Here is a 288,358-nt window from a genome sequence, read left to right as displayed (position 1 = left end):
ATTCAGCAGCATGATGCTGCAGGCTGCAGATTGCATCCTAAATACAAGAAGGAGACAGCATTTGAGATTTCAGTTAGCTTTAGAATATAGAAAACATTTCCAGTCCCTAGCTGGAGTTCATAAACAGTTGTGAACCCTAGGAATATCCTAGGAAAGTACTCACTGTGAGGTGCTCCAACACTTACCACAGCAAGACCAAGACTTTTTGTTAGTTTTGTTGGTCTGTCAGGCTGTTCTCAGCTTTTACCTAAGCAAAAAAATCTTTTCAATCCCTCACTTGAAGATTAGTAAGTCTCATGCAGCCCTATTCTCACCCATTTCACATCCTTCTCTCCTTTCCATGATTCTCAAGAAGTACAAGACTTTGCAAGAAAAACAAAGAAAATAGCAAACTCAAATTCCATTGAGCTCTGGGGCTACAGAACTCAACTGAGTTTCCTTAATAACTTCATATAAATCCATTTTTATAGTTGCAAAATTCTATGATATTTAACCACTTGCATATCCCTGAGGGCTTTATGTACAGACACACCAAGGTCCTGCAGGCAGCATTTGAGAACAATATTTTTCCCTCTTTCATTGCTAGTAAAGATGAAAATGGTTGCTTTCAGATCTCTATTCCAGCAGTCTCCTCAAAACTCCAACTGAAAAACTTTTCTGACTGATTTTTCCTTCTCCGTCAGCCTAGTTTATATGTGGCCAATATTGCATTTCTTAGCAAACCATAACATGCAATCCCTCTGTAAGCTAATGAGGAAGAGAAATTTATGAATTTCATATGCTTACGTACATTCATAAATAAAAATCCATTTGTAATGCTCAGACAGATTTGTTGCTGAGAAGGTTTTATGCTGTAATGCAATTTTTAGTTACCCTTGGAAGTTAGAGCTTGTTAAAATCCTTAAAGTTTACTGAGTCCAGACTATAATCAAACTCTAGCCATAATGGTGCTTCACTGGTTCAATATAGGAAGAAGTAAGCCCTCAAAATAAAAATTCCCTTTCTTTTCTCCCATCAAAAAATGTTTAAATTTACATAAGCAACCCAGCGCTTTATAGAACAGAATCTGGGGATCATACAAATAGCACATGGAGAGACAGTAAAGACAGAGGCTATGTGTGTTTTAAAAAATTAGAGACAGAAAAGAAACAAACATATATTTAAAGATGTAACTGTATTTATTACTTGATAGTTCTGCTTTAAATGTTTTCCTTTGCACTCTACATAGCAACAACCTGAGCATTCTCCCTTCTGTCAAGATGGTATCCAAGTGACAAGCAGAACTATAGAATTAATAAAAATTAGATGGGGACCTGATTTAACTATCTCACTTTTGCCAGCTGAAATAATTTCCTTCAAGAGCACAGAGTGGTTATGATGGATTAACTTTTCTCTAATGAAAGTGGAAACTGTATCAAAAACGAAATAAACAAAAATTTACTACTCTGATGTTTGTGCATAAAATTAAAAACAGTGATGTGAATTATTGATCTGACCTGTTAATAGCAAATGTAAATTTCTTTCAGAAGAGCATTTCTGGAAAAAAAAAAAAACCCAAACCTTTCCTTCTTTACTACTATCTTTTGAAACGTTCATTGCAAGGATAAATTTATCCTAACCCAAAACAATTTTATGGGTGCAGGGAATTTGGGAAACACAAAGCAGCTGGCAGGATGGGGACTTCTGTCTGAACTTCAGAACAACTTTGTCTGGTGAGGTTTGAATATCAGTTTGGTTTTTAGGCTTGATGTCAATAAACTGTCCCTTAATGCTGTTTCATTTCTTTCCCCACTTATTTACAGGATTCAGGATGACCTTCAAGCACTTGGTGGGACACACAGACATGCACACACACACAAACATTAGTATATTGGAGTGTTTCTTTGAGAAGTGTAGGTAGAGATATGCCAGTTTCTATGGTAACAACAAGACTTTTACATTAGTAACAGAAAAATAGGTGTTGAGATAACCTCTTAGAAATTGTCAGTGCTTTAGTTACTTCCAGTGTCAAAAACTGCTTTCAATTAATACACACTTAATTTGTAAATAAGGGTACAACCTTCTTTAGGATTTAAACACTTTACTGTTGTGTAACAGGTATGTGTTCAGAAAAAATTCTGCAATGTATCAGAGGAAAAATATTCTGCAAGGAAAGATTTCTGCTTGCTGCGGGATTCTCATGGTATTATTTTTGTAGCATGGTGATTAATTTGTCATTCATCAAAAGAACTCACTGATGAATTGAAACATTAAGGAAAGTTCAAGCAAACATAATGAAACTGCTTCTTGATTCCTGGTTATTTTTTTAAATTTTAATTTAACGTTAAGAAATCTACTTTTGGCAGGTTAAGAGCTATCATGACATGCTATTGTCATTATTTATAGTTAAGCCTGACATTTCATAGGCAAAATAATTTGACCAGGCAAAGCTTCTGTGTGCTGCCTGAAATGGGTACAGGAGTTCTCCATGGAGGAAGACCCCAGCTGGAACGATTCTCCCAGATAGAGGAAAAACCAAGAAATTGTTTATGTGCACATCTTTTTTCAGAGAAGCTCACATTTTCAACCAGCTCTGCAATTGGTGCAGAAGCTCCTGTTTCCACAGCCCACAGCCCAGAATGAGTAGGAAAATGGGCATGTTGAGACAGAGGAGGGAGTGGTTGCAGCAATCTGTACTCTCTGTATTGTGGGTTGCATGTCCCTCATAAATCGGGTCAGTCCTTTCTATCAACTCTAATTCATGTAAGCAGGGCACGCTTGGGTTCAAAGCAGCCCAGGAATGACAGATAGGATGATGACTTAGTGGTTTTCCTGAGCTTTGAGGCTGTAATGTACCATTTAATCAAATGTACATTACAGCTCTCTTAATCAACAGAGCCCAAAATGTAACCAGACTTGCAGTGATTTTGCTCCTTTTTCAGGCCCACTGATTTGAGCAAGGCTTTGTGCAGGCAACCTTGTAAATGGTAAGAGTGAGGTCTGTACCATCTCAAGGTTGGTCACTTGCCCTTTCTCACAATCTTGCAAATAACAATCATATCTTACCCATCTTCTTTTTCTTTAGAGAAAAATATGACAGCTCTTTTGCTTCATAACAGAAAGGAAGTTCTGTTCACTATAATTGAAGCAATGCCAGCTGTTTGGAGCTGCTGGAAACAGTGAACTGAGCAGCCATTATTTCTTAGTAAAAAAAAAAGTTTTTAAAAGCAAAAGCCTCTGTTTATGATGGTACCTTTCCAGGCCCATTTTAGTGCTCTCTGAACAAATCATACCTTTCAGTGTGATAATTTCAATTACAGGTAAACAGGGTTATTTTATAGGAACTCGATCTTGCAGACACAGAATTCAGATTTTTTTGTTTGGTTGCTTTATACTACAGAATTGTATAGATCATCCTACTTATGCATCCACACTTAATTTTGAAGCCAGATAAAATCCTGAACTTCTGTCAGTCAGGTTAGACCAGTTCTTCCAAAAATACAAGGCTACTGCTATCATGCCTGTGTAGACATTACCTGTCCCTCTACAAGCAGTTTTTCATTAAAAACATTACAGTTACACTCTTGCTTTTGCAGAATTTCACTGGTTCTACTTTCCAGCTTGAAGGTTTGGGATAGTCACGATCAGTTTGGCTCTGAATACCCCAGTGTGGTTTCCATCTTTGTGAGCTCAGAGGAATCATCCATGCACAGCAATTTGAACTTGAGTATTTACCCAAATCAGTAAAATTTTAAAAAACCCACATAAACCACTATCTAGACCCTTAAAAATACGCTGAAAAACATCAAAGCAAACCTGTAAGGAAGAAGAGGAACTACCACTGCAAATGTATTTGATGATCTTTTTCAAGCCCACATGGTACTCAAGGTTTGAAATTCATGAGATTTTAAAGGAAGAAATGAAAATAAAGTGAATTATACCATCGGTAAATGAACTAATGTTATCCAGCTTCTCTGAAGCAAGATTAACTGCTTCAAAATACTACGAATAGAAGTTTGCAAAGGGTGATGTACATCAGTCATTATGTTTTGTGGACAGTTTCTTATTCCTAGTATCTTCCAGGCTTCAGCATCCTATACTTTCTGCTAAGAATGATGGCATAAACTGTAAAACTGTCCTTTTCATGCATGACCAGTGAATGATAAGGAGTACTAGGAGTAATTACAGTGATCTCTGATGCAGATCAGAACAATCAGAATTTTGCCATTTTTAAAAAATTAGTTTGTTGAAAAATGGAGTTTCACTTTGGTATGTAGACAAGGTGGGGTTTTTCCCTTAAAACCGAGAAATAAGTAAGAGATAAAATTAGCAAGAAGAAATAAAGAATAGTTCTATGAAAATGCAGCTCCTCAGTAAGATTAATAAAAGTTCTTAACAGTTATTATTGGTCACATTCTACATGTTAGGAAAGCATTTTCTGCTGTCCAGTTCTTCTCACTGCCACCATTCACACAGGATGGGAGGTTTGGGCAAGTGCCTTTGTGCTTATATTTCCTAAATCCTTCTTCTTCCACCTAATGGGATTTGTGTCCTTTATAAACACTCATAACCATTTTGTTAAACAACAATCAGCAGTCATAAGCTTAAACCTTTAGAGCCCACTTAACATATAACCTAATAATGTAGTTTCCATGACCTTTTTTGTCTGGCCACCATACTTGCTTCTACTGCCTCTCATCAGCAGAGAGAATCATTTTTCATTACAGACCAGGTCCTTATGAGTCAGAAGTGAGAGTCTTTTATGCAGAGGCCGAGACCTTAAGAGCAACAGCATTGCAACAGCATCTAAACATCTGTAGGCACTGACAAACATAAAATGTCTTTTTTTGACTTTTCAATAAGTCATGCAGCTTCCCAGATTAATGAGAGAAATACCCTAATGATTCATCAGTGCCATTTCTGTCTAGCTGCTCAAAAGGTGAAATGAAAAAGAAAAAAGAAATCAAAGTATCTCCTAAATTCTTACCTCAGGACAGTTGACTGAATCAGTCAGTGACTTTCAGTCCTTTCAGTTCCCTGAAGTCTTAAAGGTCTTGTGTATCTCAGTGATGTCAACTTTTTCTGTACTTTTTCCTCAGACCAAACAGATTGACAACCTTCAACCTTGCAACCTTCCTCCCTCCCTTCCTCACCTCACTGTCTCTGCACTGAAACCTGAGCCTTGTTGGGATGTTTTTGGGACCCAAAGAAGCTGGGCTGGGTCCAGTATCCAGTGCTGGGAATGTTGCTCTCCACAGCTCCCACCCTTGCACCATAGACTGCGTGGGGCTCTTCTCAGCATCTCCGAAGAGCTGGGCACTGGAGCAGCCAGCTCCTGCCTGGAACACCCTCTTTTTGTCAGTGCGACATGAACAAGGGGACCTGAGTCTCTGTCTCCAAAACCGAAAAGGTTCCATCGATCCTTTCCTGAGTAAGGGTACAGTTTATGCTGTGTAGGGTTTCAGATCTGGGTGAATTAGGAATGTGAATGAAAGGATTTGTAACCTGACTCAAGGGCCCTGCAGCTCTTGCTAAGAACAAGGTTTCCTCATGGTGCCAAGGAATACTTGCTAGAACTTCCCATGGAATGCTAAGGAATACTTGCCAGAGCTCCCCATGGGAGCAGAGACAGTGGGAGGGGAAGGCTGCAGCATCTAACCAACATGTCAGAAGGATCACATGCACATCAAAAAGGCAAAAGCCAAGCAAATCAACTACAAAGTTAAAAAGTGAATAAACTTTTAAGAAGAGACACAACCAGCAAGGCTATATGCAAATTCCAGTAGAGATCCAAGCCAACATTTTTAGGCTCTAGACGCATCCTTGAACTACTGTAGCAATAGTGCCGAATCTCACAGGACTGTTGAGTGTAAGGGCCTTTAAAGGATGAAAAGCTTAGCAAAAAAAGGGCATGAGGTTCAGATTGCTGCATTCATCATGAAAAATAAGTGATGATTAATAAATAAAGGCAATACATTTTTGCACTGTAAAAGAATCTCCAGATTTCTCTTGCAAGAATTTTTGTGGTGGTTTGAAGACATAACTGACTTTCTTTCATGCTTACCTTTTTTTTTTTTTAACTCAAAACCACTTACATTCCTTGTAAGTTGCTTGGAATAGAATTCATATTATTTCCAGCTTAGGAACTGGAGTAAACTTTAAGTTCTGATCCTAAAGATCCTTCTAGCTTTATAAGCATGAGTGGAAGTTCTGTTGGCTTGCAGGAGGTTTAAATAGAGGTTGCATAAGCATATAGGTAATTTTATCCCTCTGTGAACTGAAAAGATCTGTTGCATCTTTTGAGGTTAGCCCACCTGTAATAAAACTGAATCATACTCATCTCTTGGTCAGCTGTGCTGTTTAACAGCTTGTGGTGCATGGGGATCTCATGATAGAATGTGAAAACCCTTTATTTCTGTCACAGTCATTTGAACACTACATTCATGAAAAGGGGGTTAGTATGTCATTTTGTTCTCTAGTTTTCCATGGGTCTTTTACCAGACTGAAACCTACACCTTATTTTCCTCCATTGTCTGGATGCCAAGCTGAGCGAGGTTAATGCTCTGAATTACACGCCTACTAATCATTTACCATCAAAACTGGTAGCATTGTGGAGGCACACAATGTGCTGCACTGCAGGTAAAGTATCACCAAGCTGTCAACCATTTCTTAAATGAATCTGCTGTGGTGGCATTCCTGCAAGATGGCCACAATTCCTCTTAGTGAACACAAGCAATTTCATGTGGAGTAGGAAATCCCTTGTTTCCTTTGCTCTTGCAGTTTCATTTCATTTGCTCAAAACCTACTCATGACATATGTAGAAACAGCAGTTGGAGGGGGTTGAATTTGTTTGATGTTTCAGGCAGGATTTTTGGTTGTATTGATTAAAAAACAAAACCTAGATGTTTTAAGGGTTTTCTCATAATTTCCAAACCTGTGATGGTCTTTCTCTATTGTTACTTTTCAAAAATGTGCTTTCACAACTATTAAGTATCAGGAAATGTTGTTGTTCTGAACTTTGCTAAACTCTGCTTTTAAAATTTAAGTGTGAACCCCAAGTGCATTACAATGGTCGCACTCCCAAGGAGCACAGTTTCGACGTGCTTCGTTTTCAAATCTCACTTGGTGCTTCTCTTGACTTCTCACCCCTGCCTGCAAGAACCATCCCCTCAAAAAGCTTTGGGTTTGAATTAATTTTTCTCCTTCTCCGAAAAGCTGTCCTGGGCCGTGGCTGCCTTCAGGAGATCTCCCCAGGGTGGCTGCCCCTCCCTGGTTAGCAGATGCAGGGGCAGGCGGGCTGGGCTTGCTCTCTTGCAAGTAACCAACAGCAGAGATTTATTTGCATTATGCTGACCCAATAAATAAAACTTATCTTGACTCTGTAATGTGGAGTGAAGAAAAAGCAAGTAAAAAAATGAAATGTACTGGTAAGGAAACAAACCAAACACCAAGCAGAGAAAGGTACCAGAACATTTTTCTTGCAGGATTTATTAAAACAAGGGGTACACCAAACAAGTGGTAAATTTAGTGATGATGAAAACTTCCTCAAGCGCCACAGGGCATTTCTGCAGCTCTTACTCAAGCAGTTAAAATTTGTCTCAATATGGAATCTAAGGAGAAGGAGAACTCAGTTTTTATTCTGAATCAGTTTTTCAAATTATTCTGACAGTTTCAAGGAAATTTTCTGTCAGAATACTAGAATGGTTTAAGGCAGATTGAGAATAAACATCCAGAAATGCACTGGTTTCTCCCTAAAATAAAACCAAACAAAGAAATAAAAGAGTAAGGCTTTCTGGGTGCATGGAATTTGACACAAAAAGCAATTGAAAGTATGTCCCAGACCTCAGCATTAGCTCTTGGCTTCTCTGCACTGAAGAAGAAAATTAACTGGTTTAAGAAACGCATATGAAATTTCCCATCTGGCTGACAACATGGATGTTTCTGCTCACTGTGACAATCTGAAAATGCTGCTGAGATGTTTTAAAGTCAGTGTTTATATCTAAAAAGCCAAATCTTCCACAGCTAAGGTGGCTCTCCTTGCTTCCCAAAGATATAAATTAAGACAATAAAGTCCATCTGAAACTCATTTTTAAAGGTGCACAGCCATGATAAGTGTGCTTTGATTAGTGCTCTTTAAAATTCATCTTCTTACTCTGAAGCCAGTTTTTACTTTCAAAGTTGTTTTTGTCCTCCATCAAGGAACATTTAATAATTGGGTTTAAAGCACGTACAACTGTTGTTTGTATTTACTTGCTAATCAGATTAGCATTGCTAAATACATGTGTCATGTGAAGGTATACTGCTACACTCCTCAACTTTCAAAGGCTTCAGGTACTTTGGAAAAGCTGATGATGTTATGACAGACAGGTAAAGAGCACCATAAAGCTGTCTGCTAGATACAGCGTATGCAGAAGCAATTTGCCTTCTAAAACTCTGAACATGATATTCTCTAATATTTCCTGGCAGATCTTCAGTAGCTAGAAAATAAGCATTTCCATATGTAAGAAAATATTCCTTTGAAATGTAGATTTTTCTTTACAAGAAAAGAACACAGAGAGAATTGCATTTTTAAGCTAAGGGTTCATTATTATTTATTTTTCTGCTTTGAAAAATGTTGTGTGTTTCCCATACAGCACTTAGGTGGTAATTGCAATTCTAGGATCAGCTAAATTACTGTTAACAAACCTCCTAGCTGTTTTTGTCCATTAAGGAAAAATCTCTAAATAAACAAATTTTGGTTAATACATAGCTCCTCGCCAAATACTTAGGTAATGTTAAATTTAATATATGGCAGCAAACATAACTGCATTTATCTAAAATTTAGAATGTGCTCACAACACTGCCTCACTGTTCCACTGCTTTAGTAGGGTGTTTTCCCCTTTAAGGAAAGCATTTTAAAATGGTTGCTAGTCATCTCAGTTGCTGCAACCACATGATGCAATCTATTGTCAAATTAGTGGGTGGCAGCAAGTGGAAACAGATTTCACCAGCAATAAAGCCCATCACATGATTTCATCTGTTCACAGTCATACAATCTCTCAGCCCGTTCCTCCTGTTTGATCCGAAGGCTCTGTCCACATGGAAGCTGATCTTTGCTATCTTGAGCACTGCTGCTGAATAACAGACCTTGTCTTTGTGGATGGTTTTCACTAAGTGGTATTTTGGGAGTGTACAGAGAATTAAACCATTTAGCACAGAAAAATTTGCCCGTTTTTTAAAAACTGGGCTAAACGCACAGATGTTTTGCCCAGTAAAAACTGAACTTAAAGATAATAGTAACAAAATATTTGCAAAAGAAACCAAATCTAATCAAAGTTGTAGAAAAAGTTATACTTTTAAAAGGCTGGGCATACTACACATATTTATAAATGAGATGAAAATTATATATCTGAAGTACAAATAAATCAATCTATCTAGTATTAAGTTAGTGGTAATCACACATGAATCAGCAAAAGTATGGCGGGTGGGGCAAAGGAGAAAATTTGGTATAAAAATAGGTACAAACTGGTCATGTACATGGAAAATCAGAATGTTTCTAACCAGAAGTACTGTGTTTTTCTTATGGAATAGTGTCCTGATACTTCTAATTTTAAGTGCCATTAAAATCACCATCACAAATTATAAAACCAGTCAGGTGTTCTTGGTTCTTTCTAACTTTGTGAAATATCTTCAGCTCTGCCTGGTCCAGGACAGCCAACAAACTGCAGGTTCCAGGGCCAAGATCTTGAATTTCCACATTCATCTTGTAATGATAATACTAAGAGCAGTGGGGGATGGGAAGCACAGGCACAAAACCAAAAAGCTTGGAAGAGAATCACAGTGTGGATCCCAGAAGACAGAGGTTTGCCCTGCCCTTTTTATGCTGTACCTGAAAGCCAACTGCAGCAGTCAAAAGAACCCTCCATAAATAATTTTCTGCAATATTGTTCCACAATAACTGTCTATCCCAGTTTGAAATGAGGACAAATGCAATGTTCTTCAGACCCTGAACCACCAGCTGAACATTGATTATTCGTGAATAATGTGATTCCCACTTAATGGGCTGGTCAGTTAAATTAAACATTAGTATTTGTGCTGTCAAATAAAATGCAAAGGCCAATGAAGAAATTTTTCTGGAGAAGTAAATGTCACAGACTTCATTTTTGGAGAACTGCAAGCTAATGTGCAGATCAATAGGATCACCATTTCCTCAATAACTATGGAAATGCTAGATACAGTGCATGGAATGTGTTTGAATTTCTCAGCTCTTTCTCAGATGAACTTTGATTGCATAAGGAATCTGGCTATGAAAAATATCAACAAAGGGATTCTCCCTGACAACACATAATGCTGCATCCTTTATAAACTATTTCCATTGAAATTTGGTTCTCTTGCAGTGCAGGAAATCAGGAAGCATAGAAAAGCATGGAGCTCTGGATCTAAATGCTGGTCCAATTCAGAAAAGCATTGATTGATGTGCTTAAACTTGCTTAAGCTTCAGTGAAGTTAAACATGTGCATAGCTGTTTTATCAGTGTATTTGCTGGCTCACTGCTAAAACTACTCTATTAGTGAGTTAGTTTCACAGACAAAAGGAAAGACAGTGGTACGAGACAGAAGTCCCCAAGCTCAGAGTTAAAGGCTCTCTTTTTCTTTTTTCTTTATAGTCATTCGTGTAAATAGACCTGTGCTTAATTGTATTTCATTTAATTTCAAACATATCTGTATTTTATGTAGTCATTCTTGTAAACAGATCTGCTTACAAAAAAATATTTATGCAAGAAGATCAAGTACTTGCACATCTAAGGACCCATTTTGCATGGGCAAATAGTTGTTTACACACACGGATGAAAAATAGGGATACACAGATATGCAAGTGACTCTGAAATCTTGACACACATTGCCTTACAGGATGAAGCTGGAAGAATGTCAACAGGCAAGAATTATCCAATTAGAAGTCCACAGTCATGTATGCATTTGGAATTAGTTCTAAAGGCTTTGCAGAAAGAACGTACTGCAGTAAACATTTCATCGTCATTAATTCTGTCCAGATTCATTCAAAGCACATCCCCTTCTGAAGATCCATTAATACATTTTTGATTTAGAGAAAAGTCAGCAAACCATTTGTTTCAGAAAGCTGCCAAAATAAGATTGAGACACGTGTAGTGGAAAAGTATCAGGACTTTATTCACTCCCAAGAAAAAAGAAAATCAGAAAAAACCCCAAAACTACCAAGGATCTGAGAACAAAATCTGAGTCTGGTATTTAAAAAAAAACCTGAACATGCACTGGTTGCTATAGAGAGAATCTCTTACTTTCAACCACAATTGCAGATGTGGTGGTGTTGAAGTGAGTATGTATGTCCTATAATATTTAACAGCTATGTAAAAGATGCATAAAAGTGATCAGAGATATTTTTTCCCAAAAAGATATTAGATAATTGTGAGTCATGCACTGACTGCCCAAAGGAATATAGGAACATTCCACAAATAGCTGAGACTTAAGTAACCCTAGACAAAACATAACAGTTGGCCAAAGAGTAGTGCTTGTTTACTGATAACACATTAAAAACAGTAAAATAAAACAGGCATTAAAAAATAGTCAAATTTAAAGAATTTACATAGTTGCTTGATCTTTCTGTGTGGAAAATGATGAAGGAAAGTCTGGAGTCACTAATGAGAGGTAAAGAGGAGTACATCTTACCACTAAGTACAGTTCACTGCCAGAGTATCCTCATCTCACTCTCCACCCAGATCAGTGCCTTTTCGATCATCTAAAGCCCCTCCTGACATAAATGAAGCTTACTGCACTGGCCTTTCTCAGTATAACAGATAGTGCAGTGTGGTTGAAAACTCCCTGCTGTTTGAAGCTATTAATACTTGACTCTTAGATCACAGTAGCACCAAAAAGCCACTGATCAAGGCCACATGATTCTACATTTAAGGCAAAAACAGAGGAAGTAACAGTCTGCCTCAGAGAGCTTAAACTCATTGTTATTGCCCCATCATGCAATTTCTGTTCCATTTTCTAGATTTATCTTCTAGAAAATACAGGCTCCAGTTCATTGTCAAAGTGCTATTTTTGCAAGCTGTTTTTATGAGGGCTTGGGTTTAGAATCTTAGAATCATTCATGTGCAGCTTGTGCCAACATTTGACAACCCTTTTAATAAAGAATTTTTTCCAAATATCCAATCTAAGCCTTCCCTTGTGCAACTTGAAGCCATTTCCTCTCATCCTATTGCTCATTGCCTAGGATGAGAGGCTGACCCCCACCTGGGCACAACCTCCTTTCAGGTATTTGTAAGGAAGGATAAGGTCTCCCTTGAGCCTGCTTTTCTCAGGCTAAGCAACCCCATCTCCCCCAGCCACTCCTCACAGGACTTATTCTCCAGTCCGTTCACCAGCTCTGTTGTCTTCCTCAGGACTTGCACCAACACCTCAATGTCTTTGTTGTCCTGAGGGACCCAAAAGTGAGCACAGGGTTTGAGGTGCAGCCTCAGCAGTGCCAAGTGCAGGAGGATGATCCCTCTGGTCCTGAGCTGGCCTCACTCTTGCTGACACAGGCCAGGGAGCCATTGCCCTCCTTGGCCACCTGGGCACACTCTGGCTCTTGCTCAGCCACTGTCACTCAGCACTCCCAGGTCATTTCCACCAGCAGCTTTCCACCCACTCTGCCCCCAGCCTGTGGCACTGCCTGGGGTTTTTCATGACCCAGGAGCAGGACCCAACACCTGGCCTTGTTGGACCTCACAAAATGGTCCCAACCCATTGATCCAGCCTGTCCAGATCCCTCTGCAGAGCCTTCCTGCCCTCCAATACATCAAGACTCCATCCAACTTGGTGTCTTCTTACTCACTGAGAATACATTCAATCCCCTTGTCCAAATCACTGTTAGAGATTAAGCAGGACTGGTCCCAGTGCTGAGCCCAGGGGAGCACCACTTTTGACTGACTGACTGCCAGCTGGATGTAATTCCATTCACCACTGCTCTCTGGCCCAGCCATCCAGAAAGTTTTCTATTCAGAAAAGAGTGTACCTGTCCAAGACAAAAGCAGCCAGTTTGTCCAGGAGAATGCTGTAGGAGACAGGGTCAAAGGTTTCACTAAAGTTCAAGTAGACAACTCCCACAGCTTCTCCTTCCTTCACTGAGTGGGTCCATTTGTCATAGAGGGAGATATGATTGGTCCAGCAGGACCTGCCTTTCATAAAGCCATGCTGGGCCTGATCTCCTGGTAGTCCTGCATGTGTCATAGGATGGCACCTAAAATGAGCTGATCCATGGCCTTCCCTGGCACCAAGGTCAGGCATGTACTTCCCCAAATTCTCCTTTCAGTCCTTCTTGTGGGTGGGCATTTCATTTGCTAACCTGTAGTCAGCTGGTACCACCTCATTTAGCCAGGAGTGCTGCTAAGTAATGGAAAGTGTCTCAGTGAGCACTTCTGCCAAATCCTTCAGTACCCTTGGGTGGATCCCAGCTGGCTCCATAGGGATGTGAGTGTCCCAGTGGTGTATCAGATCACTGACTATTTCCCCTTGGATTGTGGGGGCTTCATTCCCCTCCACAGCTCTCTTTTCCAAAGAGCTCAGGAAGCTGGGTGCTTGGATAACAGCTGGTCTTACTGTGGAAGACTGAGGCAAAGAAGGCATTGAGTTCATCAGCCTTTACCTCATCCTTTGTCACTATGTTTATCCCTGCATCCAATAAAAGACAGAGATTCTCCTTAGCCCCCCATTTCTTGATAATGTAATTATAGAAATATTCTTTATCTTTTAGAGTAGTAGCCAGATTAGGTTCTTGTTGGGCTTTGGCCTTTCTAAATTTCTCCCTGCTGCCTGCCCCTTCTTCCAAAGGTCATAAACTCTGGGTCTTTTCCCCTGAATTATCCAAAGCTCTGTGTTCAGCCAGGGCAGTCTGTTTTAGCTTCCTTCTTCAGCACATCTTCAAGGCCCTGATGCTGCCTGCTGGTGAGCAGGAACTGTGGGACCAGAGCTGGGCTGACTTCCAGAGACAAGATGCGCTGGCCATGACGTGTGGGCCAAGCAGGGCTGGCTCACAGGACCAAAGTCAGCACACACACCTCCACACAAAGATATGCACCCCAAGTTTGCACTGCTCTGGCTAGTGGGTGAAGACTTAAGAGAACACAAATATATCTTTGTAAATTTACCATGAGGATAAAAATCAGAGATGAAGACAGGTTACAAAAGCTAAAAACAACTTAGGCACAAAAAGAAACAGCCAGGGGATTTTTAATTCATTTCCCAGCCATTAGCATAGTGAGGTTTCAGAGTAGCCAGTCTAGAGGAAGAAAAAAGGCGCAAAATCCTTAGGTATTCATAAGACAAAGCACAAGCTGTTCATGAAAGCACACTATGCTGTGATCACCTGGAACAACAGAGGACTGGCACTGATGAGTTTCTAAAGGGTTTCAGGTTTCTAAGGAGTATTTCCTACAGCATTCATGTGTTTATCATTTTCACACAATCCAGGATTCACATGATGTTGACAACTGTAATATATTCTTTGTAAATTGCAATTGAATCTTTGAATCTCCTGACAGTTGAGAAACTACTTTCTCTCACCTGTTTAATTAACCATGCCATGTTTTCCAAAGAAAATTAATTGTCTCGGTGCAGCAGTAAGGAAACTCAAAGGTTTGAAAGAAAAATAAATATGAGCATGCAGCAGAGTAAACATTTATCCAATAAACATTTTCACAGCTGAGTTTCAAACTTCTCATGTTACAGCTTCTTATATTTTATAATCTCATCCCACTTGGTCCTGGCACCACATCTCTTTGAGATACGCCTCATGGGAAAACACTGCCTTGGTAATCAAAACATTTAGACTGCAGAAGAAATATAAAACAATTCTCAAGGAAGTTTTATGGTGCAGCAACTGCTCCGAGATCAGATTGTAACTTTTTCCTGCCTGGTCCTTAACAATTGATGAATAGAATTGGTTTTGCATCAAGCTAACTCTACCCTGATCAGTGCAAGTTTTGGCAGATGTTTCCTCTGAGTAGAAGCCAGTAACGCTCCTGGTGACAAGTGTAGTGTGTCTTCTTCCTCACTCTTCTGCTCCTATCTGTTGCTGCTTTCCATAACTAGAGTTGACCTTAAAAGTCTCAATTTTAACCAAATTGAAATAGCTTCTTTTTCTTTTAAAAGCTTTCATTTCTGCTTTTACCAACATTTTTTTAAAAACATTAGTCTGAGAATGGAGCAAACAGTTGTACGTGATGAAAAGGAGAAATGAAAATGATCTTCAGATAGTTGTTCCTACAGCAGAAAGCATTTTTGGTGTTCAGCTGTGGTTACGATGGAAGAAAATCTTTAGAGTATCTACCAGTTGGATAAAGGGGCAATCATTGAAATAATGATGTTAATCATTGCCATTTCAATGCTAAGAGGGCTGAGGCCTTTTCCAAAGATTCTGAAAGTTTCTAATTCTCTGTAACATGATTCCACACAGAATGTTAAAGGGAAAGACCAGCATTTAGTCTTATAAGCTGAGCAACTTCTTCCTTGGGAAAAGGAATTTGGATGAGTCATGAAAAATATACCTGCATTTCAATGAGAAGAATTTCAGTTAGGGCAGGGGGAGGTGGGAAGTTTTTTCTGTTTTTGGAAATATTCTCAACATTTTTCAAACTTCATACTTTGACCTTTTAATATTTCTTAGTCCTTAGAAAAACTGTTGCAGTATCTGCATTTAGAAACAGGCTTTAATGCCTGTGTCCTCAAAGGTTTTTTAGCTCTTTAGGTCAGATATTAAAAAATAAGACCAATATAGCATAGCTTCAGTGAAGTCAGTGGAGAGAAGCCATTTATCATAACCAGCTAAAGGTCCCCCTTGGCATACTTTAGCTCTGAAGAGCAGTAAATCTCACAGAAGAAGCAGACACCATGCCATCAGATAAATTTTCAAAACCCAGTGATATATTAGGTATGGTTTAGATTTTGCATTAGTCAAACAAAACTGAGAAACACTTTCCTTTGATTTGTTCCATTTCTGAGTGGTTCAGAGTAAATTTTAAATGAGTAGTCATTGCTTTAATAACTCCACGTCTGCATGACCTTGATCTCGGTTTAACTTTTTCTTTCACTTCTGCTCTTGCATGTGCAGGTCTGTATTTGAATGTGCTCATGTCCTCACTAGCAGCATTTCTGTAGCTGCACTTTCTTGGCTCTCTAATGCATCTTGGAAACACCTGTACAGTCCTGGGTGTCCAGCCCTTCTGAACTCAGGACCCAGGAGTTAGAGGGACTCAGCAGAGGAGCAGGCTGTATAGATACTCTTGAAAGACCCAGCCCCGTCAGATTAACAGAAACACAGAATTTCTCTTACTATGACTATCGAGGGAGGGTCAGAAAGTGCTAGGAGTCAGCTGATTTTCTCTGCTGAACACCACCCCAGTGCTTGGAGCAGCTCACCAGCACATTTCAAAGTGCAGCACAGCTGTCTCCAAACCAGCCCCAGTGGGCAGTGTCAGAGGGAAGTGTGTTTACCCCACTTGAACCACAACAAGTGTGGTTTGCCTGCTCTTCCGGAAATGTTGTCTGCAAGAGGCAAGATGGGGATTGCTGCTTGGTGAGTACCTGCCCGAGCAGATGAAGGCTTTGAGCTTCCTCACCTCCCCCTCACTCTCACACCTGCTCCTGGGCAGCCACAGTCTGGCCATGAGTAAAAGCAATAATCTCTGCAGCATGAGAAGCAAGCAGGCTGCTGAGCCTCGTGTGTGTACCAGAGAGGCACCACGAGAGACTGAATAAGTGATTTTTTTAAAAGACGTGCTTATAAATCATTAAAGTGACATAGTATGGGTTTGGGGTTTGTTTTGCAAGCTAGAATGGGAATTTTAACATCCGTATTTCAAAACACATACTCACCCTTACACTTCCATTTCCTGTGGAAGGCATCCAAATTTAACCTTTCATTTCTTGAAGAGCAGTTTCTTATATTTATTTGTTAGAATCAGCAAACAGCTGACTACAGCGAATCCAGGGAGCTCTTCTAAAACTATCCACAAACATCAAGATAAGTGCATTTCAAGCGTCCCCCAGGAACTTTAAAAACACACCACTCACCTGCTGCCAGCTGTTTCATTTACTTTTACTTTAGTGAAGCTGGCATAGGCTTATCCCAATCTGCTGTGACCCCCAAAAGTCTGAAACTGGCTCCACCTCTGCTGTGTCAAATTCAGTGGAAAAAAAGGCAGGCTGAGAGCAGCCTGCTGTCAAGTTAAGATCACCCAGTGTGCCTTTGAGGGGCCACATTATCTCTGACAGGCACCTGAGCACACCAAGCACCTGAGCACACCAGGCACTATCAGAGTGCCCACCTGGTAGGAGATGGTGTCCCTGAAGCAGGACAGATGGTAAGGCTCAGGAAGGGCCAGGATCCCAGCCACAGGATGGGTGATCCAACAGTGCTCTCTCACAGGCATGGGGACTCTGGGTTTGGGACCTGCTGCCTAGGGGAATTAAGGTAGTTTGGGTGCCTCTTGGAGTCTAAATGCATTTAGGTTCAGGCTCCAGAGACGCTGCTCACAGCCACAGGAAGTCCTGGGGGAGGTGGGCAAGTGTGCCTGGCTCTGAACAGCCAAGCCTTAGCTAAAAGTTGGTCACCATAAATGACAGCAGTAACAAACACCATCTTTAGGGACACTTGCAGAGTGACTGTGGGAATGGCTCCAGCTCCTGTGCTCCTGCGAGGGATGGGGAGTGCAACCATGCCACCCATAGCATAAGAAATTAGTGTGTATGTTGTCTACAATATAATGGTCTGGACATGATGAATCAGGAGTTCAGTGCTCAGGAATTTCCTCTGAAACCTCACACATGCCCCTGTGATCAGTTTAGACCTGACCCAGACTGCAGTCAAGCTAATCCCTCAGCTGTGATGTGTGGTGAAGATGCTGGTCGCTGCAGTACCTGGGAAACCAACTCTCAACTATTTCTGCTTTTCCTTCTGGCTGCAGTTTCCCTCAGTGACTGAGCCCATGCACTGCTTTCCCCACTGCAGCTCCCTGAGTCTGGGCTGTCAGCAGGTGGTGGCTGATAGATTAGATTTTGGTTCTTGTAGCCCTTGATGCTGGTCACATTGCTTCCCTTTTAGTGAAGGTATTTTTAGTTCTATGTATGTAAATTTGAACATGCAGGCAGTGTGTCACAAATCACAATGTACTGGTTTCCATTTACCACAAAGACCTACACATGGGTGTGTCAGCAGAAGGAGCAACGTCTGATGGCTTCTTCTTCACTGCCTCAGATTGCACTTCCAAGATTTGGGATTACCACAGGAAATTGATGGAAATTCAATTGCAGGACTTTCAACAATCTCACTGAAGTGCCAGAGAATGTTTTTGTAGAAGTTTCAGGACAGGCCCCAATGCTTGCAAAGGCTGCTTGAACAACCAGGGGTTAATAAATGCTCTATTGATAAATCTGACTCTGATGTTTACCCCAAGGGTTTTGGAGGGTGGCAGAGCTGGGGAAGGGAGAGACTTTTTACATTGGTAGGCCCATCTGAGAACTTCTTAATCCTTATTACAGTTACACTTTTCTGTGCTTGCCAGCCCGCAAGAAAGTTTGAAAGTCAGCCTGACCTCTTGTGTGTCTGATCTAGGTCCAAGAGGGAATGAGATCAGGGAGCTGTGAGAGGCAAGCTTAATGGGGAGACTGCTGCAAATGTAGCAAAACAAATAATAGAGGCTCAAGTTTTTTGTTGTAGAAAATACAGTGCTATGGCTTTTGGGTGCCAAGAGGCAATTCTTTTAATAGCTACATTCTTTGTAATGCTGATGAGTGGCAATATAGAAAGATGAAAGTAGGAGGGCATTGTATTATGGTCTTACATATATTATGCCACAAAGAAAATGCAGTTGCTGGGTGGGGATTCTTCGCCCTCCTCCTGCTGAGCTATTCATGCAAACTCTCCTCTGTGGATGGCAATCCCCATTCCATCCCTCCTAAATCCCAAAGGGTTTGCCAACTGACTTCCAATTTTTCAAGTGGAAATCGCAGGACTGAATGGTGCATTGAAGAATTTCCTCCTACACCTCACCGCTCCTTTAGGAAGTGAGCAGACATTTTTTTCCAAAAGATGTATGCCATCTCCTGGGAACAGTAGAAACTGCAGGCCCCTCGCATGGAAACTCCCTGTAAATTGTATTTGCCTCTTCTCGGAGGGCATTATAAAGCCACCAGATAAGTTCTGTGTAGCTAGGACAACCCTCCATGTCTAAATTTGTTGAACTTTCCACAATTTACACCAGAAAACCTCAAATTACATCGAAAATGTCATTGTTTACTTTGTGCACCGGAAGATTTGGAAGCATGCCAAGTAGTGTGACAAGATAAGATTCATCAATACATGATACTAATCAGTCACAGAGCAGTAGTGGAGCTTAGCATCCACTGATGTGATGTTTTAAGTCAATGGTATGAGTCTGAAATGCAGCCCATGACACTGCTCTGATGTGTCTTTCTTGTCCCACAGGACATGTGCAAGAGAGAAGAAATCCAGAGATTCCCTTCTTAAAACACCATACGATCCCTTAGCATACAAGAGAAGATATGTTTCTCTTAAGTCCTAAACTGCAACTTGCATATGTCAAACAACAGACTCATCTCCTCATCACCCTTATGCTTTTTATTTGCTACTGACATGCCATTCAGCTTTCTCCTGTCAAGGAGATGTAACAGAGAATAAAATCCATGGATGCAAATAAAGGCAACTTTGCATATTAAATTAATAAATATGCAGGCGAATGAAATCTTTGTACTGGTCTTTAAAACAAGTTAGTTATATCGTATGGACCAGTCCTTGAAATAATGTAAGCATAGTTTCAAGTATTAAATGTTTTTCTGTGTTATGTCTATTAAATATACCAGAAAAATATCATAAAAATATCTTTTGTTTCTTAAAGGTAGATCAATATCTATTTTAAATAATTAGGAATGACATAATCTATACCCATGGAATTTGCTTTTATGTATTAAGCAGTAGATTTAATCCTCTTAATTTATCACTTTTTTATCAATTAATAATTGATATTTTTCAATCACTTTCCATTTCTTCCACAGATCTGAGAATCTTTGAACAAGAACTGAAAGGGGACTTTTTTTTTTTCCTCAAAAAATATCATAAAAGAAGAAACTTTATAGAATGGCATCAAAAAGTAAGTAAATAATGACTCAGGAACAAGAGAAGACAATGTCAGGTATCCACACTGACTAGTGGATGAGCTTCAGCAGAGGGCATCTGTTAATTCCCTGAAGTCAGGATTGTCCTGTCCTTGCCACCAAATTCCCAGTTTAATAAAAATTTTGCGTCAGGGTTTTTCTTCATGTTCCCTATCCCAAGATCTGCAGATTGTCTCTACCATTTGGGCCATGCCCCCTGTGCATGGGGGTGAGTGTAAAGGTGGGAGAAGGCAGGGGCAGGTTCACTGCAGACAAGGTGCTGGAGAGCCCTTATTAGAAGAAATAGGCTTTTCCTTAGGGTGGATCACAGTCCACCTACACACTGGTTTTATCTGACCAGTTCTTTCATTTACATCCAGCTGATTGATTAATGAAATGAATTCTAGATCTCCAAACGCACAAATAAAATACAGTTATGTCACAGGATTTGTGAAAGTCTCCACCCAGGGAAGTGGAGGAGGGACATCACTAAATCATCTAGTGACAATGATGTCTCAGTGATTTGTGTCCCTGTTGCAACTACTCAATCCCCTCTGCCACCCCCAAACCAGCAACACAAGCTCCTGCCACTTAACCCTTGGCTGAGTTAAATCCCTTTGGCACACATGTGGGTACTCACACCAGCATGGCTCGAAATTCAGGGAGAAAGAGGGTAAAAAGTCTTTGCATGAAATGCATCCTCTTGATAATTTTAATGTAAAAAATCTGAAATCAAGTAAAAAAATCATCAAGCACTACAAAATCCTTTAGCTCCACACTGACACAAAGATTTTTGAGTTTGAGCAGCCAGAGCTCTGCCGTAGTTAGATGCCCAAGGAGGAGGTACCTGGCTTGCCCAGAATCTGCAAATCTCCTCAATATGTGCAGGGTAACTGCACATTTCTCACAGTGTTTCCTTTTAAGCAGCTTAAGTATGGTATGAGGAATCTGCCTGTAGGAATCAACACTTCCAAGATCTGGGCTTATACAAGGGAGTACCCGGCTGACTGCTTGCTTCCTCAGGAAAAGTGCAGAGAAAATTAGTGGAAAGTCAGTACCATCTAAGTGGATTTCTGCAATGTGTTTCTGTGTGCAGGAAGAATTTGCTTGTCTTTTGAGACCATTAACTTTATGTACTTGGAATGATTAGAGCTGAGACAAACCACTCTTTCATAAATCATCAGCACGATGCAGGACACTGTTCCACAGGTTCTCGCTATAAGGTCTCCATTGTTTGGGATGTCTCAGAAGTAGACTTTTGGAGTGAGACCAAAACCAGAAGGAGAGTATATTTCTAAAGAGATATTATTGCTATGCATACTCTCTCTCTAACCTGGACTTTTCTTTCATTGTCTCTGAAATTACTTCTCTCAACAATGCCTATATTTAAGATTTTTTAATGTTTAAGATTCTGTGTTTATGTGGGTGGTTACTGTATCAAGTTTAGTATAATGATTAGAGAAAGGCTATTTTATCCTGTTTAAATTTCGTTTTCTTTAACATCCATTTCCAAACTCCATCTGACAAAAAAATAAAAACTCTTTTTGAAACTTGCTAACTCCTACAGTTAAAATTTCACTCTGCTCTGAGGCAAGCTGTAGAATACTCTGGGTTCCCCATGCAGTCTCCTGGAAAACTGAACTTTTTCGGGTTCTTTTACTTTGGAAAACTCAATATGCAACCAGCACCACTGATTCTGTTAATCTGGGAGTATCAGTGGATGATGGAATCCTCATGTAGTATGAATTAATTTTTGTTATTGAAATAAACGAAGTACAGAATAAACAATAAACAAAAACCCTCTAAATATGTAAAGAACTGATGGTATGGAGTAAAAGGGCACTGTTTTTGTACTCTCAATTGATTTTCAGTCCATGTGGGGATCCAGGGCAGTCAACACACTAGAGTTAAGCTCTGCTTGGCACTGAAGACACACCATCCCTTATGTCCCCACAACATACTGCATCCCTGACAAACTGAAAGATAAAAATATCAGATAACCTTTAAAAATATTTTCAATTTGAAAAATAAAATCAATGAGGGTTCTGAGCTGCTGCCAATATTAAAAGGAAAATGAAGAGAAAGTCCCCTGACTTTATATTTATATTCGAGATAATAAAAGTAATCTGAAGTTATTAAGATGATTTTAATACATTAATCATCTTAATGTATTAATGTATCATGTAACAACTGCTCAAGCAGTTGTTGTTGGGGTTTTTTTCTTATTGTTTTTACGCTTCCTGTTCAATTCCCCAGGCTGTTGATTGCTGAGCTCAGGCTCCTCAGGCTGCTCTTGTAAAAACTGTCCACCGTCACTGCAGAAATCTCCCTTCAGTGGACAGCAGCGCTTGGACTCACCCAAAGTTACCCAATAAGGAAACTTCTGTGTCCCTCTCATCAGTGGGAAATGGCAGGACCCAAGAGGAGGAGGGGGGAAGGAAAATTTGAAAGATTGCAGGCCACTGAGATAGATACAGAGCACTGAAACAGAACATGTTTTATCTATTTGCAAGGTCGGTGCCCTCAGCTGGAACAGAAGTTTTGGAAGTGTAGTAGAGGAAAAATTTCATCTATCAAAGTGCTAGCTAAGGCATGTTTAAGTTCTGTTTATGAAGCAGTTTAAGTAAATTTGGGCAATGGGACTTAGGAAATTGTAACCACATTTGCCCAGTAGATTGCAGAAATAATAACAGCCCAAAAAAAATTCCAACAAATTTTGCTACAAAGTTACCTAGACAACACTCAATTCCCATGTCAGGTAAAATGCTTATATTGACTGCTATGAACAGTGATGTAGATGAACTTGACTTAAAACAACTATTTTCATATTCCTTTAACTTAAACCTAAAATGCCTATGAAAGATACAGCAGTCAGGCTTGTCACAGAAATATAAAATGAAAGGCACTGGCTCTTTGGCACGTCTTTGATTTCTTTCTGAACAGCTTGGTTCAGTCAGATAATTCTGTTCTTAGTTATATCTATTTAGGCTTGGAGTAATGCCATCAAATTCAATGGTGTTACATGGATTTAAATTGCTTATGGAGAAGAAAGTATATTCATTACATCTCTGGAGTTACTCTAGCAGTGCATTTAGCCTAGAATGTGCAGCTAATGTGCTAGATTATTTAACTGTTACTGAGATGAGACAAGCATGGGGCACAGTTTCAGAGGCCATAATGTAGCAAGTATCATATTGTTTTAGTTTTCAGCATTTCCATACGATCTGTCTCTCTCTTCGCACACATGTGGGTGATTATCCTTGAGGCCACAGTGCATTGCATGCACACAACATACGCAGTAAATGCTTAAGTTTAGGGAGAAGGTGTTATTGTGTGCTCAATAATAAAAGGAGAAGTGGCACTTCAGCCTGATGGTTTTGCAGCATTCCTTACAAACCTCATTATCTTCTTCCTTATGCAAGTAGGCACAAGTTGTTCTTACATGCACACACTCACTTTGGGTGTCAGCTGGTTAATATTGTGGGCTCTTGACACCTACAGCTTATCTAAGTGCAAATAAATCAACGTGAATTATGCAAATACAACAAACCAAGAATGAATCCACAGGTTCTGAACAGTATGGCACAGCAGTAATAATTTATTTAAAGAGTGCCATGATGGGGAGGTAAGAGGAGAGTCCTCCTGCACTGGAAGCATATGATGTTCATACAATGGCAGGTATCTTTTCATTAGAAAGATGTTATTGTGTAGTAACACTGACCAGTATTTTCAAAAGATGCAGAATGAAGTAATCTGAAATTAATCTGATGAGTCAGACGTGACTGCTGAAGCACATCTAATCCTACAGCTATTAGGCTGCTGGTTTATAGTCACTGGACCTATGTGCAAGTGTAGGTGTAGTGAAACTAGAAGAGGTCTGGAATCATCATGACAATACTAAGTTTTCGTTGCCTTCCTGGTGAAGGAAATTGGCAAAAAGTAAAAAAAGCCCCTTAGGGAAAAACTGGGAGTTTCAATAAGATAGTATGTTATGGGAATTCTGTAAGTTGTTGGCATGAAAGATGGTGTGTATGAAAATTGGAAACCCTGGTGTTTACTTGTATGTATGAAAAGAAATAGGTCAGTGACTTTGTTTCCATGGTGACCATTACTGAAATAAAACAAACTGACACCAATGTTGATTTATTTCCCCATTCTGCACCCTTTTAAACAATTGCCTAAATCTGAGATTGCTACCCAATGAACAGGATATCAGAATGAACTTCCACAGTGTGACCTTCTCAGGGTTATTAATGAAAGAAAGATCTAAAGAAAAGGTCTCCTTCAGAACAATTGGCACTCTGAGCAAGTGCCAATTCCCACTATTCTGCAGTAACATGGCTGCCATGCTGTAGAGGAGGTGCTCTTTGGCAATTATTAGACAGAACTAATTTCAACAAGGTAAAAAGATCTTCATCAGATCTACAGCATTTCCCAAAAGGATAGTTTGATGACTATGAATCACTCCTGGGTTTGCTGGTGGCTCACCCTCTGCTTTGAGTCAAAGGGATGCTGTAGTTACCAGGGTCTGTGATTTGAGGAAGACTTAAGCATCGAAAATTAATTTATGTGCTCCTGAGTGCAGATGTATTTTAGTAGCCTTCATAATCTTGGTTTTATGTTTTCTCTTGCTTTTGGTCTTGCTTATGATGCTTACTTCCAAATACATAAAGTGATAATTATAAGAGTTTTCTATTTCATAGAGGCTCTGGGAAGTTAAATTCATTTGAGATTATGAGATGGTCCAATAAGAGCTTTATACAGACATGCTGGAAAGATAAATCCTGCAGGTTCTTGACATAATCCACCAGACCAAGGATATCAACCTTGTTATCTTACCACAGCACATTAAAAACATGAGAGATAATCATGTTTGTTTGGCAATGTTCGTTGTATAAGAATTGCCACAGATACAGAAATTAAGAAAAAGAGCATGGTGTAATAATACTTGTGACATCAACATCAATATTTGGTAGCAGTTGAGTGTACAATTTATTTCCCAATATCATTGTTTTGATCTGTTATAATCATAGCCAATACATTTATTTAGGTGAGGAACCAGTTACCCTGCCTAAATAAATGTATTGGCTCTGATGATAATTGTTTTATTGTTTTTATCCTGCATATGATATTGCAGCAGCCCTTCTTTTTTCATTAGCACTTGAAGGAAAACAAAAGATGAAGGAATGCATGAACTGTTTTTAAACCTCAACCTGTGAAAGCAAAGGAAGTACAATGAGATGTGTTTATCAGAAAATGCATGCCCATCTACAAGCATGTAAGTCTCTAAGGAAACAGAAGCACAAAGAACTGAAACCACAGCTATTAAACAAAGTCAATTTCTCTCTCCCTGTTTGTATGATGAAGTCTGTTACTTCATTGGAAGCAAGATTAGACTCTAGCTATTTTCTTTGAAACAAAGGCAATAGTATCCCCCTCAAATTGAGCCCTGAGCCTCAAAAATGCTTTACTGATATTTTTGGTTAGGATAAGACTTTAAATCTCCTTTCCTAACATCCTTTCAGTGAGTTTCAAGAGGAGATTTGGATGTCATTAAAGTAAAAAGCAGTGACAGATGTGGTTGCTCCTCAGAACTGTACTGGCAGCAGCCCAGTGCAATCTAATTTTTATTTTTGGTTGTGATTTCTTATATTATGGCTTTGACATTCAAAAATTGGTGATAGGGACTTGTGGCTTCTCATTATCATCTACAGCAAGGTGTAAGGAGGACAACCATCAATTATCACATATTAACTTCTAAACAGAAGAAAATATAACGTCTTTATGTACTAAACTGCATCATTCAAGACACTGAATTATTCTTCAAATTATTCTATGAGTAAGATGATAACAACATCAGGATTACAGGAAGATTCATTTTTTATCTTAATTCAATTAAAAGGCCAGTAATTCAATGTCTTGAATGCTTCATGCAGTGCTGTGATGATTATCTTCTTACTCGACAAGGCCTCTTCTCCCAGTCAATTTTTTTAAGATTCACCTAATCCATTTTAATTGTTTGGAGTAAAGGCAGATTCTTGTAAATGACAATGATTTTTTGACAGCTTTTTTTGCTGCTAATGCTAAGTTAGCTCTTATTCTTAGGTCTTATCTCCTAGACACATACTTTCACCTCTGAGAGATGTGACCTCTCTGATCAGGGAAAAGATACCTTTGTTGATGTTCACCTTTCTAATGGTCGCTGCTTTTCCCCTGTATTTAGGCTCACTTTTCCCCTCTACATGTGCATCTCTGCTCAAAGCTTATGCAAAGCCCTCTGCTTTTGTTTCTACATGGCTTTTAAAAATTCTGCCTTTGATATAGCCATAAATAGAAAGGAGTTAGAAAAGATCAGTCTTTGCTTCAAATTCAGCCCACTGAAGTCAAAGGTCTTAAAGTGAATGGCTAATTCTGGTCCATCACATAGTTTTCACTAAATCCTGCCTTTTGGGCATGCAAGGGCATTCCTTTGAATTCCCAATGACTGTTACAGGAATATGAAACTATAAATGTCTACCATGAATGGATATATTCAAGACAAAATGTCAGAGTAGTGAAGAGAAGCAGATGTCTTTTTATCAGGGATAGCTTTAGAAAGATTAAATCAAATTTACCACAATACCAAAACATGGATGACTCATCAGTGGTCATATGCAACTCTGAACATGCAAAGTACTAATTTATTTTTGTATCATATTTTTACGTTCCCACAGTTCTTTTTTTTTTTTTTTTGTTTTAATTTAATTGGCCTTTCCAGGACAAGAAAAGTAATAAACAAACCAAACTTCAGAAAATTATAATTTTTTCTTCATTATTAAAATCTCTTATAAAGAAGGAAAAGGTCTTGACAGCTGAGGAACGTTTCACTTGATTCAAAAATAGTCTTTGAACCATGAAATGGCAGTGGTACAACTGTTACCAAGAGCTGGATAATAGTTTTCTGATATGTTTATCTGATTTTCATGCTTACACACTACCTCCCAGTGAACAAAAAAGGTTCAGGGATAACTCTACCTTGTTGTCAGGGCTCTTCATCTATTAAATAGTGTGGCTCAATGTCTCTCTAATTATAGTACACTTTTTGTTCTCTCATCCAGACCAAATGTCTGTAAATAGTATGGGTATACACTATTCCATTGTTAAAATTACCTAAGGGGAGCTGGGTTAAAGAATTTCACACAAATCACCTAAAATTATAGAAAGGGGAGTTTTTTAAAAGGCATTTTTCCTTTGAAAAATACATTTGAGCTGCACAAAATGTAGGGAACACATATGTTAGCTGAGCCATGAAATTTGCCCAGAATACAGTGTGCTTTGTGTTCTGGGCTTTAAAAATATAGATGCATTAGGTTCTAGGTAAATGACATAAGATGCTTTATCTCTGGAAATTTTTGGCTGCTGAAATTTTAGTGCTCCTCCTTACCCAGAGGAAAAAAAGGCATTTCTTTCACAAACTTGCCCTCAAATAAACTTTGGGCAGTACCATGCTATCACAACCATTTTACTTACATAAAAATGGAACACATACATAGTGGGTGAGAATGCATTTAGCACTATTAAGAATATATGAAAGGATTCAGTTTCCACTTTTGTTCATATTTGGCCCAAGGGAAAAAATAATTCTCCTTCTGTGCAACTTTTGGAAGAAGATGTGGTATGGCTGCTTGGGCACCCCTGAGCACTCCTTGAGTCAAACCAGCACAAAGTAGGGCAATATCTACTCTCCAAAAAAATGTGATTGAGTAGCCAAGAGGATGCCTAGGCAGCTGTAATATTTCTGAGTTTCTGCACCCAGGTACGCCTCTTGACAAGGTATGGAGCCTGTACTGAGATAAGACAGGGACCTCAGACTCTTCTGGTTTTGTTTTTGGTACAAAATTCATGTTTCTGGGCCAGGGGGAGCCCTGGGAGTTTGGTGAGTGGCATCTCTAGGGTTTCTTCTGGCAGCGCATCCCCGTTGCTCCAGCTAAGGGCAGCCCTGCACACCTCAGCCGTGTCTGCTTTCCCTTAGGTTGCTCTGAGAAAGCAAACTGCAATTCTTCATGCTTTTGTTGCAAATGCCATTAAGAAGGCTGTGAGGTGAATTGCAATCTGTTTTAGAGCTCCTCTGCTGTAAAGGATTTTTGACTGCAGGTTTTATTTTATTTAGGAAAAGAGCCCAAGTAAACAGCAAACAAAGAGCATGTGTTCCTGAGCATGTAAACACACATTAGGCAAATGCTCACTAGAAGCACAGCACAAATTATGACTGCTGAGGTTAATTAATTGATAAAATCACTTGTATAGGGAGGGGTAAAGTCTGAACTAGGTCTTCCTTGAAAATCCATGCCAACTCAGACAGAGTAAATTGCTGGATGAGGTACTTTGGCCTCTGTTATGCAGCATATGTTACCATAACCTAATAACTGATGAGTGGATCCCAGAAGGAATTATGGACTGTTTCTTCCCACTTTGCAGTGGAACAACACTATATAATCTAAATAATTTTAGGTATGCAGACATACTAAAGAATGCAAGTAATGATATCTAACATTTTTAGACAGCATATAAATATGCTAAGAGATATTCAGTAGCAACAAGTGGCTTGGATTATTTGCAAATTATTGGTTGCTTATACTGCAACTTTATATTTTGCTAACCCTACAGTGGCTAATAGGAATAAGCTAGATGTATGCTAAAATGGAAAGAGAGAATGGAAAGGGGGTTGAAAGCAGCCCTGAGGAGTAGAACTTTGGGGTGTTGGCTGACAAGAAGCTCAGCACAACCTGGCAGCATGCACTCACAGCCCAGAAAGCCAAAGCTATTGTGAGCTGCATCAAAAGCAGCGTGGCCAGCAGGGAAAGGGAGGCAATTCTGCCCCTCGGCTCTGCTCTGGTGAGACCCTACCTGGAATGCTGCATCCAGCTCCAGAGGCCCCAAAACTGAGGGCACTGACCTGCTTTAGTGAGTCCAGATGAGGCCATGAAGATGATCAAAGGGCTGGAGCACATCTCCTATGAAGACAGACTCAGAGAGCTGTGGTTGTTCAGCCTGGAGAAAAGAAGGGCTCTGGGGAGACCGTACAGCACCTTCCAGTACCTAAAGAGGACCCTAAGAAGGTTGAGGAATTTTTTTACAAGGCCATGGAGTGATAGGACAAGGAGTAATGACATTAAACTGAAAGAGAGTAGATTCACACTAGATATTAGAGAGAAACTCTCTACTGTGAGGGCGGTAAGACACAGCAGCAGATTGCCCAGACAGGTTGTAGATGTCCCCTGGAGTGTTCAAGGCTAGGCTGGATGAGGTCCTGAGGAACCTGGTCTAGTCAAAAGTGTTCCTGCCCACGGCAGGAGGGTTGGAACAGGATGATCTTTAAGGTCCCTTTCCAATCCAGGGCATTCTATGATTTTATGATTCCATGATTCTACAAATCTGTGGTACCATCGGTTGTTCTGACATGACAGGAGAGATCTTTGCATGGTTTTCAGTTCTGCCTGGTTTTGGGGTTCTTTTCCCCCTCTTTCTTTTCTAGGTCTTCTGTGTAAGACCCTGATGTTGTGAGCAGTCAGGATGACTAGCTAAGAACATACGGGATTAACATAAAAGCAAAGAATGAAAGAGGCTCTTCAGGCAGCAGGTGAGGAGAGCTTCACCTTTTGGTGAGTTCATATAGCAGCCAGTCCCACAGGTGATGTCAACCATAGTTACAAAAGCTGGGTTGGAACACTTGGAAATTTCCCACCAGTCATAGTATGGACTGTTCAGATTGCCAGTCAGCAACCTTAATGTAGCTTGTCTTCAAATACTCATACGGACTCCTAATATTAAATAGAAATAGCAATACCTAAAGCTACTATAAAACTGCTTGTGGGGATGCATTTTTTTTCTACTTTAATATACTAGGTAGAGAATACTTGTTTCTATGAGCAAAAAACAAGGCTTCAAAAATTTAGTGGCGTTTTAATGGCATGTGGTGCTTTTGAACAGTTATGCACTTGAGTAATCCCAGTCTGGTCTCAGTAAGGCTGAGGTAGGAAAAGGTGTTCTGTTTTCTTTTTTTTTTTCTTTTCTGTGAATCTATTTAGAACATCAGCCCACAGGGACATAATTCAACTCTTTGGTTTCAAGTGCTTCTTTCCAGTGCGGTCACTTCTTTGTACATAGTTTACTTTCTTCTGTATGCCAGGTGCCATCTCTTATTTGGCCCTGAGGGAAATGAGCTGAATGCAACATGGATGACTCACATGGACCACAACTCAAGTTGAAGAACCTTGAGCAAAAAGAAACCTGAAAATAAATCTGGATGTGTATACACAACAGATGTGTATGTCTGCTGCCTTATGTGATAGCTGGAAAGCAGAAGGGGATCCTTTAAACACACTTGTGGCAGTAGGACATGAGGCCTAAGGCAAAGTACTAAACGATTTAGCTCAGACACCATTTCATCAGGGAAAGCCAAACTACTACACTATAGGCCATGTGAGCTGAAACCCTGGGCCTCAGATCTCTCCAAGGCAGTCAGTGTCTCAGGGAGGCAGCAGCACTCTCTGCCTGACACATCCAAGTCCTTGTGGAACAGCTCTGGCCTTCTCCCTTCTGCTCTCCCTCTGTCCTTGGTAGCCAGGAGCAAGGATGGGACCCAAACCAGTCTTGGGCTGCACATCTTGCTGCTCACTGTGAGTCTTCAAATGAGACTGGAAGAGGGTCTTGTTGCATGGGAACAGCTGAACAGCAAGTGCTGGGTATGACCCTGGTGCAATATTTGGAGTTCTGAATAAATTCTGTTCCAAAACCCTGAGGTACCTGTCAACAACACCAAGTACTGTAAGGGTGCTAGAGAGGAGGAAACAGCATGTGCCATTTCTTCCTACTGCAACACTTGGCTTTGTTTTTATTACCAGTCTTCACTGATAAAAATGGGCCAGGAATACGTAAAAGAATCTTACAAAAATTTAAAACCTCCCTTTAAAAAGTTTTCCTACTTTTGTTTTACTTTTCAGCTTATTTTTCCAAACAGAGAATGTCTCCCGTATTTACAAAGTTTTTACTGGAGATCTAAATATGTTTTTTCAAACCCTAGTTTATTTAGTCTCAGTATATCCTTCTGAAATAAATAAGAATTGTTTTAAAAATAATAAAACTGAAGCACATAAAGGTTTAGTGAACTATTCAGGCAGAGAAGTGCCTGTCAGAGCCATGAAGAGTAACTTCCCTGATATCAGGTACTCCATCCTAATCAGAACAGCACTCTTCTCTGCATCAAACAAAAAGCAGAAGACAGGTTTGTTTTAGCTGAAAATGTGCTTCTATCTACAGAGAACAGATATAATTTTTACCATGTCTGAATGATCAAACTATATATTACACACATGCTGTCTCTTCTTTTTCTTCTGACAGTTTTCACAAGAGAGACCAAACCAAATATATTAAATAGAAAAGACTTTAAAGCAACATAGTCCTGTTTCTTGTGGGAATATTCTGTAATGATCACATATACTGGCAGAATCCTTTGCATATATTAAAAGCCAGCAATGAAAAATCTTTAGTTGTTTAGAGTTTTTTAGGTTTTTTTCTTTGTTTGTTTGTTTTTAATTGGGGGGGAAAAGGGAGGGGGAAAATACTATTGTTGAGGTAAAAACAGGCACAAATGTGTGACTCATCCACTCATTATCACATCTATATTCACACTCCACACTCTCCCTAAAAGGCTCCCTGAGCAAGGAGGTCATGAATTTGAGTGGGGTAGCTGTTAATTAAGCAGATACTACACAGAGAAGCCAGTTTACTAATTTTACTGGAAAAACAATATTACTGAAAGATGTGATTTTTTTTCAGGCTGGAAAGAGGAGAAGAACTAAAACACACAAACAGTTAAGGTGCAATTATAGTGGTTTTAATAAAATAGCATTTTACTGGAACTGGGTATTTCAGTTTTGCTGCTACAATGAAAACTGGGACAATTGCCTCTATATAGAACTGAGAATTTTCTACTGCCTTGGTATTGCTAAATCAATAAGAGAGACAATTTATTCCTGGAACTGCTATAGATATTTCTGAATGATAATTTTGTTCCATTTGGGAGAAAGCAGAGTGCACCAAATCTTGTGTATTTCCAATATCCCTGCTGGGGCGTAAGACTTCAGGAACGGAACTCAGGAGCAAAATACGATTTTTTTTTACTCCACTCTCTTTTACTACAATAAAAACCCAATGCAGAACACCTCTAATTTCACTAGATATTATAGTATCACAGTCCATGAAAATTGCACGCTCCACTACAATTTTCAGGATTTTGCCACTGGATTTCCTGTGGCTGTTCAGGTGTGTTGGCAGCACAGCATGAGGAAAGCCACCACAGCCCACCCATCCTTGCTGTTCTGTGAGCCAAGCAATCCTCAGGCCCATTTGATTTCCTCATTGCTTCTACTTAGAGGGGAGAGAGCTGGAATTACAGCTGCTCACTGCTCAAATGGAGTCAAATCCTTCTGGACATGTGTGTAGGGCAAGGCATAATGTGGCATTAAGAGGTGGCATTAAGAGCTGGCATTTGCCTTCCTCCAGTTCATCTTGGAGCTGGGGACTGAGGTGCATCAGCATGGAATTTCTCATTAGCAGCCACACTGCTGCTGTTGTGTTTGGGCTTACAGCGTTGCAGGGAAACATGCTTGATTTAATATTTTTTTAATAAGGTTTTTACCTGCAATATTTAACAGACTCTCTTCACATCAGTCATTCAAAGGGAGCTGGCAGCTGGTGCAAAGGTGGGTTTGAGCTGAGGAGACCAGAAGTGGGTCAGTTTGCTGATCTGAGCTGGAGGGGTTTTGGGGGGGATTTTGGCTGGCACGAATTTGTGATTTCCAAATGAACTTTGCAAATCAAACAGAAAGACTAGACAATCAGATTAGCAGATATACCTATTTCTCTGAAAAGAATGCTGCAGCCATTCAGCTGCATGCTGGCCATCTGTGTGACTGTTCAGAGAACATTTTCTCAGGAATACTGTCAAATATATTTGAATGGAGAATACAAAATAAGCATTTCATATCAAGCTGCCATAACTTTTCTTGTGCTGTGGTAGGTTTCAAGAAAAATAACAAAAAGTGGGTGGAAAAGCAGAACCCTGCAGTTTTATTAAGCATGAATGACATTAAGTGTTGGCATAAACCACAGGGTGAGTCAGTGCTGTTACTGTGAAGCATTATGTCCGTCTCGCAGTCATATGATAGAGAAGGAATGCTCCTCACAGCACACACAGAAATTACTTGTCTTGGCAGCACCAGCAAGCACACAGCCCCAAGACATTACTGTGTAATAATTTCCCTAGCAAAGGAACACAAACTATGACTGAAGCTTTTCCTGACCTTAGAAGTTGTGTCAGTTGGTTGAAGCTGACCTACTTTGGACTTACATTTTCAATTTCTTTAACTAATGGTTGGGGTATTTTTGTTCTGTGACACTGGTTTTAGGTTTGTTTTGTGGGGTATTTTTGATCTAGGGTGGAGCAGTAGATCAAGGATAAGGTTTTCAAGTACAGAGGGAGATAACCAGAGAAGAATTTTCCTTTACAGTTACATGTTTTCTAATAGCATCTTTATTTGCTACTGAATTTACTCTAAATCTGGCACACAACACATTTTCTTTATTACCCATCATAGATTTTGATGAATCCTAATATCTGTGAGTGATTCCTTAAGTAAAGAAGAAAGAATTACCTTAAATGTTTGTGTCATTATAGAGTGCCTTAGTCATCAGCAAGGCATTCCACAAACACCAAAGTAGGAACATTTCTTTATTTTCTATAGATTTTAAACATGCTGAGAAGAAATGGGGATTTTATTATTTACTCTTTACAAAAGGTAAGATTCAGTGTAGCTACTCTGTACAGTACAAAGTAGAGTTAACCTACTTTTTCTTTTGCTAACCACCCAAGGCAGCTGCAGGCAGTCAGCTTAGCTACAACAACAGGGATTTTCACAGAGCTACAAAACTCCCTCCCTGGCTAGAGACAGAAGACAGAGTCGAATTCCTCATCCTTATGGGTGGAACCTCTACAATTATCCAAGGGAATTTCTTTGCAACACTACCATTTTGCCCTTGGAAAAAAGAATATTTATGCTTTGGGTATGAAACTTGTTCACTATCCCCTTCCTCTCACTCTGGGATTTCATTTATCAAAAGTCAGTGTTCATCTCACTGGCTGCAACTGGAGCTAAAGGACACTTGAGGGATATGCTGCATAGTGACCAAGATGCAAATTTTGGATCCCTTTTAAAGGGCACATCCTTCAGCCTCATGCCAGTGAATCTCTTCTTTTAAAAATTTACCATTTTCCCCAACCTACTTAGTTAACTGTGACTGAATAATTTATTTCCCATTCTTCCTCCATAGTTTTTGGTAATCAGAAGGCACTCCAGAAATTTAGACATATTTTTCATAATTACACATACATCCTCCTGCATTGCAGTGACTTGATTTTCCCAAACACAGAGCAGAGGCAGATATAAAGCCCAATACCTACTTACCACCATAAATGCTGGACAAATATTGCTTGTCTTAGTGCAAACAGACTATTATATATTATGAATATAAGGCTGGCATCTGAGCATGAAAATCACATAGGCTGCCAAAGTACAGGGAGACCTGTCATCTAGGCATAGAAACACTGCTAAAAATGAGCACCACTGGTCTCCTTTTCATGGTAGCCTCGGTTGCCTTGAGCAACACTTGAAGACACTATACAAATATTTCTGTTTGCAGTGCACTTTGTATATGCTAGAAGTCTGAGAAAGACTTGGATCCTGGCCATCAGGGCAGAAACTCCGTGCCACAAGTGGAGCAAAAGTGACATTAAGGCTGCAAACTTGCCAAATGATGTTTTCTCTGCATCCTTACCATCCACCTTGCAATTGCTGGCAGGGAGACAAGAATCTTATTGGGTGCTGTTATCAGCTCAAGGTGAGGCAATCAACAGCACCAAGTGCACCAGCTCTCCCCAAAGGTGGCTTTCTGCAAAGGCAGTAAATCCACTTCCATTCAGAGGGAGCTGCAGTAAGCCCAGGCAAGCCAGGGCCGTGTTTCAGGCCAGAAGACAGTTTTGTTTTGTCATAAGTCTGAATTATAATATTACCTTGGATACTTAGGCAAGAAACCTTCAGAGTGTACGGTGGTGCTAAATTAGATAATCACCTTGCAGTTTCCTGTGGGACTATTTGAGAGTACTAAACCCATGTGCAATTTCACCAGGTATGAATTAAGAAATTAAGGGATGTAAACCAATTTGCACCAGTTGAAGAAAACTGGAGTAAATACCTTTTTCAAAAATCTTCACTTTTCTCTAAATTATGCATGAAGTTATAAAACAATGATTGCTTTTGCTTTATCCTTCTGGAGATAGAGACATTTCAGCAAGTCTCGACAATCTAGGATCTTTAGAATAGCATGGAAAGGCATCTTAAGGGCTTGATTTAGAAACACTTTATTTCTAGTGTTTCCTTTCCACCAAGGATGGAAAAAATGGTAGAGAAAAGGGTGCAGTGCTTCCCAAAATATGATTTTTGACTGATTCTGGCTTTATTTAGCATGGATACTATGTCAGACATCCACCAGATGACACCAATGCAGCATTCACCATGCTAGCAGAGACTCGTTTGTTTCTATTGTAGAAAGAATTGAGACATTTCCAAAAGAATCATTGTTTTACAAGTAAATTAATTTCCCAAGTTATGTTAAAGATTTGTGTTCTCACTTTCTGCATTATCACAAATCTCACTGATTTAGAAAACCTGAACTGTCGTGCAATTTTGTGGGGGTTTTAGATTTATAAACAAGTAACACTGGAGATGTTCCTGCAATCTTTTTGTTCTGCGCAGGCTTAACACATTTAGTGTCCCAAGTTTCCTCAGCCTTCACTCCTGTGGGTCATGACATCAGTGATGTTCCTCAAATGAATTAGCCTTTGTGTGCCCCAGAGCCTTCTCTAATATTGTATGTCCTGTATCTCATGAAAGAAATTATAAAAAAATAAGAAGTAACAAAATACAGTTGTAGTTTTTGTAAAATAACACAATTATTTGACTACATAAAAAAACCTGCTGTGGTTTATTTTCTGTCTTCTTAGGCACAAATATCTTCCATTGCATATATTTTTATTTCTTAAGATATAATTTTTTTATAAATCTGTACTGAAATAGCCAGAATAACTCTGAATCACTGGAATAAATTCTACTCTTGTTTAGTTTGATATTAATTCAGCAATGTAATTCAGTGTTGCAGAGATCAGAATTTGACTCAGAATTTAGTATTTTATCACTCTAAGAAAAAATACGGGTTAACATTAATATACATGCTAAATTCATTAACATAGCAATTAAAAATCTATATAGAATATTAATTCCATTCAAATTCCAATATTAAGTAATACATTTTTAAAAACCGTATATGTAAGTAACATTTTGTACACCAGCAATTTTTGAACCTGTTATTCAGACAAAACTGCTTTTCTTTTAATGTTGAGCCTACTTTTGCAAGGCAATAAAAATGATGTGGTCATGCTCTATGTTGTCATCTTGTAACCTTTGAGTCCCTTTTGCCAAATTCAACCTGATTCAGTGACAAATAGGTGCAGTATAGCAGTGCCACAAAAATAGATGGGGACATATAAGCAAGATTCCATTGCTTATGTAGAAACATGGAGTAATTTAGGGTGGAAATGACCCCTGGAGACCACTTGGACAAAGCCCTTCTCAAAATGGGCTATCTAGGCTTGCTCAGGAACTTTTACGGTGCAAAGCACATCTCTGTGAACTGATACTTCACAGCTTCTCTGGACAACCTGTTCCCGGCCTCACCATTGTCTCTGCAGAAACATTTCTCTGGTAAGGCAAAAGATGGTTATGAACTTTTTAAACATTAAAAAGTCTGCAGTAGAAATGGAAGAGCCCTATTAAGAATAACCCTAGCATGGAAAAAAGCTTTGAGCCTGTTTGGTCCATGAAGATGCAGTTGCAAGATACAAGTCTTCACAAATCAAGCATCACTAATTTGACTTCTCACAATAAAACTTGTTTTTTAAGGAGTTTTAAATTTTAGCAGATGTATTTGCCTACATTATAAAAGTCCTTGAGCAAGAGCAACAGGATTTAATAATATAAAATAAGACATAGAGAATTCTGGGAAGAAAGTACACCCCTAGTATCCTGCCAATGCATGGTTGTGACCGTGTTCACAGGGGTTCTTGCATGAGGAAAGAGACGAGAATGTTGACTCCATGTTCAGAAGGCTTGATTTATTATTTTATGATATATATATATTAAATTATAACTGTACTAGAAAGAAATAGAAGGAAAGGTTTTCTTTCAGAAGCTAGCTAAGCTAAGAATAGAGAAGAATGAATAACAAAGATTTGTGTCTCGGACAGAGAGTCCAAGCTATCTGGTCTGTGGTTGGCCATTAATTGTAAACATTCAAGATGGCCCAATCACAAATCCACCTGATGCATTCCACAGCAGCAGATAACCATTGTTTACACTTTGTCTCTGAGGCCTCAGCTTCTCAGAAGGGAAAATCCTAAAGACAATATTTTCACAAAAAGATGTCTGCGACACATGGTAACTTAATGAGGACGGAGGGTACCAGGTATCCACATGCTCCTCAGCACACAGTAAAAGAGGAGAGGCAGATCCTGCTGACACATTATGCATTCTCCTCATGCAGGCAGGCAAGAGCAGGCAGATAGAGATTTAGGCTGGAGAAAGCTTTGCCAGAATGCCAGCACACTGCTGGGCTTTGCACAGAGCTGTTCACCCGTTCCCTGAACTGCACGGGAGCTGGAAGGGGTTTTCCAAGGGGAACACAGCACGATGTTTCTTCTTGCCCTGAATGCTTTCTGAAGTCCAGAGTGCTGCATGTACATTGTGTTGTCTCCCCAGATGGTGTGGCCAAAGTTGTGCATCCTAACATTTTGCAGGCTGAGATTACAATTCCTATTCACAAAATCACTTAGTCACAGAATGGGTCAGGCTGGGAGAGGCCACAGAGGCTCATCTGAGCCACCCTCTCTGCTCAGACAGGGTCATCCCAGAGCACATGGCACAGGATTGTGTCCAGGCCAGTTCTTGAATATCTCCAGTGAAGGAGAATCTACAACCTCTCTGGGCAATCTGTTGCATTTTTGTCCTTTCAGCTTTGTCTTTATGGAAATGAAAGCACAGTATGTGGCCTGGAAGTTGTGGGGGAAGGCAATTACCAGCTTGTTTTCCAATTTGGTGAACTGGGACAAGCACAACTTCCACACAGCTTGGATGTCACTCCTGTAACCCTGAGCACACACTTGCTTGCTCAGACAATGAACAATATGTTTCACCCATCACTAATGCTTTATTTAAATTCTCCTTTCATTTTTACATTGAAATACATATATTTATACACATAAAAGGAAATAAAAATGTATTTTTTTATTTTAGGGATGCAGGGATAAAAACTCAAATACTGCAAAACTTATTGCTACGCTGTTCAACAAGGGGTTTTTTTAATTGCAAAAAATCTCTTGCTTTATCTCTCTTCAGTACTATCTATACATGTTTCACATGCCAAATAAAAATTTTAGCATATTATTGTATAATAACCTTCAAATAGATATTTGGTGTGGAAAATGTAATTTGATTGGGAAAAAATCCTTTTAGGATGTTAAACAGTAAGTGTGCGGTGGCCTTACACATCTGATTTTACACCACTAGTAATTTTTCAAATGGAAGACTCACATTTGCAGATACACTCTATAAAGACTGACAAGTAATACTTTGTTTTTGCTTTTCAGCAACAAGTGCTTTCTTTATTGCCAAAAGAGAGAGTCACTTCAGAGAATGCAAATGAAATCACAGAGTAAATGTCTTTCATCTTACTTCATGTTGGAGGGCTTTTTAGAAAATATTCTATTTTGGCATCATTTGAAAAGAAAGCTTTAATTAATAGTACGTTCAGTTTTCTGATGTTGAGTACTATTCAGAAATGTGGGCATCTGCAGCCAGCTAGAGGCCATTAAACATACTTTTGCACTCTGTTGACAGGATTTTGCCTCAGTACAAAAAAAAAAGCTTTGACAAAAGTCTCTCCAGCAGCTACAGAAAAGTGAAAGAGTAGAAGGAGCCTAGGAAAGCATGTTAATACATCAGATAACGCACAGAAGGCAGAAAATGAAATTGTGAATCTGTATATACATGGAGTGAGATGTTCATGTGAAATGGGAGCTGAGTGACTCATTTCTTGCTTTCCTGAATGAACAACAAGTTTGCTCCAAAATAAATGTTACAGGGTTGTTATATGTGGGATGCAAAGGCAGAAAGCAAAATGAAAAACTGTAAAAATTTACCTCCTCTTGTAAGCAAACTAAAATTGCTGATACATAATTTTTCTGAAACATAGTATTGAGGGGGAAAAAATAGTGAACACTACTACATAACAGACAGTTCATTCCTTGCTGATCTTTTGCACTGGCCACTATTGGAACAGGAAAGTTAAATATACTGTAAAACTGATCTGTAAGGTCCTTTTGTCCCTAAATTTGAAGTGACCCATGTAATCCATCAGAGTGAGAGTATTCTGAGCATCTGCTGCAGGCACTTGCAGAGTTGCATAATCCTCAGGAACAGGATCTTGAAGGGAAGGGAAAAATCTCCAAACTATGCATTCAGAACTGTGATTTCTAGTTGTTGGGGGTTTTTTTTAAGAAACAAAAAGATGAATGCGGTCCTGGAAGCACCCTTTATCTTGGTATCCCTGTTTGCCAGGTGTTTCACTCTGTTCCAGTGAAACGCTTCATGCACCAGGCGCTGGAAAACTCCCCTGCAGGCTGGACTGATGCTGCTCATGCTGATGCATTTGCTCAGGGCCGCGCTGGCACGCAGTTGCTAGGACGCCCCGGAGCAGCCAGGGATGCATTCACAGGATCGCTGGCTGCGTTGCCAGGCCTGCCAACTAGTGGACAGACCAACAGTGAGCCCCTTTTTCAGCAGAATCCATCTTCTCTATCTTCTTTCTGCACCTGCCTCAGATTGACACAATACAGGTTAAAATTGTCTTTTCTTTGTATTTTCTGTCTTGAAGTTTGCTGCCTGTTCCTTGCTGCAAGCCTTCTATTGACTTTGATGGCAGCTGCAAGTACTTAATTATTTAAAAACCTGGCCATTTATTTAAGTGCCTGAAGGCAGAGTTAAGAGTGTAACTTGGAATAGTGATATATATTCCAATATTTTAATTTTAAATTTATATAGCAAAAAATGGACATGTCATCCAAGCTTAGAAATAAACCCCAGGCACACTGATCTCCATAGCAATCACAAATAATTGCTCTAAAGCAGATCAGGTGTCATAACAGGAGCCAGGAGGACTGTGTCTACAGATGTCCTACAGTAATTCTGTTCATGCCATCCATTCTTCCCAAAACACCTATCTGGAAGCATTAAGGCAGGAACACAGGGGTCAGAAATGAGACTGGTTCCAGAAGAGCTGGTTTTTCAGCTGGGGTCATTGACACACGTGCTGTGGACAGTGTGCAGGATCACCCTCAGCACTTACAGGCTTTGCCAAACCTGCCATGATCTGCAAATATGACTGCAATCACCACAAAGAAGAGTAAAGAGGTCTCCAAATATCGTGAGTCTCTCTACTTGAACCCAAATCTTCCTTCTTTTTGAGGCTGCCACAGCTTTTAACACAAGAGAAAGAAAAAAAACCCACAAAGCTGAGTTTTTGTTATGGCAAATGTTAACAAAAGAGCAGGGAATGCTGAAGAAGGCAAGGGATGCCTACCAAATGTACCACATGGAAGCCATCACCGAGACCAGTCACTTGCAGAGTGCAAATAATGGCACTGAGAACAATTTGGAGAGTGCAATTGTAATGATTCAACCAGAGCACATAGCCCTGATTGTGTCCTGAAGGGCAGCTTAAAAACACAAATCTCGCAAACTCCTTCCGTGGAGCAGAGGCTGCACCCATCCCGCTCCCTGCAGTTCTGAGCACTGGAGATCACAAGGCTCTTTTGGCCTTTCTTCCCCACAGACAGAGTCCCTGCTGGCTGCTGGCATGTAGCACACACCTGCAGTGTTCCAGGGAAAGGTTAAAAAAATGTAGGAAGTACAGAGCAAATCCACTACGGCCAACAGTGATGAAATTCTGATATATCACCACACCTGTTTGGAATAGTTGAAGGATGTGGAAAAGGTGTGCAGGACAGTTTTATGAGTATGTCTGACTGTGTGAAAACTGAGAAAGTGGCCAGATAAGTACAGATGAGGTGACTTACTTGGAATGTAGGATGAGATGTGGCTAGATCAGACAGCAACTGGCTACACTGGAAGCTGACCTACCTAACAAACACCAGATGATGACTTCTTGAGGATATTATTGCATCTCTTGGTAACCACCTACCATCTAATTTCCCAAAACAGAGACTAAAAGATTCATGTTGGGGTTTTGTTATTCCTGTTTGGGAGGATGCATACAATGATCACAGACATGATGCCTTGCTGGGAATATTCCATTACCTATGGTGTGAGTACCAAGTCTCTGGTAATTTTCATTTCAGGTTGACAGGGAAAGTTGTTTGAAAAATGATCCAATCTTCCTCAAGGAAAAAAAAAAAAAGATTCTTGGAATAAGCATTAGAATTAGGTGTCTATGACACATGCCTTGTGCTTAATTTTGTCACTGCAAAAAAATTACTTCAGTTAACACAGGAAAATTTTTTTTCTTTGTATCACACCTAGTAATTTTTGCTTTCTCTCCTCTGGACAAAATATTATTGTCACTTAAACATATCAGGTAATGTTATTGCACTTTGGTTGCACAATAACTGGAGTTCATAAACTAATACCTATTTTCCTGGATCCGTTCTAGGCAGCACGCCATCCAAACATGTGATGAATGCCCCTAGCCAAGGAAAGTGTCACAAATCTCTTCCTGTGATCATACATTCATTTTTCTTGGACAGCTGACCCCAGAAGCCCTTATTTGAAGTCAACAGGAATTTTCCTAGGGAAAATACAAGAAAACAAAATTTGCCCAAAGCAATTTTTTTTTAACCCAGAAAGTTTTCAAAAATCCAACAAGCAGCCCAATCTTTATTCAAGCAAAACGTTTAGTAACATCACAAGAGAACATAAAAGCCATGCAAAGAACAGCAATAAAAATAAGAAAACTGACTTATCACAAAGGCAGTTATCTGCCACATGAATTACAGCAAGCTAAGCGTGCTGTTCCTGATAACACAGACAACACAGCACCTTCTCGTTAAATATTCTTTTAGTGAATCTGCTGGTGGGTGCAGGTGAGGATGGCTTTCTCCAGGAATTTCAAATATTTGCAAAAGCTTGAGAGATAGACAGAAGAATCTGTGGGGAAGAGCAGTGGCTATAAGAATTTGTATAGCTGGGGGGGTTTGCTGCTGATCTGCATTTAGAGCAGATTAAAATTGTTTCCATGGCAGAAAGAAACAGTGCCTTCAAACAACTTGCTTGGAGAAGTGTAAAGCACTCTGGAATGGTCCCATCCTGATGGACAGAGGAGCCTATACTACACTCAGATGGAGACAGAACCCCAAAACACACACCCCATGTTTCTTTTCCTCTTGAAATTCTGGATAGAATTTCATTCTGATAAACTGAGATTTATGCCGATGTAAATTACACATGCAAATCTTCCATATGTCAAGACGGGAAAATTTACCACTTATATTTTGTACTTTATATATCTTACTCCTGACTAAAGTAATTTTATCAACATAATACAGGCAGTGGGGCAACACTTCATAAGCCAGATGTTTATTCACCTATGTGACCCTCCAAGTGTTTTCCTCCTGATTATTTGCAGTATGAACATAACAGACAACATCTGAAGTAATGTGGGAAAATGGGCCTATAAAACCAGTCACTTTTGATTTTTGTTTCAGCTAATTTTGATTTCATTTGATTTTGTTTCCTCCAGGTAAGAATTTAAGGTGATAAAAACCAAGAAAACAATTGAGCTAGCTCTCAGTTTCGAATTTCCACCGTCAAATTCTGTAAGGTGGCTCTGAAAATAGGATTACATGAGAAAAAGGTCAATTATTTGATTCTACAAGAGAATTTATACAGAAAAATAGATGCTATGTTTATAATTAACATTTTAGTACTATCTATGAAGGGCACCACATTGTCATATTAAAAATATTATGTGAAAATAATTATTCTGAACTTTAAAAATTGGAATGTTAATTGGTACAGTGCATCTGAAGTGGAAGCTATTATACAAGAATTTAAGGTACACTAGAAGTTAAAGATGTGTAAAGAAACAAGATAATGCTTTGGAGAATATTTTGCCAAAAGCTAATTAACTATGACCAGATAAATTTTTTTTCTTTCTGGATGGCATCTGGATCCTTGAAGTTTCCTTATATTACACAACCCCAACAGAAAGTATAATGAAGAGAAAGGAATTACAGAAAAGAAGAGGGATGCTCAGTCTCATCTGCTTTTTCTAAACAAGCAGCACGGAGCCTTTGGCGAGGAATTTCCCAGTTGTGAAAAAAGCAATTATTGTAGAAATCACTGTAGCACCCATTCCTCTTCCTCTGTCCACAGGTATTTTAATAAGCCTTCAGCAGAAGATTACTGGCCATACAGCTGATTTAATTAAACTATTTGGGTATGCCGCTCATTCTCATCATGTCAAGTCACCTGGATGCCATTGATGCCTTGAGAGGCTACCTGGAACAGAGGCTATACAGAGTTAAAGGAATAAAGTGGGTATTTATTAAAAAGGCCTTCAAAGGATACACCTTGGGCAGTACAAGAGCCTGGCCAAGACTACACCTAAGATGGACAACGGGTCATGAGTTTTCATACTTTTATAAGTTTTGGTTCATTTACATATGGGGGTTAATTGTCCAGTTACAGTTAGGACTTAGCACAGCCCAGCTGTTTGTTTCCTGAAATGTTCAAGGCAGTGATTTAACAGACTTGATTCATCTGTCTCAGCTGAGGAGGGAGTAATAATGAGCAAAAAAGATGGTGAAACTCAAGCATTTCCAATAGTGATAGTTATTTTTGAATTTTGCCTGACCTCACTCATTTTTCTCTCAAGGTCAGAGAACGAGACTGAGGACAACTTAATGTTATTTTGGGGATGGTTGGTTGCAGGACAGAAGTGTCTAATGCAATTACCCTTATGCTCTTCGTTCCTAATACTATTTACAGAAAAGGAACTTGTGCATAATCTTTCAATGCACAAATTACATGAATAACTGACTTGTCACTAATTTCTGTTTCATATGAAAAACTCAACTCCACAGCTCTGGATTTTGCTACTACTTAGCAAAAGGAGACTACTCTAGATTCTTGCCACAGATTCAGAATTCCTCATCATCATCACTGAAGCAAAGTGTCCTCAAACACTCAAACATTTTTCATTACTAGAAAACCAAGGATTAGACTGAACAATTTCATTTGCCCTAGGTCTCATGGAAAACTTGTAAATCGATAGTGGACAAACTGTCCTGATTGTTATATTACTAGAAAAGGTGCAGATGATTACTTTCAAACTGTATACAAAAAGTACATCCAGATTTACAAAAGTAGTTTCCAAGGTAGGATTCACTAAATCTAATACTTTACTTTTCTTTGAATGCCACGGGTCCCATTATTGAACTACTGTCTTTCATTAAAGTCAATGATAATGATTGTTGTTCCATTACATATTTTGACTGCTAGTGGGATTTTCTGAGAACTGATTTTCCAGTTCGCTGTCAAAATGTATTGCCAGGTTTGTCAAGCAGTCAGAGCAGGAACTCTCCACTTCTAATCAGTAGCTCAGAGTCCTCACCCAATATGTGTTGCTGGGTTTGGAACCACGTGCTTCAAGCAGCAAGAGAGAGCCATTCTGATGTGAGGGAGGACATGAATAGGTTACACAAGGTGAAGCAGGGAAAATGGGGCTATGGAGGAAGACTCATGCTCAAGCAGCCCCAGAAGTGATGCTTAGGCAGGTGGTGAAGAGTAGTCAGAAGATCTATACCAAGTAATGTCCATCTGCTTATAAATAGGGGAACTGAGTCAATTACAGGGACCAACAGCACCGACTCCCCATCTTTATTTACTAAAACTTTGGTTTAAATTGTTATTCTGGACAGATCAGGCTTTAAACAGTGTAAACTCAACCTCTTTATCAATAGCTGTTTTTTATTTCATCTTCAAAAGCTTCAGACATATTACCAGTGTTTGAGTCTTTGATACTTAAATTGGAGAGAAAGAATCTGTGTTAACAAAGCAACAATTTATCTCAGTTAATTTCCACAGATCACAGTTACTAATGTTTCTTAAATGAAGCATTAGAGAACTTTGCCTGGGGTATGTTATCTATAAACTTGTTTTTTAGCCAATAAAGCTAGGATTTAGAAAGCTCAGAGTGTATAAATAGAAATAGTAGTTGGAAGCCTTATTTTAGCATAAATGTGTTTGAAATTAGATTGCAGATAACATGTGGAGGAGTACAAACAGAAAGCACTTCTGTTGCTGTGTGTGCGTAAGAGCACGATGGCCGCTCGCAGCTCACAGCACACCCCAGCAGCGCAGCGGCCTCGTAACAGGGGTCTGAAAATGCCAGATGGACTCCAGAAAACTGATCTTAAAAAGGATTTAAGTAGCTGTGGGGGAGGGGAGCTGTCTAGTGGACAATAACAAAGCCTACAGTGCTGCTCAGAATTGGACAAAGCGTCAGCGAGCTCAGCAAGCACAACTTTACCTGCCAAAACCCAGGATGCAGTGTGCGAGCAAGAGACCAACAATAATTTTATTCATATGGAAAATGTAAAACTCTGCTGTGGTTACTCATGGAGAGAAAACAACCTTTCCTTCCCTCTTTCATGTTTCAGTTTGATGTCAATTGTTTTGAACAACAAAAGAGAAGGGAATCAAAATTTGGACTGAAGCCCATTTACTGAAATGTATGTGTAGGAAAGTACCAAAGATGCCATACGGGAAGGTTTGGACTGTGCTTTAAAAAAGCTGCAATGACAGAAACTGAAAAGAACAAATGACAAGGAAAAAGCATATTTTGATTTCTTTCAAAATTCTATGACAACGCAGTAGGATTTAGATGTCTATATGACATATATATCACCTATCTGAATGACAAAACCCCCCTTATTTATATTCTACTTGGGTATTTAGTTTAGAAAAAGAACACAAAATATTATTGAACAGTGATATGCAAAATATATAAGCAAGTAATTAACTATTCATTTGTACAAGCTGGTATGATAGTTATAAATTAAGAATTCGTGGATTCCCATCTGTGTCTGTATTTATTACAAGCTTCCTGAACAGGGAATACAATATTTTGCCCATCCCACAAATAATCTACTGGGATGTTTGTCTTCATTTAACATCACCGGATTAACTCAGCTCTGACACAATTTCAGTATTTTCAAAAGAGTTGCATCAGTTATATGAGGTCTGAACATGTGATACTCTCCTAAACTTCCCTAAATATTCCTCTTTGCCCCTACTCTTTCCTTCATTACAGCAATATGTAAGCAATGTTTAGTTTTGTTCTTGATACAGTTTGCCTCAACTGCTTAAGTAAAAGCAACATGAGGAGTTATAAAAATATCAGGATTTTTTTTAATAGTGACAATAAGAAATAATTTAAACAGTTGCAACTATGGCAAAATGTTAGGGTGCCTGGTTGCTTTAGCTCTTTTTCTCCTTTAGTGGGAGGTTCCTGAAGCAGATGAAAGAAAGCAACTTGCTTCAGGCCACGTTTCTGATTTCCCTTTATTTTACTCAGTTTGGCCAGTTTCAGATGTTGAGTATGTACATTTATGGCAGACTAGATTGGATACATCATTTATGAGCATTGTTTTAGTCCAATGCTTATATCCAACCCACATTTACACACCACCTTCATCATCAAGTCTGTCTCACACACTTCAGGTTCAGAGGTTGCAAGAAGAAGACTCTTATGTGTTTCATTATAGCAGCTTAAAGATACACTTCATACCCTTCCTTTCCTGAACAATGTTAAGAATTCACATAATTTCTGTAAGCAGATGCATCTAATTTGCAAATAGTGTAAATCTGCTCTCCCTCCACCAGTGTCTAAAGACAGTGGTGGTTTTCAGTACCTAAGCTCCTTTTGCATGTAGAAAATGAAAATGAAACTGCTTTAAGATGCAGGGCAGTCTGTAGCACCCCACTCTCCTGGCCCCATAAAATCATGGTGTCCTAAAGTCAGCTGTAGTGCCTGACTGCTGGCTGGTGATTCGAGGAACACAGTGCCAAGTCACCTTGAGCCCATGCTCGACGTCTGCCTCAATTTGCCCAAAGTGCTCCTTTTGTATATGCTGGGATCATTACTGTGTGAGCAGCAAAATGAACAGATTTCTAGCAGCAATTAGTCTTTTCGTGCATTGAACAAATGTGCTTTCTCTTTAAACAAGTTTCTCTTTTCCCACAACTTCAGAGATAATATTTATTCCCCACAATTAAGAGCAACTATATTTAGGCTCACCACTGCTACAGATTTTTACTTGCAGATGCCTATTTTCATATTAATGCATTTAGCTTTATCTGTGGCCTCTCTCTAGGCATTGGATTTTATTTTTAATCAACTATAAATTTCATTGCTATTAATCATGTTTTCCCCTGTAATTGCATGAAACATGCCAATAGCAACTTCATTTGATTCATCTCCCATTTATATCTCTTTTACAAAATAAGAGTCTTTAACTGTTCTTGTTTTGGTCCTTAGAGTGAAGACCATTTAAGAATCACGTACTCAACAGGTTAAACATTAACTCAGTAATAAGACATTATCTCATGTTTTAACATATTTTGACTTAACGCTTACAATTACATCAAATTTTCAATAAACACACACTTTTTGTATGTTCCTCATTCATGTTTATCACGGGCTTCACATGTCACAGTTATTTATTCCCCTAGGATTCCAAACAGGCATACAAAAACAAAATACGTAAAGTAAGTTGCATTTCCCAGAACTCATTCAACATGTCAGAATCCTTTAGTAGGAGAATAAAGTTAACTCTGTGCTGCTTAAACCTGTCTTCGTATTAAATTTATGCTCAGCAAAGCCCTTTCTAAACTGTTTAATTCAGGCTACAATTTATTTGGCATCTTTAGCGTGGCATCAGAGTCTTTTCAAAGTTTATGGTGTCTTTCAGGCTATTTTTCTTAAGCAACTTTTATGCCTTCATTAATGCTATTATTCATTGGTTCTTTGTTTGTGGTGGGAAGAGACTTCACCTCCTCCAGCCTCCCACCCTCCTTCCCCCAAAGCAGGGATAACCAGAACAAGTTACTCAGGACAGTGCCCCATTGGCTTCTGGGTATCTTAAAATATAACAACTCTTCAGCTTTCTGGGAAATCACTTCCGAGGTTCCACCACTCTCACAGTAAAAGAGATTTTCTTATGTTCAAGGGAAGTTTCCTTTATTTCATCCTGTTCCATTGCCTCTTGTCATTTCATTAGGCACCACTGAAAAGAATCTGGCTCCATATTCTTTACTCCAAATCATCAGCTATTTATGCACATTGATATGATATCCCTGAACCTTCTTTTCTCCAGGCTAAACAGTCCCGGCTCTCTCAGTCTCTCTTTCTGTGTCAGAGGCTCCAATTCCTTAACTATTTTTGCAGCACTTCACTGAATTCCTTAATCATTTTCCCAGGCCTTCACTGCACTCACTCTAGTGTGTCCATGTCTCTCACTACTGCAGAATCTGGGACTGGACACAGCACTCCAGATGTGTTCTCACTGGTGCTCAGCAGAGCCAAATGATCAGCTCTCCTGACCTGCTGGCAGTGCTCTTTGTGCATCCCAGGATGCTGCTGCCCTTCTCTGCTGCAGAAGCACTTTACTGGCTCATGATCATTTTGTCCACTAGCATTCCCAGAACCTTCTCTGAAAAGTTGCTTCCCAGGCAGTCTGCCCCTAGGTTGCACCAGTGCATGGATTGTTCTTCCCCAAGGTTAGAATTTTGCATTTCCTTTTGTTGAACTTCGTTATGTTCCTGCTGGCCCAGCTCTCCAGACATTGAGGTCCCCCTGGTGCTACCTCCCTCATGCGCTTTTCAAGATCCAACAATATTGAATTATTGAATAATAAGAAGTGGCCTCGCAATGACATGGGGTTGATGAGTCCTTGTCTCGAGGCTGTTGGGCAGCCCTTTTTCTGGCCTACTGCTTGCTGATCCATCTATACACATAATTCTGTGTTTGTTGCTTGTTTTCTCCTGCTGAGCTGTCTTTGCAGCTCCTGTCTGAGTTTGTAGCTGCTCTCTTGATTATTTTATTAGAAACGTAAACTACAGTAAAAGACAAAACTTTACTATTCAATGTCATGTTCATTACCACTAAGTGGTCAGTCACTCCTCCTGACACTAATTAATAAAGGTGCCCTCAATTCATTGCCTTCACTCCTGTACTTGATATAAGCATAAAGTAATATTGATATGAAATTGTGTGCCAGGAGTGTTATTTATGGCAATGCTAACTTGACAATATGGTAGGATATGGAGGCTGAGGATGTGTTAACTTTCTGTTTAATCAGGGACTTCTTAGATATGAGTGGTTCCTTTATCACATATAAAATAATCATTGCATTGGCATGATAGCGTCACTACAGCAACTTCTGCCTGAAAGCTTTTATTACAATTATTTATACTCTGCAGTATCAACTTTTATTTCAAAATGTTTCTAAACATGGACTTACTGTGACCATGACTAATTTAGTGCATTATATTTGCAGAGTGCTGAAGAAAAAAAACTTTAGGCAAAAAATGCTGGACAGAAATGGAGTGCAGCTGAGTAGACAACTAAATACACACTAGCATTGGTGGACACAAGCTTTACAGAAATTATACCTTGTCAAAGCAGACATAGGCCAGTTTTGCCGCAACTTTCATCATAAACTAAATAACTACACTTGTAATTATTCTTCCAGCAGTCAAAATTTCAAGATGTCATAATTTTATTTGTCTCTCTCAGAGACTTCAAGAAATAATTATATGGTCTGTTCAATGCAGAGAATTAATGAGCAAAATGTAAGAAAAAAACAGTTTGAAGCCATAAGGCTTTGACATAGAAGAAGGTACCATGGGATAATGGATTGCTGTGTGTCAGCTCTCGTGAGGTAACCATATACATATCCCTCCTCTCCTGCTATAATCTTAGGTGGTTTTTCTCTCAATTAAAGGACAGGCTGCTTCACTTTCACTTGAAGTAAGAGAATGCACACAGAGAATTCAACATGGCAATTTCCTATGTCCCAATAATTTGTTCATATTCCCTGTGTATCTGTATCAGAGTTCAAATGCAAAGGTAGGTGCTGCTAGGATTACCTAATTAATATCCAACAGAGCATTCGACAGCAAGTTTCATTCATTTTCAAAGACAGCAATTTCCAGAGTCATCTCAAACATTTATTGTAATCTAGATTACATATCTAGAAAGACATGACACCATCAAGCACACCACTTAAAGACAATTAATTTGAAACCCTTCCTGACATGTCATTGACTGTACATTAAAAACTTGAGTACTTTTGCTGAACTGGATCTCCAAACTGCAGGGGATGAAGAATAATAACATTTTCTCAAGTGATTTCAAAGGTTAGTTCACTTGCTTTCTACTTTGAGTGCATGTGGTCTTGTCTTCCAGGTGCAATCCACCTCATTTTCCTGTTTCTAAATGAATATTGACATAACCAGACAGATCAAGAATCCATCGAGCCCCATGACAGAAGTTCAACATGGTTGCTTAGGGGATTACCATCAGATCAAGGGTAGGGCAAGGTTTCATAAGAATATTGCCCATGTTTCCAGGTACATCCTGCCTTCTGTGGGCTGCTTCAGCTGAGCCCCAATGGACCCATCCTTCCCAGGTGTGTCCAGCCCCTTTTCTTTAACTTCCTCATCCCGGCAAATGCTCATTTATTGCTGTGGCTGGTAAAGAAAGCTCCCCATCTGTGGAGCTGGGGTACTCACCACACAGCCCAGTAAATCAGCAGGACAGCACTGACACAAACAGGGAAAGAAAGAGAGGGTGCTCCACCACTATCCTCTTGGGCTTAGTTAGGACTGGGCTATCAGTCACTCCAAAGCAAACCTGACAACAGCAAACAACTGGTCACGTAATAGTTTTTAAAAATGCAAAATTTTGACACTTTGGTTGCTGAGAAGAGATGCTTTCTCTAACTTAGAGACAAGTAAAATCAAAAGGGCAGTAGAAACTGGCTTTTCAGCAGCCTAACTGGAAGGAGCAAGTAAGGGCCCCTTTGGGGAGTGGTAACTAAGTAACTAACTAAAGAGGCTGCAATTCAAGAAGATGAGAGAGATGGAGGAGGTCCCTGGGGGGCTGTGAGACTGATTACCAATGCATACATATGAGGCAAGTAGAAACCCAGAAGAAAGCAAGAGATGTCAAGGGCATACCTCTGTGAGCAAGACGTGCAGAGCTGTTTGGGGAAAAATTTCTCAAAAGCCAGGCAGATTTTGAGTTTTGAAAGAAGATGCTGTCTCACAGTGCTTATTTTGACTCTTTCCTAGAAAACAGGATGTCTCATACATTCCTGTAAATTACCAGGATTGTCACCATTGGGCTATTCTCCATTTCTCTTGCTAATGAGGACAGGCTCTTAATATTGGCTAACCACTGCTACCAAAGGCAGTGAATTTCTTCTTTACGTCCAAAACTGAGAAACTTACTTCCAAGCATTTATAAAACAGCATTTTCAGTAATATTTGCATGTTTTACAGCACAATATAACAGATATTTTTGTCATGAGGTTCCAAAGTGTGATGTAACACATAAGATTTATTTTTATGGAGATGTTAAACCCTGAAGGTTCACTGAGTTTTATTAAAAAGAGAACAATGATTCAGTTTTCCCAGTGCACTGTTTAAAAATCAATGACACAACTACATGTGTAAAGTGATAAAAGATTATGATACTATGACTATATATTAACAGTTTCAACTGATATAATAGTTTCCCTTTGTAGTAATTTAATTCTATGCCTTTTAAGAAAGTGTCATACTAACTACTGTCAGGAAAAATTGGCCCCAGTCTGGATACCTTTGGGCATCTTACCCAAATGGCTTGCTCTAAAAAATGAGTGATAATCTGATTAGCTTTTCCCCAAACACAATTTTTTTTTGGAAAGGAACAACCATGCTGTTTCTGAGACAAATATGGAAAAAGTACTTACCTTTTTTCCATAGAAAATAAAGATTGTTGTAAGCCCACGTTGCCTACCCCCTTTCAGGAATGAAACTATATTTATTGTTTTAAGATAAAAACCAGACAGTTTCAAGGAGGTAGTCTTATATTTGTATTTATACCAATTAAAACTGATGTGGAAATGCCAAAAAGCTTTTTTTCAAGTGCCTTTTGTGTTACACTAAGTGCAGAGTTCTACCACATGAACAGAACAGTATAATTTGAAATGGAGTTGTCTCTTTTTCCACACTCCATTACTTCAGCTGAAATGCAGGTCCAAAATAACACCCCTCCAACAGTCAGAATCCTGGCTCTAAATTCCCGTATTAAATTTAATTATGGTCATTTCCCAGGTATTTGTTATTCTGCCAGCATTGTCCCTTAGCTGGACAGCCATTTTCTTCCCTCATATTTTTCTCTCCCTTACAGATGTCTGATTCAGGAGGTAAAACATCAGTACTGGGGTAGACTCCATTAGTGCCTGTGCTTCCCACCACCTTTAGTTACTATTTTTCTTTAATGATCATGACACCAGCAGCATGAAATGAGTTGATGTCACATATTTGGGAGCATCAAGAGTGCAAACCAGGACTAGAATGTCATTGAATCATAGAATAGATTGGGTTGGAAGGGAACTTAAAGGCCATCTAGTTCCAACTCAACTGCAGTGGAAAAATACCTATCTGTGAAATGCAACTAGTGTATTTGCGGGGTGCCTTGTGGCAGGAAGGAATGATGAATCTAACTGCATGTTCTTAGAAGACTAATTTATTATTTTATGATACTATATTAAATGATACTATATTAAATACTAAACTAAGCTATACTAAATAATACAGAAAGGATACTTACAGAAGGCTAAAAAGATAATAATGAAAACTCATGACTCTCTCCAGAGCCTCGACACAGCTTGACCCTGATTGGCCAATAAGTCAAAATAATTCACACAAACCAATGAAACAACCTGTTGGTAAACAATCTCCCAACACATTCCAAAGGACCAAAACACAGAAGAAGCAAATCAGATAATTACTGTTTTCCTTTTTCTCTGAGGCTTCTCAGCTTCCCAGGAGCAAAATCCTGGGCGAAGGGATTTTTCCAGAAAATTTGACTGTGACATGCACCAGGCTAAAATGCCAGGTGCTCTACTTAAAGTCCAATGGCAGAATTTTTTGCTCTGAGAACTTTTGCTCTTTGTACTTTGAAAACAAGATTTTGCACATATTTACCATACATGAACCAATAGGCAAAGGGAGCCCACAACACATTGGGAAAGGCACTGCAGAGATACTGAGTGCTGCTGTATTCCATAGCAGAACTCAAATGCTTCACATCTGACTGGAGTGCAGAGAACCACTGGGATATAACAAAGCACCCATCTTGTGAGGCATTTATTTGTTAACCTCAGTCTCTGTTTTATTTTGTAATTCCCCATGCAATTACAGTATTACATCAAGGTATTAAATACTTTAAATCGGCTGGAAAAAAATGGAAGGAGATTAGATGATATGTTGTGATTTAAATTTAGCTCTCCTCACCACTACAGTGCTTTTATTTTACTCATTCTTCTTCCTCTGTACCTTTGCCAAGTGTGGAAATTAACATGAATCTCCATGTCAGTCTTCCCCTGCTGTGCAAGCAATTTCTAAACATCCAGTTGAACTGCATAAGCAAAGCAACCTTGTGCTGCAGCCAGGCTGCTTCCAAAATGTGAAGTAATTTATGTACAGCTGCACTACATTTTAAACAATGCTGTAAATATGAGAACAGCTTAAAGCTTGTATTTTAAAGCTCCTCTTAGTTGGGCAGAAGAACAGCACTCCAACACTCTTTCACCAATCCTCCAGCTGCAGTGCTAATCCTCAGATCTTTTCTTCTCTCTGGCAACACTGCATCAGTAGGTAATTTCCATCAGGTACCTTTTCAACATTAGAAACCATCCTACAGCTTCTGCATCAAGTCCTTTTCATGCCTGTTCCATTTTCAGTTGGATTTTATGCATTAAAGAAACTCTATTTCTCTGTCCCTTGCCTGGTTTTAATAGACTGTGGAGGTTTTTTGGATGTGTCATATTGAGTCAACAACAATCTGTGCAGACATGAAAATACAAAGTAATATGAGAGCTATCAAGTTTGTGAAAGATGATTTTGCCTGACCTTTTTAGAGACATGTGGCATATAAATTAGTTCTGTGAGTAAGAAATCAATTCAGACCAAATTTCCCTAAATTTGAAGAGAAAATTGTACTTCCATCATCTCACCCTATAAAAAGATTTTTTAAAATGCTCTTTATGTCTTTGATTTTACAGTCCCTGGACTTTCCTCAACATTGGCTACTTCCACTGTTAAATCTCTGCAGTTAACTGTCCATCAGCTGTGATTAAAAGCAGAAAGCTGCAGCTGGCTCAGATGCATAATGTGTCACTCAGCTCCCCTGGAGAAGACTGTAAAATACAAACTGCAGCAAACTACAGATCCCACACACTCTAACCCAGCCAACCAGCACCAGTCACTGCAACCTTCTCCTGCATTTGAATTTAAGTGGGAATCTGAGAGAACACTCCACAACTCTGTGGAATTCGTTCAAGTTCCCTAGGTTGAGGAGATGTAGCAGGACCAAGCAGCTACAATGGATATAGCTGGTTTGAGATGTGGCAACACACAAGTGACACAAATTTCTAATGCTGCAAACTTATCTCTGTGTCATGATTTCCATATGTTTGGTGATGTTCATTAACACACCAGTTCCTAGAGCCAGAAGACTACAAGAAAACACCAAACTTCAAAGGTTTTACACATTGAGGACATCAACAGCAGTCATGGTGTACATTAAACAAATCTATTTACCTTCAGTCCAGTCCTAAAGATCTATTTATTGAACTGCTTTGCTCATGAAAACTGGCAATCACAGTATTTTATTTATGCATGTTTACTGCAATAAAATAAGAAAAGTTCATGCAGCACATAGTCTCAACCTACACTTACACACATTTATTTTACAATAGGTCCTTCAATGACAATTCAGATCTAGATGAAACATCTAAAACTTGACTCTTCAAACCATCGTTCCTGGTTTGGTACATATTTTTATGTCCTTTTTCACTACCTTTATATCAAAAGTCTCACAGTATTTTGGAATAGGACTAGAACATCCTGTCACAGCACAGACTATGCTGTTTGTAGCAGAAGGAAGGATTTAAATGAATTAGTGATGCTGAAACAAAGCAAAAGAAAAGAGTTTTAAGATCACATTTTTTTCAGTTGATGGCAAGATATAGCACAGCTAAAGAATAATGATTTTACTGCTTGCTTATTTAGCTTTATTTTTTTCTTTTATAATGAAAATGCTTGTATTAATTCAAATTAATAAGTTTGCTAAGCTGATTTTCTTTTCCAAGAGAAAAGAATATATGATGGGGTGAAAACCTCAATTTTTTTTCTCTCAGACAATATTTGCAATCAAAGGACCGAAAGAATTTATAAAATTAGTTAAATTCAATGTAAAGGCTGAACAGGTTTTTTTTCATGCGTTGTGTGCTTACAAGTATGTTTTTAAATTCAGGGTGGTTTATTTATTCTTTCTTAGCTAATGCACAAAAAGATTAGTGGGCAGTACATGATGCCTCAAGAGGCTACCTGGAACAGAGGCCAGACAGTGTTAAAGGAATAAAGTAGGTATTTATTAAAAAAGCCTTTAAAGGATACACCTTGGGCAGTACAAGAGCCCAGCTGTGACCACCCAAGATGGACAATGGATCACACGTTTTTACACTTTTATAAGTTTTGGTCCATTTACATGTTGGGGTTAATTGTCCAAATACAGCTTCAGGTTATGAAGTCTCATCCTCAGTTTGCTCTCCTCTATTCGCTGTTGTTTATACCTTTTGGGCCTGAAGCTGCAATGGTGTCCTTGGTTGTCAGGCTGGAAAAGGATTGTTCTGTCTAACTAAACTGTGAAGAGAACTTGCTAAGACTTTATATGAAGTTTAGAGTTATATACTAATGCAGTACAGAATCTGGATAACATGAAAGCTAAAATTTAAGGCATCATAGGAAGTAGAAATTAGAAGACTTAAAAATGTTATAATGAACAGATTAAAATAGACAATCTGCTCACGCCTAACCATTGCTTTAATTTTTTGTATCAAGTTAATACAAAACATAATTATAATTTTACTCAATTCCTACATAATAAGCACAGTTAATTGCACAAGAAAAAGAAGAAGTGTTTTGCAAAATCTGAAAGTCTTTTAAAGGTATCTGTTTACTGGAATGATAGCTTTAAAATGATATCTTCTAAATAAGTAACTGTTACAAAGAAAACAATAGGTGTTGGAGAGAGAAGACTCTGCACAGAAGACTGCTTTTATATATCCAGAATCATATAAAGCATTTCAAATTTAGTTGTCTAATCCTAATTTTGCCCTAAAGGCCACAAAATTAATTCTAAAACCTGTAGATATCTTCAAGCTATTTTATATTACTATGAGACACTAAAAGTTTTGTTACACTATCTAAATAAATACTACAAGACTAAAAATCCAGAACCAAACTATAAATTTGTATTTCTCAGAAGTAAAAAGGCCCACAACAAAGTAGCCATTTGAGCCAAGATTTAATTTTAAATATTTCCCCACTAATAATCACCAGTCTTTATAATCTCTGAGCAGTTGGAAAGAATTTGTGGAATACAGCAGTGAACCTAAGGCTATGTTTATGCCAGGGAATTACACAGTACCTGTGACTCTTCCCAGACACTGGAATATGACTGGTCTGAAATTATTAGAGCAGTCCTGACATGCTTTTGGCCTGTACCAGCTAGCTGTCTCCCAAGCAATTCCCAGGCATGGAATTCCAACATCCCACAACAGACCATTAGCACCAAAGGACTTGCATCCAGTCAGCCTGTTCTGGAGGTTGGCTGTGCTTGTTTACTTGTGAGTCAGTCCATGCCAGTTGGCTTCTGGGCCTGGGAATATTCTTGGGAATGATGTTATTTGCTGGTATAGAAATACCTCTCACCCTTTCTCAGTAGTGCTCAGGGCAAGTAGGATGCTTAAGGAAGGTAAAGACCAAGTCAGTGAAGTTTCATTCATTTAGAACAGCTTTTCATAAGCAAATCCATATGGATGAGGTTTTTTCTTTCTTTCTTTTTTTTTTTTTAACAAGCCACCTTCCCATTTTATTTTCATCTCACTGCAACAGATGCAACACAAAATTCAACTAAATTCAGAAACTGTTTGAGATGCAGCTTGTTTTTTCTGTAAATTGATTAATCCCATGCAGTATGTCAGGCTGTAGTCACATTTAAAGGTAGCATATGCAATGCAGGTAGAATATCCAATGCTACCATTGAATAATGGTAACCAGAGATGAGTGTCCGCCACCTCAAGTCCTGGAAGCCAAGAGAGCAGAGCATTATTTTGTGCTTCTGCAGAGTGCCTCTCTTGGTTTGGACCAATTGTTGACAGCCCAGCCCATAATGTCTAACCTGTTAGGCTGCAGGATTATGCCTCCTCTCTGCCTCCAGTACAATCTGTTTAATTAAGTAGCTACCCTGATGGTAAAGGCAGCCCCAAAGAGATGATGATTTTAAATACTTGCAGCTGCAGAGAGACAAATGGGAAGGGTCAGAGGTTCCCATTTGCAGGCTGAATGCTCTAGCCCTTGGGATGGATGGTTCAGTACAACAAAAGCTTACTTGGCTCCCTTCCTGCTTGTAAGTACTTCCAGAGGAAATCCAGATTCTTACCTTGTAGTCTGAGTATAGACATGAAAGTCTCAAACAGAATGAGTTTTCAGACAAACCTTTTACTGGTACCTTTGAGATAATTCCAAAGACACCTCAGAATATGATGTTTCTGGGTTATCCAAACTTTGTTTAGGCCCCAAAATCTGGGCTTCGGATTCCACTCTTGAGTCCAAATCTCATAAAATCTAGTTGTGCTGTGCTGAAATTATGGGCACCTAATTACAGTAATAGCTCAAGCTTTTAAATTGCTGCTGTATTTACACTGCCTTGTCACTTGGGACCAGAGGCAAAATTCCCTGGGGACTGCCTGCAGGCTTACTCTCGCTTTGCTTCTCATCTGGAAAATCAAAATGCCTCTCCAAAAAAGAAATCTAAAGCAAAAAGCAGGACTGGCTCATACCTGAGCTCCTCCAGGCTGTGCAGACACAGCTTCAGGTGATTTGATTCTTTGAATTCAAACACAGATTTTGGAGTCAGAAGAAGCAGTGTGGATTTAACTCCCCATGTGTAACATGAAGAGTAGCAGAGCTTTTCTACCTTACAGTGATCAGGAAGATAACACATTCCCATTCTGGAGTCACTCAAGCAGTACACCACAGTAGCCAGTCAAAACCCACAGCCAAAAAGATGGAAAGATTTTGGGGGTGTAGAGGAGGCTGAATGATGGAAGTAGTTACAGATCACTGATTCTCAAGACAGAGTCACGCTGTTCTACATCCTAGTGAAAGCTTCTCTACATACAGTGAGTACAGCTGAAGGACAAGGTGCTTGCAGCTCTGTGACACAGGAGCAGTGTGGTAGGTGCCAGCCAAAGCAGGCAGCCAGGGGAATTCTCAGCTGGGAGAACCTGGCTGCCTTCCAGCCTTGCCATTCTGCATATATTATATATGTGTACGTATATATATATGTATGAACGTATATATAAAAATACACACACACCCATATATTTTTATATTGGAACTTTTGAAAGAATCATTATCTTAAAAATGTCTTTTAGATTGGCTGAGTTTTTTGTCTCCTATCTAGTCACAGAATAAATCTACAGATGCCTCATCTGTGATTATCCTCAGCTTTCAAATAGACCATGCTGTTTAACAATCATGTTGGTGGAAGTTTCTATTCCTCTCAGAAAAATAAAACAGGACTAAATATCCCAACAGTGCAGTAATTGGAATATCTGTACTGGAGAAGAAATATAGGTAAGCACTCCAAAGATTTTCAGAAATGGAAAATATCTTTTTGTACCTAGCACAGGAATGAGTAAGCAAAGCTATTGGCTAAAGGCAAAAGGGAAGAAGAAGGAATACCTAAATGGATTTCATTATAAAAGTGTTCCTTTCTTCCACCTTATACCCCCCACTTTACTAGTTTCCAGGTAATTCTAATTTAATTCCTTTCATTAACGTCTTACAGCTTGTTCAGCCAGCTCTGCAGACAATTGATTTTTATTACTACATGCCTCAGTGACTTTCTACTCTAGATTTCTTTTTCTACTGACTATACCATTCTTGAAATCTCTTCAAAATTGTATTTTGTTTGTCTTTTCATAGTCTAGTCTGTCCTTTCAATCAAGCTTATCACTTATTTATCACATTCCTCTACAAGACTAATTGAATAGATATGCTATAACAGCAAATATTTACTATTATGGTAGCTGCTTTCAGAGGTGGGATTTCAAGGTTTTTATTATGGTGCTGCTGCTAGTGAAAATTGCTGAAAAGAGAAAAAAATAGCCTGATTACGATATGGTAACTATTTGACATGTGAAAGAACAATATTTGGAAATCACTTTTGAATAATAAAAGAGCTTTTAAGATCTACAACCAAGAGTATTATGTGATGGTGCTGAAACTTCTTAATCAGATTGGTTTCACTCTTAATTAGAAAGGCAGAGTTCACACTGACACCTGCTGTTAAGCTTTCCTAACTTTTTCCATCATAAGACCCTTTTCAGCTTGATTGTGTGGGCTGATATTTTCTGGAGTAAGTGTCATCTTCAGAATTAAATCAAAGGATAAAAAGGGAGAGTCATTGTTTCAGATGAACTTGTGATTTTTAAGAATTACATGGGGGATAACAGCTTGCTTACTTCATATGGACTCTCAGTTATTTCATTTTTAAAAGTCAGTTATCTACATCCTTTGAAAAAAGAACTTGAAAATCAGCACTTTCACTCACTGAAGTTCCCTAGAGAGGCATTCATACTTTGCCAAGCTACAAGTCCCAGAAAAACCAGACAATGCACACTGACTTAAGTGGAAAAGGATTACAATTCTATATCCAATGCCTTTGAAGATTCTACTTTCTTTTACCTCTGACAAATCACCAGGAGTAAAAAAAGACAGCTAGGGAACTCAAACACTGACAAAGTATGTAGGATGATGAGGACAGAGGTGTTGCAATGGGATGTATATAACAGAAGAAGAACAGACAAGTTTGGTAGGACATGCAATGCCAGTGAAAAGAACAAATATTAGCAAGAAAAAAAGAGAAGGGAACAAGAGGAAAAATTATAGGAGGCAACAGGCATTTTAATGAGGAAGCATTAAATCACAACTTTAGTATCTTGACACTTCTCTGATCTATAAAACATGCCATAATTTTCTATTTCCTTTTACTTATGTGTCCGCAAAAAAGATAACACATTTTTGTTGCTTCTTTGGTACTAAAATAATGATGAAGTGCAGTGCCAATGACCTGGGCAGCCCAGGAGATAACTCACATGGAAGATGAGCCTGTAGTTGTTCTAACCTTCCCCACAGAAAGTCAGCATCAGGTTTCTGTGAAGGTGACTGCATACCTGGAAGCTGAGTCCAGACATATGCTATTATAAAGTCATTTGATCTTCTCATAGAAGTGATTTTACTCCATTCATGTTACATTGGAAATATTCTCCACAAAATAAATGTTGTTTGAAATTAGTGGCATCCCTGAGATTGCAATTGCTGGCTGCTCATCTGCTAAGACCTACATGTGAAATTTTTGTTTGTTTTTTATTTGGGATGATTTTACACCCTGTTCTCTTCATCACCTCTGAAGAGAATTTGGAATCAAAAGCTTGGGGGTTTGACTCTGAATTTTCCCCAAGCTTTCTAAATTCAGTAAACCCACTGGCCTTTGCTCTTACAATGTTTATAAAATAATTATCTATAAAAAATGATAAAATAAATATGAGTGATCTATGAGCAATATACAGAGTTTTCCACCTGTACATTGGCAACTACACTTTGGCCCAGGTCAGCGGATGCTGAATGTAGCAAAGACTACAATTTACAAGGGCAATCCTCTATGTACTTCTTTCATGTCACACAGCCCAGCATTTACACCTTCCCTCTCCTGTACTGGTGACTCACATGACCCCAACACATCATTGTAATCTGCCACCTAACTAACACTTCATTAAACAGAACACCTGCAGTGATTTTAACCACAGCTCACCATAACGTAGCCACTACTAGCCTATATTAAACCAGTATTCATGAACTGGTTGGAAATTACCTGGTTGTCTCAGCCCTATGGTGTTTTAAGACAGCAAATAGATAAATCAGTTCCTTTTTATTATTTAAATAATGAGCAATATTAAAATTAAGTTTTGTTATGATGCTGACTGATGTATTTTTGAGCTGGTATATTCTTCAAATACTGATAAAGATTACAAAGAAAAATTAGTTCACGTAGCTATCCTCTTGATTTAAATTGGAAACTTTGGGGTTTGTTTAGTTTAGAGTCCCAGAAGGTCATCTGAAATCCTCATGTGGAGTTGGACTCTGAAATACATTAAAGGATATATGCTTATCATTTGCATTTCAACAAAAATAGTTAATTGAGCTAAAACATACAATACCTGGAAAATTGCAAATGTAAATGAATATCAAACTAACGGTATTTGATTAAAAAATAAATTCTTCAGTATTTAGTGTTGAGCTGTGGTCATACACCTTGTTAAACTGTGCACATAACGGCTGAGCAACATTCACTATCTCTTTGGATGCTCTCAATGTGCTATCAAGAAGTATTTTGCTTATTACTTTAGTATCTCTATTTCCCTAGTTTTATAGTTTTTGCCCTCTGACTTTTCCTTCAACTCTCCTTTTTTTAAAATTGTGATTATAATTATTTGTTGCCCCTAATAATTTAGTTTCTTCCTGGTTCTTTTTTCCACAGTTTTCCCCTTGTCACAGAGAATATCTCCTTTCAAAAGTTGTAGCTTAAGTAATTTCTGACATGGAAGTTAATCTATGCCTCTGACCATCCTTGTTGAATTTGACTAAATGTTCTTTGGTCCCTTGTACTTTTTTGAGGTGGTAGGGAGGGACAAGACCAGAACTGCACAACATAATACAGACATGGCAAAACCACAGATTTACATGGTGGCAGACCACCAGTCTCTCTTCTGTTCTTCATTCTTCTCCTAGCAGCTCCTGATATTTGATTTACTCTTTTGAACACTACTGAACACTGATGTTTCTGTGTGACTATCGATCATAACTCCCCACTCTCATTCCAGGCAGCTCATGGAAGTGAAATCAGTATTTCTTCTCTTTATGTACATCACTGAACATTTATCTACACTGAATTTCAGTTGTCATTTTATTGCTCAGTCACCAAGTTTTACTACCCTGAATAAATTAGTATCATCAAACTTGATTACCTCAATGCTAACACGTTTTTCAAAGTAATATATAACTATCTTGAGCAGCAAAGGCTCTACCATAGATCATACAGAACCTCATCTGTCACTACCTTCTACTGTGAAAATTGACTCCTGTCTTCTAAGCATTTAACCATACAAGGGTCTTCCCTCTCACGACATGGTGTGAAGTTTCCCTAAGCGCCTCTAGTAAGACGTTTGGAAAAACCAAGTAAGCCACATTAAGCACATCACAGTTATCCATGTAACATGTTGATAAGACTTCAGAAAGGCCGAAAACCCCATCATTTTATTAAGATATTAAGTAACTCTTCTCTTAATAGCTATTCTGCATGGTACAGTATCATGCTTTAAAAAAATGCTTAAGAATTTTATACTTCCCCAGGTCTCTTCTTAAGAAGTTTTTCAAAAGTTGCCTTCAGATTTTCAGTTGTCCTTGGGTCCCAAAACAGCTTTGAGAAAGTTACTACTGTCATGTTTTAGGAGTCACTCAATTCTTTCAGGCTTGAATTCCTCCTGAGCTCTGTCATGAACATCACTTTGTCCTAGCAATGTGCTGCTCTTTGTGAGCTCTATTTTCTCCATTTCTGTAGGCACTTCTTTTCCATGTGCGTCCTCTGAGGAGTCTCTCATAAAGACAACTTTAGATCAGGATCTGCCCTGTTTTCTGTGCAGTGACTGCTGTTGAAAATAATTAATGTAACTTCTCTGCAATGGCCTGACCCTCCTGAGTGCTCTCTTCATACCACGATTACTATCCTTGCCCTTCAAATTTTGGCTTGATTCCTGCTTTTGATATATTGGAAGAAAGATTTGTTGCTACTTGTGAATTCCTCTGCTAGATGCTCCTCCAAATTCTTCTTGTCTTCTTGTGCTTTTACATGCTACCTGCCAGAATATATAATTCTTTCTATTCTTTTAATATGGACATGGGTTTTTTGCAGAGCTTCTCCTTGCTTTTGTTATGCTTGTCACTTCTTCCCTGGTATGTGGGTTTTCTTTTGCCATTTCCTACACTTATCTTTGTAAAGAGGGTGTATTGGCCCAATGCTTCCAGTGTGGTGGTGACCAGAAAAAAAATTCAAGTGAAGTAAGAGGATTCCATTCTCTTAGCTGACCTTTTTAACTTAACAAGGTGCTTCTTTCCCACAGTTCCCCTTTTGAGGAGCCCACCTGTGGTTACTCCTAGAAGAACACCGAAGCTGAGCGTGCTGCAGCATCTGCTGCAGAGCAATCCCTGAGCTGTGGGGCTCTGGGGCAGCCCCTGGAAGCTGCTCTGACCCAGCTCAGGGGTGCATGTCGGCTGCAGACCCTCCTGGGCTCTGCCCAACCACCTGCCCCAGACCCAGCTACTGAGCAATCTCCATGGCACAGTCTCATGGTGTTCAACCTGTCGCTGCAGGCAAATAAGGCAGCCCATGATTGTCCTCCCGTCTGATTTTTTTGTTTGGGTTTTATAACCTGTGGATTAACTTTCTTCTGTCAAGCTTCTGGTAAGTGTACTATGCCACTTCTTCCACTTAGGGCTGGACTTGCTTCCCTCATCGTTTATCTTAGTTTTTAAGCAGTTGTTTCTGCCACATTTTCTTCTTTAACTAGCAACCTATTTGATTTTTCTCTGCTTTGACTGATGTATCTGAAATCCCATAGCATTACCAGTACAACAATTTCCACTTCAAACCACATGTTCTTCTGAACATACTGGCTTTCTCAACACTTCTTTGTTTATAAGCTCATGATACTCCTGATTTTAAGTGCCAGAAGCCCAATTCTCTAATGACCCCTCTCTTATGTCTTCCTTGTACGAAGCAATGTTTCTAAATCCTAGCAAATCTGGCAACCAGATTTTTGCAGCTTTGATATCTGGCTGAGGGGATGGCATTTGTGTTTGGCACCCATATATTGTGGTTGCCAAAACCATAAAATATGAATCCTCCAAAATGGGGTCAGTTCCATAATCTCTTTCAAGTATGGTGTACCCTCACAGACCATCATGCCAGCACAGCCCAGGGTGACAAGCTGTGGAGAGAAGAAAAATCACTGTGAGAATGGTAGGGAGGGAATTTCTAAGTGAGAACAGCCACCAACTATTTCATAATGTGCAGCTACATCCCCAGAAGGGCTCTGTCTGAGCAACACTTCTTCACATGAATTAACACTGTGAAAACACAAAACAATTAATTATATTGTATTGTTTGCTATTGCACAAGTTTTCAAAATTACAAGACTATGAACATGAACATTAAGATACTTGTATTGATCTAGAAAAGTTCAGGCTTAGGTTTAAGACAGAAACATTTCTATCAGATTTTTCTAATAAATGTTTATAAGAAAATTTTATTATTCAAATAATATTTCTGTTGTTCAAGGAAGTATAATTGCATACTTTCTTACTCTCACCTTCTCTGCAAGGACCTACTTACTTAATTTTGTGTTTTTTCATTGTGAGCTCATTTATATTATCTCGGTGTGTGATACAGAGTGAGAGGCTCCCATCAACAAGTAGGAAAAATACAGGCTTGTGAAATGATAAAAATTCCTCAGTTATCTGTCTAAAGAATGGATTAGCACTGGTTGCAGCAGGTAAGATCTTTGCCCTTCAAGAATGCAGCTGGGAAGCTTAATTTTTTCTTCCTCGGGATCAAAGTATTTAGCCTACATTCCTACTTCAGGGTAAGTCCTATGCATAGGCTAACTCTGGAGTCTGTAAGTTTATTTCCACTGAAAATTTTGGGAGAAAAACATCTCCTATGCACTTGATTTGTTCAAGGTTCTGCAGTCTATGCAGCATCCAGATACCAGGGCTCTGTCACATATCCAAAGATGGAAAAATACAACAGATTTAATGAAATACAAGTAGTGTCCAATCTGACAAAAGATTTTTTTCCTATTAAAAAAATCCTTCACATGAAAAGACCAATGGTTCAAACATAGTCTTCATAGTGAAAAGAATATGAAATTTGTAATTTCTATGAATGGCAAGCCTTACTTCTGAAACTGTTCTCAGGAGGGGTCTTTATCTTTGGAGGGCAGAATGATGTCCTGAGACTGTACTGTTACTTGTAAAGGTGACTACGTATTCTATGGCATATGAAGACAAGACCGAAGCAGTACATGCTTCTAGAGAATTTCTAGGATTTTGCATTCATATCTCAACATTTAATAAAAGAGTTTTTTAAAAACAGACAAAAAACTGTGGTCAAGAATCTGGGGAAGACCAATGCAGAATCATATAAGAAAGCTGAATTATAGAATTGTCAGATTAAAATTCTCATCATTTAGAAACTGTAATGAAGCTTCAGGAGATTGAACAAAAATGTCCAAAAACTTCATGTTAACATTATGAGGAGATACAGACAAACACAATACATATAGCAACTCCCCAATAGAGCAGTCTCAGGGACAACTTGGCATTTAACAGAGGAAAAGAACAAAAAGACAGCAAAAAGCCTGCCCAAGAACCCACTCCCATTACCAAAACCATAAAAAAACAATACAGAGCAGAAAAGACAAGCAAATTATAAGATCACATAACATTGCTCATGATGGACTATGAAGAAAAATTAGGCGATGGATAGACCTTCTGTTTGGGGTCATACACTTGCAGCAGAAGAAATTATTGCGCCAACACTAGTAGTCAAGGGAAAGGGAAATAGGAGAGGGAAGAGGAGAGGAAATAGGAGGAAGGGAACAAAAAGGCAACATAAAACAGAAAACATAAACCTCAGCCTATCAAAAGACATCAAGACAAGGCAGCCTACAAACAGGAAATTAAATGCCAAGTTCACAGTAAGGCATCAGCGAACCTAGTAGGTTATGAAGACTCCTACATTATTACTTGTGAATAGAAAACAAAATTGAAACTGTTACAAGATAGATTAAAATTATAAAATGCATGACCATAAAACCACAAGGACCATGCAATAAATGCTCCAAAAGACACATAAAGAAAACACACAGAGAAGGCTTACAGGCTGAGATTTCAGGTAGTGCAGACAACACGGAAACTGGTGTCACTGAAAGAAATAATGAAACTTATTGGAGGTTTCTGACAAATGATTTAAAGTAGATTCAAAAATAAAAAAATCAACACCCCACCTATCTAGAGCATATGATACACTGGTATCCCTGCAGCAAAGCTGCTGAAAGATTAGCAGGTTGTATGTGAAGGATCAGACCATCTTTCAGGCATGTTATGCCCACAACAGAAAATAAAGCTTAGCCAGTGGAGAACCTGCATCATAGGGTATATATTACATAAATAGAAGAAAAATGGGAGAATCAAATGCAATAGAAAAGAGACAGCTCTGGTCACAGAGCCTCAGACTGATCAGTAAAAACTGCGCCTTAGGAAAGCCGCACAAAAAACCGGTGATATCTGTGCTTGGTTTTAAACATGGAAGGAGACTTTAAATCCCAGCGTAGGAGCCAGACTAGGTAATGTGGCTCTGTAGAAATTCATAGGAATCCAATTAGAACTCTGACACTGACAGCAAATGTAATGTGTATCCTTTAGATAATCAGTTTGAGTCAGTGCCCAGCTGGCAGAAGGTGAAAGTCACACAGATGTGAAATATCTAAGTTCAGTAGCATATGTTAAAAGAAGCTGCTATACTCAGTGCTGTTCTTATTTGATTAGTCATCCTGGTCTCAAAATAGATTTCACCTTTAGTACAGCTCTACTACTACAATATACTACAGTACAACCCTGCCTTACTATATTGAATTTCCTCTTAAAATACTGAACTGTACATGCAGCCTCAGGGCTGCCAATGAGATTTTTATGGATATTATTCAAGGGGCATTTACATTTTCAATCTTCATTAAATGTGTGGGAGTTTGTAATGAGTGTAAGCACTAGATTTTCACAGGGAATTAGTTTTTCATCAAAATACTATTTTCCACTGGAATAGCACCTTTAGAAGCAAGATAGCTGACTGTGCTGGAAACCCAAGTCCTTTAGTTACACAAAAGGAAATCAAGAAAGTGTAGGAGGCACCATTTCTTTGATAAATGAACAAACCAACCCAACAAAGCAGGAATCATTTCCCTTTCCTTGGAAATTAATATGCTAACATTGGAAAACTACCTCTTTAATGAAATCCTTCATAAACAATGCATACTGCAGTTCTCACACTGCATAATTTTAAGAATTTATACATTCTGAACATACACCAGACCTATTCTAGCTTTTTCTATTATAGCAGTATGACAGAAGATGATTGTTGCTTTTGTTGACATTTCCACATTACTGCAGGTTCTAGTCCAAGTTATGTGCTATAACCATAGAGCTCCTATTCCCAGGACAGCTTATTTCATTTTGGCAACAGCAGTAAGACAGTCTTAAGTTTATTTACTGTTTTGTGCCAACAGTTGGCAAATACAGTGTTCAGGCCAGGCTGGATGGGGCTGGGAGCAAACCTGTTTTAGTGGAAGGTTCCCCACCCGTGGCAGAGGGGTTGGAACTCAATGACTTTCAAGTCCCTTCCAACCCAAAGCATTCTACAGAATTTGATGGTATAGCTCTCAAAACACCCTTCTATGGGTGCCTGGCTGTACTGTGTGTCTAGGATATTGAGATTGCTTCTCTTTCTCGCACTTCTGGCTGAACACAGAACCACAGAACTACTTTGGTGTATCAGCATTTTCATCACACTGGGAAACCTGCAATGCTTTTTTCTTAAAATGCCATTGCCCAAAGCCAAACCAAGACACAAAAATGCACTCACTAGAAGTATGTTTGTTTCTACTTCACAAGCATTCAGACATGCAAAAGCCAAAACATTAGAGTTCAAAAGGTGTTTTACTTATCTAAACGTCATGATTCTAAGCAAATTGTAGAGGGATTTTCCAATCTGGAATACTACACATCTACAGCCTTAACTCAGGGAAGGTATTGTGCTGCCTTCCCCAGCTTGGAAAATACTGGAGAGCTGTCACATTATCCTTAAAATGAAAAATAAAAAAAATTTTAAAAAATTGAGCACATTCTAGAAATTTGTTTGAAACGTATAGAAAAAGAATAAATTTAAAGTATTATTGGAATGGACTACTCCTGAATTAAAATTCAAGCTAACATCAACATTTTCAACTGGTTTCACTGGTGAGTGCAGCAAATGATTTCATGTGCCTTCTTAAATAAGAAAAAAACCAAAATCAAGGTTGATACATAAGGTGACAAACAGAAGTAGACTGTTCAAATCAACAGCAGCGAGACAGCTGACGTGGAAATTTTAGTTCCAAAGGTTTCAAGTATGGCAAAGCCATAAGCAACTGAAAAAAATACCTTACAATAGTAAAACAGTATCTGACAACTGAAAATAGTACCCTACTTAGTAATTAGCTTTACTGAAATGGTTCACTGAATTTCATTAGTTTGCCTTAAAATTCAGCAGCACATCTAGTACTACTGGTTGGTAGTAAAACCTAGAACTCAGCTTGTCCTGTGGCCTTGTGCTAACCTTACTCTCTGTTGCTATAGTTCATCTGCAAATATGAAATAAGTATACAGTTTATTGTTGCTTATTTTAAGGGATGACACTATAGCTGATTTTCTGCCTAGAAATTAGTGATACCTGATAAAATTAATCATAGAAAAGTTAAAGGCTAGCCATATCACACTCTGTATTACATTACAGATTCCATCTGGGAAACAGACCCATGTTTTCTTTGGATGGACGGCAGAGCATCAGTAATGGTCTGCTAGGCTCTTGCTTGAGAAGGCTTTGGGTTATAATGCTAGCCACACCCCAAAACCGAGAGTGTCCTGTGTGGCACTTCTGGAGTAATGCCAGAGACTTTAGAGAGAGACTGTAATTGAAGATTTTATTATTTACAAAATACAAAAATTTTGAACTATTTTGAAATATCAGCACTTCTGCAAATACAGACAACAGAATCACTGACAAGCAGCACAGAAGTTATAACAATGAGTGCAATACATTTCTTCCAGGAGCTGAAAAGTGCAAGGGAAATATATTGTGTCAATCACACAGACAAAGAAGGAAAATTACACAGAGATTAGACAGCTTGAAAATGTCTGTAAAGTTAGGCATATGATATACCACTGAATTTCCTTATTAATAAAAATGTTCATATCCTCTTCAACACATATTCCATGCATTCTTCATAAACTGTTTGTCTCCCAGTACCACAAGCTTCTTAAGGCTCTGAAGAAAAAAAAATTATGTCTATTCTGTTTTTATGCTTTTATGCAGAGCTAGTTTTATACAGAATGAGAGTGATGCAGAAGTGTTAGAAGACTGATAGGCAATGACAAACATACCATATAAATTTGGAACAGATAATGAACAGACTTTTGCAGTACAAAATTAAACACAATTGTATGTACTACTGCTGAACACTGAAAGACAGGCAGGGAACAATAATGTTGAAAAGCTAAAATAGAAATGAAAGTTGGCTTTTGCATTAAATGGCTTTCATTACTATCTGTACAGAGAGAAATTGCCTGCACATAAAATCTCACATTCCTGTAAAGTGTGCATCAGCTCAAAACTGAAAATAAACTCAAAATGAAGGTTCTTAATCCTAAAGCAGATGACCTCAACAAAAAATACAGACATGCTTGATAACGAAGTTAGAATAAAATCAGGAGAAATATGTAAGATAATGAGATTGTGCAAAGTTTTTCCAGATACTGATCCGGTTCCATGTCTTTGGTTTTGATTTCTGCCCCTGGGTTCTGTCTGCAATCACCCAAAAAGCTGTCACCTCGTTTCTTGTAGGTTGTAGCTCACTGCTAAAACGACCGGCGATCTTGCTATTTTAGCACAGAACTATCCTACAACCACCAGAGGCCACTGCTGTTCGCTCTTTTCGTGCCTGCAGATGGGCGGCAGCGAGGAGTGAGCTCACAGAAGCCTCGGGCCATGGTCACACCAGCTTCAGCCCTCCTTTCCATTTTTATACAGCCAGTGCTGCACTTCTGCAGAGAAAATTAAATACAGTACATTTCTTATTGGCGGACAGAATGTGAAATTATCCAAATATTGCTTACCCAATCTTAGCCTTCAGGAAGAAACTAAACCTTGCATTCCAGAAACCTGAATTCATTCTTTGATATGATTAAATTGGGTTGCTTAAGGCAAGTTTTTAGATGTAATTTAATTAGGTATCTGAAAGGCTTTAACTTAAGAAAAAAAACCCAACATCCAATTGAAACGGAACAAGATAAATGAATTAACGAAGTGAAAATTAACATTCAATGATGAGAAAACGATTGAGTAATGCTTTGCTACAATAGTTTACAGATATCAGTACCCAACCCACCCTGTTTTTTGATCAGTAATCTGAAGTACCTGACAAATACTACTTGCAGAGACTACAGAAAGTGACATTAAAGTAATAAATGAAACAAATGAGGACAGGATCATCCAGCCTGGTTAATGCATCATGTTAAACGTGTTTTGATACAGGCTATTGAAGCACTATGTTTGCAGTTTGTAATAAAGAAACTGGACATATGCTGGCATATGGGATGGGGGGAGGAAAAAGGGACATCCTGGAAGGCAATGAGAAGAACTTGCACATTTTAAACAATTTGGCAAATAAGCAGCAGCAAGCCAGTTCAGTGGCAATGGGCTTTGGATGCATTTTTGGCTGTAAGACTTGAGTTGCCAAAAAAATGCTAAAAAAGGTAGTTTGATCACTGCAGGCAGTATTCTCATACAAGTTCCCTCTGCACAGAAATATATTCATTTACAAAGGTATTTAAAAATCAAAAGTTGTAGGAAACCCACACAACTCACAAGCTTTAGAGTCTTAAACAGGTCCAACTAAAGAGATAATAGAAGAAAAAGAATCAAGTAATTAATCAAAAGTATTTTGTATTGATTTATTTAGGAAGAAAGAGGTGTAATAAACACCTAATTTTAGAAGCTCAACACTTGTGTATTAAACAATGACATACAGCAGTGTCTTTGGAAGCAATGAAATCTATGAAGTGCAGAACATGCTGTCAAGAAAAGCATATGCAACTTTATTGGTATCTTTCCAGAGAGTGCAGTTCTATTGCACACCAGTTACAGGGAACAGAATCAAACTATGGCCTCTGATACCAAAAAATCACTATTCAATGACCCAGTTATCTTTTATGACAACTCACATCAAGATCTGGAGAGGGACTTCTGACAAGGCTCACTCACAAGGAGTGACAGGACAAGAGGGAATGGCTTTAAACTAAAGGACGGCACATTGCATATTGAAAAGGAATTATTTACTATGAGGGTAGTGAGACACTGGCATAAGCTGCCCAGAGAAGCTGTAGATGCTCCATTCCTGCAAGTGTTCAAGGCCAGGCTAGATGGGACTTGAACAACCTGGTCTAGTCAAAAGTGTCATTGTTCATGGGCAGGGGCATTGGAACAAGATGATCTTTAGGGTCCCTTCCAACCCAAACCACGCTGTGATTCTAAGATCTCCTTGAGCAGCAATTTGGTTCAGGTAGCAAAGCTTGGCCAGGGCACAGCCAGGTCAAACAATTTCAGCAAGTTCAGCCGGCTTCAGCAGCAAACCCTGCCTGCCCTGGCAGCTGTGTGGGCTGGAGTGAGTCCCATGTGCTCACATTTTGTACCCCTCAGCCTAAAGCCAGAATTCATGGAGGGTGTGCATGGGTAAGGAAGGGAATCATCGTCCACAGGGAACAGAAACAGAATGGCCACAGCTGGAAGGACCCGTAAGGATCATGGAGCCCAACTCCCAGCCCTGTGGAGGACAGCCCCAAGACCACACCATGTGCCTGAGAGCACTGCCCGAACGCTTCTTGAACTCTGTCAGGCTGGTGCTGTGACCACTTCCCTGGGGAGCCTGTTCCAGTGCCCAACACCCTCTGGGTGAAGAACCATTTCCTAGTACCTAATATCCAACCTAAATGTGCCCTGACTCAACTTCAGACCACTAACCACATGGCTCTGGCCCACTCCTGCTGACTTTCAGGCTCTAAAGCCGTACCCTCACGCAATCACAGAACTGTTAAGAGTTGGAAGGGACATGTAATCCAACTCCTCTGCCAAGACAGGGTCAGCTACAGCAGGGGACACAGGTACTCGCGCAGGTGGGAGCCACAGGCAGGCCGATCCACCGTGCCAAACCCCGCTCGGCCCGTTCCAGTTCCCGTTCCCGGGCCTGCCCCACACGGGCGCCCCGCGGGCCCCGCCCGCCGCCGAACCCGGATGTACCGACCTCCCCCCAGCCCGGCACAGGCCGGCGCATGCGCACCGGGGGCCGCCGCCGCCGCCCCTCACCCGCCGTGCGCCCCCCGCCCGCCCGGCCGGCCCTGCCGTGAGTTCGCCGCTGCCCCGCTCGCCCCCTGCCCGCCTCCCTCGGGAGGGAGCGCCGGCGCCCGCCCCCCGCAGCCCGTGTGTAGGGCCGGGCCCGCCCGCTCTTCCCCGCCCCTCCGTCCCCCCTCCGCCCGTTGCCAAGAGTGTGTGTGGTGTATCCGTGTGTGCGTGCGCCGGGGGGGGGGCGGGAGGGACGGGTTGGGGGCGGCCATGCCGAGGGGGCGGCCCCCCGAGCCCGGCGGGGAGAGTGGCGAGGCCGGCGCCGAGGCAGGTAACGAGCGCGGCCGGGCTGGCGCGATCCGCGGCCGGGGGTGGCAGGCGAGAAGCCTCCGCGGGCTCCGCATATAGTCCCCGGATATGGGGGAGGAAGGCCGGGTCTATTGTGCGAGGGTACAGGCGAGAGGGCGGAGGGGAGGAGAGGAGAGCGGAGGGAGCCGGGCCCGGCCCTGCGCAATGAGACCGGGCGGGCAGCGGCGGAGCGGGCCCGGGCGGCCTCCCCGCCGCCTCCCGCCGGGGCAGCGCGGCCGTGGCTGTGATGGCCGGCGGAGGAGCAGGGCTCCTCGGGCCTGGCCCTCCTCCTCCTCCTCCTCCTCCTCCTCCTCCTCCTTCTCCCTGCTGCCGCGGTGCGGGACCCGGAGCCGGAGGAAGAGCTCGGGCCAGCTTGCGGCGGGCAGGACGGGAAGGCTCCGGCTCTTTCCGCTCTCCCTCTCCTTCTTCTCCCGGCCAAATTAACGAGACTTTCGAATAAAGCGTGATAAACAAATAGGAAACGAGGTTCAACTCGCCCACCTTTCTGATTTGCAAGGACGACGTTACTTTTAAGTTTCTTGTTATTTTCCTTTAAAAACACCTTTGCAGTCGTTTTCTACGTGAATATATGTGTAAAAATCCCCAAACCAAGCCGGTTTTCTCTCCTAACATGTATTAGTTTCATGCTTAAGTTTGAACATTTTTGATTGTATTTTATTGCCGTTGATGTCAGGGGAGCGCGTTCAGGGCAGGATTGGTTTGATGGTTGGGGAGTTGTTTTTTGTTGGTTTTTTTTGGGTTTTATGGCTCTTTTGTGTTGTTCGCTCCTGCTGATGACACTGTGGTTATGTGAGCAATATCGAAGCAAACAAAAAATGCTGTGATTCAGGTAGGCCTGAAATCCTCATAAGTGACTTCACCTTAGCATATAGCAGTAGGTGTTTAATTGAAAGATGTATTTTTAACAGATAGAACGGAAAGAGATTTCATAAAGCATTTTAATACCATACCTATTTCAGTAATGAAAAGACATCCAGTTAATATTTTCAGTATGTATTTAGAATATTTTGTTTTCCTAATGTTTTCAGATGAGTTCTGGCTCTGCAATGGGAACATGTAGGTGAGCCTTCTGTGGAATACTTTTCTGTAGAATTGGAACGTGCTGACAGGCAAAGAAAAAGCTGTGCTGTTACGTGAGAGTTGGGAAGTTGGGAAAGATTTTTTTCTACATTATGAAAAGCCAGATGGGCCACAGGTTCCTACCAGAAGTGGTGGGGGATTATTTTTTTTTTTTTGTTCTGTTGTGGCTGTTGATCTCAGTTTTTGATCACTAAGTAGTAAGGATATAAAGAAAGTCCCAAAGAACTTTTGGTGTTACTAGCTTCGGAGGTTGAGGTGGTCTTGTTTGTTTGTTTTATTATTTAAACTAAAGATCTCCTTAGTTCTCTGGTAGTTTTGAAAGGGTATGCATGTGTCATACATGTGTGAACTCCTATAGTAATGGCATGATGTGCAAATGAGAAAGGGATGAGAACTGAGAATTGAGACAAGCTGTCCAGGCAACTACAGCCTAGTAGCTGTATTCATTTTGCTTGTAGTTGGACCTTGATCTTAGACTGTTTCGATGGTAAGATGTGCATATGGCTGACAAGACTTAATGTGAGTTTCATCACATTCTCTGTTTTTCACATTTTCATTTATTTTAAAAGAAGTTTGCCAATTTATTAATGATATTTTTTTCATAGAGGTGGTTTGAATGCAGTTGAGAATTACAGGATCTGGGGCTGTCACAGGGATTGAGAGACATTTTCAAGGACTGGCCTAAATAAGCAAGTTTTGTGGATTCTGATGGGTTTGGTGCTTGAGATTTCAGCAGTTTGGGAGAGCAGTGAAGTCAATGTTGGCAAGCAGCACATTTTTTTCTGCACTTCTCTGTGACAAGAAAAGGTCATGAATGAGGAAGCTCTGGCTGAGCAGGACTGCATGAATCTGGGAAATTTATATTCACAGGACATTTGGCTGTTTGTCCTGTTCAGATACAGGCTTTGAAAACTGCTTGTGCATTTCATGGGTTTCACTTTTACTAGAAGGAATTTTATTTAGAAAATAGGTGTTCACAAAAATAAGTTTCATATCTTTTACTTAGGCAATTGCATTGGTTTAGATTTTTTTGAAGTGTGGTCCTTGGAATTCCTACAGCCATGCTATGCTGTTGTCTTTCATGGAAATGTTGCTCTCTGGAGTTGTACAGTCTGTATGTTTATGGTAATTCTGCTTTGGGAGAAAATAAAGTGAATCAATAATGTTTTATGTAGCTTCCTTAGACAAACCACCATGCATGTCAAAGACTAGAACATGTTCTTTGTTCTAGGAAAATGAAATGTGTTGGATAAGAAAAATGAACTCTAGGCAGCAGTAGTCAAAATACTATCTTGACCTCAATAGCTGATACTTTAAAAGATCCTTTTCCTTTTTTGGTATTGCATTGTTTTCCCAAAACCATCTTGCAATTTTTTTTTTTTTTTAACTCAGTTGAAGAGCTCAAATTAACCTCTCTGGTGAAAACTGAAACATGCTAGGTTGTGTCTGAGCATAAGGAAACACTTCTTTACTGTGAGGGTGACTGAGCACAGGCAGTGGTTACACAAGGGAGTTGTGAGGTCTCCTTCCAAAGAGACCCTTTCTGGTTTTACCTGTGATGTTTGTCACGGACTAGCGGCAACGTGAAATGAGCAGTTTGGACTTTTGCTATCTGATCATTTTCAAATAGCGGGAAAGGAATGCTTTGAAGAGCAAAATGAAATATTTCAGGGTGTACTGAAGCAGTTTTTCAGCCTAGAGTGTATGTCCTTTATTAAACCCAAGGGCTAGTTTGAAACAAGTCTGAACTGAGTTCCTTTATGAATGCAGTTAAAACTTGAGTATTTCATGTCTTCAGAGGGCCTGAATTGTAACAGAACTCACACATGAAGAGTGATAAAATTATGTCATCTCTGTGTTTCCTAGCTTTGTCTATTTAATATTTAAGTCTGCCTCTGCAGAGCTGGCTGTATTTTGTTTGCTGCTGTCAGTCTTCTAGCAGCATTTTGGGTGTGAGCACATTGAATTAGGGGAAAAGCAGTTTAGAGGCTTTGCATCCCAATTTTATATTATTGAAGAAAAATGAAATTTGAACACATCCGTTAAAACTTACCAAATTTTTGTTATATAGATTATTTTAGTAGTTTTGCATTAGGGTTTTATGTGGTGACCTGTGACTGACAAGAGAAGAATAGGTGAGTGATGTCATGCAGGCAAGAATGACAAGGTTATGGTACAGCTTGTGTGGTGTGCTCTAAATCTCTTAAATACAATAGGTATAGGTAATTTCTTTGGAAAAACGTGCAGAAGGAACAACTGCTCAAGCTTTTGCCTCAGGAAAACATTAATATTTAGGCTTTAATGGTGATACTCTGGTATCTCACTGTTCTGCAGTAAAAAAAATCCCCATTTATGTACAAAGGGGCATGTTGGGTGGTAAAGACGGTGAACTTGGATTACACTGGCGTGCTTTAATTCCAACTAGTTCCTCACTATACTTGAAATAATTTCCATGTCTTTTCCCAAGTAATCTATGCAGTTGAATAACTTGTGTTCTGTCCATGTGATAGCTTCAGTTCTTGTTCTGTCCCTTGTCCATAGCTTTCCACCAGTTGCAGAAATTTTACTTCCTATTGCATCTATGCTGATACATTCATACCTCATTTATTCCCATGCATATTAAGTGCTTCCAAATATAATTAAAATTTCTATTTGAGATCTCTCATGTCCCTCTTCTGATTTTTATTGCTGCAGCTGGATTATGTTCATTCTCCAGAAGAGGGAAGACCTTGTAGTAAATCATTTAGTTCATTCAGAGTTGCTGTTAGCAGAGTAGTGGCTGGCACAGGTAAAGGTCATGACTTCACACATGAGAAATCCAAATCATGTGGAAACAAACAGCTGAAAAGTGGTAGCTTGGTACATTCAAATGCAGCTGTCAAAAAAAGTATAACTCCTGTTTTGGAGCATTTAGCAATAAATATAGCAAGATTGACCTAAATGTCAAACAAAGCTATCAAAGTTGCTGAAGGAAATGCCAGATTTCAGTTGTCTGTGTAGGTTAGGATGATGTGGATGGTGTATCTGTGTGGTGGGTTGGCCTTGGCCAGCAATTAAGCACCCTTTAACCACTCACTCACTTTGTCTTGCAGTAGGGTGAGAGAAAGAATGGGAATAGCAAAAGCAAGAAAAAGCTTGTAGATTAAGATAAAGGCAGTTGAGGAAATAAAGGGGGAAAGTTTAAAAAAAAAGGTAACACCCCCCCCCCAACCAGCCAAATTGCCAAGCAACAAAAAAGCCCAAGCAAGTGGTGCAAAGGTAAATGTTTGCCATCACTCTCAGAGGTGCAGTCTGGTGCTCAGTCTCTGAGCCAAGAACACTACCTTGGAAGCACTACCCCCAGTTTTATATTGCTGAGCATGATGGTTTAAGGCTTGGAATATCCCTTTGTGTTAGCTCCAGCCTTTCTCCCACCCTCAGCCTACCCACTGTGGGGGCAAAGTGAGAAACAGAGAAGGCCTTCATGCTGTGCAGCACTGTTCAGCAATAGCTTAAGCAGTGATGTTAGCAGCATTGTTTTAGTCACAAATTGAAGCACAGCACCATATGGGCTGATAGGAAGGAAGTTAACTCTATCCCAGCCAGATGAAGTGCAACCTACTTAGCATCTCAGTGGCTGTGATGGAACTGTGAATTTTGTATCCTCAGAGTTAATTCAGCCTTCTCTGCAGCAGAGGTGCAGCAGTGTGGCTCTGCTCTGTCTGGACGCTGCTCCTGAGAGGAGTGCATCTACTTTATGTTGGCACATGCCAAGTGACTGGCCCCTGGATGTCCATCCCAGCAGTGGGTTCCAGATTAAGTGTTGACCAAAGCATAATAAAAATACCTTGTCTTATATGAGCAAATCTTGATTGATTTATGGATTTTTTTGAGAGTTGAGTCCTCCTCTCAAAGGAGGGAGGGAGTCCTCTTCCCATTAGGAGTCAGAAGGAATGCCTGCTGTTTTTGTTTAGGGTGCTGAGCTAGATTTAAACTAACCTATTGCTTTTATGATTGCAGAACTAAGCAAAATGTTTTAATGATTCATTATCATTTGTGTTCTATGAGTTCAAGTGTAGTATGAGGAAATGTCAGTATTGGCATCCCTGTTTTGTTCCCTTGTCCTACCACTTTCTTTCCGCTCATAAATTAGTAAATAGGTTTTGATAGGGTCAGACCCTTTTGTCCCTAGGCTTGCTAGCTGCCATTTAACATAAGTGACAAGTTTTCAGCCATGAATTTTACAAGCTTGAGTGTTTATTTGCAATGTCCTTTCAGTTGGATTGGAGGAGGTTATTAGAGATCTAATAAGGCTGTGCTGCGTTCACAGCTGAATGAGTCCATCTGCGCCTTGCAGAGAGGGCTGTGGGCTGCCATGAGGCACAGTGCTGCTTACATAAGGAGGGAATGGCTGGGAGTGCTCTAATTCTGTCTTCCTCCTTCCACATTGAGTTGTCATCAGTGGCTTCTAGCAGAGAGCACCTGCTTGCTGACTCAACTCCTGAGGTCAAGTGTTGGTGAAGGCTGTATCACAGCTGAATTCACCCAGAGTGATTATGGCTGCTCTGTGAGGGACAATAAATTCAGGAAAGACATTACAGGTTGTAACATTAGGAGTATTCAAGTAAGACTATGTTTAAACTGAAAGTTTGTTATCGATAGGTGCTTTGCAAATCAGATTCTTCTATTTTTGGGCACTTTCGAGAAACTAAGAATACAGACAAAAATATGTTTGACAGTGCATGTTGACAAAGATGTGTTTGATGGTGCATAATGAGCTAAGTGCTCCCTGTTTATGTTAATTGTATTGATACTTGACTGTCTCTCCCAAGCTGTGAAGGAATAAGGTTGATTTATGCTGCAGCTAGACTAACATGCAAATTGAGAAAAAAAAGTAGAAAGTGACAGTAGCTTCTGCGCTGTTTCTATGCAGCTAATATTGATAAATGCAAATGTTTGAAACTATCCTTCTGTTCAGCAAGGTTTATCATTTGTTGTAGTGTGCAGACCTGAAAGAATCACTTATTTTTCAGGAGGTTTGTTACTTGAATAGTTATTTTCTGTTTTCTCTCTCTGTGTTTGTTTATGGATATTAGTAAGAAGCTGCTCTCTAATAAGAGCATGTCAATTTTTGTGTGATTGTGTTGGTGTTACTTATTCAGTTAATGTCTTCTTGAACTAAAACCTGAGACTTTTAATTCTGTGGTTTTGGCTTGAATGGCATTCTGAAGTGCATTAATTCTTTAAAAAAGCAGACTTGTGTTCTTATCTGCCAGATATACCTGACAATAAAAAGATTGCTTAATTTGTGTTTCTAATACTTATATTTACATATAGTACAATATGACAACATAAGCATCATATTGGCTATTAATGAGATTCTTGCTAATATGATGTGTCCATCAAATGTTGTGTCAGTTATGTCAGTATTTTGATTTTTTTCACTTGGGTACCCAGGGAATGTTTGGAATTGTTGCATTTTTCTTAATTGATGGATTTCTCAGTGGATTTAAAAGTTACATGGTTCATGCCCCACTGCTAGCTTCTTGAACTTGCTTTTGTCTGCATGTTTTTTTGGTATTCAAAAGTATTGGTCTTTAAGATAGGTTCAGTCTTTTGCAGCATTTGGCTTGTTTGATGATCCAAGCTGATGCACCATAAGCATTTTTTCCCTCTGATATAGGGAAAGATTATTTTATTGCTGATTTATCTGAAATACAGTAGTGTGGGTTATTACTTTGACTTGTTATGAAAGAGGTATCAGTGTAAATAAAGTTTTCATTGGGATAGCAATTCTTCTAACAAAGAAATTGTGTCAAAGGGTTATTTCATTTTGAAATACTTTTTTGATAACGTTGAAATGAAAACAGTCCTGAGTCTTACTTCATGAGGCTGTGAGACCTGCCTGAAAAGTCAAAATATGGCTCACTTGCTTGTTACTTCTTTAATTGACAGTGTCTTTCCTGTTTTTACTGTCCTCCTAATTCTAAACACAGTGTAACCGTTTAGGCCTTTCTGTTACCCAGTTGTTGGATTTCAGGAGAGGTATTTTTCTGAATACTTTCCTTGTTAGTAGAAGAGTAATTATAAAGTCACTTCCTACATTTTTAATAAATAGGAGCTGTTCAATTCTCTGAAATATCCAGTATTTAGTGGGTGATACAGGATAGGACTGTTTTAGTGACAATACAAAGGAAAAAAGACATTGTAGTCTCATCTCTCCCATAGGCTACTTCAGCCGTAGTGGTAATAAATGAGTTCGTGTTTTAATTTAAACCTGTATTAGATAGCAGTCCTGCCCTTTAAGAAAAAGTGAAGCAATCGAACTTTCAGAATTGTTTAATGTCCAAACTGGACTGTTTTAGTGGGCATGCTGGCTGTAACTACCTGGAACAGGCTTCAGCCTGATCTCCCAGTAGCTGAGCCTTTGAAGACTTCTGGAGTCCAACCTAAGTTGATTTGCTCTGCCTTGTTCTTAAGGATTTCTGCACTCAGAGTCTTCTGCCAAGAGAAGCTGGACTTTACAGTCCAGTTGGTGATTCTAGAGTCCAGTCCTAGATTAGACATCTAGATGCCCCAATGTCTTTCCTTTGCTTTTTAGCAGTATGAAAGATAGGACCAAAAAACCCTGCAAGATTTGGCTTTGGCAAGAGTTACAAAAATTTTCATTGAAAGAGTAACGCTTAAAATGTTACAACTATAAGCACTCCATTTGCTATATGGGTGCCTTCTGTTTCTTCTTCCATGGGATCTGAGTGCCTCTGGGAAGGTGGAACAGTTGGGGGGCAGCTCAGGGTTTATGATCATCCATGAACTAGTCCTGAGAACTTTGTCACGCTTTGGCGTGGGATGTGATATGTTCAACTCCTCATTTTTCTATTTTCTGTTCTTTTCTATGAAATATTTTAAGATTATGCATTTGTTGCCTCTGTTTATTTTAGCAGTGGTCATTCCTGTCTTTTTACAGAAAAGCTGAACGACTTTCAGCTGAACGACTGCATCAAGTGGTCTGATTTTGTAGAATTATAGTAATCAAATTCTGCTGAAATATTACAAGATACTTAATTTTTTGTTCTATAGTTAAACTCCTTTTTAAATTGCAGAAGAAAATTCACAGCCTGTAGATTAATCAGTATTGGTCAATACAGATATGATACATATTTGAATAAAAATGGTACATAAGTATATTATTGACTCAAGACCAATACCACTTGGAAGTATTATTCAGAATCTAATAGTGAGCATGTTGGGATTTTGCTTCAAAGTGTAGAGAATTTAGCACCTTTGATGTCACTCTTACATTTTTGCTACTTCAATTGCTTCCACATTGTTTTTGCGAATTGTCCCTTTGATCTCAAGAGTGAATGTTTAAAGATAATAATCTCTTTGGTTGAAGTAGAAGGTTTGAAGGCCTTTGGAAAGTCATGGGTTGGATCATTTTTCAGTTGTCAGTTTAAAGTGAGAGGTCAGGCCTACGTGGGATTGAACAATTACTCCTTTTTCCAGAGGAAGGGAAAGCCTTGTGCATTATGTTTTCACATAGCCCAAGTATAGATGTAGGTTTTTCTTTCTTTTCTCTTGTGATGCCATTATTTACAGAAACTGATTTTGTGTCCTTTTTTCTAATCAGGCATATTTATCACAAGATTGCTTGAAGGTTTGTGTCTTGTAATTAAAGCGGTGGTTTTCAACTTTTGAAGAAATGCGGCCATTTCAGGGTTGTTATTGATAGTGTCTGCATACTATGAATTTATAGTCTATTAAAGGGTGCAGTAAGTGTAAGTTTAAACATGATAAAGATAAGTGATGTTTGCATCATTCTCTTACAGAGAAATATTTGATAACTAAACTTTGCAAAACAAAATTTAATTGGGTCACTTAGTCCAGGAATGGGAAGTGCAAGTCCCTAGGGCATTGGTTTTTGTTGTGATTTCTTGCCCAGATAAATTGTGCTGAAATGTTTCCTACAGCTTCCTCAACTACAAGCTTTTAAAGTTTGTTTATGAGAATTTTAGGAAGGAAAAAAAAAAGATCAGGACATAAGGTATTGATATTTTCTTTCCCCTTGTAAATGTTGTGGTGAATGAGAGAGGACTTTGAAGTGGGTGCAGTAGAGTGGAAATACTATATGAACTATATAATCTCCAATTTCCTCTGAGAAAATGTAAACAGGATGCTGTAAACTTGTGCTTGTGTTGTTACTTCCTATGCCTAGTTCTTACATATATGAAGAAAAGTACTGACTTAAAGAGAAACATCAGAAACCTTGCATGTCTAGATAATAAAATAAATATTCTTTTCTTTTTATGTTGTGTTGTTGATGCAGTTTTAGTTGTGGTAGTTTGAAACTGAATTCTATAGATTTTTCCCCCTTTCATGACTCTAACCTGCAGTACAGCCCTCCTGCCAGTTGCTTTTCTTAACATTTTTCTTAAATAAAGATAACTTTCTTAGTAATACAGTATCTTCTCAAATGTAAAATGTGTTTAACTTCCTCAGATTAATATTTTCCTTTTATCATAAAGTATTTATAGGATTGACTTCACTCGTTTGAGCAGGAGGATGTAGAAGCTTGCAACTTGGTGTATCAAAAGTTACATGACTGTAGGAGTTCAGAAGAAAACTGTATGGGCTTAGACTGGGTCTGTTTAAAGAAAAATTCATCTCTTTCCATTGATTGAATATGTATACACTTAGACTTGCAGTTTATTGCATCTCTCTCAACTGTTTGAAACATTGGTGTTGGGTTTACAATTGTAAAGGTTTTAAAATAGGTTTTAATAAATTTTTTGTAATGCCAGAAGAAGAAAGAAAATATTTTTCTTAGGGAAGGAGCAAGCAAGAGAAGGGAGGGCACAAAATCTGTGTAGTCAGAACTGCTGACTATGTAGTTTTAAAAACTTTTTTAGAAACCTGTGATGTAATACTATTAAAAGTAACCCCTGGCAGTCCCTTACTCATACCTAGTGTTTTTTGCAAGGTTTCATTTTGTTTCAGACTTGATGGGTGTTTGTGAAGCACAGAAAGAATTTATTTCAAATTACTGGGGAAAGGTGATTATTTATGTCTGTAGTGACTGGCAGTTTGAGGTATGGATGTATTTGGTTGTGTCAATGGAAGCAGTGATATTTCAGCCCGAGATCTTCAAGATTCCTTGAAGTTACACTGTTGGATAAGTCAAAAATCTTAGAGGAATTGAAATAGTTTCTACTTTAAATGATTCTGTTTTTTTCAATAAATTGTAAGTAGATAAAATGTGACTTCATACAAATGTTTTATTGCTTGTTTTGTAGATGATGTTCTGACACCAACTGCAGAGAACGGTAATTTTCCCTACCAAGTACCCAACTTCCATAAGTGTGAGATTTGTTTGCTGTCTTTTCCAAGAGAGACCCAGTTCCAGCGCCATATGAGGGATCATGAGCAAAATGACAAGGTATGAGTTGTGCTAGATACAACCAGTGTACATTGATATTTTCATATACTGTCAAGTGAAGCTAACACAAGGTGTCTTTTCCATTTCTTTTCAGTCACACCACTAATAATTATTACTTGGGGACCTCAGAGTTTTGTGACATATCTCTTTTATGTTTTCTCATGTTTGCTTTGAGTTAGGACCTTCCTTTGATGCCCTTTAATTGGATTGTTGTTTCCAGACCAGCAGTTTTTAATTTTAGCCATTTTCTTTGATTTCTAAAATACCCAGGTGGATGACAAAATGTATGAGTTTTTTTCAATAGAGTTTGCAAAGTGATTCTGCACATTAACAATAAAAGGAAAATAATGCTTATATTTATTAACAGGATCCTACTTGTAAACTAATTTAGTATTTATGTATTAATCAGTGGATTAATGTCATCGCTTTAGCTGCTTACAAATCAAATTTGGGAAAGAATGAGAAGAATACCAATATGTGATTAAGACTGGACTGGCTTTTTAAATGAAGCTTTTGCCACAAGTTGCATCTGTAATATGAAGCTTTTATTTCCCTTGCTTTCTTGTTCACAAAGCTAAAACGACTGACATTCGTTTTATAATGAAAATAATTCTGTTACTTTTTGAGGTAGCCCTAAATATAGATTAATTTTCACAAAAGGTAGCATAATAATGGAGATAATTCACATATACAAAACCAACTTAGACAAGTTACAGTGTTGTAAAATTGATAAGGTTAAGCCCATGCTATTGCACACTTATGTAAGAGCCTTTACATCCAAAAGTGAAAGGGCTCTTAAAGAATAGAAAACTGGTTTTGCAGATACCAAGTGAGGAGCAGTCAGGCCTAGTATAAACCAAGTGTTTTGCTGCTTTGATGATTAGTTTTACTTCAGGAGATTTCATGAAACCTGAGCATATGCGGAGTTGAAAGGACCCAAAAGGATCATCAAGACCAACCCCTGGCGCTGTGCAGGACTCCTGATGCCAGGACACCATGTGCCTGAGACCATTGTCTAAATCCTCCTTGAACTCTGACAGGCTGGTGCTGTGACCACTTCCCTGGGGAGCCTGTTCCAGTGTCCAGCCACCCTCTGGGTGAATCATGATCACAGCTAAAATAGGAGAATGTGTTTCTGACTCCTGCTCATTGCTCTCTCTTATGAACTTGACTCTTTTCAGACAGTCTCAGTTTTGAGTCTCTGGTTTCCTTAGTTCCCCTTCTTTCCTTTCCCTTTGTGCTCTTACAATGCTGTGTGTGCATTTTCTGTAATGAGATGCAAAGAAGAGAATTGATCTTGGTATTATTAAGCATCATTATCCTATGTAGGTACTTGAATTGTTATTTTTTAATGTTTAACGTTTTGATTTCTATGATTATATGTGTCACTCAGGGTATATATAGCCTATGGGAAGACTAAATTTTGTCTTTATTTTTTGTGATTTTATAAACAGCCTCACCGGTGTGACCAGTGTCCGATGTCGTTTAATGTCGAATTCAACTTGACCCTGCACAAATGTACTCACAATGGCGAAGATCCTACGTGTCCTGTGTGCAACAAGAAGTTCTCCAGAGTAGCCAGTCTGAAAGCACATATAATGCTACATGAGAAAGAGGAGGTAATTCATTAAAGTTTATAACTTAATTTTGAAAAGACATGTAATAGCGGTTGTATTTAATTCCTTACCTGTATGCTTTAGGTTTTGTGTAAATTTAGATTTTGAATAAATTATTTTATTCTGAAGAAATATAAAACTTTACGTGGGGAGTCTGTTTTAATATTAGTTATAGAAATTAATATCCTGATTATAAATAAGTGTTCCCATTGTGTCTTTATGAAAAAAAAGGAACTTGAGCATATTTGATAGATACCATATCATACTATATATAAACATTGACTAATTGGTTGTTTGCACATACTTTTATTTTGAAGATATTTCTGTGACTTAATCTACATTGATATGCCTACACACAAGAGATAACGTGTGATCATATTTGATGGCAGATGTCGTGGTGAGGCACTCTCACCATTCATAGAAATAGATGAAGCCGTTACCATATCTACAGCTCCCACCTCTGTTTTTGCATGGTTGGTGGTTTTGCTTGAGAGTACTTGGTCCTTCCCCTATCAAAATTTCATTTTTTGTTTTGATAGAGTGTTGATTAAATTCTTAGCAGTTAATACATAGTGGTGTATTTTGCACGCTTTATAGTCTTTACTGCGTTACAACAATTGCCAGAGTTGAATGCACTGCCCAAAATACCAAATTTTTTATGATGCAATTGCCTCTTCCTCCCATTAAGGTTTTTTTAAAATTGCACTTCCTGTTGGAGAACTGGAGCTGAATCAGGAATGCATTTTTATTGTCCAACTTCCAATCACAAATGTAACAGTGGTGTGTTCTTCCATGCCAATTGCTGACAGCTTACAGCAGTTTTGACCTGTAAGTTGGGAGTAATAGGCCTGTGTGCACTTTTCCCCAAACCAGATGCAGGGCATGCCATCTGTAGAGGTTCCTTCTTTAATCCTTTTAGTTTGTGTTTTGTCATGTACACAGCCAAGTAGGCAGCCAAGTTAAGTGGACTGGAGTCCAATTTTGCTGTATATTGATGTATCTATAATGATAAATGGCTTAGTTGGTGTTATTAAGGAAACTTGATTTATTAATTTCTTGAAACACAGAGTAAGAAAGACACCTGAGGGTGGTTTTTGGTATTTATTTCTACCACTAAGTGATTTTTCATGCACTTCAGCAGTGCTGGTTTTTTTTGCTTTGGTGCAGATGTCAGAAGAATAGGCTGTGTGATGCCTTCCAATTTAAAATTCCATCTGCAGCTTGAAAATTAAATTTATAAAAATATGAACATATTTCAATTGCTAATGAATGCGTTTCCTATAATACTCAATAGTTTTGTGATAAAACAGACATGAATGTAGCAATTAATTCACATAAACCTGCAGGAATAACTTTCACTGTAATTATGCACAGGACCTGTAGGAGAGCTGGAATTTGAACTTGAAGCAGAGGGAATTGGTGATGGCAGCAGCTGCCATTGAGGGGTTTTCCACAATGTGCATGTTAACAAGTTAGGGGTGGAGTATGTTCTCACTCCTGTCTGCTCTTCTTCCTTTGCTGTTAGAAGGGTTACCAGTCTGAAATCAGAGCAGAGGTGCATATACATTAAGGGACATACATAGAGGGTAGGAAGATAGCTCCCCAAATTTCATTTTGTGAAGCATTACCTTTGTGTTGTGCTGCATCAGGAAGCTTTATCTACAGACAAATGCACATGGGAAAGAACAGAACAGCTCTAGTGAGATTTGGGAGAGTGGGTCTGTCTGTGAAACTTAGATTTTTGTGTTTGACTGCTCCATGCGAGAGGTTCTGGAAGGAATTTTCTGGGCCGTTGATACTGAGCTTGCAAGAGACTATTTTCTCCTCACGTTCTTCAGTGATTTATATGTGATAAACTTATATGTGATAAATTTATATGTGAGGGAAAAGCTGCACGTTTGAAATTCCTCACTAATATGGGATAGCTTTCTCTTGAGAAGTCATTAAGAATATATCTTGTGTAAATATGACCCATCTTCTTGAGGATTGTTGAACATGTCAGTTTCCTAAGTGGAAATGCACAATAGTTTTCATTGCTACATTTTGCCCTGGCAGGATAAAAATGGTAAATAAAAAACAGAAACAAAATTATTTATTGCATTAGAACTGCTATTATGTCCTCTTTTTCATGAACATGAGTGGCTTTTGGGCTTTAGGAACACCTTAATATGTTGAAAAAGTTAAAACTGATATTTGGTGGATATAAAATGAAAATTCCTTCATTATAAGATCCTCTTGCTTTGGGTTTTTTTGTTTTACTTTGTGTGATGTTGGGGTTTTGTTTGTTGTTTGTTTTGTTTTTAGAAATATCCACTGAATTTGATTTGTACTGTCTAATAATTCGTGAGCAATGATCTTTTGAAAAAGTGCAGATTAAAATCCTTTACAGATGCTGGCAGTCAGAGATACAAAACAGGTGAAGATCATGAGTTCCAAAGTGTTCTTCAGATGTTGCATCTGGTGAGATAGGGAGAGCTAAAACAGGCAGAATCCAATGAGTAGAGCTTTAAAAATTTTTTTCTGAGTTTGGGAATTTTGCATCTGACCAGCTCCTTCTGTTTAACCGTGGCTTTAACCATAGTGAGGTTACAGTGTTCAATTACTTGCTATGTGCATGGTGGTGATTTTTTTGTTTCCTTGAGGAGCAAAAAATACATCTGGAATTGCCTGCAGCATAATCTGTTTGGTGTGATATATAGGTGGGTTTTCTGTAGTTTTTCTGCTTTACTGTAATCTTGCTTTCCTACAGGAAATTTCACAGTACTGAACAGAATAATGAAGACTTTAATTGCGTCAAATAACTTCATCTTAGGTTAATTTTTTTGTTTGTAGAAGTTGCTTAATAGAATATGTGTATTTGCAACTTAACATGATACATATGCATATCTGAAAAATGCTGAGAAGCGATTCAAAATCCCTCAGTTTTGAGGTTCCTGAGCTTAGCATGGTAATTGTAGGTTTCCCGTCATAAAATTTTCCCCAACTTTTAGAAATCTAAGATCATAAACTAAATTTGTTGTATAAGAGCAGTAGATGCCTATAAGAAGTATTCTGATTTGAATGTATGTCCTAGAAAAAAAAATTAGTTATTTGTTGCTCACTCTGTAACTTGAATGCAGTAATAATGGCATCTAAGTTAGATTAAACAAATAATTTTTGAATTGGTAATTAATTACATTAAAGGACTTCAGCTTTTTAAGCTTTTGTCTGGAAATGTGATACTGCAGAATTTTTTTTTTCAGACTTAAAAAACAAATTTATTGTCAAAACAGTCCAAAAATAAGAGTGGCATACCTGTGTTCCTCTTGATTAAAACATTCTTGTCAATATCCTTCTTGAAATGAACATGGTTGTTTTCTGTTTTTGTTTTTACTTTTCTTGTTGACCATTATGAGAGAGGAAAAAGGGGGGAGGATAAGAAACATTTCAATTCACAGTGATAGTCACAATTACTGAAAACTGAGCTGATAAAAAAACCTTTCTGAAATTAATGCGTTGAAGAGATATCTGTTAGAAATACTTTGTTCTTCTTTATTTCTGTCATCTTTACTGTCAAGAAAGCTAAAAAGTCAGGGCTAACTGTGGTGGGATTACTGTTTAAAAATGACACTCAATATAATTTTAACCTGTAAAAGTGTGAAATCCCTGAATCCACAGTTACCATGATTTTGGTTAGAAAGTAATTATTTGTTACAGATGTTTCTGTAGATCATGGTGTAATAGTACTGGGGTGAGCTTCTGTGTGTGTCTTGAACCAGCCCACCGCGGAAATGGGGAGTGATGAGGATGGTACTGAACTACTTGTTTCTGCTGCCATATGAAGTTTTTCAGAACTCAGTTCTACTGGAGTTACTTAAAATATTAATATAATCTTGCAGTGATTATTGTACATGATTTATATCACAGGGCTCATGAACTCTTCTTGCTTGTATACTTCCCTCGCTGCTTGCTTCCAGCTGCCAGTGTCCATGGAAGGGTAAGTTAATCTACTTGAACAAAGCTTGTGCACTGCTGTTTTGAAAAATCAGTCTCTATTATCTCTTTCAGAATCTTATCTGTTCAGAGTGTGGAGATGAATTCACTTTACAGAGTCAGCTGTCCATACACATGGAAGAACATCGTCAGGAATTGGCAGGCAGTAGGATTCACAGCTGCAAGTCTTGCAAAAAAGAATTTGAAACTTCCTCACAGCTAAAGGAGCATATGAAAACTCACTATAAAATAAGGTGACAATCATGGGTTTATAACAAAATGAGCAGATGTTACTTTTATGGTGATAGCTGGGAAAAGCGGAAGTAGTATTTCCAGTCAGCAAAGTACCATGATTTATGCAGATAATTTCTTTTCCTTGATATGCTGTTCTAAAATGACACTTTCTTTTTAAAACCTTGCTTAAGTGGGTGGTTATTTTTGGAGGTCTTTTTTCCCCCTGTTTTTGTATTTAGGCATACATACTAAGCATAGTTCATCTGCAAGCTATTTGTAAACATGCATTAAGTTTCTCTGATGCAAAGTGATTTTTGAAGTGTGTTAATGATTTTAAGCACTAATAGCAGTATATTGAAGCAAATGTATATTAATTTTACATAGCATTTATTATAATGACAAAAGTTTTAATGCTTTCATTCTGCAAAGATGTTACTTGTTCTTTGCAGTTTAATCATCTTTCCCCATTACAGCCTCCCATGAATTTCTTGTTAATCTGAAAAAGCACAAAATGGAAAGGGGGAAAAAAGAGCCCTGGTAAATGCTGTTGTTATTTTTGGTGAATATTTGTTCTGTCTTTTCTTTCAGCTCTCTAGTTTAACTTTACTTTGAGGAAGGTGAGAAGTACTTTAAGTTAGAAGGAGGAAAAACTTCTCTTGGTTTGCTTTATACATTAAAAAAGCCTGAAGTCTTGACAGCTGATCTCTTTTTTAATTTTCACTATTTCTGTAAAAAGCAGATGAGGAAAATTACATATTCAAAACCAAGAAATGCTGTATATTCCCCGTTCTTCTTACTAGAAGTTAATACAGATTCTATGATCTTAATAGTTGTGTTGCAAGAGGTTTAAACAAGTGTTGTAAATTTCAATCTGTGAACAGAAATTTAAAGGTTTGCAGTATCAAGTAAGGTTTGAGTTATGTAAATGTATTACCTGCTAAAGCCATTGTTCTTGTGGACAACTCCTGTTTAGAGGTGTTAGGATGAATAAACTAGTTAGTTTGATTTGTAGCTAAATTAATTTTGGGAATTTATATTCTCTGTTTCTGTGGTTCTTTGGAGAATGTGATTTGTATTTGAGGGTCAGTGGTGAATATTTGGGTTGTTAAATTCTTAACTTGCCCTTACTGGACTTCAGCAACTGCATTTGTACTCCAGTGTGTGAGATTTGTGTGTTCTAGTTCAGAATGAAGGACTTTGCTATATTCAGGCAAAAGAAATAGAGTTGAAGGTTCCCACCAAAATGTGAAGTCACTGTATACTTTTGGCAAATAGAATTTACCCTGAAAATGTATGAAGAGAGCCTCTAAGATGTATCAGATCTTTACTGCAGAAATAACTAAAAGTCTTGGTGTATATAGGTACTGAGAAAAGAGCTGTTGGTGTTGTCCTTTCAGTGTCATTATGGAGTTTGGGTTTTCACTGTTGCAGCTGATACTATGTTGCCATCAAATTAACACTATGTTAAAACTGATGGGGTAAAAGAAGCATCTTCAAAATAATGTTTAATTTATATTTTTTTAAATCACAGGGTATCAAATACCAGATCTTACAACAGAAACATTGATAGAAGTGGGTTTACCTATTCCTGTCCTCACTGTGGGAAGACGTTCCAGAAACCGAGTCAATTAACACGGCACGTTAGAATACACACAGGTAAGGCTGTGGAAGTACTTATTTTAATTTGGTTTTGTTTTAAAAATATCAGTTAATCTCTGAAATGCCATGTCTTTTTTCTCTCTGTTGGGACCTGAAATATTATTACTACACTTGGCTTATTAGATACAGTTACCTGTTGGTTTAAAATAAACTTTATGTAATTCATTTGCTTAGGAAATTTATATGCTTTTAAATTTTTCAGATTTATATGATTAGAAGCAGTTTAAAAATGTGAAAAAATCTATATATTTCATTTGTTTCCAAATATCAGTTTTGGTACTTAGTTTCAATGGGCCTTAAAATCAGAATCTCTTGATAAGGTCCAGTCATCTACTTTAAATTAAATCTTATGTGCTCTAGAGAGCACGTTCTAGAATCTAGTTGCAAAATGAGCACAAGGACATGAGAATTAATGATACTAATAAAGTAGTAGTCTTGCATTTTTAAAATTTATTAATTTAAACTTAAGAAGTGGTTTTCTGAGGTGATAAGCCTGGGTTGTAATAATTGAAGAAGTGCAGGCGACTGTTCAAATTTGCAGAATGAGTAGGAAATGTTTTTTGCCACATTTATCATAAATATGTGCATGTTTAAACCATAAGCAATTGAAATAATTAAAAAATGCAAAGCATAAAATAATATAAAACTTTTGAAGTGTACAGATGACTATAAAAGAATACTTCTTATGTTTTAACCAGGTATACATTATTATAGCAGGAATTTGGCTTTAAACAGTCTTCATTGAAGATATTCCAGTGATATTCAATATGTATTTTTCATACATACTGAATGAATTGCCATTTGTCTAGTTTTTAGTTAATTCAGGTATTCCTTTGTGTAAGTGTACAATTCTGTTATTACACTGACTAATACTGTTGTAGTATCAATCACTGTAATATCACTGTTCAGACAGTGATGTGATGAGTTGCCATTTACAAGAATGGTCCTGTTTACAAAGAAATAAAAAGACCATTGTGTGACACTTTCTTAAGAATCTTTTGAAGTTTTACAGATCTAGTTATAGAAAAGTAACACAAGAGGTCACCCTTGTACCTGCTTTAAAACAATTGCTTGAAAGTAATATCAAAAAAAGGTCAGTGCAAATTAACTTCAGTATTTTAGATTCTTGGCTCTATTTAATTCATTAGCTTATTTTAGTCAGAATAAATAAACAAGATTATAGTTGGTTATGGATGCTTTTTTAAAGCTTTGGAAAGTTCAAGGGTGTTTATATTTTTTTTCTGAAGACTGAAAGACATTTGTCTGTTGGGAAACAGAAAATGCAGTCCCAGTCTGCACATGATGGGAGGTCATTTTAAGTTCCAATTACCTTGCAAATACTCATGTAATTTGTGAAGTATGTTAGTACTCCGAATCTGCAGACAATCTGTCTGGCATTTGGCTGCTTGAGGTACTGTAGATATCTAGAAAAGAAAAACTCTGTTTTAAAGAATTTAGAATGCCCAGGTTTTTAAACGTTAAAATAGCAGATCTGTGCACAATGAGTGGCATTAGGTTAGTCTCTTAATTGCAGTCCTTTTTTTGTTCTAGCTAGTCATTTCAGGCACATACACCCTTCTGGGAAAAAAAATCCAGTCTCAGGGACTGCAATTCCCACATTAATAATTGAGTTATGAACCCCTTGTCCCCCCTCTCAAATCTGTATTTTATTAAGTTACACTTGAGAAATGTTTCCACGTTAGAGTTAAGATTTTGTTTTATAATGAGATTTATTTACATAGGCAAACTTAACCTGAAGCAGTACTTCCATATGTCCACCAGCCACTCTTACTGGAAGCTCAGCTTTCTGCCAATGAAAGCCCAATAGGAATTTGTATTTCCAGATGTGAATCAGTGTTCTTAATTTTAATCTCTTTTAAAAAATATACAGTTAAAACCTGCAATCCTTAAGGCACCTTCAAAACCTCTAAGCAGCAGAAGAGAAGATACACATTCCTTCAGTGAGTTATATGCTTGAAATCAATTTCAGAAAAATAGCTGCTTTTGTTCTTTTGTTCTTAATTAAGAAATAATAAGTTTAAAGTAGATGTAATTACAGCTATAAAATGATAAATATTATAAAAATATTTATTAAAACTGATTTAGTGTGTACATGGTGGGACTTACTGGTGTAGCAAAGATAGCACCCAGTGGTGCTTATTCTGATCTTGGCTATGGAAATGTGCAAAGGCAAGGTGTTAAATATTGTCAAGGTCCTAGAGTTACCACAGCTGGACTATTTCACTAAAAGAAAAAAAGTATTATTACTAAGTTCAAAGTGGAGGTTCCCAGGAGTTAAGTAGAACACATGGTTGTAAGGAACTGAAATTTATCATTAGTAAGTTTATGTAGCTTTGTAATCTGTTTAGGCAGTCCTTGTATGTTCTCTAACTGGGGGGTTCTTCATGCTTATCTGGTAACATAAAAAAAGTGTAATTATACACAGCATTGAGGGCACCAAAATTGGGAAATTGTGACCGAACGTTTCTGTAAAAATGTTGGCTAGTTTTTCTTTAAGTATTCAATATGAACAGTTTTTAAAATTATTTTCTGAGCAGAACTGTCTAAAACATTATTTCATTGCATATTTTCAGTATGTGGTTGCAAAGAGTGAATGGCTCTTAATATTTATTGGGGAGTGGGAACCATATACCATCTTTTGCAGAGTTGCTGTAAGACTTTCTGATTTTAAATTAGATAAAGGTTTAAATTTGACTGTTAGTTATTTATTACTGTCCATTTATCCTCTGGGCCTGCTTGTTTTTTGTGAAGGTGTGTGCATTTTTATAGGATTTGGTATAAAACGTGGGTTTCTTTTTCCCTTTGTTTTTTTTCTCCAATGATTTTGCATAGCAGCTTTTGAGATCTTTCAAACCACAAGTTGAGAGAAGGTGTTTTGAATAATTGCTTCATCTATATTTCCTTTATTTTACCCATTTAAACTGGTAATCATCAGCTAAGTCACGAAAACCTTTTTAACAAGGCCGCATTTTCATCAGAGTAGGTGCTGAGGTTGGTAATTGAGGTAAACAATTTTATTGTCAAAACCTCCTAATAACATATATAATAACGTGTGTATTTTATTTTAATGGATACAATTTTTGGTTTAGCTACAGAAAACGGCTGACATTTACTTAAATTTCCTTACCCTTCCTCCTCCTGCCGCTGTTTCCCTGCAGGTGAAAGACCTTTCAAGTGCAGCGAGTGCGGGAAGGCCTTTAACCAGAAGGGGGCTCTGCAGACCCACATGATCAAGCACACGGGGGAGAAGCCCCACGCCTGTGCCTTTTGTCCCGCCGCCTTTTCCCAGAAAGGCAACCTGCAGTCACACATCCAGAGAGTTCATTCTGAGGTAAAGGCCATTATTCATCGAGTCTTGGCTGCTAACATGCATCTTAACTCGGTTTTGCTATTCCTGTGTGCTCCAACCAGTATGCATTTATTGCTATAGTGTAGATTCTGGTTTGCTGCTTTTACCTCTGAGCTTTCCTTAGCTTGTCTGAATAAATGTATACTCAGGAGAAGTAGCAAAACCTTCATTGGCCAGTGTCTTTTCAGTACATGGGCAGATTAATGAATAGTGGGGTTAGGTGCACAAAAATGTACCTGTGTCTGTCTTGGGAGAACAAGGACTAGAATCAGATGAAAGTAGGCCAGAAGTAGCCAAGCAGAAAATGGTGAAAAATTTCAATGCCAAGCAGCGACTCACTAATTCTATTTTAGAACATACTTGCCATTTGTCTTTGAAGTATATTTTGCAGCCTTTTACAGAGTGTTTTTGGTTACAAGTAGAAGAAAATTCCAGAATAAGTTTTTTTAAAAAAATGATTCAGACCTCTTTATGTCTGGACTTTTTCTCTTTTTGGCAGACAATTTTTAAGACTCAGAAGGTACTGCTGTGATAAAGTAATACAATCTTCTTAGCAATATGAGCTATGCAACTTTGTTCAGTAATTTCCTTGCAGACTTTAGTGAGTTGTGGTTGAAAATACCGATAGAAAGAGACTTAGTCTTGGTTTGAAATTAGGAAGTGATAGAGGTAGTGCTTTTTGCTTCTTTTATTTCCTGTGTGCACAATATCATCTTTGTTCTCACTCTTCCCCTAACTGAGATTTGCAGTCTTGTTTTCCATTTTTGTGTTACAATGGTAGGTATTACTAAGAGTCCTTTTAGCATGTTAGCTTCTTACTTTTAGGATATGCCTTAGTATATGGATATGTCTTAATAATATGTGATACACTTATTTATGTTACGTCATATAACTTGGAGTACTGTGTTCAGTTTGGGACACTCAATTCAGGAAGGACATTGAGGTCCTGGAGCATGTCCAGAGAAGGGTAGTGAAGCTGGTGAGGAGTGGCTGAGGGAGCTGGGGCTGTTTAGCCTGGAGAAGAGGAGACTCTGGGGTAGCCTTAACACTCTCTTCAACTCTCTGGAGGGAGGCTGTGGCCAGGTAGGGGTTGGCCTCTTCTCCCAAGCCGCAGGTGACAGGACAAGAGGACACAGTCTTAAGCTGTGCCAGGGGAGGTTTAGGTTGGACATCAGGAGGAATTCCTTCATGAACAGGTGATTAGACATTAGAATGGGCTCCCCAGGAAGTGGTGGAGTCACCGTCTCTGGAGATAAGTATTTAAGACTGGACTTGGCACTCAGTGCCATGGTGTGGTTGGCATGGTAGTGTTTGGTCATAGGTTGGACTTGAGGACCTCAAAGGTGTTTTCCAACCTAATTGATTCTCTGGTGTGACTGGTCATCCTCAAGGTTAACAGCTCTCTATGTGTGATATCTTATGCTACATAACAAAATGAACCATAATTTAATAATTTAAATTGTAACTTTTTTCAGTATTAGTTAGGAGTGAAGTAAAAAACACTTTTTACCTTTTTTTCTGTTACTCTGTTTTCCTGTAAGAAAAGATACTTTAAATAAATGCTACCTCTTGATCACATCCTATTCTGTGTTTTGCAGTCCTGAGCCTGCATTTGAGTTACTGCTTTGGTTAACTTAGTGATTTTTTTTTTCTTGCTGTTGCTGTGTTTTCTTCAAGCCTGTGTGGAACTCTCTGAATTCTTTGTTTTATTCTGATACAGTTACAAAATAACATTGCAGCTGATAATGAATTACAGGTTGATTCTCACTTCCTAAAGCATTCCTAAAGTTTAGTTGTAGCACACTTTATCACTTAATACTTCTTTTTGAAAGTCTTGTTGGCAGTTTAATGTCACAAAATATGAAATATCAGTACTATATTGCAAGTGTGTTTTCTTCATTAATATACTGCAATGTATTTTCTTTTAAATACCTGCACATTGCAAGTGTGACATTGGATGTTATTGATGTGTGATGGACTGAGGGGGAGGTGAGGATGGTTGGAATCTGCAAATTTAGCTGCTTTAATTACCTTAACCCATTGGTCTGAAAGTCTCAAACAAGTGGCTGCTGATCACTTTCTAGTTCTGTGTGTTCTAATTCAGGTCAAACTAGGCATTAAACTTCCCTGCTCTTCACGGTGTTGGTTTTGTCTGCAATTTTTTCATCTCATACTTTCAAACTTCCATTTGTATTATGTGTGATGTTTCCTCTTCAGGCAAATCTTAATTGTAAAGCTGCATTTCAGTTTTGCTTTTAAGTGTGAAATGGTAGGAGATGGTGAAGAGAAAAAGGCCTGAGGCCTTGTTTGCCGCAGGACATGAGTTTTGCTGTCTGCTGCTTCACAATGTTGTCAAGTGGTAGTAAGCAACTGGATAAGCAATATAATCACATAGATTATATGTGATTGTATGAATCTGCATATATCCAAGAGGTACCAGCCTGATTCCATAACTGCATATTGGTAACTTGAAAAAATAAACCACTGTAGCTCTCATAATCCCATAATTACTTGTTATATAGAACAATAATGTAAAAACATGATATTTGGTAGGTGTAGGGAAAATTTACTTTATTTTTTTTTTAAGGTGAAGAATGGCCCTACATACAACTGTACAGAATGTAGCTGTGTCTTCAAAAGCTTGGGTAGTTTAAACACACATATCAGCAAGATGCACATGGGTGGTCCACAGAATTCTGCAAGTGCTTCAACAGATGTATCTCATGTTACAGCGGTAAGCTTTGCTGATCCAAATGAAATGAAAATGTCTTTGAGAGTTTAATTAGGTCTATATCTTAATTCCAGTAATTCTTCAGATAGGTTAGAACTTCTAGACCTGTAGCTGTCTTTCATCTTTTTCAAGTTTTGTGTGATTTTTGATATTAATTTGCAGGATTAAATATTGGGAAAATGTAAATTGGCCAACTGTATGCAAAAAAGTGTTTACAATTCGACACTTTGGTTGAAAATGTAGCAGTTTAATTCTGCAACTAAGTAAAGTATAATTCTTGTTCTTACAGATTATGGTAGCCTCCTCTGATAAAATAAAAATTATGGGGAATTTTTAGAACTATTGAAAAAATGTACTAGTTTCAACTCATTTTCAGAAATTTTTGTATAATTGTAGTCTATATAAACACATGGTGGATTCTTCTGTGTATATCTGATAACTTTTTTTAAATGTTAGCTTCTTATTAGGCAGATTATAAAGGAAAAAATATAGCTTTATTGGAAGCAGTGGATGGGTTTTATTTCTTTACCAAGATACAAAAAAGAACTAAAATTCAGAAAATGTTTCTGGTTTCATAAGACTACAGTATTTTTTAAACCAGTGCATATTTAATTTATCATAATTATCTTCTTGTTTTCTTTATTAGAACAATCTTTTCTACTTCTAGTCCCTTCTGCTTTGCTTATCTCCAACTCGTGCTTTAATGTTCAATGGATGATGAGTAGTAGCAGTCTTTGAAAGGGGAAGGTTTACATTTGAATTCTGAACTTCATTTTGCAGCTGTGTCTTCTTGAAATGACCTGTCTAGTAATGATGTTTGGAAAAGATTTTTTTTTTACATTTTCTGAAGTTGTTTTATAGGCAGATGCTATTTGTTTCTCCATGTTAATTCATAAAAAGAAAGACTAATGTGTCTTACTTCTTTGCAAGTGCATATATTCACTATGTCTTTTTTACACTTCTACATTCTCAAGCCTAATCCTAAAAGCAGGATGGAAAAGAATTCCTTCATTACTACCTCATGTGTTTTTTTCCCTTGCCAGCTCTGTTTTTTTTGGTTTGTTTTTTGTTTACTAAAATATTTTGGATTTACTTAGCATACTGTTATTACAGCAGTGTGGTATTATCTCTGCTTGCATGAATACTTTGCTGCTTGCATGCAAAAGTGGACTAGCAAAAATGCCATACAGTAGTATAAGCAAAGAGAGAGGAGAGAGGAAAAGATTCTTTCTAAAATAGATGCCAATAAGTTTAGCAAGGTGGAGCAGCGATAAATAATGACATCAATTGCATATTAGAGGGGATTATGCTTTTTATTTGTAATTTTATGTCTGAATCTGCATATATTTAATTATTTCTATTTTTAAAATTGCATTATAAACTTAGTGCATCATTAGATTAGCACTAGCATTCGTACATTAGAACTTTTCTTCATTCTGCTGAAAACTTGCAGAACTGCTTTAACAACAAATTTCCAGTATAATAATTCTATTCTGAAGTTTGCCATCAGTCTCTGTCATCCCTTGGTACATACCTGGGGATAAGCAAGGATTATGTCCTTATTAAGTACCCATTCCAAAAGCTGAAGTTTCCTGAAGTGCTATGCCACCAAAGAATGTACTCTTGTGTGATACAAGAGAATATTTCTAAATTATAGTGACTGTGAGGCTGTCATTTGCTGCATTAGTATTTATAGCTAAAGTGATTTAGTGTACTTCTCTTTCTCTCACACTGTCTGATTTTTCTGTGCTACTTTTCTGCCATGATTTGTATCAGCCATATTTTTCTTCTTTTTGATTAAGATTTAAATTGTTTTGATTTTTTTGTAGGACTCTGTCACCCAGCCTTTAACAACATCCCCTACTAATCTTTTGCAACCTGTTGATAACAAATGGAAGAATGTAAGTGTGAAGTTTTGGTCATATTTTTGTGTCAAGACTATAATTGGGAAAAACTACATAATTTTGTTAATTTTCGTTTACCTAGTGAAAAAGGGTATGCTGTGATACTTTGTGATGAGTTGGATCAGCTAATATGTGAAGGGAAGCTCCTTGGGGAATGCAGCTGGTTATTTAGAGGCAGAACAGATCTTGAATATTATGTTTGCTTCATTTGCCATTATGTTACCTCATTTGTTTACACACTTATGATTTTGCATGTAAGTCTCTTCAATAGCTCTTCAAAATGGATGTAAATACTTTTCTGTATAAGAAGACCAGAGAGTAAGGATTCTTAAAAATCCTGGATTGCCCTACCCCTGTGCCTTTATTTTCCAGGGATTACCATGGTTTGGTTGGAGAGGGAAGGAGCTGTGTTCATACAGGTTGAGTTGATTGGAAGTTTTTGGTAGCAGAGGAACCATGGGCTCAGGAGGAGCTGTGGAGCTGGGGAAGGATGATGCAGGGATGACTTTCTAGAACTCCATAGCAAACAGTTGTGGTGTACAGGAAGGGTCTGTATGTGCCTGTTCCCCTGGGAATTCTGGCAGGTTTTGTTGAAGCTATACAGCATCTTGTTTGTCAGCTGTAGGTTGCAGCTTGGTATCTTAGGGACAGACCATCTGACTTACAGTCCCTCGACTTCAGCTACTCATTATTTTGTGTTGTACTCACAAAACCAAGATCTGGGAAATGTGGCAGTACAGCTTTAAAGTCTCCATAAACAGCTCATCCACTGTAGGCATGGCAGAAGAGGTGGAGGGGTGGCACTGAATGTGTGTGATAGAAGGGCTAGAAGGGCAGTGGAATAGTTGAGTGCCTGGGTAAGAATCAAGGGGTAAACAAATAATGCAGATATTGTTGTGGGAGTCTGCTGTAAACCTTCCGGGCAGGATGATGACATTGAGGAATTATTGTTTGAGGAACAAAGAGACACCTCTGAGTCAACTGCCCTTCTTACGAGGAGCTTCAACTTGCCAGAAATTACCTGGAAGAATCACACAGCTGATACAACCTACACCAGAAGATTGCTAAAATACTTGGATGACAACTTTATGGAATAGGTCCTAAGCGAGCAGACTCAGAAAGATGCCCTCCTTGATCTACTGCTTGTCAGAAGAGAGGATCTGATCTCACAAAATGGAGATTGGCAGCCATCTTGGCCATGGCAACCATGAAGTGATAGAGTTTAAAATTGTTAACAGGAGGTAAAATGCCGGCAAAACCTCAGCTCTGGATGTGAGGAGAGTAGACTTTGGGCTGCTGAGGGAACTAGTAAATAAGGACCCCTGGGAAAATATTTTTGCAGATGCTGGGGAAGATCAATGCTGGTCACTTTTAAAATATCACCGGAGGGCACAGGTGCAGGCAATTCACAAATATCACAAGTCAGGCAGGCAAGGCAGAAAGCCATGTTGGCTGAACAGAGATCGTTTGGAAATAAGGCAGAAAACAAAGGTGTATGCCCTGTTGTAGCAAGGTCAGGTGACACAGGAAGAGTACAGAGGTACTACTTGTTGCTGTTGAGAGAAAATTTGTGTTGCCAAGGCTCAGCTGCCGTTGAAGCTGGCCAGAGCTGTGGGGGACAATAAAAAGACGTTTTTCAAATGTATTAATGACAATAGGCAGTGTAAAAATAACATTGGCCCATCAAAGGATGAGGATGGTCACCTCACAAATAGTGATAGGGACTGGTCTGTTCAGCCTGGAGAAAACTTAGACCTCATTGCAGTTACAACTTCTTCATGAGAGAAAGAAAAGGGACAGACACTGATCTCTTCTCTGTGGTGACCAGGGACAGGACTTGAGGGAATGGTCTGAAGTTTTGGCAGAGGAGATTTAGGTTAGATATTAGGAAAAGGTTCTTCACCCAGAGGGTGATTGTGTGCTGGAACAAGCTCCCCAGGGAAGTGATCACAGCACCAAGAGTTCAAGAAGCATTTGGACAATGGTCTCAGACACATGGTGTGACTCTGGGGGTGTCCTGCACAGGGCCAGGAATTGGACTCTGTGATCCTGATGGGTCCCTTCCAAAATAATCTGGGATAATGTGATGAAGAGTGCCAGATTATTCCTAGAGAGAGGTCTGAGTTGGGAGAATGGATCCCATTGCCTTCTCTTTCCAGAATTGCCTGAAACTGCCAGGCAGCTTTGCAGCCACTCTGCCCCTAGCCTGTATCACTGCCTGGGATTTGTGTGACCCAAGTGCAGGACCCAGCACTTGGCCTTGTTGAACCTCATACAACTGAACTGTTAACACAGTCTCTCCAGATCCAGGCTGGTTTGTTTTTCATTCTGGCAATTTTTAGGGTTTTTTCAGTTGTCTGTTTATAGTGTTCACTATTCATGAACTGTAATCAATGATACAGGAGGAATCAGAGCCATCAGAATCCTTAAAATATGCTGTGATGTGTTTATTAGTGAAGAGACTCAAGGTGTGTTAGCTGCCTTGTCCACCAGATGAAATACTTAGACATGATTTCATCTTCTCTTTTGAAGAGGAGGAAGAAGTCTGTGATCTTAATAGAGGAGAGGAAATAAAGTTTCAGGGTCATAGCTAGGCAAATTGACGCTTTGGAAATAAAGTATGAAATTTTGGTGCAGATAATTTACTCTTGGAGCCACGTATTGAAGTTGTATGGCAACAGAAAAAGTTAACCACAATGAACTACTTGATTCAAAGAACTGCTCTAATTTGTTACAGTTACTGTGACTTGAAGGAGTAATTCACTCAGGGCAAGCACACTGTCTGTGTTACACAGCAGATCAGACAAACCAAGGGTCATCACTAGGTCCACTGTTCCAGTTCAACAACAGCGGAATTACAAAGCAGTAATAAAACACTTCATTCTCTGTGTTATCTTTAAAATCAGATGTTCAACTAAGACCTAGAAAGAGACCTCTGAAACATTTTATAATTAACTCTAGAACGAAGAGTATCTTAAGAGTAATGGTAACAAACTTCATATATGTGCATGTGTGTACATTATTGTTCAGAAAAGATAACCCTCATGAGACTGTATATAAACTGCTGCATAATATGCAGGACATACTGGCTAAATTCACATAATGCTGTAATTTTCATAACAAAGATGATATTGAGAAGTTCCTTCATTAGCAATAACATTAATTTTAATTAAGAATAATTAATTAACAATAGCATCGATTTTTCTCTTGCTAAAACCTGGGGGAATTTTCAATTTTTCTCTTGCTAAAACCTGGGGGAATTTCACACACTTTTAGTATAGGCTTCCTTCTCTACATAAAAGCCTCCTTCCATTCTGTTTCCTGAAGAGAAATTGTCTATAAAGAGCTGTTACACTCTTCAGCAAACTGCTTTGCTTCCATTGAAGTTTGCTTCCTGTTAATGCCATTCTCACTGCAATATAATGTGTCACCCATATTGAAATGTTTATATCACTTTTGCTAAATTGGAATCTGAAGAGATATGGAGTCTTTTTGTGTCTCACTACTGAGGTCAAAAAGAACTAATAGTTAAATCAGCAAAGTAACAAGTGATATTCTCAAGAGAAGCAAGATAAGGATTTGGTTTTTTATCATCTCATGAGAAGGCATTAAGAATACATCGTGAAATACACAGGACATAATCCAAGTCAAGCTAATGTTCCTTAATATAGTTCTTTGTAGCCATCCTTTCTTTACTACAGTGAGTGTCATCTTCACTGTCTAGTGTAAAGTGTTAGTATAAAGAAAATCTCAGGGAAGTTTTCAGATTAGAAGGAAATAGCTCAGATGTGAAGCCTAAGATTATTGTTTGCTAAAAATAATCTGAAAGAAGATAGCCTTTTATAACTGCATGTGGTTGCACATGCACGTTGAAGTGGTTCTTTTTAGGGAACAGAAGTGAATATTAGAAGTAAATAACCAGTATGTTCTAGGATACCCAGCTCTGGGGCTAGCCATTGTATAAATACATATTTCTATTTTCTGCAATAAAAAAATAATGAAAGCAGTTGTTTCAGTAATTTTATACTTATGCAGTCTATTTGTCATAAGAAGAGAAGTTTATAAATGTAGGCAAACAGGAGTCTTTATTTCTGATTTAATTTAAAATAAATACCCAGGCTCTTTATCACTTTTTTTCTTCATTTTTGTAACTGAGGTAGTCTAAGACACACAGTTTCAAATAAAGATTGGGAAATTAGTTTAACTTCAAATTTTTTTAGTATTTTGACAGAGCCTGATGTGCATGAAGAGATTGCTCTAGAGCTAAGTGGTTTCAAGGGTTCCAAATTGAAGGGGAAACTTAGTCGTTTGTTCTGAAAGGTTTTGATACAGCAACACACATAATTTAGTTTAAAAAAACCATCTCTAATGGAAGGTTGTTTTTTATGAAGGACCTACTTGAGATAAACGTGAACTTTAAAAAGATAGCCATGTCAGTTTATTTCTTTTGGGCATTACTTTTACGTGTGGCTTCTACATGTGGAGTTTTGTAGTTGATCCCTCCCTGTGTTTTCTAAATTGGTTGAATGTTCAGTAGTTAACAGTAAATTTAATTCAAGCTATAAGCTTGCAATTTCAAGCTTGGGAAGAACTGAAAAAAAAGGGGATGTACAAAAGCAATTCTATAATGGAGCACACAAACTTTGAATGAGGCTCTGTAAAATCATTATGTCTTGTATAAGTTGCCATCCATCTAGTGTGCCAGACATTGCAGGTAAGGGAGCTGGACAGGTGAGTTCATAACAGGTACTTGACAAACATACCGCTGTATATTTCAGGCCACACATTTTCGGTCTCCACTTCTTCAACAGACAGAAAACCAGGTGTCTCCAGCTGCTGCTCACCAGGGTCAGCAGACTGTCACTGATGTCATTCAGCAGCTCCTTGAGTTATCAGAACCAGGTCCTGTAGAAAATAACCAGCCTCAACAACCTGGTCAGCAACTCAACATTGCAGTGGGGATCAGTAGAGATATTTTGCAGGTAAGAGCTCTATGTGAGAACAGCTTTACATTTCAGTGTTTCCTTTCTCATTCTTTCTTATATTTTAATGAAATTCATTCTCAGTATTTTCAATTATAGCATTCCTTATGGATTTCTAAACAATCCATTAATCAAGACAGAATTGTAAAGATTTATTGAATGGCTATGGGCTGCACCAAGATATCTTTGTATGACTTTAAGTGTACCTCGTATGTGGATTTTTTACTGATACCTTAAGCCTTCTTTTTTCCTGTTGGCTGGAGGCAGCTTGTGACGTGTCCTTAGGTTATGCAGTGTTTAAAACATGATATCATTCAAGAGGGGAAAAATATTTTATCTGGTTAAAAATGAGAATGTATACCTGGCCTTAAGCCTGTTGTAATTAATAAGGACTATTTGAGTATTTCCTATTTGAGCAAGAATTTTTTTCCAAGGTCGGCCAGTGTTTTTTCTAAAAAAAGTTCTGTATTTTGTCCTTGATAATGGCAGAAGGTGATGCAGTTTAACAGAAGAAATGTAGGGTGATTAATTACTTTCCGTGCTTATTCTGCATCCTGTGCCCCAGAAGGGTGCAAACAGGATGGAACAGGGCAGAGAATAATATTCTTTAGTGTTACTGGTAGCCTGCTAACCTGTCAGGCACATTTTCATCTCTAGACTTTTAAATACTATTTAAATTTGGGTTTGGAAGACCCAAATGTTTTATGCAGCTATGGGCAGGTTCACCCTGTTGTTACGTGTGCTGAGTTCTCTGGTGTCTGGAATGTGATCAAGAATTGGAAAGAGTAACAACGTGATACATAATTATTATCCTGATAGCTATTAAAAAAAAAAAAAGTTGTTGTTTCCTAAAGGGCAGCTCTAAGTGCAGAAAATCCAACCTAAAATTTCACAGACAATCAGAAATCAATGCTGTGTAGTAGTGTATTTGTAGATTTGAAATATAGCTGAAATTTTCTGGAAAAGAGACACTTATTTATTTATATTTTCATTGTATCTCCCAAGTACTTGAGTAAGAAAAGTTGGGGATAACTGTGGAATGTTTCTTCCTTAATCTTGAAGTTTTTTCTGTTCTTTTTTTAGCAAGCATTAGAGAACAGTGGATTGTCATCAATTCCTGTCTCTGCACATGCTACTGACTGCAGCCAGGCTAAGGCTGCTGGGGCCCAGGATCAGAACCCAGATGTCCCGAGCCTCTCAAATCATCAGGCTGATTCTAATAGTGCTGAACAAGAGAAGGAGCAAGAGAGTACAGATAAACTGGATAAAAAAGAAAAAAAGTTCATTAAGAAAAAATCACCGTTTTTGCCTGGTAATACTGCCACTGCTTTCTACTTCTTGTGCTGTAAAGATTGTAATAAATGTGGGTGTGTTTATGGCTTTATAAAGGGATTTCCCAAAATGTGTTGTGGATTAGTTATGAACAGTATTTGTTCTTATCTAAAATACATTGTAAGGTATGCTTAATAATATTTATAATTTTTATTATAAAATATATTTTCATAAAAAAGTCATGTCAGGATGGCATGGAGTTACAAGAAAAAGTGTATGAATGTATTATTCTCTCCCATCATCCTTCTCTGACAAGGACTGTGTTTTCATTGTGTGTCCCAGAGTAGAGTTCTTGCAAGGACTGTTCTTCCCCTCTGGAAGTGAGGCCTTACAAAGACATAAGGGCAGGACTGCAGATCATGTCTGATCCATGTAGGGAAGGACAAAGGCTGGCATTATGAATAATTCTTCATGTCACCTGTCTCTGGAATTGCAGTACTGATATGATACTGTCACCACAAATACATGTTGTTATTCTGCCTCTGTACTGTGCTGTGTGTATACAATCTTGCATTTTGTTTCTGTGTGCTTAAATGCAACTTCAGTTTCAAGGTTGCTTGAGCTTTATGGCTGCCAGAAGTTGTTTGTTCCATGTAAAGCCTTCGTACTTTAGCAGCCAGCCTGGTATATACAGCGCTATAATGCAGCCTTTGATCTCTGTCTGTAGTATCTGCATAGGCACACTGATGTTGCTTTTTCTTTTGCAAGGAGAAATTGATCTAAAGTTAAAACTTGTCTTCTTCAGTATAGCTGTGATAAAAATTAACATTAAATTTTTCCTCTGGTGTATAATTATTTTGTTACTTGTGTTTAACAGCAACAGCCCTCTAGCTGTGACTGCAAATAAAAAGAAAAGGTCACTGCTGTAGAGTCGAACACAACACAACCACTTTTGTTTTTGATAAAGCAACATGACTTCATTGCGTTGACAGGGAAAAACCACTAGGTTTACTGATTGAAATGAGCAAACAATTTGATATTGAACAACATATACCTGGATAAAAAGCTTGGATAGGTTTTAGAAGGGTTCCTTTCATTTTTTGTTGGGGAAAAAAATGTCCTGTTGCCTTAGGACAGACTTTAGGGTTCTTGGATCATAAACCAACTTTTATTAAAAAAGTAGCCTTAAATTGTTAATCTATGAGAGAGACTTGTGCAGTTTTTTTCTTTACAAGTTTATGAACTGTAATTTAAGTCTGAATTTGAAAAAGAGAGGGTCAAGCAAAGTATCTCCTCCAGTTAGGTAAGTGTTAAGTACATAAAATAATCTGGTGTGGTTGAGGATTTACAGTCATTGTTGGATAATTTTGTGTTAGATATGTTATTTATAAGTTAACTGGTATATTATAGTACATTTACAACTGCATTCTACATTTCTAAGTGGTATAGAAATTGTGTTTTTTGAATTTCAACAGGATTCTCTTGGGGTTTTTTTTGTCATTGCAGCCCATCACCATTTTCATAAAGTAGAATATGTCTGATAGAGAAGTTAATCTTCTATGAAGCGTGTTGTGATGGCATCTATTTCACAAAGTGTTTTTGTGGCCTAATTGTTTTGTACAGTAGCATCAATGTAGTGGGAGTTTTCAAGAATTGTTAGAAGGTTTAAAAAGCATTCATTTTGATATTCTTTTTTTCAGGTTCTATACGTGAAGAAAATGGAATCAGGTGGCATGTTTGTCCGTATTGCTCTAAAGAATTTAAAAAACCAAGTGATTTAGTGCGCCACATTCGCATTCACACCCACGAGAAGCCATACAAGTGTCCCCAGTGCTTCCGCGCCTTTGCCGTGAAGAGCACTCTAACAGCACACATAAAAACACACACTGGCATTAAAGCTTTCAAGTGCCAATTTTGTATGAAAAGCTTTTCCACCTCAGGGAGTTTAAAAGTTCACATTCGCCTGCATACAGGTAAGGCCTTGAGATGGCTTTGTGAATTCTATTACATGGGTGGGACCTTGAATGAGTAAAGACTGTGAAATGTGTAAGTCGTAGACACGTCTGCCACGTCATTGTTAACATCAGTCAGGGACTGTATCATTTTAGTGTTGTATATGATGAGTGTCATTATTTGTCATAACTTTCTAGTGTTTCATGGCTTTGAAACTTTGGGCTCTTAAAAAAACACTGACATTTAATTTTCTGATTGTGAGTCAGCTGTTGTTCCTTTCTAGTATCACTATTCTGAATTGTGCTTTCTGAAGAGTCATACTCTTGCAATTTGAGTTCTGATTTTACTTATCCCCAGTCATCTCTAATATTTGCTCTTGATCTTCCCTCCTCCTCCTCCCCACACTTTTTTATAATTTTACTGTAACACTCAGGGCTGGTTGCTTTCCATTTTATCTTCTACATTACAGTTTGTGTCATGTTTTCACCAGCTTACCTGTTTTCAGCATCTTACAGTTAATATCCTAGAACTCCTCAGATCATATGGTCTTTGTTTACATATGATGTCTTCAAAATGTTTTTATGTGATTGAACTATCCTTTCCATAAAGAGCAATGAATTTTCTGCTTTTGATAGGTTACCTGGTTGTTTTCCAAGTTCTTTCTTTGTTCGTTCAGGTAAATAAAGTTTCAGCAAGATAAGTGTGCTGCTCTTCCCTTTAGTGCCTGTTTATATAATTGCCTTCTGCAGAAGTATCATTTATTGGCTTAGGTGCATTTGGGATCCAACATGCTTTATAGTTTGATGTATTTCATCCATGAAATATCAATGTTGGTTCATCTGCAGAAAGTCTTCCACTTATTTTTTTTGTAAACTTGTAAACCGGTATTTTTTTTCTGTTAAAGTCAGGCTTACTTCATACAAACATTCAGATTAATTCAGAGTGGCAGAAGCACTAGGTAGCTTGGAAAACAGGTAGTCCAGTGTTTATGGAGCTGCTCTGTACTTTCAGATAATGTTTCATTTATTGCATTGTGAAGAATGGTTCATTCTTCTACATTTTTTCTGCCTGTGATTGAACTTGATAAAAGCTGTCTTCATAATACTCCGTCGTGTTTCCTAGCCTTTAAAGTCCAAGATTTCCCCTTGACCAAAACCACAAAGTTGTTCAGCTTTGTCTGTCTTTTACTTACTAAGTTCTCTAGGAAATCTCTCTCAAGGAGATATTTCTACTGGATTTTGCATTAAAAAAGTCTTTCCTTAATGCTTTTGTTGGCATGCTTTTTTGACTGCCATCAAACAGAGTTGATGTTTTCAGAGACGGATCTAGAATTTTTTTAACTTTGTTACATCCCTGTTCCCTCTCTTTTATCCTGTTATATAACATACTTGCCTGTGTTTGCTGATTCCTTTTTCTCACAATTTTTTAAAATTTTGTTTTGGAAGGACATTAACCTGCCATGTGCAATTCTTAGGACAGCTTCTGAAGCACTTGAAATTTGCTGTCACTTTTGCATCATCCAGTTTCTTGATAACAAACTTGCTTCAAGTGATGTGTTTCAGTCAATTAGCCATTCAGCAGATTAGTTGTTATTTTCATTGAGTTTTATGCATCTATTTTGAAAACCTGTGTTACAATAAACACTATGAGAGAAAGCAAAAAGAAAATTACAGGAAAGAGAATCAGTATTCTAAAGCTGCATTTCTAGGTTGATGGAAATAAAATTTTAAGCTAATTTTTTTTATCTTTTGCAGGTGTTAGGCCTTTTGCTTGTCCTCACTGTGACAAGAAGTTCAGAACATCGGGCCATCGGAAAACTCACATCACTTCACATTTCAAACACACAGAGCTTAGAAAGCTGAGACATCAACGTAAACCCACAAAAGTTCGAGTAGGAAAGTCAAGTGGCCCAGTACCAGACATCCCTTTGCAAGAGCCCATACTCATAACTGATTTAGGTAAAGAGCGACTAAATCCATGCTCTCTTGAGATTTGGGTTTCAGTGGAATATAAATGCTACATTTTAATCAATCAAAAGCATTCAAAGCTCACTTGTAAAGATGCTTGTTGAAATAAGTCATCAAAAACTTTACCAAAGTGCCATATTTTATAGTTTGCTTGCGCTAGAATTAATAAGAAGGGTATTTTTTATTTACAGTTAAACTATATAATCCTTACCAGTAAGAAGTTATGTGCATTTTTATATTAGGAGTTTAATTTGAATATTGTTAGACTGTTGGTATAGAGGAGATGACAGCTCATGACCAAAAGTCTTCTCAAGATGATCATGTCTCAATCAACATTTGTGATAAAGATTACAGATAATAATGAGTCAGTCTGTTACATGTTTTTAAAGTATTTGTTTTAATTATGATCTCAACTGAATTAGTAGTAATCATTTGTGGTCATATCTCAGAAAAAGGCAGCTTTAATTCTGGAGCCTGCTTGGGAGAACTCATCCAGTTATTATAACTCTGTTGTATAAATATTGTCACAAGATTATGTTAAACTGCTTTTTGGAAGAAGTTGTACAAAGCAATATGTAGTTGTCCAGTAGAGGTCAGTGTAGTGGGTGAGACGTTTACTCTTTGCTGTTTGATTGAACAGTCTGCTAATGCTAACCCCTGGCTTATCTATCCTACAGTCATTTTTATGGTGGAATCTTACATTGGTAATACCTTTATCTTATATTGATAAATTTTTTATCACTCTTTAAACATCCTTTTGCTTTCACTGCATCCAGGAGTTAGTGAAAGCAAGAGTAGGGGTTATTTTGATATCATATAGAAGAAACTTAAGTTTTTGGGGTGCACACAAAACTTAGCTGACAGCTGCAGACAGATCACGCAGTATTTCTTTCTTGAGTGAACCCCAGAAACAAGTATAATCCCATTTCTCAATTCTGAAGAGAATCTCCCCTTCAACACAATTAAGATCTGCACCATCAAAGTCTGATTTTTGGAAAAAGATTAATATTAACAAGAAATACTATAGAAGTTGTTTCCTGTGGATGCTGATAACACATGAACTCTGCTGATATTAGAATGTTCAATGTAAAAATAAGTTCTACTGCTTATCTAGAAGGTGTGTCATGTTTTTTACACCCCCTGACAATATTTCCACAGTTTTACTCCTTCCCCCCCAAAAAAGAATCATAGTTCTTTTAGAGGTGTCAAGAATGTAATAATGTTACTTTGTAATAGTGTGAATCTTTGAGTGGTACTTCTGTTGAAATACATTTTGCTTTCTATAATAGTCTTAATTTTTCTAAAAGTCTATTAAAAAAAGTCTGCAAATTGTTCTCTGTGTCAATGCTTTTCCCAAAAGGTGTATTAAATATTTGTCAAGTTGTATACCTGATATTACTTGATATAAATGGATTAAATATCATTTGCTAAGGTCAAGGTTGGAAGGAGAAGATACTACTGGATCAGCAATGAATTCTTAACTGTCAACTTTAGAAAAAGTTAATGCTTATTTTAGACAAGGCTGCTACTGTAGTGAGGTGGACATGTGGATAAAAGAACTTACCATTAAAATACCATGTACAGTATAATATCTGTAACGCTGTATGTATGCATAATTTTAAGTAAATGCTGAAAACATGCACATTTTCTTTATATTTTTGGATACTACAAGTTTAGTCATACTTTCTTTTCAAATACTAGCTCTTCAGACTATTGCATCTTTGGAATAACTTTACCAATCAGTTTTTCCTATTTGTGTGTTTATATATGCAGGTCTTATCCAGCCAATCCCGAGGAATAGCCAGGTCTTCCAAAACTATTTTAACAATAATTTTGTGAATAATGCAGAGAGACCATACAAATGCTACTATTGCCATAGAGCCTATAAAAAATCCTGTCATCTTAAACAACACATCAGGTAAAATAAACACAATCAAGAAAGGATATGTATGCCATATCAAATTTGTGGAAAGACATTAAATTTATATAGTATTCACTGAAAAGATTTTTTTTACCATCTCTTAAACACAGAACCAGTGATAATTGATTTTTTTGTTATTGTTGGGTTGGAGGAGACTTTGGACTAACTCATGGCTATTTGCAGTATAAGTTACTGTGTTCAATGTGCAGTTTAGTTTACTGAGACTTGGATTCTTTCTTCCAAAACTGTGTATAGAAAATAAAAAGCATTGTTTGTGAATTTTTGTGGTAATTTTGTAATTGCATACTCCAGATTGCCTGCTTTGTATGTAACTCCTATTTTTTGAGATGGATATTTGCCTTTTGTTCTGTATAGAAAAGCTAAAAGAATTGGAGCTTACATTGTAATTGAGTAAATATTGCTGGGGATCGTTTTGTTCCTTGAAGCTGAGTTCAAGGTCTGTGTAGTCAGTGCTTGTTAGAACCACAGTCATGGAGTCACAGAAAAATTTAGGCTGTAGAAGAACCAATGGAGGTAACTAATCCAGTCTTGTTTTGAGAAGAAGAGTAGCTTCATAGTTAGATCGGGTTGTGTTTTTACAGGCAATTAGATTTAACATTTAGTCAAGGTATGAAACAGTGCTCTCAGACTTATGAACTATAAACAACTAGAAGAAGAAATATGAAAAAGCCCCACCAAAGATGGTTACTGGAATTTAAGGAAAGAGTCCATACAAGCAGGTGGCAATCTGCTTGTTTCTGCAGTGTAAGCTCTGTACTGCTTTCTCACTCTCTCTAGCTCAGATCATGGTGAGCTCCTCATACTCTCTTTAAAAATCAAGTTCTGTATTTTTAAGTTCTCACATTGCCTTGAAACAGTTCTTGGATTTTATATGCTCTCTTAAAAGAAAGAAGGGAACCTTTACAATATCCCTTCTTTTCTTTTGTAATATCCTACCTAGATTTCTCATTGTCTTCTGTAGACACATTCCAGATGGATTGATTTAAATGAAAATAATTTTGAATTATACTGAAAATGCAAAAATAGAATGTGGGTACTAATCACCTGCTGCTGTGTTTCTTTGATCTTTCAACTGAGTACTGAGTGAAGCCTGGCTTTGTTTAAGAGTTGTGGAGGTATTAGGAACTTTTTCTTGTCACATGTTTGCGCTTTGTAAATTGGCACTGCTATTATTAAATTGATTTGCTTGGTAATTTGTGGAGTAGTGCTGATCATTGCTTACAAAGCTTGTTTCCCTCTCCAAAAAAGAGGGAAACTTGTAGTAGGGGTATTTTAAAATCAGTAGAACAGTGATTGTGAATAGTGTGTCAAATAATCCCCCAGGCACACCAAGGAAGGTCAGGATACCCTACTGCTAATTATTATCGTGTGTGTTGGTAGCAAAAGAGTAATCTTAATGTCTGTCATATACTTTGTTATGGTCTCTGATGTGGTGGTTATAGACTTTGAAGGTTACTGTAATCATAAGCTGTCCCTTACTTTTCCTGATTTTATTAAGCCTTGCTTCTTTTATCCTCCATTTTCTAAAATTCCCATTGCCTTCTTTCCGGCTCTCTCCTGGGATGCTGCAGTTGTAACCCTTAAAATTCTTGTTGCATTCCATTTCATTTCCTGACTTTTCCTTCTGTCTGTTTTGTATCTCAGCATAGTCCTAAAGGGAAACTCCTCAGCACCTTTGGGAGGAAAGATATAGTGAGTGCTATGTACTTTGATAAACAAGAAGCTTTCTCCACTTGAATATTTTTTTCACATAGCATTATGAGAGACAGGTTTTGCCCTGTTTGGGAGGTATTCGGGATGGACACAGTTCTTTTCCCAAGAGTTTTGTTGTTAAGGGTAGTGGTAGTATGTATAAGGAGAACCACATCTTTTCCTCCAAACTTCTGTGGACAGTTTCTTAGCTGAATTGAGGAAAATACATGTGAGTGATAATATACTAGTCTTAAGGAACTACTGCACCATCTGGAATGGATAAATTAAACCCAAATATTGTGATGGAGACAAAGTGCGATCAGAAAAGGAGGTTGGACTGTACAACATAACTAAAACTACTCAGATAGTATTGTTTTTAGCCCTGCCAGGTTGTTTATAACTTAATAAAGTTTAATTTCTGGCTTTTCCTAGTTGAGGCCTCTTCCATCCATACAGCTGTCACATCAGTTTGGTTTATTTCACTCATTTTAAAATTGAGTCCTTTAATAACTTTGTAAATCAAACGTTCAAATCTATTTTAACTTCTGCTTTCTCTTAAAAAGGTCTCATACAGGTGAAAAGCCATTTAAGTGCTCTCAGTGTGGAAGAGGTTTTGTGTCAGCTGGAGTTCTGAAAGCACATATTAGAACACACACTGGATTGAAAGCTTTCAAGTGCGTTGTGTGCAACGGGGCCTTCACTACTGGTGGCAGCCTCAGGCGACACATGGGGATCCATAATGACCTTCGACCATATATGTGTCCCTACTGTCAAAAAACGTTCAAAACATCACTCAACTGTAAAAAACACATGAAGACTCATAGGTATGCTTGCAATTTTTGTTTAAGTCTTCCAATGTAATTCAGCAGCCATTCCTTAAAGATGCTTGGAAGGGCAGCTTTGCTGTGTAGCAGCTGTATATGTTTGAATAAGGATTTTTATTTATGGGTAGCAAACCTTAGGTACCTTTGCAGGTATAGTAAATTGTGGTGTACAGTAAAAATAAAAAATTGTTCATATAAATAGGATAAATGTCTAACTGAAACCGTAAAGACTTTCTCACCTTACTTTGTAGATATGAACTTGCACAGCAACTTCAGCAGAATCAGCAGTCTTCTTCAATAGATGATTCTACAGTACATCAGCAGAGCATTCATGTTTCTACACAAATGCAGGTGGAGATTCAAAGTGATGAGCTACAGCAGTCAGAAACTGTTGCAACAGATCAGCAGGCTATTTTAGAGTTAGACCAGCAGCCAGTAGTAGGCACAGAAGAAACAGCACTAGAACAAGAATTGGCTGATCAGCCTTTAGAGCAAGATGAGGGTGAGTATTTGAAATATGATAAGGTTTTTAATGAGGTATGTTTACAATTTCTCAAATAATTGCTTCTTGACAGGAACTACAGAAATACATGAAATAAAGGCTACTTACTATATACTTAAAATATATAGTACAGTTTCATTCATTGGTGTTTACATTTACTATTAAAGTATAAAAAAATTAGGATTTACACTCTTTAGTTTTTGCAAGCAAAACTACTAAACAAATATAGAAAAAAATGATACATCCACAAAACCTTACTGTGTCAGTTCTCTGATTATTAAAAAGCACTGCCTTAGAAAGCACTGTCTACTTAGAAAGTAATACCTGTCATTTGAGGTGAACGTTCCATATTTTAATAGTGGAACAAAGTATCTTGGTTTTGCTGTGCTCTTTTTCATGGTGCAATGAGTTATCATGTACAACAGGGGAATATTAATAAAATGTATTATAAACAAAGATTTAAATACCTGTTTAGCTAATAATTGTTTGGTTTCTTTTTAATGTGAAAATTTGGATGACTGTAAAATATGGGGGTTTTGAAACAACTGAAATATACATTTAATTACATCTTTTTTTCTTGATATTTTTCCCTTTTCTTTCCCCCTTTTCCCTCTCCTTCCTTTCCCCATTTCAGATAGATTTGTGACATCCCAGCATGCTTTACAGGAGAACATCACTCAGTTTGAACAACAGACTATAACACAGCAGCCATTTGATCAACAGAGCTTATCACAAGGTTAGTAATAAATAAAGGAGGTAAAAAGTAGTTTTATAAATCTGGCTTGACAGCATAGCTATGATAAACATTTTTAAAGTGGGCGTCTGCAGATAAAGTAACTGCAATGCAGAGAACTTGGAAAAAAATTACCATTCTGAAGCTGTACTTGGTAGAATATTGTGAATACTTAATTTTTTTTTTTTGCTTTTATGAGCTGATGTCTAGTCATTACAGTATGGGTTTTATAGTCAAGCATGTAATATTCTTTCCTTGATTGTGTTTGAACTTGCTGTGGCAGTAGGCAGTTTGCACAGGTTTCTCCCTTGGTATACATGCTCATAACCTGAGATAATCAGAAACACAGTCTTAAGATTTGAGTGAGTAGCTACTGGGATTCATTTTTGGAAAAAGGCAATGCAAAATATAGTCACATAAAAATCATATTTTCACCTATGCACAATGGTTTCTTTTTATATTATATAGAGCAATGAAACTAGCAAACTAAGAGATTGTAAGCACTTGGAAACTATTTTTCCCCCTAAAATACAGAGAAATATATGTAAGTGTGTGTAGCCTGCTAATAGTAAAGAAATGACTGTCTTTTGTTTGCTTTTCACAGCTGAATTTCTTGAATTGTTATATAATATGAAGCTACTAATTTTGTTTTGGGGTTTTCTTGGAGGTTGTTTTGGGTTTTCTGGCAGGGGGGCTGTTGCTGAGGTGAGGAATGTTCAAGGGGTTTTCATTTGTATTGATTTGGAAACATTGCTGGCTTATCTCTTAATCTCCTTGTTTCTGACTCCAGGAAATAACTTTCTGTAGCTGATAACCAGTAATTGGTATTCTATGTGCGCAAACTTTTCTGTTCTTAGTTTCATTCCTTTTTAATTGTATAGTATCATTTGTGAAAACTTAATTGACTGTGGAAAGTTGTATCACACTGTGAAGAAATAGTATAATTTGTCAATTTTAATTCTCTAGGTTGTGCTGCTTTGCGTGTTAAGAAAAGAAAATTAAAGTCTCCACCTTTATTAAACAAGACTGATGCAGATCCTCTTAAAATACTATTATTATTTTCATTGGTTGACTTTTACAGTTTTTCAAATGAATGAGAAGACGCTATGGAAAAAAAAGCAGCCTTTTGTTCTACATTATTCTGACGAGTGGTGGTGATTTGTATTTGGTATTTTTTAGTGGCTCCTTAGAATTTATAAACCCAATAAGTGACTCTTGTTTTATCATCTTATTTAAGCTTCAGTTTCTGTGTATGTGTATCTTCTGTGTTATGTAAATATCAAATGATTTCTTGGGGAGGGGAAAGACTCCTAGAACCCACAAACCGATTCTTTCATCATCAGAAATCTAGATTGATCATCAATATGTTGTAAAATTGGTTCAGAGAAGCAGAACGTGTGGTGTGGGTATTTTAAAGTCTCATTTGTATAAGACGTCTCCTATTCTACTTGGAATCTCATCCACAGATTCCCAACTCTTTGAAGTTTCCTTGAAGATCCTGGAGCCCTTCAAAATTTTTGAATTTCAGGTAGGTAAGCATTTGCGCGGATGCATGCGTTAAATTGGTCGACCCTCTCCCTATGTCTGCATCTGTGCTTCATGCTCCTAATTCCTTTTTCCTATCAGCTAGGCAGAACATTCAAGCTTAAAACACTGTCTTTTTTTATTCTTTATATTTATAGGGCTGTATTCTTGATTAAATATTTTGATTCAGTGTTTATTAATAAAATTATGTAGGAGTTTAAAAAAAAGTCTTTGAAAGGTTGTTTGATTTTTCTTTTTCTTTTTTTGAGGGAAAAACCCCAACTTTGCATTTTATACAGATGAGGGTAGTCTCTAGGTCTGCATAGACCTGGCAGAACTTTATTTCTTCTTTCAGGTTTGTTCATAATACTTCTGTTGAATTTCTTGTTTATTCCGATAGGTTATTTTCTTCGTATGTTCAGACATGTAAAGAAGTGCAGATCCTATGAGGGTGCTGCAGTATCAAATGATGAATTTGAGCTAGATTTGGAGGCTGAGGACAAGGACTTAAGTTCTTTGTAGTGTATTAAGTTCTTTGTAGTGTATTCATCTTCATTTGAAGACTTTTCAGTGAAGTCAGAACAAAAAATGTGTCTTTTATCTGAAACTGTCTTTGGGTTACCTGTCAGCAAATGTGTTTTCATATAAATGATATCACCTTTACTTCCTTTAAAACTGTCCCAGTAAGCATGGTTGAATGATAATTCAAATAGTGGTGATAGGCAATTGATCTTGAAAAATCAGAAGTCCAAATGCTGTTAGTTCTATAGCCCATACAAACATACCCGTACCACCAGAATGCTGTTTGCTTTCCTAAGAAGCTGCTCTGCAATCTCAGGACTTAGAATACTGATCTTTCAGTTTCCACATATTTGCAGTCAGTACTGTCCAGCTGGTTGCCTTTGCCTAAGAAGCAAACCTGCAGAACAAGTAATTGATAGTCACTGATCCCTACTAAGATACACATATTCATGTCAATGTTTATAGTGTTAGTTTAGATCTGTCAGTAAAGGTGTGAAATTTCTTCTGAATTAAATATTGTGTTTACTACAAACTATCATAGTGTTGTTTTCTCATTCTCACAGACAACACACATCTTTCTATGATTAAATGATTTCCAGAATATTCTGGTTTTTGCTATGTTTTGTTAATATTGAAGATAAAAGGTTTGATGATGTCCTAAAGCCGAAAAAATCCCAAGCTACACAAATGATTACTTGCACTGAAAAACACTAAATCCAATTCCAAATTTAGAAGAACTTTTTAGTAAGAGGCTGCCCTTATTGTACAGAGCTTAAGGTACTCTCTGTTCCGTTAAGATTGATCAGTGGCTTCTGGGAATCAACATACTGTGATGAAAACAAGAGCAGAAAATAAAGGTTGTGAAATTTCTTTCTCAGACTGAATGTCTGGGTTCTGGTGTTTGGTGGTATGGGGTTTTTTAGTGCTGTTCTGTAGAAATAATACGGCAGTAGCAAATGCTTTTAGAATGCTCAAAACTGTCAGATCTTTATTAAATTTTGCGAGGAAATTGACCCTTATGCTAGGAATTGAGCAAAATGGGGATGCATTGTGTATATTCTTGTTACAGCTTTGGTTTGTATTTATTCCCAACCTACTTTCAGAAGTAGCATTTCTTTCTTCAGTTTGTTCTCAAATCTCAAGTACCTCTGCATTCGGTGCTCTTCTTGGACATTTTTTATCGTTCTGGGAAATTTTTCAAAATCTCAGTAATTCATTCAAATGTTGTGAAATGAAATAGGTCATAGTACAGTAAATTCTTTTTTCCTTCTTAGCTAATAAAATACACCTACTGATTAAAAAAGAAATTTCAGGTTTTTACATAGTATATTTAATAGTTGTGTTTTTTATATAGGGCATGTAAGTAACATCACTTTGCTTCAGTTTCTTGAGTCTTGTTTTTTTGAATTCTCATCCTAGGTAATGGGAATGTCATTTTTCTATAAAGATACTTCTATAATTAATTTGAGAAGTAGAAATCAGCAGCCCTCTTATCAATGCCGAAGGTTTCATTGCTTTCTTCAGGCTACTTTTTTGTCATTTCACAAAAGCCAGTTGAGGTACAAAGTCCAGCTTTTAGGATCTTTTTTTTCTTGTATTCTTGTAGTACTTCTAGAAGAGAGAATAATATGCGAGTTTCAGCATTAAGTTTGGTGACTAGTTATGACCGGATTAATAATGCTTTCAAGGTTTATTTACATTTGTGAGTTTTCATTCTATGATGGAAGCAGTAGCATACAAATAGGGATTTTTTTCTCTACTGATTACAATATTCTTCTGCTGTGGAAAGTGTCTTTTGGGAACATTTCTGCTTAAACTCAACAGATACAGGTTTTTGTTTTACTGTTGCTCAAAAACATTCTTTAAGCATTGCTTTTTGGCCTTTGATGCTGTGGTCATCTGATGGGGGTTTGTTTCTACCCTGTGTTCATAATCTTCACCCTTTTTGTCCACTAAAGGCAAACTGCACAGAAGTACTGAAATTGTTGCCCATACATTAATTACTGATACTTGTGGTTTAATTTTTTTCCACATGACATTATGGGTTATTTTTTAAACTGGAAGTACTAAGATTTAAAAATGTTGGTAAAAGGACATCTCTAATAGTGTCAAAAACCACTGCAATATGAGCTGTATTTCCCTGGCTCTCAATAATTGGTGCTATCATTTCATTCATTGATTTAGAAAAGATGATTAAGACCTGCTATTTCAGGAGAACAAAACCAAATAAAAATTTCAGGGTTTTATACCAGAAATGTGAATAAAAATGTGTTTATTTTTTTACTTTGCAGTTTGCCTTTGAGAGGCTCTACTTTACTATTATCTAAAGAGTGGGGCTATGTGGAGGAGATCCAAAGTAGGAGAAAATGGGGTTACTTTATCAGAAACTGGAGTTCTCCTATTGGGTCATCTCCTCCACTCACCCGCCATCCTCCCCACTGAGCTTTGCATCCTTGTGATCGGCTTCCAGTGTAGTTAAGGGAGCGTGGTACCAACGTGGATAAAGGGAGATGGGTCAACCTGTTTGACACATGCATGCTTACATACAAGAAATTCAAAATTTCAATGGCTCTAAGGTAATTGTGGCACCCTGAAGGAACTTCAAAAAGTGTTTTTCTGTGGAGGAGATTTTCCAATAGAATTCCAGCTAACGGTAAGTAACCCTGTTATGCCTATTACGTAGATGCCAGAAACTTGTGTGTGTTTTGATGCTCAACAGTGAAGAGTACAACTATTACTATATGGTAATGCTACTTATTCTCTTTTGAAGGTAGTCTTCAGAAAAGCGTGGTGTTATTCAAAGTCCAAATCAGTGTATTTTACACGTTTATGACTGTTTAATTTCTGGCAGGTTTTACTGTGAATGACAGCTACAATCAACAGAGTCAATTTCCAGCTGTACAACAGCTGCAGGATTCAAGCACACTTGAATCTCAGGCTCTTTCAACGAGTTATCATCCACCAGCCCTTCTTCAGGTTCCAAATACAGACACTATTAATGTAGTAAGTACTACTTGAAGGCAGGATTAATTTTTCTGTGTTCAGTTGTGACTTCCTTGCACTGTTTCATTGGTGATTAGGTAAAACAAGAAGTCAGAAAAGTTTTGAGATTTCTTCTCTAGATTACTTATGTTTAACAACTGGCAATTAGAAATTTGAGGAGAGGATAAGTGCTTTGACTACAGTTTCTGAAAAGGAAGTGCATGTTTTGATGCTCTAGACCTAAAAAAATACTATAATGTTGGCTTGTGACTTTAAAACTAAGCAGAGGATATAATGTTATGAAATAATTTAACATTATTTCATTATATTCTCTTCTAATTATTAAATCTATATGTTTATAGACACATATGATCAAGCAATAAAAAAAGCACTACAAATCTTTAGGTCATCATTCATGGAGCTTGCATAATGCAGTGTATGATGTTTTTGCATGCTTCTCATTTAGTTAAATTTGTAAAAGGGCTCAATTGCTAAAAATACAGTTTAACTTTTATGACATTAGAAGTACCTAGCATGAAGACAATCTGTTGTAATGTATTTACCAAGACGACTTCTAGGAACTACTGTCGCTTGAAGCTTGTTTGCAAAGTGCAAATGTTGTCAGAGAACTGATGTGGATTTTAGGATCTGGAAAAGTTTGAGTCATTTCAGCCTACAGGCTTCAGAATTTCCTTGTCTTCAATTTTGAAATTTCTTGCTCTCAAGGATTATTCTGTTGTGACTTTTACTTACAGGAATGTTCAGAAAGTAGTGAAGTTTGTCAGCAGCACTGTGTTTTGCTGCTTACTCAGTATTTAAAATGGCTGGTCTAGTTTTAAATTTAACTCCTCAAAGACTAGAAAATGTAGACAATTTAGATACATTTTTGTGGACATTCAGGGAAGTGTAAGTGTACTGTGTTGTCTGTTTATTCCAGTTCAGTAGCTGAACATTTTTATGCTTTCCTTCTCATTATGGAAGAGTGAGGTATTATATTGCACTCATAATTTCCTTTCAAAATGCATGAAAGCATAAATTTAATTACTTGGCTTGACTGTAAATGCTGTAATTTTTTTCTTGCCTATTTGTGAGACTATATTTAAATACTGTGTTACTGAAATTCACTTGAGGCTTTGATTTTTAGACCACTCGCTTGATGCAAGACCAGTCACCACAGGAAGAACTTGAATTGCACACCCAAAGGCCTCATTTTCTTGAGGATAATGAAGATCAAAGTAGGCGTTCATATAGGTATTTTACACTTCTAGCTTTTGTCACAGAATTTCCTGAATGACTAATTATTACATGTAATTATTATGTAATTATTATACCTGATAATTACATGAAACTAACGAAAACTATTTTCTTCTAATAGATGTGAATATTGCAACAAGGGTTTTAAGAAATCCAGCCATTTGAAGCAACATGTACGATCACATACTGGTGAGAAACCTTATAAATGCCAACTCTGTGGCCGTGGTTTTGTTTCCTCGGGAGTTCTTAAGTCACATGAGAAGACTCATACAGGTAAACAGAGTATACCAGCTCTATGTTAGCTTAACCCATGTTTGGGTTTTGTAAATGTCCTGTGTGAGTAAATTTAAACAAATAGCATGCTACTTATTTGTTTCTGTTACTTTAAGGAGTTAAAGCATTCAGCTGTAGCATTTGCAATACTTCCTTCACAACTAATGGCAGCCTTACGAGGCACATGGCAACTCACATGAGCATGAAGCCTTACAAGTGCCCATTCTGTGATGAAAGCTTTCGAACAACTGTTCACTGCAAAAAACATATGAAAAAACATCAGGCAGTCTCCTCAGCTGTAGCAGCAGCTACAGATACAGGAGGAGGAGGTAAATGATTTCATTTTTACTTTTACAGTCCTTACTACATAAGAAATACAGATGTTTTGGTGGATTACATGAATGCTATAACAGTAATGGTACAAAATAACCTTCCAGCATGGGTTATGTCTGCTGTTTAGAACTGCTGAAATCTCAAATATAAATTGTTTAAATAAGCTAGTTTTGCAGGATCTGTCCAGCACAGTAAAGGTATTGTATGTAACATAGCTGTTTTAGTATGTCACTGAAGTAGATCTTTTGTCCTGTATTACTTAACCTGTGTTAGTTATTATAAAGATAAGAATTATAAGTCCAGCTTTTTTTAAAATGAAGTGCAGACATGAGTAGTTAGACCTCTAAAAGATATTAAAGTCCATAATAGTGCAAGTCCAAGCACAAAATGTAGTGGCTGTGTGTTTAATAATAAACCCTTCTATTTTTTGTAACTTAAGCTGACAGATTAAACTAAACAGAAATATGGTTTTTATTTTGGTTTGATTTTTTTGTTGTTGTTTTTTATTTATTTATTTATTTTTACTTAATAGTAGCATGTGTTGAAGATGATGATGAAAGCTCTGAAAGAACTTCCAGAAAATCTCGTCCTGGTGTCATAACTTTTACAGAAGAAGAGACAGCAGAACTGGCAAAGATTAGGCCTCAAGAAAGTGCCACTGTTTCAGAAAAAGTTCTTGTCCAGTCAGCTGCAGAGAAAGACAGAATTAGTGAGATGAAAGATAAGCAAGCAGAACTGGAAGCAGAGCCCAAATATGCCAACTGTTGCAGCTATTGTCCCAAAAGCTTTAAAAAACCCAGTGATTTAGTCAGGTGAGGAATGGAAAATGTTCATATGTTTTTAATTTGCTGTATAGTTCACCAGAAACTTTAGGAATTACAGTTTCATATAACTCTTTATGCCCAAGTTGAAGTTTGAGTAATATTTACATAAATCTTTCTTTTTCACAGTGGTTCAAAAATGTGTCAAAATGTTACATATTCTGAATATGACTAATCCAGCTCTTTCATATTTATTTGCCTGCAGTATGAAAGTTATTATTATTATGAAGTTCCAGAATAAGTTGGGGTTTTTTTCTCTAATACTTGCATATAAAAACATGTAAAACTCTTTTCAAGACATTTCAAATACTTTAATCTTCTTGTTCTGCCTAGTCTGCCTAGTGTAATGCTAGTATAAGTATTCAATTTATTAATAAAGTTAATAAGATAGAAGATAAATATTTGTACAAACTTACATAAAAGTAGAATTTCACTTGTACATGTATCCTGGAATTATTAGGCATGTTCGTATCCATACTGGAGAGAAGCCGTACAAGTGCGATGAATGTGGAAAGAGTTTCACTGTAAAATCCACTCTGGATTGTCATGTTAAAACACACACAGGTCAGTATGGTTTTGCATGTCTTTGTTTAGAAGTTGTTTGCTTTCTTGATGTGCTGTTTAAGTACAGATTTTACAGGGAATTTATGTTTCACTGTCATCTAGTATTTGGAGCTGTGGATGGCAATGCTAGGGGAAATTTCATACTTGTGACACCATCAAATGAATCACATCAGAGCATTCTGAATAAACCATGTTATTACAGTCTTCTGTAGGCTTCTAAAGCACAGTGTTAGCTCATGCTAAAAACTGTGTATGTAAGTGTCCTGAATATGTTCATGTCAGATCTTCTGCAGCATTTCAATGATAAATGATTTTCCTGAGTAAGATGGTAGAGTTGAGGCAATCTTACATAATTTAGAGGTAAAAAAAACCCTATAAACATTAATGTTTGCACTGCTACATAAACTGGAAAATAAGAGTACCAAAATTTTGAGCATTCAGCTGTTTGAATCTTGCAAGTTGAATGTAAACCTAAATATTTGTAATATTACGATTTTTAAGGGTTGATTTTTTTGTATTCCTGAGAGAGGTCTGATTTTAATAGTAGTATTTTTCAACTACAATTTTGTGCTAAGTAAAAAAAGCCTTCTCCAGTCTTTCATACTTGTTTTCTTCTTAGCATTGAACTTCTGTAATAAACTCAGTTGTGAACTAATTAATTTCTAAAGCTGTCTTCAGTTTTGTTAAGTTTCATTATGATATTTTTTCAAAAATAATAAAAAACAAGATAGAAAGTTTTTAATTCTGTAATGCATTATTTTGCTCATGGAAGCTCCCTTTTCATTTTACTGTATATGTACTTTCTACTATTGTTTAGTAAGAAATAGTACTTATGTTACATGAAATTGTGTAGGTCAGGACAGACAGTAGCAGATAGTAAGGATAATGAAAGGAACAAAGCAGGGATTGTGTCATGTTACCTCGTGGTTCAAGCAGTTTATAAATTGTGGGACTCTGAATAAGAGATTGCATCCCTTCCCTTGCTAGCTTTAATAAAATATTTTACATTAGTTTTATCCAGTTGTTTTCTGAATGCAGAAAAACTGGGTAAAAGGAATGGCCTTCAGTACAGTCAGTAGTAGTAAGTATTCTGGATTCAAGTTTCATTTTCAGTTTGCTGTCTTGCTAATTTTGTTCATAAGCCCACTAGATTTTTGTTGGAGAAATTAATTGTTTTCTCTTCTTAATTTTTTAACTCTTTGTGGTTGTAAAGACGTTTTGACAATATATAATGGAGCTTTGTAAATTTTTATTTTAACATCCTTAAACAGACTTTCCCAACCTGCTATTCATTCTCTCTTTCATAATACATATAGTACAATTCTGATGGTTTGAGTCCTTGCTTGTGCTTAAGAGCTCTTCTGCTGACTTACAGCCTTTTGAAAATTGTCCATGTAAGCCATTTGTGTTCAGTCTTAGAACTGGTTTTCTTTAGTTCATGGAAGGACTCTTTCCTTTCATCCTGTGACAGCATTTTTATTAAGATCTTTTCACATATAAAACCAGCGTAAAATTCCAAAAATCCAGATACACTGGAAATCTGATCTTCTTCAAGGAGCACTCACAGATTTGTGAGATGTTTCACTGCAAAAGCCACATCCTTTTCCCTATTGTAATTCATTTTATCTTATGGAAGTTTTTTTCCATGTTTTTTATACTTGGGCCAGCTTGTGCTGGATGAAGTTTAGCTAATGTGCAGTTTTCTGCATTTGAGCCTAGATTGTTTTCTGGAATGCTGTCTTCATCTGTGGGCAATACCTACACTTGCTAGTTCATTGGTTTTATATTGAGAGGTACATAATTTATTTAAATGAATAATAAAAAAAATTACAGTACTAATAGCTGTAACTCCCCTAAAAATAGTTCTGTTTGAAAAGCTACTCTATTCCTCACCTGTAAATGAAAGTTGCCTGAATAGGAACCTACCTGATACCGTCTGTAACCAGCATTGATCCAGAGAATTAGTCTGGTGCTTTACTGGAAGACGGGAAGTTTCTCAGAGAGGTATATGGTTCTTTGTCTGAGGAGTTAGCTCCTGCATCCTGGTGTAGCATGAAGTGGGATAACTGAGGTCACACACTATTGCATTTCTGTCTTCATTGCTTTTCCAGTTTCCTGATTACAGTTCTTTCAGATATATTGTTCCAGATAACAGCTCTTGTTAACTTGTTAGTTGTGTAGCCAGTAGTGTGGTGTGTCAGTGGCATAAAACACATTTAATTTTTTGCTGTATTTGGAAGCAGGGCCAATTTAGTGTTCACCATTCCTTGATGACTTCTCATCTGAATTTGTGATCATCTTCCCTCCAAGTTTCCCTTGTGGACTTTAACTCGAGACTACTAAACTACTGAACACAGTTCAATCATCTTTCTTTTTTCTTTCAGATTCCTAACATTTACACAAAAGGCCCAGGAGTCAGCTCACAATCTCATTGCATATTTGAATAACAGGACTTCAGATGTTCTGTTTGTTCTTTCCTGCCTTTTTGTTTTTTGTTTGTTTTCTTCTCTCTCTCTCTATCTATCTCTCTCTCTTATTTTTCCACCTCCCTTTCTCCCAATGGGTGGGGATTTTTTATTTAGTGGGAAAAGATTGCTGGGTGGCTTCCTTTGTGGCACTGTGAATGTGGTGGATGACTTTGCTGCAGCCCAGATTCCTATTGTTTCACTGGTTCATGTTATTGGGCTCTTTCTTCTCCATTTTTTGAAACAAAATATTGTCAGAGGTTTACTTAGTTTTGTTTAACACTAAGTGACAACAGTGCGACAGGGTTTTGTAATTTGAAGTAGGTTGAGTTGTAGTTCAGGAAATGGATGAGAGATTCTTCTGTGTAAATGAAAACTAGGATTTAATAGCAGGACTTAGAGGCACACATTGCTCTTGTGATTTCTTTACCAAATGCATTGGTTTCTTTCCTTGTTTAGCTAGGAAGCAATATTGTGCTGGAAGGCCTGGGAATTTGGGGAGTTATAGTGGGTTTTCAGCTGCAGTGGCATGTTTTCTGCCAGATAGTTACATTATGCTTTTTGTGAATTGTATAGCTGTGCATATGGTTCTAGGAATAAACTCTGTAATTTGCTTTTATTTGTAGTACATTAAAAATTCCATTTGAGACCAAGGATATTTTTCAGATGTTATGCACTCCGAAAGGAGAGACAAAGAGGTCTGTGTATGTATAGACCAGATTTCTGTACTTCTGGATTACTTTGTGGGGTTGATGTGTTGTTTTAGAATGTTATCTCACTTAATTTTAGTAATTTCTTACTTGTAATCCATTAATTCTGGTTAGTTAGGGCAGCATTGAAACAAAAGAATAAAGCTGCTGGAATTAAAAAGTATGTGAGTGGCTAATTAAGTAGGAGCCAAATGGTGAAGAGGTCAAGATGAAACTTTTAATTCTCCAGTTTATGGTCTGTGTAGTTGAAACAACTGGATTAGTCAGGAAGATGAGATGAGGAGAATGACAGAGGGATGAAGGTTACCAAATAAGATTCTGCATAAAAGCTTTGAAAGCATATAGGGTTTTAGTAAAAGGAAAAAGTTAATATACTCTTCACTGAGAACCTTAATTCATCTGAAAAGCAGTCAAATGACAAAGTACAATTACTTCTAATTTATTATGTTCAAATTAGTTTAGAATCTATTCCAGGGTTTGTTAAATGAATGATTTAGTCCTCTCAATCTTTTTAGGGGTTTAATCACTTATCTTTCTGGTTTTGAAACTTTTCTAGGCCAGAAGCTCTTCTGTTGTCACGTGTGCAGTAACTCTTTCTCTACAAAAGGCAGTCTGAAAGTCCACATGCGCCTGCATACGGGAGCAAAGCCCTTCAAGTGCCCACACTGTGATTTGCGGTTTCGTACGTCAGGGCGCAGAAAAACCCACATACAGTGTCATTATAAACCAGATGCAAAGAAAGTTAGGAAGCCTGTTGCCCGGACTTCAACTGAGGCATTACAACCAGTCAGTCTTCTTAATTCATCCTCAACAGACCCTAATGTTTTCATCATGAATAACTCTGTTTTGACGAGTCAGTTTGATCAAAATTTACTTCAACAAGGACTTGTGGGCCAGGCTATCCTGCCTGCTTCAGTGTCAGGTAAAAATGGATGGGATGGGATGGGGGTGGAGGTGCTGGTGTGGTGATCAAGTTTTGAATTTTGCTTTCTATTAGAGTTTGGAAAGTTTTACCAAACACTGCTTGCCAAACAGCTAAGAGTTTTACTGAATTCATGGTTTGATGCGCAGTGGTGACATGAATAGAAATTTACCTATTTAAGAGTGAAAGAAAAATATATACAGTTCACTTAGAAGTCTCTTCAGTTCTCCTGTAGTATTGCACTGCAGAGTGGAAGAAAATGCAGATAACAAATAGCTGGAGTACTTGTATTCTTTGTGGTAATACTTTATTGGTTTTATTTAAAAAGAAAAGAAGTAAAACAGTTACTCTGTCTACACTACTTATTTATGTGAATAATGAAGAATATCTTTTAAGTGCGCATCCTCTGTGATACATGTGTAGTTATTTCTCCAAAATAAAAAAAAAACACCCACACCAAAAGAAAACCAACCAAAAGACCCCAACCTCAACAGAAAGCAAGAAAACTCTTTAACAATACAAAAAGCTAGTAGTGTAGGTATGTATGTTAGATAATTGAGTTCCTAAGATAGGAGGTCTCACCAATTGACAGCGACTAAAGCTGCGTTAGCACATTAAATGTGCCACAGGCCATTCTTTGACCAGCTGGCACAGAATACCCAACACGCTTCATGTTGCAAGAAAGTGACCTTTTGAGAATGATCCTTGCTAATTTCTAAATTTTTTTCAGGTATTTTTTGTGTAGGTGCTCACTGACCCAATGTTTGTGTAAGTGCTCAGGTAAACTTGGGACAGGGACGATTTTAAAAGCAGAATAGTGTTAAGGTGTCCAGAGACATGCCTTGGTAGTCTAGTACATTTGTACTACTTAGATTGTGGGTCTTAGACTGTCTGTAATTTCTGAAAGTGAGACTTTGATTTTATGTGCTTTGGCATTTTTTTCGGTCCATGTCTATGATTTAGCAGGTATGCCCACATATTCAGAGTATTATATCAGCCTCATATTTAACTGTAGCCATTCCAGCTTATCTGATTTGATCTAAACTGTTGTCCAAAATGAATAAATTGTTGATGTTCAGAAGATACTGATGTTATTTGACAGGTACAGTGAGTGATAAAGTTGTGATGAGAAATCACTGGCTTGGATTTTTGAGCATATTGAGGTGGCGTGTTCAGCTTGTTCAGATGTCCTAAAATGAGACCTTCTTAAATTCAGACTAGTTATGTGGGTTTGGCCAGAGCAGGTATTTTTTGGGTGCATTGTAAACCAGATTTATTATACTAAAGAATTCTGAAGAGGAAAGGATAGATGTTTTTGAATCATCAGCCAACACTCTCCGAGGTTGATCACACTCAGGGTTTTTGGAAAAGAAGATACATCAAACACAAGATGACTTTTTCCATATATTCCCTCAAGACTTTTTGTAGAGATGGCCTATTCAACTTTTGAGATTAGAACCTTTCCAAGGTCTAAAGACTTTTGGATTTCAATTGCTAATGCACCTTTATATTCATCCATGTAAATACAGAGGATGAACTTTGACAGTTTGATACTGAACCATGTCTGTGCTGTGCAGTAACTTTCTTGTGTATGTTCAGAGTCAGAATGTAAAACCCTATGTGTGTGCTGCTTTGTTTAGGTGCAGTACACTCTCCAAGGAAATCTAAACCAAATTTTTCCAGATTTCTAATGCCACTCTGGAGGGATTCTTGTTTTGTAAGCCACTAGCTAGTGCCTAAATAGCAATCCTTAAATCACATGGAATTTATGAAGCTTTATAACAGGTAGTCAAATTACTTTACAATCAAATTATACACTTCAAATTATCTTTCTTGTCATAAATAAATGTGTGTGTGTGTGTAGCTTTTATATTGATTTAATTTATAAAAATAAGCACACTGAAAGAGGTAGTCAGTAATAGTAAATAAAAACATTACAATATAACTGTTTTCTTTGGTAGCTGGAGGTGACTTAACTGTGTCCTTGACAGATGGTAGCTTGGCCACTCTTGAAGGAATACAGCTACAACTTGCTGCTAATCTGGTTGGACAAAATGTTCAGATTTCTGGAATAGATGCCACTGGTATTAACAACATAACGTTACAGGTAAGTTGCTCACTGCCCCTTGCTTTTAATTCTGTAGAGTCACTTTGAGGGCTGAAGAAAATTGCAGGAGCCTACATAATTCTGGAAGAGTTCTTGAGTTGAGTGAGCTAGTAACATACTGTATCACTTGTACAATGTTAGAAGACTTTAAAAATAACTGCACAATGGGGTATGTTTCTGATTTGGTTTCTTTCATTTTTTTCAGGATTTTTTACCTCTCAGGGATTTTGACAGACTGCTTTAAAATATGTGGTTTTTTTCTTTTAATTGCATTTTGTCTTTAAACTTCAAAAGTACTTTGACTCCCACCCACCCCCAAAACAAACCCAAATTATTGCACGGAGTGTTCTTTTCTAAGCATAAGACACTGTGTTACTTCAAAAGCTTTTAATGATTGAATTCACAATTTAAATTCCCACTGAGCTGATAAAAAGAATGACAGAAAGAGGTGAGATTATTGTATTTAAAAATTCTTGAGATGTGTGAAACAATGATTTTCTTGAACGTGGTTGTGTTTGATCAGTTGACAGAATTATTGTTGTTGGAGGAGCCCTCTGGAGGTCACCAGGTACAACCCCAAGGTCAGGGAAGGGACATCTGCAGAGTTGCATTGAGTTGCTCATAGTCCCTCTGTTCAAGGAGTTCTTAGCATAAAATGGGGACATTTTCATTTTGTTTTTCTCAACTGCAAAATATCTCTGAAGAGGAAAATGTCTTATCTTTAAGTATAGAGAACAGTTGTTGGCTTGTAAAATGAGACCTTAATGACCCCTGGGAGCTGAAAAATTAAATAATTTCTGGTATCAGTCTTCCCTCTGCTCCATACTTTTTCACTTTCAAAGGCTTGGAGACTGTGATAAGCACTACATGCACTAATAGGACAGTACAGAATACCAGCAGTGTGTTTACCTGGGGCTAGGCATGCTGATATGTAACTGATCATGATTTCCCAAACATTTTGCTGAAGGAAGAGAGGGAAAGTGAATCTGAATAGATTGGTTACATAGTCACTTTAGAGACTGGCTAGATATAGACACATAAAAACTAAATTTAGATTTTAAATTGTTAATTAAAAATTTTCAGTACTGTATATAATCTCTATGCAGTAAATATGTATTCTGGACTTAGGTTAAGAATATTCATTTAACCCAGTTTGTTAACTTCAGATTGATTGCTGAAAACTTGTTTTTCAGATCGATCCGAGTATCCTACAGCAGACATTACAGCAGAGTAGTTTACTTACTCAGCAGCTGACTGGAGACCCCGCCATGGCTCCACAGAATCCCTCTCTCCAGGCAACAGAAAATGCAGTGCCAGCTAACGTGGTTATTCAGCCCATATCAGGCTTGTCTTTGCAGCCCACAGTAACATCATCTGCTAGCATGACAATAGGGTCCCTGTCTGAGCAGGAGTCTGTGCTGACAACCAGCGCTAATGGTAAGCACTGTCAGTGGTTTTATTGTGTGTTCAATTTTTTAATTTTACTTAGGGTATTACTCACAGTGAGAAAATGTCGACCCCTGCCTCTCCCCACTCTCATTTTAATAAAATAAACTTGCAGTTCTTGCTTGAGTATCTTCAGCAAATTTTACAGCTTTGCGTTACCCTTTCTTAATATGATTTTTTTCAGAAGGTGAATTAGAGAGTAGGTTTAGATTAGCTATTAGGAAGAAATTTTTTACTGTGAAGGTAGTGAGGCACTGGAACAGGTTGCCCATAGAAGCTGTAGATGCCCCATCCCTCGAAGTGTTCAAGGCCAGATTGAATGAGGTTTTGAGCAGGTTGGTGTAGTGGAATTCATCCCTGCCCATGACAGGGGAGTTGAAACCATGTAATCTTTAGGGTCCCTTCCAACCCAGGCCGTTCTATGATTCTATAAAATAGAAAAATATAGAAAATACTTAAGAACTTCCATAGTTTTGAGCAAAATACAAAAATCTTCATTCTGAAAAATCTTAACTGTAGAAGAATAAATAGGATGTGGAAAGAGTTTTTACTTTCTAGTGCAAGTTCTAGCATCTCCCCTTGGCTGCATCAATTATAGCATCTGAGAAACTAATGTATAAATTGCTCTAAAAAGTTCTGTCAAAAATTCTACCAAAGGATATTAATGGATTTTTTTTGGTTCTGCCTCTTTAATTTAGGTGCACAAGACATTACTCAAGTCATGACTTCACAGGGTATGGTGTCATCTACAAACGGACAACATGAGATAATGTTGACCATAAATAATTCCAGTTTGACTCAAGTTCTAGCTCATGCTTCAGGTTCTACTACTGCAACCTCATCAGGAAGTCCTCAAGAAATCACTCTTACAATATCTGGTTTGTGTTTTTAAAAATCTTTAATGATACCATAAAATAGATCTCTATTTTATAAAGTACCTATACAGTAGCATACAAGGATTTTCACAGTCCACAGTTTTCGCATGGCATATTTTCCTTATATTCATCAGCTTTAAAAGATACTCCCCAAATCCACATTTGAAACCCAAACTCGTGTGCCTTGAGAACACTTTAGATTGGCCCACTGTTTTATTCATAATCTCAGTTAACAGCTGGATTTTTATAGATTGATCAAGTTGGTGCTTTGAATCTAGAGAAGTAAGATCCATATTTGTCTAAATATTACTAATCTCAGATGTTTCTGTACGTGTTAGTATCTGGATTTGCATAATCACATCTGTATTAAAAACCTGCCAAACCGGTGCATAAAAATCTGCATGGAAGTTAATTATGTGTTTTGGTTGTATTTTCTACTTTTACTATTTTATGATCTGTTTCAAGAACAGCAGCAGAATAATGCTGAGACGATTCTAGTTACAGTAAGACTTATTTCTATTCAGGCCAAGATCTTATTCAGCATAATTCTGGAAGCACTGATCTGAACACTGGCCTAAGGCTGACAGCACCAGCCATCAGCAGTCAGACTACAGGTGCTACATTAACTATAAGCAATGACCAGCTTCTTTCTCAGGGCCCTTCACTAAATGCTCCAGGTATGCATACAACATTTTTTCTAATTGAAAATAATACTTTGTTTAAAAAGTAAATACTGGAATTAATGGAACAATCTTGCATGTCATGATTCAGGAACTTTGAGTGTTTTGTGTGTTTGTTTTCTCACAAGCTTTAAATTGTTATGTCAGTTTAAATTAACTTTATTCCACACAATAGTAGAAAAATGAAAACAAGAAGACATGTCTTTAAATTAGTACTTTCAGGCAGTTACAGGAGTACTGAGAAACTGTATCTCTAAACTGGAGGATGACAATATCTGGTGCCTTCACTGCAGAAGTGCTAAAATACGCAATTTGCTCTAATACTCAAATTTTGAGTTTTTAAGTATGTTTATGAATTTCTACCTATATGTTTGTATATGCACGTGACCAACTGTGAGTGCAATACTGTGTTCATAAAGCTATACTTAAATGTAATTTTTCTAATTTTATCATCTGACTGACAACTTTGGGTTCTTGTCTAGCAGTTTAACTGATTTTGTTGATTCCACAATAGAAAATCCCAGCAATGGGAAACAGAAATTACTAGGTTCACTTAAACTAAATTTGTAGATTAGTGTTTATGTATGTAACAGATTTTTTTTTTTTAACATTTTGCGTATGTTCCAGAACTTAATACAACAGGGGGAACAAACCTTCCTCCAGCAACACCCATATCTCAGTCTGCAGTTTCTGCACAGAATTTGGTAATGTCTTCATCAGGAGTTGGAGGAGATGGAAGTGTCACTTTGACTCTTGCTGACACTCAGGGAATGTTGTCAGGTGGTCTTGATGCAGTTACGCTTAATATCACTTCGCAGGTAAGATGCTTTTCTGAACTGGCAGATAAATTTGTGTTTCTGTCTTACAGAACATAATTTCTATTGCATAGAAAATAATTTTGTCCTGTAAATACATAATATTTGATATCTTAGTTAATTTTCCTTCTCCCTGCCAACTGTGTGAGTTTGGCATCTAGAAACATGAACTGTTGGAACAGAAATGCCGATAGATTTTACAAGGTTTTTGTTTTTTTAAATTAACAGATTCTACTGTTTCAAACATGGTTTGACATCAGTTTTTGGTGTTAGAACAAAGACTTTATTATCACTATTCAGTAATACAACTTAGTACTCCTAATATATTATTTCATTTGGTAAATTTTTCTTTTCCTACTTGTGAATGGGAGAATTGAACAGCAGTTGTGACAGTTCTTTTCACAGCAAGTAACAGAACAGAATTTAATTGGGTATCTTTAATAACAGGTGGCATTATAAGAAATTTTATAAAAATGGTGCTGTATGGACTGTCATCTCTAGTAACCTTACTATTAGTTTCATTTATAGCTTAACTTAAGAATTTTGTGGTGTCATCAAGAGCCAAAAACACATTTGGCAAATAGAATCTACAGAGTGGGGAGATAAAAAACAGTGTCAAAAGACTACAAAGTGAAAAGGTTTTCAATGTGTGGTTGACATTTCAGTGTAGATTCTACATCTGAAAACTTGAGCTGTTTCTTCTATTTTCTTGGCTTAACTAGGTTTAGATTGATTTTTGACCTGAGTTAGTGTGTAAATGTATACAAATTAAATACTATTTATCTTGCGTGTGCTGTGATTAAAACTGGTGAAGCAAAGTTATATGCTTTCTTCTGCAGTTTTTCTCCAGGGAAGGGAAGAAAAGATTTCTTAAATAATTCTTATGATATGTTTTTCTTACCATATGTTTTTATGATGTGATTTCTGGTATCACAGAATAACAAAGCAGAACATGGTTTCATTTCAGGCTTTGTAATAATTTCAGTGGTAACATTTGGCAATGTTGTTTGTGAATAAGATCCCATGTCTACAGTTAAGGCAAGCATAAATAAAATTGAAACATTGAAGAATAATAATAGCTGTGCAAACACAGTTTATGTTGCAAGAAATTGTGGTGAATAGATAGGTAGTATGTAAAAGAACTGTGTTTCCTGGGGAAATTGAAGTCATTAAAAGTAGTAATAGAAATAGAAGTAGAAAAAAGTAGAAATAGAAGTAGTTAGATCTTAGTAATCCTATATCCTAAGTAGTGATTTTGTATCATGATTTCATGGGGTTTGGAAGTATGCTTAATCAAGAGGTTTGAATAAAGATACTGCAGGAAGGCCACACAGGAGAGCAGAATACAGGACTTAAAGAAGGACAATTGAAGGCTAAAGCATTCAGCATTTCATGCAAGGCTGGTAAAAATTGATCAGAACTGAATCTAGTCTTACAGACTTCCAGCTGTTGTTATCCTTAAATGGTTAGATATAAATGTAAAGGAGAAAAGGAAGGAAAACAGGTGCATTTGTTCAAATAGGGTTCTGAAATGTTTCTTTCTAAAGGAAAAGGTACTGTTTAGGTGTGAAAACTTATGCTACTCCAGTCAGCTGTTTAAATGCAGCTTTTTAAATATAGTTACTTTATTTTTTTTGTACTCTCCTCTTTGACAGGGTCAGCAGTTCCCTGCTATACTCACAGATTCCAGTCTTGCTAGCCAAAGTGCATCAGGATCACAGCAAGTAATACTGGTCAGCCATACACCCCATTCAGCACCTGCAAACTCTGATGAAATAACATATCAGGTAGATACTATACATTTCTGTATCTTTTGTGGTAAAGGACTTCAATCAAAATACTGGAACAATGTCTTTTATCTTGAATTATAAGCCTGATGTCATTCCCAAACAAGAGTTTTGGGAAGAGGTTCTCTCTAACTTTCTAGTTATGCAGATACTATTTTAAGTTTTGAATTAAAAAACACTTATATGTATATACATGCACACAAGAAAGAAATGTAATTAATAATATGTTTCTTTCTACAGATCGCATAATCATGTGCTCAACACAGACTGCTCCAAAAATTTCCAAGTGGCTATTTAGAAAATAGAAATAGATAAATTTTGGAGCTATGGGGGAAAAGTAGTACCTATTGGTATAGTTTTTCCATTCTCTTTCTGAATCCAAGTCGTTTCAGTGATGGTGCAACATAAAGTCTTTGCAACATCTTATGCCTTTGATCACAATAGAAACTCTTACATAAGTAATACAGTTCTGGTATTAGAAAAAGTGGTTCAGACTTCTTTTCTTGAAGGCAGAATGAATGTTTTCAACCAGCCTGGTAGGGCAAGCTCTAAAATAGGAGAAATGAGAGGGGCAGACTGTGACTTGATTTGTTGCTTTCTATGTTACTGTATTTAGGATTCTTCTGTATGTATAAAGTTGAATTTGGTATTAAATTATCTGAAGAAAGTAGTTTTTCCAGGCAGTTCTCACTAATTAAAGTAGTACTGCAGCACACCACCATCCAAGTCTATCAATTTTGCGTTGTGTTTCAGTACTTCTGGAGGTAGACCTTTACTTCCTTATGAAAATAGAATCCCCAATAAAGAAGTTAAACAAATAGAAAATATTCTCCTCTGCAGAATCAGAGATACCTTTTTTCCTGTCCAGAATGCTTTTGGCTTTGAATTTTATTTGGTGACAGATTGAGTATCATCTGCATTGTTCGGGAGCATAAAACTGAATGTAGAAAAATATGGATATACACACACACATTCTATTTATGATGTGTTAAGTCAATTTTATCATGGTTATTAATGTTGTTTTCTTAAAATACACGTGTCATTCTTTAGAGCAATGAAACAGAAGTTCATATTTACATATAACTGACTTCTTTTGTGTCTTCTAAATTGCTTGCAGATGCTCTCCAAAAATTTGTCACATTGAGGTAGATTTTAAAAAATAAACCAATGTGGATGTGCTTATGAAATTACCTGATAGTGTATTTGTAAATTGTTACAGGTGACAGAAGTTTCCTCTAATGTGAGTAAAAGCAGTCAAGGAGAAAAAGAAACTCGTGGGCACCAATGTTTTGAGTGTAGCCAAACCTTTTATTCCGTCACCATGCTGACACACCACTGCAAAGAGGTTCATGGCAAGGAGCGAATACACGTTTGCCAGATCTGCAATAAGGCCTTTAAGAGGGCAACACATCTCAAGGTATTTGGTAATAACAGTTGATAGTTATCTAAACTCCTTTTGTTTTGGACTTTCTGTGATATTAACAAAAGGTACCTATTAGCCCTTTGTCTTTGCTTTCCCTTTACAGTGTGAGAGGTGTGCATCTGAGAGAGGGAGTCTAAGTGATAATGTATGCACAGATAGAGAACTCTCTTCTGGAGCATGGAGAGGATTTTAATGCATATGTTGACTACAGAATGAAAATGTTAATGCCTGTCATGCAAGTAGTAGTGTCAGGAAAAGATTTCACTTATTTTATTTGTATATGAATATCATCAATGCTAATCCTGATTTCCAGATAATCTTTTGCTATCTCAGGAAGTTACCTGCTTTAGAGTCTTACCATTTCATTTGTAGATGCTCTGTCATGTGAGTACAAGTGATAGAGGGAGCATTTATTTTAAAATGTCTTTATATTATTGCTGTTGTCTAGTGATATTTTCTCTGTTTTCTCTAGATTATGAACAACCTAGTACGTCCTAGTCTTTTTAAAAAATAAGTGATGTATCTAAGTTCTTAACTGTATTATAGAATGTTCTTGTTAGGAATATTGGGTTGTACTAGACAAGTGCTTTGTTCAGGCCAGTATCTTACCTCTGAGAGATACTTAAAGGAAGTAATTTGAAGAGCTTTAAGAAAGGAGTAAACATACAAGTTGCCCAGAATCTTGCCAGCTTCCCAGAATTTATAGCAAGAAATTTTTGGAGCCAAAGGCAATGTATTTATATTTATTTATATTCATATTATCTTTTAGGACACCTCTTCAATAGATTTCATTTCACTTTGATATAATATTTTAATGAAATATACTCTCTTTGTGAAGTTCACCCTCTTGGAGTGATCAAGTCTGTCAACTAGACTATTGAAAACTATCATAAAATGTATTGTTGTGAAGCTCTTAACCTCTGAGTTAGAAGAAATTTTCCAGGAAAAAAAAACCCAAAGGAGTCTTGATACTTGTTTTCCTTAAGTAATGATAACAAACTCCAAAAATCAGTCTCTCTTCAGTTTGTTTTCTTAAAACTGGGCCCATCTTAAAGATATGACAAGATAACTTCTTACCCTAGTATGTCCCTTGGATTATTATCCATAACTGATTTTTCAGGAAGGCAGCGATTGAAGTTGCAATAAGAAGTTCAGGGGCAGTCGCAAGAGACTACAGGGCCTTGGGACAACTTGTTAAGGGATCAGTAGCACAAGTAATCTTCTCCTCTGTCCTTCCAGCTGCAGGGTGTGGTGTAGGAAGAGCTGGCAGATCAGTAGCTGTCTCTGAGACTGGCATCACCAGCAGAATTTAGGGGTTTTTGACCATGGATTTGTCTACGCAACAAGCCTGCTGCAGATGGGCTACACTTGTCTCAAAGGGGGCAAAGATCTTCTCGGAGGAGTTAGCAGGGCTCGTTGAGAGAAATCATCTAAACTAGGTTTGTAGGGAGGAAGGGATAAAACCAGACTTGATGGAGATAAGCTTGAGGGCAGCACACCAGTGTTTGAGGGTTCATGTGCCAGCAAGGCCCTTCAAGCTCCACCCCAGTGTGCTGAGGACACGTTTGAAATGTCCCGGTGCTGGTGCGTGCAGCACTGTAGTCATCTCAGTGGAGGTAAGGGAAATGGTCAGTGACCTGCCACACCACTTCAACATGCACAGTTTGTCTGTAGCACTGGGTGGAATCCACCCAAGGGTACCAAGGGGCCTGTCAGAAGAGCTTGCCAAACCACTTTTACGATGAGCAGTGCTGGCTAACCAGGGAGGTCCCAGTTGACTGGATCTTAGCACCTGTGATGCCCCTCTACCAGGGCTGGAAATAGGATCTAGGAAACTACAGGCCTTTCAACCTGATCTCAGTGCCAGGAAAGGTTATGGAGCATCTCATCTTGTGTGCCACTATGTGGCACATGCAGGACAGCCAGGAGATCAAGCACAATCAGTGAGGGTTTATGAAAAGCAGGGCCTGCTTGAGTAACATGATTTTCTGTGACAAAGTGACTTGCTCATGGAGGAGGGAAAGGCTGTGGATGTTGTCTACCTGGACTTCAGGAAAGCCTTTGACACTGCTTCCCACAGCATTCTTCTGGAGAAACTCAGCTCCATGGCTTGGACAGGCTCAATGTTTGCTGGGAAAAACTTGGCTATATGTCCGGGCTCAGAGCGGTGGTGAATGGAGTTACATCCAGCTGATGGCTGGTCACAAGTGGTGTTCTCCAGGGCTCAGTACTGGGGCTGGTTCTGTTTAATATCTTTATCAATGATCTGGACAAGAGGATCGAGTGCACTTTCAGTCATTTTGCAGACAACACTGAGCTGACCAGGAGTGTTGATCTGCTGGAAGGCAGGAAGGCTCTGCAGAGGGATCTGGACAGGCTGGATCAATGGGTTGGGGCCATTTTGTGAGGTCCAACAAGGCCAAGTGTTGGGTCCTGCTCCTGGGTCATGAAAAACCCCAGGCAGCACTACAGGCTGGGGGCAGAGTGGCTGGAAAGCTGCTGGTGGAAATGACTGGGAGTGCTGAGTGACAGTGGCTGAGCAAGAGCCAGAGTGTGCCCAGGTGGCCAAGGAGACCAATGGCTCCCAGTAGGAGCAGGACAGTGGCTGTCCCTCTTTACTTTGTGTTGGCAAAATAAATCCCGTGTTCAGTTTTAAGCTCTCAGTTCATGAAGGACATCGGGGTTCTGGAGTGTGTCCAGAGAAAGGCAGCAGAGCTGATTAAAGGTATGGAGCACAACTCTTAGGAGGAGCAGTTGAGGGAAGCTGGGGATGTTTAGCCTGGAGGAAAGGAGCCCGGGGGTAACTTAACACTCTCTGCAACTTCCTGAAGGAAAGTTTTAGCCAGGTGGAGGTTGGCCTTTACTGGATAATGAGCAATAGGACATTACCTCAGTTATGTTAGAAGAGATTTAGATTGGATATCAGGGAAAATTTCTTCATTGAAAGGCTTGTCAGGCACAGCATGTAAAGGGAAGTTGTTGAGTCACCAACTCTGAAGGTATTTAGAAGATGGGTAGATGTGGCACTATGGACACTGTCTTAGCAGGCATAGTTTAGTGGTAGACTTGTCAATGCTGGTTAATGGTTGGCTTTGATCTTAAAGGTCTTAAAGGACAATTTCATTTACCACTGGACCATCAGGTACTAAAACAAATTCCACCCGTCATCAGACTCTTTATCAAGGTGTTAATAGCAGCTTCAGTTGTGAGCGGACTTTAACAGCAAATTCAAAGATAAATGTTGGGGTTTGGCTTAGGATTTTGGGAAGAGATCAGCCATCTGTTACTTGTGGTCTTCATTTTATACTGGTGGAATTCTGGAGATCACCAGAAACATTAAGGGCACTACCAAACTTCAGGTTTTTCAGAAAAATCCAGTAAGAGGTAAGGTTATCAGTGTTTAGATCCCAGTACTTAACAGTAGGTGTTTTTTCCAAAGATGTTAGTACCAGCATTTTCATAATTATAAACAAGAAAATGCTCTTTAGAGATCATGTACAAACACCTCCACCCCCCACCCCCAGTGTTAAGGCTTTTCAGTTAAGTGACTCAGACTCCCCTTCTGATGTGGGTTACTGTCCTGTTTTACAGCTTCAGAGCAGAGAACCTTCAGACATGCACAGTGACTAAACTGTCCAGTTTTATATGAATATGTATTGGAAGTATCTGGAAGTTGACTGTTGATAGTAAATAAGGCACAGACATGATTCCAAGTTAAAAGGAAAAAGGCCTTATCATCTTATTAAAACAATGGAATGAAACAAACTTTTTATTGCCACACTTTGAGAGGTGGTTACAATTAATGTTTCAGGAGTGATGGGGTATAAGAGTGGCATACTAATGCAATGAGCCATTTCAAAGAAGGTTTCCTGGTCTTATTTTTTTTATAAGATAATGCTTGTTTGCTACCCCAAGATAATTGCTCTCTGAAGAATATAAGAATTGCACAAATAATGTTGTAAAATATCACAAAATCAGTGAAATACTAACTATGTAGATAAAGAGATGATTGCACTTCATGAATGTTGCATTTTCATGAACTATTTTCAAAAGAATATTTATTTTACAGGAAAAGTATGAGAGGTGCACAGATCAGTGGAACAGAATTGCATCACAAACTGTTTCTTCAGAGAAAGTTGGCAGAAAGTTTTACAGGGCTATCTGGATATGTTGTTTGCATTGAAGTAGAAGATGGGGTGGGAGTCATTGGGATTTGGAGGTTTGGTTTTTTGTTTTGGTTTTATGGTGAAAGAAAGAAGCAACTGGTTTCAGATAATTTTTTTGAAGTAGGTTATAGTATGCTTCCACCATTTCAATGCTTGAGGGGGTTATGAACAAGATAAAACCTAAAGATTTTGTTTATTTCCACCTAAGCAGGGGTTTTAAGATACCTAATTTTTCTCAGAAGACCTTATATTATTTCCCTATAATACTCTATTATTATAAGTACTGTGTTAATAATATTCATCCATGTAACTGTCTCGCTGATTTTCCAGTGTAAACAAACTCTGCAGACACAGTTTGCTTCAGTTCGTGGAGTGAGGAATAGGACTTCATAGACATCAAGAAGGCTTATTGTTTAGGTATAGTAAAGACTAATTAATAGTTTAGTCTGTAATCAAATAGACTAGAAAAGAATATCAACACACATTTTAGAAAGTGGACAAGTATTTGCAGTACTGTTTCACAGACAGTTCTTGATTAGATTTTTTAGTTATATATATTTTTATTTCTTTTGTAATTCGAATTTTAACTTGGTACTAATAATGAAAATGAAAAAATAATAATGAAAAATGAAAAAATTAATAGATAACATAAATACTCTTCTAAGTTTGAAAAACATCTGGGACTAGCATCAGTGTATTAAAAACACTGAAATTAGAACTGTTATTGATGCTTTTTCATGAAGATAGAACATCCTGCTATCTTACCATTAAGAACCTGAGTGATTTAAGTTTCTGGTGTTTTTTTCAGTTAAGAGTCCATTGTGAAGTGGTTCTGTTTGCATCTTGCCATTGTGCAGCTGTGTGCGTGTATGTTGTGATAGTTGCCTCTTTGAGGCCTGTGCGATTTGACAGTGTTACCAATTCAGGTGCTGAGGAATGCCCACATATCAGACAAGGAGGGAGATGGATGCTGTAGAGGAGAGGGGGGAAAATCCTACGTTAGTTTACAGTGCACAATAGTCAAAATACCTCTTTGTAGATGCACAGAGCATTTAAAGAACTCTGGTTTGGTTTTCTGTATTTTATTTTGCTTCAGATAATTAGTAAAGGGACTAATATATGCCAAAAAAAGAAAGACATACAGTTACTTATGGAGTTTTTCAGAAGTGTGAAGACTGATGGTTAGAGAGAGTTGATACACAAAAATAATCTCTAATTTAAAAGAAAAAAAACAGTGCAGGCTTCCATTTTCTTCCAGCTTGTCTGCTGATGACTAAGATCCTCTGCTTTTGTCTTCAAGGTGTCAATATATTTTTATGTTAAGTACTGAAGTGTTTTTAAAGGGTCTGAAATTTATTTTTTTTTCCCTATGCTGGCTTAGGAGCACATGCAAACCCATCAGGGTGGACCTTCACTGAGTTCCCAGAAGCCTAGAGTGTTTAAGTGTGATACTTGTGAAAAAGCTTTCGCTAAGCCAAGTCAGCTGGAGAGACACAGTCGCATCCACACAGGTGACACCAGAAATTGTTTTTATCTTGAGAGGTTTTCTTAGCAATGTCTGGGTGTTATGTTTGGAGCCCTTGCTTATGCTTTCAGCTAACTGCATTTAAATGTCAAGTTAAGCTTAAAAAACCAAGTAAATTTCTTTCTTCAAATGTATGGCAATTGAAAGGAGGAACAGCAAACTTGAAACTCGTGTGTACTAAGCTGGTCTTTATTTTGTGACTCGCAGTACTGCAGTGATAATGTGAGTGCATGAACTTGTGTCTAAAGGTTTTTCAGCCTTTGAAAGAGATAAATCATATTTTAAAGTATTGTTTGAAGTGATTTAAAAACACTGGTTATGATCATCCTCAATCATACAGAAGAAAGTGCAAATGAGGAGTGTGCTCAGTGATGTTAAACAAGAGATAGGTTTGACTGCTAATGTAGACTGCTGTGTGCAGTGCTTCATTGTCACTGAGCTTCATGCACAGGTCATCTGTTTCTAATGCCAGTGCTTTTAATTTGTTGTGTTCTTTTCCACATATTCCACTTGTATTATTTCCTTCAAAAGTTAATCTATAAAAAGTCTATTCTGACTTCTCTTAGGGAGCACTCATTTTCTGTGATGTAAGTGAAATGCTTTTCAGGTTGCAACTTCTGCCTTACTTTAAGTTGAAGGCTGTACATAGGATGATAGCCCAGCTGCCCTCCCTGTCACCTTCTGTGCCTGACAAACATTCGTCTTCAGAGCATGAGTTCTAAATACAGCAATCAGTTCTCTGAAACAAGTTCTTTCTTTTCCCTACCACTGCTGCCAATAAATAGCAGTCTTGGCTGCTAAATGTAAACAGGACAGGGGAAAGTTACCTGTGTTGCTAATAAGCTGGAGAGCACCAATGAATTTGGCTGGATGTGCTGTAGAATAAGAAGATTCCCTCAAAAGGGTAAAACTCTGTCTTAGAATGAGTCAACCAGAGCTTTCTCTTTTCCCAGCATCAAGCTGCTTTTTGGTTATTGCATTAGAAAGAACATTCTGGTTCTACTGTGGCTAGGAAAAGAGAAGCAGGAGTTAAAATCCAAGGAAATTAAAATACCCTCAGTAATTTGATTTTTGCAAAACTGACTTAAATAACACAGACTCTTGAAAAAGTTATTGTCTCCTAGTTTAAGGGTTCCACAGAATGTGCAGGAAGCAGGAAAAATTACCAGTTGTCATTTTCCGTGCTTAGTTAATTTCATGCTGCTGCCCCACTGTAATAGGCACAGAGCATTTCAGGGAGACTGAGAACAGAGCAGACTCCCTTTATTGATCTGTTTCTCATAAATCTTCACCATCATAGGATGAGTTCTTTCTGTTTTGGAATGACTTGTAATTCACTCAGGAAATCCTTAGATATTTTTGGGTTTCTTGTACTAGGAGGCTCATGTGCTAGACTGTAACAGACCTTGCTAAATTCATATTTATTTTTGTGTTTCAACCATGTCAGGCAATAGTAGGTCAATCTATAGGATTGTAATTCTTTCAAAAGGTAATTTTCCTTTGGAAATCACTGGAGACCAAAAGAGTGAAAATTCTGTTTACGTGCTGCACAGAAGTGTTTAGATGGGTGCATTTACATAAATTATGCTAGGAAAGGTTAATCTAAACCTAAACTGACTTATTTCCATAAAGATACTGTCCTTGTCTGTGAGAAAGTTTTTGTGATTTCTATCTTGACTAAACATTTCTAACCATTTCTAATGGGTAATATCTACTGAATCAATGATCAGAAGGAAAATACATTCTTTCTCTGAATAGCTCTAGATATCTTGCTATTTAGGATTTATCAGTGAAGAGTGGTTTGCTGAAATGTTGAAATCAGAGGGAAGCACTTGCTTCCAGTTCTACCGAAAACTGTGTAGTAATCCATTACACCAAAAAGGCTGCTCACTTTCACTGAATTTAAAAAATGGAATCAAAACAATTTCAATAAGCCTAGATTTCTCTTCAAACTAAAGAAGAAGTTGTTAACAAAAATAGAAGGAAAATATCTGTGCTTTAAAGGACCTTCTGAAGTTGGATTTGGCACGCAGATGGGAACACTAACATAATGGAGAGATATATTTGTCCTGTAAGAAAGAATTTGGAAAAATGTTTTTACTTCTTCTTGTGCTTTATTGTGCTAACTAATAGCAAGAGTATCTTAGAAAGTGCTTTTAGAAGTCCTTAATAGGTGATGGTTTCCTTGAGTACAGAAAAGTCAAATTAGTAAATTGATTTTTTTTTTGGTAGCTCTGTTAAATAACTTACCTAGGTTATAAATTGGATAGGAAGGATTATATCAGTGATTTAGTACTTATGTAACTATTCTGACATTTAATTTGAGATTTTTACTGACAATGTGGAGCTATAGCCCTGTTTGGAGAAAGTCTCAAGGAAAATGATGATGTCTATTTTATTTCTAGATCATCTTGATAATTTTTACAGAATTTCAAACTGTATTCCAATCTTAAATGGAAAAATTATGAAGTATGTTTTTCTTTCTTATAAAGGGGAACGGCCATTTCAGTGTACACTGTGTGAAAAGGCATTTAACCAGAAGAGCGCTCTTAAAGTCCACATGAAAAGGCACACAGGAGAGAGACCTTATAAATGTGACTACTGTGCAATGGGATTCACACAGAAAAGCAATATGAAACTGCATATGAAACGGGCTCATGGTTACACTGGTACGTAGCATGGTGGTAGTACTGCTGAGGACAGGACTCCATGTGTTTTGTTAGGAGAGCACAGAGCACTTCCCTTAAGTTATTGAGGAATCAAGCACTGATAGCCCAGGACCACAGTTGATGAGGCAATAGTTGCACATCCAACCCAAAAATCAGGCTGAAACAGCTATTTGTTACTTTTTATGGTTCCTTGTTTTTGATGTGGAGCTCTGTGTACAGAAATACAGAGTTGAAAAATTATTCCAGGAAAGCAGTATATTGTATTGGATTTTTAAAAAAAATTTTCCAAGACCATCTAATGAATTGACAGTATCTGAAGTAATTGTATAATACTGTTCCCATCATGGTTCCTTTATTCCCAAGTGCTATATTTGCCTTTTTCTTACACCATATGTCAAATGACACTCAATTGCCTTTTCTCTTGTACCTTGGTAGGTCCTGTACAAGAGCCTGCAAGTCACCAAGAACAAGAAGGGGAAGACATCAGTCGTACTCTGAATTTAGAAGAAGTGGTACAAGAATCTTCAAATGAATGGCAAAGTATAGGCAATGTTTTTCGATAACACCTTGAAATTTGAAAAGAAAAAATATTTCTGGGACTCGAACTTTACAGTTAAAGCTTCAAGCATTGAAGATACTAACAATAGAATAATATATTATAGTTTTTTTAATTATTTACAAAAGATACCTAAAAGATGAATTCTTTTTTTTAAGCTTGTAGAAGAATATTGGGAAAACTTCATTTAATCTGTGCTAAGTTGTCTGTGAATCAATGAACTCAGGTAATAATGTATACAGTTTCATCTTTGAATTCACAGCCAGTATATCTATTTAAAAATAAACTGGAACTTTATATCAGAATAGGATTATTCCCATTTTTAATGATGATGAAGAATAGCTTCACAGGAAAATCATGAAACTGTCAGTCAACTTTTTTTTTAATGTGTTTTAAGAAATAATTGAGATTGGAAACAAAGTGTTGCAGTTGATGATGCATGCAGTATAAAACAGTGGAGTTTTGCCTTTTTTTTTTTTTTCTTACAAGGCACAGGAAAAGGCTGCATTTCTTTTGAAAGCTTTCTTTTTTAGTACATTTTGAGAATTTGTTGAAAAAAAGAAAATACTGCGAGCTCATGGCTTTTCTTGAGGTAAACCCTTGAGAGGGAGCATGTTCATTTTCATTCCAACCACAGAGGCAGGTAGATGTTAGTTTTTACAGTAAAAGTCTTGAGGTTTTTGACTTGGCAATAATTACTTAATAAGAATCCAAATGGAAAAGGGTTCCAGTAAAAACCTCTGTTGTTGTTTGCTGTACTGGGTCAGCAGGTACATTTCTCAGTGTCTGTGGAAAACAGCCATATACTAAATCTGGGAGGTAAACAAGTACCATTTTGGTTAGCAGTGAGAAAATTAGGTGCACACTAAGTCACCTCTACTATACAATGTTCCCCAGTGGTGTAAACAGTTATAATTTTGAATCTGTAAATTCCTTATTATTTTCTTTGTGGATTTTGGAAATATGTTGCATTTATTTGTTGTTAAAGTCATTGTTTTAGCAAAACTACCTAGCTGACTGAGTATTGCTTTCAAAGGTGCCACTTGTTCAGTATATTCATAGCAGAGAAACACTGGAGTAAAAGCATAGTTGTCTTTTAGACATTCCAAAGACAGAAGCTGTTTTCTTATTTTTGCCTTGTTCTTTTGAATTTTATTTATATGTTACATATATATAGATATATATATGTGTGCTTATATATGTATATATATATATATATTTAAAGTCTACGAGCCTCTGTGTGGCTGATCAGTATATTTTGTAAATATTAATCCCAGTTTCAAGGAGTTCATCTGTTTGGTTGCCACAAGTACTTCTAGATCAGTGGTGGATATGTTGTACTATAATACAGACCCAGACTTTAATTTTCCTTCTAAAAGATAATTGTTCTCAGATCCAAAAAGCTCTTATCTGTAAATATTGTCTATACTCTGTCTGTGATACAAACTAGTTATTTCAGATTGCTGAAGCAAGAAATCGCTGTTGGTTTTGATAGGACATCTCTTAATTCTTTTGTTAACTGTTCAGCATATGTATATAAGTAATATAGTTGGTGACATGAAAATAACACTTTTGTTATGTGGAATATTTAATTGAAAAACATGCTAAATAATATTACTTTTTTCCAAATTCTGTTTTGTGTATTTTTTAAGCATATGATTCTGGATTCTAGGAGATTGGAAAAACTGTTTACAGAAGTGCATGTTTGAATATTAGGTGTGAAGAATAAAGTCCTTCCATCAGTGCCTTCCCTTCCAGGCAGCCTGTGAATGTTTCAGCTGTTAAAGAAAGACATGCTATTTTACAGTTGTCTGGCCTCATGGCATAGCACACTGTTTATCTGTAATAATAGAGCAAAATGTGCTGTATTGCCTGTTCCACGTATGAAATTTTTTCACTGTTATTTCAGGGAATACTGTATGAATGCACAGAGGGCTTGGAACTAGGTGATCTTTAAGGTCCCTTGCAACCCAGACCATTTAATGAGTGTGTGATACTTGGTACACAGAACCTAAAAGTTGATCTCATGGGTAAAAAGATGGCATTTTTAAAGGGTCACTTCTCAAAGTGTTATGCCTTGGTTAGAGGCAGTGAGTCTGTTCAGCAAGCCTTGGAAGTGTTAACTGAACAGTGTGAGTTACGGAGTCAGCTGACATTTTTCCTGAATTCAGTTTGCTACTCTTCCAGCACTTGGAAATCCTGTCAGCTACAGTAATAGACTTTTAAAAAATTTCTTTTTAACATTGTATATTATTTGCTTCCCTGCATCCTCTTCATCTGTGAACTTAAAAGTGTCTTAACAGAGGTTTTTATAGCCTTGGTAGAATTGAGTTGGAGTTTTTCAGAGCAGTGTATGTGTTGATGTTCAGAGCAAACACAGACACTGTAACCAGTATGCTGATATTTTCAAAAGCTGTGTTAAAGCAGATGCATTATGTAAGGAAGCAGAAGAGGTCTTGTTCTCAGGAGTGCTTGATGTGTCACATTGCATAGTGGGTAAGTGGACAGCCCTTGTTCTTTCTGGTTTAATGCAGCAGTAGGCTTGTGCTAGCCTTGGGGTTTTGGGCTCATGTCTGCTCACAGTTTCTTTTGGCTTATGTCCATTCCTTCAGAACATTAAATTACACACTCCTGGTATTGCCTGTGCATTCTTGTTTCAGGAAAAATTCTTTGCTTACAAATCAAATGGCCATTTAAACTGCTGGTTTTCATCAAAACTAGTGTGTAACTAATAAATTTCAGGCTAAGTTTTAATCTCTTTTCATATTGGTAAAGCAATGCTTTCAAGTACTGTACCTATTCCTCTAGAGGAAGTAAATCCAAAAAGCCACTTCAACCCTCTGGCAAAGATGACTGAGGGGAAAGAAGAGTGATGAAGGCAAGGAAGAGGCTTTGGTTAAATTCTGTTACTCTACAGTGCAGTATATTGAAAGATGTATTTCTCTGGGTTTTTTACCTTAAATAGTCTTTCACATTTTTGAAGGCTGTTTGTGCCACAATTTTTCATGAAGGGGACTGGTTTTTATTTCCTGTTCATAGACATTTTATGTTTTATGCCTTGCAATATCCCTCTGGCCTGTAGCTGTCACTCCTTAAGACACTGGCATTCCATAATTCTTGTGTCCTATTGTCAATCTTCTGGGCCATGCAATGTCACTAGAAGCCTGTGTGCGGGGTCTCCAGGTGTCATTGTGTTATTTTCTAGTATCTGAACATTATTCATAAACTCTGGGGAATGGGGGGTGGCAATAAATCAAACAGACCTAAATATATAAATACATATAAGTATGTATAAGCATATATATATATCCTTTTCCTTTGTAAAAAAACAAAACTGGCCCAAGTTTCATTTCAAGTTGATTACTTTATTTCAATAGTGACTATTTTTAAAAGCTGTGTTCCTCTAAGAACAATACGTGTTCAAATTAAATCAACTATTATGTTGCAGAGTATACATCTGAATGAAGCTACAATAGAAAAATACACATAGCAACCAACAAAGGTAATAGATGTAATAGTGTGTGTATGCATAATAATTTTGGCAGTCTTGTTTTCTTTAGTCTCTATGTATTTTCTATCATCTCATTTTCCATTGCTTCATATTAATGGACACTGATTTAAACCTACAAAGATCTAGATGTGAAATGTAAATAACATATATTTATAGGTAACTTTTACTGGGTACTTATTAGAAATGCTGTTTCAACCTAGGAAGCACTAACTGTAATCTAGAGTGCATAGGCTACAACTAAAAAAAAAAAAAAAAAATAATTAATCAGACACTTAGATGACAGGTTGAAGAAATTGTAAGTTTAAGTAATAAAACAGTGCAATTCAGAAGAGCCTTTTATTTCCCTAAGTGTGGTTGGAAATACCATTTCCACACATTCATTTTAGTAATTTGTGAACAATTCATATCTAAATCTAACTGAACTAGAGTCTATTTCTACAAGGCAACTACAATACAACAGTTAAATGTTCACAGTAGTTTACTACGAGTTTGCTTTGGTGCACTGCCCTTAAAAGACATCCAAGTGTTACTCAGGCAAAAGATGAGCTAATCAAATACAACACTGCTGCAATACCAAGAGAAAGATTTGAAATTCTAATGTGAGATGTGCAGGACTATCTGAGATACCAGTACTGAAGGGCTTTCTTTCAGAAATTAGACTTTTTTTGTTTATATGCTTATTTACTTATTGTACTGCAAAGTTAATGCTATTGCAGCAGAATTTATGTGAAGCACCAGTGACGTCCAGTGGTCACGTGTGCAGTCTTAGATGTTTCTCTGGGAATATCCCATGTTTTGTATCATTAGTCTAACTCAAATTTGAAATCCTCTTTCTCTCCCTCATCTACTCTTTATTCTCATGGTTTGGATGCAATGAGCAAATCATAGTATGGAAAGAATTTCCTTATTGCTATTGCTCCACATCATATTGATTCTTCAACATCTGCCCCCTCCCACACTTCACATACCTTGAACTCCCAATGTTTGATAAACCTTTCCATGACTGCCTAATCCTGTTATGAAAATAAATTATTCTGTGAGTGAGAGAAGGAAGATTAAAACAAAACAAAAGAAAAAAAAAACTAAAAAGAAAATTTGGATAAACAGTCCTTACAACTTCTGCACATGTTGGGTCTTTTTTTTTTTTTAACAGCAGTGTCTCAAAAATTCATTAACAGCAGTGCTCAGTGTCCAAGACATTATAGCTCTTTATTTGTAATTGTGATGTTCACTAAAACGAAACCAGAAGGGTTGAGCTTAAATTAGGTGCTTGGGAGAAATAAAGGAGTCCAGCATACAGTTAGGGCATCCTGAAGAAGAAGGGGTATAGTCAGAGATCTTGTTACTTCACATAAAATAAGGAAAACATCTAGCAAAGCTACTTTTTGTGTTCCTTTCATTCAACTGTTGCTCAGGGATTGCCAATAGAAGTTTGTATCATCTACTGCATGGCATTACTACTAATTGGCATTAAGTAATGGATTGCATCTATCTAGGTAATTGTGGCAGCTGTTACTAATTTTAAGGCAGTTATATTATGAAGCAGAGTACGTGATCCTTGGGTGGCATCTTGGAGCTTCAGCGCCTAGCAATGGGGGAACCAGACCGCGATCCAGGTCGGGACCCAGAGCCTCCCTGTGGAGGGAAGAACAGTTGCATCAATTAGAAATTAATATGTATTTGGGGCTGTGCATTGAAGAACATCAATCTGTTGTAAGTATGACAAAATTTAAAATACTATCTAAGGAAAATAGCCTCCAGGTGCCTCTAGTATATCACTAAATATTACTGGGATTTTTCACTTCAAAAATAGGATTTATTTTCATTGATTTTTGCCTAGGATTAACTTACTGTCATTAAATCTTCCACAGAAGACTAGACAGTCTCTCATTAACAACTTTTAAGTGCATGTCCTTATTCAGGCCTTCCTTACAAAAACAATTTGTTTCCTTGGACAGCATGGAACATTTCATTTTTATAAACCCTGTACTATGTGTTTACTTTAAAACAAGTAACAAAACAAAATCTCCAAAACTTGCATACAAGATGTAATAGTTTCACATCTGAAAGAACTGAAATTTAATAATTTCATTCTGCAGTAAATTCTCAGTGTTACAGCAACAGGAGATTTATATGGAAAGCTCAGATGCAGATACAGGAAAAAGCTAAGAAAAGATAAAAGGGCTAAAACCTGCCCTATTCTTAGAAATAATAAGAAAGTGTCAAACTGTGAGGAAAAAACTGTGACAATTCATAAACCTGCCCTTGAGAAAAGAAGCATTTTTATAGCAAAGATGATTCAGGCTGAAATTCCAACAATTCTTTTTTTTGGAATTTGAGATTAAAGTAACTTGGTGTCTTGTTCCTTAGCTTTAGCAACTCTTCTACAGGCAAATCTTGAAAAATGCACTTAAGATCACAAATGTGAGATAACGTAGTAATTTTTACTGTAATCAGATGATGACTAAACTGTTTACTTGGAAAAAAAGTGTGTGTACTTTGGGACTTAATTTTCTTCATTTATGTTCTTATCTTTCAGCACTGCCTCCTTAGTTTTACAGAACTGTTACCGGAAAATTCAGTCTAATTCATTAGGTAACTGGCTTTTTTTCTTTCAAAGATACCCTAAAGACTGAATAACTTTTTTATATTACAAGACTACTGAACTATCTAAAGAAAGAGTTATTAATGCCTCCTGCTGTAAACAATAGGTCTAAATCAAATAAGCATGAATAAAACTCTTATCAAAGTTGCAGAACTTATAATGGCTGGGAAAAGGTTATCTAAAAAGTAAAACTGGTGTATGTATCTCTGATATATATATATATAAAAACTAAGCTAAAATAGCTGTGATGAAAATGCAAAAAGAGAATGTTAAATTTCATGAGGGATCATTAATGTGTATTTTCAGATGTTGAAATGATGAAGTTTTACAAATAATGAGAGTGTATAGCCATGGAATAGTTAATGTACCTAAACCCCACTAAAACTACCAAGTGCACAACATGAAAATAAGACTTAAAATGTGTTTGTTTGATTTTTACCTGGACCTCTGAAGAGATCATTCCTTTTCTTAAATTGCAACATAACAATACCTACTACTTCCTTGAAATTTCTGTGCTGTCACTTGGTGCTGCATATATTTGGGAAACAACTGTACAATGGGATATATAAAACCTAAACTGTTTAAGAGACAAAAATGTGGGGTTTGCTGCAAATGAAGGCACTGTTATATCTCCTGTTGAGGAGAGGACTAGTAAGAGTCTGAAATGATCAGCTCTGCTAAGGGTCTCAGACCTTCTGACTTGAAGTTAAGATGACTGCTGATGGCATCTTCATGTGCTAATACTGTACTGGGTGATTTGTTATGAGAATTCCCTGCCATCATTGCCTTAGAGGGAAAATATAGTCTCGGTCAAAGTATCTGCCAGGGAATATAGTCTGCTTTTCATGTGTCTGTTTCCTGACATAGAATGTAAAAAATCCTCACAACTGACCTTTTTTTCCTGTTCTGTTTTCATTTATTGCCTGTGTTGTTGTGGCTGTGCTGTGCTTTGAAATGGGGAATTGAACCAGACTAAAGATAATCTGACCAAATGTTTATTTCTAATATGATAGTTTTGTAATTTGTCCCACTCTGTGGTTTCATAACTTTCGATACTGACATATTGTAAGAGTTTTCCCACCTGGGGTGGGAACAAGCAGGGACTGCTGGAGTTGTTACTGCATCCGACACTGCCCTGTACTACCTTTCTGCAGTTTATCAGTTCTCTTTCATTTTCACTATCCCAAATAATTCAGCAGCAACCAGCTGTGTCATCTCATTTGTCTTCTGTATTTCAGATCATTTTTGCATTCAGTGACAACACTGGTCCTGGTGCAGGTCTTTGTGGGACATTGTGGACTTACCTTCTTTTCTGATGGCCACTAACTGTGTATTTTTACCTTTGTTTCCTATCATGTAAGTAGTCACTAAGCCACAAAATAACCATCTGGTTTATCCATGCAAGTCAAATTCCATCAGAAGCTTTAAGGAAATAGACTTGTTTCAAACATGGCAGGTCCTGGAGAGGTTTGGCTTCTCTTTTTCCCCATTCAATTTTTTTGTACTTAAAGTTCAATTGTACTTTACCAGTTTAAAGATTCTGGAAAGAGTGCCCTGGCCCTCATGATAGGATCCCTTGTGTCCCTTATGAGCAGATTTATGCTCATAGAATTTTCCACTTCCATATCCTGGCTTGTGTGTTTCACCACCCTGCAAAGAAAGATTTTCATGTATATTGCAAATTGTCATATTCCAATTATCATATGCATGTTGTAGTCTTTATTTGTGATCACTGAAATGTAATACTTAAATGAGGAATTTGGAGGTTGTTGCAATAAAACAATATTTTATGCAATAAACAAGGATAAAGGAAAATGTTAGGAAATTATCTGAATAGATTCAAATCTGAGGGAAGCATCAATCTGTAAAAAATGAATTTATATTCAAAAATTAAATACTCAGAAGGTTAACCTGTGTGAAAAAACTTAAAATGTTTTAATTTCATGAGTTCTAAGATGTCAAACACATCAGCTAATATGTGGTGTTCTGATAGTGAAAGAAATGCTTAATGGCTTGAAGGCTTTGATATTTTGTCTTAAAATGCCAGTAATTTACATGCCATCTCATATAAAATCAAACCTGTGGTAGAGAAGTAGAATTTAATTAGTTGTGAGAGAACTGTGGGAAGAACTTGTCTAGGAATTGCTTAGGCAGATCACTTCTAATTGACAAGAGAGGTGGAACAAAATACTGAGGTTAGTGGCAGCATTAGTTTTGCAGACTGTGTAAAAGCAGTTGAAAAAGTAGAATAAGCACCTATCTCGTCCCAGCCTTCCCTCCCATTTTTGTCCATCCCAGGAAAAGAAAAATGCACCAGATAGGTCTTCCAGGAACCTTTAAAGGAAGAGAACTTTGCTATGCAGTGGATTTTGCTCCCTTTGTACTGAAGCAAAAGAAATTATTGCTGCAAGGGCTGTCAAATTGCAGGATAAGAGCAAGCAACACGATTACCATCTTAAAGTGCTGTGGAAGGAGGAAGGAAAGTAGAACAGGAAAAGCAAAATAGCAAACTTGAGACAAAACAAAATTATCACATTGCTGAAGCAGCTTGAGGCAATGGAGTAAGAGATGCTTTGGCCTGGTAAATAAAAGGGCTGTTACCAAAAGCATATTCATCACCTACCCAGCTAAATCTGGTGAGGGATAATCCTCTTCCCTGTACATGCAAGAAATAGAAACAATGACATGGTTATCACTATGGAACACAGCATCTGGATCTGCCATACACACAAGATGAAAAGATAGCCAAGATTATGAAACAATGGCCAGATAATGAGGCAAGCAGGAGCCAAGAACAACGGTCTGTACAGTCATTTCATGAAGCAAAAAAAAATGCAAAATTGTTTATTGTAATTACTAGAACTGACTTTACTAGCCATGGTTTGTCAGTATCACTACTTCAAAAGCCAGCTGAGTTCACTAAATGGAAGGACAGCTCCTGGCTGGTGAGGCTTGTTTGAAAGCATTACCTATTGTTAGTTCATTACCTAAAGCAATCACACCATAAATTGAATATAAAAATCCCTGCAAGTGGCTTCAATTAGTCATGCACGAAGTCAGGAAGTGCATGAGGAAGAGAACCATGGTTTCTGTGTCTTAGGCTCTTGCTTTAAATTGTTCCCAGGGATACCTGTAGACTTTTACTTAGTGCCATTAGGGACAGTGAATCGGGCTTGCAGTTGAATTAGTGGGAATTAGCCCATAAATGCCTTGAGTCCCTGAAATTGCTTACCTTTGCTTGCATTGGGGGTGGTGTACGGGGTGAGACCTAAAAACCAACACAAAAAGTTGTCAGACAAAGGCAAAAATAAATGCCAGAAATGATCAGGCCTTTTGCACATTACCCATAAGCTAAAAATGGTAATTGCATTGAGAAGCTCCTCTGCTGTCTTAGGCTTGCCTGGGATATGCTGGATTTATGTCCATCTTGAAACAGTAATAATTCCTGGATACTACCAGTGTTGAAAACACAAGGACAAAACCTGTCTGTGGTGAAGCTGTATAACTGACATGATTAGCATTTGGCTATGCTTATGGAGGTTCACATGCTTTTTTGGTAGCATTTCAGTATTGTCTTCTAGGTAAAAATTATTTTTGTATTTGAATGGCATCATGAGCTCAAAGGGCACAGTACAATTTGAGGCTTGAAATAAAGAGTAATGATTGGGGAGTGTTTATTTACTGATGGATTCTAAAGAAAACATTTCATTTTGGTGCATAAGAGGAAGGGAGACTTACAATGTTCTTGAAGAAGTGGACTACTGGGTTGTCATCAACAGGCCGGCCATGCTGAGATCTTGGGGGGATGGACCCGACGTGGTGGCTGACCCTGGCTGCATGTATGTCCTGAAAAGCAGAGCAGGCACGTGGCCCAGTCAGCTGGGAAGGACAGCTAATCAGCCATGGCATGAAGAATTGTTTTCAGGAGAGAACAGAGGAGGACTAAGCCTTGGGAATCTACAGAGATTGCCTCCTACAATTGTCAGTGCTGTGAAATGGCAAATGCACAACATGTATAGGCACATATGTTGTGCATATATATGGCTGCACGTGTTCTTGACGTTACAGCCCATTGTGGATATTGGCGCTTGAGGCTCTTATTGGAAGTTCAGGCTCTTGAGGCTCTCATTGGAAAATTCAGGTAATGGAAACCTTGTAATTTTTCTTAAATAGGAAATTTTTCTTAAGTAGTATCATAGGCTGGGATTTTAGAAAACAAACCAAAATGGAAAAAACCTTAGAATTATGTTGGATCATTCTGCATGGGAAAGCAGGAATAGATCGTGTACCATTTTTAGTTCCCAAAGACTTTGTAACACTCATGAGCTGCAAGAGCAATGTTATTTTCAGAATGAGGGAACCAAGTGAGGCTGAAATTTCTATTTCTGTAGGGCATTCTATTTTCAGAAGGGCTTCCTGAGCAGTAATCCAAATGAAGTCAGATATTGATTACTGTTGGAAAAAAACTAACCAATGCAGAGAAGTTTGGCTGATTTTTATCAGGGTTGTGTTTTTTGCATGCTGATGATATGTGAGCACTTAATTGTTTTAAAAGCAGGAAAATCTGAATTTTGGATCTGTGAGATCTCCATAGTGTCAGGTAGTCAGTCCTGCTTATAAATCTGCAGCAGTTTCTACTTGGTTGCTAGTTCCAGTGTTGCCAAAATAGCCTCTGCTGCTGTAGTTAGGAAGAGAGAGTCAGTTACTTCAGTCATGGTTTTGTCTTCTTAATCTACATTCTAATCACCCTTTGAAAGCTGCTGACTGTGCCTTGTCTTTAGGATAAATATCATGGTGCTGCAGATCTGATGGGCTATGAATGAATTGCCACAGAAATTGAGAGAAATTGGGATAATAAGGTTTTAGAATCTAGACAGGGTTGAGTTTCTTGATTTTGGCGTCCTGACCAATTATTGGGTGCTAATAACTTGGCTTGTTGTAGGTTATTGTGCTATAAGTACAAAGTTTCTCCTGCCTGCAGTGTCAAATGTCATCACAGGCTTCGATTGTCTCCTGTATTAATGGGTATGAAGCAGTAGCAAATCTGAAGTAATTTTCAATGACTGTTCTGGGTGAGTTTCTTGGTGTTTAAAATAAAGTGTTTTCCATTCATATGGTCATCAGCAAACTTCATCTGTCTTCAGAACTTTTCATATTATTATTTATTTGTGACAGGTGATTTACATGTTTCTGCTCAATTCATAATTGCAATTACTCTTTCACCTCTAGTTTTTCAGTTTTTGAACTCCTAGGGACAGAAAACAAAATCCAATGGTATTTTTCAGAGACTGCTTTTGTCTATGTAATATCTGTAGGTGTTGAAAGATAAATTCTGATGGATTTGAAATTAAAAGAGAAATCTGTATGATGGGCTACTGAGATGGTGTGATATAAGTGGACCTTTTTGAATGAACTCAATGTGTTTCACTAATGCATTCAGATCATCACTATTTTCCTTTAAATATATGTAAAGTGCTTGGCTTTAAATAATATTCATGTTAAAAACCTTACAGGAATAGAGAAGAGCAACTGTGTTTTAGGAAGGGATATAATTTGCTTCTAATTCTTTTTCTTGTGTCTTTTGCCCAGGGGCTGCAGCGAGTTCTCCCCTCACCTCTTGCAATGTTGTTAAGAATTTCAGTCTTGAGAGCATGCCAATAAAAGGCATCCTTTGCTTCCATATCGATGTATTTTGAAATGTACTTGCCAAGTATGAACGTGAATTCAGAGCCCTTGGATGTTGGTGGTGAAGTTTAAAATGGAGGTGCCTCTGTGCCCTTAAAGAAAGTTTAAACGTACCATAATTCTTCAGTAACTGAACAAAAGATCACTCAGGTTTTCTTGTTCCCAGGTAACATAAATGAAATGTTTTACCTCAGTCAAGGATCTCAACTAAGTCAACTCTGCTGCACCTTCAAAAAAGCCAAAAGGAACCCTGAAGATGAATGATCTTAGTAAAAAAGATTTACCAGTACTAGAAATTTAAGCAGTAACTGGGAGATCTGATGACAAAAACACAGTTTTCAACTTCACTGTGAAATCAATAGTTTTAAGGATTAATAATCTAAATAAGGATTCTTTAAAATATACATAAAATACCCGCAGTTATCCTGTAAGGGGAGTGATTGTTTTTTTAGAAACATTTTGTGGTTTTTTCTGGTGATGCACAGGAAAATAGCATTGTTTTACTGTGTCACCTACCTTGGTAGTATGGTGGTATGTTGGCCACTAAGACAAAAAAAAAAGAGAGTAACTGTGAATGCAATGCAAAGAAAACATGCAGGTATTTTAAGTTTCAACATTAGCTATACATTGGAATTGCATTCCCTGTGTTAGCCATGTACTTTCACATCAGGCTAATTACACTTACTGGCACAACCTGTATTAGTACCTTGTAAGAGCTGTTAATTTAAAATTATTTAACATTAATTTGTCAATAAATTAAAAACTATTAATTAAAAATAATTAATTAAAATTAATAAATTATTGTTTGTTAGGTAACATTAATTAACTAACAATATGGGCTCCATTTGGGGTTTTGTGCAAGGTTATTACATTTCCAGTTGACCTTAAGATACCAAAGTATGCATTTGTGTGTGGGTGTGTATGTATTTATATGTGTATATATATATATGTATATATGTATGCATGCATGCTTTTCAGTGTTGTGCAACAACTGGCTCTGGGTATAAAATGGATACAGTTAAGCAGTTACAGACTTTTTTTTTCCAGTCATGAAATCCCATGAAATCCATCCCTGACTTAGCCTGCTATAAACAGGATATGTCAGATCTTGCACCTCAGATGCATTAGGGGACACTTTTAAATGCGTATTATCATCTCTCTGAGGGCTCTGATCCTCCACAAGAGGATTGCTTACAGCTGCAGATTCCGTATGCATGTAAATAGCTCTTAACTCCTCATCAGTCTGTGATATGCATTTGTGCCAGTCACAGTATTAAGATACTTTTGGAGTATTTGATTTTACAGCTTTTTACAGTTCCTTTTGGTATCACTATTGTGTTTTGTGTTTTTTTATTGCCTACTTTAGAATATGAGATGAAAATCTAAAGTATGTCCCATGCTGTTTCTCTGCAGGCAAAATCCACACATAAAAAATATGGAAATAGCTGATTTAAAATGCAGTCAAACCAGTTAAAGATGGAAACCAAAGGGCTTTTTCATGGGTTCAATGGGTTTCATGGTTTCCAACAGCTTTTCATCACAAGATACCTAACAAGTTGCTGTGCATGAATTTAAGATATCGTACAAAATCCACACATTTCAAATTCACATAGACATGAAAATTGCATTTAGATTGTCTTAGAAAACTGAACTGTTCCACAACCTGTAGGTTCTCCATAATGCTTACCACCCCCACTAAGACATTTGGAACTGTACTGGTAGACTAAAATTATCCTTTAAGCATTATGTGATGAGCACTGTGCTGTTCTGTGGGAAGAAAAAGCTTCAGGGAATTTGTGAGCCACTCAGCTGATTTTGTATTAGTCCTTGAAACAGATTCTGAGTCCCAAACTCTAAGGAAATTCCTATCCAGGTTCCAAATTAGGTCAGTATGGTTTCTAAATATGTATGCCAAACAGGAATTGAGATGCATCCTTTCAATAAATATATATGCTTTTTCTTTCTTATTTTAATAATATGGAAATCTGTGATATAGTTCAATGAGAAATCTGGCAGGCACTTGAATACGGAATTTGCTTCATGTTGGGGTTTGGAGGGGCTTTGTCCATGGGGCTTTGTGTTCCTGGGCATGGCTGACACTTCATCAGAACCTTCCAGTGCTGCTTCCCAGGCTCTCACCAGGCAGCGACAGAATACACAGCCCATGGGAGGTGTATTTTTCCATGCTTATTCCAGGAGGAATGTAACTTCTGTGGGCATGCACTGCTAAATCAGGGCTGTGGTGGTGTTGGTTCCATCTTTGTTCACGTGCAACCCAGGTAGCAGTTTGCTCTTGGTGGCAGTGTTTGTCCCAGGCTGTTCATGACTTGCTGATCTGTGACCAAAAGCAATGGGAACGCTGACGTCTTCCCCACTGGCTGATCTGGTGATGACATTATAGTTAATTACCTAATTCAGCAGGCTTCTAAAATCACTTTAGGAAGGATGAGCCACACATCCCTGTAATAGTACTGTTAATTTTTACTAATGTGGAAGATATGACAGAAATTAAATTACTTGCTCAAAGGTATAGAGGAGAATTGGCAGGAAGAGGGATGTAGAATGCAGGGGATTCTGCCTTTCAGGGTTGTGCTGAGATCAATCTTTGTTTAGAAAGATACGATAAACAAAAAGAGGAAGAATTCCTAGCAGAATGACAGGAATAACAAATGTGGCAGTGAGTAGAGATGACTGAAAAGTAAGAAACACAAGGAAGGAAACAATGGAGAACACTCCCATCAAGAGAGGTGCCAGTTAATAATCCAGAACAACATTTCTCCATAACCCCATTACCCTTTAGTGCCTTGATGATTAGTGTTCATAAATTAGCAGGCAAAAGAATTACTGGGGAAAAAAGAAGAATGGGGGCAGTTTTTCAGGAGAGTTCTGGTTTATGATGGGACTCAAATGTGAGACCAGTGCCATCATACCTTCTGGGTTTTCTACCTGAGTCCAGTTTATTCCATGGTTGTGACACGTGATAAATGGTTTCAGAGGCAAAACCCAGTGCTTTAATTGAACTTGGCTTTTTTGAAGCATTTTTTCTGCCTAGCATGAATGATTTTATTCAAATATTCTTCATGACAGAAGTTCTTTATCTGCTTGGACACAGTCTCTGATGCATACTCAGTATTGTTCTGTTAATGTTCAAATTGGTATCAATGACATAGATTAAACTTTGTTGAAATGATCCATGGTTTGAATGGGGGTTTTCTTGGCTGGATTTGTTTTGGATTTTGTTTGAGAATCATCACTCCAGGAAAAAAAAAAGACTGGCTAGTAGGTATTCTCCAAGTAGCTTCTACTGCCATCAAACTTTGCAGCCTTTAGGACTTTACTGCACATGGGCAAGATATGGAAGGCATTCTGCACTGGTACTCACCATGATCAGTTTCTACTGATCACCTGCATATTTGGTGGAGATGCATCTGTTTGCTGATGTTGCTACAGCAAAACAATGTAACATCATGGGGTTATGGGTATGGCCATTGGTAAGAAAGCAATCATTTATACAGTTTTTAGATGTCCTGTTCCCTGGTATTTTCATATAGTCATGAAGGTAATACAATAAGCAAGATGGGAATTATTTAGAAAACAAAGCTATAAATACCAGGTGTACACAATCACTTTACAGCTTCTGGCCAGAAAAATGTTACTACAACCTTGGTTTCTGGAAATCTCAGATTGCACATACTCAACCACCCACTCAACCACCCACCCACCCACCAAATATTTGATCAGTTCTCATCTTTGATGGATTGGCCCAATTCTATTCCTTTTCTGCCTTTATTAGGTAAGCAAGTGACAAGCTAAGCTCTCATACAGGCTGTTAAAAGCTCTATTGCTTGTCTCAGCATAAATGGTAGAGAGAGTGTAATAGCAAGAAGGGTTTGCTCTTATGAAATATTTAGACATGGCATGGTTAATAGAATATTTCTTTGAAAGAAATGCATGGTAAAATTTCCAACAATACTGTTAGTATAAAGTGGGGAAGATGGACCACTCCAAACCTGAGGCTCATACAGTTTCCAAGGTACATTAATTGTATGATGTATCAAAAATGGAGAAGTAGATGTGTCAAAAGAATTAGTTTTTAATTGATTTGTAAAAAATTCAGTAAAATCACCTGAAAATTGCAGTGGGCAACTTCTTGTGCAGGTCAGAAATGAAACCAAGTAACTATGCAGTGTAATGCATCTTAAATGGAGACCATTTCAGGAACATGGTGAGATATTTTGCATTAGTACAAAAGGTGAAAGCCAGCAATTGTTACTAATGCTATGTGATGACAGAGGTACAAAACAAGGTCAGAGACAAAAAAATAGTAACTTTTGCTCTGGTTTTCTATCTGGAAGCATTTACCATTGTGTAACCTGAAAAACAGCTGAAGTACAGTAATTTATTTTGGCATTCTAGGATGGAAAGGGCTAAAGCTAATGCAGTTCTTCATTTGCAAGGAATGTGATAGAAAAAACTAATATAGCAGATTTTAATATAAAGCAATTTCTTAACAAACTTCTTCATCTGCAGAGAAGTAAACAATAAATCGTTCTTAGGCAGAGAAAATCCTTGTGCCAAATTTTTAATAACTCTTTTTGACTACCTGAATGTAAATTTTGGCCATCTGCATGTACCTCCCTGCCTGGGCCTTGCACTTGTTTAAACAAACACCCCCTCTGATATATTTAAAATTAAATCCAGACCTTACTCTCAGCTGGGCTGAGGGGCCATGCAGGTGAACAAGAGAGGCATGGCGGAGAACAGCTGAGGCCAATTCCCACCAAAAGATCCCAAAACTTCCATCAGTGCTCCTCCACCAGCTCTGCCATCCAGCTCAGGCCCAGGCAAAGGGCACCACAAGCTTTGAACTTCACCACATGCTTAAAAGAATCCTTGGAGCTCTTCTGTATGCAACTTACACACACTACTGTTATTATTACATCATATTAGTGGATAGAAGACTCTAGAAATAGTCAAGCAAAGACTGAACTGAAAGATCCTGTTAGAAGTTTAATTTGCTGTGGAGTGATTAGAAACAGAGATCCTTCAAATGCTTTAGTGAATTAATTTGTATTTTAGCCTGAACATGTTACTAGTACATATCTGAATGTAAGAGGCACAAGACCATATAAAAACCAGTAAAAGACATGAAGCACACAGGCATTCTCCCAGTCATGATCTCCTCTTTAACTTGTAAAACAAATCAGCAAGCCCCAAATACTTCATCCCATTTCTAAACAAACCTTGCCATGCAGCTGATGTCAGGTGAACACGAAGCATCACTAAAGTAAATTTTAGTGCTTGCACTTTGAACTACCACTTAAAGAGCATTTAACCTATTCCCAATTCCCAAACTCCTCTAGTACCTTGCAGTAATTACTTCAATTAGTAACTTCCTTGAAAATGCAAGTCCCAGTCCATTAAATAATGTGGTAATTATTAGGCATAAGTAACGTGTTTATGGTCATACAGGTGTTAAATGGACATGTAAAAGTCAATGCCATGATGGTGGCTCTGAGGCCTTTCACTTCTCACATGGTGTGTGTACTCACCTGTTGGTATTCCCTTGTTTTGTGCAGGTGATTTTTTTTTAAACCAGGCATATCTAAAGAAGTCTGAGGTTCTACCACTGCACAAGCTAAAAGAGCTTCAGTCTGGCAGTTCTGTTACACTAATTCATTTTTAGTGAAATGAGAGGCCAGATTCATTGAGAACATCAGCTTCAGGAGCTTTGATTATTCAAAGCCTAATTTTCCTTCCAGAAGGAAACTTCTCTATTTCCTTCTGTCCAATGCACTGTTCTAACTAAATTTTGCAGAAGGACAGGCAGCCTCTTAGTGAACTAAAAACCTGTCATGTACAAGTAGTAGTTTGTTGCAACTTCTGTTAAAGGATTAAAGCATTTAAAACAAATTAAATCATTAGTACACTGGTTTTTGTGATGTAAACAGTTTAATCAATACATAAAGCACATAAAAAGCAAAAGATTAAAACAAAATTATTGTTACAACCACTATAAACTCTATAAATTTTTTTTACAAGCATACTGCTTGCACACCAGGTTTTACAAAACAGTGTATCACAAGCAATACCACTCCCTGAAAACTAAGACTTGGAAATTAAAATCACAGTAAGTATTTACTTAAATCACATCATATACTAGTCAGACTAGCACTGATTTTACTGCTTTTCAAATTCTTCATGGTGCTGTAGTATACATTAAAGCTTCCACAGGAAATGTGAATAGAGTTCAAGTGCAAAAAAAAAAAAAAAGAAAAAGGATTCTGATTGATTTATCCCTCCATGGCATTTTTTAAAACTGTGGTTCCTAAACTTTTTGCCTTTGCATGGTTATCACAACCATTTTTGTAGATCCCCACTGCAGCAACTGCTTAGCTCAGGAGTGGGTTTGGATCTGCTGAATCAGATCCCAAACCCTGGTTCTGCTCAAGCTGAGAAGAACTTCAGCCCAGTGCTGCTCCTGCCGTGTACCTGTCTGTAGCATGGGGAAGCCCCATCTCTACATTCCACATTTCCTGCACCCAAACACACAGGCTGGGAAGGAAATGCAGGGGCAAGGCTTCATTCAGGCAACAGGAGACAGTTACAAGATTGCATACCAAACTGAAGCAAAATGTAAAAGAGAAACTGATTCAATCTTTCACTAAGTCTTGCCTCACCTATTATTTACTGTCACTCACATATTTTCATTTGTTTGATCTGTGTCACAAGTGTAGTTTAAAGTTTAGTAAGTTAATGCAAAATGTTAAACCGGGACAGAAAAGTTCTTGTTTCACAAACCAAACTTAGTAGAAAAAAAAAAAGTAAAATCATAAACAAAAGAATTACAAAACAACTGCATCAAAGAAACAAAATAGCAGTCAGTACATACTGAAGTTGAATACAGGCCCAGAATCTAGGAGGCACAAAGAACATTTGATCGTTTTAACAAACTTGCTTAGACAAATATTCTATAAAGATTAGAAAGGAAATAAATTATTGTTATGCTACTCTCTCTTGCATGCTATTTAAAATGTCTGCACCACAGTTTCTTTCTGTCACCATTTAAAATTCTTTTTTTTAATACGATTAAATTTGAGCTGTGCACAACAACAGTTTTGTTTCAAATATTCTACCTTAAAAGTTTTTCTTAAAAGTACAAAATTCAAACTGGTTTTAATTGAGTTTCAGCTATCCAAAATCTCGATGGGATTGGGGGAAAAATGGCAAATGCACTTGCTGCCCCTTAGAGGAAAAGGAGTATTTCTGTACATTCCAGTATTTCTATTTTTAACAACTCCCATGGAACTCCCATGCAATCTAACTTCAGAATTGCAGAGCATAGGAGAACCTGCTCCACATGAGAAAAGGAGGCCATGAAACAGTCCCAGCATTGTTCCCACCCCACCTTTCTGGACACAATAGTGAATATTATTCATTAATGTACTTCTTAGCTATGGATGCAAGAAGAAAATGCCTCCACAAAGAATTTATAATGTGTTTTGCTTGAATGTCAGCCCTAAATCTGTACAAAGAGCAAGTGTTGTCTTTGCATTCCAGTGCTTGCTGGTGTGGGTAGTTGAGATGCTCCCACTGAGGCATGGGCTGGCTGCTGAAAAAGGAAGACTGCAAGAAAGGCAGCTGCAGAATTGCTTTGAAATGCTTCAAAATAAAGAAAGAAAAAAGTGCAAGCAAATAAACAGTGCAGCTCTAAGAACTTTTCAGGCCTTTGAAATTCATCCTTTAAGGTGCTTTTAGTGGTATCTTATTTATCAAAGACCTGTTTACCTAGTGAAGTCTGGAATACTGCCAAGGGACTTCATTCTATTTCAGCTGGTCCATGAACACTTTCATCATCTATCAGTGATTTTCTACAAAAATCAGCAAATGGCAACAACTATTTAGGGTTTAAGCATGAATGAGCCATCTAGATTTCCTCTGTCTACTCTTGTATAAATAAATGACACCACAAGCTTTTCTTGATACAAGAAACCAAAAGGCATTGTTTCAGAGGCTAAATAAATAAGAGTTGAAATGACTGTGCCACTTGCTCAATACTTTCCACACTGAAGCCCTCCCACAAGAGAGCTTCCTAGGAATGTTTCCTAGGATGTACATCAATATTATCATTGTGTGGAAGAGTGCTAGAGATGCTTTGGCACTGGAAGTCCTAATGCGACAGACTTTTGCCAAAATAATTCAACTTGTCTGTGCTTCCAGCTCAGATCTGCAAATCCGGACTCCATAACTCAACGAGTAGTCGTTCTTAAGGGAAAAAAATCCCAAACAACTACTTCTGCTTGGTAAAAAATGTCAGAATTGTCCATAATTCTGTTCTGTTTTGCAGACATTTAAGTTCTTCAAAATAGCATTTTACAGCAGAGATAAAAGACGTGATCTCCTGTCTTCTCATACATAATTACATCAAAATCTACAGAGAATCATTGCAATCATGTTCACGCCAAAGGATAAAACACAGACTTTGTACAGTTGGCAGACATTTTTTAGTCATTACTCCTAAAAACTGAGTTGATTGGTTTGATTTATTGCCACACAGGAATGCACATACCTCTGTATATTCTGTATGCAGAATCTAACTTTTTGGTATTGTCACCTTGGTGTACAAAGCACATTTCATACACTATTTTTCATCGAGTAACACAGTACATGAACAAAACAGCAAGAGTTGAGCTGGCCAACCAGGTCCCAGAAAACAGCAGCTGGGAACAGTCTCTGTTATTTGCAGTAACAATAAGAAAAAAGGTTTTCTTTATGCTCACAGCAACGGCTTGTTGCATTTATGAACATTACACACAGGAACATTACACACAGAAATGTTACTACAGAAAAAACTGCCTGGCTGCTGAATCTTTGTCAGTAGCATTACAGGTGCCTGTTGGTAAAGGTGAGAAATAAAAAGAACAAAACACCCAGCTTGCTTAGTACCGCCCACCAAGTGTGAGAAACTTCTGGTTTTAAGTTTCTAGAGTATTTTTCATCCAGTGGTCTCTACATTACAACAACTCTTCAGGGAAGGGCTATTACACATTGTGCTTCCAGGTGTGAAGCTGTGAAGGACACTGACAGCCACAGCTGTGGGACCACCACAGATCCGGTTTACACCACAGTGTCGTGTCCCAGTGCAGCACTGAGAGACAGCACAGATCACACGCTGGAACACTGAACAGACCTCAAAGGTTGTCAAAGGATTTCCAAAAATTTAGGCACAGCCAGCAACTATGAATTCTGCTTTTTGCAACACACAACTTGAGCAACTACAACAAATTCAGCTGAAAGAAAAGTTTTACAACCCTACAGCAGCTCCATTTGAATGCTTATGTAGTGTGTGAACACACAAACACAAGATTCTACTTATCACTTACGTGGCAAAAGGTACAGTGAAAACAAATTAAACTCTGCCACTTGAATAATAGTGAACTAATATGCCAGCTGCATAATTTATCAGAGGAGGCAGGTATCCTGGAAAAGGGAAGAATTTAACTAAAAGTCTTTCATCAATGCCCTTGGTTTAGAACTGATAGTGTAGAAATGGCTTGTTATGCAATTTCTAATATGAAATGCTAATCTCAACTTCTTGTCAGAATAAAGCAGCTGGATCATTTTGTACATCTGGGATTCAGGATAGTATCTTTCGAGCCATCTCCCCGGCAATGCTGTCAACTGACTTTAAACATACTCTTGCACAAGCAGGCTGAGAATTTGGCCACAATTCCTTTTCTAACATCTATTTCCAAGTTTGCCCCTCAGTTAGTGCCAAGATATGTAGAGATCGTCTTGCATTTAGTGCTCTCATCCAGCCCCCTTTTGCAAATATTTAAGAACAACACACAAAAGCAGACTGAAGTTTCTCTAAATGGCACAGCATAGAAATGCATACAACGCACCACATTAAATGCTCATAAAAATTCCTCCCAGTAATGTTTCTAGAGCCCCCTGGATTTCTAATACTCCATGTTACTGCCCAGAGTAGCTCCTCTTGTTTCCCAGATCTTTGCTTGTTTTGCTGTTGCTGTTTTCAGTTTAAAGCCAAGCATTATATTACAAGTACCATCCCGCTGGCTAGGTCAACTCTTGCCTTATAGCAGTGAGACCCTTCTTTCAGACCCACCCTTCCTCTTTAACTGTACTGTGTTTGCTGTAGCTTTGCAGTTCTCTATTCCTCAGAGCTCACCTTGCCCGAGCCCCGCCGGGGAACGTGCCTTTCACCTCCAAAGAATCTGCCCAGCGAGTCAAGTAGGCCCGAGTCTCTGTGCCGTGGGGATCCATGTCTGGCATGGTCTATAGTGCTCGCAGATGCCAGTTTTGATCCGTGCCGGAAAGAGGAGCGTTTTTGTGAAGCCATCAAATCCGAATTCTCTGAAGCTGCTGCACTGTCCTCTTGGATGGTCTGTAGCTCGTCTGACTCTGAGGGCCGATCTTTGAAGGTGTTGTCTTCTCTTCCTGGGGCATCTCGGGAAAAGAGGCGGATCAAGTGGGGGCGACCAGTCCTGTCAGCTGGGTTGGCCTCGGGCCAGGCATTCTTCGGGTCTGCTGTGCCTTTGGAGTCTGTCACCGCTGGGCTCTTCGTGGAGGTCCCATTGTTCTGGTTCACATCTGCCTCTCCTGCAAACAACAAGGATGAGATATGAATACAGGCCTGTGAAAAACAGCTCTGGAACAATGCTGCTTTCTTTCCCTTGCCTTGAGATGCTCATTTCATACAAAACCCTTAATATGTGCAGTTGCAATGAAACTATGTTCTCTTCCAGCCTTAAAGAACATTAAGTTATCTTGGAACTGAAACCAGAGTGATGTTCTCACACAAATTTGCAGTAGTTCTAGGTGATTTTTGGGGTGTGTGTGTGCAGGTTTTGGTTTTCTTTTTTTTTTAAACACATTTATAAATAGATTGATAGATTACTTGAAACATAACTGAAACTAACTATTCACATGGAAGGCTTGTGGATGAGGAGGCTTTCAGTGAGAAATCAGAATTCCTGTACTTTCCCTTGAGGTTTGCAACTCTAATTATACCATCCTTCTCCAAAATGGGGGGGGAAAAACCCACTGAGATTGCAGATCTGTGCTTTCACAAAGGCCCTTTCCCTCTCCACGATGTCAGAGTTTATGGCCTCATTTGGAATCCCTCACTGTAACTACGATATGGATCAAACAAGCACAGTGAGGGGAAGGCGTTTTTTGCCCCACTATTGAACTTTTCCTCACTTCAAGAAAGAGAGCACTAAACTGCAATTTCTACTTGGCCTCTCATGACAGTTTTTGTCCATGTGTGATGATCCTGGCACTCCAGGCACAATGTCCTAGCACTGATGCTGAAGGCCTAAACTAAAACTGAACTGTCCAATTTGTATTCAGTGCTTGTGAGAAGTGACAAGAACAATTACCAGCAACTAACAAGCTTTTTTTTTTGCCAATAAAGGGGCCAAGGCAGACCCCTGTGGTAAGTGAAATGCCTGCTGCCTTCTCCAGAGTTGTGTTCTGATGCACCCAGTAAAGCCCCTGAGAAACATCAGCTGCAGTACACTTAGCCCTTCCTTCACGAGTAGTAGCTCCTTCTTTCACTGACTAAAAATTTATGGAGGTTTTTATGGTCTATACCATGACTCCTAGTCTTCTAAAGAAACCACCTACTGAAGAATATGACTTATCTCTAAGGAACACCAAAAGAGTATCAGAAGGTCATTGCTTCAGGAGCAACCTTCAGCACAGACACCTCCCACACACTCTGTGTCAGAAATGTCTTTTGGAGTTAAGGGAGCTCAGAAACTCAGAAATAAGTTAGTCATGTGTTACCTTTAGGGTCTCCCAATTACCTTTTTACATCCTCATTTGATTTGGTCCTTGTTGCCATGGGAGGGACAGGATCTGGCAAATACTGCTGTCTTTTCAAAGTACTCTGGGCTCAAGCACTTTGCTGATTCAGCAGAGAAATTTTAGACTTGACACAGTCATTTCATATGGTTTCACCCATCCACAGGGGACTAAAGAAATCTTTTCTCAGGCTGAGAATAATTCTGAAATAATTTTATGGGTAGCAACACAAGACAGCACAATGATGGCTTCTGCAAAACCTGTATGTTGGTTACAATTGGTTATAATAGCCTGCTACAGTTTTTCATATAAAAACATAAAGTGCAGTTTTGCTGTGCATTTTTTTTTTTTTTGTGAAAACTAGCTAGAAAATGTTCAAGAAAAAATTCTTAGGTTAAAACATCTTAAAGTCTCTCAGAAATACAATTATTTAACCAGTGCCTAATTCTCACTGAAGACCTCATTAGTGGTGAAAATATTTGCTGGCAACTTTGGAATTTGAGTTTTCCTGAAAAGATGCTCTCAAACTTATTAGAAACTAGTAACATACCCAAATGACTTTCTTAATAGAACAAAAGGAAAGTAACTAACTTGGATGTGAAACACATTCTGAAACTGCAAAACATTTTAAACAGCGACCCTAAGCCTAGGTTCTATACCATGATACAAATCCATTCAAGGACAGAAAAAGAAAAGCAAACAAAAGAGTTATTGTACTTAATTAAATGCATTAACAAAACACCAGAGCATCTGCATACTAATATTTTTACAACAGTTGTTCTTTGTGCCTCTGAATACGGGTATTGGTAAGCAACAAAGAAGGGTATTTGTGCCACCAAAGTAGCTTCTCCCAATGCATAGCAGTAAGCTATAAAGTATAAATCTTTCTGGAGGCTTTATCTCAGCAGTGAAAGCACACATTTAAGTTTGCCTCTACATTTTCTTCATGCTTATGTCTTCTCTAATATATAAAAACACGTAAGAGAGATACTGTTAATATTGTTGCTAACTAATCAAAGTCTTCCAGTGCATTTGGAGAGACAGATCACTTTAATAATGCCCTAAGGACATCCAGAATTAATGGACTATATAAATGTATGCTTACTTGTTAATTTTAAAACAAATATTCAGACTTTTATTAAAACCTGTTGTAAATGCTGTGTATAGCCACTATTTTTTCAAGTTGTTTTTCTTTGGAAAATGAAGCTCTTTCTTACAATAGAGCACACGACCTGTACCATATCACTTGTACAAAAGAAAGTTGCCCAGGGAGGAAGAGATCTTTGGCTTTTTTTTGCTAATCCTTGTAAAATGAAGTGCAGCAGGATACATTGCCATAGGCATTAGCTAGAAGGCTATGGAAGTGTCTTCTATTTATTTTTAAGTGCATATGGTTCTTGAGAGCTGTACAAATGAGAGCACAAGAAAAGCACCTCCTCACATTAGCCCAAAACCAGTCAGAGGGAACAAGACTCCAAGTGACTTCCAAAAAGAGGAATACAGATGGACAAAAAAATTCTTAGCACTCTGTTAATGAAACCAAAGAGAAAGTCCAAAGGTGCTTTCAAAGACACAAAAATAAATCCAATCCTTCATTATCCTTAATAGGAGTTAGGTCCTATTTAAAATATAAGTATTTTAAAACTACTGTGGCCTTGGTGCTTGATTAGACATTGATAGTTTATCCCATTTCTGGAGAATGAAAATAACTCTTTTCCCGAAGCTGCTAATTGGCTGGGACCTCTCAGCCCAATGCTTCAAACAGCTCCTCTCAACAACCACGGAAATCTGTTCTATGCAAAGGACAATATCCCATCGAGGGACCTCGGATACAAATATCCTTTCCATGGGTCACTTGGAAGGGCTGCTCCATCACAGTATCCCCTTGAGTCTGCCGCTTCCATACAGAGGACAGCCTGGAAAGACGTTGTTAAGCTAGGAGTTTTAAAAAAGATTACAAGTTTTTCATCTCCTCCTACTCCTCTCCAGTCTTGCTTTCTTGCAGATACTTGTAATTCCTCTCACATTCCTACTGCTGCTCCCTCTACAAATGCTGTAAAACAAACGAGGAAGATGAAGCTGATAAAAGCCAAAGTACATTACATTACTTTGGGTTCTCAAGAGAGGCTAAGATCAACAGTCACAGTGCTTAAATATTTGTATGAAATCTTAAGTATTATTTACACATTACAAATGCCAGAAAGTGCATTAATCGACTTTGCAACACCAAATATTTAAGACACTTTATCATAAGGACAGGCTGCTGTGATTGATTACACTTCCTTTTTCTCGGCCTTCTTTTCTCAGGGTATGAAGATGGAAATTAGTGAACTTCTAAATCAACCTTGCATTTTAGCTTAAGTCATCTATATATATAAAGCACTGTTTTTCAGTACATGAAATATAATCTGTATTTGTCCTTTTCTACCTTTTAGGTCCTCTCTTTTCTATAGATGTCAACTGGATAGTGAAATACAATGCAGTACAGTCCTCAATTCTTAAGTTAATGTCAGTATTTTTACTGAAATGCTGACAACAAAATATTGGTTAAAACATCTGACTTTTTGTATTGATTCATCTGTTTAGTCACTTGAACAACAAAAGGTAACACCTAGAAATTAATCAACTTTGTCACAGATGAGATTTAAAGATCTCTGGTAAGCTATAGCAATAAGACAAATGTATTAGTAATAAGTTGCCTTGCATTACTTAAGAGGCTGAGACCACTGTTTTGGAACATGTGGCTTCTAATAACATTTGTGTTAATATCAGGCACTTACAAGAATAAAAGGCCAAAGAAAAAACATCCATCATCACTACATACATGCTGCAGCTGAGGATATCAGGGTCCCAACTCTGTGCTGAGATAATTTCACAACAATCCAGCTCCTGATTTGGACTTTTACTGCAGCACAACCCACAGTAGAATAGCATGTCCCCAGCCATTAGGCTTCACTACAGAAGCATTTGGGGAGACAGAGGAAAGAATTATGTCTCCACTGTTAAATCTGAACTGCAAAAGCTTGATTCATCCTCATTATGCTAAAGACACTGCAGACAAAAAATGGCTCTTAGCCTAACTTCTCTAATATGGTTAGAAGGCAATATGCCATCAGACATTTCAATTCACAGACCTAATTACTGGATTTGTCTGATGCTTGTCAAACGGTTGGGAATCAATTTTACACAAATATTTCTGTTTGAAATGGATGGCATGCAGTATAATTGTGAAACAAACACTTGGCCATAGCTCTGAACACAACCAGAAGGGATGTGCTGGTGCATTTAGCCTTTACACAAACATTCTCCCCATCTTCTAGCAGAGTGAATTCAGAGAGAAGTGCCCATCTCTCTCGTGATGCAGATTCACGTGAGTTTAACACTCCTACTGCACTTAGCCACAGACCACTTCCAAAACAGCTTGCTCTCCTCCCTCCTTGCAAAAGCTTATCACTCTCAGGAAAAAAAAAATCCACCCAAAGGCAAATTTTCTCTATAGCTTCAGCATAACTGAAGGAATGATATTTTCCTGCACAAGAACTTTGGCTTTTTCTATGGGCTTACCAAGCTGCAGACTAAACCACCACAAAAATGAGAAGCCACCTGCTAAGCATAACCTGCACTCCCCTTTGATTTCCCTCCCTCATTTCTTTCATTAGACATTTTACAGCATACAAACCTCTTATCAGACTAGAATAAAAAAGTTGTGAGGGTGTTTCCACTCCACTGATGAGTTGAGCACATTTCTACACTGACTTGCTGAAACAGTGAATAAGGGGTCTGCAGTGGCATAACTTTCCTTACAATAAAACAGTACAGTACAGTACTGTACTGTTTTATTGTAAAGAAAGTTACAATAAAACAGTACAGTACTGTTTTATTAGTACAGTAAAAGGTGAAAAACCTCACCTGGTCCAGTATTTACTATTGAATTAAATTTGAAAAAGACAAAGTTTAGTTCTATACAACATCTTGGGTCAATAAGGACCAGTGGCTGAGCCTGCTGAAAGTTATTGCACTGCTGTTGGTAAAGGCACAACACAGGTTTGGACATTTAGACTACATTGCTGTGGCTGGGTGAATGAAGGTTCCATTTAACATTTTACAGGAAGTGCCTGACAAATCCTGTTTTTCCTGAGTCCCTGGTACCTCATGGAATACCAGTTCTTAGCTGTTCTCTGCAGAAAGCCTTATGCCCCTTAAGAGCTGATGCCAGACCAAAAATTAGTAGGTCAAATAAGATCTATTAATTGCTAGACCGTTGCTAATACTCAAGTCTTGGCGCAGTTTCTTTCAGACTCATGAAAGATCTCATTTCTCCAAGCCCTCCCTGGTCCTCTCCTGCTGAAGAGCAGCTTCTGAGGCAGCAGAGTTTGGCCTTACAGCAGAGCTCACTTGAAAACACAAAAACGTTTGATGGAGAGGGGGAAAATGTAGTTCACCTCTTTGCAGTTGACACTTCAGCTATATTATTTATGCTCATATTTCAAAGAAAAGTACTGAATTCACTCAGGTAGAATAGGAATATAAACTTTTTAGCATTAATATAATAGGAAAATGTACTTTTTAGCATTAATATAATAGGAATATGTACTTTTTAGCATTAATATAATAGGAATATGTACTTTTAACATAAAATTATGCTGTAGGGAAGAAAGTGCAAATTGCATAAGGAGAATGTAAATTCTTTCAAACATTAACAACTACAGTATGAAAACGTAAGTGTGATTTCTGTCACTTTATGCTGATACTATCCAAAACATAAAAAAAACCCAAACCCTCAAACACTTGACATACTTTAGCATTAATTCAGAAGTATTACCTATTTTACTAGCTAAGAGAGTAAAATCTCTCCTGAGACAACTAGCAACCCTCTTCCCAAAAGGCCAGTCAATGAAAAACTTGCTGTAAATAAGTATTATTAATTTTGCAAGTTCAGTAGGTTAATCAATAGCCTGATTTTTTCTTCTTTCCCCTTAATTCTGCCAGACTTCATCATCCCAAAGTGTTTAATATGTATCTGTGAACTACAGCTGGTTACAAGAGTACCAGTTTCATGATATACATCCCTAAAGCATTGCTCTGCAGTAAAGCCAACATTTTCTGGGAGAAGGATCCCTGTAAGGTGCTACTGGCACAGTGGGGAATTGTTGCTGTGGTATCTTTTTTGGCAGGGTAACTATACTGACTTTTCAAACTTACCCAGTAAAACCATAATGCAACCAATCAATGAGTTGGTGAAATTACACAGCAATATGACATCTAGCTGGAATGGTGGCATTCTGATAAACATGCTTAAATCTTATTTTGTGAATCAGCAAACAGCACATAATTTTTGGTTCTGCTGACAACTTCATTATTTGAGAGGTCTGGTTCTGTGTAGTGACTACAAAATAAAAAGTAGAAATTAAAAATAAGCTGTATATTCATTACAGCTTATGTGCAGCATCATCACTCTGATGAAGGCAATTACATTTCAGGGTATCAGTGTGTAAAACCTAGCAATACTGTCTGAGTCAGAGATTTTTGATATATCAGGAGTCTTCTTGCTGGAAAGTTTTTCTGTGTTTTCATCAAGGCACACACAACTCCTAGCATCTGCTTGTCAGAGATGTGAAAACCATTCCAAGTCTGTGCAGTAATAACCCACAGTCCATGCCCAAAGTCTGGATATTAATGGAAAGCATGTGTGGTTACTGTGGGCTGAAATGTGTTACTATCCCATTACCCACTGTGAGGGCTGTACTCCAGGAGCCAGGTCTCAGACTTGATGGAGGAAAAATAACATCATACCTTCCCCAGATCTGTACACTCTGTATTATTTATGCCTTTAAGAACTCTCTCTCCTCTGTGCTCTTACTGAAGAAATTTAGCCAGTCAGTTCTGCCATGTCAAAGAAAGAAATGGAAGCAAAGCAGTCAGTGAGGCATTACCAACCACAGGAATCAGCAGCAGTTGAATACCAGCTCCATGTGTTCTCCTGTTACTGCTGATGCTGAGGCTTAAAACCAGGGGTGCAACAGACCTTTTTTCCTTAAACCTACTGTGTAAGTCATATTAGATTCAACATACAAGAAATTAGCTGGGAGGCCTAAGTCACACATCATCTGTCACTGCACAGGGCTTAATTTCCTCTTCATCATCTTTTTAAATGGACTATGTATTTCAGCAATTCAGTGGAACACCTTCACAAGAAATTACCAGCGATTAAGTAGTGAATAGGACTTCCCAGGGAAGTGATGGAGTCACTATTCCTGGAAGTGTTCAAGGAATGGCTGAATGCGGCACTTAGTGCTGTGGTTTAGTTGACGTGGTGGTGCTCAGCCAAAGGTGGGACTCAATCTTTGAGGTCTTTTCCAACTTTAACTGCAGGAAAGACATTTTGTGCTGTTCTTGTGAGCCAGCAAAGGCTTCCTAAAGATAAGGAAAGCCCTGTATCTCTCCTGAGGAAGACACCAAGGCTGTCCCCATGACAACGTGATGGAAGAGAGAAAGTCAAAAGATATGGACTTTAGCTGGCTCACAGAATGACGTGGCTCCTTGTTCACCTATTGAGAACTTTGTTTCTTTCTTATGACCAACAGACAGTGAATGTGTCTGTTAAGTAAATGTAAATATCTTGAAAAACTATAAAAGCAACATGTTGCTACAGTAAATCTCTCTTATACACCCTTCTGCTGGAGTCTTGGTGCCCTGCACTGTGTTGCGCTCTACAGTGACATTTCACGATTCTATGACTGGGAAAGAGAAAGCGGCTCAGGATAAAATGAGCCTTGTGGGTGTGTAAGGAATTGTTTGTTTGTGAGGACAGGTAAAGAAAAGAAACAAGAAAAAAGGGGCATTCAAAAAAGCTAAAAGCATCCCCTGAGCGAGAACAATTTTTGATCTTCGGACTGTAATTAAAACCAATCTACTTGACTGCAGACACTGCCTTGCCCTCTGCGTGCCTTCACAGAGTTGGGCACTTGGGTATCCGTGCGCCTGGCTCACAATGAAGAGCTGAACCAAAGCCCACACGGTGGCCTACAATGGTAGGCCATTGCAGAGGAATGCAGCAGTGTAGGCCTGGCTGGGCTCGCTCCCTCTCGCTCTTGTTTTCCACAACTTCTGGCACCGCCTCCCCTTGCTGAGGCTTACAAAGGCCAGTACAGAAAACAAAAGAGCCTGTGGTTGAAAACCAGTGGGACTTGCTATGGCAGAAATTTGGAATCTATGAGAAGCATGTGGCAATTCTCCACAGGGCCCGCAGAGAGGGTTTTAAAAACTTCAACAAAGAATTTTATCCACCCACCAGTTTCAAAGAAAAATGTTGCTTTGTGTTACTAGAACATATAGGTTTGTTTTAATCTCAAACATCTCACAAAAGAGACTCCCACAGCAAAGCGAGCTGGAGCATCATATGTAACAAACAATTTCATGCCCTTAAGGAGGAGAAATTAAATTACCTGCTGACCCATCAGCATTTGTACCCTTTAAAAATTGTGCAACTGACTAGTATTAGACAAAGATTGATTATTCATTTTTTTCTGCTTCAGTTCCACTGAATCTGTGTAATTGTTAGGTTGTAAAACTTGGATATATCCCCCACCCACCAAAGTATGGCAAAATGAGTAGTGCTTCCATCAGACCTCAAAACTTCCACTGCCTTTCGTATTTTCCACATAAGTTATGTTATACTTGAAAATAGCCTGTTTCCATCAGTGTAACTGGGTACACAATATTACAGTTATTTTTTTTCATAATACCATAGAAAAACAGGGCCTTAAAAGCAGCAGAAAAAGAAATGCAGGTGAAATGAGTGAGGTGAGGACAGTGACTGGTGTCACTGTCTGGTGTGAACCAGCTGGTTCAAAGAAGTTGCTCAGAGCATGATAAGCAGCACAAAAAACCCTATCAGCAGAATACTGTAAAATATTTCCTGTTAAAACCAATCATGTAGCACCTCCAAAAAGGGCCTGATAACACTGCTGTATTTTTCTTGACCAGGACTTAAGTGTCTGGGTGGTATTTCATTGTTTAGAAAGTATAAACTGCAGAATAAAATACACTTGTTATAAGTTAACCAAATAAGCTACCTTTAAAAACCATGGTTTAATTGTGACCACAGGGAAACTACTTACAGCATAAGCCTATAAACTCCAATGTCAATAAGCTGCATTTTAGTTCTACAGAATAACAGTGTACATGTGTGTTAATTCCTCCTGGGACCAATTAAACCAACTAAACCCAGAGCCCAAAGTACTGCAGAGGAGATTTTCATATGTTAAAATAAAGAGAGAATATGAATGTTTTTAACTGCTCCCAAAATAACACATTAATTTGCTGGTTTGAGGACATAACTTCAAAGTTTGTTTTCCAATGCAGCCTTGTATAGAGCAGGTCCAGGTAAAAAGCAAATTACAGGAGTATGGCAGTCCTAGAAAGAAGTGCACAACACAAGCCAGGTTTCTGGAAGCTATGAATCACCTGCAGGATGATGTAATCAATATGTTTGACATTTTCATTTCTTTCAGGTGTATATTGCCTTATCTCTGGATTTCTCTATTTTGCCTTAGTATATTCTGAACTCAAGCTTTTAATAGCACAAGTGACCCCAGAAAGAAAGTCATGGTTACAGAATTTACAGTGAGGGGAATTATGCTGGCAGTTTTTAGAAGATTTTTTTTCCCAGAAAATTCTGCAGTACACCAGAATGGTATAAATGACACATTCTGAGTATGATGCACCTATTTGCCAATATTCCTAAAAACATCTGAAATACCTGGACACAAATAAGCCTATAGGCCATTTACCATTGTGTTGAATTCTTGTATATGTAAAACAAAATTGGAGATGTGGCTCTTCAGAAGCTGACAAAACATACCTCCCAAACAAACAAACAAGCCAAAAAAGATGGGGCAGGGTTGTTCAAGTCTGCCTAAACTGCAGCTCTTTACAATCAGAACAAGCCCACAGCCATTAGTCACTGTCTGACACTATCTTCACTTTGGAGCTGATTTTCACCTGACAACCTATGGTGAAAGGCCAGAGGAGCAGAAGGGAGCAGGAGTTTCTCCCAGTCACTCAGAGTTTGTTCACAGAGCTTGTCACATCTCAGAAACCGATGGATCACTGTGAGTACCCCTGAGCCTGTGGGAAGCAGAAGCCTGGGGGAAGCTCCTTGCCCAGGAGGGTGCAGAGGCCCAGCTGTGCCCTGCACATCCAGCTGTGCCCTGCATATCCAGCTGTGCCCAGGAGGTGGAATTTCAGCCCCCTGTGTCCTAGGGCAATACAATGACCACACCTCCAGCCTGACCCGGACATCTGAAGTGGAAGAAGCTCACATTGCAGTGGGGACAAGAGCCACACCACCAGCTGCATCCATGAGGTGGAAGACAAGCACCTCTGTAGCCCTTTGGGGAAGCAGAGGAGCAGGTCTTTCTTCAGCTTTGCCTCCAGTTCAAGGTGCTGGCATTAAAGAGGAAGTCCCTTTCTCTCATGGACACTGTGGCAGCCACGGGAAACTCCAGCTCTGCCTTTGGTATGGATGGTGAGAAGGTTATTTTGCCTAAAAGATCAGCAGCTGATTGCTAATTTTAAAAACACAGTAAATGCTTCACAAATGTGTCACTTCAGGGATGCTAAGCACTCCAGATATTAGTTTTTGTCTGCCTGGCAATGCTTACTCTAACCAGATTTTAAAATCTTTTGATGTAATAATATGGGATTTTAGAAGGTGACAATCAAGCTGATAGCTCTGAACTCTGAAGAGAAACCTGAAAGCCAGGTTACTCCAAGGACAAATTCCACATGCCTTATTCAAAACCAGCAGAGAAATCACAGCTGAGCACATTTATGGCAGAGATGCTGCTGGGGCACGGACACCCGAGGCTGCACTTGGCTGCTCTCAGTTTAAAGCCTCTCTGCACCCCTGGCACAGGAGCACAGCACTCGAGGATGCTGCACCCTGATCACTGCCTTGAACAGAGGGAACAGGATTTCTGTTACCATGCTCTGTCCTGCTTGTCAGAACAGCTTTGTCTGGAAGCTACACAATGGAGAATGTCAGCACAGACCTAGGAGCAGAGCCATGGAATTGCTGTGGCAGAATAAGAGGAGGATATAAAAATATTGCAATACATGCAATGAAAGGCAGGTAGTTTGTTAAAATACTAATTATTTCAGGGCCTTTACACATTTACAATTATTTAACTTTTAAAATGATTTCAAGGCCTTTACATTTTTACAATCAGTACAATAGAACTCCCAAGAGTTTTAGAGGTAGTTTAAATTAAACAGCAAAAATAAAGTGTTTAGAGACTTCTGAGTGAAGCTGTTTCCTTAGTGAAGAAATTTGATAACCAAAGAAATATTTTTCAGAAGAGAACTCTAATGTATTCCTGAGCAATTGATATGAGATTTGATTAAAATAGGTGCCTGCCCAGCAGACAGACTGAAACAAAATCTTATTCCAGAACTTGTCATAGGGTTTACAGGTTCACCTTCTTCCTAATTGCCTCAAGTGAGCCCTAAAACCAGAAAAGAAGAATACTCGAAACCAAGCAAATAAAACAATGAATCCAAAGGACTAAAGCAGTCTGCACTGATTGAACTGGCACAGGGCCTAACAGCAGAGATATTATTCCACAGAAATAGTGGCAGAAAGCTGAAAATAAGATGTTCAAAAAAAAGATACCAGGGGGAAAGAAAAAAAGATGATTTTTTTTTTGGTGGTGAACTGAAGACATTTCAAGCTGGATACAAATCATCTTGTCTGTCTATCCTGCAAGAAATGACTGGCATTTACCAGGGAATAAAGAAACATTACCAGCAATCACATGGAAAGACTTTACACTCCAAGGTGAGCCACAGAATCCACAGCCTCACATGTCTAGATTCAAGACCTCCAATCATGAAGGAAAGGACAGTGTTTGCACTGGTCACATCATTCTGCTGCTCTCTCTTGTCAAGCACTGTCTGCCTCTCTGGCCCCCTGCAGTTTCCAGTCCTTCCTCCCACCTTCCCTTCCCTCCCTAGGCTCCTGGGCCAAAGCTGCCATCCAAACCACTCTGCTGTGCTGCCTATCTGACTCCCACAAGCTCCAGCTCCACAAAGGTCAGGATCCCATGCCATGCTGCTGCAGGCTTTGGCAGGCTTCTTGTGGAGCAAATTCCAAACTATCTCTGCACAGGAATTCACGTCTGGAATCTCTCCTTGTCATAAGGCCTGCCTACCCAACACCAGTCAGAGCTGTCAGAAGCTGGTACAAGCAGACAACAAATCCTCACCTCTAAACCAGCCACAAGAGTCACAAGATTAAAGTGTTACCTCTCCTCACCTACTCTGTCAAATGCTTACAACCCATACATGTTCTTACGATGTTAACACAAAACATCTAAATCCAAACAGTCCCCACTTAGAAAATAAATACTGCACGGCCTTCTGCCCTTTCTCACTTGCTTCTGCTGCTCTGACATCCGTCCACATTAGCTATGAGCTTTCAAAGTCATGTCAGGATACACTTCACAAACACCTTTCCAGCAGCAGCCCTCTACAGCTCTGTTAACAGAGCACCGCTGGATCAGCATCTGCCCACAGCTCTCTTACACCAGCATTATGTGTCACATGGTTGGTGCCACAGATTGATGATTTGGTTTGGGGAGTTTGTCTTTTCTGCACTGGAAGAAGAAATATTTAATTTCTCATCCTTCCCAGTGAAATTTAAATAGCTGCGCTAACACAAAGATCATACACTGACTGCCTCCTCTATGTCCCAGTTACAAACAGGGTTCTCCCCATTTCATTCTACAAGCTCACCTATACAGGTAGTGCGTGAAATGAAAACAAAACATTTCTATATTGGCTGAAGAAGGAAGCAAAATTACAAGATTCCCAAAGTAGCCTAGGCCAAGGGCAGGATTTGTACAGCATGAAATCCCACATTTCTAAATGAATTTACATGGTGTTTGATAGACTGAGAGAAAATGTGGTCTGTTCACACATCAATTTAAAATCATCTATTATTTCAGTGGGATTTTACCTGAGATACAGTCTGCTCTTAGTCAGAAAAAAAACCCCTAGCAAATTATAAGGGAATCCCAAATCTATTAATGTAAAACCAGATATAAAAGTCCATTTCACCTCTGAGCCAAGCATCTGTCAGAAGAGCCTTATACATATCTGTTCTAATATTTCTAACCTCAGCTATTCTGGGTCTTTAGAAACTCCATTCCACTCTCCATCATTATAAACAACATCCTACACTTCTAAAAATATTTTAAAAAATCTGTTCTCATTTATATTAGGCCACATCAGACATATTTGCTATACACTAACAAATAAATGATTTCAGATTATGAACAATGAAGAGGTTTTTTACACTAAGAAAACCCAACACTTTTTTCCCCCATGCTGAACACTTGTGAGCTGTACCACAGTGTAGAGTCACATAGCTAAATGTGACTCACTGCTATATGAAGAACAATGGTGACAAACTGTATAAAACCGCGGCAGTGATCGATGGTACTTCACACAATATCTGCTTTTCAGCAGCAGCATTCTAAGAGTGAAAAACTGCTTGCACAGTACCAAGCCTTGTACCAGTTTGTGGGAGTTACTGCTATTAAAAAAGGAAAGAAAGAAAATAAAAGAATTCACAAACTTTATTTTGCTATTTGAGTACGTATAAAGTCACTTTTCATGTGATGAGGAAAGCTCGCTCAGCAAAAAGAGCTGTTAACTCTGAAGACTAAAATGGCAGTACAATTGAGCTGCACAATATTTTAACAAGCAAGAAAGGCTGTAAGCATGCTTTTTTTCCCAAGTGTTCTTTGGGTATGTTTCTCTCAATCCACCCAGCAAGCATGAGGATGAGTGAAACCCCCACTTCTAGAAAAGTTCACAAAGAGCCTGAGAGCAACTCAGTGGGTTACACCGAAAGTTTATCACAGGGCAGCAACTGTACACAGAGGATGCACATAGCACACAGTCCTGCTCACCCAAACTTAGGATGCAGCCCTGGGGAGGCAGGTGACACCATGCCTGCTTTCTGCAGGCAGAGGTTGCTCCTCTGTGCCCAAGGCCAGCAGAATTCATGCTGGAGCCTCAGCACCACACTCATCCCAGCCGGCAAACCTGGCTAATGACTGGCTTGGTGCTGCACTGACCTGGGACTGGCAGCCCCCAGCTGGCACTTTCCTGGCTGCAGCAGCCCTGTGCCTGCTGGCAAAAGGCTCAACAGTTGGGCCTGTGCTTGCAGGAGCACTTTCCACAAAGCCATTTCAGAAATAAACAGAACAACTTCGCTTTGGTTTTCTCAGCAGGAAGTTTTCATTTTTCTGCCTCCTAGGAAGTTGTGCAGACAACTCACAGAAGGTGGAAAGTGCTTCATAGACAGAAAAATAGCTGTGTTAGTATCATCTCTGAAAATAAAAAGTCATTTATTTCTCAGGTAAGTGCTGTAAGAGCATTTCTGCAGCCATAGATTATGACTGGCAAAATGAGAAGTCTTTCATATTCACAGTCTGTGGTTTCCCAGAAAGTTTCCTAGCATCCTTTTGAAATAAGTAAATAATGCAATCTGTTTATAAAGCCTTACACCTTGGTTCAGTTCTCAATTTAGGATGCAGTTCACTGTAGAGAATCATGGGCTTTGCCTCTCCTGAGAAAACAGGATAACCAGGACAGTCTGACAAAGGGGTACCACAGACTGTAGAAACCAAACGTGCTGTGTAAGTAGCAGGAAAATTGCTATGTACTTCCAGACTTGTGTTCATGGCCTACTAGGATTTTTTTTCCTCCCCACTGAAAGACTGAAGTACTGGAATCAAGGATAAGAAAAATACAAAGGAAAAAAAATAGATCTAATTCCATCTATAGTAACTGTGAAGAATAGCTGGAAGAACACACAGCTTGAGGATACACTTCCAGGCCCAAGTGCACCAGCAGGCTCTGCAGCCCCTTCCCACTCACTCATCTGGGAGCTCCCTGTTCAGTGTCACCTCCAGCCCAGGTCCAGCCTGCCAGGACCCAGTTGGATGAGACAAAGGCCTCTGAGGATCCTGCTCAGATCCTCCTGGCTGGGCTGGAGCTTTGGCCGTGGCTCCTGGCCAGGCCAGACCCACTGCCCGTTCCCAGCCTTGTGCCTACCCACGGTGGCACCTGCCAGGCCCTGCCAGCCCTGGCTGCTCCCGCTGCCCTGAGGGGCCTGACCCTGCCTGCCTCGCTGCCACCCTGCTCCCAGCTCAGCCCCACGCTGCCCAGGCCACTCCTGCTGCCCCCAACGGCATGAGAGCATCAAGCTGTGAAAAGCAAACTCACTGAATTTTGAGCTCTCGTTTATTATCTTTGGCTTATTGCAGGAGGATTCAACCTCAAAAGTATCCCTCTGAGGTATATCTCAAAGGTATTTCCTGTTGGGGAGGATGAAACAAGAAAGCCTTATAAATATGACTGCCTAGCAAAAGATTTTGAGAATACAGAAACTATAAGCGAGATTGAAATGAAAGCAACCTTTGAGATACCTTAGTTGCTGAAAAACAATGATGTGACCAGTTGAATGTAATCCCCCCTAGAAGAAACAATTCCCTCTGCAAGCAGGCAGGCCTAAGAGTCAAAGCAAACCCTGCAGCTTGGCAGATGGGGCCCAAAGAATAAGATTTAGGGTTTAAAACGTAAACGTAGTATGGTAATGTAGTGATTCTTATAAGTTGTATAGAAATGTTATAAGATATGCATGCTGTAGTAGATTGGTTAATGAGAATCGGAATATTCAACACCGAAGATGATTTATTGTATTGTAATGAGAACTTCAGACTCTTTTTGTGCTCTTTTTGCGCTCTCTTATCTCTCTTCTCTCTCTCTCTGCTTGCTCTTGCGCTCTTCTTCGCGCCCTTTTCTTTCTTTGTCTTCCCCTCTGCACTTCTTCACCCCCTCCTTTCCACATGCTCTCCGCTCTTAAACCTTTACTGTTAACTCTCTTACACTTTAAGCCTCTCTTCTCTGGGGCCTGCTCCGAGCTGCAGCTGGCAGCTCGCAGCAAGGCCCTTCACCCACACCCTTTGCAATAAACTGCAAGTTATACGACTTAACTTCAAAAAGATCTCGTCTCCGTCCGCCCCAACTGTGCAACCCCCAACTACTCCTACAATTTCCCTCTTAGCAGCAAAAAAAGCCCACTGCAGGCAGTACTGCCTGAGAAACAAGTGGATAAAAAGAAATCAAATGCATGCAAATTAATAGACCAAGATACATTTCATAAAAGTAAGAAAATAAGTAGCTGATAATCAGGACAAAAACTTGCACTTGCAAAAGTCTCCAGCTCTGACTGCCTGCCTTTCAGAAAGTATCATAAAGAGGCATTTAATGAAACAAATCCCCATTTTCCCACCCACATCTCCTGACAATTCTTTCTGTGACAATAAATAAGACAGGTCTATCACTCACCCCATTTTGGATTTTCCAATTTTCTATTCTGGCAAGGAAAATATTTCTCCTGTACCTGAAAGGAGTAAAATTAAGGCCCATATTCTTTGCAGGTGGCTGATACAACTTAGGTGAAATCAGCAATTGTCAAATTATCCTACACTTCTACTGATGGCATAAGCAGCATGTTGCAGTCCATATTCAAAAAAGAGAAAAAATACAGAGGATAACTTGATGAGGAGCTATACCATGACATTATCTATTCTTTCTCATACAAGTCTAATTTATCATTTGATAACAGTTTGACTAGATGATTGCAAGTTGAAGTCATGCAGCTTACATCTTTCTCTCATTGCCAGGTCTGTCACACACAGTAAAAGGTGTCAAGCTTTCTGAATTGTGTCAGTATAAGTTAACTTACAGAGCAGTTCATTACTTAATTACTGCACACTCTGTATGGCCCTCAGAAGCTTCACGGGGCTGGCTAAATAGCGACCATCATCATCATCACAACTAACCAGCAGCTAAAACTGCATCATCTGCAGCCATTATTCTTCTGCTTGCCCTGCAGTATAGCTTTGCTACTTTTTAAAGATTATTTTGAATGGTATTCAAATCAGTAGGAGACACTTGCACTTATGTGAGTGGCAGAACATCCAGCCCAGTTCACAGGAACTTCAGCATAATTTAGCTGATGTAATTAGCAGAAGCTGGCTTACCTGGTGACAGACCAAAGGCAATTCCCCTAATAAATATAAACCCTTAACAAATGAACAAATGGCATCAAAAGGCAAGGTGGATGTACTGAAACTCAGAAGCACCACAACCCTGGGGACTGCACCAGGCTACTTGCTGACAGTGAAGTTTCCCATGTGGCCACATGCAGTTTCTCCAGCAACATCTACACAAACATGAGCATTAATAACTCGGAGGTAGCAGCAGCATTAAGCTTGCAGAAGGGCTTGCTAACTAGATCAAATATGCTTTAAATGGTAGCCAGAAAAGGAATGGATATGAAAATGAAATACATTTAAAAGGGTCAGTGATTCTATGAATAGAAATTTATTCAGAGACTGTCTTTTCATGTTTTGCAACACAAAACAGATCAAACAAGGCTGTGCTTCTGAAAAACACAACATTCAATGAATACCACGGCACTTGAATGCTGACTGGAGAGATGCCAATGATATCAGAGAAGCAATGTCTTTTTCTCCTCTACTGAAACACTCTCTGCCCTACATAATAGTTAAAAAGTCTTTAAAAAATGGCTGAGTGGAATTCTATTATCTCTGACTAAGCATACATATCAGGGACTATGTGCTTCATCCCCCTTGCAGGAATTACACAGTATCATGATTCAGAACTAAGCTGATCGATCCCAGGGAAACATCCATTGTTTTGCCAAAGCATTCCTGCATCTATTTTACACAAATTCAAAATTTATGTAAAACAAAATCTCTGAAGAACTAAGAGGCAGCCTTAGCTGTGCTCCAAATGGCCTGAGAAAAAGTCTGTTGTTTTTGTCTGTTCATAGCAGATGCATACTTGTGGTATAGCTGTGCCCATGCTGTGTCAGGATGTGAATTCTGACATCCTCAGTCACCCAGCCTGCTCATGAAGGTTTGGGGGTTTTTTTACATGGGAACATAGATAGAAAGGTGTGGAAGGGGAAAGTAAAGGGACTGTAAGCATGTCCCTTTACAGGAAAAACCAGGACCTAGCTCTTGGAGAGATGGAAAATGTTGCTGGGGTCCTGCAATTTAGAGGGCTTCTTTGAATCTTGTTATTCCTCAACTTTAAAAGAAGGGGAAAACAATTGTTTGTTTTAAAAGATGCACTTGTAAAAATAAATCACTCACTGAGAAAGAATTCCAAAGTAAAGAAATTAATTTTTAGATTCCAGGATCAGTTATGTGCTTGATCAGCCAAATTTTCAATCCCACTTAGGCAGCAAACACTCTAGTACTGTATGTGTTCAAAACAAACCAACAAGCCAAATAATAAAAGCTTTCAACCCATGACCATGGCCAGTGCGAGACACATGCCATGACCTTCAGATCAAGATCCAGGTGAGGAAGAAGGAAACACCCTATTCCCCTGCCAGCAGAAGTGTATTCTCCATAATGCACATTTCTCTTGACACGCTTCCCTTGTCTTGCTGCCCTATGAAGATGTCACAAATCAATTGTTAATTCCTCTTCTTTCAGCATACAATGGAATGTGTTCACGTAGAGCAATTCAAAAATGAAGGATTCCCAGAAGTGAAATTAACTGTTTTCATTGTGTAGTTACTGTCCCAAAATGCCTCCCTTTTTGAAGAAAGCTTTTGCATCAAATTGCTTTTAGGGAAAACATGGACAAATAACTAGGAAGACAAATTCAGGCTTGTCATTGGTGTGACCAGGTTGTTCTGGCAATAAATCCTAATGGAAATCAAAAGCAAACAAGCCAAAAGTGTGGTCACTCTACCTCGGAATCAGGCTTTGTTTGAAATGGGGTGGAGAGAGGAGGTGGAATAAAGCAGTGACTGTCAAATTCTGCTTTTGGAGACTATTTACTTCAAATTTGACAAACCAATCCAAACAGATAACAATGAGCTCAAAAAGAATTAAAAAGTAGAAGCAAAAATCAAATTAGTGCTTAGCCAAGTGGAACTGGATGTTACAGACGGCTGCTCTTTAAGAATATGTGTCAATTTATCCATCTTGCTTGGCTGCCCTCACTGTACTCTTACAAAACACATACAGCTAGGGACACGACTGCCAGACAAACTGGAAAGGTTTAGTGGTGTCAGTTAAAGCTCATGTGCAGTCTGGCATCAGGTATTTTGACCTTCAACTCTTCCAAAAAATCCCCCAAACCGCGTCCAAACTCCCCAATGCCAGAAGTTGTTTTACATCTCAGAGTTCTCAGAGCATGGTATTGACAGTGTTCATTACTAATGTTTGCATGGACCAGATTTTTCTACTCCTTTTCTTCCATTTACAGTTTTTTCTTTGAGACTGAGCTGTAAATGGGAAAATACTTTAGGATATTCTGCAGAGCTCACTAGTGTGCTTAATGTTCTTCATTACTTACCACACACTCAGGTTGTGATTTTTTTTTATAATTTTTCCAGAGTTTTTAAAATTCCCTTCAGGTATTTCAGAAAATCCACCCACATCGTGCAAATTGCCTGCTCAAGAATTCTATGTCACTTTTTGTTTTCTACCAGTTTCATCCTCTTTAACAGAGAGTGTAACATGCTGCCAATATATCATGCACATTCACCTGGCTTTTCGGTTTTGGTAGGTTGGTCATTAAATCTGAAGCAAGATACTAATCCACAGTACTTAAAATAATTCAGAGAAAGGAAAAAAGTGCAGCAGTAGATTTAGACATCCAAAATACTTCTCTCCAATAAAATAAAACCAGTGCAGCTTCCCAACCTTCTTCCTTGGGACCACAGTTACGCAGCAATTTGTTGCCATCTAAATAACCACTTGCTTTTGCACTCATTATCATATGTTTTCTGCTTCACCAGAAGAAAATACGAGTGTGAAGGGAGAAATGCAGGTGTCTTCTACTCAGCAGGAATATCAAATCGAGTGTCAAATTTATATGTTCCCATTTCCAGCCTCTGGCCCTCCAACAATGCAAAATCCAACAAACTGTGTGTGCTTCCTGATTATAAGCAGCTCACAGCCAACCATCACAGCCTATTCAACTGGGATAGGCTGAAAGCAGAAGGAAGAGTTAGTGAGATTCCAGACATAGTAACTGGTCATATCTGAAACTAGAGCTAAGGCTTAAATTCATTCCCTTTCCTAAAATGTACAGACAAACCTGAAGTTATAGATAAATAGTACAAATACAAAAGTAAAAATATGTTTCTTACGCTGGCAGCACAAAACTAATTAGCAGGGAGAAAAGGGGAAAAAGAAACCCAACAACAAATCAGTAGAACTCTATAATGAGAATATAAATATTACATTGACGTTTATTTCTGTAGGTGAGAATTTGCAATTTTTCTGAAGAGCATATGCTTTTCCCCCTGAGATTTTATTAAGGCATGGGCACTGCACCAGCAAAAAATGTAAGCTCCAGATCTTAATTTTAAATTAATGCAATTTATGGTCTTCAACTTTCATTCTTCTTCATCTAGAAGGAAAAGGTTAGGTGATATGACAATCCCAGAGAACACAGAATATATTTGTATTTGTATTAATTCTGCTGCTGACTGTGCAACACTTGTGTGTCATACAAATACTTGTTTGCACACACACATGCACAACATAAGAAAGCCTCAGTTTTGTTACTAGTTTTCAAATTCAAAGAAAAGACAAGACATCCTGTTGTGGAATATGTCTCAACTAGAATTTGTTATTACAGCAGAATGGCCTCAACAGCCCCAAGCAATGCTATTATCCCAGGTCATCTCATCAGTATTCATTTGTGCAAGGCTGGAATATTCACTGGTATGTGGCTTGCAGTGTCCCATGTTCAACATTTAAAAATCAAAAAAGGAAAACATCTAAATTACTTCAAATTGACTCTTAGCATATGGACCTTTTTTTTTTGTTTCCTGATGATCAGGGATGAGAGAAAAGAGATAGATGGGCTAATATTGTTTAGAATGTTTGTGGGAACAACCAGGTTAATCATCAAGAAGCTCACCAGGACAACTTTGTGTGTTTGTTGGTAGAGAAGACGCTAGAAAGCCGCTGAAGTAGTGAGCCCTGGCAGTAAAGGAAGACCACGAAGAGGAGAAGAGGATAAGGAAGAAAAGGAAGGAACCATGCAGAGGGAAGGATGCAAAGGCAGCTAAAGAAGGTCTGGCAGAAACCAATGGATCAGCAGAGAAGAAAATATGGTGAGAAAAACACAGGGGAAAAAAAAGTCTGGTAGTAAGTAAAAGCAGAGAACAGCAGTAAAACAGTGTAGTCACACAGAAGGAATCAGTCACAGTAAAAAGGATTGATAACTGGGCTGGAGAAATGACCCAGGGCATAAGAAAAGCACAATCCGTGGTATAGGTTTTGTTTGCAACAGGAGGATCTGTAAACTGCTTTAAGAAAAACCAGGAACACCAGACAAGTGACTGGGGGAGGGTAGGGGGAGGTATTAAAAAAAAAAAAAACAAACACCAGGCAGGTTAAAACACAAAAAATCTCAAACATTTATTTCTGCAGCACCCTATTCCACTAAAACCTGGCAACAGATCAGGCTGCATTTCTCGACTGCCAAACGAGTTCAGCTTGAGATAGTAACAACAAGGTAACATAAACTCTGACTTTCCTCCTCAGAAAGAAATCATAGCAACCAGTGACCCTATTGTGCTTTGTTGCTGCATAATTGTTAAAGAAATGCTTTCCGATGCTCTGTGAGAGGGGGTACTATCTCGAACGCTCAAAGGGATTGTTCATTTGATCACTAAGCACAGTGTTATTCCAGCCACTCATGCATGCAGAGAATGCCTCTATTCTTATGTTCCCCTGAGAGTTGAGGTCATCTGAGATATGTTGGCTATCACATAGAAAGGCCAAGGTAGAACTGCTGGCAGGACATTTTAAATTAAGTATTTTCACAGACCTGGAATTTCTCTTCTGCCTTTTCAGATGAACTCAGTGACCAATTTAAAAGGTGTTAGGATACAAGCAACACTTTAGTTAAGAGTTCCAGCCTTGAGACTATGTGTGCTGACTGGTGAAGCAGTTTTAAGAATGACAAAACAGATACAGATGTGTTTCTAATCCCGGATCCATCTGTCTCTCCCCAAAGCCTTAGGCAGAAACCCAAAAGTGCATTTGATCCAACACTCTTAGCACAACTAGATACTAACACATGAGGAAAAAAAACCAAGAAAAACAAACAAAATGAACAAAAACCAAACAAATAAACCCAAAACAAAAACCAGTAAACCAAAAAACCAAGGCAAAACACACAAAAAAACCCCACCTCACAGCAAAAAAAACCTCCTAAACACCAAAACAAAAAAAAAAAACCACCCCAAAATCCCCAAACAAGCCTCCCAAGAAACTACACTCCAAAACAGAAGGAAAATCCCTACACTCAAAAACCCTAGGCTAAGAAGCTGCACACAAAGATAATGTAATTAGGAAAGAATAAGGTTATTCCATTCTGTTCTCTTCTACATTCTCCCATACAAGATTTATTTCTTACCTCTTGAATTTTGTTTTATAACATTCCATTCAAGTCACATCCTTGTGATGCACTTCAATGATTCTTGAATTGTTTTGTTGAAAACACTAAGTTGTTTACCAGTAATCTCAAAAATGAGATGCTCAGCCTCTTATCCACAGATGTGTAAACATAAAAAAAAAACCCAAATAGGAAAACAAACCACCTCTAATTCACGCCACAGTAGCACAAGCAGCATATAGGCAAGAACTCCAACTGGTACTATATGCTAAATTCTACAGAAAATGATAAACACTTTCCAACTTGCACACTTCAGAGCAAAAAGGAAATTGCCTTTGCATCTCCACTGTGTGCACATCACTGTTCTCTGAATTAACACACAAACCAGCCTAGGAATTAAACACATGAATGTACACAGCACAAAAGGACATAAATACACTTTATAAAATTCCTCCTCTAATCCAAGTTTTAATTTTATCTTCTCCCCTGTGGAAGGCACAGCTTACTAGCATGGGTCCTTATTTTTGTGTATAAATAATGTCCTTAAAATAAATGCACTATTGCAACCACAACATGTTAAGAAGATCTGAAATGTTATAAAATCCTACACTTAATGAAAATTAAATGCAGTTTTCAGAAAGACATGACCTCATTAGCAATTCTACAAAGAAGAAATGTTAGGATATTTCACTCAGATGAAAATGACACTATTTGCACAGATTTTTTAATTTAACATTATAGATAAAAAAATTACAGCCCTCCAACATTCTGAGATCATCCAGATCCCTTTTCATTCTCTAATTAAAATAGCAAACAAAACAACTAAATAAAAAATACCAGAAGTTCCAAGTACTTATATACTCCCTCAATGAAAATGAATCTGCTAAATTAGAGGGGTTATATTTTTAGTTAAATCAGGATATTTGAACTATGAATCTTGCCTTTAAAAAATACATGTCTTTATATTGCAGTGTTGAATCACAACACTGCAATATAAAGACATATCAACACAAGCAAACTTACAGAGATGGAGGAGAAAATGCTCTAAATTCTAAATAGCTCCCTATGTCAAACTACCTTATATTCTGACTTTTTCCACAATTCATTCCTGATAAGGAACATGATTATAATATTCTGAAAATAGACAGGGAGTTGACTAGAAAAGCCAGGGATTTGGACTTGCCAGCAGTGCTCGGGTGTCACAATGGCTAGCCAAAGCAGTGTGTGATTTTAAATAACATGCTGATTTCAAGTCATTCACTTCTGCTTTCTTGAGGGGCCTGCTCCACAGCTTCCTTTTTCTTATTTTCTTTTATAATGGAACCTTGATGTTAATTTGCAAGAACATGTAAGTCCCAGAAATCTTCTAATAGGTACCTTTAGACAGAGCTAAAAAGGGTCTTTTTACATGAGAATTAAGAAAATAGAGAAAATCATATTTTCACTGCAGGAGACATTTTTAATCATGAAACAAAATGTAGGAAACATTTTCAGACATGAAACAAAAATAATCCATGCGTGGGAAACATGTAACTCAGAAACTAGAAAGACATTTGTCCCTCCTCATAATTATTCAAAACTGAACAACAAATTACAAGTCAATATAAGAATATTGTTGGGCTGAAGAGAGGAATGGTTTAAAGGCTTGCCCTCAGCAGCAGTCACTAGCAGAGCTGTACTGCCCCAGGCGTGGCAGTGCAGCTGTAACCCTGCCAAGAGCAGCAGCAGCATTCAGAGAGGCTGCTGGTGAAGTGCACATCCACAGAGAATAACTCTGCTCTTGGGATTCTGCTGCTGAGCTCACCCAAATGGAACAGGATGCAGGAACAGTCTAGAGCAATTCCTGCAAAATCTAGAGGAATTTGTTCCTGGTCTTACAGTGAAGAGCAAAATGCTGCTTGTTGTAAAAGCAGTCTGACTGGCAGGGAATGCCTGCCCTCAGAAATGGGAATCAGCAGTAACAGGTGCAGAGCAGCCTTGCGATGGTCTCATGTTTATACATCAATAGGCTCAGTGAGGTCCAGTCCTGGACTGGGTGCTCCTGCAGTATGGATAGTGACTGAAATAATGCTGTGAGGGAGTCTGCATTTGGATTATGATACTTTAGTAACATAGAAAAAAAAACCAAAAAACCAAAACAACCCTGTGCAGCATGGAAATAATGAGAGCATCTGAAAAGGAAAGAGAACAATCCCAAGCATGAATGCATTTAGAAGTCTTGAATCCCAGGCTTCTCACTTTCAGAAAATTCCTCAATTTAATCTCACTGATTACTCCAGCCCACATAATGAAAACAGGTCACTAAATACAAATGACTACAAGCAGGTGAGCACTGATTTTAAAATAGATGCCAGATTTATTGTTGGTGGCATATGAAAACAGAAGTCGCAGCTCTCTGCTGGAGCCTAGGGGAATTTAACACAGAGGGAAAAGTGACAAACAGTTACTTTGCCCAGTCTTCTGATTTTCACTTTAAGCCCGCAACCACCAAAATATCTTGGTCAAAATATGGATAATATTTTGAAGTGTTAATGCATGTTGCCAATTCTACTGAAATCTAGTGAAGTTCCTCTAATAATTTTCACTTATTATTGTCCCTCTGTAGGCTGTGCAGCTCACGATGATGTTGGCCAGCCACTGACCCCTCAAAGCAAAACTGTAAAATTTGGTGGAAAGGAAGAGGGAAGCTCTCATTTTTCAGGGGTTTTATCATTTTTTGATTTTGAGTTTTAGTTCAAGCATAAATCTTGAAACAAATTTGCCTTCAGATCTTCATATGGAAATTATATATTCTGAAATAGAGCAGAAATATTATTGCAAGGAATTTTGGCAAATAAATCAAAATAAATAAAATTTCAGAATTTTTATTTAATGCTGATCAGGGCACTCAGGCTTGTTGTGTAATTGTTATCCACACATCTTATTCCTATTTTGTAATAGATTTCCCATGCTGACAAATGCAGAAGGAATGAAGATACTACAGCAAAAAATCTGAAGACCAAACAAGAGGTCTCGCGGCTACTTTAAGGATAATCAGTTTATACACAAGACTGCACATGGTACACAAAAAAAAGATAGCCTGAAAAAGTAAAAGAGAGTAACTGATAGCCTGAAAAAGTGAAAAAGTAAAACAGAATAGAATATCATTACTGCCTGCTCCTACCACAGCCTTACCTTAAAAAATGGCATACATTTTAGACCTGATTAATAGGTGAAGCAATAAGTGGCAAAAATTTATCATGTCTACACCAAATCCTGCCCAAAAAGGCTTTCCAAAAAATTCAGTTCAGTCATGGCAATGAATGTCAAAACTGCAAAACTGCAATTAAAACTTGGCCCATTTTTTTTGGAATAAAATTATCTGCTACTCCTGTCTGACTTAGGGCTGCAAGACATCAGTAGACCAGAAAATGGAAATACCTGCCTGCCTGAAGCTGCCCCAGTGGCATGATCAATGCCTGATGTGAAAGATAGCCACCCCAAACCTGCTGGCTGAGCTGATGACTTCAGGCACCACAGATCAGCATCTTCCCTGGCAGGAACTCAGGCATAACCACAACCTTGGTAGGAACTCGGGCACAGCCACTGCATGGCTCTGTTAAAATCAGCAGAGCCGCTGTGCTGAAGGAGCAGAAGGTCCCATCAAGGTAAACAGTCTCCACATCCTTATAAACATTCATGGAAGCAGGCTTATATCAAAGAAATAAATACTGTCAAATGTCAAGTATTTATTTTGGAAGCATCAATATTTTCATTTTGTTTACACTGAATCCAATGAAATGAAGTCTCTTCATTGTTACATAACATGGTGGCTTAGTTAAATGTTCCAAAACCTATCACTTTTGTTTCAGAGCCCATTCTTTCACTTTTCCACAAACCAAGGTTAAAATAAAATCCTATTACAGATATTTCAGAACAGAAATGAGAACTCCTTTGAATTTCTTTTATCTGTAGACTGTTCCTATTGAAGTCACTTAAAATAAACATATTTAGATTTTTTTTTTGCAGTCCATGCACGTGTTTAAACGACTGAGTTTAGTCTTTAGAATGCTGATTTTTACTGCAGTCCTCCTGTAGCAGATTAATATGATGCACAGCAGAAATTTTAAGATGCTATAGCAAGAACCACCAAAGAGGCAAAAAAATAATCACAAAGGATGACAGCTACTAGAAATCACTCAAACTAATTCAAAGTTTCTGTTTTGATGGAATATTTGCATCCAGTATAAGAATGGTTCCTTCTAATGAAGTGGGACTATCAAAAGGACAAGAGAAGGCCAAGCTTTTCACTGGCAACAGGGAAGGGAAGCATAGGGAAGGCTCTAGAGAGGGAGCCTGCTCTGAACAGCACTGGAAATAAAGAGCAGCATTATCATGGCTGTTCCCTGCTCCCTGCAAGGCTTGTGAGCGACTGCAGTCTTGTCGCCACCAGGATGTTTCTGTACAAGTACCAGTGTGTACACACCAGTAAATACTGGCCCTTTTCACTTCTATTTTCCTCATCAAAAATGGATTATCTCAGAGGTGAATTTCTGCTCTGTTCCTCCTTGTCAGCACTTAAAGGGCCACTGTTCACCCCTAAAACTGAGCTATTGCACAAGTGCTGCCAGGCCATGTGTTTGAAGGAGTTAAGCCAAAGCACAGCCAGCCTCCTCCAACAAATGCGTAGCAGAAAGCCGCAGCTTCAAGTATGGATTGGATTTCCTGCCCGACATGGTACTGGAGCCTGGAGTTCCACAGAGCTCCAGGGTACAGCCATGGGAGTGCCAAGGGGAAAGTGACAGATGCCAAGTCCTGCATGTTTTCATTCACTCATTTGAATCCTGTGTATTCCTTCTTGCTTTCATTCCCCACCACCATCAGATTAATTTTCAGTCCTGTGGACGCAGTTGCAGATGCCATACATAAGTCTGAAGTACAATTTAGATTAATCCAGCATAGGAATAAAAATATTTGTCAGGGTCGCCACCAAAACATCTTGCATGGGATGTTTACAATTGCTGTCATTCTCTAGTTTCATAATCCTTCAATAGTGGGCTTTTTGCTGCTCTCCTCCCCAAGCTGACATTTTCACAGAACTGCTGCTGGACAAGAGGATACAGCTCCAGTGGCTCTCTCCCTGCCTCTCCATACTCTTTGGGCATCAATCTGAACATAATATCCCCAAGTTTTTCCAAACTCCAGACCAACCCTTTAATGTTGGAAGGACAAGCCAACGGATTTTTGATTTTTGATCCCAATTGACTATCTTTATAATTTTGGCAAAGTCAGTAGAGCTAATTACAGTATCATGAGTTACCATTACTTAAGGGGGGTTTGAGTGGGAAGTACCATTAAGAAATACAACCCAGAATTTCTTAGGCCCATCAGGTCCTAGCAAGGAATTGGAATTTAACCCATTTAACAGCACACAGGATGTGAAGCATCAACTTAGCATTGACCTACTGTATTTCTGAGGGCAAGATGTTTACCTCTGTATCCCCTTTTTCCCCCTGGTTTCTGTCTTCTGCATTCAGAGAAGAAAAATCTGTGTTTGGATATGTCTTTCATGATGTGTGCTATGGGCAGCCTAACGGGGGTCAGACACACAACCAGAGGTAATTGTGAGGTCCAGACCATCAATAAAATGCTTCTAACCAGGCAAACTGACTATTTAAAGTTTGAGAAGAATCCAGTGCTTAAAATCTGAGAAGAACCCATATTTTAGTAAAATTTTTGCCATAGGACATTATTCTGGCTCAAATCACCTATTAAGGATTTTATCTAGAAACTACATAATGAAATTTCATCTTTTGTATTGTGCAGGAAGTCCAAGTTGATGACCTTTGTATTATTTTTTTTAAGGACACAGAAGTATTATCAATCTTAGCTGCTGTTTTCATATTCTCCTAATGTATAGCACAAAACCTCCTTCTATTTCTCTTCTAGCCACTGCACTAAAAAGTGAGTCATGTTGTAATTAAAGTTTAATGACAACATCTGTTTCAGCTAACCCGACAGAAGAGTGGTTGGCCCACAGAGAACTATTCTGCTTCTTCTTTCACTCAAACCAGAACTGAGTGGTTATTCAGCCTCAAAAAAATTGGAAATGGGACAACAGCAACATTTCAACTCCTTTCTCAAAAATAAGGATCTTTCAGAAGCACTTTTAATTCATTTACAGATAAAATCCTGCCTTAACCCAACTGGATGGTACATAAGAATCAGTCACAGAGAACACTCTGGATGGTACATAAGAATCAGTGACAGAGAACACTGTGGACTTCTGTGCACACAGAATACTCTCTTGGGCTGCAGCCTGCCAACAGGACAAAGATGACAAAATCCACTGGGAAAGCAGTAATTTGTTTTATGGCTAGCTGATTAGCCAAAAGCCTGGTATCACCACCCAGCAGCATGTGATATTAGACCACACTTGCAGATCCTCACTTTCACATTTGGATACAATGCTTGCTCTGGATAACAATAGGATGGTAAATGCCTATTGTGCTTCCCCCCATCTTGCACACAGACTCACTCATACTGAATAAACAAGGGGGAAAGAAATCACCAGCTCCTGTACACTGTATAGCAGGCATTAAAATAATGAATAAGTAATTTATTGTTAATGTGCTGATTAATTACAGCAAGCACAGCCCACCACTGCTAAAAATACAGCAGGCATCACTGTCTCAGCTCCACGCCTATGCTAATGACCCAAGTAACAAATCCAGTCCCTATGACATTAGAAAAACCCAGACCCCTGTTATGTATGTTTTTGGCATGTGGTGCACACAAGAAAAAAAAAGAAAAATTGTACCAAATCAGAGTTGTTAAAATGCCTTTAAGTGCTTGTGCACTAATTTTGCAGCAAGCCTCAATGGCATGCTAAAAGTAACCTTAAAGATTTAGATGATGATACTGTAAAACACTACATTAATTAATTAATGGCATATTAACTAATTAGATGTCCAAGAGCTACCGTTACTGTCTAAAGCATCAAATTGCTGCCAGGAAATAAATAATGTTTGAATTCTACTTTTAAGCAAAGAAAAAAACATGAAGATGAACCATAACCAAACCAACCACAGAACTAATATAGAAGTTGCAAATATTTATATTTTATGAAAACCTTCAAACTTTAAAATAATGAAGAATCCTACCAGCTGGCCAGCTGCTGCCTCTGGACTCCTACATGTCACTTCCCACCACAGAACTTCTCTCAGCTTCACTTGTCCATATGTAAAAACTACACACAGTTTGCAGAAACCACTTTATGATATGTAAGATACACAAGATTCAGCCCTTTCCCTAAAAAAAAACAATCTGCAGGTAAGCATGAAATAGCATGCCAGAAAAGGGAAAGCTGTGAGCTGTACCTCTGAGACACAACAACTTTTACAAAAAATAGCAAATGGGTTTTTTATTAAAATGTAAATCTTATTAAAATGTAAATTCTTTCCACCTCAGAAAGCTAATCCAGGGTTGCTGTTGTAATTTTGATAAACCAGTGGTCTCTGGATGAAAGCAGACAGACCAAGTCTTGCAAGAAACTGGGAAAAGGAAAGAAGGTTAAGGAAAGTGGAAATAAATGGATAGCTGGAAAACCAGAACCATTACTTAGCTTATAATGAAAACTGACAGGACACTAAATTCTCCCATTTGCCTCTCAGGCAAGAGGAAATAACTGCAACACGGTAATAACACCTATTTGAAAACCATTTGCTGTCACACCAGATTGATTTTTTTTTTGTGTAAGCTTGCCATTATTTTGCATTAAAGTCATAGCTCATGTTCCACAATTGATTGTGTTTACAATGAAAGAAGCTTCCCAGTAAGGTCACTGAACTGCAATAACCCTCAGCTTTTAGCCAGCTCCTGACAGGACTCCATCACCTCCTGATAAAGGCCTTGTGCCTTCCAGCTCCTCCCTTCACATTCTGCTCCCTCCCTTTCTTAAGCAAGAATCAAAAAGCAAAAACGGGTACAGGAAAAGAGTGACATCCATGCAGATGTAACATACAATAATTTACATTCCCAGCTTTGTCAGTATATTCAGTAAGATCAGAATACAAATTCTATCATTTTATAAGACACACTTTATAAACCATCAATACATCCTTAGCTGAGAAAAAACCCCAAACAACAAAAACAAAACAAAAAAAAACCCCACCAACAACAACAAAAAACCCCCAACCAAACAAACAAAAAACAAAACACAACAGCCCAACTAGAAAACCCAAATTGGCATTCAATACACACTTCAAAAAATTCCTATGTTTGAATGCAGTGGGACCACGGTGAGGAAGACCCACAGCAAGTGTGACTGCATCTGTCAAACCACTACAGAGTTGAGATGAAGTCCCATGGAGACAGAAATCCTTCAATCCTGTGTGGGTTCACACAAATCCCCACAGGACATTCTGTGTGGGACACAGCAGCAGGCATCAGCATAAGCAAGAATCAGGGTGAGGCAAGGTCACCATGGAATTGTGCTGAATGCACATTTTCTTGCTGTATCTCTGAGCTCTGCACACAAAAAGACACCTCAGGACGTACCCAATTCTGCAATTTGAAACAGCAGGATGGCATATGGTGCTGAAAAAGCTCTACAATAGGATCTCTCCTTTTAGAGGGAAAAAAAGTGTTCATTTCACCTCTTTTTAGTCAAAAAATGCAAAGAACAAACAAACCGAAAACCAGTCAAACAAAAAACCCCCACCAATGACAAATAACCAAAGCACAAAACCCCATTACCAAACCCAAACAACAATAAAACCCAACACCTCACAGTACAACTCCAGGCGCACAGCATGGATCCCTGGAAAGCTCTAAGCCAAAAGAAAAATGGCCACATCCAGATACAATTTTAGACCTGATCTACCAGATAGAAAAGGAAACTTTTGGGTTTGAAAAGACAAAGCCTTACTCTGTCTTTCCAAGTAAGATGCTTTTTACTACGAGGGTAGTAAAACACTGGAGCAGGTTACCCACAGATGTGGTGGATGCCCCATCCCTAGAAAGAGTCAAGGTCACATTGCACAGGGTTCTGAGGAACCCAATTTAATTCAAGGTTTCCTTGCCCATGGCAGGGGGTTAGGACTAGATGGCCTTCAAAGGTGCTTTCTGATTCAAAATATTCTATGATTCTAACAAAAAGTTACCACACTTTGATTTTCATTGTCATCAGATTGGGGAATACCCACTATGCAACAATTCTCCCTACAAAAAAAATCTTGCTTGCAATTTTATGCTAATTCAACCCTATGGATAAAAAAAGAAAGTATAATTAAAAATCAGCATTTTTAATTTTCCAGGTAAATGTAATAGGGGTTGCAGCAAAGAAAGGAAGCTCCAGTCCTTCCAGTGGTCAGAATGACAGGCAGCTTTCCCCCCTGCTCCAGGCCTGACCATTGTAGGGTAGCATTGGAGCAAATAAACTTCCAAAAATATTCTCTGTAAGTAAGGCTAAGAGTCCCCTCCTGACCCATTTCTTTAAATGCACAGCACCATAGCCAGCAAATTTCTTCTCTTCCCTGGACTGAGATGTAATGTAGAATCCTTTTCTGAGTAATACTAGCTGCAACAGAGACCATGTTGACTACGTGCAAGTTCAACAGAAGTTTGCAGTGAGCAAGACGTTCTAGCTCCACATCACAGATGCATATTCAGTATATATCAGACAACAGAACTCTGTTGGGTGCCACAAGAAAATCCTTTCAAAGGGCAAACAAATCTAACTCTTGTCAATTCAGAATTGCATAGTTGCAAATGCCATCACTGCGATGTCTTTTCTCTCCCAATACCCTTACCCTCTGCTCCATTTCTCCACTCCACCCTCCTGTATAAAAAGTTCATTGCCTTTGAGATTTAGTTCTGTGAAACATAAGACACACCTGACTTGTTTGTTTCATAAAGCAGCTGGTACAATGTGGCTTCATCGTTGGCAAGGTAATTTCATCTATACCCCAGTCTAAAAATAAATATTAAAGAGAAATGCAGAAGAGCCTTCTGGAATGGTAATTCCCAAATTTAACCCATACGGAGAATAACAACAAGAAAACGAAGGCATTTAGGTGTGTTCACAGGTGTCCCTTTACAGTAGTGGATGAAACCTTGCTTGAATCTACAAAGAATGTGACCAGGTCTAGCAGACTTGAAGGAGAGCCCCACACTCAGTTCCTTACCATTGTGATATTTTCAATCAATAATTAATGTGTTTGCTTCCAAAATTGGAGCAGATGATTGGGACTGCAGAAACCACATTTACTCTGAAAGGAAGTATTTTCAAAAAAACCCTATTCAAATGGCAGAGTTCATCAGGTATATTCTGCATAACAACCCTTAGCAATTGCATCTATTCCATGCTGTCCACAGCAGAGAAAGTTCCCTTGTCCTGCAAAGTCATTATTGTCACCTGGTCCACGCCACCGCTAACCCTGGAGCGTGAGGAGACAAGAGCAAACCAAGAGATTTCTGCCTCCTCTGCTAAAAAGACCTGGAGCCGGCAGTCCAGGCGCCCTGGTGGCTGCCAGGGGCTGGCAGCTACTGCCACCGGGTGGCTTCAGCGGCGAGGGACAGCCAGCGGGGCCGGGGCACAGCCAGCGGGGACGGGCACGACCTGCAGGGCCGGGGCACGGCCAGCGGGGCCGGGGACAGCCAGCAGTGCTAGGGGACAGCCAGCAGGGCTAGGGCACAGCCAACGGGGCCGGGCACAGCCAACGGGGCCGGGGCACAGCCAACGGGGCCGGGGCACGGCCAGCAGTGCTAGGGGACAGCCAGCGGGGCCCGGGATCACGGCTCCTCCAGCGCCCGCTGTGCTGCCCCACACCAGGGCAGGGAAGGCTCTAAAGGGGGGCTGCCCTCTCAAAGGGGGCTCAGGGCTCCTCTGCTGCCCCTGCCAACCCTTCTGCAGGGGGTGGCATTGCCCAGAGAAAGCGAGGGAAGGGATCTCTGTGGAAAATAAATAAGTCACAGGTAGATAGTGATGTCTGTGAAAAGGGAAGGCTGAGGTGCACCCTCTCAAAGAGACTGGAGGCTATTAAAAATTCTTCAGAAGAGGGATTCTAGTCAAAGCTGGAGCTATAAATTAGCCAACTATTGGTGCATACTTGATGCTTGGTATAATTAGCATCACTAGGGAAAAAGAAAGAAATGAAGGATAGCTTGAAATAGATCAAGCCAGAGGGAGAGTAACTGAGCAGGCTCTGTAACCATTTAAGTCACAGAACAGCAAATAACTCACCTAGGGAAAACTGCTTCAAGCTTATCCTTTATCCCTATAAGATGTAAGAGTATTTTAAGACATTGTCCAGAACTGCAGGGAAAGGCATATACAGCAGTCATTCTCAAGACAACATGAAACTTGTATCTATCAAAATATTCTCCCTGATTCTTACTTACCACGGTGGCTTCATTTGCACCTTCAGTCCACTTTGATTTACTCAATTGACCAGGGTAAGAGAAAATTATAGAGTCCATTTGCACTACACTTCCTCTTTTTTTATCCCCATTTTGACCTAATCTTAAAACAAAAAAGCCCCAGACTGTAATTTGCAAAGTGGTAGGAAGGTTGATATAAAATACTGTAATCTGACTGGTTTTGGAGCTGGAAAGAAATTTTCCTCCTGGTTGTGTTGAGTTATCAAAGGCTGATCAGTGTCTTATGTTAGTTAAGCAGCTCAGTTCACAGATTTGGAACATGGAAATTTAGCAGTTTGTTAGTAAATCATTAGCTTTAAACACCACATAGAACATGTGCATGTTGACTTTCTTCAATTAGTTAAGGAATTTGTTGATCCAGGGTATGGATCACTGGATGGTGAGTTTAAACCTACCAACAATGAACTTCATGCTTAATTCCCATCTTTAAACACACAGTTTCCATATGGACCATAGACTTAAGTAACTACTGGGTTAGCCCACTGGTACACAGGAGCAGTGATCCAAATACACAGAAGGTTTAAATGCGTGAGATTTTGCTGGTAGAAAGAGGGAGATGGAGATGTCTCTGCTTTGCTGTCTCCACCCTTTTCACAGAAAGAAAAATGAGAGATCTGCACTGAGAAAGTACACAGTTTGAGGTGCACATTACACCATGCCATGTGGCTTTGCAACCAGTAATACTGGATCTACTGCAAATAACTGGCAGAGCAAATGGCAAAGAAATGAGGTAATAGTCTCAGCACCCACTTAGTAAAGTTGAAAGATAGTTCTAAAGTCCACTTGTGGATTCATCAGCCGCTGGCACTGTATGATCAGTGTTGGAAATATTTGTACCAGGAATTCAGGTTCATATGCCAATCACACTGCATTATCTCACTGAGAAAAGATGATTTTAAATGGTTTCCATTATTAGTAAGAAAGACTAATTATTAATTCTTCATGCTCCATTCCTTTTGTACCTTGAAAGAAAAAAAATCCTTGCTGTATTCAAAAATACTTCACTCATCCAAAAGTTTTCAAGCTAGTCAGCCTTAGTAACATCCACATGATCAGCCTTGCCTTAACCTCTCCTGCATTAATGTTAGACTACTGCTTCTTCATTGGAGTTCTATTAGCATAAAATAAACCTTAAATTGTAACAATAAGGTTTCCCTTATCAGGAAAATGTTCTTCACACAGCAGGTGTTTGGGCACTGGAATGGGTGCTGAAGGGAAGTGCTCACAGCACCAAGCCTGACAGAGCTCAAGAACTGTCTGGACAATAATCTTAGGCACAGGCTGTGATTTTTGGGGTGCTCTGTGCAGGCCCTGGAGCTGGACTCAATGATCCTGATGGGTTCCTTCCAACTCAGCCAATTCTATAATTTCCTGTCTCTTTTCCAAAACTCAATGCAGAAGAAAAGGTCAAATGTAGCTTTCAGATCAAATAATAAAAATATCAGCAAGACCTATATGGAGAGCAGGGAAAGGATTCACAGAAAAACACCAAGAGAAGCTCATTTAAAATTGAGGCCTCCAAGAATTCTCAAAGGTCACCCAGTCTATCCTTCTGGCACAAGATGATTACATCAGTTTAGACAGTTACTTGTCTAACCTGTTTTTCAAGGCCTGCAATGATGAATCTCCACACTTCCCAGATGCTTTAGTATTTGTTTCTGTATTTCCCTTCCTGACATTTGATCACATCTTTCTTTCTGCAGTTTTAAGAATTCATTGCTTATCCTCTCCATTATAGATGGAGAAAAGTTTATTTTCCCTTACTGCATAAACCTTTCCTGCTGTTGAACACTTGGATTCAATATTTCTTCTCCTCAGAGATGATTTGTTTTAGACTGCTGATCCCTCTTTGTTTTTTACTTGGTCCTTTTACTCCATCTCTCGAGGTCTTTGTGGGACTGTGCAGCATGCACTCAAATGCTGTACATTAAGTAGATCACTGTGTCTTTGTGAGAATTCCCTTTGTGCCAACACATCAAATAACATTTTCAAGTTTTTGCAGTAACTCACCAAACACTTCATTGTCCTCTGACGACTGTTGTGTTAGTTTGGCTGCTTTTGGGCTCTCCTTAGCTGCTTCCTCCACCTTGGTTTCAGTGTTCTGCAAAACAAACATTTACTGAGATTAGTCTTTCTTTGACAGCTCTCAAATAGAAACACTCTTCAAACTTCGTAATTGCATTCTTAATGAATACATGTGGTTTTGTTATCTATGCTACACATATGTGGTTTTGCAAAATATTAAGGAAAAATGCTCTCAGAAAAATCATGATTTTTCTTTTGAGTCTGTTTTAATCTATGTCAGTTGGAGAGGTAGAAAAGACATTTAAACAATAGAGATATCTTAAACCATAACAGACTTTTAAGTTTCCACCTTTCCTCCTCATATTTAACTTAATTTCTATTGACATATTCCATGTTGACTTAGTGAACCAAGAGATCAGAAGATAGTACACAAATATTTCTCCTTATACAGGAAAGGCAAGTGAGCTAGAGCTTCAAGTCATTAACCAATTCCTGTACTTGACTGTTTAAAGCACAAGGACTTAGCTATTTCTGAAAGAAATTTGCCAGTTAGCTACCTGGTGTAATTAGAGATAAATCAACAGCTTTGGTGCTTAACTTGCCAGAAGTTAAAACATATAATTCCCTACCTAGAAAAGTCTGAGGAAAACATAAGCTGTGAAACATTGAGTTTTAAATATTTATATTTCTACTGAAGAAAAAATAACTCTTGTTTTAAAAATGTTTTACTTTAGTACTCAAGAGAAACATATTCACATGCTTACAGCAATGCAGACAGTAAACTGCACAAGCAGTCAGCTGTTGAAAGATGGATATGAAATGACTGATACAATATTAAATATTACTGTAAAGAGTTGACTAAGAGTTGAGGAAGGAATAAAAGAGAAATGTTTTATGCCTATGCTTTTTGAAGGATACATATTGCTCTATTCAAGTACATGCTCATTTGGAAGACTTTGTGTGATGTTTTGAGAAATACAATTTTTAACTCTGACATATTTGAGAAGGCTGCTATACAATCTGTTCATGAAAAATTACCATCTCTGCTATCAGAAACATAGCACACTTTCAAATTTCTCTTATTTCCCCTTATTAATAACAATAGGGAAGGTGTCAGAAAGTAGGCAGATTAAGTCTGTTAAGTTCCCTATAGAACAGTGGAGTGCAAACTTAAGGCACATAAACTCAAAAGATGTTGAAGCAAGACAGCAAGAATTTTCAGAAGGAAATGAAAGATGGACCTAGCAAGCCTACTGGTGTCACACAGCAGCTGACAAGAACTGGGAAAAGCAGAGACAGAGAAACTGCCTCAGAGGAACAGTGCAGGTCCTTCCTGAAGCAGGAAGGACATGCAAAAGTGAAAGGATTCTGCACTCCCTCAAGGCACCAAGGACCTGAGTGTGTCCCATGCAGAAAACCCATCAGCTTGGTACCTCTCAGAGCTGAGGAGGAAAGTCAGTTTTAGCAGATGCTCACCTCAGTCTGGCTTAACTAGCATCCCTTGGGAACATGGAGGGACCCAGCCAGAAATCAGTAGTGGCTATACTGGGAGACAACTTGCTTTGGGTAAACAACTTCATGATCAGCACAATCAACTTAAGTCCTGTCCCCAGAGACATAATCTGTCAGTTGTGCAGTTTGAAATGCTGTCCACTCAGACAAGGGACATGGACTAAGGTCTATGATGGCTGACAGGACCACCTGCATTTAGAGGCCACTGATTCTGTAGGCTGCATATTGGAGTCAGGTTCTCCATCCTATTTTTACTTGCTCTACAGTGAGCAGCAAATCAACTACATCTTTGTTGTACAGAGAAATGGAGACGAGCAGTCAACTCTGAAAAAAAGCAGAAGAGGACATCTGCTACAGCAGGGTAAGTCAATCCCAGAGGCAAAGCAAAACACTAAAAACTGTGCCATCATGGATGAGACAAAATTAGTACATTTAGATGATCAAAAGTTCAGGGTTATCCCAAATGAAGGGGACAGCTGAACTGCTGATCAGAGCTGTTGCTCTAGGCTTGGTAAAGACAGTGCTTGTTAGCTCCATCTTTAATTGTATTTCATCATGTTTAGTTTGTGGTAAAGCTGGTGGTACAGGAGGGGAGGGATTGCTGCTCTTTATGCTCTTGTTCTTCTTGGGAAACAGCTGAGAGTGTGTAACCTGCTGCAAGGCATCAGGAGCAGCAGCAGCAAAACACCATCCAGCCGACACTCAGCTGTGTCTGGGAAATGTGCTGTCACTCCAAGCTCTTACCGGGGAGATGTTTGCATCCCTTACTTTGAAAACAGGGTTTGGGCAGTCTCAGGGAAGTTAGAAAGACTGAACTCTGAGACATTTTGGTTTGACTTAAATCACTGGAAAGAACTACACAGCAGCTGTGCTGTCTGCTCCCTGCATAAGGCACAATGCTGGTGCTGACAGATGCCAGCTCCAAGATGTTGACAGCAAAGTTCTGTGATGCATCAGCCTAAAACATGACAGTGTATGGTTGGATATAATTCTGCTTGGCATGCCTTCTCAGCCAAAATGCAAACTTTCAAAAGACTTCTTTTGCTTTATTTTTTGGAAGAATCTACTCAACACATTATTGCTGGCACATATAATACTTGTATTACCAAAATCAGTACAAGACATATCACTGCAAAAGAACAATCAATGATCCAGATGCTTCAAACCAAGCCGTATATTAAAAAAAAAAAAAAATAAAAGGCCAAAACTTGGTCAATTGCTTGATTCCCTTTTTCTAGGGTCCTAAAAAATATAACTGTCTCCATCCTTGCAACCAATGAAGAGAAAAAGTAAAAACACATTCCCTTACACTGCCTGAGCTGCGCCAGAGGAAATTCTTTACCAACAGTTATAGTGTGTTTTATGCTGGGTATAAAATAAAGGCCCTTTGTACATAACAGAGTAAACATAATTCTACCTAGCTCCTTCAGGCTGAATACTCAATGCAATTTCAGAAGTGATGGGGAAAATAGATTTCTTTTACAGTATCAGTTCCCAGGAGAGTAGATAGTACCTGATTTTAGCATGAAATAAATATTATATAGGCCTAAAATCACAAAAAACTGTCTCCCCCAAAAAACATCTCCTTGACTACTCATGTTCCAAAATACCATAAAATACCTAAGGAGCAAACCAGCAGCTACTGCATCATAACAGCTGCTGACAGACTAGAACCCCTTCTATTATTTCATAAAGCAGTTTCAAAATAAGATGTGCACATACACTACAGCTCTGTATACATTAATATGTATAGATACAGCTGCTCTTGACTCAGACCAGATAAAAAATAGAATTGCATTATAATCTGTCTCAGTTTTAGAAGATATTTTTGGCCAACTTTCCACTGTAGCTGTCACCTGGTGCCTTATGACTCAGTTCACCTGTTTTCCCATTATCCACCATGGCACACCACAGTGTCCATATTACACAGCATTTTGAAACTTTGATAGGCAACTATACAAATAACCAGTAGGTATTAAAATATTTGCAGCAAATGAAGAGCAATATCAAAAATGTTATATATACACCCATTAGTGCAAGAAGAGGCTACTTGTACTTCGTTGCCATCAGTGCCTACTTAGATGATCTTTATTTACTTGGGCAATATTAAGAAATCCTTAATATTTAAGTAGAGTGGGCTATGCTCTGCAAGTACTACAGTGTCAGGCCAGGTTAAAAAGTGCAGTGAGGCATATTACATTTAGAGAAGCAGCTAAGTCCTCAAGGAATCATAGGCCTTGGAAATGGAAAGTTGTACTCCAGAGTATTCAAGCCAGCTTTTTAACTACATTGCCATTTTTGCATACTAGTTAGGAAGGATTTGTTTCTTTTCCTTTAACCACAAAGCTATTACTCAATGACTTAATTTTCTAAGTGACAAAACCACAAAGAAAAGTTAAAACTTTTCATCAGAGATAAAATGATTGTTCAGGAAGTGTTATGTCTCAATGAGAATTAAAGAAATCCAGAGTGAAGCATAGATTCATACTGTCTGTGCTTTCATTCCTGCCTTTTACAATCTATTCCTTTTTCTTATTATATATATTTAGCTATTATGTTTAACTCCATTCCAATAGCACAAGTGAAAAGAGCTAAAATTCCCTCTCTTGTCAGAAAAGTGCCACACAGGTATCAAAAGCTGCAGCAAGACAACACAGACTGAGAGCATGAGCAGCTGCTTTGGCAGCACAGACATTTCTCCAGTTCCTTCTGTCATTCATTCCTGCCCACAGCACATTACCTTCCCTCCACAAAACCCAGCAGCACTGGGGGCATGGTTATTGATTCTTCCCCCATGCCACATCTACAAAACTAAGATAAACAACAGGCACCACCTCAAAAGACAGACGCGAGTTTCTAGTGGATAAAACTAGATTTGACTGGCAATAAACCTTCATTTTGAAATAACAGAAAAAGAGTATATTGTTGAAGGCAGTAACAATCTGGATAATCTAAATCCATAGCAATAGATCATACTGCTCCAGTCTCAGCTGAAGAACTCTGCAAAACATTCCTGATTTTCCATTTCTGCAATGATATTCCCCTGAACTCTACCACGCAAGGCTACCTTTCATTTAATATTCATAAAATGTATGTATGATGTTCAGGCTATAGTAAACCTTCAGGACAATCTATATATTATCTCTTCTCAGAAATAACTGATTTTCCACAGAGTTCAGGGGAAAAGTAAGAAAATTCTTTAAAACATTAATATGTGCTCCTTCAAAACTGTGACACTAACAGAACTGAGACAAGTATCAGTAAGTCTGTCAAATGCAGGGATTCTTCTCTAAATACCAAATATTGCTGCAATCAGCAGGGCAGGATGAAAGTCAATTTTAAAAGTAATAATTTCCCAGTAATTTTTGTATTCTGCATCCCAGATTAACAATGTTGCTGTCATAAATTCTGGAGAAATTCCTTGCTGCTTCTTATCAGACACCTCAATCAGCATCAAAATTTTTAGCTCCTCTTCATGGAGAGGAATTTCTACACAGACAGCTTAACACAGTCAAACAGATGAGATGCTGTGGACCACACTTATTAGCAGCAGGAATTAATGGAATGGCAGCTGGCCCTCTTCAGGTGAGCTGATATCTCCTGGACCTGCATTAACAACTATGTTCAAACATATTCTTGAACTAGATCATTAGTTCTTCCTAAATCTGCAGATTTCCTAAACACCTTTCTTTTCATACAGAAACTCAAATTCACACTAGCAAGCACCAGGCCCCTGGCACTGAGGCTGAATAGTCAATTTTAACCATGTCATACTGGCAGATTTGTACTCCTCAAACAAAACTACAGCCACCATTCAGAACAAGGTTATGCCAGACTGAAGATGGGCTCGTGCTATCTATACAGCTCCAAACTCTTGTAAACATTCCAGGAACTCCTAGACCAATTTGTTCTTCAGTCCCCACTAGCCAAGAGAAGGATTCAAATGTTATCATTAATTTTCAGTTAAATAAAATAACTCCTTTAAACATCAAGAAAATCGCAATCATTACATCCAGCTTTCTATTACATCTTGTTTTCTCAGTTTAATTTTAATTTCTCCAGATTTTTTACATGCAGTTTCTAAAGTGCAAGACTCACAATATCCTCTACTTCATAGTTTCAACAAAATTCCCATGCATGTGTCAAAATCTTATTTAAGGTGTAAGAAAGAAAAAAATTATGACAGAGTGATGGAAAAAGAGAGGGCTAGAGTTTCCAAGGACAGTTTTCTGTTCCTCTCAGCTTCAACAGCACAGTGCTACTGCTGCTGTCACCAAAAGAAAACTTCAAAAGAAGTTGCAAACAAAAGGATTCTCATCACTAAAACCCAAGGCAGACCAAGGCACTTTTAAAAAGGTCTGAGACACCTCAAACACATTATGCAGAACTTTGAAGAAACTAATTCAGTCTATTTTGAATCTTTAAATACCAAGTACAAAAACCACTGAATTCCATCTCAAAAATTTGCTCCATTCCCCATTACAGTTCCATGCTCTTTTTTATGTGCTTCCTCTTCTTTTATGAAAGGCTTTTTAAAACCACTTTTGTTTATGGAGAAGTTTCACAGATTTCACAAAATATTCTGAGTTAAAAGGGATCCACAAGGACCACTGAGCCCAACTCAAGCCAATGGCCTACACTGGGACTCATGACTTTGGTGTTACCAGCACCCTGCCCTATGTTCTTACAAACTGGGTTAATACAGAGAATATCTCACCTTTAAATGTTCCTGACCACACTGGGGTTCTCATATTCAGCTCAGAATGTAATAGATAAAGATAATTTATGGACCTACAGTGTGCTACTAGTCAGCTTTCACTAGTCCATACAGTACTCCCCTATGCTGAGGATGTAATTTCAAGCATGTAATAGGAAGCAAATGAGGGATTACATTACTGTGCCCATACAAGTCACAGAGGCTGAAGGCATTTGGGAGCAAGCTGTTAAAATGACAGCATTCATTTGGTTAACAAACCTGAACAAAAAACAGGTCAGACAACCGTGTGCAAGATTCAAGAGGTTTGCAATTACACTGCAAACTGAAAAAAAAATCTCAGGTGCCCTGTGCATAGGGGCAGAGGGAGCAGAAAAGATATTTGAGTGACCTTTTACTTTGTAGGTACTTCTAAGATACTGCCATGATCAGGAATCCTCCTAGAACCACAAGGAATTTGCAAAACAAGTAAAGACAAGACACAAAAATACGCTCTGGGTCAATATTTTCAATTTCAAGCAACTGCCTTTCACTCTGTGCACATTAACCCTGAAACCATACCTAGGAAACCCGGATGTGAATCACATCCAAGTCAGACAAGCACAGGCAGGGCTGTGACTTGTTATTTCCTCTGCCAATCCCACCCTGGTCCTATGGGGCAGAGCAACCATCACCACACCAGCTGCACAAGCCGTGGTGTGGCAACAGAAGATGAAACTGTGAAGAGCAGTACAAGGACCTACACACACACCTGGGAACATAGTGAGGTTCAACAGCCTCCAGAATACCTGGAACTAACAAATTAAAGAGCAGGTGTTACCTGCTTTGAACCCAGACAGGTTTTCTACAGCTCCACTGCAAACAGCATCCAGCAGGCACACGGATGTAAGCAGCTCCTGATCTCAGGAATCAAAGAGGAGCCACAACAACACTCAAGGGACAAAATCAAAAATAGGTACTTTGGACACCAAGCACAAGAGCACGTCTCTTTTAGAAAAAGTGTTCAAGCGGATTTCCAGAGTAGTCTGAAAAGTAGTAGTCTGATATTGACAGCTGTCAATATCAATGCCTTCACAGCCCATTCATCGTCTTTATCTCATCTAAACTGAGTGCAAATTTACTCACCTTTAAGCACTTATTTTAGCCACATGGTACACAGGTGCAAATATTTCACTCTGTTTTTCAAGAAAAGGATGTGGTTTAAGTCAAAAACACAGTGTTGATACTGCAGCCTTAATCCTCAGTTCACCTCCTTAAAATCCATTGAACAATGTCAGTGTCTGGCCCCAGCAGACTGGTAATTTTCAAATGCCACCACATGAGGTCCTTCTGAAGGGTTACAACAGAAGTGTACAACAGCAATCCTGTTTTCTTCCCAGCTAATGAGAGCACTTCCATATTCCAGCAGATTGATAAAATCTGAGTTCATATATCAGGATACCAATATACCAGAAAAAGATACTAAGCATCTGATTATCTATTGTGAAAGTACAATAGAGATGCAAAAACCAGCAGCTAGGTATAGAATGATGTCCAATAATTAACAGGTGGAAAAAAACCCAAACCAAAGCCATTTAAAAAAAGATGCAAAATAAGAATCCACTAGCCAGGAAGAAAAGATGAGAACTATTTTGAGCTTTTTTTTCAGGTAAAAAATGTCTTTCAACCTCATACATTGAACTTCTCATATCAGAGGTCTCCATTTGGCAGTTTGCAATGAATGAAGATCAAAATGATTGCCTCATAATTAGAAATCCTCAGTCCTGAATCCTCCTCAGGGGCCTATAGAGGACTGAGGACGGCAGTGGACCTGGTGATTTGCACTTTTTATCCACAAGAAGAGATGCAGAAGGGGTGGCAGCTGTGTGGGTGGAGCACATCTGGGAGACCATTGCATGGTTCCAAACCATCCTGTAGTGTAGAAGTTACCTGATGTCATGATACACAGAGGAAAGGCACCAGTCCTTTTGCAGAATATCCCACCAACCATGGCTATGTAAACCTGCATTGCTGCATTTGCATGATGCTTATGGTTGTTTAAACAAAATTAAAAATAAGAAGTTAGGCCTGAAGCAGTGTCCAAATCTGGTTCATCAAACACAAGGATGGATGTCTGCAGTAACCCAGGAACAAGAGGATATTCAGAGTGTGTTAGATAGGTAAAAAAAGTTTTTTTAAAAAAAATCAGTTAAATCCTATTTATCTTCTCCCATTGTCTCGAAGGTATTTGAGTGAAATATATTATAAAATGAAAGCTATTAGAGAGCATCTCAGAAATATTCACTGAAAAAGTGTCAAACCCAAGAACAGTAAACAACTGTTAGAGATGAACCTTTCTGCTGCATTACCAGCAAAACATCTTTTCTCGGCCCCTAGGTGTGAAAATGTTCTGGCTCTTGCAGTACCCCAACTGACAGTGCACAGGTATTTTTTGACAAAAACCCAGCACAGCTGACATCCTGACTCTGCAGCCCGTGTTAACATTGTCCGCAGGAGAGAAGTGAACATGTGACTGTGGGGGCCACAAAGAGCTGAGGCACAACTGTGCCAAAAAAACATGCACAGCAGGAACTCAGCGCCTAACACGAGAGGTTCGCTCTGCCCGGCTCCCAAGCAGCAAACCAGGCTGCAGGGAAGGCAGAATTTCACTTCTGGTATTTCATTCCTGATTCCATTACGTGCATGAACCAGTCCTTCAGTGTGCAAATTAATTACACAGAACATGTGTCTGGGTCATTTCCTCAACACGGATGCAGACTGGCTTTCTTCAATAATAAAAATACTTTTGTAGTGCTTTCTCTAAGGTTACAGAAAGAAGACAAAAACAGTAGACAACTTGAGAACGCTTTCTCACTGTTCTATTCACAGTGGGCAAGAGATACAACAGACTAACTCAAATCCCCTTTGAGCTTAATGAGTCTGAAACACACTCTGAAACAACTGCCAGAGAACACCAAACATGAACTTTCAACTTCTTGAATTTATTTTTCACTTTCAAGTCTCTAGCTCATGAGGAAAGAAAGCTCAAAAGCAGCTATGTAAAAAGAATTCAAAAACATTCAAAATTACATCACTTCAACTCCCTAAAAACTACCACAACATTTTCGGCATTTAAAAGCAAAATTTACTTTTATTTGCCAAGAATTAAATTCAACATCAAGCAGTTAATGTTAGAACAGAGATTTTTCAGCACACTGAAAGTGCTTTAGGTCACTTGGCAGTCTCTAGCCCCATGAAGTACTTTTCTAGGCCAAAGCTAAGAATAATTGTACATACAAGTTGCCTGATGCTAAAACACATTACATTTCCCTGCAAGATTTGTAGGTTCCAAGAAAATTCTGACCACTGTACTCATCAATGTTTCTGAACTGGGATAAAAGAAAATTACCAGATGTTTCTTAAATTTTGTACAAAAAGAGTTTTTTGGGGTTGGTGGGTTGTTAAGAAGACAATTTTGCCTTTCCAAAGTGGCAAGGTATTTTGACACAGACATTTCAGCTCATCATTACCATGCACTCCTGCCAAGATCCCAACTTCTTCCCATCACCAAAGAATGTGTCCTCCCTCCTGACCATACCTATAAGCAGGGCTGCTCCCAAAACTTTTTGGTCCCTCAAGGAACCGGACAAGGGGCGAAAGAAGGGCTAAAAACAATCCATCTTAGTAACATAAGGTGGAAGAAAGAGAGAAAACAGAACCAAACCAGCTCTTGGGTCCAATCCACCAGAGAGCTCCTCCCTCACTCCAGTCTGGATGGGAAAAGGTGGTTTGCTGTGTAACACTTGGTTAAGGGGGAAGCTGCCATGATCCTGCCACCACAGAAAACAAGACCTTGGTGTGCATCTACCTGTCTATCCATCCAAGACAGAAAATTACTTTTCTATTTCCCTGTTTCATTTAAATAGGCCAATGTTAAATGCATGATCTTGCAAGAAAATGAGTTTTATTGCTCTGTGCTCCCAGAATGTGCATACGTCCTCTGTCTAGGGTAAATAAATGCACAAACACCACTTAGAACAAAATGTTTTCAAATGTCAAGACCTACGGGGTCAATGTTTACAAAATAATCAACTCAACTGCCTTTTTCAAAATGTAAATAAAGATTTCTTTTCAGATAAGAGTTTGAAATGCATTTGGAGTGGAAGCAAGGGGGGTTTTTATAGTTAAGAGAAACTGCTAAAGGCAGTTTGTATAATTGCAAAACAGTGGTATGACATCTTTTCACTCCCACATAAGTAAATTTTAAAAAATATCAAGCAACATGTGAAGATAAGTAAAGACATCGATGATGTTATCAAGGATCACTTTATCAATATACTCAAAAATATTTCTTCACTTAGGACTACATTAAAAAACCCATATATTCTACTAAAAATATCATTAGAAACATTAAGATACTTGTCGGTTTCTCGGATGTTTAGGTGGCCTGGAAAGGCCCAGGGATGGCCTTGAAGAGCCGACGCTTCAAAGGACGAGAAGAGACTTCTGATCTTTTCTCGGTCTCGGTGTTTATTAATTGTTTATCTAAAAGATTTTCTTTCAGCCCAACAGAGGTCTGCACAGCAGCCAGCCATGAGCACACTGCGAGCCCCCGGGGCAGTCACTTATCTTTATACCTGAAGTTACGTATACAATATTTATAATTTTTCCCCAATACCTTCTACCCTTATTAACCGGAGCACTTTTAGTAATGACCAATCCCAAAGTGCCACCATCACCACAGAAGATGGAGGCCAAGAAGAAGAAGAAGAAGAACAGGCCCCAATTCCTCCATCTTACTTCTTTAGACCCCCCTGTACAGAAATCCTAAACCCTGTGTTTTACACTCTAATTAACTTATCCCTTCACCATTCACCCAGTGAAACCTTCCCAGTCCTCATACAGGTGTCGTCTCCTGTGTCGGATCAAAGTCCAGCCACCAGACACTTCTGGCAACATTCCAGGACTCCCGAGCCCCCCAAGGGTGTTCTCGGCCACTCTGCACCTCCATCCTGAGGTGCTGAGATCCCACACATACTAAGTTTTAACAAAAGTTTGATTCTAATGCAGTCTCACCAGGAAAGTTAAGACACTAGGCAAAACTGAGGATTTGCTTGATAGTTCATGGAATCAACCTCTGCCTTCGGCCCCATTCACCACATCATTTAATGGAATTTTGAAAAAGCATTGATCAGATTGCACATCTGACATGCCCACATCTGCACGTTACAGTCTGGGCTGCATTCGACTGTAAGTGTGCTTCAGAGGAGGGCACATTTTTTCCAAGGCTCTTCTTGTCTTCACCACCCTGTGCCCTTCGTTTGCCAACCCATTCCATCCCTTCTCCACTTGCCTGGGTTATCATCTCTCTCTCCCTTATATTTCCTAGTTTAAAGCTCTCCTCACCAGCTTGACCAGCCTGATGGCAAAGAGGCTTTTCCCTGACTGGGTCAAGGTGGATTCCATCTGAGCAGTCCCTGGCCCTCAGAGAGGGATTCCATGGCTGCAAAAGCCAAATGCCTGCTGGCAGCATCAGCTGTGCCACCAGCTGCTGACCTCTAGCATCCACTCACTCCTGTCCAAGCCCTGCGCCCTCACTGGGAGCACCAGGGAGAAAACCTTGGCTCCTGTGCCCTTGTTCCTCAGACCCAGAGCCATATAACCAGTCTCAGGACCCCCACACCAGTATCGAGGCTGTCCCCATACCAAGGAAGAGAAGTAGGGGGTAAGAACACAAGGATTTCACAAGCCCCCACCAGCATCACCACACCATCATGGACCCAAATCTCTCCCCTAGAAGAGAAAATGCATGAGATGGAAAAACAGTGTGCACAGTAACGCAGCTGCACCTTATGTAATGACCCTGGATTGATATTGATAATATTGACAAAAAGGAAAGAGGGACCATTCGTTTTTAGAACCATATTAAAGCCCCTCAAGGAGTCTGTTTCTCAATATGCTTATAAAGACCTGAAGTTACCTCCCCTTCCCATACCTCACCACAGACATTACAAGTTTCTCAGAAGTATTAGTCACCTTTGCAAATATTTTTTATAGATCATTTTAAGAGGTAGAGCTTGCCCAGAAACTCTCAACAACTTCAATTCTCACACAAGTCAACCAGCAGGAAGCAACAGAATGATAAATGCTAATTTTTTACTTTAAAATCATCTTTCAGGAACAGCTACCTCTTCAGAAAGCTACAATACCATTCCAGAGATTTGTTCATCTGATATCCAACTATAGGCCCAAATAGGGCTGACCTTTCTTTCAGCAGCCCACTGTAAGCCTTTCAAGTATAAATCAACTTCTAACAGACAGCCGTCAAAGGTACATAAATAAAACTACTTACTAGAACACAGAGAAATAACCCAGGAGATATTTCCTAAGAAACAAAGAATATACATGTATATAATGTAATGGAATGTATGCAATACTTACATTAATATTTTTTTTTTAAAGCAACTTCAAAACACCTATTAAAATTAATTTATAGTTTTGTTTAATACACTTGAAGAAAGCACAATAAGGATTCCTTCCTCATTTTTCCTAGTTACCTTAACAACCACAAAATGCAAAATCTGAAGAGGAGATTACCTGATTTCAGAAATATTCTAGCTGTCAGTCATTTTTCAAGAAACTGTCTAAACTGAACCAGAAAAAGTGTCATAAAGCAAATAACTCAAAACAGTGCACCTAATTAGCACTAAAGCAATAGAACCCAAGTCAGGAGAATGTCAAAAAATCTAACCAAAACCAATCCACGCCAACCACAAGGAAGAAATTTCAGAGCAATAGAACACAAATCCCTCAAATTCTCTCAACACAAATAGAAACTGCTCCCATTCACTGCTGGCTTTGACTTGTGTGTCCTTTCTCAGGAACAGAGGAGCAGAGCCCTTGCTGGCATGATTATTTCCCTTTCACAATGTTCACATGCACTAGACATGTGATAGAGCAGCTTTGGTGGGCACCGGGAGTCCAGCCAGGGTCAACCCACCACATTTTTCTGAAAATAAACAAGAGAACAATGCTTCCCTACATGTTTTAAGCCAACACAGAGGCACTCTCACAAAAACTACTGTGCAGAGTTACAACTGCACCAATATTAGAAGAAAAATGGACCATTGTAACACACATGTATGAAGCTGCATGCTGAAATATTAACCTACATATTCAACAGGTGAACTTTCCCATTTCAGAAGGGAATAATGAAGTCTAAGAGGCAAAATATTTTGGAAAAAAAGCACAACAAACACGATTGTTTACCCAAACATGCCCAGAGAGATGACGTTTTAATTTTTTTATTTCCAGCCTGTTTAAAATGTCCAAATTACCATTCAAATTGTATTGACCACCATGTGGGGGAAAACAAAAACACATTCTGAAGATCTGGATGTTAAGGAATGGCAGAAGCCAATTTCATTAGTTGTCCCACAACTCAGCATCTGATCACACTGGGGCTTGCAGGCATTTTAAGGGCTGTCACTCAGAGCCTGACCTGTCACTGTGTTCTGGTTACCAAGCCACCATCTGGTTTATTCTACCAGTGGCACTAACACCTCCAGATTTTGGTGCCCTCCTCTGGAGCACACATACAGTGTAATTCAGCCCAGACTGTAACATGCAGATGTGGGCATGTCAGATATGCAATCTCATCTATGCATTTCCAAAATTCCATAAAATGATGTGGTGAGCTTCCAGCAAATATCAGTGATTTCATATGCAAGGAGTACAGCTAAAATGTTACATTTTTCTCCACATATCAGTAATTTAACATGTTCCTGACCCTCAGAAATTATGATCTCAAGTTAAGTATTGCTGCTTACCACACTGAAATAGGGGTAAGACAAACCTTGAGAGGCCAAGGAAATGACTCACTCAGATCTCACACTCAGTGCTTCTTCAGTCCCAGGTGACACCTGATTCATCTGCAAATACCTGCTATTACTCACCTGGAACTAGGGAAGGTTTTCCTGTGGAGTTAATTGCTGCCTTTCTGTACACCATATAAAAAAGACTGTGGTCAGTAAGCATCTATCCAAAGTGTCTCCAGATGGCAAATATGACAAGATACATGCTCTATAACATAAATGGATCATAAGCCTGTCCTCATACCTTTTGCAAAGCATAAGCAGCTAATCTAGTAACTGAATTTAAAAAACCCTATCAGCCCAATACACAATCCTGTTCTTCAGGGACATTTCTTGTTTTGTTGCAGAGACAGTATGGTTTTAAACAGCTGTAGCTACCATTTTCCAAATATATAAAGTCAAACAAAGAAACTAAACTTGAGAAAGATCAAGCAATATAAATCTCATACTGACTGTGAGATAAATGTCCATTTTCTCTAATATCATTGTAAATAAGTATCAGAAGTGATGACATTGAAACACTCATGTGCATGTACAGACAGGAGAAATGGTTAAGACCAGAAATACAATTTGTGAGCAACCAGCTTATTACTCAGTGAGCCGAAAAACAAATAGAAACTGTCATTTAAAAAGATCACAGAATCATTCAGTATACTGAGTTGGAAGGGACCCACAAAGATTGTCACATCCAACTCTGGCCAAAAATCACACCATGTGCCTGAGAGCATTGTCCAAACACTCCAGCAAGCATACCTTGAACTCCCAGGCTGGTGCTGTGACCACTTCCCTGGGGAGCCTGTTCCAGTGCCCAAACACCCTCTGGGTGAGGAAACTTTTTCTGAAATCCAAACTAAACCTCCCCTGACACAACTTCAGACCAATACTTTGGGCCCTATCACTAATCACTACAGAGATGATTCAATTTACCACAGTTTGATTCATTAGTGTGGTTCTAGTAAGAACTCTACATCTTCAGGAGAAATATTGCACTGAAATTCAAGAGCTATGTGTTGGAAAGAAAAAGAAAAAGAGGTGATTTAAATAAGTGCTACTTTGCACTATTTATAGTCATCATCTGTGGAAGGCCCAGGCTCTGGGAGGGAGCATGAAGCTCTACCAGCAAGCACACCTGTTCGCTGCCTGGGAATGTCTCCAGCTCCAGGCAGGAGTACTTGTTCTCTTCTTCAACTTCCACCTTTTCCTACAGTGCCTAATTTTTAGATCTTTTCTCTTTTATAGCTATTTAACAAAAAAAACCCCTACCAAAAACAGCAACAAAAAACAAATGACCAAAACACCTAACTCAAAAAACCAAAACCAGCCACATAAAAACACAGCTCAGCCGAACAGCATTGCCTTTTTTTCTGTGACCAATCAACGTTTACTTTGTACTGTTACACTACACAGGCTGCTCTCAATCTGTCAAGATTTGGTAACTCTGACAACTGCCCATCTTTCTAGAAAGGTTTCAAGAAATCAAGGATCATCATACAACCAGAAAGTGCACTTCACACCTCTTTTCTCCTTTATGTGGATTTGTTCCAGAAGAAGGCATCACTCTGTTTTTTTTATTTTTTCAATAATTCATAAGTGCAATACTTTACTGAAGGATAAAAGACTGCCAAAGGTAGGTATATTTTGTACTCAACAGAAACCTCTGCATTAACATTGAAGGAGTGATAATGCATTGGTAAAAAGAAAGAAATGCTTTATACACAGCGTTTCAAATGCTTAGCTGTTTTTCTTTTTTTAGATGGCATAACAGTTTTAACAGTAATTTTTCCCCATGGATAGAAGGTGGGAAGGAACACCCTGCTTGGATGGCAAATGGTGTCTAAGCCCCTGAATAGCCTCCTGTGATGAAATGACTGGTTTTGTGGAGGAGGGGAGGATCATGACATCATATCCCCTGCCATTAGCATGGCCTATGACAGAGCCTCCCACAGTCTGCCACTCTACCCTTCCAGTCAAACCAAGAAGATAAACTCTGGGTAGGTGGAATACAAGGGGTGGGTAACTGCTAGGAACACCAAGCTCAGAGGATGGCAATCAACAGCATGGAGTCCATCTGTCTGTCAGCCAGCACCAGCACCCCTCAGGGATCCACGCTAAGGCCAAATCATTTAATGTCTTTATTAAAAAACCCAGGTAGTAGTAATAAACTGGGGGGCTGGTCAGTACACAGAGGCAGAGGTCCTCTTCAGACAAGGACCTTGACAGGCTACAGAAGTAAAGGGACAAGAATCTCCTGAAGTCCAATAAAGGCACACGCAAAACTCTGCAGCTGAAATGGGAAAACTCCATTCCTGAGGATCGAAAGGGGTCAAATGGCCTGGAAGCAGCTTTGCAGAGAAGGTTTTCTTTTCTTCTTTTCTTTTTTTTTTTTTTTCTTCATCCATTTTAATTAAGTAACTACAAATGGTTGCATTAGAGGTGTTTTGCACTGATGAGCATCTCCTGAAGTACATGGGAAAAGCAGGTGCTATTGGCAAATAGGTTTAACTCCAGTTCTCCAGAACTTGGGCATTTGAGAGAAAAGAAACACAAGGGCCCCTATGGAGCAACAAGAAAAGGTTTTGGAAGAATAAATGTGTAAATTGCGTGACTATTTTTCTCCCCTTGTTCTGTTTTGCTTCTCCTAAAGACTCAAAAGATACTTTGCTCAGAGTCAGCACTCCCAGCAGTGATGACAGCTTCCTGAGGGAAAAGCTGTGGCCAATACACCAGTTTAAAGCCACTTGAGCAGTCACAGCTGATCACAAAGAGTTACAGAAAAACAGGAGCTTGACTGAACAATGAAGAATTCAGGATCAATTTCTCTCCAGAGGGAAGAGTTTCTGGCCTCAAAACCAAAATGAGTGAACTGCATGAACGACTACAAAAACCCTCAGATACTACACTCTCTCAAACACAGGCAAAAATGCAGTCAGACAGTACTTGAAAATAATACCCCATCAAAAATCTTAAGAGACTTTACAATGCCAGGAACAGAAAACACACCAACTTTTATAGAGATGGGATCACTAGGTTTGGTTTCTGCTTGGTTTGCTGTTTTGTTTTTTTTTTTTTTTTTTATAATTTGCATAGAAATAACAAGAAAATAAACTAAAAAAACAGTTGTCATAATTAAATAAAGTAAATTTTGCACAGTTGACAACTTATGAACCTATTCCCATGACAGTGACAACGCTGGTTACTGAAGAGCCCAGGTAAATAACATAAGATCAACTCCTGGCCATAATGCATTTCTCAGTGATCAACAAATAACATCCTTGGATTCAGCTAAAACAACAATTGTCATTGAAATCCAATAAAATAATGACTAGATATGCCTGATAAATATTTATGACACTTTAATTAAAGGACTGTGGTAGTACTTCATTAGGAAAATTTATTTTTGCCCATCTTTTATGTACCCTGATATAATGATATCAGTAACGTAAGTACCTCACTGAAATTAAGATCTCCTTAAGTCACAGTGAGCAAATCACACAGCCTGACAAGCTCATGTTACCTTCCCACTGCAATAATTATTTACATACATGCACTTCTCGCTATCCTCCAAGTATTTTCAGACAAAAAGGAACCTGGTAATAGAGAAATTAGTTAAAAGATGTAAGACTTCATCAAAGTTCAACAAATCATCTTTATCAGCATATAAAAGGTCTTCAGTTCAAAGTTCTACTGCAAGTCATATTAGGTGTGATTTAAAGGAAAGGTTGATCATTCAAGTAGAATCTTTTCCAATACAAAAGCTCATTTTCAAGGCTAGACACATGACCTTTCCCAAGTAACATTTACTGGGAAAAAAAATCCTTAGGAAAAACAAATCCTCTGATAGACCATGAAAAATTAGAAGCAGAGTTAACAGAAGAGCTCAAGGGAAATTTCTTGTACTATCAACACCCAGTCTATCCCCAACTCTTTCTGGTTTTTTGCCACTCAAACTTTCCTCCCTCTGAAGGAAGGTACACATGCAAAACAAACTGATTACATGTGGAATCCTTTTTACCTACAGATCGATATAGATATAAATACAAATACATAAATATCAAACAAATATTAAAATGCACAAAATATTTAAAGTAGAACCTCCAAAGCCATGAACTGGAGGACTGCAAATGCAAGAATTATAAACTCAAACCTGAACCTGTGGGGGACTTGCTTCTTCACCTGGATCCCTTCAAAATTATGGTGCCTAGTGGGATTCATCCCAGGATACTCAAGGAGCTGCCCAATGTCACCAGGAGACCATCCCTGATGATTTTTCAATGGTCTTGGGATATTTTCAATGATATCTTGGGAATCTAGAAAGTTCCCAGCTGACTGGAAGCTGGCAAATGAAGCAGACCCTGATCTCTCGTCTCTGGCGATCAGTGACAGGACTGAAGGGAATTAGCTGATGTTGTGTCAGGGGAGGTTTAGGCTGGGTATTAGGAGAAGGTTCTGCACATAGGCAGGTGGGTAGGCACTGGACAGAGCCAAGACTGAGAGAGTTCAAGAAATGTCTGGACAACACTTTCAGGCACACGGTGTCATATTCTTGGGGATGTCCTGGGCAGGGCCAGGAGCTGGACTCGGTGGGTCCCTTCCAACTCAGGATATTCTATGATTCTATGAAATATATCAGGGTCCTTAATTATGGTGTGGTATGGAGAGGATGAGGAAGAAGGGCAAAAACTGGTTTCATCTCCTGTCCACAGGGTCAGGCTGCAGAGAATACAATTCCTTAAACTACACTGTTGTTTTCCCAAGGTTTTGCTCACACTGCCCACAGCAAATCCCATTACATTAATGTGCAAAATCTATGTTAATGCACTACTTGGCTGGGAATTTTAAGTGCACAGACGTCACACAGTCAAAGACTGCATTTCCCTCAGCAACTGTTACTTAGTAACCCTCTGCACATAAATAGAATTTTACATCACTGCATATGTGTTGCGAAGGCTAAAATCCATGCCTCGATTCTATAGGCCAGCAGGGAGGAAAGGAGTCATGCGGGCAACTGTAAAACAAAGTAGCACCAACTATTTTCAACTGCTCCTCTAGGCAGAGAATTTAACTGGAGAGAAACCTGTGGGTAAACAAGAAGCTATTTCCACTCCCTTCTTTCGGTGGTATTTCATCATAAAAGGGGAGCAGGTAGACCTTGGGCAGAGTTTCTGGTATTATTCATGTGCTGTGCGGTGGGGACTGCAGACACAAGCACAACAGACCACACAAAGCTCTCCACCTTCTCCCCTAGAGGTAGCATAACCCAGAGGCTATGCAACTTCTGGGTAAAATTGGTACTGCCAGAACCACAGTCGAAACAAAACTAAAAAAAGCTGTGTGAATCAGATCCAGGACTGAACAAAACAGGTGGAGCATGGTGGATAAAAAAAAATAAAATCTTAAAATAAATCCAGAATAGCATCCATCAACTCTAAATACAAAAGCTTAAATAGCTGTATTTTATTAACATGTATTTGATCCTTTCCTTATATAGGCTAATGACAGGCTAACTCAAGCAGCTTGGATCAACATGGTACTTCATAATCACTTTAGACCCAGAGACTGCCTTTTTAGCACTGAACAAAAGAGGTGGCCTGCTGGAAATACCTAGACATCTTTTTAATTCAATTCCCTAGCACTGCAGATATTACCACAACTCTGCTTAGTCCCATCCTTTGCCTCTAACACCCCGCAGCTGTAGCTTCTTAAATTATTTATTATAATAAAAGTGAATTATCTTGACAAAAAAACCTGATTGAGTTACATATAAGCAAGAAATATCTTAATTTGAAGAAGTTACAGGTAAAAACTATTTGCAGTTATTAAACCAAGTGAATAAGTATAAGCATACAGATAAGCAAACACACTTAATTTGCAATTCTATTTTGCAAGCTTACAAGTCGTAAAGTATAGCACTTCCCCTTAAGTGCAGCATTCAAATAATCATTTCTTACTTCTTCTGAACAATGAAAAATTGTTATTCTAAACCAGGATTTTGAAAGCTTTAGCAAGCCAAAGTATTCTTAACCCTCAAAATTCTTCCTCAGCTCCCATCCTGGTAAGAGGTAACTCAACAGATACAAAAGTTCTCCTTGCAAAATCCCAGGGAATAAATCCTTTGAAATAAGGGTTCCTACTTAAAGCTTTTTTCTTATCACCTTGATATTAGTAACATTGTAAGAAGCAAGATATGCCAGCACAGATCAGAAATCTTTACTCCAGGAAAGCATCAAACAATTTCTTTTAAGAAAACAGTGTTAGGCTATGAACCATGCTGAGGTTTGAAACTAACATTTTGAAACTAACACATTATATCGTGACTAGAAGTCCAGATGCTCAGAGTTGTCTCTGAAGTCCTCATATTCTTAAGGCCACAAGACCCACTAGGCAGTGCAGCAGCAGAATTGAGAACTGAGCGAGAGACTCAGCCAAGTCTTACTCAGTGACTGGGACATTTAAATGGGACGATTAAATGGCCATCTGGCTCCAGCACAAAGACAGCAGCTCTGCACCTGTTCCACCAGCCCACAGTTTGCAGTCTGCTTGGTTAAAGCAAGCCCATGGGACAAACCGAGAACAACTTGTCATCTGCTGAGACCAGAGCTCAAAGCTGGGATCAAAGCCAGGGCCCCTGCTCCTGCTGGAGCCATCATGCAAGACATGTTCAGAGGGTCCCTCCAGTTCCTTACATACAGCAGCAGCAGACATCATCAGAAATTATCAAAGACATGTAATTTAGTTGATACAAAGTCTGTGTGTCAATCCCTACAGGCTCCCAAAATGCCATAAACCCTTTATTCTTCCATAGTCAGGTGACTCAACAGCTGCAATAGAATATTATATTATTGCAGTATTAACTGCATTATGCTATAGCATTAGGAACTCCGTAAAATCCCAGAGCAGAATCTGATGCCTGGAAGATCTCAGCATCCCTTGCCAAAGGCAGACATGTCCCTTGCTCCACTGGTTGTTCTTGTACTTGGAGTTAAAGCCACCAGCCAGGACACCTGTACAATCTGCTGAGAGGGTATTAGAACCCAGAGCTCCTCATCCCAACTGAACATCCAATAACAGGGATTTTGGGGTCTCCTTTCCCCCAGGCTCCATAAAACTTCCATTTTTATATGGTTTTATCAATCCTTATAAAGACTACATAGCATAGCATAATATAAAAATAATAAAAAATGAAAAAACAATAGACAAAATGTCAGTGGAAAGGAAAAGAAGGCAACAGACAGAAAAAGTATTTTGAAGAGACTCCTGAATGTAGTTCTGTTCCGTCCCTTCCTGAGAAGACTGCAGGAAGGCAGAACACATAACACTGAGGTCAAACAAGAGGAAAAAGTGTCAAAGCCTAATTTTTATTAGGTATTTCACCTGTTTTTTTTCCTTGCCAATACCCTTGCTGTAAAAATATATGGCAAGCAATTAGTTGAAGCACATATAAAGAAAAACCTTTTCTTTTGAAATTTTTTTAAAATACTGTATGGTAGAAAAAAAATACCAACATTAAAATTAATTTGTCAAGTAAAAGTATTCTGAAGTTGAGTGCTCAGGAGACATTGTTAGCACCTGCAAACAAACACACTTCACTTAAGTCAATCAATGTAATGGATTACAGCTGTTCAGATCCATCTCAAATAAAATGTATAACACAGGTTTGATTCTGAAGGAAACTGGGATTAGCACCCCACCATAGGAGAAGAGCTCCTCTCAGCAAGTTTCTATCAGCAAGTATCCTGAAGCACATGACAAGTTACTTATTTCAGCACAAAAATATAACATTATGTGCAGCCTTGACCTAGAATCTCATCTCACGTGACTAAGCTCCAGAAATAATGTCAATCATCCCAAACACACTGACTTTTCTGTGCAGTAGTGCACCAAAGACAAAACAGTTGTTACTTTGTGAAGTGGGTTTCATCTACTGTGAGCTCCGAAGCCTGTCCTAGAACATGAAGATATATATTTATACTAGTACTATAGATTTGGTAAATATATTAAAGATATTTAATTTTAAATCAATGCACATTAAGTATTGAAATCTATTAAATATATTTTATGATCTATAAATGTTTCTCAACTATTACAGGCACTGACTTGAGATTCTGAGTCTCACATGCTCTCATCTTCTCACATCTTTCATCTTCCAAGTCTCAAAAACCCAGAATTGTCTGGAATTCCAGACAAGAGTCTAAAGGAAAAAAAGTACTGATTATTCAGGCTTTATCACTGCGTACCATAAGGCAAGTTTCATCTGCAGCAGAAAGCTCTGGCTTAGCATTAAGAAAACATTCAGTCTGTAGCTCACAGGGAAGATCAGAATAAACAGACTCCCCAGGGTGAAAGGCTACTGGTGTTGCCTTTTGAAACTAATACAGATAGCACATCTGCAGCCATACAGGCACAGAAGCACAGTATCAATACTTGAATATACACCTGCATTTATATACAAATATTTTATTAAATATACACTTGTCCTTTTTTCAGTATGGACATGTGCATACTTACATATATGTGCACAAAAGACACAAAAGTGGGATTTAAAATTTTTGCAGTTCCACTTCACACTGACAAATTTCAGCCACATTTCCCCAAAAGGACTACACAGAAGTTCTTGCATTTGATGCATATAACAAATTCTTTAACAGGTACAAATGCAAAAATCCAAAACAACTTCATGACCAAACAGTATATAAGTGACAATGAGAGTTGCTCATAAAAATAACAGAACATTGTTTTGATTTTCAGCTTTCAAATATTGACAGTGGCACTACTGGATTGCTTTGTAAAGCAGTGTATTGTGGTAGGCTGGGAAGGTTGCAGAAAGTCATATCATAGCATAAAGAGAGAGAACTGGCTTGAAGAGAAAGTAATTATTCTGGTGGATATGTGTTGTCAGAAAAGTGTAAATTTTCTCTGTTTCTTCTGTGGTGTTCACACCTTCCTGATCAGACTGCCTCTTAACTGGCCATCTCTTCACTGTTTCTGAGCACTGTTAGCAGCTAAATAGTATTTCTAATACCTCAGAAAAATCAAAGCAAGGCATTTTGACTGCATCAGAGGTGCTGCCAGAAAATAGCACGCAGTAAGAAATTGGGTGAAAGAAGCAGAAGGAAGATGAAGGAAGGAGCTAGACGAATAAGTTAGCTATGACCACAAAACCAAAACAAGAAAAACCCCAAATGACTCAGATTTCAACATCACAGTTTCAATTTTTTTTATTCAAAACATCTCCAGTATATTGGTATTTCTATAATTCACCTAAAAATGTCTGCACCACCAAACAGTGAATCCATTCCTGAAGCTCTTAGACTGAACAGGAAAATCTGAGGACCCAACAATGGTGACAACTGTTTTGATAAGTGCCTGTTTGAAGATATATCTCATTAGTGACAGACTTGCTAAGATTTCTGGGTCTCTTGGGTCTTTTCAATGTTTTTTGAGCTGCCTGGAGTTCCAAGCAGGCTGAGTGCCCTCAGGCCTCCCTGAATTCAGCTTTCAATTCTAATTCCAGCCACACCAGTCTGAACATCACTGTGTGGCACTGTGACAAAAATGCAAGATTTCCATTATTGCGTCTTCTTCATTGCAACTGATGCTCAGAAGTCCCCCTAATCATCCAAGGTAACTGGTATGTAACTTGTGGCTTTTAGCTCTATGTAAATATTGATATCTGTAGGTTGCTGCACTGAAAGATCAGATATTTTTAAGTACAAATCTTATCTCAGCAATCAAGAGTAACATCATATTATTCTGCTTTAAAGTTTTTCAATTTCCTTTTACCAAAACATTTTTTTCCTCCCCCAGCAATAGATACCAAAGTATTTCCATCAACCAGATGGCGTGTAACAGTTAAATAAAAAGGAAAATCATTCCATGGCATTTCTCCTCAAAGTGGAAAAATCCATTTCTGCACTGTAGCTGCAGACAAGTTAAATTTATTCACTGTACAAATAGCTCCAATTACTCAAGAAATTCAACTTCTGAAGTGCAAAAAGAAGTTACTGTCAGCAACACTTTGCATTGGAAAGCCCTACAACCTTTTCCTTCCAATCCCCATTGCACACTTGCTGAATTTACAAATGAGAGCAAAATTCAACTCGGCTTTATGTGGAACTCCTCTTTTCTCATGGCAAAATATTTAGCATCTGAGATGAGAGTGTTTTGAATTTGTACTGATGCACAGTGTAAAACTATGTCTTACAACAACCCTATCTGCACAGTCAGTTGCACTATCAGAAATACACTTGTGAGAAACTGAGAATTAAAATGAAACATGACTCCAGAACTTTTCCTCACAGCTGCTGCCCAGGAGCATCAAACAGCACTGAAATAGCACTAGGAGGAAAAAGACAAGAACAAACTTTAAAATGCACTTTTAACAGGTTTTAATACTTTAGTAAGCGCTACAGAGCAAGTTTGCCAGTCACTATCTTAGACACTGGAGATTCTGCTGTGGTTTGACACCGGACACCCACAGGTAAAGCTTGGCCATTTCTCTACAAGGGTAGACAATACATTTCACCACAACTTATTTACAGATATAAGTGCATCTTAAGGTAACACATTACTGCAGAAGACTTTTAAGCTCTTCTCAAATACAACCAGGGTCAAAGTAACAAATCAGAATTTTCATCTGACACAATTTCAGAGGAAGTGATACAACATTACTGCCACACGCTGATCCACAACCACCATAACAAGAAAAGCACAAAAGGTTCTGTGAGGAAGGAGGACACTGCTCCCTTTCTGGATCTCCATGTCACTTACTGCTTCCTCAAAATTAAAAATATCAACAGCTTTCCCTTCATTTTTATGGCATGAAGGTGCCAAAACACTGAACAACATGTTCTCAGGCTGAAGTATGGTCTGATTTACTAGAAAAGTCATCTCAGCAGCTAGAACAGTTCACAGAGAGTTCACAAAGAATGCCTACTGCATTACACCCCTGTTCTTCCAGCTCCTTGCTAATTTAAGTGGCACTGGCATTAAAATCATCTGACAGGACATTTATCTAGCTCTGCATCAAAGCTAACAAGGAGGGAACTGCAGAAAACTAGCACAAAAACATGGCAGTTGAAGCACAAGACCTTAAAAAAGCACAGAGCGCACTTCCCTGTTTTAGTCAGTTCTGCAGGCTGAGGGCGGGAGAACAAAGCCCAACACCCTGCCTCCTCCCCAGCCAAAACCACAGCCACTGCAGCTCTTCCTTTTACACCCAGGCAGGCTTCACCAGCTCAAGACCCAAACCACGGAGCACTAGGACTCAGCCATTGCATGCAAAACAGAAAAACACACTTGAAACTTATTTTATGCAAGCAGTGCCCACTCACCGTTTACTCACTTTTTCACTGAAACACAGATGTAACCATACACTGGTTATACAATTCAGGCAACTCCTTAAACATTATCAGTGGGTGCTGTGGCAGGGCCAGAACTTGCTCTTCACTTGTACCTGCCTTGCTTCTCATCTTTTATCTTTTCCACCCATTCCTTGCACAGTAGCCTTCACATGCACCAAGGGGAAACATGGAAGTGTAGGAGTATCATCTTCAATTCACGTACAACTTATTGTCCTCACAAAATTTCAACGAGCTTGCTGTATTTTAGACATGAGGAAGATTAATTGCTGCAACCACAATTGAATGTACTAAATTCAGCACCCAAAGGGTTTAATAAACAGTCAATTATTGAAACACATTACTTGTATTTAGATACAAGTTGTTCCTTTAAAGTTCATAGCAGAACTATTTGCCCACTGAAACACTAACACAGACTTCTGATACCATACTGGGTGCTGGTGTTAAGGTTAATATTTGAGGACAGATGTCACAGCTACTTCATGCTTGCCATTCTCAGAGGTTTCAAACAGTAAGTCATTTCTGTATCATCTCACCAGCAGAAGCACATTAGTGCCTGAAGGCTCCACTCAAGGTCTCCAAGCACTACTATTAATACAGAATGACATTGCCTCTATCCCAACAAACCATGCAGTTAGACAGCACAAGGTTAAGAAATGAAACAGGAAGACAGAGAGAGAACATGAGGATTTGCTCAAGGGCAAAGCTAGGTGAATGGTAGAACATGAGGAAAACAGACATCTATCAAATTCAACTGGTGTTCCTGAACCTGACTGCCCAGAACTTCCCTTGAAGAAGATTTGCCTCTTCCAAAAGCAGCAGTTCCTTTTATCAGGTATACCAGCATAACCAGATCCTACAGAGCATATCTAACTTGTAAAACTGGCTGGTGAAAATGCTCATCAAATCTCTCACAGAAAACACTGGTGCTCTCAACAATTTGAAGCTTTTTTCTCCTCTTTGCTTGCCTTCAGAAAACATACTGGCTCAAGGAGGAGTGTTTTAATCTGTCCATCAAGTAGCAAAGAATTCACCATAATAGTTCCTGTGCTCTTCACTGCTTTACAGGAAAGAGTAAAACGCTGAGAAAACCCACAATTACACTGGAAAATAAAAATAGTGCTATACAATTGTGCTAGGAGGAAGAACTGAGAAGGCTTTGTGATTAATTTTGGTATGGTAATAAGACTATTTATTTTTGTTTATTTTTTACAGAGAAGTGTACCCCAGACTTCAAAATCCATACAATCGGTGTTACATCTCTCAAGCTATATGTACTAAAAATAATAAACTTTTATCTTACAAAAATAATACTTCAGAGCAATTAACTAAGCAAGTACAAAGTGTTTCATCTGTTGTGTTTTTCCTTTTTTTGATAATTTATGATGCATACCAAGAGGAAGCACCTGGCAAAAACCACACATCCAGCTCAGGCCTGTAAGCAGCCTAAGCCATGAGAGGTAGTGAAAGCTTTTATGCTTGCAGATCACTGAGCATGCATGAGATGAACAGCTCAACTACCATCGTGTGCCAGTCATATTTAGAATTTCAACTCCCTTTCACCAGGAAGAGACAGAAAATTTTCAATCAGTGTTACCCAACTGCAGCTGTACGGTGCTAATTTCACAACATTAGCAAGGTAACGGGGGAAAAAGAGGAGAGGAAATAGTGTCTGTGCTGCTTTATAGGAGATTCTATCTGATTTACTGATGCACGCTCACTGAAGCAATTTAGCTTGAAGTAGTTATGCTGAACTCGCCTTAAACACTTAGAACCTGTCAGTTTATTAAAGTTGTATCAAATCAACCACTGTAAAACACATTATAGAATCTAGGTACATAGCACAGGGCAATCAAAGGCAAGATTTTTCACAAGTTCATTACCCAGCAAGACTTGGTCATTATTACAGATTATTTTTAGTTCAAAGAAAACATTAAATTGCAGACTGAATGCCTTATTCATCATTTTGTCTGTTTTCAGTTTTGGCCTGCAATTACATTTCCCAAGGCTTTTCAGTACTGAGTACCAGAAGCAGCAATTTGGTTTGGTTCTTTGCTGGTGTTTTACAGCACACCCCAATTACATAAAGGACATGAACTAGTTAGATAATCCAGCATTTCCCATAATCTAATATGTCCCAGGCTTGTATAAATTTCTTGAGCAATCCCTTGACATGGCAGTGCAGTGCAGTGGGTTTTGATCTTTCATAATAGGTCACAAGCTTGATTTCCAGCTCCCCACAGTACTATGTGACCATGGAAATCAGGCTATGTGGACCAGATGCATTTGGACATTTGGAAGTTGTTCTGGAATAAGTGGGACAATGCCAGAAACCTTCCTTCAAACCCCTCTTCCTCAATGACATTAAGGGCCAGTTTTGACAGATAGCAAAACAGTTCAAAGATTTTGGGATGGCAATAATGTGCTGTGCAGAATTCTCTAATGAGGAGCTTTCAGAGAACTGTGCTGTTGTAACACTGGCAGCTTTAGTCATTGCAAAAGAGATTGTGCCACTTCGTAGTGTAACAATGACAAATTAGCACACAGCAACTAGAACGCTGAACCAGTAAAACTCCACTGTCTGCTCTTTTTACTCCTCTACATTTAGGTCTATGACAAGTTTAAGAAACTCAGGACAATAAACTCATGACAGCCTATTCATTTTGTTATTGTTGTTCTTAGATATATTTATGTTAAATTCAAACTCAAGTATTAACACTAAGAGGAATGTAAACAAAATAAATACTTAAACATTTACTAATGCATCAAGCAGATGCAAAGTCTAGTATCATTCAAAGCAAAAAGAAAAGATAAAATGCCGAGTTCATTGAGGAATGTTTTTGTATCTTACAAAACTAAAAAATGCAGATCCATCAAACATACCAGAAAGAAATCCCACAGAAATGAGTATGCTATTGCTGTAAGTAAAAGAGAAAGGTTTTGTAAATACTGCTCCACATTATTTAAATATTTTTCAAAGTATTCACTAAATTTCACTATCTCATTATTTATTAAATAATCACTGTAGCTTGCCATATCTATATATCAAGAGGAGAACAGTATTTTGAAGCATGAGAAGCCATCTTAATGCCTTCTGTAAATTTCCTAATTTGAAAGCATATTAGTGTCACCTAAGACAGTTCATGAAGTAATTGCTTTCCAGAAGTCCATTTCTAATTTTGTAATTCAAATGCACAAATTTACTAAAAGTAAAGTGAAGCTAGATGCCAACTCTAACAACTACCAAACCAACCTAACAGTAATTGCTGGACTAAAGGACATTTACTGGACAGCCAAGAACTGGGATTGCTGCAATTTGCAACAGTCTCTTTAATGTCAGTACACATAAAATAGCTTTGTGGAGAAATGGTCTACCATTCCAGGAGCAGCACAATGGCTGGAAATCAGACCTCAAAGGTGTCACTGTCACATTTTCTGAAAAATGCCTTCGCTAGGATTTCTTCTCTTGGGAGGCTGGGGAGCCTCAGAGAAAAGGGCAGGTAATGTTATCTCATTTGCTTCTCCCTGTTTTCCTGCTTTGGAGTGTGGTTTGGAGATTGTTTATCCAACATGTGAATTGTTTTTACTCAATGACCAATCACCACCTGGCTCTGTCAGGACTCTGGAAGAGGTCACGAATTTTTCATTAGTATCTTGTTAAGCCTTCTGTAAGTATCCTTTCTCTATTCTTTAGTATTGTTTTAGTATAGCATTCTTTTATATAATATAACATAATATAATATAATACAACATAACATAACATAAATAATATAATATCATATAATAAAATAATGAATTAGCCTTCTAAGAACATGGAGTCAGATTCATAATTTCCTTCCTGCCACAGGGGACCCTGCAAATACCACACAAAAGTTCAAAGAAGCTGCCTAAAATCATGGTTTTCCTATAAACCCACAGTTTTGGGACAGGACTTATAGTAAACAGCCTGAAGAGTCAAAGTAATGAAATTTGGTGAGATGTTTGCCTCTTTCTTGCAGTTCTATTTCTATGAGAGAGGAGAGGCAGTTCAGCATTTCCACTGAAGTGTCTGTAAGCCATCAGCAGGTCTAGAAGATCAGTGGGAAAACAGTTCTAATCTACAGCAATATTGAACAACAACAAAAAAACCTACTTCAACTTTGAAAAAAGAGGAAAAAAAAAACTCCAAAACAAACTGGTTTGGCTAATGCCTCTAAGAAACTGAATGCTGCCTGAAAGAACTGAATCAAGAATGACTAACTACAGGGAATCCATAGTAGCACCTTAACCATGTATTTCCTGATTTTAAATCTATAGCCTTGTAATTTCTTGTGGCATGATTACTGTTTTAGATAAAGGGAGACCATGCACATCTCTGTGCATAAAGCAAGATTTTGATCAAGCACTGACAGTTTCAAAGTTTAGGGGTTTGGTGTTTTGGTTTTTGGACCCTCTAGGACGATGAGTGAAGGACAGAAGATATTACTACAGTAATAAATTCCGGCCTCACAAAACAATTTTGGTAAACTAATTTTATTTTGATTGCAGAATCAAGTATTCTCCATGAACTGATTAGGACAAAGAAGGAATTTTAAAGAATTGCAGCCATCCATTTCCTTGTAGTTCTGTCCTGTATACCAAGTGCAGACTCACGGTCACCTGACTCTCACTATTCATTACCACAGAATTTGTACCTCTGGCACAGGCTCTTGGAATTTGAATTTTTAGCTTTTTGAAGTCAGATATGGCCCACAACTCACCCACCTGCCATCCAGATGCCTCAAACACATGATCCCACAGCAGGAGAGAAGCTACAATGTGTGTTTTTTAAACCAAATTTTATCCTCAAAGACCAAAGCAGGGGATATTTGGTGCACTGCAGCCCATCAAGCTCTATAAACTTCATGTATCATACCTGCAGGATCTCACATGCTTACTCAGAAAGGATCAAAACATTTGGCTAAATGTTTCTGTTTGGTGCATTAGACATTTCTGCACAACAGCGTTTTCTAAAGGGCAGGTCTGCAAGACCAGCCACCACAAGACAGCAACTTGGGATTCATACTATTTGTACTCAAACTAAAACTTTGGGCCACAACATATATTTTGCAAAATACTGCACTGACACAAAACAAAACTGTATGTAGCCAGCTGTCCTCTGTTCCTGCTGCTTTCTCCCCATCCCTTCCAGTGTGACTATGCATTTTCCTAAAGGAGATGGCAAGGAACTAATAACTGTATGAGTTCTAGTTTGTATACCTTTTGGGGATAGCTGATAATCTGCCACAGCAAAGCAAAACACCCACATTGCTCCAGATAAAGCCAGAACTATCTGGTTACAGCTTATGTCCAATGCAAAGGGCAATAGCTTTATACAGTGTGGGCTTAGAATGCAAACTGTTATTTTTGGATGAGGATGTGTGGAGGGAAGATAGCAACAGCTAGCAACAAGCAGTGAGTTTTTTTTTACTTTAAATATATATATAGAAAGATGTTCTGTTTTAAGATGTGTGAAATCTCTTCCGGTGCAACACAGAAAAACAAATAAACAAGATATTATCACAAGGCAAACAGAACACCACATTATGTGCAGAATACACAACAGTGTCAGCAGATGCTTAGGAATCAAATACTAACGTTTAATGAACATTTTGACAGTTCCCTTTTTTTTTTTTTTCCTAGGGAGGAGATTTTTAAAGCTGTATCTCCTTGGATTGACACTCTTGTCCTTAAAAATCCTCTTATTTTACCTATTTTTTCACAGTGTCTTTCTTATGGATAAAGCCAATTTTATTGCCCAAATGAAAAACTGTCAACACACAGAATATAACTCTGCTCACTGACTCTTAAAAAGATACTCTACAGTATCATGATTCTAAGTCACTTTCATCCATTACCACCACGACTGAGAAGATTATTACCAACTATGGATCAAATATCACATCTCTCACCAAATCCAGCACAACAAAAACTTCTTTTGGCCACATCTCATAGGACACTCTTTCAAAAACATGGTCACTTTACAGTGTAAACTACAAAATAGTAATGATAACAGTGATCTGGTAAACAACTACTGTCCTAAAAATAGCCTGTATTTTACAGAATACATATTTTCCAAGTGGCTCTCTCTCTTCCATTTTCTACACTCACCTTGGTTGACTTCTCAGTGCTATGCTCTCGTTTTCCTACATGGTTCCCCATGATGGATCACCAAACTTTAAATTCTGAAAAGATAAAAACAAAACAACATTTTTGAAACCAATATATTTGTAAAGAAATACAAATAAATGTTTAACCTGACACATAACAAAGAAATTTTTCATATTCAATGAGAATTTTTACAATCCAAGGTAAGATCCTAAGGTAAAAACCTCCATGCTTATCTGGTCTATTTTGCACATGTAAGCAATATCAGAAAGCTTTCCTACTTCTATTAAAAAAAACAAAAACATAAAAGAGAAGCAAAAAAATAAATTGTTCTTTTTGACATTTGCACATAAACCAAAACTAGATTAGAAATTAGGTAGAGGCCCTGTGTTTTGATATTATGTTTTTAATAACAAACAGTGCAGTACATATCAAATAATTTGTTACTATAAACTTCCATAAAAGTTCAAGTAAGTTCTTTTGAATTCAAATTTACCACTATATAAACAGCAATTAGTGAAAAAAGCACCACAATAACTGCTAACAATTTGCTGTGGAGGCTAGAACATGTGAGTTGTTTACAGCTCCCACTTTCATGATGAGCACATAAGAAATGCCAACTCTTTCTTCTTATTTTCTGGCTCATTCTGCCATATCTCATCTTAGCAGAGCTTATGTAGGTTAAACCACAACATGCAAATTTCAGCTTTTAGAGCACACTCATAGTTGTGCCACATACTTCTTGTCATAGAAGCAGGTGTCTCTATAGGACCTTGCAGCTGCTGCCTTGAGACGATTTGAATGCAGTGCATCACTGCATTTAGAGTCATGAGACTTAAATTACATGCATGACTTAAAATTACATGCATGAAATAAAGCAATAGGCCATACAAACTCATCTATTGTTATAACCCCAGCTACACGCACGGATTTGTGTACAAAAGGATTCCAAAAACTGAAACTTTGCTCTTGACAAAATACACATCTGTGATGGGCAGTCATAAGTAATCAATCTAATTTTGTATCCCTACTTCAACTTTTAGAGAGACTGATAGATTTATTTACACACACACTTTATACCACCCCACCCAACCCCCAGTGATAAATTTCAAATTTTGAGGGCCTACAGTGCTTATCTGACAATTCACTGAATTCAGTTTTCTCTAAGTTCCATGTTATCACTGTATCCAATTAAATAAATCCTTACAAAAATCCATTTCCAAGGTCTCACAAATTCAAAATTGAAAACATCCAAACTCAGTAAGTGCACTCAAGAGAGAATTAATTACTAAATTGAAAACAGATGTTTTTAAACCAGCCCTATCTATTGCATACATGATTAAAAAACCCACAAAAAACAAAAACCAAAAAGCCACGGATTACTGCAGTCCTGTACTTTCCAACTGTGAGATCAGCACAATCAATTCTCCCATTTTTGACATTCTAAAATTTTTGAAGGAAAAATACTAATAAATTCATATACGCTGGGTTTCAGACCTGAATTTCCTCAAACTGGCTTTTGCTCTACAAATTATGAGCAGCAGCTCATTCCTCATTCAGTAAGTGATGAGGAATTGGTGAATTCCCAACATAAGGAAAGCAGAGCAGAATACAAAACTGTAAGACATGTCTACAGCAGAATATAAAGGCAAATGTTCTAAATGGTATTCTTCCATTCATTTATCAAAAAAATAACTATCAAATTTGGTCTATAACACGCATATGTCTGAGTACACAGATGATGAAGCCAACATAACACTTGCAGACCACATCTGTGATCCTGTCCTCCTGCTTCCTGTTAGCCTCCCTCATGTCTCTGGAGTAACGCTCCAGGAACAACCACCCTGTATCCATAAAACACTCCATAAACACTCCTATCTAGATTTTACTTTATTTTTTTTTCATGCACAAATAAATGCAGATGCTTGGAGATAAGTTAGTTACAGGTAACTGCTATTAATTCCTCACATAGGAATAGAACTACTTTTCAGCTAAAGGGACAAAAGCAAGCAGCCACTAGCAAGGGTATCCTAAATGTTACAGATTTCTTCATGCTACCTATTAAACAGTGAAATCTGAGTAATCCTTCGGCAAAGAAGGGATTCCAAGAATCTGACATGAATTATGAAAGAAATTGTATAGTGCCAACTGTTCTGTAGATATCTGATTAGGAAGTAAAACCATACATACATGCAAGCATTTATAGCAACAAAGACTTAATTTTTCACTTCAGCCTCAAGCAGAAATCCACCTTACTTGACTAAAAACTGAGCACAGAGGTTGTTTTCACTTCAGAATGAAGCACTGAGACTTAAACACTGACTCTGGTTCTTACTGTCCAGAGGGAAACCACACTGCACAGTTTCTACCTGCACCAATCTTTATGCAATGAGTTGAGTCACTGACTTCAATGGGATTACTCACTTTTACAATCTTTGTAGGAACTTGCAGCCAACCATTCTAAACATCTCAGCTAGAAAAAGATTCATATTTTCTTTTTAGTCACCTTCATAATGTACAGGTTGTTGGACTAAGCAGCTCTGTATGAAGTGAAGACACAGCTTCTTACACTTCTTAACAATGTCCATCAACTGAACAGCACTCTTTGCAGAGGAATCCATGAATGATTCAGCACTGATGAACTGCCACAAGAACAGCCACAGTGCTCCAAGCAATGAAGAAACAGAAGTACTGTGGAAATGCAATACCTTCTTTGAATCTCACATGAATCACACCTAACAATAAGCTGCCAAAACAGGCCTGCACATGGGATCGACCTTATGACCACAACAGCACCTGCCAAAAAGCTTCCTAGTGAAATCCTGCAAGTTTTGTAAATCCTATGAGATGAGAAATTTTGCACATGAGCTTGAGTCACAAATGAGAGGGGACACCCCACTTGCCTGCAGTGAATGGAGTTACATCACCAGCTCCCCTATACAACTCCCCATAAAGAGTTCCTGGTTTTACAATAAAACCATCTGAGAGGCTCAGAAAACTAAAGGCCACACAACTAAACTGATTTAAAAGGACTAAAAGCTGAAAACACTTCTGCTACCTAAAAACTCTTTAGGGTGAAGCGAGTGAATTGGGGCAGGAAGTTGTGAGCCACCACTGCAGGTGCCAGCAGCAGAGCCACCCCGCTGCCTCAGCACTATGCCACAACCACCTACTGAGCTGAATCAGCTCTGCTGCCATGACCTGGCACTTCCCAATCCATGACTGATACAGCAGTAGCTCCACCTTTGCCAGCTGCTTTGAGTAATTCCAAAAACAGCCGAGGGATTTTGCCTGGGGAAATGAAATTAATCATCTCCTCCCATCGATTCACCTTCTCACAGAGTTTAGACTAACAGATAACCTGATGGAAGCCTAGACCAAGCAGCTTTCCCACTCCTTTCACAGTAGGAACCCATATTCCAACTAGCAACAACTACAGAAATGCCAGTGCCTTACCCAAGGAGAAAAACTTGTTTTTCCAAAACTCAAAAAAAAGATGGAAAAACTCTGTTCTATACAACACATACCTGTAATAATACACTTTGGTTGGCATCATGTAATTTATCTTCATCTGAGCAGTTAATTAGAAATAGGGGTTTAGAAACATATATCATTGTAGCATTTTTAGCCCATTCTAGTCTGCCTGTCGGTATTTGCAGCTAAACAAGTTGTTCTCCTGATCTTCCCATACACACCCCCTGTCCTATAAAGAAGATTTAGAACTGTCTTTGAAAGGCAGAAAAACACTTCGCCAAACCTTCTGAATGTAACAAGAAATGCAATGGCATTACTTTCTGCAGGTTATGCAGTATTAACTGCAAAATAGCATTTTCTTACTCACAGGAGCCTGAAAAAAGTTCACCCATGTAGTCATCAGATTTTAAATAAGTGATATTGTAATTGAGGAGTCAAAACAGTCTGTAAGCCAATCCACATGGAGCACTTTTATTGAACACTATTGGTTACTTCAAATTAAAAAGCATAAACTACTGAATGTGTATCACACGATGCTGAAAATGGATTTTAAAATATGATCTTACCTCTTCCCACACATTAATTATGACTCAACAGAACTACATGTAATAATAAAGGTATGCAAGGACTTACATATTTACAGGTATCAGAATATAATTACTACCTTGTCTAGGAATATGTATTCATCACAGACTGATGTTGGGTAATAGTGCAGAGCTACAAATGCTCCTAGCCTTACTCACACATGGGAAGGGTAACCATAGAATAAAAAAATATTTGAGGAATTTACTTAAAACTTCCTGCTAAATTCACAACTATTCTTATACATTTTACTACTATATAGAGATCTTATCAGAGACAAATAAAAGAGTCATTTCTTTTAAAAAATGCGCAAATTCTCTCTAATTCTGACAGACTCCTAACATAAACTCTTACCCAAGGTTTGGTGGTATTTGTTTGTTGTTGGGTTTTGGTTTGGTTTTTTTTGTTTTTTTTTTTTTTGGTTGGTTGGGTGGTTTTTGAGGTTTTTGTTTTGTTTTTTGGTTATTTGTTTGTTTGGTTTTTGTGTTTGTTTGGTATTTTGTTTGTTTGTGGCAGTGTCAGGTCCTGGTTACACAGCTTCCTGGGAAGCAAGCTGACACACTGCACAGCAGTGGCTGCCAGCTAGATGGAAATTTTTGAGTGGTTTTTTTTAGGCTCTCAGTGTGATACACATCTTTCCACGGAAGCCTTTCACTTCATCTTCCTTCAAAACGAGACCGAGGCACTCGGCATGCCTCATCTGTTTCTTCAGAATTCCCTCATTGTGGTAACCAAATATTCCAGCTCACCAAGAAAGAAAACCTCCAGCAGGCACGAATGAGTGACCTGCAGCTAAACCCTTCAGCAGCCACAGTCAGACTCTTCACAGACAGATGTGAGCAACCTCGTAACTAAAGTAACCTGCCCCATGGACAAACTGCTCCACAGGAGTCCCACCCTCTTAATTCAACTGTTCAATCAGTTCACAAAATATAGTGCCTTAAATCCCTTACAAGCTTAATTGTTATTCAACACAAGTATAATTTTTCATTATTGTGAAAGAGTGCAATATTTCCTAAATCAAACTTTATTTCACTTTTGACTTCCACAATTATATTTCTCTGAAAGAAAAACACATTATTCTAGACATATTTCCATCATAAATTATCAAAACCAAGACTTCAGTGGTGACCATAGCCTATAAATCAGAGAAGTCAACAGAAGTTTAGTACTTAGAGATGTATTTAATCATGATTGTACAGTGTTTTACATATCACAGTCTTGACCTATCTAGATATTACAGCAATTTCGATGTTTACAGATAACTGCACGTACCTTAGCAAGGACACTAGGCCTAGAAAACCACTCCTCTGAGAGACTGGCCAAGTTCTGAAACACTTTTACCTGAGGAAGTACTCCCCAGTGCTAGCACAGTTGCTCAGTAATTGATACACACTTGATGTATCACTGCAAAGGACCCCAAAATTATTTTTCTCTAAAATTTTCTGCAACACTATGGCACATGAGAAAGGCTACAACAGCGAGAGAGAATATATTCTGTGAAAAAACGTTGTTGCAAACTAGTTCCTAAAATTGCCATAGGGTAAGCAGGACCCAAAGTTTAAGATGTTTCCTGACTGTTTTGATTACCATTTTCTTCTATTGCCAACAAGAAGGATATTGCACATTATCTTTTACAGAAGCATGTGATTTCCAGGAATCTCACCTCAGAACAATGAGCATATTCCAAATGTGATTCTAGACTACAGTGAGATTACAATGAAATTGCTAAGCGACATTTATTTTCTGTAGCACAGGTTCTTCTCGCTTTTCTCTCCTTTCTTCCTTCAACCCACTCCACTCTCCTTGCTAGAGCACCATCCACCCTGTCCATTAAGGAAAAGAAAATTTCTCAACAGGGCTCTTCTGCTTCCCAAATGGGAAAATGCGCCCCCTAAGGTCATGCAGCACATGCTGGTACCTACACTCCTTTACACAAACAGAAATCATCGATGACCACAATCACTCGGCATTAGCCACGTGTTTACTGTTTGTCTTCAAAACACTTAGATTAGCAAAGCCCTGTGAACTCTGTGCCAATCCACCTGCAGGGTCATAAGGAAATTTCCTTATCAGCTGCAGTGCACCTGAGGAGGGAGCCAGGTAGGACCCCAAAGGCCTGGGGCAAGGTACAGCAGCACGTCTGAGCACCCAGCACGCTTGAGCTCCGTCCCTTCTGCTGGCTGCACTTCTACCACTGCACCTACAAATGGGTCTTGACTAAATCTGGATTTCCTTGTAAGTACTATGTGCCTTTGCTGAGGTCCTTGTGCCTCTCAGCTATTCCCAGTCTAGGGAACAGAGGGGGCCACACGTACACCTCCCTTGAATATATGCATCAAAAGGAAAATGGTGCCCTCCTACAAAACAAAGACTGATTTGTCTGTTTTTATCTCAGGCACTAATATGAAAAGGTTCACTTGCTACATGCTGTCTTTTATGCACAGCACCACAACAAAATAGGCTGGGTGTTGTTATTTTCTTTTTCATATAGGTTTATGTCTGCATGGCATACAACACCTTGGATGGAGCTAGGACCAATTTTTCCCAGCTTTCTGGAAAGGATCAGACACATATTCACTGATTTTTTTTTTTCAGCACATATGTGCTCCAGAGACAAAGCAATCTGATACTACAGTAAAATACATTATCTCGTGGAGAAAAAAAAAAAAAAAAAAAAAAGAAAGAAAAATATTGGGACACAGAAATTTAGTAAGTTTAAGAATTGACACATATCATAGCCTCATTCTATGCATTTGTAAGACACACAGTAGACTCCTAAGACCAATGGTTTCTCCTAAGATCATGGCTTCTAAAGTACTATATTTCCTTTACAAATACACCTTCACAGCTGTGAACCTCAACCTTCAGCCTCAGTGAGTCAACAACTAAAAGTAAGACATTTGCCCTAGATTTTGAATAATAGGAAACACCACACAAGAATATATAATTCAAATGCAGCATTAACCAGGAGAATGAAAAAAAGAACAAAATTCATATTCAAATCATGGAGAATTTCAGGCCAAAGTAACAATCTTAACAGTACCAGAGGACAAAAATAAAAGCAACTGAGAAATGATACAGAAAATAATAATTGTTTGTTACTTGAAGACTTTCAGTTTCTGAGATTAAGGTACTCTGAAAACAGACAAGACCTAACACCTCTATTCTGATAAAAATTTCAAAATGTCAAGAGAATAAAACCAAGATATATTTGATAACTCACTTTTTTTCCCCGTTCTCTGCTTAGAAAAACCAGCCCTCTCCAAATGTTGAGCGGTTTATTCTCCCTTTCAAACTGAGGTAGGTTCCCTAAGCTTCCCAGAGAACACAGGCACTTTGATGATCAGTGCTTCATTAACACTTTGTAGAGACTGACAACAACAGGCACACCTGCAGTTCTAAACACACATGAATTAAAGGCACTGTATGCCTGCTCTTCTCATATCCAACAGCCTGACAGATGGGACAAGGAGATGATTCACCCCCTTCAGACAGCATTAACTGTGCTGTGAGATAACACTGAATCACTAGATCCTTCTCAATTAAAAGAAAAAAAAAGTCTCTCTCTCTCTCCCTGATCTTTTTCTCTCTCTCTTCTGACTTCATATATGTTATCTATACTGCAAACATATCAGCCAACAGGATGGATTTCCTGCAGATTCTCCTCTGTAACATTTGGCATGAATACTGATATTGCGAAAGGGTCTGACTTTCACCATACTCCGAGTTCACTCCCTTTGGCCCAATCTACTTCTCTACAGTCATGTCCCTCCCTTCCTCCCCATGAACACACTGCCAAAGAGGCACAAAACCTCATGTTTCTTCTCTGACATGGAAAAAATGCATCCTTAACTCTGTGCTTATATTTCTCTCTTCTTGTGCTTTGTGTTTCTCACTTCTTTTTTCCTTCTTTTACCTGGCTGTATTGTATGAGCGCTCATACATGAAATCATGATCCTAAAGTGTTTCTTAAAGTAATTTGATGAAGACTTAATCCTCAGTATTTTCATTTGTAAGCATGCTGAAGACATGCAAAATTCATGTGGCAGCCTCCTAAAAGGTCACCATTATCCAGAGTCCACTGACACAAACAAGACATTTCTCCAGTCAGAAATGGTTTGCAATGCAAGCTGCAACTGACACCTCATGAAGCTTAAATAAAGATTTATATGCTCCTCTTCTCTGAAATCTGTAAATAAATTTAAGAACAAAGTAACCCAGAAAGCTGTAGAGAAGCAATTTCTCTGGGCTCATAAATGATTATCTGGAAAGACAGATACTCTGATCCCAGTTTGGGATTTTCTCTGGGGATGACACACTGATTTACTTTCCCTTGTCATAAGAGAAAGCAAAATTAATTTTTTTTGCAAAGGATAATTGCATAGCTGAGAAATAAATAATCAATTTATCTTCTTTTCAAATGGAATTTTAATCCAGATGTTTTGGCTTTAATTGTTTATGTCATAGGCTCAGCAGGCTACAGTCACTAAGCTGTGAGTTGTTGCACTTGGAATTTTAAATAATTAATGAGTAACAGCAGCTGAAATCTGCATGAGGAACATCACCCTGACATAATTATTGTACTTGTGTGCTTCTTTAAATATGCTTTCAAGAACTCGTGGCTCGTACTTGAATATTGTCTCATTTTATGTAACTCATAAATGTCATGTGCTAATGTTGTTTTCCCAATCTTTATCAGAGGTACATTTAAAGCCAATATAGAAACAGTCATTACTGAATAACTACTGAAGAGAACAATGACAGACCCAAGGGAACATTTCCATCTGAACACGAGAATGTTCTAAATGTACACAAGACCATTATCTCCCCTTCGTTCATTAAAAAGAAAACTAGATTGTTTATTTCACATTAAAAGGAAGACAAAAGCATGTGACAGGCCAAACACTCATTTTTTCAGCATGGTTTTCAAGTGCAGTTCACTATTTATCAGTGTACAAAAGAAAAAGATAACAAAATCTGGCAACATATCAAAATAACGGAGTAGGAACATAAATGTTTCAATAAGGAGACGAGCTGTGTATTCACTTTCAATCATGATTACCAAAATATATCTCAAATCCACTCTATGATTAAAAGTAAGCTTGTATATAATATTTGCAGCACCCATCACAAGAATATCTTGTTCTTGAACAAGTTGCACTTGTAAACTATTTTATTGTTAACTAAATATTTCTTAAAAAAGAAAATGTTGCAAATGCCATCATCTGTGATAGGGTTCACAGCCTTCAGTCAAGAGGGGTTTTCCAGACAGTACACAGATATAGAGAGGAAGTTCCTTCCCTAAAGGTCTTGCAACATAAGCAGACAAAACATATGACCAGAAGGTAAACCTTTCTCCCATATTACAGATATAGAGCAAAGGCAGAAATAAGTTAAGGACAACACACTAAAAAAATACTTATAGCCCACTTAGAAGCTTTGGCAGACATTAGAAAATTAAACCCAGAGTTGTAATTCTGAAAACCCGTTCTCAGCTACTCATAATGCCAGGGTTTGTACTCACAACACACACCTCCTTTCTTATTTTACAAGTGCTCCATGGCTTTCAAGTTCTGCTATCAGTAATGCAAAATAACACTCCAGCTGCCATGACACAGCCAAGCAGCTTCACATGATTTTACACCAGAACCCCATCAATGTACAATGAGGTTATTTCTCTGACATCCCAGGGCTTCATTCAGCCAACTTTGTCTCAAACACAGAAAATGTGAACTATCAGACTCAAGATTATCACGAGACAGAGTGGAAACCACTGCAACAACCCACTCCCTGCCTTTTTTTTTCCCTAGGCAGCTATAGCAGAAGGTCACCTATACCATGAGATAATAAGCTTGTGATTAGCACACTCACACAGGATGTGGGAAACCAGGGATCGTCTTAGACGACACTGGAGGGAAAGATCAGTCTGGCTTGATCACAGGATAACTGTGAGTCACCAGTGTGATCTGGCAAGGAGAAAATAGATTTTTAAAAAAACAGACAAACAGACCTACATTGTATCATGAAGGAGTATTTCCAGCTAAAACAGGGAAGAATTAAAGTCATCACACCAGCCACTAGCATAACATCAGCTGAATACAAGGTACAATTCTGGTCAGCCGTATCTAACAACATGAAATTTTTACTAGAACAGATGGGAAGATGAGGACAGCAATAGGAACCCTATTAGACAGAGATAAGGCTAAAAGCTCATAACACGTCAAGCCTAAGTAAAGCAAAGCTAAATGAGTGTTGGAGGAAGAGAAAATAGACACTGCCCACACATAAAACTAAACTGAAAGCCAGAATATTTCTAAACATCAGGAGAGCAGGGCTCTGGGAGAATCAGAGGAGAGTAGAACACCTAGCTGTGTTGAAGATAGAATGCAAGAGTCTGACCACTGTATTTCAGGGACTGCATGAATGGTGTGGTTCTCACCATGGCAGGACAGCCCCAATGACACTGGGCACTCCTCTGGCCTGGGAAAATTTCAATCTATATTTCTGAACAGTGTACCTGGAGCACTGAGGTGGGAAGCAGGGGGAGCAGGAGGCAGAGAGGGCCTATCCTTTTTCTGAATCTGTTCATACATGACAACTGACTGTAAAAAAGGATAAAATAATCAAAGCCCCAAACAAAACAAAATCACAAAACCAGCACTGCTCTGAAAAAGGGGAACAGAAAGGAAATAGGATAGCTTTTAGCCCGCTGGATTTCACTGGCATGTAGGATATTAGACAAACAGACTTTATTCCCCACTCTGAGCTCATCCACTTTATCCTGTAAGGGATCAGTGTAAGTAGGGGAGAGCTGTAACCCCCTCTGCACCAAGACATCCATTTACTGAAGAAAGGGAACATGAGTCGTGCTCAACAGCCTCTCCCTTGGCAGCCTGCTCCTTGCAGCAGGAAACACAGGTCTGAACCCTTGGGGAAAGAGCTGGAGCTGATCTCCATCCCAGCCACAGCACAGCAGGGTCTTGGCTAACCAGCTCTTCTGCAAGTTGGTGAGCACTGGCCCTCAGGAAACATTTGTCACACACACACAAAGTCCAGCTCTGCCCTCCGCAGCTCTGGGAACTGAAACAGCAGTGAAACACACTTAGTTTGGAAGGGTACTGACTTTCAGGAGCGTTTGCTCATTGGCTGCATTGGGTGATATTCTGAGACGTCTGATTCTGAGCACTAGATAAACTAGGGATTTCATACAAGGCTCTTCAAGTCTCTTCCACCCCTATTTCCCACACCATTTACCAACTGACTGCTCTTTTCATAACATTCCTCTAGGACTATATTCCAAAAGAATCCTTAAAATCCCCTCCTCAAAAACTCTGCAGTAAACACTCCTCCATGGAAATGCAATAATGAGTAATATTTCCAGAGTCTGTGACTGAAACTTTATAGCACATATGCACAGAACAAACTATCTAATTAACTCTTCCAGCAATTTGTTTGTGCATTTCATCATTGACTCAATCCATAAAAGTGCTTCGCATTCCATACCCTAAGAGAGTTAAAATCTTTCAGAAAAGAGATACTTTGCAGCTGGTTTGGCCAAATTCTGTATTTCTTACCCCAAACAATATCTCCACCCAACCTACTACCACGCAGTTCTTAATTCACCTACAGCCCCTTCAAACAGCAATTACTCATGGCATAAATACAGTAATTAATACAAGTTACTAGACCTGAATCAAAACCTGTCATTTAACATCCACATGAGTTAGCTAGGAGTGAAAGCAATGGGTCTTTTATTTAATGAAGCATCATACTTAAACCAGCTTTTATTGAATTGCAAGCAATTAAGGTATACCAATAGAATTTAGCTGATATATTATACATTTTTAAGTGGAAATTCAGCTATATAAATTAACAGTTATGATAAGTTTGAGATGTTACAGCTAGAGTCTTTCACTCCCAAATGAATAATCCCTTCTTTATTTCAACATTGCTCAACTGTGGTCCCTAATATTTAGTGTGTGGCATTTTAAGACCTTAAAATAATTCTGAATGACCAAACCTGCCCTTATTAAGCTAATGCTACTGTTTTCATCACTACCTTCTTTTGTTTAACCAATAACATTAATGCATGACTGCTTATAGGTAAGTATCTATTAGTAAATCCATTCTCAGTTTGGTATTTGAGCATCTGCCAAATCTAATGCCAATTTCCAAAACAAAAATACAGCAGTGCTAGGGAAAAAAAAAAGAAAAAAAAAAAAAGCAAACCAAAACAAAAAACCACAACTGTTTTCCCCATTTACTCTCTTGAAGCACACTATATTCACTCAGAAAAAAAAACACAGCTCCACCCCCAAACCACAGGCTTCACAGCATCTAGCACGGATGTTTAAAAACATAAGTTAAAAGCACTCAAGACTCTGTATGTTTGAAGCTAAGCAAAGTGGAAAGCAATTATCACCAGAACTGTTTTGTTTTTTTTAAACATAGCTGCATGTAAACATTTCATCAGTTTGGATAAATCAGAGTGCACTTTTTTCACTCTTTATATTCAATTAGTCATGCAAAGAAGTTTCCCTTATCTTGCCAATTACATAATATAAACAGCCAGTCCTAAAGCACTTAAAATGTCACCAGGTTTTGGTGGTCTGCTAAAATGGAGGAGGATTGCAGACCATACCACAAACGCTCTCTCAAATGGCACATAGGGAAAAGGTGTAAGCAGACAATAACAGAATCAGATGCACAGTGATGCCAGGTCCAGTGGGACTGGAACATGTACAAGTTGATGAACAAGAGGTGCCACAGAAACAAAGGCAACTCATCGTTTTTGCACAGGTTATTATCTTGCTCTTTTCATGTCATAGCACTCGGACAATACAATTATCTTGCCCATCACTTGCTTCCCATCTGCCCACTGAAAACTGTCCATATCCAAACATAATCCAGAACATATAATCTTTTCACAGAGGAGTTTTTTCCATGCTCCACCCTCACAACCTGCCTGATCCTCTATTGTAAATAGAGAACTTTCAAGCAGGAGATCATCTTCTCCCTTGGCCAGAAACTCGCTACATGTGCCTCACCACAATGCTACTCCACATTCTCTTCAGTCTATGATTGATTCTCTTCAAACTATGATTTCTTGCCTTCCAACAAAATACAAATAAGAATAACTTCAAACATTTCTGAACTGCAGCAATCTTTAAATTGAGAAAACTTAAAAAGCTTAAGAAGTTACACGACAGGCAACTTATTTAACTGACACTACAGGAGTTTTTATACAAACAAAATAAGCTGGAATTGAGTCAACCTACTCTGAGTCAACGCCTCCCTCAATCAATTTTTTAAAAAATCACAAAATGATTCTGTACAACAAAAGGACATATACAGAGTAACTTTTTTATCTATTATCTATTTAAAATCAGTGAGGCAACAAACCTTAATGTCTAAAATTCTTGCTTTCATTTGATCTTATTTGGGTGGTCTTTTCTCATACAAGAAAGCCCATTGAAGATTGTTTTATTTGTTTCTATCAGGAAGACACTGCAAAACCAGTTTTTATGCTTGTGTGTGCCAGTATTATTGCTGTAATGCATGAATGATTATGAAATTACTTAACTGCCTTCTTTCCAAAGCCCTGGTTATTCCTCTCAGGTTAAAGTACAGAGCTAGCTGATTGTGAAACACATTTAATCATTTGTCCATTTCCAAATGTAATATCCTACAAATACTGTACTTGCATGTTAATCTTTTATTTACAAAAAATAAAATATTTACTGAACACAAAAAAACAGAACACAAGGAAAATGTGATTTTACACTTCACAAGTAAAGCATAAAAGCAGTTCTTAAAATACCAGAGAGACAGGCATTATACAAAGAAGTAAGAACTTAGATATCTAAGATTTACTACAGAGGTATCATTTAGCATTTGACTTTTTCCCCTACATGAATTTTTCAGTCTCTGTTTAGAAAATGCCAGTATGATTTTGGAATGCACGTTAAGATTGAGCTAAAATACTGACAATGATTTGCCAACTATTATGATCATTTTCCTAACGTATTAAAGTTTTACTGCAATTAAACACTACTGGAAGCATTAAAATAATGAACTAATTACACCTGCCATTCAAAACATTTTGTGAATACTGTATTTCTGATTAATTCACTGCTCATTACATGGTTTCTAGAACAATTCTAAATTGTAGAATTTAAGTCTTAAAATCAGTTCAGCTACTGCTCCTTTAGAATTGTTTTATTAAATATATTTGTAACCTTACTCTGAAGGGGCTTTTCAGGTCCAAAAATATAATGCAGCTAATAAAAATGAATATCTAAATGTATAGTTCTATACAGGACAAAAGGAAGGACAACTATCATCATGTGACAAAATTATTTTGATACCTGATGAACTATGCAGAGTAACAACTGCTCATCAGTAACAGAAGTTGGAAAATTAAGCATCTGAACGAGTAAGGCAAGTGGTGCTAATAAGGTCTGAGAAACACTGAATTCCCCAGTAAGTCATTGTGATCTCACTATTCAGCATCATACAATCAGGTTAAATTTCTTTGCTTCTTACTATGTGCAAATCAAGCAAGTCTCAGTTTTACTGTGGATCTTACTGCATTTTACAGGTGCTGGTGCTTTCTAAAGACCACCTAAAATTATGAGTAATAAGGGAATATCAAAATAGTGATTACCAGAAAAAAAGCCACGACATAATTAGAGAAGTTGTAAAAGCAGATTAACAGTAGCAACAAAACAAAAAAAAAAAAAAAAAAAAAACCCAAACAACGACCAAAAAAAAAGAAGCTTTAAATGCATATCAGATTTTTCACACACCCTGACACAGTAAAAGTATTACATATGCAATACTTTTACTGTCAAGCTAATGGCAAGATAATGGAACTAAATCAATACAAAAGAAGGGCAAAGCCCACTGGCTTTAAGCAGATCATCAATATAATCATTAACATGCATTAGATCAAGCTAAAATAATTATTAAACTTACTGTCACTTTTGCTGTAACCTTCCTATCTGGTAAATTCCTCACACACACACGCACAGAGGGAGCAGGAATCACTCTGGAAGCAACATCCTGTTCCTAACAAACTTGCTCCCCCAGGTCACATGCAGTCCCAGCTTATTCATCACCACATTCCCAAAGGTGCAGGTGCTCAATCCTGTGACCAGCATGCACTCATCACCTGCAGATGGACAGCACCTGGGCATCCAGAAAAGAAGGGCAGGAGAGGGATCATGCACAGGTTACCAGTCACCAAGTCTGAGGGACCACTAGGAAAGAAAACATCACGGTCCAAGCCTACTTTCATTGTTTGTTTATCTACTCCCACAGTATGTTCTGACATGTGCCTGCCTGCATGTCATTTCTGGGCATGTTAAGGAGAAGATGGTCATTGGGAATCACCAGGATAGATTTACAGAGGTTAAATCATGCCTGACCAATATGATTGCCTTCTGCCATAAAATGATAGGATTTGTGGATGAGACATCACTGGTGTCACCCACCTTGATTTTAGGAATACTCAATCTCTCCTGCAGCATCATCGCACCTAACCTGATTCAAGTTACAGCATGGATGGGCAAATTACCAGCTGATAAAAAAGCCCAAACATCTCTATCATTAGGCTCAAACAGCAGCTCTTGATGGTTCACAATCTGCCCATGGTTACAAAGTGAATAGGTTAGGGACCCAATCCTGTTTAAATTCTGTTACAGTGACCTGGCAGAGCACAAAGTCTGTGAACACTACTGTAGAAGACACACTGGAGGGCAGGGTTGCCATTCAGAGTAACTTAGACATGGCCAACAGTAATGTCTTGAGACCCTAGCCTGAAGACCAACTTACTGGGGAGCAGCTCCCCTGCAAACAAGCTGTAGGTCCTGGCAGGCCATGAATCAGCCCTGCAGCTGGCAGCAAGGAGAGCTAACAGCTTCCCAGCCTTGGGAAATGGAAGAACAGCCCGTGCACTGAGGGAAGCAATTGTCCTGCTTCATGCACAATCCACTTCTCTGGTGTCTGCACCACCAGGTCTGCTTTTGGATCCACATTATGAAATGTCACCAGGAGCAAGTTCAGTGGAAGGCCACAAAAACAGCTGTCAGCTGAAACACACATCCTGTGAGGAGAGGCTGAAAGCACTGGGATTGTTCAGCCTAGAGAAAGATTTGGAGCACATAGTATCAAATTTTCAATACCTAAAATAAATTATAAAAATGATGAGGCCAGGCTTTTTGCCAAGGTGCATGGGCACAGAACAACATCAACTGCGATCTGAGAAGCTGTAAATATGTATTAGGTAAGGGGAAAAGAAACACAGTCCCTAATGATGGAATATAAACTGCAGTTAAGAATTCTGAATAGCTGCTACTCAGTGCTTTACCATGCAACTCCATTAAGACAAGGAGCATACTTTTGTTGTTGCTGTATGCTGTTTGTGGCCTTGCTAAGGCCTAATGGACAAATTATTACTCACAGGGATGAAACATGCAAGCCATTTATTATAAAAGGCCAATTATGCTGAAAGTAGTTTTCATTACTTCTTTCTCACTCTTTCCAGGGACAGAAAAAAATTATTACTCGTGGCTATAATTTCAGCCTTCACTTGGAACCAAATATCTTCCTTCGATGCTTTCATTAATAAAGACGGTTGTGGCATACAGGAGTTAGAATTAAGAAGGGGAAAAAAACCAACCAACCAAAAAAAAACCCAAGCCAAATAACCAAACCACATACAAAGTATTTTACCACTGGAGGAGGAGAAGAATGGAGTATTTCACAACCCACCCTACATGCTGGCCGAAGTTTAAGATTAGCTTTTCATCTGCACTCAGATGAAAGGCACCTACTAAAATTTCCATTAAAGCAACAATTTTTCCATGTGAGCCTATTATGGGTTATTTCCCATTTGACAAGAGTATCTTTCTGAAGAACAAAACCAAAGCCAAATTACTGCTTATCTTCCAGGTGAACAGCACTGAGTCAGACTATGCTGAAACTGTGAAAGCTGTGCAGAAACTTATGTGCATCTCTTTTCCAGGAACAAGTCAGGGCAAAGTAATAGTACAGATAAAAGATAACACAAAATACAAGTCAGGGAGTTTCTATTTGTAGAAGCTCCACACTTCAGTGAGAAGTGTCTCAGCAGCTTCCAACATTTGAGAAAAGAATCTAATAGTAAAAGACTCAACAAGAGCCAAAGCAGAAGATAATTGCAATTGTTTTCCTTTAAGTCAGTCCCAATTATTTGAGCATGTATATTAAGCTAAAAAACAACTGTGAAAAAAATTCATCTTCTCTCTACTTCCAGAAAAACAAAAGAAGACTTAATACCAAGGCTGACTTAAGGAATGTGGAAAGGTTCCACTCATATCACCGATTTTGTTAATATATGAAGCATAACAGGCAACCACTTTCAAAACAGTTTGCCCCTGTTGTTCAGACAGGCTTCCAGTTTTTTTTTCTTTCTAGCTAACCAATGTAGCGATGAAAATGCCTGGAATCAAACTGCTGACTATTATTCAGTGACCATTTCACTGAAGAGACAAATTAAAATGGGATCACTGTGTAACTCGATAATGGATTTTAGTCATTTACAGGACTATGAGTTTTACTACGATTGTAGCTCTCTAGAATGGTGTGAGCTGTCAAAACTTTCCAAATGCAACCCAGTAGGGGTCCAAAAGTTTCCTATTACAATGATTATATCATTCATTATGGATAAAGCTCCAAAGCACTCCAATCCCCAAAGTTATGTTCTGTATTGTTTCATCAGTATTTTATCCCATACCACAGAACTACTGGAAACACAGGCCAATTATTTTCCTTCATTTGGTTTCAGACTTTGCTGTCATAATTTTCAGTATAACAGGTCCTTTCTGGACACAAATTTGTACAGCCATCCTCCACAAAAAAAACACCCCAGCATATGCACAAATCTGCCATAATTTCTTCTGTACCTTCTTAACGCTCTAAAGGACAAGTATAGTCTTATTTTTTAATCACTGTAAGTTCTGTCAGATAATATCCCAAGACTACTTTTCGTCCAGAGAACTAAAAAGATCTGACAAGAGAGTTTAACTAAGGACTCATGTTTTTAGAATTAGAAGAGAAGAGCAATGCTGACATCCAGGAAACAACAGTGTTGGAGAAGAATAATTGAAAAGCATTACAATACCTTAGAAAACATCACAGAGCAATGTTTTGCTATTAACCATGAGGTATTGTGCATGATATGGAACTGGACCCCCAGAAGCTGATGACTCTTTTCTGAGATGAACTGAAAGTCTAGGTAATTGAGGAATTTGTCACAAACTGCAGGAATGCTTCCTGGGAGTCAGTACTGTAGGAAGCCAATAGAAGTTCTAAATATATACACATATTATTACATATGTTAGTCAGGAGAAAATGGCAACAAGCTAGGGGATATGCTGATGAGACACAGGTGCAGGTACAGATTTGAAGGGCACAGTAACAGTTGTCACTGGGATCTGCAGAATTGCTGCATAGAAACAAATACATTCTAGGCTTTATCTTCGAGGCACTAGCCCAGCCTGAGGAATGAGAGATTTGGTCACCTGTGTGGACAAGCTGAAAGGGATACAAAGTGATACTCTCAGGTCTGTGAGGAAGAAGATCTGAGGAGACAGCAAAGAGCACCTCTACCACTTAATCCAGCCAACCTGAAGCACCCTACCTCACTACAGTTTATCCATCTGAAATCTATCAAGGAAATCTAGGAAAGTCAATGATTAAAAAAATTACAGGACAGCTGTCCTTAGGGCTCCAAGGTTGTTGCTATATTGGAAACACTGATTTTGCTATGGCAGTTTTAACACCTTTAGTCCAAAGATGAACAAACCTCATGACTGGCCCTTGACCATACCACACTTCAGCAAGACCATGCCCAGAACAGATGAAGCAGCTGTACATTGTCCCCTAGAAGGCCCTTGAATAACCAGAATACAAGTGCCTTCTAATCTGGAAAGTATCACAGCTGAATTTGTATGAAAAGAAACAAAAACCAAAAAAACTGTCAGGGCATTGACAACACAACAGCTGTATTTCCAATCTTTAGAGAAAAAAATATATGCCCATTGAGGCTGTTATTGCACTACAAGAGTCCTTGATCTAACTTAATCCACATATAACCATTATTTTTCATGGTCTTTCATGTATTCACAAGACCAGTCAGAAAAACTGGTTCAAAAATGCAGCCAGAATGGCTTTATATGTGTCTGGTAGTACTGATCTCTCACACTGAAAAGTCTCTTTTATAAGCATCTGAATTCCAAGGATAGCTGTGAATTGTCCAACTGCATCATTTTACCTGAATTTTGGGACTTCCAACTAAGAAGTGAACTAAGAACAAACAAACTTGCGATCCTGCAATTGCAACTCTTTAGCAGAAGCCAAAGATAATGTACCAGTTAAACATATTAAAAAACACACTATACGTCTGAATTATTTTAGAAATACAACTTGGTTTGTATTTGATTTTGCTTTCCCTCTCACTTTCATAAGAGTTAGACACTAGATCCCCACAGTTGTTAACTTCACCAACCTGGAAAGATCTGAATTTAAACATTTCCAAATGTTTAAGCTTTCTCAAGTGTTTAAAAAAATAAATACTAAGAATTTCAATTACACACACTAAGAAATTTTATAAGTGTTGGAACAAAATCCTAAAAAAGTCAGATCTAAAAAACATCTTTCCTTCCAACATGCAAAACAAACCTAGTACAGCTGATATGTTGATCAAAAATTGTTCAAATTTTAAGAAACATTAATATAAAACCTATTTTACCTTCAATCATATAGTTATTAAAAAAAAAACCAAACAAAACCTCTGACTTAATCAGTCTTTTCCGATTTATTAATTTCCTCGTTTCTCCCATTTGAAAGGGCTTCCAAATGCTCCAAGGGAAATAATAAAAAAAAAAAAAAAAGGTAAAATAAAAAGCAATATTGAAGTAAATATTTAGAAAACCAACTTCCTCACTGAGTTATTTCAAAATCATTTCAGGACAGAAGCAAAAAATACCCAAAAAACTGTCTAAAACTGTCTGAAAATGTCCATGTTATTTTTTGTTTTTCTCTCACGTGCCTTTTGCGTGGGCTTTCCTGGGTTATGTCCAAGATTTACAGCTATTCCAAGCAACAGAACTGGGATTTCACAGTTACTGCAACTGATGCAAGAAGCCTCATAGGAATTCTCTCACTCTATATTAACCAGAGTTCTCCACTTATTTTTAACAGAGCATTTTGAGAAACATAAAGCTTCTTTCAAAATATGAAAGCCCAAAAATGTTAAAATCTAAATCCTGTCGTCAGGAACAGTTTAAGTGTCTGCTATTTAGAAATTCTTTAGCTACTAATAAATGATCATAATAGATTCTGAATCCTTTAAATAGTAGTAACCTATGTGTCAATCTCTACAAGAAAAAGTTAAAGCCAGGATGATCAGCCTTTTACAGAAGGGTCAGTCTCTGGAAATGTCTCAAGAAGATGAGCTGTAGAAAATTGATGAAAGTGACTGCTATGTTTCACAAACATCTAGAAAACATGTTTTTAAAAGCCATATCTAGAATAAGTGTTTTAAAAAAACCCAAAAACCAAACTCTGAAAACAGCTGGCAAAGCAAGAAAAGGTGAGTACAATTTCATCTTTAAAGAAGTTAGTAAGATTGTTAATCATAAACATCACATCAGAAATTATTTAATACTATATCAAAAAGTTCACATGATACAAGGATTCAAGTAGGAAAACATTTGGTATGTGTGGTGATTAGACTGAAGAAGACATTTCTTCATGTGCTACTAATACAAGAAAACAACTAGAGAAATGAAAATAGAAAATCCTTAATTATCTGAATGAAATTATTAAGTAAAGAAAATCTAAAACTGATTGTGACAAAGCCTTTATTCACTGCCACTGAATACATAAGGATGGGCACTATCACTGTCTCCCCAAGGGAAAGAGATCAATGAAGTTCTGTGCAGCTCTTTCCAACCACAGCTTGGCATAACTGTTTTGTCTAAATTCTCACGTTGGCAAAACCCTTAGAGAACTGTGTTTCAATAAAGATGTGTGGCATCTTAGCCTAGGGCTCCGTCAGCACCAGCACACTGTGCTCCTCCAGCCCAAATGCAGCACTCACAGGTTCTCTCCTCGGGCTGAGCTCAGCCTGCCTGCAGGAGGATCCACAGCCAGAGCCAGAGCCAGGACTGAAGGCTGCAGGAACACAGCTCCAGTGCCATCTCCACTGCAGCCAGCCACTGCCTTGGGCACTGCACTGCTCTCTCAGAGATGAACTTGTTCATTTTGTATCCATTCTTTCATCAGGTCCAAATCAAGCACTCTGTGCAGAAGGCTGGACACCCTGGAAAGTGGATATTAACACAAGAAATGCGCAAATAAAGTACTGGAGCCTAGAGTTACCTGTCTGAAGTTCCAGTTGTGCAAGGGATTTGAGCAGTCAAGCTCTAAAGCATATACTCTTTTTCTGGTTCTTCTTCCATTGGCTGCTAACTTTTCTTTTTAACACATATAAATTCAGGCTTCTTCAGAAATTACTATGTCCCACTGATTTTCTTCTTGGGAGCACCTAACATTCTGGACACCTTTCTGTCTTCAACAGGGTATTTTAAAGAATCCAGAAAAATTCCTGTTTTATAAAAGATTATCAGCTGTCTGTATTTAAAACAGCAGTTCCTGACCAGCTGCTCCTCATCACTGCTGTCCTTTACTTAAGAGCCTCACCTCAGGAAACACAGATAACAGTTTCAACCTGACGTCTTGCCTGAAAGAAAAAATATTCAGGTAATTAAATACCACAGGACAGAGCACTTTACCAATGATCAAAAAGACTCTGCTGTCCTTTAATCTATGGCAGAGTTTATACTTTAAACCTGTATGCAAGAGTCTTAGACTGCAAACCTTCCAGACTTCTCCTCATTAAACACGAGTTATGGTTTAAGTGTTTTAGCCAAAATTTACTAGATTTCATCCATATTAGTCCAATAACACTGCTGACTGTGAAAAATTGTTATGTTCTCAAGTAAATTAAATTAATTAGTTCTGGTAAGTAAAAGTTTGAGCGACATGGCCCAATATATGAGCACCAATGTATTTTCACAGCTCTGCCTTTTGACAGGTAAGATGCTAACAGAAAACAGTAGCATTTGAACACCGAACGACTTCTGATACTTATGCTTCAAGTAAGCATGAGATGTATATTTCAGCTTATTCAACCTTCTCCCAACAGCTTCTAATGCATTTCTTCTGTCACAAAAAAAAATCATGCAGCAGAGAAATTAGAGCCTAAATTTATACGCTCTATTTGATGGAATAAATAACCAAAGTGGCTATTTCAACCATATGGGTAATTTACATCACATTCTGAATAAACCACCACAGAAAGAACAAACAAGACATTTCTGGATACACAACAGTAGGGACACTCACTCGGGTTGCTCTCCTGCGTCATCCCACCATTACCACTCCATGTACCTTCACATGTAATCTAACAAACCACAAACACTCATCTTCTCCAGTTTTCAGAACTGAAAAGAACTGGAAGCATGTCCCACTTATGCTGTTGATTAATCGTGTGACCAGTGTCATCTTGGTTGTTCTCAAGACTTGAAAACAGATATAATCCTCCCCTGCAAGTGCAGGATACTCTGAGTTGATTATTTCCAGAATTCTGACAAGCTTGTCTTTAACATGGATGTAAGGCTCCCTCCTCATATGGGAGCTGCCATCATGAGATACAAATCCCAGGGTAAGAACAACCCTGTCATTAAATTTTTCATAAGTGCAAAAAATTAAGCAATTATAAATATGAAACTATTTTTAATTAACATGCTCCAATTTCTATCATTAAGAGCCTGTGGTGAACTGAAATTTATCACCCCAATAGTGAGTGTAACATTCACTACCTTATTTATATTAACTATTGTGATAGAGCAGGGCCTTTGAAAGCCTGTGAATATTATTCAGCTGTACAGAATGGCATAAACTCAATTTCTGTTCTTATTTCTCTACTTAAAAATTCAGTGAAGCTGACTTTATGTTGGATTCATGGCTATCTCCCAACTCAGTGAAAAATAATTTGAATCCATTTCATTAAGACACCACACTTTGACTTTTTCTTTTCATTACAAATATCAAGCTTTATTTTAAATGCATTATCTTAGAGTCTAATGCATGAACACCACTCGGAAAATTAATATCCCTCAATATAACTCCTGTGCATGGGCCTTTGCAAACAAGAACTTGCCCTCTGACCATCTTATCAGTTATTAATAATGTCTGTAGAATGCTTCATCTGGTTACCTATTTCCTGAGAGACTGAAAAAACTACTGTACAGAATACAAGAAGGAACAACAAACTTTGTGTTGGTCAAGAACCGAGGGAACACTTCTACCCATGGGAGTGCTTTAGCCACAGCTGCCTGGAGGGAATATTCTAGGGAAGCACCAATGCAAGCTTTTCCTCTCCTGGTCCTCTCTAGGCTCTACTTATATCCACGTAGAAACTTGGGTATAGCCTGGCATGGCATTGGGAATGCTCTCCTTGGTGCTCTTTAGAATGATTCAGAATGCAATCCATGACAGACAGAGCCAATGTAACCCACAATCCATGATGCTCAAGAAGTTTGATAGACTCATACCAGTAATTACTAACTGCCCTAAGACTATTTAAAGATTTTAGAGAACTGTTTCCTACTTGGATACCAAAAGAAATCAAATCATTAACACAAACCAAGACTGTTCCCTTACTCTGTTATTATTTACCTTGACCGACAGGGAGCACTTCATCATCCTTCCAGCCAGGTGTTCCAAGCCTTTATACACAACCAACCACAACCTACAATACTTGTTTGTATCTGTGAATTGGCAGTACTCCACACTAACAAAATTATATTAGTCTCAGCTCTTTAAAAACCATTAGTGGCTATAATAGAAATAAACCAGTGCAATATGCATGCTACCACTCCTGATCACCTGAGACTCAATCTGCTTCCACTGAAGAGGGGGAAAACTCCAGTTTCTCTGCAAGAATTCATTACTTTCCCAGTGTCTTCATAGTATCTCAATCAGCTTTACTTCAAACACAGCATCTGACGTACCAAAGGGCACAGGCAGTGCACACAGGAAATACTATCAGGATGGACCTACTTAAAATTACAAAACGCGTGTTTACATTCTTCCCAAGGCAAATCATGCAGCGATTTTTAAAAAGTCCCCCCAAGCGTTCGAAGGCACTAGAAGTACAGCCTTTGCTATGGCCACAGCTCATCACACACGGAGTTACCTCAAACACCTCCAAGGCTGCCCAGCCCGAGCCCAGCCGGTGGCAAGCATGAGAAGCACGGCAGCTTCGAGCCGAGCCCAGCCGCGGAGGGCGGGGAAGGTGCGGGGTCCCGGGGCTGGCCAGGAGCGTCCCAGCGGCACCTCGGAGCCGCCCCGTGCCCACCTTCCCCACGGAAAGTTATGGAAATCCCGGCAAGAGCCGGGGGCAGCGGTGGCACCGCGGCTGGGACAGCACCTGCCCCGCTCCTCAGCTCCGCCAGCGCCCGTCCTGCGCCGTGGCCCCGTGAAGTGGGGGGAAAAATAAACCCCAACAAAACAAAACAGAAAAAAGGGAGAAGTTGTCCGTTCCGGTGTAAGGCTCCGGGCACGGCCGCGATGTGAAACCGGAAGGCACGGCACGGCCTCCCGCCCGGTTATGTAAGGCACGGCCGCCCCGACGGACGGGGAGCCCCCGGCAGACAGGCACCTGCGGGGCCCGGGCAGCAGCGCCTGCGCTCCCCGCCGTCCCCAGCACCGCTGCCCGCTCCTCGGGCACCCGTGCCGCGGGCGGGATCCCTCCCCGAGGAGCCCGGGGCCACCTACCGCTGCCACCTGCCCCAGGTGTCCCGCAGCGCCGCTCCTCCTCCGCCGAGCCCCCGGGGCTGCCCCGCGGAGCAGCACGGGACGCGGGCTCACACGGCGAGGAGGAAGAGAAACACGCCGAGAGGCTGCCCGCCCTCCGCAGCCCTGGGGGAGCCGCTCGCTCGCCGCCTCCCTCCCCGGAGCACAACAACAACAAACACGGCGGAGCGGAGCGCAGCGTGCGGGGCGGGCACAGCCCTGGGGCCGCCGGTGGCGGGGAGGACCCGGCTGCCCCTCTTCCCTCCCCTCCGCGAAACCGCCCCGAGAGAAGAAAAGAAAACCCTCTAAAATTATAATTATAATAATAATAATAAAGAGTTAATCACAACACACCCAGCGTGTCCTCCTGGGCTGCGGCGCTCCAGGGGCTGCATGCAGCGGGCGGGGGCAGCCAAGGTGAGAGGGGGTAGCGCGCACACCGGGAGCGGCGCCCAGGTGAAGGGAGAGGCAGGGATGGAGCAGGAGGGAGGGAACCTCCGCTCCCGCTCCGCTCCGCGCTCAGGAGCGCGCCTGGGTCCCTCCCGCCGCCGCACAGCCGCGCCTCCTCCGGGAGCTGCCCCCGCTCGGTGTCGGCGCCGTGCGGCTCGTTGCCGTGCTCCTTGCTGACCCCAGCCCTCCCCTGTGCCCCGGTACCTGCGCGGGAGGTGCCCCGGCAGCCGCGCCCCGCCCGCCCTGGCAGCCGGCGGCAAGCAGGAAGGAGCGGCGGGAGAGAGCTCCCGGCGGCGGGCAGGGAAGGGCAGGGGCCCGGGGCGAAGGAGGGACGGGGCCCCGTTACCCCCCGGGGCTCCAGCTGAGAAAGGGACACGAGTGGCTCTGGGCTACTGGGAGCTGCGTCCGGCCACGGGCTCTGCCAGGCGAGCGGTGGCAACCTGTCCGTCTGTCTGTCTGTCTGCCTGCCTGCCTGCCTGCCCTGCCCGGCCGGGGCTGGCTGCCCTGGGCCGGGCACTTCCTCCTATAAGTGGGTTTACTGGGATCCTGATAAATCCGATGCCCAGGGGGTGGCGGGAGGGTTAGGCACAGGGAGCTGCAGCTTTAGACTCGAAGTCAGTCACACACCCGCAACAGAGACTCGGTGTCGCCGTGCTCTGCCTGGTCCGAGCCCCACGGCCCATCTCGCTGTTCCGAAGGGAACCCCACGCTGCCCCATGGGCATCCCGGAGCCCATGTGACCTTAGCGCCCGGCACAAGCAAACTTCAGCCGCCTTCGTGAAATGAAGCTCCAGAGCACAGCCCCCGGGGGTCGGGCTGTTCGGAGTTCAGAGGGATGAGAAACTGCCTTTTGCGTTTCATCCAGCATTTGGGGACAGCTCTCTTGCTTGAATACTTTGGGCAATGCTTCCATTCAGTTAAAAAATGCAAAAGTACAAAGTAAATTTTTATTTTTTTTTATTTGGAAATTTCATCGCTGATAAACATATCTGTTGCACCTGCACCATGTTTAAACCTCTGTAAATAGAAGTTTATAACTATACACCAATTTCTCATTAGGTGAACCTTTTTTGTCTTGCTATTCATCTCCAAAGATGGAGGACGTCTTAGAAAAGTATTTTGGGCCAGGTTAGAAACTCTATTTTTTAATGTATAAACAGTTATTTGTATAAATATTTCCACTGTACGAAATGTACATCCTAGCTTCCTAATTCCTTACAGTGCAAAGTGAGGAGTTTACAACATTAGTTTATTGAATGTGTGAAGACTACTGTGCAGATAAAATGCTGGAGTGTGAGTTAGAAAAGGTCACAGAAGGAAGGAAGGTTTGCAGAGGAAATGAAGAGGCGGAGTATCGCCATTATGAGCAATTCAAAGTCTGGGAATTTTATGTTAAGGATACATGAAATGCTGCTTTGAATCATCTCTCTCCTCACACTTCTTCACTAGCAGAAAGGTATCACTTCTTTTCTTGGAAATTTGAGGAAGATACTAAATGAGTTTGGTACTTTAGCTTTGTGTACTTTTAAACAGTAACTTTGGTAAAAAGCATGAAAAAAGAAACCAATATTTAACAACATTAAGAGACAACACTCAATTTCAGAGTTTGGGTGGTCATCTCTGTCTTTTCTTGCATAAAAATCTCAGGGGAAAATTTGATCCAAAAATCTCGTCTGATCACACCCTCAGAAGGCAGATGAATAAATTATGGTAATCTGATTAGAACCGAGATCTTCCATTCTTTGATATTATATGTAGTTTTAAGCTACAATTATTACCCTTTGGGCAGTGGGTCATGTATTTATACATGTGAGCATCTTTACATACAGATGTACATACAAAAATATATATTTATATATATGTGTGTGTGTTTCTACATTCAGTTATGGATGTATACTAACTCTGTTGAGGCCTAAATGTCTATGAAGGTATGAGAAGACTCACAGTTGCATAGTGTGCATTGTCATACAGTATATGGGGAAAAAAATTGAAGAAATTACTGGCCTTGTACAGCTGTGATACCTGGCATAGCTGCAACATCTCTCTCTTAGTGTGTTGAACATCTCCCTGCTGCTCAGTTTGTAGTTTCCCCTGCTGTTCCAGGATTTTTGTGTGTAAGCAGATGTCAGTATGCTCAATGACATAGACAAACTAAACTTCTGTAAAAAACACTAGAATCAGTCGACAGCACTGGTAGCTAGAAATGTATTCTGATTTGTTCCTTGTAGCTCTGCTGCTAATGAATGCCAGCTCCTGGAAGCACTTAATGATGAAAGCAAGTGCATATGTTCAGCAGCAATGTGCCCACATCTACAAAGCCTGTATCGTTTTGTCTTTTGTTTGCTTCCTTTTGCAGGGAGAAAAGAAAAATGTCACCTTCTTCTTAAATACTCCACAGGCTGTTTCACCCCTGATCTTTGGGCCACTGTAAAGAATTCATTTGAATAAAAGACAGTATGAAAACAAATGTCACAGGAAAATTAATCTTGAGATTTTTTTTTTGACATTAACTGTCCATGAAAAAATTGCTTGAGTCGAGTATGAAATGTTCCTTTATGCAAATGATAGAAAGGCAATGGAAGGAGAGCAGAATTTGCATAGTACTTTCATATGTACTTTTATACTAGAATTGCCATTTATTATTCTTAATGAGAAGCAATTGACCTTGCTGGCCAATGGCTTGGCCTTGGTAGGAAAACTATAGTTTGTGTGCAATAGCCTCATAATGACCAACATCATACAAACTCAGAGAAGGATTTAATTAAAATTCATGGAACACTATTGAATTAAGATGAAAGAACAGCTATTTGCTTTCAGGAATTGAAAATGGCAAATGTTGTAATGAGGAGCCATCACTGAGACAGTGGAGATTGCCAGTGCAAGATTAACGATATCAAGCCCTACATGCAGAGGAAACATAATCTAGACCTAATTAAGAACTCATTTGGAATTTTTCATGAATGGACCATCAGTGAATTCCAGATGACAATAGTTTCATTTAAGTCTTAGAATCAAGTCTTGATTATAAAGACTTAGGAAGTTGCTGTATTTTCACAAAACCTTTTATTATGTGTGAGTCCTTAAAAATAACAACACAATGCTTACCCTATTTTTATGAGCAGAACCACACAAGTTCTTGATACTTTTTTTTCCCAAGAAGACTCTGATACAAGAGCATTGTCTCAGCAAGTATTTGCTTGAGTAATGTCAGACTGTTTACATAGGCAAACAGAACACCATTACCTGCAGATACTGAGAACTGTCACAGACTGGGAGTTATGTGTTAGCAGTCAATATATTTCAAAGTTAGACTAGAATTCCTAGTTAGGAATTTTCTATATGGTCAAGGTGGCTAAACTTTAGAAGATCTCTGCCAAATATTTAGAAAAATGGCTCAATGTGTCTTTCTTCAGCAAATACCTGTGAAAGGGGCAGTTAAAAAGCCACCATTTCTGAGTCTTAAAAAAATTGCAGTTTTGCTTTCTCAATGAACCTTGAGAATGGGGGTGGTGTTTTGCAGCCACAAGGGGACAGACCCTCTTCAGAAATCTTGTCAGAACTCAGAGTTTCTTACTAGCAATGGGTATCAAGGCGTTGTAAAGAAAATCTTTCTACTGGTAAAATATGATTACCAACTGGATGAATCAGCAGTGGATGAAGGACAGTATAATAGATATTGACAGTCCTTGCAAATACAATATATCCTTGCCTGAATGAGAAAGAAAAGCAATTGTTTACAGAAATACTGGCATTTAAAGAGCTGAGTGATTGCGTTTTAGAGCAAAAATAGCTCATCAGTGATCAAACAAGAATTTTTGTTCCAAATGGTTGACCTAAATATTTGTCTTCAGGTTCTAAAGCATTGTTCAAGAGGTCAGCATTATTTTTATGACACCAAATACTAAATATCTTGTTTTCAGGAAAAGCAGTTGAAAAGCTGTTGTAGTAGCACAGGACTGTGAAGATGACCGTAGCAGGTATGAAACTAATTTTCTCAGTTTTCTATTTTTTTTTGTTTCTGTGTAATCTTTGCCTCTGACAACCCAGTTTTCTGTGAAACTGATCATCTCACAAGTTATTTCAAACACATCTCATGTACTGCTGCAATATAGATCAAGGAAGTCCTATGATAAAAGGAGTTTTTACTCTGTTTTTACTCTTCTTTTTCTTCTAACTTGAACACTCCAGCTAATGGAAAAAGTTCATAAAAAATATTTGATGTGTTCAAGTGCTGTTAAGAACATTCCCATGTTTCTGCTCTTCACTTCATCAGTAGAGAAAACATGCCCACTGTGTACAGTTAATTTACAAATGAATGAGTAGAAAACAAGCCTGTGTATAAATACCTCTTCACTTATACAAATTAAAGTGTCTGTATTCTCACTAATTACTTACAGCTGCATGCACACAGAGATATACATAAATTTGATCCATTTCTATCCATTTTCTATCCAACATATGCTGGAGTGGTTTAGAGGTTTCTGTGGGCAGATGAAAAGATAACTTCAAGAGAGACAGAAATTACAGGGCTACCTACTATGAATCTCTGTCCTTCTCACCTTCCCTTTTTTGCTTATTACACCTTGGCTCTTACGCTGCGTGTGCTTCAGAGCTGGGACTTCTCTCTGGGATGACCAGCACAACACTTCCTCTATTTCAGTGTAGATGCTTTTAAAATAACAGTCCTCACCCAGCTCAGTGCCAGAGGAAGTTGTGCCTGTCTGTGTCTCCATCCATTTTCTCAATCCATTATCTGCAGTGTGTTGAAGCACTGGTTTGTTTTGAATGCCAGTTCTCCAGCCATTTGGAGAAATCACCTTTATCCCAGAGATGTGAAATATCTAACTTCCTGTCTTACTGGACTTGGAAACAAATGCAACAGGAAAGGCTGTCCAGCTCAAAGTCCTTTTGCATTTTTGTCATGAAAGGAAAAAAAGAGGAATAATGCTTTTGTTCAGTTTTAATAATGAAGATTTACAAGTACCAGAGTGAAAGTCTCCTAAAGGGGTAATTGGAAAAGAAACCAGACTTAGAACATAAAGACAGATTCAGTGTGCCTACTAACAAGAATGATCACCTGGCACTCACAATTAAGTAACTTTTTATTATTCTTTATAAAATCCTAAGATTTGACCTACCAAGTAAATTTTTGTAACAAAAGGGTATTAAAATACATGATAAAACGTAATGACAATATGATTTTGTTTACTATAGCATAATCCTTGAAGAGAAATCTGTAGAAGGCTAAGATTTGTATTACAATTTGTGACCATTAGCTCTTGAATTCAGTGCAATTTAAATCACAGAATATAGATATGTCTCTACAGGAGAATTTAATGTGTGCTGAGATCAGTTTTACACTAAGTAAAACATACTCCTTAAAACTCAAGCATAACAGCCATCATTATAGTTTCTCCTGCTGCAAAAGAGAGAAGCTGTAGTCTCTGTGTGGGCAGACATCTACAAAGCTCTGCTTTATTGCTATTCAATGCCTTTCCAACAAGAGGAAGTCAACCAGCCTCACACATAAAACTTATTCCAGAATGCCTCAGCACAGCTGCAGCAGTATCAGCAGAGAAAGAGCAGAAAAAACATTTTAGATAACTGAACTGGGGCCTTCCCCTTCACACTACAAAATACAATCCCCTACTAGAAAAAAAAAATCACATTTTGCAGCTGGGGGTTAGCTTTGTAGGATAGGAAATCATGCAATTTTTCAAGTTGGCTGTTGCATAATCTAGAGGGATCTGAAAAAAAGCAGTTTTCAGTACAAATCTATGCAAAGTGTACAATTATAGGGCATGTAGTTGCTTGCACTGCTTTCTGCTTTCCCTGCTGGGAAATACTTTTCTTTTTCATACATGGCACTGTGCTAACCACTCTCTTATCTTTTCCTTCAGTTTAGCAGATTAAATAGCTAGTGCAGTATACGTAAGAAAGAATTTTATCAGCTGTGCTTACAGTGCTTGTTAATGGACTGCACACAGCTTTTTTCTGCTACTGACTTCAGCTCGAGTTGTCAATGTGTAACATTCCCTCCCCCTAATTCTGCATTTGCAAAGTGGGCAAGTTATCCAACTGAAGATGAGCAACAAAAGGATATTATTTGCACTTGTGAAGTTTGTTTTTAGAAGGGAGGATACAGTATTCCTGCAGGGTGTTGTGTCACTACAAAGGAAGAGGTCTAGAAAACATGAATGTCAGTAGCATTTTTAATGATTAGCCCAAAAGTATCCCAATTTCTGCCCGAGAATGCCTATTCTTGGTGATCTCTTCTGACTGGCAGGTATGGACTGACTTATGCTATGGGGTAAGCAAATGCTCAAGTAGAAAGAGAGAGGCTTTCAGCTGTAGTTCATTCCCTTACTGTATGTGCTGCGTTGCTTAATACTTGAGTTTATCCCAGATTCAGGCATGGTGGATGGAAGGATGAATCAAATTTAATCAGAAAATGCTTCAGATTTATGCACCTAAAAAGGTTAACCATAATAAAAGATTGTTATTTAGACTGGCTTTGAAAAAAACCTGTAAAAATTAGAATGATGGAGAAATCTAAATCTATCAAAACAGATACAACATTCAGTAATCACTGTCAATAAAGTTTCTGATCTTGTGTTCCTGAACAATAGTAGATTGAATAGTATTGTTTTCAATTCCCTTCTTCTTTACAGTCACAATGCAACAATTCTCAACTCTGAAAATCCACAGCCCCCAAACTTTCAGACAATACATGGCTATCCTGGATGTTTCAAATGGGCTTGAGCAGGGTAATTGTTAACTTATGCCTCCACAGTCAATACTGAAAACTTCACCTGAGATAACTCTGGAACTGACCATGCCAAGCTTTCTATTTCTTGGCCAAAACAAGTGTAAGGTATGATGGGACAGTGCTGCCTAATATTCATTATAACCTGCATGGTAGACCTCAACTCTAAATATTAACAAGCCAGGTAGATTTTTAGACATACATTGCAAAATCTAAGTTTGCTTGCTTGTTTTTACATGAAGAAAGTAACTTTCTGTATAATCCTAGTATATTAAATAGATTAAGCAATGTTTTAGAGGTTTTAGGGAGGGGCATAGCCCAAATAAACTGTTTTCCCAAATCATTGAAATTTGACAAAATTTTAAGTGTCTGAATCTGAGTCTTCCAATGGGTGGTAGTAACCACCTATCAATAATTCCAGGTGGATCTATGGTCTGTTTTGTTGGTAATTATTAGGTATAAGTTATTTGATATAAATGTATTGTAAAAAACTATATGCAGTTATGAAATGGCTAAATATATCCATTTCCCAAAATACACTTCTGAATAGATTTTAAAAGGTTCTCTGATCTCTGTCATAAAGAAACACTTCTTTGTGTTTAGTTGATTAAAATCTCAAAGCTTTCTCTTGGAGGTAAAAGAATAGGCAGCCCAGGGACAGCAGTAGTCTACCATATTCCTGGTTTTTCTATTTCTGATAAGCTCTAGTTACTAGTATAAAACTTTAGTTTCATTAACAGAGAAAAATGTTAATAAATGGGAAATTTTAAAAAAAGCTAGGCAGTATGAAAGAAGGTGGCAGTAAGAGGAGGTACAGGAGAGGAAAGTTTGGGCCTCTGATGCATTTCAACAGGGACACACTCTACAGTTGTCCAGATCCCTTCTTCTTTGGTATGAGCTGGAGCAAAAAAGATGGCCATAAAATGGGTGGAAGGAGCTAGTTGAGAAAGGATGCAAGTAATTTGATAGGACAAGATGAAAAATAAAATATTGAAGAAATGTAACTTTAAATCTTTCCTAGGTAGTGCCTTTATGAAAGAGAAAAAAAAGGCGTTAATACTAATGAGAGGAGGCAGCAGTACTCTAGGAAATGGCAGGGGCTTACAAGTACAACATTATTAGACAAGGGCTGACCCTGTAAATCTTCCAGTGTATGAAAGATTGTTATAAGCAGGTCAGATTAGAGCAGAAAGAAGGTGGTTTCGTTTGTAGCAAAAATGTTTAGAGATGGTGAACACTAAATAAAAGCATGGGGTAAAGGACCAGAAGGAGCTCCAATGGCCTCAGACATGTTCTGTCTGCAGCACTGTGAGGTGCAGTCAGTGCTCTCTCCTGGGGCAGCTTCTCCATGCCTCTGTAGTTCTCAACTGAATTTGTACCATATTTGTTTAGTGGGTTGAAACATCCAGTGTTCAATGCTTTAGAATGCTTTAGTTTTTCTAAGCTAAAAAAAGTGTGAATTGCACTCCATTGTTGTACAGCTTACACAGCTGTGGAAAGATTGGAATCTGAAGCATCAGAAAGAGAAATGATGTAAACTGGAAACATGGCATTTCAAGGGAAAAAAAAACTTAAAATGGAAAAAAGGACCAAAAAAAAAGCTAGTTCATAGTATGCATGAAGTTGAATTTCCAAGAAGAAACAAAGCAAAAGAAAGCCCAACAGATGTTTTTGTGAATGCTTTTTAAACTTACTGTCAACACCTTCATTGGGAAACACCCAAATTCAATGAATAAGTGAGTTTGGAATTAAAGTGAATATGTTAATAAATTCTAGTATATTTTAATAATTGCATTAAAATAGTCAAATCATAATGTTTCAGCCCAGAACATTGAGTCCTGTGTAACTGTTTGGGAAAAGTCTTTATAAATTAATAAACCTGTGAAGGCAAATATTTATGGCTATAACTAGCAAATATATAGTGATATGTGTAAACTATTGGAAAAATTTATCAGAGCTGAACAGCTGCCAGTGGCTGAGATTATCCCAGTAAAAATGCCACTGTGAGGAGTTTTTTGTGGACTAGACTTATCTGTGGTTCAGCTTTAGCCCAAGGAAGTCTTTCTCTGAAAATAGCTCTGGTTTAGACATACTTATAATGCAAACTGTATGTAGGTTGTTTTCAACCTTGTCTAAGCTTTCCTTCACATATCATAAACCATTGCATCTCTTTCATTAAACTTGGTGTTTGTTACAAGAGTAATTGTAGGCCCTGGGTAGGTTCCTCTTCCACAATTTTCCATCAAGCCCATTGAAAACCTAAAAAATATTCCAAAGGTCCTTAGAAGTTAATAAAGCAAAGAGTGTTTTTCTATATACATTTTAAACAATATTCAAATCAATAAATTTAACAATAAACTCCTATATAATAAAATAGAAATAAAATATAATATTTTAAGCAGCAATTTTTAGATTATAAGAAAAAAGGTTTTATTCACTATACTTGGAAATTCTTATTAATTTTGTTCTAAGATACATTTTGTGAAAGTATTTCTCTAAATTAGCCTGTGCTGGAGCATATGCTGGTGTGGGTACATGTCCAAAGCAGCAGAAGACAGTTGTGGGTTTTTTATTAACAATTTAGCTGGTGCATAATTTTTCCCTCAAGTGTCAGCCTCTCACAGCATGAGAAAGCAATGTATTCAAAAAGGACATGACAGAGGGAAGAATATTAAAGAGTTCTACTGTAGAAAGACTAATAAGGAAAAATGTGATTTTCATGACAGTAATAGCAAACCAATCGTTGTTAAATCAGGTACATATTTAATACTACAAGTATCTTAACTTGAATACCTCTTTACCTAACATTTGGTTTTACAGGTAACACACAGTTCACTCCCATTACCAAAATCTGGTGCAATAAAATTCTCTGAGTTGAACTGCAACAAAATGAGAGTAGAGTGAATGTATGAAGTTAAAGGTCTGCAAACAGTTATTTTGTTACTGAGTATATACAACCCACTAAAACTGGCACAAATCTTTAGAGGGGAAGGTAGAAATGACACTGTCAGATTATTTGCGCCCTCAATTTTCCCTGTAAGCATCTGCAGAACTCTGACTTTATCCTCCCTCCACTTGCTTTAATATCTTCAATTCTAATAATGCATATGTTAAAAAAGAAAACCACAAGCAAAATTCACCCACCCACTGCCCAAATGGACACAGCCACCTGCGGCACGACTGCAGTTAAGCTTTCAGTGGACAGAGAGAAGTGCCAGGCAAGCTGACCTATAGAATTTGCCTGGTTGTGCTGCTTCCCATCTGCCTGTGCCCATCTGCTGCCTTGTCCATTATTCAAGGTCCTTATAATAGTCACCATCTTTTGCTGCCACGTTGGAAGCAGCATTTAGCATGAAAGGGCCTCAGGTTCACCATGACATTAACAAACACAATTGCAGTGAAAACACTCTTATTATAGCGTATGGGGTTTGTTTGTTTTTTTTTTTTTTCCATTTGGCTACACGAGATTTTCATGCTGTGTTGTTGCAGTTCATGACAATCTTTGAAGAATCTATACTACCTATTTTTTAATGAAAATTCCTACCTCCTGCTGGTTTGACACAGAGCAAGGGCCCCAATACAATCTAATTTGCAGACAGATGGAGGAAAAATACATGTCTTTGCAATGACCAAACATGCTTAGTTCATAACTATTAATTGCCTCCTGGTTTTCCCATCAAATGGGAAAGAAATTACTTAAATCGCTGTTTTCAAACCTTATGCATGTCTTCAAAAACTGTCAATATGAGTCAGAAATATTACATTTCTAAAATTAGGATTGCTTTGTTGAAACTAAATGGCAGCAATTAAAGGTGATCCTCTTGCTGATCCTGAAGGCCAAACAAGCTGAGCACAGTCTCTCCCGCCTCACGAAATTTTGTGTTTTGCTCTGCTTGTGCCGGGTGCTGGCAGTGGCACTAAAAATTGTCCCATTTTTTCAGTGGAAAGCATCTTTTGAGTGGGGAGGAAAAAAGTGCTTTCAATGGGTGTTCCACTTGCAAAAACAGCTTGCTGAATGTCATCTTGCACTTACAATCACTGAAGCTGCCTGTTCAAAGCAGAATGTGTCTGCTATCCTTAACTCCAAATCTGGGCCGATGCAATCAGTTCCTTTCCCTTAACTTAATGGGCAGATCTACATCGACTTTAATGTCAGCTTAATCAGGCTCTAAGCTCTTCAGGGAGAGGAATTGAATTTCCTGTGATATGTGGAATCTAGCTTGCTGTCAGAGATTTAATTCAGGGTGATAGAAGATAATACCACCACTCCTTGGAACTCATTTTATTAAGTAGAGAAGAGAGTATTTTGATTATAGCTGCTGTCATAAGGCCACAGTTTGAGTGGAACATTTAAATAAAGGTTAAAATAAAGGTTAAAATAAAATATCTCAAGCATAAACTAGTATTTACGGATACTCCACAAGCCTGTCACTCAGTACTGATTATAAATCAAGTCTGTTTCTTCAATAATAGGTTGTTACTTATCAATTGCACATTCTGTTATTTCCCTTGCAAATGGATGTATTTAGAAGAAAGTTATTGTTGTGTTGTCAATTTCTCTGTCTCTGTATCCATGTCTTGAATATTACATCATAAAGCAAATAAATTATTCTGCTTTATCTAGTAATATTGAGAATAGTGACACAGTGCACCGTTATTACATGGTTGTATTGGGAAAAAATCTCACTTTACTTTATGCCACATTAAGAATTGCAAATTCTTAATGTGGCATGAAGTACTTTTTTTTTAACAAGGACTACTTTTAATAAACAGTGACATTAGTTACGAAGTTCTTTTACTATATGAAGGGTCAGAGTAGGTGAATTTGCCTTTTATACAATGACCTGTTTTATCAGGAGCCTTTAACACATGTGAATGTACTGCTCAAGGGAGGTGCTGTGCTGTAAGGTCTGTAAAAGTGTCATTGTCTGTAGACATGATTAAAAAAATATCTAATATAGATGTGCTGCCACCTGTCTTTTTTCCAAAGAAACTGTCACAGCCATTCCATTTTAAGGCTGGGAGTTAAGTTCCCAGCTGTTGTGACCCAATTCAGTGTTTAGCTTCTGCTTACACTGACAATTAACTTTTCAGTTGTCAGAAAAGCCTTCAGACTGAACTACTGTGAAAAGAGGTAAAAAATAGTGGATGTTACACTTCCCTGGGGCAAACAGGCTTTGATTTATCATAGGATCATAGAAACATAGAATGGTTTGGGTTGGAAAGGACTTAGAGATGACCTATTTATTCTGGCTTTTTTTTTTAATTTGACAAAATATATAATTTGCCCTTTACTCTTGAAAAATTAGTCTTCAGCGAATGAAGGAAAAACTCCAGCTATTTTCCTTCATTTTTCCTACTATTAATCAAAGAGGAAAAGGCTGTAATAGTAGAATAAATGCAAATTATTTGGGAAAGGAAAATGTAATAATCATGACACCTGATACAAAGTTGATGCTACTAACACCTGATGAGCCCATTAGCTATACTGATGCAGAAGATCAGTTTTATCTATTATAAAACTGATTCGCCCCCTCCAGATTAATGAAATTGCTAAATTTGATCTCTGTGCAGAATAAGATAAAAAGACAGGATTAGAATAGTGTAAATACTGCCAATACTTCCTAAATGCATTCAATCAAGCTAAAAAACTCCCAACACATTAATTTTTCCATATTTCTCTACTGTGAAAATGAAGGAATTATTGGTTGAAGCTTCCCACCAAGTGTCTGGGAAAAGTATCCCAAGGAGCCAAGAAGCCTGAAGTGAAACTACTCACTTTTGAGGTACCACATTAATTAGATGGAGATCTTTCAGAGCCCTAAAAAATGAAGAGGGCTCTTTAAGCCCTCTCATAGTCCTGGCACAGAGTTCAATTAACGAACTCAGCCATTGGTCACACCTCTCTCTTCATTACTGGAAAGGATCATGCATATACAGTGAATTGCTCAGCAGTGATGGATAAAATCCAAATTTTCATTCAGCCACTGTCAGGAGCTTAATTCTTCTAGGAATTATGCTTCCGGTAGAGGACTTACATTCCCAGCAAGCTAATATTATCTACAAGACAGAATCTTCTGGAACCCTCTAACTCTTTCAGGACTGAAGCAGCCATAGGGATTTTAATTTTTAGAGGGTGGAAAAAAGGCCCAAGGTCTGGAATGTAGATCTACAAGATTTCTGCCCATCTTTACTCATAAAAGACACTCAAGCACATGCTTGCAGCAGCTCCAGTGGGATTCAGTTATGTGTTTTAAGCTGAATATCTGTGGTGTTTTGAATCAAGGTCAATAAGCACTTATACTCAGTGATCACACAGTGACTTCTTCTAGTTTGACCAAAAGCTTCAGTTTTGAGATGCTACTGACTAGGTAGAAAAATGCCTTTTCAGGTTTTGGGGTTTTTTTAAATTACATTTACAACTTTATTGTCCTAAGACCATCAACATATCAAATTGAATGCTTTGGAGTGGGAGGTTGGAGATCAGTCACCAAAATTCGCTGTCAGCCCAGGCAGCACTCAGCCAATAATGAGAGGCAGACAAGCACCTAAGTGTAATTACCTCAGCTGGGGTTTCAATGTACAGATTGGTATAGAATAAAAGTGTAATGAAAGCTACATTCCACACTGAAACATGGGAAGCAGTGATTAAAGAGGGGAACAAAAGATTTTTAGTCACCAAAGTAAAGTTTTCTCTACTAGTTAGTTATATATAGACCTTGGCCAAAGGGTTGCTGCAAGCAATCTATACATACTGAATGAGGGGAAACAATCCTGGTTTTCATTAAGAAGAATGGGCTGATTATTTCCTGTATAAGTGTGGATTAACATGAGTTTTGGAGCAAAAGAATAAGTTCATGTGGATGTCCTTGAAGGGCTTAAGGAAAGGAAAGCTATTATTTCAGCAAAGGATGAGAAGGGGACCAGCAGAGATCTAAGCATAGCTGAAGATGCACTGTGAAGGTGCTTCCCCATATGAAGCTAAAATCAGCTTAGTGATGGGCAAGATTTTAGGTGGAGGTCACTGAGCAGGTGTTATATGAGACAGGAGGGAAAGAATCAAGCCACAAATAAAAACCAGACATAGTATTTGCATTAACAAGGGTAAAAGGTTTTTCTAACATAGCCTTGCCTAAGGTACACTAGCAAGGCTTCCTTTCACTTCTGCATGTATATCTCTTTTTTGGTAATGATTTGTAACTGTGCTGCTTTGGGATGTTGGGAATGAATGCCTGTATTTCCATCCTACTGTAACTGATGCTGAATGGGATTTAATTTAACTGGAACAGCATGACATTGGTAACCTAAAAAAGAATCCATGTACTGGGTTACTTCAATCAATCCCTGCTTCCTTAGTACAGTTTCCTATACTCAGAGGGTGACAGAACAGACGACACTTAGTAACATCAGTCAGATGGGGAGTTTGCACCCCAGACATCAGGAGAAAGTCATGGTTAAATGTGAAGGCTTGCAGGGAAAATGTCAGCGTCATTATTGGTTTCCACTGCATTAAAGGCTGAAAGAATCTTTTAGGAAATAGAACAAAGCCACATGCTCTACAAGCTGCTCTGCAACTATGGAGTGAAAACTATATAGGAGATGAGGCATACATATTTAATGAACCACTAAAACTACAATATGACCTTCCAATGCAGGAAGCTCTTTCCAAAAGCTTTGCAATGCATTGCTCTTAAAGGCCCCAGGGGTTTTCTCCTTTTTGAACAGTGGAATGACATGAATTTCAAAAGCGGGAGATTATGTAAAAGGAAGAGAGAAGACATTCCATTCAAAACTAAAATGGGAAAATCAATGTATTTAGCTGACATTTAGACTTCACCTTTATCTGTAGTATGTGAGTCCATAATCTGGAATTGCTCTTCCATCCTCTTACTCTGCCTTTATTTCTGTACCTCCCTGAAAGTGTAGTCTTTAGTGTAGATCTCTGATGCTCAGAAACACAAAGAAAAGGCTTTTTATTAAACACTTCTATGTTCTGCAATAATTTATAAAAACAAATGAATATATTGTTTATTAAATTTTTAATTATTATTACAATATTTCTTGCAAGATACTGCCAAGGTTGTATTTGCCCATTATAACAGCAGAGTTAAAAACCACACTGAGGGTCATCATTCAGAAGACAAACTAGCCAAATTAAGGAATAAATGGATGCAAAGACAGATGAAATTGTTGGCTTAAATATGCAGTTTACTTGTGGCAGTGGCTGTAGAAAATGTGGCTCTTCCTGAAAAAAAAATCAGACCTAACAGTCTGTCAAGTTTTGAAAAAGTTTGGTCACAAATCTGAAATCTGCAGTTAATCTCAGCCAAATTTCACAAAACAAAGTCCCACACAAACGTAGTCTGGGGAAAAATTAAAACCATGAAACAACCCACGTTCATCTGTTTTATTTGCTTTATTAAACTGCTGCTTTGTTCCTCACTAGTTCCTTTCAGCCTGGTGATATCAGTCCCCAGATCTTGAAATCTGTAATATATACAGAAATGAGCTTACAGACAAAATCATCTGTGAATCAGATGACCCTCTATAAGGAGATTGTCCCTGAGGGACATGGTCAGTGGTGAAAAGGAAGCATCATGTGTTACATAATCCCTAAGTGTTAGCCGATGCCTCGAGTCATGAGTAAGGCACTGTGGCAGATTCTGGATAAAATGTGCTAAGAAACTTGAACAACTCTGTGTGGGTAGGGAACGTTAGGCACTCTTGATGAAATATAGAAATATTAATACACATAGAAATACAGAAATACAGAAAAATTAACCAAGACAATTCCTAGATCTATCCTGCACCTTAAGATCTATCCTGCATCTGAAACACCAGTTCCTAGGGCCAAAATCCCTACACATTGCTCTAGCATATGAACAAAGCAGATCATTAAATTCAAGGTTTCCAAAAATAATTCTTTCCCCACTTAATTTTGAGTGCCATGCAATAGGGAGAGGACCAAGATGCTTTTCACCAAGAAGCAGTCAAAACCCAGCATATTTGTCTTGGTACAGACAAATATGTACATCTGTAAAGATTGAGGAGTAAAAGCCTCAGGCCTGCCACTAACAGAGAATAGCTCACTCCCTTCCTTACACTTTATGAGCTGGAAAATACAGTATAAGGCACTCCTGCCTACTTATTTTGTGAGAAACTCCAGTCTCCCAGTGGAGAGTGGTAATTGGGAAATGTGGTGCAATTTCTTTTTAAAAATTCCAATATTACTATATTAGAAAAGTGGTAGAAAAGGTAAAGAAATAAATTAAAGACAAGATCTGTCACAAGTTTTCATTAAAAAAACAATTACCTGACAGACATTGTACACTCTTTACTGTCTGGCATACAATATCTGGTTTTAGTCTTCAAAGCAGATCAACAGGAAAACAAGTTGGTTTGGTGGGGGTTTTTTTTCTGCTAGGTGGATATGCATAATCTACATTTCTTTTTCTTTTTAAAGTTAACATACTACTATTAACATACTACTATATTACTATTAACATACTACAATTGCTGCATCTGGTAATATCCAACTGTGTCAGGTTACAAAACCTCTAGCCAAAGTAATCTAGCAAAACCTATCTAGCAAAACAAATCTCCTGACAGGATCTGGGAACAAAGTGGGGCTCTGAGACTTTCACTTCAGGAAACTTTTCCAGTATGCTGTTTTGAAGCATGTGATGACCATGCTGAGAGTCACCATTCACTTTGATAACTTTGGAATTCCTCTTAGATGAGTGGGAACAAGTTCAGCTTTCTCCACTCTTGGGTGAAACACAAGAACATATCTTAGCTAACAGTAGTATATTGGTATTACAAAAGTTACCTCAGTAATGATCTAAAATCAGTGTAAGATATGCATATAATGAGCACAGAATTGGCAGAATGAAGAACGTTTGCCTTGTCTGATTTGCACTTCAGTGCTGTTGCCTGTAACACAGTGGGACTGCTACACAAGCAAGCTGGGACAAAGAAAAGTTACATGTTGGCCAAATCTCTTCTTCCTGTGGAAATTCACCTGTTTTACCACATTCCTTTCATTCCAGTGGAGAGTTCTGCCAGAAACAGGTCCTCCTGCAATATTAAAAGAGAGAATACCATTCCACCACAGGTGCCACCTTTCTGTGCTCTGCAACTGACAGATGGCTGTGCGCTCTCCCATCTGGTCACTGGGGTCACCTGTAGTTGAACATCTCCAGCAATGCAAGTAATTTCTTGGTCTTATGTGTACCCACAGTGTTTGCTTCCTGGTGCAGAACAACCTGGAACAATATATTTGTTCTTAACACCAATGTCACGGGCCAGTGCCATTACACGCCGTCACCTTGGCCATTCCTGTCTGGCTCAGGAAAAATAGAATGAGAAGTCAAGCTGCTCTTGCTGGGCAGAGGGATTGACATGTATTTTCTGAGGCTCTTGGTCTAGCTCAGAGAGAGAAAATGGGTCAGTATAAAACCCGATGTGTCCCATCTGAAATATTCACAGCAATTTAGACTTTTAGATTATTTGTGTCCATTTTCTACATCAAGGACCTTGCTTGTGATACTCTGAAATGCTGAATGGGAAGGGTGGAGAGAAAATACTGACTGTAACACACAGTAGGTGAAGAACGGACCCTGTAAATAACTACACCAGAGCACAAAACATTCTTCCCCTCCTGCTCCAAACAAGAAAAGCAAAATCCCTTCCAAATGCAAGGAATTAAATAGTATTAAAGAGAACACCATCCAGGCCTGTCAGCTATCCTTTCCTTGGATACAAGAGTGATATTCACCAGAGGACATTTTATTCTTTCTCGAATGTTTATTTGTTAACCAAGCGTACTCATTAATTACATGTGTCCCAGAATTCTTGCTGGGATTTGCAGTCACTCAGAGATTAACAATATGAGAACAGAATTGGAATAACTGTGTCATAAGCAACTCTTGCCAAAGTACATTTAAAATTATGGGGTCTAAGCAATTATTTCTTTTCCAATGAGAATCATTAAACTTGAGATTGAATTTTAGAAACAGGCATAGCAGACTGTCAATTGTTTCAAAGCATAACCAGCAATTTGAGCAGTTATTCTCTAAGGTGGAAAAAATGTACGGGGAAAGAGTCTTAAAAAATGTTCAGCTGAGTACTTTGCAAACAAGTCTACAGGTGAAAATTATAAAAGTTCTTGTCTTGTGATTAGCAATTAAAATACAGTGAAATTTTAAAATACAACGGCACTTTGCCATATGAAATGCTGGTGTTCATCAAAGGTTAGTCTTGGTCCTGGAGTTCTTCTCCAACCCTAATTCTATGATTCTAAAGTGTACCTAAGGAAAATGAACCAAGTGAATGTATGGAAAAATATGATGCTTTCACCTGGAAGAACTTATGATCTAAAGATATCATAGAAACAAATCAAACCAAGTGAAAGACAACGGTATGTATCATGTTCTGTGGACTACAGTTATTCATTACCAAGCCAAAAAGGTAAACTCTATGCATTAAAATAGCATTTAACAATTATAGAAAAATGGAAATAGGAAGTTTGAGGAAGAGTGAGCAGCCAGTGGCACCTAAAAGTCAAATGAATGAATGTCTGAATACAATGAAGTCTTTAGCCAGTGTCTAATTTCCTTGCTGGTTCCTTTAGCTTACAGCTTTAATTTGACACCCTCAAAGTGATATAATATACAATAAATACTAGTAAATAAGCTTAGGATTTCAGAATATGTTGAATCAGTTACCATCACTTCTATTTTCTTCTGTTTTCTATTACCCATTCCCAAATATTTTAGTGGGAGATGGAAACATTTTTGAAATACAAAAAAAAATCTTTACGAATAGGAGGGATAGCTAGTTTTGATGGAAGTCTTACTGAGACACTGATAATTACCTGACATTTAGAGCACCAGGCTCTAAATATAGTAGTTTTTAATAGCCACATGACTTTTTGTTTCCTTGCTGCCCGTGTAAACAACACTTTGCCAAGAACAAAATACAAACCAAATCCTCCATACACCCAATATTTATAATCTCTGAGGAAGTTTCACAGTTCAAAAAGGAACATCTTTGTTCATACAAGATTTTAAAGTTTTGAAAATGAGCAACACAAAATGTTTTTGTCTAGCATGAGAGTTATAAAATTACCTTTTCTACTTGCTCACCAAGACAAGGAGCACCACAAAATTTGATGAGTCTTTCCTGATCCAAGCAACTATAGTTGGATCCTAGTAACTATAAATTGGATACATCTATTTTTCACTATTTTGTCTACAGTACTACAAGAATAAGGAGAATGATTCCGTCTGGGTTTCACCTTAGATTTTGCACTGAGTTAACTAAAGCCATGACAACGATACACAGTGGTGAAGAGATACAAGTTGTGTTTCTCAGAAGGAATAGAAACTATCAGCATTGATTTTTAACAATGGGAAATCCTACTTTAATTTGTGAGTATGAGCAATCTTCTAATGGAACAAATTCTGACTGCATCTAGAAGTGTGATGAGACATTGCAGCTAGACCACAGCCTGAAATCAGATCCAGAGGTCTTGGCTGTCATTTTCTAGTGCATTAATTAGAATGTTAATCTTTCCTTAATGAGGCCCAGCTTCCTCTGCCCACACAAAGGGAGAATCTTTAATATGACTGAATCGTTAACAGAAGTGTGAGTCAGTACATTCATTATCCTTAATGTCAGTCCTCCCAGAGCAGGAAACCAAGAGAGCCATAGCAAAAAGGAGGAACTTCTGGAGAGAAGAGCCTGGAGACATGCTGGCCTTTTCCCCAACAGCTGATTTAGGAATGAATTATGAAGACAATACCACTTTCTACAATAATCTTTAGCACCTGTTTTGTATCAGAGTTACACCTGAGGGAGACTGTAGGTTTTCTCCTAGGCATCTGTGCTCCATTAGCAGATGTAACCCCAAATGGTTCAGATGGTTTAAATGGTTTAATTCCTGTAAAAGGTTGAGAAAGCAAACTCTGAGCAGAAAGAAAAAGTGGAAATTCACAAGTCCCTGTGATCTGTCAAGGCAGTAAATTTCTTTCATATAATCCTGACCTTTTCAAGATTAAAAGTGATGGGCAATATTCTTTTGCTACCACAGAATTGCAGTTTTAAATGTCTGCAATGGCAAATTGCATAAAAAGGCCTAGTTTACATTGCTACTAATCACTGCTGTTTTATTAAGCCTCTGAGGTCTCCTACCACTTTCTGCACTGCCCTAAATAATCATCTCTGTGCCACCTAGTGCCTTTCCTGGTTGTGGTCTTCCATCTGACAGCCGCTGAACCCTTTCTTCACTGGTTTAAGCAGTTCTGTGGTATTTGGTGGCACTTGATGACAAATGTGTCGCACATCAGTTCTACAAAACATTTATATGCTGTTATGCTCTTACTTGCCTGAAAGGTGCACCTGAACATAATGCTGGTGTAGGTACTGTCCTTCCTGAATAAAGAAAGGAAACTGGCAGCTTATACAGGTATTGTTAAACTCTCTTCCTCCTAAATTCTCCACCTTGCACTGATGCTCATGCACTTAATTACATTAGACCTGCAGAATAGTTTAAATACATGTTAGATCATGATCTTTTGCAGATATGGCATACATTTCTCCAAAGCTAGGCAATTATTTATTAGCTTTAAACAATTTCAACTGGTTATTTATGCAATTCTACACTTTTTCCTTTATCTTTGCATTGAATGAGTCTACTTAATTTATAGTAACTAGGACACCATAGAAATGAGAGGAATTTTGCCTACAATCAGATGACTTACATTTATGATGTTGTCAGGTTGGCTCTCAAAGATTTTTTATTTTGATCTATGTGAGGCTCAGAAAAGTTATTGCTATTGCATCTGAATGGTAAATTATAGTATTAAGATTTAAAGCGGGCAATGGCTTGAAACCAAGTATAAATTAGGAAGAAATTACTGAATTTTTTAGTATCTAAACAATTTTACAAAATTGTTTTACATCGATTTGATTTACATAAAGAATTCAGCTAACAATTCCATCCTGAAAGCAAAACTCACAGCCATTTTTGAGTTTGGAAAGAAAAATTCAGAATCTTGTCACTACAGATAACAGTTTATTTTTTTATATTTTTTTTCATGTCTAAAGATAGTAACCTTTAACCTAACACGTCATACTGCATTTGAGTAACAATTTTGTCTATTTTATTGCAGACATAGAATTATCTGGCCAGGAATTTATGCAATATTTTAGCACAGAATTTGAAGGGGATAAAAGGGCACTTTTAGAATGGAAAACATCTAAATGCTAAAATGCTAGTAGATGCTAGTACATTGTAAATTTTTAATAGTCTTTTAATTTTCATTATTTTATTTTTGTTATTTGTGAAGTTTTGGCACTTTTGAGCACATTTTATATAGTGAAAACCAGAATTCTGATGTTGCAAATCACTTGCTGAAGGCCTATTGTGTTTTTGTTACAATATGTAAATATAAAAGGAATTTGGAAATAGTTGTTCTCATCCATATTTTCAGCAGTTGCTGTGCTGAAATGCAGGTGACAGCATGGGATAAAGAAGCAGAGTCTGAAGAAATGTTGACAGAAATATGGAAAAGATTAAAAAAGTAGAAATAATTATATAAAGCTTCAAAGTATTTACATTTTACTGTAGCATTTATGAGGCTTTCCCCATATTTTCTGTCATTATTTTATGACTGCTAGTTAAGGAAATATGAACTCTCCTGATTGTTGTTTACCATATTACAAAAACTTTGCTATTCCTTGAATGCATAATACTTGCAAACCAGCTGCAGAGAGGAAACATAGTTGAGAAAGGCAGACATAAGGGCCATCACTGTCCAACCACATTACTGAATGACATTTTCCAGTGGTCCCCCTGCCTCCTTCAGCATACAGCTGAGTAGTGCTCTGCAGACAGACAGCAATTCAGTATTTTGGTGATCTTTTCCCCACAAAGTTCAGGTAATGCATTATTATGCCTTATATAACATAAATATTTATCACATTTACACTAAACTACAGAAATATCATTCTAAAGACAGAACATTTTATTTTCTCATGTTATTTTATGCTGTTTGTAAACACAGCACTAGGATGTTTCACAGCTCACTTAATACGTGGAGAGAATACAGTCAGAAACTAAAGACAAATGTTTCTGTTTGTTTATGTACCCAACCTGAATTGTGTATAGCTTGTTCTCAAAGTATTTAATAAATGCTGGAATGTCACATTTTGAATGCAAAAAAAGCCAAGGTCTCTTTGGCTTAGCTTGTGCTTGTAGAACAGCCTGAGTGAATTCAACTCAGCCCATAGCACTTAACCATCTCACTTAGCGAAACCACGCATCACTGAACAAACACAGTGTGATTATATAAACTATCATACCATGTAACTAGCACACTGTGTGCCCACAAGAAAAGCAGTCAAGATTGGTACAATCTTCTACCAAAATTGCAAGAATGACAGTGACAGCTGCAAGAGCTTTTCATGGCCACAGGTATTAGCTTCCTGCAAAAACTCTGAGGTCGCTACTGCTTTTTCTGTCACTCAGCCCACAGAGGAAAGTGCAGTGCCTTCACAGTGTTGTATTTCAGGGCAGATATGATTGGAGACTATCGTCACAGAGCTTTTTTCTTTTTCCTGGCTTTATTTGTTAACATTAGCAAGAAAGCTCCACATTTTCATTTTTCCAATCTCTGCACAACTGATCTTACTCAAGCCCCCTGAAAAAAACTGTTACAAAAACATGGAATGGAAATTTGTAGCCTGAATGCCTTGCTCTACTAAAAGTGATAAAGAATTACAGTAAACATTGTAGACAAGCCTAAAAGGACAAGTTGCAGGCCTTTTCCATTTGCATTTTGGAAGCTTCCATTGCCATTTGATTATTAGCATGCATGCGTGCTGCCAGAGCACAAAGGAGGATGGACTCAGAATTTTCCTTCTCATTTTTCCCACACAAACTAACCAAGTTTCAAGATACAAACATCCACTTTGTTTCCAAACTTGGTTTTACTGCATTAAGATTTAAGCAGCTCTCTTGTATCGCACTTAAATTTAAGCAAACAGCTCTTCTGCAAGACAGTCAGTTAGATATTTGATTCTGCCCTCATAGCAACTTATTATTGGGAATTGGTGTTTATATGGACTTATAATGTGACAAAAGGAGTTGTCAACAAGATGCACTCTACAAAGCAAAATTTGAAACACTTTTGGGACTTTAAATATAACACAATACAACATGTAACAAATGCAGTTCACTTCATTGGGCAAGAGAAGTAGCGAGGACCTTGTTGTTCACCAGATGAATTTTTACTGGTGTCAAAATTCAGAGAAGTCTAACACAAGCAGTTCAAGGCAACACATGGTGTTGCCTCAAAGAAGTACATTCACATTTTGTAACAAGTACTGCACTATTTCATGTTTACCTGCTGCAGCTGGCAGCCTCTAAGTTTAGGAGAAAGACCCATCTACACTTGAAGAATGGGTGAGAATGTGGAAGTTGGGACTTGTAGAGTGAACCTAATCAAACAGCCAGGCCTGATATGTTCTATAATTTTTTCTCAACCAACATCTTCTAATCTTTTTATTTTACTAGCACAGCATATAACTTAAATCAGGAACTGAAGCATGTTGAAACTTCTTCACTGGTGTATTGTATCTGCTTCTCATGTTTTCAAGTTTTAGCCATTATATCTGACTTTGAAAGTGTATGATTTCTGATAAATAGGTCAAAAAAGCTAGTAAAAAAAAAAAAAAAGAAAAAAATTTCACTTCACATGTATATTGCTCAAGTTCCAATTGAGTGTAGGAAAAAAAACATTTCACCTTTAAAACACAAATCTCTGAAATTCTCTTTCTTTTGGCTGAGAAAAATGCTTCTTTCCCTATAACTTTGCTGGTCCATGGCCTGGTCAGCATCCATTTTGCTCATAAAGGATTGTTTAGAGGATTTAATGATAACCCTTCTCGGGGGAGAGAATGTGCATTTCTTTATATTACAGAGGATGGTTGCAGCTGTGCTCCCAAACTTCAGAACTTTTGAATTGCTTACAGGGAACTTGAACTACTTACTGTGAGACTGGCTTTTAAAACTCAGCAGTTTTACCCAGCTTCAGTTTTCCTTTGATCTGCTGAATGCCCAACCTGCATTATTTTTAAATGTTCGTCAACAAACTTTCAAATTCCAGTCCAATTAATTTCTAGCCTCACTTTGGCAGAGTTTCTGCATCTGTCTCACTATGAATGAAAGACTAATTTTTGAGACTAAGACTGCAAAGAACTATCATGACAATCTTTTTTTACTTACTGCATAGGATTCAGCCTCAATCATTAGTTCCAGCACTTAAGTTAAAAAATGCTCTATACATCTTTTTAGAAGTGTGGCTTCAATGGATAAAGTTTTCATACAATGGCAATATTTCTCCACAGTTTCAATTAAACTAACTTTGAATTAACAAATATTATAATGGTAAAGCCATTATAATATTTATCAAGCTAGCAAAGAAGTCTATTCTAATTCAAATTTCTGAAAGTGATGTAAGTTGCAAAAAGGTCCAGCTTAACAGCCATTATTAAATTGCTCAGAAGATGATGCCTGTCTACTGAGAAATGGGAATCTGGATGAACAGTGTAAGACTGAAACAGTAACTGGAGATGTTGACAAAACAAGACTTGGATTTGTACATGTAACACATTTTATTTAAGAGCAGTGGATTAGCATATTCTGGAAAGTAACAAACTTTTCTTCATTCTCCCACCGGTACCATAAATGTGAAGTATACATTTTCACTGGACTGCAACAACCTGGTCATTCAGCAGTCTTGTGCATGGCATGCAAAGCTTTAAAACTTCCTGCTCTGGGACCAGATAGGAACATTTCAAAGTGCAGACTGCCCATGAGGCAGTGCAACCTCCTTCAGTCTCTCTGCTTGCCAGCAATAGCTTTATCAGGCAGTTCCTTCTCATCTCACCCCATCATGTCGGAAACTAAACATCACTTCTGATCAAAGTTAGGAAGGAAAGAGGGATTGTCAGCAAACACAAACACAAGTCATGTTAGATAACTGCATAACAGAAAGGATGAGAATTTTATATTATCTATGGTAAATAAGTACCCAAACCTAATCTCACCAGTGGGTAGTACTTATCCAAGTTGTTCTTTCTCATTATAGAATTACCAGCTCTTGCGGCTGGCTGAAGTCATTAGGAGCCACTCCAGACCATGTGTGAATATACAAACCTACACTGATTAGAGGCTATCCCACAGCATCTGCTGCTGCTTTCTAGTTGTTAGAATATTCCAAGTCCAAATATTCTAACAAGAACAAGTATTGCCAGTCTAACACCTAAACACATGAAAGTGATTTTACATGGTTACAGCAGTGGATGACTTTTACTTGCATTCTGATTTCTGAATCAGCTGCAAAGGAAATAATGACCTTGTGAGGCTGCAGTCAAGTGACACAAACCATTGATGACTTTCAGGAAAAAAAAACCACTAGTATCTGAAAGGTCACAATAGAGGACGGAGACTTTGAAACTTGAACAAGAATTATAAATTATTTCTATTTCCTCTTGAGCACAGCAACCCCACAAACCCTGCCTTAATGATGTCATCACTGGACTACTTCTCTGGCAGAGGAATTCTGTTTGGTGAGAAGAAACATTTTTGCCCATAGTAAATATTACATTTTGAAGCATAAGTTTGTAGCTGTCAGGAAAATAAGATTAGAGGGAATTGAAAATCTGCAGATGTTTCTGGTAACATTATGCAGATCCAATGGCTGTACTGTGTAAAATTTACTTTAAAAAACATACCACAGTCCCCAAGATATGCTTATCCTCAAAAGTAGAGTGCATCACTCAAAAGGCATGTAGTACAAGAATTAAGATCCAGAAATGAATGTGAGATCTATCAGTAATTCTACTTGCTAAAAAAAAGTTTAAATCTGAACCCCTTGACAACCAAGATTTCATTATCTGTGGTAGTGGTGTTAGTGCTTTTTACCAGATCTTATAAAATTCTCCATAGATTTATGCAAATATGTGCAAATAGTGAAGGGTTGTGAGAACACCGTTATAGAAAATAAGACCAATATGGGTCACTCATTATTAAGATAATATTAACCAGATGAAAATATTTAGTTGTTATGCTTTGAAACACAGGAGAAAAAAATAAGGGCTGTTTCCTTGTGAAAGATCACCTTGTGATTTTCTCCCAGGCCCTTTTCCTCATCAGTCCTAATTCCCAGAGGTATGTGTTCTACAAGCTTGGGGATAGTCAGAAAAATCCTCAGTGAAAGTTCCTACACAGGGGCTCAAAAGCATGAAAAGTCTATTACACATATAAACATTAGAAGAAGATATATACATGCATATACACATTTATACACACAAACATGTGAAAGCAAATATTACCAGTTATCTCCAGAATCACACTTTCCCTCCACTGTGCTATGTTGCCATTGCATGCCAACATCTATTAACACAGAATAACAAAGAAAGTTTTTAGTGAGATTGCTGAAGCTCTGGTTGGAACAGAGTCCACTTCCTCCAGTGCAGGAGGCTCTTCCAACACACAACAAAATAAAGGAATGTATGGAGGAAGGGGTATTGCCTTGGGACAAGAAATGCAGCTCCACTGGAGCCCATGAAATCGTCGGATGCATGGTCAACCATGAAATGTGATAGTAGTGAAGAAGTCAGGCTGATGGAATTGGAGCCGGTGTAATGTTTCTGTGCTGGATGCTTCATCCTGCAAAAATAATTTGTTCTACTGGAAGATAGATTTGGAATTTAAACCAATGTTATCAGAGAATGAAATTGCATTGCCAGTCAGGGATTTTTTTATTAGTTTGTCCTTCTGCAGGATATTTTGGCTTTCATTTTGCATCCTGTGGGTTATTAGGCAAGTGAGAGATAGGAGCAAGTTGAATTGGGAGAAGGAATAACCACTGAGTGAGCAGATGACTACTGTCCTTTGAGTATCTGATCCTGTGGGAGAGATTGTCCTACCAGGCAAAGCTGATTGGATTTGTCTTTTGGCTGAGATATAAAACCATGTTTCTACCCACCTCTCCCCAGTAACAGCCATAGTTCTTTATCAAGCAGGTTATAGAAGCAGCTTAAGGATTTGTAACATGGCTTCACAGAGAACGTGAGTGAAGGAACTGTCCAGAGACTGCTGGTACAGAATGACTGATTCCTGCTCTCTGGGAATTCCTGCAATGGGAAGTTAGAGAGGGATCTGGTAGGACCCACGTGGCTATGGGCACATGCTCTCTAGCAGAATTGTCCCACTGCATAAATTTGGATGCCTGATGAAACCAC

At 38.4% G+C, this 288,358-nt stretch overlaps 2 protein-coding genes across 4 annotated transcripts; one reads left to right on the top strand and one right to left on the bottom strand.

Moving 5' to 3' along the window:
* Positions 1-73,345: 73,345 nt before the first annotated feature.
* Positions 73,346-147,338, top strand: ZNF236 (zinc finger protein 236). Its single transcript, XM_058800251.1, has 33 exons — positions 73,346-73,374; positions 83,765-83,907; positions 85,362-85,526; positions 89,571-89,749; positions 91,261-91,385; positions 94,568-94,740; positions 97,346-97,492; positions 99,319-99,390; positions 104,172-104,375; positions 105,459-105,687; positions 107,348-107,620; positions 109,355-109,558; positions 111,341-111,485; positions 113,765-114,025; positions 114,277-114,527; positions 115,162-115,263; positions 120,158-120,309; positions 121,433-121,539; positions 121,664-121,815; positions 121,932-122,144; positions 122,681-122,960; positions 123,430-123,533; positions 127,265-127,630; positions 129,622-129,737; positions 130,931-131,174; positions 131,882-132,061; positions 132,583-132,735; positions 133,366-133,556; positions 135,209-135,340; positions 136,560-136,757; positions 142,311-142,440; positions 144,947-145,123; positions 145,559-147,338. Exons 2-33 carry the CDS (start codon positions 83,881-83,883, stop codon positions 145,684-145,686), a joined length of 5,580 nt encoding a protein of 1,859 aa, XP_058656234.1. The 5' UTR covers positions 73,346-73,374; positions 83,765-83,880; the 3' UTR covers positions 145,687-147,338.
* A 1,685-nt stretch (positions 147,339-149,023) lies between these two features.
* On the bottom strand, positions 149,024-235,940 carry MBP (myelin basic protein). Of its 3 annotated transcripts, XM_058801549.1 has the most exons (10): positions 235,867-235,933; positions 204,287-204,377; positions 167,673-168,103; positions 164,373-164,396; positions 157,997-158,023; positions 155,534-155,641; positions 155,028-155,063; positions 154,419-154,451; positions 153,323-153,445; positions 149,024-150,825 (listed from the first exon to the last, which is right to left on the bottom strand). In XM_058801549.1, the coding sequence occupies exons 1-10, from the start codon at positions 235,915-235,917 to the stop codon at positions 150,769-150,771; spliced, it is 981 nt and encodes a 326-aa protein (XP_058657532.1). In that variant the 5' UTR covers positions 235,918-235,933; the 3' UTR covers positions 149,024-150,768. The 3 variants fall into 3 exon arrangements, with proteins under 3 accessions (XP_058657532.1, XP_058657541.1, XP_058657551.1); XM_058801558.1 differs by lacking the exon at positions 164,373-164,396 and having other exon boundaries at positions 235,867-235,917; XM_058801568.1 differs by lacking the exons at positions 157,997-158,023; positions 164,373-164,396 and having other exon boundaries at positions 235,867-235,940.
* Between the last annotated feature and the right edge of the window lie 52,418 nt (positions 235,941-288,358).

The sequence above is a fragment of the Ammospiza caudacuta genome, chromosome 1 (assembly GCF_027887145.1).
Source record: "Ammospiza caudacuta isolate bAmmCau1 chromosome 1, bAmmCau1.pri, whole genome shotgun sequence".
Lineage (NCBI taxonomy): Eukaryota > Metazoa > Chordata > Aves > Passeriformes > Passerellidae > Ammospiza > Ammospiza caudacuta.
This window is presented reverse-complemented; position numbering and strand designations above follow the sequence as displayed.

Coding starts and splice junctions, on each gene's coding strand:
- ZNF236 (XM_058800251.1), top strand. CDS start 83,881: ATGAGGGATCATGAGCAAAATGACAAG. Junction 83,908..85,361: donor ATCATGAGCAAAATGACAAG/GTATGAGTTGTG, acceptor TTTTATAAACAG/CCTCACCGGTGTGACCAGTG. Junction 114,528..115,161: donor GCCTTTAGAGCAAGATGAGG/GTGAGTATTTGA, acceptor TCCCCATTTCAG/ATAGATTTGTGACATCCCAG.
- MBP (XM_058801549.1), bottom strand. CDS start 235,917: ATGGGGAACCATGTAGGAAAACGAGAGCATAGCACTGAGAAGTCAACC. Junction 168,104..204,286: donor AGAGGACAATGAAGTGTTTG/GTGAGTTACTGC, acceptor TGTTGTTTGCAG/GAGAGGCAGATGTGAACCAG. Junction 164,397..167,672: donor CCCGGCGGGGCTCGGGCAAG/GTGAGCTCTGAG, acceptor TGTGCCTCCTAG/ATTCTGGGCCTGTATTCAAC.